We start from the raw sequence: 242,167 nt of genomic DNA, 5'->3' as shown, positions 1-242,167 counted from the left end.
TTGCATAAACACTGACGTAGCATCTTGAATATCTGAATTTCCAATACCATCTCTAATGAGCGCTCATTGGAGATTTTGTTCAAAAAGGGAGCGCTCATTAGAGAGAGGGTGCTCATTAGAGAGAATACGGTAGGTCGGCCAGCGTACATCTATGCAGTGTATATGATCTCGGAGAATTCAATTGGCCTAAAGATTACAATTTAGATGTTTATTTTTTATCTTGCTAAATTTTGGAAGAGATAAAGACTGAAAACTTGCTTTGAAATATATAAAGTCTGAAAATTTACTTTGAAATAGATAGAGCCTAAAAATTCGATTATACTTTCAATTTTGAACACTATGTTTTTGGTTTAACTTGTAAGTTTTTGTTACTTGATTGCATTAATGTGGGATTATTTTTTTGGTATGTTGTAATTGATCAGAATATTTGTCGAATATAATGCACCCACCATAAGTACGGGAGAATGATGTGTGCCTGCCGCGATCTCCACTTACAATATTAAAAATAAAACACAAATAGGGTAAATCGAATTTTAAAGAAAATATGATTCATACGTTGATGAAAGATTTAAACAAACGAAAAACTTCAACGTCCATGAGGAATTATACAATTAAGTATGCCCAAGAGTGCATGGCTCCTAAATGGAGCACATAGCCATTTACGCTGTGTTATTTTTTCTAAACTTCTGAATTCCCATGAAAGCTGTCCTATTTTGGCAATAACCAATGGTACTAAAAATATATATGTTTGTTCCCTTTTTATTCCTTTTGGCCCCCCCCCCCCCTGCTCAAATCTGCGTCCGGCGGCCCTGTATAATTCTAGAACTTTTAGTTGGATTTGCTCAAAAAAATTTTGTGGCCCATTAAAAATTTGCAAATATTTTTTGTGGCCCATTATGAAGCAGTGAACATTTTTTGTGGCCCCGGCCTATATCCTCCGCCTTCCAATCCCCCCCCCCCCCTGTAGTAGATACTTTATGACACATCCCTTACGTGCAAAAAATACAATCAATTGTTGCTTTATATTTGTATTTCCAATATTGATTACATAGCAAAGCTTATGCAATTATTATCATTTCCAAAAGTCGATTTTTGCATTTTACTTGAAAAGTGATAGACTGCATTTCAGTTACGAAAGTTTGGAAATTCGCCGATCAAGCTCCACTAGATGGCAAAAAACTCCTCATTTTGAGATTGTATTTTTAAGGAGTTTCACAGCTTTTTTCAAATTACATTTTACAAAATATCAAAATCCTTGGCCTCGAATAATTCTATATTTTTCTTAACTCTTGACCGACTTTGAGGCTCGCATTCTTATAAAATTGTTATTTTAAAATAGAGTGGAATCATGATGCTTTTTTAAAATTTAAGATTGTAGAAAGTAGAAAGAAATTGTTCCAAAATAACTTATTTCTTTGAAGGGGTGGGGGCGAAGTATATTTTTGGCAGTAAAGCTGATTGGGACATTGTTTCTGGGAGAATCCTGACATATCAAATAATGTTTTATTCCAGTGAAGATAAAGCCTCTAGTTTTCCCCTATTGCCACTCCAGACGTATTTCATCGAACATTATGTTTAGATGTCTTTATAAAATATCTGATAAAATTTTGCAATGCTAGCATTTGATTTTACATTGTTCATTGTTTGTCGTCCGAGTATTAAACTTGTGTGCACAGCCAGGTGGCTAGCCAGTGGAGTTGAAATTGATTATCTACAAAATCCCATTATTTTTATCTAGGCTACAATGCCTCCCAAAAGTCTTGGACCACTGACACCAATTTCCAAGATCAAAATCAATCACCCCCCTCTCCCCCACCGAACAATGTTGGTTTACTATGAAATGGGTTAGGATTTAAGAAGGCACTTTCTTTTTGCGTTTATTTTATGATATATCTTTAAATTATCAACATTGTTCTAGCCGGAAGGGGGCGGAACAAATAATCTTTTCGAAAGTGGAATGAAAGATATCAAATGCAACACAATTTGCTGGCTGTTCCAAGTACTTTTTGCAGGCATTGTAGGTATCTCTCCTGAGTGTTTTATCCACAGAGCCTATAGTGAGCCAACTGTCATGTGACTCCTATCGATGGAAAATTTCAAGATAAAAGCCACTACCACGTCATTAGGTGTTGCTTCACGTTCAACTGCAGTATCAAATGAAATAGCAGCGATATTTTGCCTAGAAGATAAAACTTTCAGGGAATCAAACTTTTAGTTGCAAAACGTCAGCTTGTGATAGTAGACTTAGGAACCAAGGGGTACAGGGGGCGTGTGCTCCCATTATTCAGAAACAGAAGCAAAGTATCTATGATCTATTTGCAGCTTACGGGGTGTTCCTATTTTTGCTACATGTGCCCAGCCCTTACTTTTAAAACGCATCCTACATCTAAAGCTGTAATTCAAGAGGTAGGACACCCCAACCCCAACCAATATTGGGCAAGTTTTAAGTATGAAAACGCAATATTGACAAAGTTCAAGCTTTTGATTGCACAATAATACTTCTGAGATATGCCAGCTCAAAGTTAAAACATGCCCAGGTCAAGTCTGCAAGTTCCAGCACGTTCACCAAACTGAGAAAATTCATAGGATTTTTTAAGATAAAAAGGACGCCAAGACGCACACGATGCAAAGTGCAGAAAAAAGCAGTCACGGAAAGCAAAAGGGCGAGTTTCATACACATATATAATTTATTACATATTTTGTACTTCTTATAGTCTCCCCCTGCAGATGATTTTGAATTTTTACGTCACGAGACAGCCTCGTTTCAGGACAAACCCTGTGATTCTGAAGCGCGGCGAAATTATTTCGCGGAAAAGGTTTTTCCCGCTGATTTGATATCTAGGTGAATGGTTATTTCCCTTTGATCTTTTAGCTGGAAGGAAAAACATGGCTAGTCGCAAAAGAAAATTCGGGACAATAGAAGAGCCATCTCAAGATGAACTCAACGACGCTAGAAGTTCACAAAATAGCGATAAAAGTCTTCGATTGCAGTTTGATGATTACACAAGTTCGGATTGCGATAGCACGGGACAGGAACTGTCCATCAAGGTAGTATCAATATCGTCATTTCATAGGCCAAGACCTAACAAATGTTTTTCTTATGTAACAGAAGAGAGAAATGGACTAGTGTTTAGGCATAAGGAATTTTGATGTAATCAAACAAGAGGTAATACACAGGGTCCTTGATTTAATTGTTTTGTGTGCTTTGTCGTTGGCAACAATTTTCTAGCAAGCTCAACTTACTCAAGTCTATCTTAAGAGCTGGCTTTACTTTTCACTTTCATAGCTCGTAATATTTGATCTTAAACTAAAGTTTACGAGTCAGATTTGCGAAAATTTACCTGCAATCTTGCCTGTTACTAGCACCAACATTTCACTGGGACTAAAATGTTATTGCTAGAATCTGCGAATTCTTGCTGGATAAGGCTTAACTTCAATGGTATCAATTAAAAAAAGGAGATGTGAAAAATTGAACTTGCTATCAACAATTTGAAAAGTAGATGAAGTTTTAAAAGATCTTCTCTTTTTATAGCTCAATTTGTGAAAACTTCAGGGTTATATTTGTGATTAAATTTTAGTGAAATGCAAAGAGAAAAAATTTCCAACATGTTTTAGTATAGGGATGCAAAAAGCATAACTGTGTGATATTGGTGAAGACCTATTGCTTTAGAAACTTTAAACAGGAATTATTAGACAATTTTTAGACCATTACACCCCTCTGCAAAGTAAATTATCTCTTTTCTATATGGGTTTGTCCCATAGCACTGTTAGGTGGTGTTATCACTGAAAACTCAACAGTTCCTTCTGAATCAATACTCCATATATTTGATATTCTGTAATAACCTGTAACATTTCTTTCTAGGTTTTCAATGATCCAGTTCATGGCCACATAGAGATGCATCCGCTTTGCACTAAAATTGTTGATACGCCACAGTTTCAGAGGTTGCGAGACATAAAACAACTTGGTATGGTCTCAAATTCCTAGAGACATCTTTTTGTCTTATGGCATATAGCACCAAGTTATATTTTTGTTGAAATGAAGCATTGAAAAATCATACCAATTGATCCAGAGTTTATTTTTTGTAAGAATTAAACTAAAAAATTCTAAATAACCGAAGTATCCTTGTATTGATTCTTAGGAAGTCTCTTTGCCAGGAAATGTCTAGATAATTTTATTACCTATCTGATACACTGTTAAATTTCTCCAGAGCTGTGATCAAGCATGAATAATATGAACATTATGAACATTAACTAAACACAACAGGCCTTGTACAATGGTTGGAACAAAACTAGAATCTAAACAGCATGGTAAGCAAGTGATATAAGTGTCCATTGTCCAATAAGCTTTAACACAAAATAACACATGACTACAGAAAACTTAAGTTGATAACAATGACCATATATTTTAATAGATACTACTATGGTAGTCTGGGGGGGTAGGGGTTTATCAGGTAAACAGGGCTAGCCATGAATCGTAGGCAAACACACACTCACCTTCATGCACACCTACTGCTATTAGGAGCACAATTTATCATGTGTCGTTAAGTTTACTTTGCCATTATAAATGTACCTCAGTAATTTATTCAATTATTCTATTCAAGCAAGATAAATTATGTAAATTAAAACCATTAATTTTATAGATTTAAAAGGGAGTAAATCTAAAAATTGCCACCCAAGAAGAGAAATTGGACAACGGTAGAGGCAATTGTACTACCCTCCCTCCCCCACCCCCCCTGGTCAGGGTCATGCTTCTGGTACTGAATTGATATTTTTGTAACATCATCAAAGGGTGATTTCATAAACTTACTTAGGACTAATGTGAATTTTCATAGCATTGCATTGTCTACAATAATGCATGCTGTCTAAAATCTAATAATGGTTTAAATTCTGTATTGTTCTCATTGTCTTTTTGTACCCCATTGTTTAAAATTTCAGGCGGATGTTACTTAGTCTTTCCTGGTGCCTCACATAATAGATTTGAGCATTCGCTTGGGTAGGTTAACTTGATTTTGAAATTTGAAAATTCATTTATAAAAACAGCTCTTCATTTCCTTTCTTGACATATATATGGTAAATATGCTATCATGCTGTTCACAATATCATGGCAATGCCAATTCCAAGCATTTTATTTACCATGGCAATTTTCGCTTAAAGTTTCTTTAGTAACTTGTATTTATTTTAACCACTTCATATTTGGCTTTTCTACCATTTAAATCTGCTCCAAATCTCACACAATTTCCATAGCCATTATGCTGAGAATTACCTCCATAGCCATTTCGCACTTTTATTGTGTTTTTTTTTCTCAAATATGAAACCAAGAACTAGAAAAGAGGGTGCTCTCTCCTTGATTAGTTTATCTATTGATAGAGCCCCTCTTTAAGAAATTTCCCTCCATACAAATAACAATTTTCTGTATTCATTTTTAGCAATTTTCTGTTTTCCATCTTTTGTATTCTTGTTATATAATCTTAGTCACTTGTTTATATTGAATGATTTTTGTATGTATTGGAATTTTAAAATGAAAATGAAATGAAAATGGGAATGTTTAAAAAGAGATTTGTGCCCCAAGTTGTGATGATGTGCCCCAAGGCATGTGCATTGCAGAGATCTGATGCATTTTTCTGTTTTTGTGGTTCAAAAGTAACTTTGTGGTAGTTTTTAAAGATTGCAGATAGCATTCAGAATTTTTGGGCTATTGTTTGTTTTCAGTGGGTGAAAGAGGATTTGAAACTGGGTGGTGAGACTGGAAAGGCCAGTAATTTTTTCACAAATATTCAACAAATCTCTATTTTTTATAATTATGAAAAGTCAAAAAATGCATATTCAATAAAAGAAAGTAAATTTGATTAAAAAGCCTCTGAGAATGTATAGCTTGATACTACCTTTTTCATATTATAAAACATTATAGTTAAATAGATATTGAAGCTTACCCGTTTGAGGCAAGTTGCATTTTCTTTTTGCTAGAGTCTCTTATTTGGCTGGTAAGCTGTGCCAAACTCTTTGCAAGAGACAGCCAAGTCTTTGCATCACTCCTGAGGATATACTCTGCGTAAAAATTGCTGGCCTCTGTCATGACCTGGGTAATATCATTTTATTTCAAATATCTTTGCTATATTTTTTCAGATCAATTTAATTTGTATGGATGATAAAAATGCCACAATTAGTTAGAATGCCAACCAGTAGCTGTGCCATGTGGTAACTGTGGGTGACACATCCCCCCTAGTTCTTGGCAGGATCAAGTTTGTATCTCATCTAAATTCGATGAGAAAATATTGAGGGAGGAATAATGTTTTGACAACATATTATTTTATCTTTATCTATGTTTCTGATTTAATCCTATGATTTTCGAACTTGCCTTTACGTAACCAAAAGTTAGCCATGGGCATTCCCTTCAGGTAAAATTGGCATTCCTGGTCTAATGGTCTAAGGGTCTAATGGCTGGCACTGCCATTGATGCTAATAAGGTCATTTAAATTCTGTTATAATCAAAAATTTTTTGTAAAGGTTGCATTTTATTCTTTCTAGGCCATTTTTAAGAATTTTAATTTTTGGTTTAAACTACTAATATAGTGTAACATTGCACTACCAGGGGCAGACACTTGGTCAAATATTGGGGCAGCAAGCCTATTGTTTTGATAAGATGACGTCATATTTCCCAATTGTTTTAGAACAAAAGACCATTGTCCTACAATGTACACTACCCTTTGACAGGGACGAAAATAAGTTGCTAATTTTGGGGGGGCGTGGAAGGATGAAAATTCCAACTTTAAGTGAGAAATTTTTGATGCGACCAGTAAATCTACTGTACCCACCAAATTGATATTTGTAAATAGCCCGAACACCATAGTTCTATTTTCTTTATAATTACCAAAACTTTACTCAACAAATAGCCTAAATCTCTAAATTTTGATTACCATGAAACAAAAATTTAAACTTGCTGTAAGAAGTAAAGCAACATTCAGGCAAAACCAGTATTAGATATACTTAATGATTAGTAGTATTCTTTCAGATCAATTGATCAATTTTATCTAAATTGATCAATTGATCAATTGATGCAGATCTATGTATCTAAAATACATTTTTTTCACGATATAGAAGCACCCAGAATTCGAGCCTTTTATTTTTGTTCTTGATCAAAGAAAACTACTAACACTTTTCAGAGGACCAAATGCCTTTTCGTTCTTTACAATTGAAATGATGATTTGAGAGCAAACTTGTGCATATGCCTGATTCGAATAATGAAACACTCTTCTTTGATCAAATACTTCTACTGCAATTTTGCAATGAGTTCTTGCTTCACAGCAGTTTTAGGAATTTATGATAAAGAGTCAAGGACGTTAACAAATAACAGGGGGAGTTTAGCATAAACTCCTTTTTTATAAGAAGCGTTAAGAATTTTTAGTACTGAAAGTTTCTTAATCTTTTATTGAATTAACTACTCGTAGTTTCTTAAAAAACTCCCACTCTAAAATTTTCTGATCAATGCGGGTATTATCATTCCAAACTGTAAAGCTTCAAGTTTCTTATCCGGAAATTCACCTTGCCTGTTCGTAATTTGATTCAACTCCCATCAGAAAGAAAGCAAACGGGGCAATTGTGCAATTTGGATCCAGTGGAGACGGGATTCACAATAGAAAACGATTAATGGATGAGTCAGATTCAGCCTGTGAATGTTGATGTTTAGAATTTTTACATTTGAAATAAAAAAACTTCTTAAAATATAAAATTCATAAGTTTGGACTGAAGAAAAAAATTCCAAGTCAACCGTTAAGTTTTCCAACTGTAACTGGATTTTCCAAACTTTGGGGGGGCGTTACGCCCCCCACGCCCCCCTATTATTTACGTGCCTGCCCTTTGATATATATCTAAAGCATAGGTTCAATTAAGTTAAACTACATTATTTCAATCTATTGACAATCAAAACAAGCTAAACTTCTGCTATTTACTTTCTCTCTCACATAACAGGCAGAACATACAAAATAATCCCATAAAATAAAACATCTACGTAAATGATAGTAAGTGCCCGACAACAAACAGTCGGGGCTTGATAATTGCAATGCTCACATGCATAGGTTAACCCCTTACTCTTGTCAATCTTTCCTTTTAAGTGCTTCATGCATATGCACCATAAAGAAACCAAACAATGACATTGCAATAAACCGAAAAATGTGTGCTTTCACCTCACCCCAACAAATAGAACATTCTTGGAGAATAGTGCTCAAGTTTATTTTTGTTTTGCAGGCCATGGACCCTTTTCACACCTTTTTGATGGAATTTTTATACCAATGGCTCAACCAACGTCTAATTGGAAGGTAAATAAGATTTTCCCGGGAAAAGGGTTGATTCGGGAAAGCATTGTGATCTCACAAAAAGTATTTTAATCATGATTTGGGTTTAAGTATTAATTTAATTTTTTTATATACAATTTCTCCGTTGTTTACTAAGCGAAGTCAAAAGTATCATCATTTTCTGTAGCATATTTGGGAGCTGAAGAATGCTCAATACTTCTTCATTAATGGCTTTAATTGATGTTTTTAAGTATTCATTGATTGCTTTTTTGAAGTCTTAAGGATTTGAATATTTGAACTTCGATGTCTTTGCTTGTAGCATGAAAATGCATCAACAGAAATGCTTGATCATTTGATTAAAGAAAACGATTTATGGCCGTCATTCCAAGAATTTGGACTGGAAGAAAAAGACTTAATTTTTATAAAAGAGATGATTGCAGGGTTCACTGGGAGTCAGGAAAAAGTAGAGAGAAGCATTTGTTTGCAATATTCTTAAATATTTTCTTGTGCAAGATGTAGATCGGAGACGGCGAATGTATCTAAAGGCATTCCCTGCATTTTTTGTAGTTTTTTTATCAATTGTTACTGCTTAATTATAATATGAGTTAGTGTGATATTTGAAAACTATTTATAATTTACTGGGCAACAGTTACAAGGACTCCCCGGTAACTAATGCAAACCCAGACTTTGATAAATGCAAAATCAAAAGTGCGATTTTTATGCCAGATGGGAAGGGCTTTTTCCCTGGTGCACTTTTCCCCCTGCTCTTTGATGACCTTATAAAAGTAATACGTATGGCTTGAAACCTAAAGATTCCAAAAATTGGAGACAGTATCCTATCCGAAATTTTCTGACAAAACCTATGAGTGTAAGAACAAGTAAAGATGTATAGTAATGAACATTAACTGTCAGTTATTATACGTAGCTTACTAATTAATGTTCAAATCAATATTTTCTTTGCAGAAATGGACTGCTAAAGGAAGAGGGAAAGACAAAAGCTATCTGTACCAGGTCGAGATATTCAGTTCGTTTTGAAACAAATATAGCTCCGTTTATTGGAATCCTCTTTACACCATCGTCCAATAGAATCCTTCTTGTAACATCTTAGGGTATGTTTTTATAACATACTTCGTTATGTTTCAGATCGTAGCAAACAAGAAAACTGGAATCGATGTAGACAAATGGGATTATTTCGCACGTGACTGCCATCACCTCGGCATCTCGAACAACTTTGATTACAAGTATGTAACGTTTAAATGCACTTTGTCCTGTCAGTCAAATGTACAGGGTTAACCATAGGCGTTGCACTGAGAAGCGTTGCCGATCGGAAAGCTTAACATGAGCCTCTTATATGTTATAGCAAATGGGCATTCAGATGAGCACTGACATTACAATGCGTTTAGCATCATTATTATCACAGCATAGTGAAAAATTAGCATCGAATAACGGAATAACCGTTTGTTGTTAACTTATTTCTGAATGTGCAATGCCTAAAATGTCTTGGTACACAATATAGATTTTTTTGACGTTTTTAGTAGCATCCCCCTCTCTCTTTAAAAGAATGTTAGATAGCAGCAATTTCAGAGCTTATGGTTTAGCCAATGTTACCCTGCCAGACAATGAAGTTATTGGCTTTTCAAAAAACATTATTGTAGGGGTTTGCCTGGCCGCAAACTCAAAATGGCGGTAACAGCAGAGCCTTTCCGTGAAATAAATGATAATAAATTAGGTTTGGGCATTTTCAATTCTTTCTTCCTTTATACGTCTCTTTTTTTCTAATCTCATTCCTTTCCGCAACCTGTCAATTACGATAACGATAAATCGTTTCCAATGCTAAAGGTTCCCAGGACTAAAGGGGTAAAATTGTTGTATTTATAACAAGAGACTCTTAGTTTCTCAAAAACATTGATTGACCTCAGGGTGTTCCATCCAGTGCCTTTTGTCAGACAGTGAAACACAATTTTCGTTGCCTTCTTATTGCTTTTATGAATCATTCCCAAAAGTGTATGGGATTTCTAGATCTCAGAAAATGTTTTGTTACACAAAGAAATAAACATATCCTTTCACAGACATTGATTTTTTCTGGCCTTTCAATATCGACTGGTGTTTTTGTTTTATTAGTCTAGGCCTACTTATTCACTTATTTATTTTCTCATTTCTGATTTGTCGAGAATCGTATATAACTTAGAACCCGTTTTTGTTTTCTGCAGGAGGTTCGTTAAGTTCGCACGAGTGGTTGAGGTAGATGATGAGCTTCAAATTTGTACCAGAGACAAGGTTTTAATTTTCAAAATGTTTGTTTTGATTTTTGAAGTTTCTTATTTTTTTATGTTTAACAAAATTTAATTAGTTTTTTTATTATTTGCTGTTCACTTGCAAATTTCAGGAAGTTGGCACCTTGTACGATATGTTCCACACCCGAAATAGTTTACATAGACGAGCATATCAGCATAAGACTGGCAAAATACTCGATTTCATGTAAGTATTATACTGTGTCACTTAAAAATGTCGAAATGATATTTTTGATAATTATTTGTAATGATTGTTTATTCTGTGTCCTCTCAAAGAAGATATTTAACAGAATCAGTTTTTGCACAAAAGTGTAAAAGCAAAAACAAGTTTACATACACGCTATATTATATAGAACAGGGTGGTTCTATTTGGCCACTCAGAGTTTAAAGCGTAATACAGTCATCAGGCAACACGTTTATACGTATGTGTTTACACACTGAATTCTTTTCAAGCTCCTTGAATATATTTTTCACTTCAGTTTGATGAAAGTATTACCTGTATTCTGTTGCTACTACAGTAAATCTCTGCCACTTAAGAATCCTTTTTAGTCTAAGCATCTTCCTGTTAAGACCCCAATTTTACCAACAAGATGACGAGGTTTCTATTAAAGAGGGTTTTGTCCACCCAATGATCTATTGTCATGAAACACCCCTATTGCTAGGCATCACCAACCAAGTTTATTATAAAAATACATCTCTTAGATAGCAGCATAGTGTAAGAGCCTTCGATCCTACAACTCCTTTATGCACCTTTAAATCAACACCCAAGAACAGGCTGACACTTGATCGGTAATTTATGCAAAATTCAACAAGCATAAAATATGATCAGTCAGTATGTTATTTGGTTATGGAACTTAGCATAATACGTTATCTAAAACATCTAAATTGTAATTCCAAGTGAGAATTTGACTTAACCTAAAAGATATCTACTTCTCTTATTAGCTGGTAAGTAATCTTAATCTGAAAAAGCGTTTAATAGAATCTAACTGATAAAACTGTCTCAGGTTTTCGGAGGTGCTGTTAAAAGCAGATCCTTATTTTCTGGTGGAAGGAAAGGACGGGTGAGTTGCAAATAGTCTTGATAAATCTAATCTATCTGATTTTGTGTTGTAATTTTATGCACGGGAATAACATTTATCTTGTCCGCTTAGGCCACTTCGCAACTTGAGTGCTGCATTGCAATCACACAAGCAACATATAACTCCAATGTTTATTGATCTATATTCCATTAGATTCTGTTGGCTATGTTGGGTGGATCCGAGGGTCTGCGTTCGACTGACATGACTAAACTCTGATATTTTTTTCTTCACTCTCTTTTTGAGTTTGTAAACGTACACTACTAGCTATACTAAAGCTAATTAAAACCAACCAAATATATCAACAATAACCGAATTTAACAAAGCAACAAATATAGATGAATGACCAAGAAGATACATCAATGTACATCCCTGTCATTTTATATAGCCTACTTGTCCTATGAATGCGGCATGAGTAAGATATCGCAGACATAGTTTTGATACTTGCTTTAAAGGTTTTTATATTTGAGCTTGAGTCTATTTCTGTGGGAATTGAGTTCCATACTTCTTGACATCTGTATGATGAAGTGTCTAATCCGTATGCTATAGTGTTTGGTGCTCACTATTTCTAGTGACAGTGAGCTTCTGAGGTTATAAGGTGATTCAGTTATGTTAAAAGTATCTTCCATGTAACTTTGGTTTTCGTGATGAATAGTTTTTTAAGCGAGTGGAGTCGCCATTTCTCTCTAGTGCCAGGTGTAGGTATCACGAGGTGTGGTCATATTGAGAGTTATACCCAGGACACTGGTCGATCAGCATTGCTTCACAGAGCCCTAAAGCCCACTCTCGGATGCTAGGTAGTAACAAATTCAAATTAAGATGGCGCTTTCCTGACTGTGAATAAAACCATATTCATTCATAGAGCGCAAAGATTATCATATCCTTTAATCAAATTTGCTTTATACAAAAAATTCTCTTTTCCATTTGATCTTATTTTTCAGATGCATTTTCATGTGTAGAACGGATTTTTAAGTTGATCCCAGTAAACTGCTCCTGATATCATCAGGAAACGCAGATAACAGTGACTACAATTTAAAGCCCATTCTCTCATTACCACGTCATTTTCCTTCCTGATTTTAGAAAAAAGTTGAAGATTTCCGAATCAATTCATGATATGGTTGCATATTCCAAAATATCAGATTCAATTTTCAGTATGATCGAAAATTCTTCGGACCCTCAACTTCAAGAGGTATGAATCTTTTCTCTCACCTCAGTTGCTTTTGTCCTCTATTTAGGCCCATGGAGCCTTTGGGCAGTTCTATAAACAAAAAATGGAAACAGCTATTTTGCACAATAGCAGCTTTCAACGGCGTATTCCCTAGTTTGCTTTCAGTTTACAGCATCCCAATCAGTTTTGTATTGATATTGGGATACCGATGACGTACCTTCGTTGAATTAGCAAATCGATATATTGTTCAGTTGTTTCAGTTTTAAAATTCCGCTTCACATCTTTTTTTGCTACATGGTTTTTAATGGATTCAGAAAAAAATATTAAGGTAATAACCACCCGTTCCGTCTCTGATCAATCGATCATAACGAGGTTAATCATTTGATTAATCCCGTTTGTATCAAGGCGAGTCTATGAACTCTGAGTACTCCCAAGCGCCCACTTTAAAAGCGCGCGAATTGTATGATTAATCGTCGCATTGATCGACCACTCCGCAGTTTTGTTTTGGACCGACGGCAACTAGGGTAACCGCGTCAACATTAATCAACAGCGTAATGGCGGCTAATGAAACTTTTACCCCGGAGAATCTACAAATGATGGAAAAGGCCTACGTCGAGGGCCTTAATTCTACCAACATGGCTGTGCATTCGAGTGCATATCTTTTTTTGTCTGAAGCAACAAATATTGAGGTCTCCAAGCTGAAAGTTTGGATAAATAATCGGAAAAGGAAAGACAGGCCTAAAACCTCAACTTTCTCGTCATCAAACGGCGAAGCTAACGGCGAGAGAAATTCTTTGAAAAAAGCACCTTGCTATCGGAAGACAAGTGCTTGGAACGTTTTTCTTAGCCAGTCTTTTAAAGGAGGTATGTATGTATGTTGATATGTTTATATTTGAATGTGAATGGAACGCCTAGGGGCCTACCTAACTCTCGAGCCTGCTTACTGCTTCCTTACTTGTGTCGCGTATTGTTTCTAATTTATTTTAAAGCTTTTTTACAAGCTAACTTGTCAGCCATCATCTATACCACCTAGTCCCTTAAGATACACGAAAATCTGTAGCCAAAACCTATAGGCTAGCTAAAATATTCAATTAAGTTTTTAACTCGGGAATCAAATACCAATATTGATGATATAATACAAATAATAAATATAAAATGAAGGGCAAAATCTCCCCCAGAAAAAGGCCATACAAAGTCAGTCATGAGGCTACGTTACCACATAAAAGAGAGTGAGTTGGACCGTTGGTGCATTGGACCTACCACAAACCTCTAACAGGAAGGTGTTTTTAAGGGACTTCCATGTAAAAAACAAAACGGACGGAGGAATGGAGGGCTTGGAAAATAAACAGTATTGAGGCTTCACCATGCAAAGTGAGACCCATGCTTAGCCAAAACATTATATTAACCAAGTTTGACCAAGGTAAACATTTTCCTAGTTTAACCAAAGAAATGAAAACACTGTAATCAAACAACTCACCCTTGTATTAAAATAAGAAAATATGAAAAACGTGGCACAAGAGACCATAACGAATACCAAACAATTACATACTGGTGTTCAAGCTCAAAAGCCCCTGGTGTGAAACTGATTAAATTTCATTTGATCGTCAAAGCCTTGCTGCATTTAAAAGCCCTCTTTCTAGACGTTCCCCCTCTTGCGACTGGCGATTACTGTTGGTCAAGATTTTTCTTGTATTTATAGTCATAAAAGTAAAAAATTAGAAATAAAATATAGTGTTCATTAAAGCAAGTTTCTTATGGTTTTTCATTTTTGCAAAGGGTCTTGGCATTTTTAACAAACTAGCTATATTTATATGGCTTTTCCCTATCAAATGTAAGACTTTTGTTAGCAAGCTTCTTCAAATCCTCAAACTTTGGGTTCCTGTAATTTCTTCCAATGATTTAGGATACCTGAATATCTATTGCCATCCAGATAGAAAAGACATACATCAAAGCCCTTGTAACTGTGTTTTTGGCTCTATTTTAGCCACCCCATTTTGTATTAGCTAGGTTACCAATGTAAATCATTGTTATAGGCTATATAAGTTTAAAACTAGCAACAGGGATATAAATCATCAAATTGCCTGATTTCCTACATGACTAGCCACGAGATAAACATCTGATGCCAGGTATACCTTCTGAAAAACCACATTTCTACTGTTCACTCCACAGACTAACAAACTGTTAAAAGCTTGACCTTTTGAAAAAATAAATGACCCGTCTCTTTAAAAAGTGTCAAATTTTGTCATGTTTTGCTATACCTCTTCCCAATTATGCTGCATAAAGTGGTTTTAAACTCCCCTTATGATAAGATAAAATGTCGTCCAATCTGATGCATTAACTTAAAGAATTGCAAATTAGACTTCTTTTGATTAGAAAACAAGACAGCAGTTTTCATCATTTGATTTGAGCCCTTTTTGCCATCCAGTAACATTCCCAGGTGTGGTTGTAAAATTCATGTCAACACATGGTTAACATGGTACAAGGTATAGCATAGTGGAATGCAGTATACCTAGCTGTATAAAACATCTTATGACAGCCTGTTGAAAAAGGTTTAATGAAATCTTTCAGAACTTAAAGATGTTCCAAAAGAAGAGAAAAGTAAAAGGGCACAAGAACTTTACAAGACGTTAAAAGAGGAGGATAAGAAAAAACTGGAGGTGGAGGCAGAAAATTTCAACTTGACAAACATAAAAGACATGTCTTCAGATGACATAGAAAAGTCAGTGAACAGCTCAATGAAGAGGATTCTAAAAGAGGTTTATTTTTCGCATATCAGTTTATAAATTCAATTCTATGTTTCTCGATTATCAGCTTATACTTTCAATATTTAAAATGATTTAAATGTTGGTGTGAAACAGAAAGTAATGTACAGAGCCCAGAATATACAAGAACTCAGGAATGCTAATAATTACTTTCATGTTTGAAATGAACACCTAAACCTCTCCCTCTGGCTTATTGTTTTTCTGAAAAAATACACCATGAAATCCTTATTGCTGCAATGATATTTTTTGGCCTTGTGTACTAAAAACATGAAAACATTAATAAAGAGCTGAATATTTTTTTTGAAAGAGAGCATGGGAAAGCAAAAAATGTTTTAAAACTGGCCTTAACTGGAATTGTGAGCTATGCTAGCACAAACCCTGAAAACAAATTTGGAAGAGATTTTTTTCACCTGCACTGTTTTCCTCACTTCCCTACTTACTGCTCTGTTTCAGGGTGTTTATAAATAATGTATATGTGTATATCAAAAAGATAGAGAATTGTTTATCTAAAGTATTCCACATACCCTGTCACATATATTTCAAAGCCTGTCAATTCAGGAGTCGAGTATACATGGAACATAGTTAGTTTTTTTAGTTCATTCTGTGTACCGAATTTTGAAGGGGATGATGTTGAGTAAGAAGCCAAATTATATTTATTTGAAGTTAAATTTAGGTTTCAAATTGAAAGTTATATTTGTTTAATATCTTATTTACAAAAAGTGCCAGTCATAGCTATTCATACACCAATGGCTCAAATTATTTATCCCCAATGGCTCAAATTATTTATCCTCGTAGATGCAGTATATGGAACAATTTGGATGCACTGGCTTTTCATTAGTGATGAAACCAAATGGAAAGATTCTGTCAGCTTCGACAGCAAATGGAGAAGAATTTATTGTTAATGAGCGTCAGCTTAGTAGGAGATTTTCAGAATATTGCAGTATGTATTATAAACTTAGTTTTTGGATAGCTATGAATATAATAGTGATGTTATTATTTGAGTCAATTAAGGCTATGGAAATTTTATACTTCTAGTGAATACTTATGAGAGTGATACTAAGAACATATCTGTTACTCTTGTTTTTCTTTAATGGAAAAACATAGGTCTTGTTGAGTTCTTCAATGATGAGTTGTTAAAAAATAAAAACTATTTGCGTTATAGATACTCCAGTTGTGGCACCACCATCACAAATTGAAGCTCGCCTTTTTCTTAACAAGAAATATAGTAAGTATTTGTAATCATTTTAAATATTGTATAATGATTATTTAAAATTAAATATTTATATATTGGGGGTTGTAAGATGGAGGCAGAGGGAGGGCCTGGGCCCCCCTAATATCCTAGAGGTCCCCAAACCAAAACATTTGCAGATCGAGGCACAAAAATATTTGTAGTGTGTAAATTGCGATGTACTGAGCACTGAAAATGAGCACATGTTGCAGCTTGACCCATCTCTCCCATGACTGTGTTGGTTTGTACATGTTTGTACATTACCTCTGTACTATATTCTTGATGGTTAATTGTCATTTCTATATGTTTATAAAAAGGTTTTGGCCCCCTCCCTGATGTCAAAATCCTATCTACCCCCATGATTTATAAACAATATTTTTTATGTTAAATATGGGTACCTGCCTTGCTTGGCTCTGCTTTTTGTTGTAATCTTAGGATTTTTCTTCTTTTGTAACAATACATAGATAAACATAGAAAGGTTTTTTGCATTCTCAAGCAAATTAAACACAGACTAGTTTGATCATAAAGAGGGTGATGGCATCTAAAGATATAAACATGAGAAAATACCTAACTTCATACATTTTTTCGTGCCCCACATACGTTTTCTCAGCCCATAAGACTTATCATAAAAATTAATGGTTACAAGCTAAAATGCATCATGTTAAAAGAAGAAGAAGCTTTAAAGGTGGTTAGATACAATACAGAACTAGTGCCAAGGTCACCAAAATTTAATTATTTTACAGAAATTCAATTTCTCCATCATCTGGTACCGTTTTTGTTTGTAGGTATAGCGGCAGGTGTGCCTCGAAGGGTACCTTACAAACATTTCAAGAAAGCTTTTGATGTTGAAGGATGGCCAGAGGTTATTCCTTTCAAGTCTCCTGCAAGAATGGGCCAAAAACAGCTTGAAATCTTGATGGGATGTAAGGAGGGCATCAAATTTATAATAAAAGAGGATTTGGAATGCCAACCAGCTATTCCCCCAGCAGCGTCGCTACGAGGTATAAACTGCACTGTAAGAAATGACAATGGAGTTGAAGACGATGAACCAGAGAAGAAGAAGGCGAAAAGGGGAAAAAAAATTTCTTTTGTGAAAAAAGATGACATTGTACCGGTTTATGCCAGCAAGGATGACTTCGAAGGTGATGTTGATGAAAAAGATTACCAGTTTTGGCTTTTCCAGTGCAATGGAAAAGTTAAGACTGACGGAACCATTTCAGGTAGATGGTTGATTCAGTCTGAAGAGGATCGTACCTTTATAGTGCTTCCCCAGATTCGTTCAATCTTTGAAACAAATGTAGTTGTCGACAACAACAAGCGCGCTGTACTGGATTTGAATGACTTTGAATGCATAAAAGATGGATCTTTCAAGCTGAAGTTGACTACCCTAAAGCATCTTCAAAAAATTTCTTCTAAATTATAGGCCCTGTCGGCAAGGTCTTTTAGTTACTTCTTGTTCTAGTGTTTTTTTATTTTAATTTATTTCTATCGAGTTTTTTTACGGTACCATCCGATAACAAATGGTACGAATGTTGTTTTCTATATTAAGCTTATCTTTTTCTTGTCATTGTTTGTAAAAGGAAAGAAAGTTCCGAAAGCGAATAAAATTTCAATTCATTCTTAGTACGATTAGGCTTGTCCTTAGTGACAGTTATGGAAAATAATTTAAAATTTTCGATTTAATTTTAATAGCAATACCATACAAAATATATTTTCCAAATACTGTTAACAATAACGTAACGCTGTAGATGTAAAACTTAAAAGAGGTAAATTGTTAACCCTATATTTTATTATAAAAAAGAGATTTTTACACTGAAACTTATTCAGCATTGATCCAACTTAAGCGTAATGTATTAACATATTTGTATTACTTGATGTATTTGATAAATTTTTTGTTTTGTGATTATTCCTGTTATTTTGCAGTAGTTTTGATATTTAATTACTGAATTTGCTTGACAGCCAATTCAAAAGGCACAAATAGTTTTTATATCTCTTTGGTATAATGACCTGTATTTATCCTTAAAAAAGGTAAAAGTTGTTATTCTCATATTTTTCATCTAGCCAGCCAGGTAGAAAACTGTGCAAAGAACCATGCAAATAATGCTTTGAAAGGTCAAGTGATTAGCTGCTCTCCGGTCACATATATAGCAGCTCGACTCATTAAAAAAGTCCAACAGCGTCCTAACAAAGTTGTTGAAAATTTTATTTCCTCCTCCAGGGGCAGCGCCACGGGGTGGACTGGGGTGGACATATCCACTCTACTTTTTAAGGTCGATTTTCTAATTATTTCAAAACTGGATTGAAAACTTGAGGGAGGAGGGATCTCTTTTCTGAGATCTGAACTTTTTTCATTTTGCTGGTCAGTTCCGCTATGACATTATCTTCTTCAGATCAAAAAAGCTTTCGATTCTGTGGACCATAAGCTGCTGTTACAGCAGCTTGTTACATATGGAATAAAGGGTAATTTCCTAAAAGTTATCACATCACTTTATGATAAAGTTAAATCGTGCGTGAGAGGTAAAGATAGCCTTACAAATATTTTTCCATGCAGTAGAGGTGTGAGGCAAGGGTGCCTTCTTAGTCCTGTCCTATTCGCTTTATATTTGAACGATTTAAACCGCCACATTAGAGCATCTTCACAGGGGGTAATGGTGGATGATATACCTGTCCACTCACTTTTATATGCCGACGATCTTGTCTTAATAGCCAAAGATAGAAAAGACCTTCAGTCTCAATTGAATGCATTAGACAAATTTTCAAAATCTCTAAAAATGGACGTGAACATGGACAAAACTAGAGTCATGATAATTCAAAAACAGAAATCCCGTGCTAAATCTACAAAAAATAAAACTTGGAAGATTGGCGATAAAGAAGTTAACGAATGTGTCTCATATAAATATTTAGGTGTAATGTTAAAATCGAACGGGTCTTTCTCAGAACACATCGTTAGAATGAAAGAGAAAGCTCATAAGGCCTATTTTTCCCTTATAGCTAAAAGCAAAGAATGGGGCGGTTTTCAGCCACGTCTTTTTCTCTATCTATTCGATCATACGATTGTTCCTATTCTAAATTATGCATCAGAAATATGGGGTTTTGAAGAATGGTCTAAGCTAGAAACTCTTCATCTAAAAGCCTGTAAATATGCTTTGGGTGTTCGACCTAGTACCACTACCGATGCCGTTTACGCTGAACTGGGAAGAATAAGTCTTCAAACCCATAGACATATACGTATTCTAAGTTTCTTCGCTCGATTATCATCTCTAGATTCAAAACGTTACGCTAGCAAAGCTTTTGCAATGCTTATAAAGGATGCAGACTATGGCCACTCTAACTGGGTATCTCATGCCTGCGACCTTAGGGTACGCTATGGAATACAGGAATCGGATAATCGTTCAGTTATTAAAACTAAGGTTATAAGTTATTTCAAGTCAGAAGTACTGGGAAGATTGAATGAACACATAAATGAGAACAAAAAACTAAATTTATACGCCTCATTTAAAACAATTTACAAATTTGAGTCTTATCTTGATTACATACAAGATTTCACTGTTAGATGCATATTAGCAAAACTAAGAATCAGCGCTCACAATCTTCAAATTGAAACAGGGCGATTTAGTAAAAACAAAACTCCAAGAGATGAAAGGTTTTGTCCGTACTGTAAGACTTTAGATATTTTCAAAGTTGAGGATGAAGTACATTTCCTCTTAACTTGCCCCCTTTTTAACGAGGAACGGCAAATTTTTTTACAAAAAATCCACAAAACATTTCCAAATACTTCCGCGTTGAACGAATTCAATATGTACATTTGGTTAATGAGCCAAGAAGATTATATTACAACAAAGGTTTTAGGAAATTTCTGCAAAAAGTCCTTTGAAAAAAGATCAAAATTTTTAAGCGACCCCACAAGCATTTTAGATTAACAGCTAATAATTTTGTAGCTTAGTAGCTTTTGCTGAAAATTTAGCTTTGTATTCGCCGTAGTTGTTTTGTTATTAATGCGTAGTTAAAAATGTAATTGTAAAATTGTAATTCGCTGTAGTACTGTAAGCAGTTAAGGGCCATCTCGGCCTAGATACTTGAATTGCAAAAAAAAAAAAAAAAAAAAAAATAAGTAGAAAGAAACTATAATGAAGATGATCTATAAAACACAGCTTTATCGTAGGTTTTTGGCAATAACCAACATTAAAACTTAGCAAAAACATTTTTCAAGGATAGTATAGTTGGACCCATTCCTGTCATCGTGCGAAAGGGTACACAGCAAGGTAACGATCATCAGCAATAAATGCTGAGCCTTAATGTAAGACGAAAGGCTGGAAAACCTTGGCCAACAGGCGCTCCACTCATCAAATTCTCCAACTATTTCCCGACTATCGGCCCAAATATGCATGGAAACTTTGAATTGAACACAAATCATGAAAACAATCATGTATTAGCATATTATCACCAATTCTTTGCTGTTTTAATAAATTATCACATCCTACCGATTTTTTACCATACCCCTAAAGGCCAACAAGCGCTCCACTCATCAAATTCTCCAACTATTTCCCGACTATCGGCCCAAATATGCATGGAAACTTTGAATTGAACACAAATCATGAAAACAATCATGTATTAGAATATTATCACCAATTCTTTGCTGTTTTAATAAATTATCACATCCTACCGATTTTTTACCATACCCCTAAAGGCCAACAAGCGCTCCACTCATCAAATTCTCCAACTATTTCCCGACTATCGGCCCAAATATGCATGGAAACTTTGAATTGAACACAAATCATGAAAACAATCATGTATTAGCATATTATCACCAATTCTTTGCTGTTTTAATAAATTATCACATCCTACCGATTTTTTACCATACCCCTAAAGGCCAACAAGCGCTCCACTCATCAAATTCTCCAACTATTTCCCGACTATCGGCCCAAATATGCATGGAAACTTTGAATTGAACACAAATCATGAAAACAATCATTTATTAGCATATTATCACCAATTTTTTGCTGTTTTAATAAATTATCACATCCTACCGATTTTTTACCATACCCCTAAAGGCCAACAAGCGCTCCACTCATCAAATTCTCCAACTATTTCCCGACTATCGGCCCAAATATGCATGGAAACTTTGAATTGAACACAAATCATGAAAACAATCATGTATTAGCATATTATCACCAATTCTTTGCTGTTTTAATAAATTATCACATCCTACCGATTTTTTACCATACCCCTAAAGGCCAACAAGCGCTCCACTCATCAAATTCTCCAACTATTTCCCGACTATCGGCCCAAATATGCATGGAAACTTTGAATTGAACACAAATCATGAAAACAATCATGTATTAGCATATTATCACCAATTCTTTGCTGTTTTAATAAATTATCACATCCTACCGATTTTTTACCATACCCCTAAAGGCCAACAAGCGCTCCACTCATCAAATTCTCCAACTATTTCCCGACTATCGGCCCAAATATGCATGGAAACTTTGAATTGAACACAAATCATGAAAACAATCATGTATTAGCATATTATCACCAATTCTTTGCTGTTTTAATAAATTATCACATCCTACCGATTTTTTACCATACCCCTAAAGGCCAACAAGCGCTCCACTCATCAAATTCTCCAACTATTTCCCGACTATCGGCCCAAATATGCATGGAAACTTTGAATTGAACACAAATCATGAAAACAATCATGTATTAGCATATTATCACCAATTCTTTGCTGTTTTAATAAATTATCACATCCTACCGATTTTTTACCATACCCCTAAAGGCCAACAAGCGCTCCACTCATCAAATTCTCCAACTATTTCCCGACTATCGGCCCAAATATGCAAGGAAACTTTGAATTGAACACAAATCATGAAAACAATCATGTATTAGCATATTATCACCAATTCTTTGCTGTTTTAATAAATTATCACATCCTACCGATTTTTTACCATACCCCTAAAGGCCAACAAGCGCTCCACTCATCAAATTCTCCAACTATTTCTCGACTATCGATCCAAATATGCATGGAAACTTTGAATTGAAGGAGACTGTTGCTCCACTTATTCTCAACTTAATTGGGTATCCAATTATATAATGATATTTCACTTGCAATTATTCAAAATACATACAAAAAGAAGGAATGGAATGATTGATATAAGCAGATTTGATATTTTGCAAAACAACGATATATCGTACAATTTATAACGTAAATTTCAATTAACATTTGTACCCAGAAAATACAAGAATTAGAAAAGAGTCTCTAAACGCTATCTTCAGATAAATATGTCCCAGGATCATATTCTGTTCTCTCTTCAAATGCAAAGTCATCGAATTGATTGGGTTCCTCTTCCACTTCATCTTCCACATCTGAATCGTAAAACCTGGAAGGGTTACTCTTTTGAATAGATGTTGTGGCGTCGGTACTCAGAAGCGAGTTCACTAGTTCTTCGCTCAACCCCCCTTCATCCACGAACATCTTTCCATTATACGATATCAAGCTTTCAAAATCTGACAATTTGCCTTTTAAGAGACTTAAAGCTCCCCTGGTGTATTTGCTTCTTGAAAGTCCTGATTGTCTATGTATTGCCGAGGCAATTTTCATTTTTTCTCCAATTAGATGCTGCATTATGCAGGCCATGTCCTGCTTGCACAACTCGATTTCTTCTCTAGCTCTGTGACGCATAACATCGAGTTCTACAGCCTTCCGTTTGACTTCTGATGGAATGGCTTCACTGTCAAAGCTTGGAAGGTCTCGGTATAAGGCACTTTGGATATCCAAAGCATCTTTGCAATCAATCTTACGTGTTGTGTCTGGCACAAGGTTCATCTTCACTGCAGGTCTAGAGTTATATATGCGTATGGTTTGCTTGATATTGCTAACTTTAATGTTTATACTTTTTGAAAGCATTTTTGCAATTTTTTGACCAGCTACAATACGAAAAGGAAAAGATATTAATAAAAAAACATTCAAAATTTTTAAAGGGGATTCAAAGTACAGAAATAACAGTTCATTGTGGCAATGCCGGTTTCATCAGGTCATACAGATTCTTCTGGCAAAACAATTTTCACCGTAGCCAAGGCAGCTGCTATTTCCTGCTTTGGCTTGAAACGTTCCATTTTTATCAGGGGATGATGTATTATCACATTACTATTCGAAGTAAACGTACTTGCATATTTCTTCTTCAACGACAGGAGGAACCATCGATCGAAGGACATGACCCGCAGCTTTTCTATTGCCTCTTGCCGTTCTTCACTTTCAATTACACAAACATGATTTTTGATGTTTTGCTGGTCAATTGTCCATCGACGGCGAACATTGTTACTTTCTTCCAACCTTTTCAACTGTGCTTCTACTCTGAAATCCCGAACAAATAACAGATAATGTCAGTTAACATATAAGCGTTATTGAGCAAAAAGAGATAAAACACTTTATGATAAGAGATATCCGCTGAGACAAACGCCAAAATGATGCCATGCTTCTAATTTTCACCCCAGTCAACAGGGCTTCCTCAGAGCTACTGCTGTTAAAGCAAGGGTGATCATAAGCTGTCAAATTAAAAGGACTTTCTTGCAGTCAATTTTATTTACTAACGCAAATAATGATTTATCAGGTGGTTAAATAATGCCCTATGGTAAATTGAAATATAATTTAAGCAAAGTTGTTAAAAAAATTAAGTATCCTATGTAATAGGGTATTTCATTTTACCCTCAACACAACAACAAAATATAATTCACTGACCTTTTCATCTTATTTAGAAGTGGGTTAACTGACATGTTTTCCTCGGAATCACAGGAGTGGCTTAAGTTTTCACTAGAAAAAGCCATAGGAAATTTAGAAACTTGATGAACCCTGTCAGCTGAAAGATAAACTTTTAAGAATGAAAGATAAAACATAGATGGAATATTTGAAAATAAATCGAACATTACCTCAACTGTTTTTTCAGCAAAAGAAGACGGACGTAGTTTAATTGCCAGCCTTGCTCAGTAGACTCACTAGTTTCTGGACAAATAACAAAACATCAACTTGAAATTTAATATAAAACTTGTGCAAAAATATTACGCATTTTAAAAACCCGTTCAAGTTAGTAACAATGATCAATGACTACTAACACTATTGAGAGATACTTATGCCTTATTCACATTCATGATATTCATATTCATGACACAAAAATTTAACAGTAATCAAAGGAGGACATTATAGTCAGTTGGAATAACTTTCCTTTATTTGAGAAAACATTTTATTCCTTCAGTTGAATCCAAAGTAAGTTGCAAACCTTTCATCCGATTCTTGGATAAGTTTGTGAGTTGTTTTTTCCACTCAATGACTTGATCTTTTTCAACTATTATGAAAAGCAGCAAAATGGGTTGTTGAAAATTTAGGAGAAAAAATCAGCAGAATCAAGTTAATAAAAACGACAGTTATACCAGTGTTAATAATTTGCTGCTTATTCAAAAAATATTTATCACTGAAGCAGTTGCTTTTTGATAACGAAAATATCTCAGCAGTTCATAACAAACCTAAATGCGAGAATCACTTTCAGTTTTGATATTAAAAGAACAATTATCAATTAGCATTGAGATAAACAGGGATTCATATATCCTGATCATACCTGGCAGGTCTTCTAAAAGATTCGATAACTCTGCAGAGGAAGTTTTGTAAGCATCATTGGCTCTTTTTAAGCGACTGGCAGCTAACAGACCTGGAAAGTACATTAAATGCTGCAAAGTTATACTTTTAGATAGTTTTATATAAAAATATATAAGGTTTCATCATATGGATAGACTAGGATGTCAAACAAATAAACAAAGAATGAATGTTAGCTACCTGCTTTCATCCTTGTTTTATGGGAGTAATATAAAAGGGCGTCAGTAAGTGCATCTTGGCGATGAGAAGCAGTCATTTCTCTTGTAATATTGCTGAAACGTCGCAAATATGACCAAAGCCGTTCGCATTGTTCACCATTAGATAGACCAGCACCATCTTGATACATAATTGAATATTTCATCTAATAGAGACAATTAAAAACAAAGTTTTGTATCTGGTAACATATGAATTCAAAATCTCAATTAACAAAAAAGAATCTTCAAGTGAAAATATTAAAAACTTTGTTTTACCTGACAGGATGTGGAATGGGCAAATGCATGAAAGGCTGGCACCATGCAAGTGACTTTTCCCAATAATTTTTGGTTGTCAGCCAGCTAAATAAAAATAAAATCTGTTTAATTTTGATCATCAGAATAACCTAGCTTAATGTACATACATTTGAAAATTTGAAGATTTGCAAAACATTTATAATTTGCTCTTTTTGTCACAACTGAAGAAAAAAAAACATACCTCAATATGACGGTCAAGTTTACAGCCAATATCATAAATGACATTCCTTTTTGTTCTTATGTTCCTCCCATCCTCCAACAGCTGTTCTAGTAGATACGTTATGTACCCAAACCTGTTATCATTACACAATATTAGTAGTACCAATAATTACATCACATTTTTAAGCAGGCCTTGATGAATAAAACATTTCTGTTTGAATACTGTGAAAATAGTCTCTGTGAAACAATGTTTTGATAAATTGGAATCAAAATTGATAAACTTTGGATTTGATAATTATCTACAAATGAACTATATTTTTTAATTCATGGAAATAATTTATTGTTTTCAAAGCCACATTTTATCTACCAATGAAATTTGTTTATCAGATTATTATGTCATTTTGTATTTTCTTTATGTACATTTGAACTACATTAAAGCCAATCAATATCCTATCAACTTTAAGTTGAGATAACAATAAGCTGAAGCAGAATCTTACCTTTCTCCATGCTTTATGTCCAAGAAACGTAAAGGGAATTCATGCCTACAAACACAACCAAAGACAGCCTTCTCATCAAACAATTTGCTCTTTCCTTTTGAATGAATTGCATCAACTTCTGTACCAGCTTGGAACTGGCTACATTCCTGTAGAAAACGTGGATTTTCAGTTTTATAGTATAAAAGAAAAGATAGCAATAAGAATATGCTTTAGTGGACATATGAAAGCATTCCTGATCCAAAATAAAATACATAAGAGACTCACTCAAGCAAGATTTAGGGTTGTGAAGCTCACCTTCAGATTTTCTGACCCTTTTTCTTTTTGCGAGGTCTTGCATTTTGCAAGGTAATTATCGACAAACTCCTGTTCCTCGAAATATAACGGTCCATGGAGAGAAGGGAATGGAAATTTCCCAGCAGATTTTTTCCGAAATAATCCAAAGCATGCATCAAAGTTCCAAAAGGTAGGAGCTATTCCATCCTACAAAACAAAACAAGAAATTATCACCCTAATATTGACCAAAAACATGACAAGAAATTTCATTGGAATCAATATACTTTCTAAGATGCAAATTGATGTAGAGTTGAATAAAGAAAAGTGACATTTAGCTTTTGATGTATAGATGGCTATAAATATACTGACAATCAGTAAAAGAACAACTTTGGTGAACATTTTGCTGGAAGCTTCTTCAGACTCACATTATTTTCAAGAAATATTAAGAACATACATGCATATATTGTTAAACTAGGTTTCATCTTTTCGCTTATAAAATAGGGTTGCTTTTGTTCCTGTATCTTGTGAGTCATTATTTTACGTTCCAAATGTAAGTGAAAGTTATTCTGAAGAATCATATCATGAAATGTTAACCAAGTTGTTGTTTACTGATTATCTATTTAAAGTCTAAACAAACATTAGAGTCACAAGTTTTTGAGATCACTTTATTTCATGGATTTTCCTTTAAGAAGCATATAACTGGCTGTAGTTTAAAAGATTATAAACCTTAGGACATGCAGGACACTCTGTTCCATTGTTTACATCTGGGCAAAGTGTTCGCAGGAATCTGATTTTGTACATGAAATGTCTAGAGATAAAATGAGAAATAGCAAAAGTAGATGGAAAATTTTATGTAAAATAAATAGCAATATGAATACTTTAAGTAAATGTGGGAGGGCCTTCTTTACCAAAGGGTCACTGATGGTAACTACTAGGGAATAAGAAATCAGTACCTACCTGTATTGTTCAAAAGTATCATTGGATGTGAGATTGTTGTATAGGTCACTAACCTATGAAAAAAATGTTTGAATTAAAAACATTGTTATGGATGACATTTCAAACTTCAATTTAACTGAAGTAACATAGATATTTACCAAAAAGTTGAAGATATGTAACAAAATGTAAAAAAATATCAATATGCAAAAGTTGATTATGCCCAAGTTAACTAACATTTATGGACATGTGTCTGAAGCTGTGATATAAAAAAGTCTACTTACAAGACATGATTTTCCAGAAGAGATATTTCGCCATCTCAAGGCACTGCAAAAGCTATTCAATGATACTTGAGCTTCTAAGAAAAAGGCTTCAAGAATATCCATTAGCTCCAAAGTTACTGCTACTGATGGGCATGTAGGAGAAACTGGCCAAAATCCATGTTTAATAAGCACAAATGCATCTGGCACACAGCTACAAAAAGTCACTTTACAATATTTTTCATAGCCTGCAAGATAAAAGAAATTTAGGGGTATAAATAATGATACAAATACTAAAAAACTATATATAAAAGAATTAAATCAATGCACATAGAATGAGAAGCTTACACATACATCATATAAACATACAGATTTCATACTACATTTTATACTTCAATTTATTTGGCTTTGTATTCTGAAGTTGTATGACACATTATGATTATCACCTAGTGTCATTGTTAACATACAATAGCTAGTAACTGTAATCTACTATAAAAATAATTCTTGAAAAAATATACAATAAGAAATAAATTCAACAATATTTGGTTGTCAGTTTCTCTGGAAACACTAAAACCACAAAAGAGAACTTTTTACAATTATATTAAACAAGAACACACCAGCATTTGTAATAATACACAATTGTCTGGTTGATTTGAAACAATTCATCATATGCACAATCCCTTGTGGCAAACAAAGCTCTGGAGTATATTCTAGCTCTGTGAATGTTCCTTCCTTAAAAAGAGATTTACAAATAACTTGATTGTCATAATAAAAAGAGAGTTTCACTTTGTCATTCATAAAATACCATAAACATGATATTAAACAGACTGACTGAGAATTAATTTACAATTTTAAACATGCTAGCTTCTTTCAAAATGTGTTAAAGGTTTTAAAAAATGATGATATAGAAGGTCATTAAAAGAATAATATGATAAATCTTATAACAATCTACCAATAGGTTTAAAAGTCACTAAAGCAAAGCTGTTGCCACTTTCACCATCACATCCTGACACAAAAAAACTACAAATAAGTACTCTCTTACATTTTAAAGAGAACATCAAAGCTAAAGTTTCTTTCCTGCATTTTTTGTGAAATTTTGTAGAATAACAAAGAGCAAACAAGGTCAAAGGGAGCAAATAAATACCTTCCATTCTTCCAACATATGCAAACAATTTCTTTTGTTGTGGAAATACAGAGCACAATTTAGACAAAAGAATTGCTGATGACCACAATCCTTGCAACGAACTTTGGCTTCTTCTTCACCACAAATGACACATGACTGTTCTTCGGGGATGCAGCAATTTTCAATAAAGCAATGCATCAAGGAATCTTGTATTTCATCCCACTTTTCCAGCTTCTTTTCTTTTTTCTTAAAGTATGCTGACTTTTTATTTCTAAAATTCCAAATACGTTCTGTTAGCATAAGAAATATTAAATCCAAGTGTAGAGTTTTATATATTTTTCCTAGCATAGAGTTTTTGATCTTTGTTCTAATGTTTTATATCCATAAGAGTGTCAGACGAAAAGCTTTGGTATACTCAAATGTTTGGTTTTTTCAAAGCCATTTTTAAGTTTTGTACCACCAAATGATTGTTTAAATATTAAATCTTTGCACGATATACTGTCAACCTACTTGGAAAAAGTTGGAAATTAAATTCGGCAAAGTTGGAAATTAACAGGCCGGTAGCCATTATGAATCTAGACCCAAGACGAATTCCTTGACTTCTGCTCGATTTTAGACCCCTTATTCAAAGAATAAGTAACATCGAATTGATCTTTATTTAAACAACACATTTGCCTACGTTGAATACATCCATACCTTGCTTCGTCATCAGGTCAACCATATTGGTAACGTTTCCCCCAGTATAAGGCGCCCCAGTATACGGTCCAGCCCCAGTATAGGGATTGTCAATCAAGATTATGTTCTTAAGTGCCGCCAAAGCCGTTTCGGTTCGTTATTGTCGCGATGATAGATAGAAGTTATTTCAAGTCACAGCGGCTTCTCGGCCAGTAGACATTCAGCCATACACTTTCAGCAAGCGGCCATGTTGTAATAGCCGTACTTGAAAGACATTCGCGTAGCTCACCTTTAAAATATTATACCTTTAAAACTCATACAAAATATAAGTTTAGCTGTTTAAGTTTCGTTTTATTTTGCTCGTACCAAGTTTTGGTGCGACTATCGAGCCGAGTAACGTGGGAGCCTTTAGCAAGAATATAGGGCTCGCTCGTTCAGCTGACAACTACGGGGGTCAAATTGTTTCTAAGATACAGTTTTGAAAAAATCTTGACTGAAACTGTTTCGCCGGCCAATTGAAATCGGTGCACTTGCGTTTAGACTTTATTTGTTTTATTGTTTTGTGGGGTTCCTGGTGTTTAATGTTGCTTGCCTTGTGTATATGACGAGCATTGACTGGGGATTTTTATGAACGGGGTTCCCCAATGATTGCTTGCGATAGTTGTAATGAATGGTTTCACGTAGAATGTGTCCAAGCAGTAATAAAAAGGCAGAACAAGTGGTTTTGCGAAAATTGCACTGCAGTTGGAAGCGAAACAGAATCACAACATGCCCCGCTGAATAAAAAGAGGAAGGAAATGGCTATGAGTAAGGGTTCTAAAAGGAAAAAAGAGTCTGCAACCTTACAAGGGAAAAGAAAACCCATTTGTTTGAAACTAGTTGAGAGCCCATGCGAAAAGAAAGTTGCAGTAGACGTTAATTTGAAAAGTTTGAATAAATTCTTATTAGCTTCACTAAAAAATGGGTCAATTGCAGAAAAGCTAGCAATGTTTAGGAATACAAAATTACCGTCCGTTTATGCAGAAAATATGAATTTAGTATTGAAAGAGGATATTACTCTAATCGAAATTTTAGCATCGCACGGGGAAGGCTACGAAGAGGCTGCCGAAATGATTTCCCTGTTCCTTAATCAGAACTACGGTAAAGAGTTGAAAATAAATAAATCCGACTGCGATATGTTGATAATTGTAACAGGGTCATTCCATGCCAATGAGGGACAGTCATGTAATGCACCCTCTCAAATTTTCCTGATACTCCTATCAGATACTTAGCATTTTGAGAGGAAAATAACCTGAAAATTTCAAGTTGATATCTTTGCTCATTCAGATATTATAGTTATTTTAATTTTTGCTGATTCAGCATAATATTATCCACATATCCGCCATTTTGAATGTGCAGAGAAAGAATTTGCCTCTATAACCTCTCACTGCCTTTTTTGCAAAATTTGGACATAGAATGGCTGATAAATTATTGGCCAGTACTAAATAATGAAACAAACAATATATGACCAAAATCAAAACTGTCAATTGTATATTTAATGTCAATTACGTTAAAATTAGCCGAACTTTTCATTGGATTCTTCCAAACAAAAGTTATTTTCAAACATATTTCCCAATCACGAAATCAAGATAAAATGCATAAAATGAACATCACGATTACAACCATGTTGTTATCATGAACGCAATGTCAAAAGTGTAATCGGTCGACCTCTTGTATCATCAATTGTCGCAGATGAAATATCGATCTTGATACCAAAAATCATAAATGGATTGTTCTTACCTATTAGCATTGTCCGCAAAAATTTGTAAAGGGTCCCGCCAAAAAGTCACCTATTTTCATCAAAATGTGCAGTTTCCTTAAAATTAGAGTTTCTTTCTTTCTTCTAACTTCTAGTTCATAAAAATCCCCAGTCAGTGCTCGTCATATAAACAAGGCAAGCAACATTGAACACCAGGAACCCCACAAAACAATAAAACAAATAAAGTCTAAACGCAAGTGCACCGATTTCAATTGGCCGGCGAAACAGTTTCAGTCAAGATTTTTTCAAAACTGTATCCTAGAAACAATTTGACCCCCGTAGTTGTCAGCTGAACGAGCGAGCCCTATATTCTTGCTAAAGGCTCCCACGCTACTCGGCTCAATAGTCGCACCAAAACTTGGTACGAGCAAAATAAAACGAAACTTAAACAGCTAAACTTATATTTTGTATGAGTTTTAAAGGTATAATCGGTCATACAAGAGGCAAAATTTATGCAAAAGTGCACAGAGGTCCGCGCTACTCTGAGAATTCTCTATGTCTGACCCGGGGGTGAAGGCCCCGCGCGTGTCTCCCACAACCGAGGTGTAGTTCTTGGGGAAGATAATTTTTGAACAAGCAAAAAACGCAATGTGACATGTGGACTTGATTTTCAGAATGCTGCATATAATCAAAAGGTTGATTTGCAACCTTGAGAACATAGCGAAACCCTCTTTCTTCTAACTTCTAGTTCATAAAAATCCCCAGTCAATGCTCGTCATATAAACAAGGCAAGCAACATTAAACACCAGGAACCCCACAAAACAATAAAACAAATAAAGTCTAAACGCAAGTGCACCGATTTCAATTGGCCGGCGAAACAGTTTCAGTCAAGATTTTTTCAAAACTGTATCTTAGAAACAATTTGACCCCCGTAGTTGTCAGCTGAACGAGCGAGCCCTATATTCTTGCTAAAGGCTCCCACGTTACTCGGCTCGATAGTCGCACCAAAACTTGGTACGAGCAAAATAAAACGAAACTTAAACAACTGGCACACTATTTCAGGAATACTGTCTGAAACATTTTCGGGAGGCCTCTCTCGATGACCAGCTAATGGTAATTGACGTAATCTTTCTGGTGATCTTCTTGGGATTTTTTTAATGCTTCGACAGTTAAACGAGAAGACTTCAATGTCGTCGTCGATTTCTTTCACTCTTCTTCGCCGACGACCCGCCATTAACGCGGTTACCCTAGTTGCCGTCGGTCCAAAACAAAACTGCGGAGTGGTCGATCAATGCGACGATTAATCATACAATTCGCGCGCTTTTAAAGTGGGCGCTTGGGAGTACTCAGAGTTCATAGACTCGCCTTGATACAAACGGGATTAATCAAATGATTAACCTCGTTATGATCGATTGATCAGAGACGGAACGGGTGTAATAACAACACAAATTTCAAGTTTTCATGACAGTTTCATCTCTTGATGTGCTTGCGTCACAAACCAAAGTTATATCTCTTGTGTGACATTGCTGCCCCTAATATCAGCGGTAAATTGAGGGATATATGCGCTGCCAGTGGATCATAAAAGTCCTGGATTCAGAATCTGATTTCTTCACTCATTCGTCGTTTTTCAATAAATTTGCTCATTTCTGGATAGATTTAGGTAATCTAGAACCTGTTTTGTATTTCATTATAAAGTCATTTTACAAGTATGCACATAGACTTTGAATTCAAAAGATTATCACAGTATCTACAATAGAAATATGTTTGTCAATTACTTCAAACGCACAAGGAAAACCTAAGGTTTTTTAGAGGACCTCCTCGTAGTTTGAGAAAATAGAGCAGCTGTGAACATAAATTTTTTGATTAGTCGACAGGTTTCTAAACCTTATTTACAAAACTAATAACTTGTATTCAAATACTATTTGCTGTGTTTGAATGTATTTAAGTCATGCACTTGAATTCTGCGCGTTTTTTAACGACTGTTTTGATTTTTTAAAGGCAAGAGACCTTTTAAGAAGAATAAGAAAAAGAGATTTGTTTAAGTTGATTGGACAGACCATCCTGAAAGTTAAGATCCTCAAGGTATTTAAAGATTCTTGTTGCTTCATTAAGTTTTCATGGTCACCTGTATGAACCCTGATCATTGGTACAAATTTTGACGTACATTTAAGTTTATACACATATTTTTGGAATAATCTCAATTTAAATGCCAAAATTGCATCAAAATTGCAAAGTTTCAAGGAGCAATAAAGTTCTTGTCAGTTTCCTGATTAAATTCTAAAATTGTATACCTCTTTCTCATTTCTTTCAGTTCAACTATAGTATTTATTATTCTTGATTTAGATGAATTATTGTAAAAAGGTTTTTTTCAAATTCTATTTAATGCAGGAGCCGTTGTAAAACAGTCTTTTATATTTGTTTTTTCCTGTAGTAAAAATTGTAAATAAGATTAGCTGAATATTAATATGATAAAAAAATATGACAAATAAAAGGAAAAAACTAGAATAGAGGCATGAAAGTAGGCCCTGTTACTTTGTAAAATCTTCAATGTAGAATAGACACTATAATAATCATTATATAGGATTCATAATTAGCATAACAGTAATTATTCAAACCTAGCCTGTGCACAGACTCGACTGATCGAGAGATGAATTTAGTTGATTGGAAAATTCAGTGAGAAGCCCTAAATTTTCCATTCATATAAATTCATCACTGGGAAAGCCAGTCGAGTCTGTGTGCAGGCTATTCAAACCTTGTTGACATATGGTTAACGAACCAAGTTTCGTTTCAGTGCAGAGAGGAAGAGACCAGAAAGGAAATAGTGGCGTCTTCAAAGTTTCTGAATCCCGATGACTTCATCGTTCATGTAAATAGGAATCATTCTCCTTAATTTAGAAAATTCGACATTTTTTCATGCAATATGAATTTATCTATTTCGGGTATTTGAATTTTCTTTAAAATATGCCTTTCTGCTTTGGTTCTGATGACTTAGGTTCATTTGCAATTTTATAGATAATCAACTTTGATTATGGCATGAAAGACAAAAACCCAATGGATTTTCTTCGATTTTATCACAAATCCGATCCAAATGTGGCCGTGAAAGTTCGTAAAGACCAGGTAAATCTTCTTTGCACTTTGTCCACGCCCACGTACATCAGAAAACTGCTTCTTCTGAAGCAAATAGTTTCAGCAAATAAAAATCACAAACCACGTTTGCTGCCGAATCGTTCACTGAATTCCTTGCACCGTGTCATGCTTGAATCTTCATAATTTTATTCTTCAAAATTGTTCAAAATTTGCAATGTAAATGCTTTTGACTGATAAACAAATCTTTGTGAATTTACTGCCCTCTGTTGACACAACTTCTGACAAGTGAAACTGCCATCAAATTTGGAAAACTTCAATTCATCCCCCATCTTATATGGATTCGTCGAAAATGAATTTAGATAATTCTGAGAACTAATGACACGGTTGACACATATCATTTCAAGGCTAGGTCAACTTGTGGTGGAATTATTAGCGGTGCTACAGGGGGAATTGGCCACATCCCCCAGTTCTTGGCTAGCGATTTATTATTTCGTTTAAGTTTGATGAGATAAATTGGTTTTTGTATATTGAAGTTAGCAATAATTATTTCATTAATTATAGTTGGCATTAGTTAGTCTAGTGCTATACATCACACAGACCTTTGAAATGTTAATCTAAGATTTTGAAACTGCCTTTTCCTAACCAAGCGTTAGTCATTGGCGTTCCTTATTGGTTAAATTGGCGTTCCCTGGTGGTAGAAGTGCATATTGGTACAGGGAAAAGGTCATGGCCTACTTTTATATTTGCCCCCCCCCCCAATGGCCTGGTGGCTGGCGCCGCAATTGGGTGGGGTGACATTTGGAGCCTTTATTGGAATTTAGCTCACGAATCATTTGATCTATATGACTATTACGTAATGATGTGACTTCAAAACCCGAAACACCAAATTTTAAGCTATTAATGGTAAATATAAATTTTGTTTACTCAAAACTTTTACTAGAGTTCGAAATTGAGTTTAGATAATGTTTGATGGAATTTTAGGTGAGCCAGATGCTTCCGGAGCAATTCGCGGAAAATCACCTTCGCCTGTATTGCAGAAGCCGTGATCAACAAGTCCTAGAAGAGGGACAAAGGTCTTTATTTCCTTTGAAATTAAGCCCTAATTATTCTTCATAGGTTTGCTTAAAATATACTCTTTAGATATTGTAACATGTTAAGGAAACCATTTCTATTTTGCATTCACAGCTCGTGAACAGTCTTTTTTGAATGATTTCAGTCATCACGCTTTTATAGAATCACGAATGTACCAGAATTTAATTGCGTTATCAGTGTGAAAATTAGTCCACCATTTAGATGCTTCCTTCTAGTTTGAAGTTGCTCGAAGCTGCAAATGACTTAAATCGACACTTATTGATCATTTCCTTTTGTTGCAGATGCTTCGAAAAGTGGTGCCTAAATACTGCATTACCGACCCCGAGGGTAAATTTCATTGTATATGATGCATATAGCCGACGGAATATAAAGAGAAACTAAGTATTTAACAATTTTATGTTGTAACAAATAATCTTTTTTGACCACTTAAGTAAAATCCTGGAGATAGGCAGCTCATGTATAAGACTGAAACAATACCAAATCCACTATGTCACAATAGGTCTATTGTGTAGTCCAACCAAGGGGAAATTTAAATGGCCAGCGAAATGCGTCATAACATAGTGCCTTTGATGTAAAATTCAATACTTGCCCTACTCTTCAAACAAAGTTTATTTACGTAGCGACGGTCCTATTAAAGTAAAGTATAGCATTTTTGTTTTTGTAGGTGTGCCCGTTATATCCAGAGCTTACACCAAGCAAACAGAAGGCCGAAGAGAAGAAAATTAATCCATTTTTCAAAGAAAGACTCCAATTTTAGAGTCATTTCGTCGAAATTTGTGTATGGAAATAAACTTAGCTCTTTCGAGAATTGTTACCAATTTTAAGTACAGGCTGAATTACACGACCAGTTTGAACTAAATGTTAGCTTATGTTGACTTGCAAAATTATGTATTTGTCAGGGTTCTGCATGTCACCTCATGACAAAAAACTTAACATATGGGCCACTAGATTTTCATCTGCAGCATTGTTACCTCGCCGTGTACTAAAGCCATGAAGCATGGGATTAGAAGGCCGTTTCATGTAAATGACTCCAATTTTGATTTTTGGTATGTTGTTAGCAGAATTCGAAAGCGGAAGATCCCTAAACGCATCTAATGTAACATATGACCAGTCTCTCGATGCAGATCTTTACGATACCGTGAGCTGGTATATTCTATTGTTCCGGTATCGTTCCCACAGTTCCGCACTATCGGATTCAATATTTGATATATAATGAGAGATCTACAGGCCATGCTTAGGCTAAATATCTGATGATCATCTTTCAAGAGTGTCGTTCCTCTTCTTGAATTTTCTTCCAACCAAGTAATTTTGATGCAGAAACTTATCGTGTATCCCAGCCTTAAAAAAGATAAATTTACTAACAGTTGTCTTTCAGTAACTAGTAATCTGAATATCAATTTTGATAGCATATATTTGTATTTTACGAAGCTCTTCTGTATTTGAAGATGCAAATTTGTTCAAACACAATCTTTGAAATTCTTTATAAGGTAGCTTAATTTGTCTAATTAGGATATATATAAATAAATATATTTGAATGCAACAATTTCAGCAGTTGTTTGCTTGCATTTACCATTAATTTAAATTGTAACAAGTTTTTGTTTGTCAAAGAAATTTATTACAAAAGATGATGTTTATATTTCATCATTACTTTTGCAGTTCCTGTTGATCACGGAATTACATTCTAAATTTTTTGAATGTGTTAGCCAATCTATTTGTTTTCGACGAGAAATTCAGCAAAATTAGATCATTTCGTCTTTTCATGCTTTCAATTAATTGTACCGAAAAGACATTCAAATTATATAAATAAATGTATATGCATTTTAGTGAATAAAAGTGCCAACAGAAAATGAGATAAAGGGGATAATATTAAGGTTCTAAAATGAATTTCCTTAGCCTCAGATGTTTCAACTTTTCTTACAAAAATTTCAAGGGGCCATGCTTCTCGCTGGTCTTCATTGCACATCCATTTGCCTCTCACTTGAAAATTAGCTTATGGTCCAACTCAGCCCTAAAGTGTTATGAGTGTAGAATCAAACGCCGTAATGTATTGGCTACTTCAAAGTATTTTACATACATATAGAACGGTTTTTCAGAAATCTTCTTGTCACCAAGCCATTTTTGCTAAAACAATTTACTAGATATTTGAATCATAGGTATATGTTTCATAATATAATCCATTATTCGTCCGCTTTATTGTGCATTCCTGAAATCATATTTTGTATGAACCTATATGCAGGGGCGCCCGAAGCATTTTGAGGCGGCGGGGGCAGCTACTCAAAAAGGGCACAATTTTCAATGACGAATATTATAATTACAGCAAAAAATTATATAACATAATACATTGGTACCAATAAAACTTTTAATCTAAAAGGCCAGTCTAGTACTTCCCATTCTTTTCTCTAGGCTTTTGCTGGGTGGGAAGGGGGGGGGGTACCTTAACATGTTTGAAGGTAGGGGGGACGCGCAATGTTTTAGGGGTACCTTTCTCTGAAAAATGCGGAATTATCGGGATCAGTTTTTCAAATATGTGCAGAACAATGGGTACCATTTTCGAAAAATATTGCAAAATTATTAGGAGGGAGATTGAGCCTTAACAAAATGAATGTCCAGTTAGAAATGAAAGTATGAAATATGTGCAATATTGGGATGTTTGGCAGAGGACATGCATAATTTGTTTGATGATTTTGTTGTGCTTTAAAATTGTTATTTGCTTTGCGGAATTATGGGTATAGTTTTCAACATGATTGCGGAATTAAGGTTCACATTTTTCAGACATTTACGGAATTACGGGCTCAAACTTTTTAACCAAAATGACACGTCCCCGTTAAAAATTAGGCTCAGTTAACCCCCCCCCCCCCCCCACCCCGTGGGCTATTGGTTGTCGTGTCGTATCACGCTGCATTGTGCTAAAAGTACGTTCTGCAGTTGCAGATGAAATTCCAAATGAATTGTACAATTGCAATGACTGGCAATGAATGAATGACTCTGGCAGACATTCTTTATGGCATTAATTTGAAGTTATGATTGATCAAAGGGTTTCCATCTTTGTTACCTTCTTTATTGGTATGGCAACTTCTTTCTTATAATTTCTGATGACTTGCTAAAGTTCACCTCATTTTTAAAAGCTTTTAGATTATTTCAATTGAAGCTTCTACTAGTTAGCTTGGATTAGTGTTGCTTATTGCATTAGTGTTTGACTTGCTCTACTAGAGTCCGCTCAAAAGGGCCCCATCTCAGTTTTCCCTTAGGACCCCAGGTGTCTCCGTTACGCCACTCACCTTATTCGACAGTAATTTCCTACATTTTAGAGTGTTGTCGAAAGAAATAGCATTATTGCATGTAAGTTCATAACCAATGCACCCAACGTTTTAATTGCTTTCATTTTGTTCCTAACCGCACTAATATTTTATCTCACTACTCAATTCGCATAAACACAGTGCCATTTTCAAAAGGGCACAGTGCTGTCCCCGCTGCCCCCGTGCTTCCAGCGCCCCTGCCTATATGAAATCTAAATTCGAGTCGCTGGTATGACCAAACTTTCACCCAGAATGAGAAAAGTTGCCAGCTCTCTGTAATTCCAGGCGTAGGGATCACGAGGTGTGGTCACATCGAGAAGAATGGTCAGGACACTCTTCGAGAAGCACATCCCCTCGATGTCCTAAAAACTACCTTCGGATGCTATGTGCAAATGCAATTACAAAAAATCCAAATGTAGGCTAGACAACATTCCAGTTTTTAAGCACTGGAGGTCAGAAAAGCAAACACTGTTCTCAATAAAACTAATGCTGATGTGCTAGGTACCTTTGGGGTTTCGTTTTCCGGTCTCTATCCCCCGCTAATCAATTTATCTTTGGCCTAATGTCGCAAAAAGTGAATTTGGATCTTATGATTAGGTCCTGCATACCGAATCAGTTATCTGAATACGACAGGTTTCAGCACTGTTTGCAGCAGTTTGTTAGTGGGCACGCAAAAACACCCGAGCCGGACACCTGTAATTCTGCAAGTGTATCGAAAGACAAGACCTAACGCCATAAACAAAACATTCTCCAAGCATAATATTGGCCAAGCTATTTTTGCAACACACTTTTTTATTGAAAGGAACGCTTGAATCGTGTCCATGTACATGCAAGATACAAAGTTGTTAAAAAGGGCCTTTGTCAATAAGAGGCTAGAGCAGTTCTCCCCCCCCCCCATTGACCCCAAACACCATGGACCTTATCTTTCACCTTTAACCACCCCATTGCCTTACCCAAATCGATCATTACTGATGAAGACCAATGTCTGAAACGTCTCAACCTTTTTTCATGGCTACACATTCAATTTAATCGTCGTCTTTGATTCTCAATTTCGTCGACCATTTTTAATTTAAAACCAGATACCGTTTCTTTAACTTAAAAATGAAGGGGTACAAAGAAGAATATTGGGTTTTTTATTCTCGACAATGTGCATTGTCTCTTTGCTCCCTCCCTTTAGCGTATCCCTAAAATTCTATATGAATATGCTTCTTTAACGTACAGCAGAATGCTGGTTCTGGAAACAATATTCCTAAAAATACACATTCAGACAGTATCAAAGATTTTCTTTCTTTAAAAAGATGATTTTCAAGAAATAGTTATTTGTGAATTATGTGAAATTTTTCAATGACTCAATGAAGCTGCGAGTTTACTTTCATCAACTTAAAATTTGACTCTTGTGGTCAAGCAGCTATTTGAATGCCATTTACAGTTCACAAAAAGGGCAAAGAATTGAGTTTGAAATATATATGTATATCTCGATTTGGGTTTTCAACATGTAAAGGATCTAGGAACAATTTTACATTGAAACTTGTTTCTTTATAATTATTCTTTTCGTAGCTGCGAGAGATCAATTTGGCCCTGCGGGGGCGAAAGGAGAAAATCTTAGTGGAAGGAAAAGAAGGCCTACAAGTGACTACTGTACAAGTGAAGAGCTTTCGACGGACAAGAGATTTATTCATAGTATTTTAATTTTTAAGCACAGAGGATCAGTGTCGTAAATTCTTAATGTTTTAGTGTTTATTCCGTTTAAATGGCTGTTGATTTACGGTCGTATAACTGTCTGCCAGAGCACCAAGGTCCAGCTTTTCGAACCTGGGCTCGAATTATTCAGACGGCCGCCATGAGTTCAGGGACCCCAACGTCCCCACTTCTTAGTCCAAATGGTTATGTAAATTCAGATAATACATTTGCGAATTTGATTCCCGCTGAAGAGGTTATTCCACTCAAGTCTACCGATGACACAAGAAAACAGAGAGGCTTTGGAGAAACAAGCAACTCTGGATCAAGAAAACCAGGACATAACGAGAACCAAGCAAGTGGCTCTCAAGTTGTAGATGTCCCATCGCTTCTTTACGCACCTTGGAAGAAAAGAAGTTATCCAGAAAATGCATATGGGTTAGTGTCTTAACTAAAGCTATATCTTGCACGCGCTTGAAAAACAAACAGGAAGGTAGGGCATCGGCACACCCAAGGGTTTTGGAAACTTGTTTTGAGGTGACATTGCCTTTTGTTAATCATAGCAAACTGGAGTAAATCTTTCTAGCAATCTTGTGGCCGGCATTCCTAAGATTTTCAAGACTTATTTTTAAATTTTGGTTCTGAATTGTTGAAATAAAGAAATGGTATGGTAATGATAAAAATGCACGGTGTTGGTGTACTGAAATGATAAGATATGTTTTGTTATGAAATAAGACAGCAGCTTTTTATCCAAAGCTTTGGCGAAACAGCAGTCGCTTCTGATATAACATTATTAACAAACGTAAAACAACTTATAATTTGTGATTTAATCCTAGGCCAAGCTATGGTAGGTCTGCCCCACCCTGTATATTTCAAAATATCATAGAGTTTCACACATTGAGCTTGTGAAAAAGGGAATTGAAGCTACAGCTGAAAGTTTTGATTAAATGTGTGAAAATGTGCTGCAAGTATGTTTTAACTATATTTTTTTCCTTTTTTATTGGTTGGTTATGCTAGAGAAAGGCTGTACACGATATTTGTATTAGGAAGTGGTTTAGTTAAGTAGCTTAATAAAATATAAGGGCTTCCCCTTTGAGGTCAATTAGGAGTGGTTCTTGACCACATAGGGCAACTAAACATCCTTAACTGTTCTTAAAGATTTCATTGTAATTGTAGAAAGATTTTTTTGAGTTTAAACTCTCAAATAATTGCTTCTTAAAGAACAAGGATTTGAAAAATTGTGAATTTTTTGTGTAGCTAAGAACTTTTCATCAAGAGGTTAAAAGCAAAAACATAACAAGCTATTTCTTATCATCTCACGCTGTTTAGGTTTTTGCTTTTTTATAGTTAGGCTAGGATCTGAATTTTTGTTGCCAAAGATTTCATTGGAAATTGCCAAAGTTAACTCTAAACCTTCAACTTATAGGTAGACTTCTGCTTCAACATATTGTGAAATGAATAAGATAGGACAAAATTTGAACCTAACTTTCACTTCAATGAGAAAAAAATTTGAAAAGCAAGTTCTTCAGTTCAGCAAGACTAAACATTTTCTAAGAGCTTTTCTTTTGTTTCTCTTCACCCGACATTAGATTGAAACAAGACACCAATTGGCAAGTCATCAGTCAACTTTTGAGACAATGCTGTTTGCTTTTGTTACTCAGTTTTCTCATCAAAATCTTGTTGAATGATGACCAAACAAACAGATCGCTTAATTTTTTATCACAGATTATTTTGTTATCAAGGAGATGTTGATCAGACTAAGAGATAAAGATGATGATACTTGTTTTTTGACTTTTAAGTCAGTTTAATGGCCTCAGGTTTTCATTAAGAACAAGTTATATTTTTGATCAAATTTGGAGGCATTGAAATGTGCAAATTTCTTTAGAGGCAAGCAGTTGTTAAAGCATTGCAACACAATTTTCATTGTGATTCATATTTTTGAAGCCTAAATGCATTAATGATGCAAAGATAATTTTTTGCTCCTTTGAATTAAGTGTGGAACTACAAGGTGTCATAAATATTAACACAATCAGTTTCAATAACAATGTGAAAATGGATCTAAAAAACCTTTAGTCTAAATTATGATAACAGTTTTAAGTACTTCATAACCTCACTGTCTCTTTGTAAGTTAATCATAAGTCCTGTTTGTCTGAGTTAATCTTGAAATATTCTTATTCCATAGACTGCACCTTGAGGTAAAAGACTTCTATGAATATATGTCACCAACACCAGAAGAGGCCTTTATGAGGAAAGATGCAGTGGATAGAATAACAAATGTTATAAACTCCATCTGGCCGACTGCAAAGGTATTTTTCTGTTCTTGGTACTAGACCCCTTTTGATAATTCTGGACATTAATTCATGTATTGATGTGGTATTATGTGAATTAATTATTTCCCAACAGCAAGCAACAAAGTAAGTTAATTTGCCATTTTCTATTTAGATGAATCAACATTGAATTAGTTATAAGTTTCTATTTATAAGAATCAGTTATGGGTTGGTGGTTGGCAATAAAGAACATTTTTGATAGGTAAAATAATGAAACTTTTAGCATCTTTTAAAACCTGTCTTTTTAACACAGTGATTTTCTCCCAATAATTTTTGTTTGTCTTGCTTTTCAAGGTTGAAATATTTGGAAGTTACAAAACAAATCTTTACCTCCCTACCAGGTATGACTTGCAATTACTGTGAACAGTTATTTTTATTTTAAGTTTTTGAGTATGCTGAGACCTTTCTAAAAATCAATCTTGCAAGGGCTACAAACTGCCTGTGTAGATCAGCTTACAAGGGCGATTGCCCATCAAACATTATTTGTTAAAAAAAGTCCTTAAGGACCTGAGGGGGGGGGGGGGGGGGGGATACCCACAATTGCCTAACCTTTGATTTTCTAAATGCACAATTACTGCCAGTTTGTAACCAAAATAGTTCTTATCATTGTCCCTTGTTCTCGATATTTGTTGTTCCTGCTTTTGAGTAACCAGGGTTTGAAGTGTGGGTCATCAGGGTTTTTGGAACAATAGCCTTTGAAGAAAATTTGTCACGGATTACTGAAATCTGATGCTTTTTTAACAGAAGAATGAAATTCAGCACAAATGCCAGACTTGGATTTTTTTGAAAATGATGCACACAATATGAAATTTTTATAAAGCAAAAAGGCCCGTGTATGCTTTAAGCATCTAAACAAATCTTCAACAGTCATAGCTAAAGCCTTCCTATAGTCCTATAGTTTTTAAAAAAATTTGAGTATAGAGAGCAGGAAAACAGCTATAAGTTGCAACATTGGAAATTTTCATGCTTGATGCCATCATTAGACATCTCTTGTTATGCTTTGTGCTTGCAATTCCAGTGACATTGATCTTGTGGTCTTTGGCTACTGGGAGAAACTACCCTTATGGACCCTCGAAAGAGCATTGGTGGATCAAGATGTTGCTGATTCCTCAACTATCAAAGTACTGGACAAAGCATCAGTAAGTCTGCCTAGTTTTGTTTCTCAATAATAAATTATCACAATAACATAACTATGGTCATTACCATTATCTTCATCATATGCTTTAAAAGCAATTGTAATTAGATATTTATGTACCTGTAAAGAATCCTGAATTTTTTAAGGTCTCCTCACTATCCCTGCCTATTTCAAATTATATATTAGTTTTATACTCAGCCTGGTGACACATCATTTTCATCAATGTTGTATATATCAATTTTTATGGCATTTTATGATTTGTCGTGGACTGCCTTTTTCAAAAACCTTTTATTCAGGACACTCTTCTTCTTTTTCAGATGAATATTCAGTTCTCTCTTTTCACCTCTTTTGACATACCATATGATTAAGACTTATACTTGTTGTAATCAATTAAGCCTGGCATACAGTAAAATAAGAAAATAGGATGGAAAGGCAGAAACATCTCATTTGAAGCACTTTTCATTTGCCAAAAATGCAGTGAACAAAGTGTATAGTGAAATTTATATCTAGTGTCAAAGTGACATGAAAATGAAGCATTTAATTGGTTTTTCTTTTCCAACCAATCAGAATTGCTAACTTGCAACATGGTTGAAGAACCCAAGAGAACAAACAAACTTTTAATGTCTACACAAATAAAGATTTATTATTTTAATGAAGACGTTTTCAAGAAAGCCAAAATGAAAAGACAACTGTTTTCGCTCTGTGATTTGTAAACTGCTGCCACTCTGTGTTTAGAAGCCTTTTTGATTGCCCAACATAATTGTTTTCCTACTATGCCAAATCACATTTTATATAAATATATAAGCTTTTTTATTGTAGATTGCTATCTGTAATCAGCATCTTTCGTTTCTAATGCAGTATTCAATTATCAAATATCCATTTATTAGTATCCATTTGTCAGTTTCCTTGCTAAAATAGTTTAGATATATGTAATTATTAAATTTATCAAGTTTAATTTATTTTAAGATCCTATTTCAGTAGATTGGATTCTTGTTATCATGTTCCTTTGTTCTACTAACATTCAGATTATTACTCATTTCAAAATTCACAGAATCCGGCAGACGGCATATTCTGCATTTCTTCCTTCTTGCACATTGAAAAAGTTTCATGGGTGATTTTCTCTTTCAAGGTTCCTATTGTCAAGCTGACAGACAAACGCTCAAATATAAAAGTTGATATTAGTTTTAACATGGACACAGCTGTGAAAGGAGCAGAACTGATTCAGGTACGTTTTCCACTTTTCAATAACTTTATTCTGGTTCTTTTATACAAACAATGAGATGGCCTGTGTACCACTGAAGATTTTTTTTAGACTTGATCAGTATTGTATTGTTTGCTACCTAGCTTTTGAAGGTAGTTTTAGGAAACTTAAAAGCTATGCTTATCAAGCATGGCCCTGGTCCTTCCTCTTGATGTGACCACACCTTGTGATTCCTACGTCTGAAATTTTAGAGAACTGGCAACTCTCCTCACTCTAAAGGAAAGTTTGGTCATGTCATGGACTCAAACCATGTACCCTTGGGTCTGTAGTCAGCGACCCTGACCATTGACCCATACTTGAACCTGTGGATTCCAGATCCACCACTTTGATTTTGATCTGTCCCTTTTATCAAAATCTATTTTTCATTTGAACTAAAAAAGGAGCGAGGATGTAGCTATTTAAGTTCCAATTTGCCCATATTTCTGTTTGAGGGAGAATATGCCATGTGTACTCAGGAACCATATGTGTTGCTATCTTGCTCTCTTTTGCACTGCTAAATCTAAAATATTTGAAATATCATTATTTACATAACAAATAGAGGGCAGGGCCAAATTTCTTTAGCAATAACCAATGCTTGATTAACTGAAACTCAGAAGAAATCTGTCTGGTAACATATTAATCTGACACATGTCACATTTGAGACATTGATTTATTTTTTGTACTTTGTCTAAGATATTTTTACTAAAGTCCTTACCAAAAGAGGGTGCAATGCGAGTATTTTTGTGAATCTATGGCAATGAAATTAATTAATGTAGAACCAAACAGTGTTTATCAAAAATATGTTCAAATTCCAATGTTGCTAATTGCATGAACATTTTTGTAGGAGTTTCTGAAAGAGTACAAGATTCTTCCTCAGTTGTTCATTGTCTTGAAGCATTTTCTTGTTATGAGGCAGCTAAATGAAGTTTTCACTGGTGGCATTAGCTCTTATTGCCTTATGCTTTTAACTATAAGCTTCCTTCAGGTTAGTACAGTATGACTATGTATCATTTTTATGTATCATTTAAGTCAAATATGTCATATTTTAATGTAATGCTACTTAAGCACTCCATTAATGTGATGGTTTTTCATAATAAGAATTAAATGCAGAGTTGTCCATATTTTATATGTTTACAGTTTGAGATGCTTGAAAAATTTCTTAATGTGCTATCAACCACATTCATTTTTCAAATTCAACATTTCCTTTTTACAGATGCACCCAAGGCAGGAGTCAAAGCTTCCAAATGCCAACCTAGGTGTTCTTCTGATTGAGTTTTTTGAGTTGTATGGAAGAAATTTCAACTATCAGAGGACTGGCATAAAAATTAGAAATGGAGGCTGTTATTGCTCAAAGGATGAGGTATGTAGTGTGTGAACTTTGTATCAAATTGAAAAGATCTAGTAAAGAAAACTATACCCTACTTATGAAGAATTTAAATCCTTTTAATTTTTTTATCAATTTCTTTGCCAAAACCATGTTTTTTATTTTGAAACATTTTCAATTTTTCTATCTAGATTATGAGAGAAATGGTTGATGGGCAATTTCCGTCTTTACTATGCATTGAGGATCCTGTTTCCAAAGGTAGGTTCAAGGTTGTCAGTTGCTAGAAATGTCTAATTTCAGAATATTTCAACTGCTCAAACTTTATCAAACTGTTATCATTTGATATAAATTACTATTCCTTGGTCTGCCTTAAGTGTTCAGCACCATATAGGCAGAGCTGTACATGCTTTTGGTGTATAGAACAGGACAGTTCTCAGTTGCTACTCCCAGTTTCACGCTTAATGCCATAGTCATGCAACTTTAACACTTCTTTCTCTATGGGTGTTGCTATATTAATTTGTTATGTCCCTGAAAGTATTGGGAATTTCAATGCTCATAGGTGTTGATTAAAGATGTAGATAGATGTTTCACTATCAAATTATTGGCGGTTAAATAAAACAAAACTAATTTTGATGTCAGCATTTTGAAATAAGTTCAGATCTTCAGGGTTGAATTCTTATTACAATTGATGATGGCAAGTTTTTCTTCCAGCAAAGCTTGCATTGTTTAGATTTGTTAGAATAGGATTCTGCCCTCTTTTTTATTGACCATTTGATGAAAAATTATATTTAGTTGCCAAACAAATTTAGATCTTTATTTTTATGTCTTGCACCTTGATCTTCTGTTTAAAGACAAATGTTCTTAGATAAATAAGATGTGGACACAAAAATTGTTCATAAAATGGAAATGATAAAAAAAAATTTTTTGCTGGGGCTCACAATTTATAAATGTTATTTTTCTTTATTGTGTACTGGCCTAAGATTCAGATAACTGTTTTAGATAGAAGGCCCACTGAGAAGGGAAAGACCATCCTTGCTTGCCAGGTGTATAATTTTTTAGACAGCTTTCTGTAAGCTGAGAACAACAGAAAAACAATATGAATTTCTCTGGGTATTGTATAATTTTGTTATGACTGATTTTAAAAGATCCTGTCACGACTGAGTGCCCATGTTCAAGTTCTCAAACAGCCTTTGGAGTGGCAAAGATTTGATGACATGTGTTATTCTGTTTTAGTAATTGACATTGGCAAGAGTTCATTTGGAATAATGAGAGTTAAAGAAGCCTTTGAATATGCATATAATGTGTTGGACAGTGCTTTGAGAAATCGACATTACTTTAAAATCAACCCAGACAGGTAAACAATACTCATCTTTTTGAAATCCAAGGAATATGCTATGCAATTAAAGTTCAGCCAGATTTCATTTGTTGATTTTTGCACAAGGAGGTCTATTATAGAGTCTGGCCTGCTTTAGGTGCAAGTCTAGAGGAACATATGTCTGTAACAAGAGGAATGGGCTGGGGGCACACCTACAGGAAATTTTCTTCAGACCACCCCCTTTAGATTGGTAGGGGATGCCTTTTTTTACAAAATACTTTATAATACCCTATTTTAAATTAAGTCCATTTTTTTGAAAAAGCTATATGTGAGTAGAGCTTTAAAGATAAAGCAAGGGTGTTGTTGAAAGCTGATGATGGTGCGTGTAGACTGAAAGTTCAGCAAGGATAGGAGACCTGAATTTGGGAAATCATACTGAAAGAAAACATGAGGATTTGAAGCAACCATTGCAGGACCCTTATCTCTGGATTATTAATATCTTTGGAATTCTGTTCTTTGTTGTCTGAGTCCGCCTCAAAGTAGTTTAAATGATTTAAGTTACAGATAAAGAGAATATTTCAAATTTTTTTATTTTGTTTTGCTTATTTTATTTCTCTGATTCTTCAAAGCACCTTCTTTTGCTTAATGTAATTAAATTTATTAAAAGAGCCTACATGGTAAAGATATCATTTATTCATGAAGTAGCACATTTTCTGTTGGCTTCAACAGAACTCTTAGCATTTCCTTTTTGTAGGATTGTAACATTTGGGATTGCAAGTGACACACCTTGTGTTTAAGGCTATGCATTAATGACTGCTTTATGAAGGAAGACAGTGTGCTAGGTGACTTTCTAGATGTTATTTTGGTGGAAGGGAGTGTCAAGCCTCTAATCTCAAATGCCCCATGAAAACTCTCATGGCCATGCAATGTATGCTTTTTTATTACCCAAGCATTGATGCCTTAGGAAAACAACACAAGATTTATCCTAATAAAGGTGGCAGCATTGAAAATATTTTTTGAGGAAAATAAGGAGAAGACAGAGGCCTTCCAATCTTAGCAAAAAGGTATTTTAAAAGGACATCAGTTCAATAGCTGATTAAAAGTTATGTGAAAGTAAACAATTAGCGGTTCTGAGTGTTAGGGCACTGATTATTTTTACAAATCTGTAAATAATAAGGTAAATAAATGAACCCCATAACAAGGATTTGAATAGGAAAAAATATGGTTGCTAACAGGCTTGCCAAAAAGGTGTTTGTTGTTAAATTATTAGCCTTATTACAAGAGCAAATTTATCTTTTGTTGGTTTGTTGATGAGAACCCCTCTTTTGCAAACAACATTGAATTCAGTAAAACTTCTAAGGAAAAAACTCCTGTTTTATATTGAATGGTATATGTATGGTGTAATATGGATCCCCCAGGTACTTCAAGCTACCACAGTTTATTGCCGTTAATCATCTGTGTTAAAATTTTGATTTGAGAAAATTCTGTCAGATTTGGATGCAAAACGTTTTTCTGTTGACGTTTTTATGAGCCCTCAAACTTTCACTCAATTCATTATATATCATTTTTCCCTGGACAGTATTTTCAAGAATAGTTTTGCCAATAATATCAAACCCAATTAACCTTTTATTGTCATTACAGTCTTTTGTACATTTATTTTCAAGTAACACACACTGGGTAATGGAAATCTCTTACTGCTTTTGTTAGCTCCACTTTCTAAGCTAACTTTATGATTATTGATTTATTGTAGCACCTACTTGAGCAGGATAATTCAGGTTCCCAGTGAAATAGTGCAATACAGAGAGTGGGTGAAACACCAGTTTCAGGTTTTGTATGGCCATACAGTGGACAAGCAAACAGGAACAACATGTGAGATTGATATCGTAAACAATGATGATTTTCCTCCCCTTGAGTCACCAAAGACTATTCCTAAACATAGTAGGACAAATTCAAGCAAATCTGTAGCAGAAAACAAATTAGCAGAGACTCATCAGCCAGAATTTAAAGAAGAGCAAAAGAAAAGTAATACAACATCTTTAAGTAACTCAAATCAATTATCATTGCCATTAAATAAAAGACTATCAGATACAGAAGGTGGTGTACAGATAGGTGAGGCAGCAACACAGGATGTAGCAGAAAAGAACAATAAACCAGATACAAATTCAGCAGATAATGCACAAACAAAGAAAAATAATGTTGTTGATATTGGTAGCACAAGTAGTGACATTGACGAGTTCATTCTTGAGCCATACCTGGAAGGTGTTTCATGGGGCGACCTCTGTGATGATACACCTGTGGATGACAATTCTGATACACAAGATGTTGAAGACCAAGTCTGCCAAAGAACAGGGCACCAAATAGGTAGTGGGGGAGCATCATTGTGGTCGGGAGATGAAAGTTCCCCAAGTGAGAATAAAGTTCCAAAAAGACCTTTACATTTAGCTACAGGCCATGCCCATTTTAAATTTCATGATGATAGAAATCACACAGGGAAAAGAAGTTCACATCATTATAGAAACAGAAGGCCACGCTCACCATGTGAAGGAATAGGCGAGCAGGATTTAGCAAATGCTAGACAAGCTCGTCAGCTCATCATTTCATCACCTGAAAAACCCATCATTAAGCCAGAAAAATGGGCTAGAGAAGATGGAAAAAATTCAAGAGATCACAAGGTTGGTTTCTTTATCATTTTATTTAGAGCTTTTATTTGAATGCATAAAAAGTAGATTTCTTATTTTACTGCTTTTTTGTCTTTTGGAAAGAAACAAATTGTGTTTTCCTTTCTTTGATATCACTGTTCTTTCTGAAATATTAATTTTCCTGCATTTAAGCAGGGGTGATGCACACAATTTTGGAAAGTGCTGTCATTTAGGTTGTTATTTTAAAACTGGGCATGGGGGTAAATGAATTTCTTTATCCTCCAATCTTCTCAGTCAGGGATTTTTAAACTTGAAATGTGATACTCATCATGTAAACTTTATTTGTAAACTTTATTTTCAAAAAAAAGTCCCACCAGATTTTGAGTAGGGTATGCCAGTCAAAGCTGAATTCATTTTGCCAGGTTTGATAGCGTCTGGACTACAATAAAAACTAGAAAAACGTTTTATTTGTCATTTTCTGCTTTATTTTGTCTGTTAAATGGGTATGAAAAACCCAGTACCTTTCCAAAAACATACCTTATCTTTTCTAACTTGTAATACTTCTCTGGTAAATGTTAAGGAGACATAGCTGAATTAATTATAAAAGTTCAGCGGAGTTTTTGAATGTGTAACCATTAATATGTAATTGCTTTCTGGATAAAATAAATTCTACAAATTTAATGACAAGAAAAATTCTAAACTGGGTACACTAGAGGTAATTTGAAGTTGGACGCTTTCAAGATTTCAGCACAGGAGTGTACATGAATCTATTTTAAGATTTTGTCATCCTATATTTACGAAAAAAATTGAAATGTTACTATTGAGAAAATTGTTCTCATTTTTAGAGCCATGAACACAATAGAAGTCATGATGAAAAACACGAGCATAGATACAAATCAAGCAACCGCGATTCAAGGGAATTCCACAGTGAAAATACAAAGAATTCATATGACCAGACTTATCATGATGATAATCATTCCCATAAGTATGGATCAGGACATAGGCGGCGTGGTAAAAGAGATTCTAAACCTTTTTGAAATACCTCTTCCCAAGCTTATATCAAATATAAGGCAATTTTTCTAGAAAATTTTCATAGTGTAGTTATGATTCAAATGTCTATAAAGAAAGATGTGATTTGTGAAAGCTAAAATGTTTAATGCTTATATCCTGGGGTAATCATAACCTGCTTGTGCCTCCATTGTGATTAAGCAAGTTACACCCCACTTCTTGCTTGCAAGATATATATGTATTGGTGTTTTTTATTATTGTGAGGTTAAACAAAATTGGTAGATGTTTCAAACTATTAGGCCATTTCAATATTGCATGTATTTCAAGAGGCTTCAAGCTTTATTTGTAATGGTTCTCTTGATGAATAGTTTTTATGACATCAAGACCTAATTAGCCTAAGCCTTTATATTCTTAAGTACAGATAGGTTGTTTTCAATTTTTTCTTAGAAGATCGCGAGTAAATTTCAAAATATTTTACATTTAAAGAAATGGATCAATAACTTTATCCATAATATGTTGAATTTAAAGCAGTAAGATTTCCTGATCTATCTTTGATTTCAATTAGATGCATTTTCAGTTTCGCGCTTTGCATGTCAATGCTGATATTTTGACCCTTTTTTTACAATCATTTAGTAAAATTAGTTAGGAGTCATTTTTGTGATTTATGGAAATCTGTTTCATGCTGGAGGTGAAACAGATTCAATTTTAATAGAATGATAAAGGAATATATGTTTAAATATCTGGCTGGCTTTGTCTGAAAGTATAGAGTCACTAAGTTAAGATATTTTTGGCCTCTAAGAAAAGCCCTAAAACTGATATTGTAAGCTTATATTGCAATAATTATTTGTGAGAAATTTTCGACATAAGATGGAAGCTAGCAATGTAGCCCATAATCAAAACAGTCACTTTCCTCTTGTCAAAAACAAATTTGGCATTTAAAACTAGACACTGTTTTATAGGAAGTTTTTGAATGAATAAAAAATCACTTTATGGTAGACATTATCAAACAAGATCATCATTGTTTCTATGGATTTTCACCAAAACTTTCTTGAAAAGCCCTAGTGGAGCCTGATATATCCCTTGTTAGTGTTTTTAATCCCCAGCAAAGAATCATACTTATTTTTAGGTGATACGACTTTTAACAACTTAGGCTATATGAAAATTGTTTTAGATTTCACCCCTGCTTTTTTCTGATAGGTAGAATAATAAATATTTGTAAATTATTATGTCTAAATAATGTTTGATCTCTTTAGGATCTTGCTGCTGGCACATAAATAATGTTGGTCTCAGAGGCAAAGTGTTGGCCTGCTTAGGCATAGCTCTCAAAGGAGCATTTGATCTAGATGTTATTCAAATGCCCTTTCTCCACTTCTAGAGATAACAGCTAGCATTTCTAAAGCAAATATCTAAAGTGTATTATTATTTTTTTGGATACTAGTTCATAAAATTTGATATTTTACAAGTAATGATAAGCAGTCTTTTGATAAATGGGCATTACTGATTGAAAAAAAACCCATTAAAATGGTATACAATTTTTTGTTTATTCCACTTGGCAATATTCTACCTTTTTTATTTGCTGTGTTCTGTCCCATATTTACTTAGTGTATCTTGCCCCTTCCAGTAAACATAGTGCTTGAATGCTTGCAAGCAATTTGAAATAATTTGCCAGTCGTTCCACTATTTGGTTAACTATTTCGGTGTTATGGTGTGAAAATATTCCATACGGTATTTAAGTATATTTTAGACCGATTTTGGGTATTAGAATTAGGCTAATCTAATGTGTATCTCAGGTAGATACAAAATGAACAATGTTCTCAAAACTTCTGTCACATTTTTTTCACCACTCCTCTTTGTCTTCATTGCCTGATTGATAGCCCTAAGCCACACTGCAATTCATTTAAATTCATTTCTGGTAACAAAATTGTAATTATTTTTAAATCAGAACCTGCACAGTGTCCTAATCTCAAAGGATTTGTGATTTGGGCCACAAGCTATGGCCCACAAATCAATATAGAGTTAAAGGATGTCAATAGTTGTGCCTCATTACCAACTAGGTTCCGGCAGTTTCAACCAACATTTTAGGAAGTAGCTAATGAGTTTACAGACAACAGTTCCCGCACTCTCTATTAGCTAATGAGTCTATAATGCTTTATGTTAAGACTTCTTGAAATAAAATTTACTTTGAAATAGGTAATAAAAGAAGTTTATTGACAGATGGGTTTAACCAGTCTTGTGTTATGTCATCTAAGTGATTATCAAAGTCAGACAAGGTTTGGTATGCTTTACTTCGTATTAGTTCAGAAACAATGGCTAGGCCAGCATCACCATCTTGAAGATTCCTGAAATAGAGAATAGATCCATTTCATATTTCTTACAAAGAGGTAGAAGAACATTGTCCCTATATTTTGAAAAATTGGATGCCTTACTTCCTCCTTAAAGGGGCTTTAATAGTGTCTATTATTCCATGTTCAATATATTCTATGCATATTTCAACACAGCCTAAAAACAAAACTGCTTTGAAAGGATGAAGTTTCAAAGAATTAAGGTTTCATAAAGTCGAGACCAATTTAATTGAATAATTCGAAAAAGTTTATTTGTTTGTCAAAGTTGTTTATAAAGAGTCTAAGGAAGTTAGATATTTATACATATAGGTTCTGTTTGCAAAATATTTGTTTGTGTTAGGGTTAGGGTTGATACCAAAAACTTCCCCTATGATCAGAATGCAGAGTAAATTTAAAAAAAGTTTTGGCAGTTTCACTTAATTTTTCCAAAGCCAAATAGTATAGATACAGTCATGTTTTTCGAATTGATTGATACATTCCTGATAAAATAAGAAAGATTCAAAGGCAAACACATTAAATCAAATAAATCTAAACTTACCAGTTCCCATCTTTCTGCTTCCATTTACTCTCATGTGATATGTACAGCTGTTCAATTGTAAGAATGAAATTAAAATTTCAGTTTTTGTTGCATAAATATATAACAATAGCAAGAAATCATTTGTTAACCCTAGTTAGAGAACCTTTATAGTGGTAGTGCAACCCCTTCCCTGGCCTATCCCCTGCCCCCTCCCAGCAATGTTGTTTGTTGAGATTTGGTGAAATAGTTGCAAATATTGTGTACAAAGATTGTATATAATAACAAGATCTCAACAACAATGCTTGAAGGGGGAGAGGGATCAAATACATCTCTAGTAGATTACTGTAAATAAATTTGTTCTGATTTCATCACTGGTCTCAATATATTTTGTGAAGGATTGTAGGGTGTTAAATCTGGCATATCAGTAGCTAAAATGTGTTCAAAATAAAATTGCATCAAAATAGTAGTAGGAGGCAAGAAAAAGTTGACAACCAACAAATAACGCCATGACTCCGGTGTAACAGAAAAGAATTACAAATGTGGAAAACAAAACCTTTGAAGACGCACATTTGAGGCTTTATTCAACAAAATTACATCTCACACTCTCAAGTATTAACAAGGTGGCGTAAATAAAGAGAGCAAGTCCAATGAAATACATGAAAACACACCTTTTATTGTACATATCACAATGCAAACATACAAATACACCTTTATTGTCATTTCATAACCATGGACCAGGGAAAACATACATACCGTTGGGCAGAGCAGGCAAAGCATATTTAACTATCAAATACACAATATAATTTTTCATCAATAAAAAATCATTGGAAGAGATGCAGCTAGACAACAAGAAGATTGAAGCTAACTTAATGCCAGCATGCCTGACAACTGATTCAACTATAATTTTATTTGCCCAGGTTGAGAAGGAATAAACTTTTAAAATGGACAAAGCATCAGGTTTTTAAACAGGCATCTTTCAAAATCACTATGGTACCTTAAGGGCCAGGTCTTCACATTCAGCTCCCATCTTTGTGTTATCAACCTAAAATACAAGATATAATATTGGGACATTGTTTCTTAAACTCAGCCTTCAACAAAAAGTGAACAATGCAGAATATGGAATATAAGAAAAAGAACAGGAAACAAATCACATCACAAGATCTTACTATTCCTACACAAACAATATTAGCTAATTAATCCTAACTATCTGGTAAAATATATGGATAGATGCAAAATTCCAAATACTGACCATTACTAAAAAAGTGTGATTGGCATGCTCTTGCAGTTTTTCAGCTATCTTGTAAGCAACCAGATCAGGTCTTTGAAAAAAAATAGAATAAGTTTATGTAAGCAAGGAATAAATAAAAATTTAGCAAAAGGCCCTGCAAAAAAAGATATTGTTTTTATTGTTTGGCAGAGAAATTGCCCTTGAAAAGCACACTCATGGCTTTGACAGACCATGGCTTTTGATTGAGAATCACTTCAGACTGTGCACTGATATAAAATGAAATGCTCCAAATGACTTTGGCTAGCAAAGCAAAACTGACCTGAAGTATCAAAGATTACATTATCATAAAAAATGCAACCCTATATCAACTGCAACCCAATCCAAGGTGCTGCCAATTTGGGGTCTCAAAGAGGGCCTTGGCTAGCTGTTGTGGTTGAGGGATGGCCTAGGTCCCATTTGCTATAAAATTGGATTAGACATCTTTATGTGCTAATAAGCTTGAAAATTTGTCTGTGAAGCAGCCCTTCATGGCAAAAAACTCATCATCTTTGCAATGAAATCATTAGCTAAGAAACCTGGATTCCACAGCCTTAACCTTAACTTTTGTTGGTGAATCATAGGCTCTAACCACTTCAATACACCAAAGTGGCCACAGTAGATGCCAATGCTGAGGCCTGAGTGAAAAGTGAAAAGTCAAATTGGACTTGTCCAAGACTGTAAAGTTTGGGAATGCACAAAGAAAGCAATAATTTTTTCCGAAAATTTTTTTATTAATGCACGAATTTGCAGCACAGACTGTTTTTTGACACACAGCCTCACCAAGAGGCTTACAAATGCCATTTAAAAAAAATCTTGCAGATTTTAACCTGCTATTTTGCAACATGATTTGTTTCTGCACAAGGATAAGCGACTGAAAATTATTCCCCACACACAAAAAATACTTTGCACTCTGGGACTTGACTTTTGGCCCTACAGTACAGGGCAGCACATTTGCATCCTTTGCTTATGACTGAGCCTGTTTCAAGTTATTTGAGATTTCAACGTTTTGTGTTGTGACCACAACCATATAGCTCAGCTGGTATAGCAAACAAAATACAGAGTCCCATCAGTCTCTATCAAATTCTCTTTTCACTTTATCGTTTTTCCATTCACAACTTTCAAAAGACTTATATAATATAGTCTCTTTTATAATGACAACCTCTGGGACTATAAGCTTGCTTAGCGTGATGGATTCCACCCCGGTGAAGAGGAAGTCCAGATGGAAATATCAATACTACATAAAAAGCTCTAGAGAAGCATACTCATTGAAATTGAAATTTTCGTTGGCCTGATAGTATCCGGCGATTTGGAGTTTGTTTGAACGGCAGTAAGCATCAATCTAAAAGAGAATTCATGGGCTTTAACTTAACATGGTGAAAAACTTGGGAAATTACTGAATTAGATTTGAATATAAGCAATTTATAAGGAAACAGTCACAACTGAAAAAAGTCACAACTGAAAAAAATCTGCATCTGTTTGTAGCGTATTAAAGATGAAACAATGACTCTTACCTGAGCCAAAGCAACTTCCAACATAGGCGCTAGGCCCAAACATTGGTGAAAAAGCGGAATTGCGTCTACAACTATGGTTTCGGTCCCATTTGGAACTGAATCTGATATTAGTACTCCATTGACAGCTTTATGTGGATACTTGCAGGCGTGCAAAAGTATCTTTGAGTAAGCTTTAACTGAAAATGTAACCTTCATCTTTTCTACAATGGACAAGATAGAGCAATACTTGTTTAATCTCAACCTCTTTGCGGCTAGATGGCCTCGTTTCAGAAAACTGTAATCTTTAGAGTTCTTCAGCTGGGTCCTTCTCCAACACAAGACTATTTTTCGCTTCCCATTGGATTTTCCTACTGTGTTCAAGTCAAAAATCAAACCACGGTTAAGTCGAGCAATTGCTCAAAAGGATCGCTTTGTCAGTTGCGGTAGGAGGCTAGCCACTAGGCTATGGGAAGGGGGAGGAGGCAAAAAATGTTCCCTTTGCTTTTACTTATCCTTTTCCCTTTCTTGTCTCTTATTTGTTCCATTAGCAATTTTTTCTTCAAATTCTTTAAAAAATTCGAAGCTGTAAACTTATATGTTTTCCTTTAATAACTATTATTGTTACCATTACATGAAACATAGGACACTGGGCCCGAAAATCGCCTGGTATCGCAGTGCCCAAGGCAACACCTCTGTCTTTTTAAAGATAAAATATAATGTTTAAAGCAAGTTGTGATTTTTTCGTTATGCCTTTACACAATCCTATCCTTGTAAGTAATTATTTTAAAATTGCAATGAATTTGAATTTGAACTGGAAAAACATTTTAGAACACGCTCTTCTACCAATACAAAAAACACATGATCCACCCATGATATACTTTTGGTTACGTGAAGGCAGTTTTAAAGAGGTATTCGTTATTGTCAATGTACATTCGCAGCAATTTTTTGACGCAATCAAGCTTTCATCTCGTGCTCTGAGTCTATCAGCCAGTGCTTGAAATGTATCATCGGCATGCTTTGCCTATTACATAAATTATTTTTCCCCAAGAGAAAATAATGAATGAACACCGAAAATAAATAAACAAAAATATCGTTATATCGATGGTAATTAATAATTATGATGAAAGGACTTAAAATTGGTTCGTAATAACGAGCGTTCGTTATATCCGGGGGACCAGACATTTAGTTCGTTGTACCGAGAAGTTCGTTATACCGGGATTTCTTTATGCATGATTATTCTATTATTGTAACATCGAGAGAATTATCTCTTGAATTATGATCTACTTCATATATTATATAATGTAGTTTATCTGCTTAAAAGCTAAATTTTGCTCATTTTATAATTTGGTAGTTTATATAAGCAAACATTGCGAAAATCTAAGAAATCGCAACATCGTCGCCTAGAAATGGAACACGTATATGAATGACGTCAGCACAAAGCATATTGGTCCCCTGTGTCCATTTATGTTGTGGATCGAACATGGTGGACGAGCTACACATCTGCGGGAAGCGAAAGATTTGGGCACTCCTGCATCAGTGATCGTCTGTTTTATTAAATAATCCTTTAAACTTTTCTTCACACTTTGTGCTAAAATTTCTTAAATACTTATAACAGCTCGCTAGACGAAAGGAGCTCAATTGAGTTTAAATCAATCTTACAAAAAGAGATGCCTGACAACGACATAGGAGACTGGTTTAGAGGAATCCCACTTATAACAAGATGGTGGTTCATCTTGTCAATAGCGTTCCCACTTGCTGGAAGAATAGGACTTTTGAATCCAATGTACATGTTCCTGAGTTGGGAGCTTGTTGCTTATAAATTTCAGGTTTGTTTGTTGTACCCAAATTTTTTTACGACTTGTATTCGAATGGAAACATTATTGCTGCTCTATGTTATTATGCCAAACAATTACAAAACAGCTCAATATATGTAATTCCAAAAATTGCAAAATAAATGAATTACCTTGAGATTGATATAAGGTGGTCTTTACAGGTTACAGCTTGCTATCGTTTTTGGTCAATTTCTTTAGACTACAATAAAAATCACCCCCAAACAATTAGTTTCAAACCAGGGTACATCTCATGTCAACTGTATGCCCAAGGTCCACCGGCGCATATGTTTAGGTAAGCCAACATATGAGTAGTTAGTAAAACTAAATATTGTATGCCAGACAAAGAAATCAGATTAATAGAGAAAACTGGTACTACAAGTCTTTATTCTATTTTTTTTCATGTTAAATATGTATGTACGTGGCTTGATGTTTAGCATGCCAACTAAAAAAAATTTATGTACACCAAAATTTTTTTTACTGGTTTTCACACTGATCACCAAAAGAAAACCTGAGTGTACATCAAAGATATTTGGGCCTAAGTACATGGATTTCACCCTAGGTTTCAAATAATTGAAATAAATTCATAGGTCATGAATGGTTAGTCTGTTGTTTTTTTTCAAATTCATATTGTTACCGTATTCTCTCTTGTATTCCCAATGCTGGTTTATCCGATTAAACCATCTTATTTAATTCTGGATAACTAGAGATTAATTTTTCAACATGATTTAGAAAGCAGGCTTCAATTTTCAACCTGTTTTACTATGTTTTGGCACAGAAACATTGTTGGAAAGTTGATGCTGATTGGCTGAAACATTATTAATATTTGCTTTCATCGAGAGACGCTGGAGCGATCAAAGGGCAAGGGGGGCCAGCTTGGCTAAAAGGCATTTGAAAGCTACTACTAATTCATACATAACTGAATACTGGCTAACTTTGGCACAAGGAATTATTTTATATACAACTTTTGATAAGTCATCATGAATTAAGCACTAGAATCAAAATTTCATAATATGAATCTCTCTGATTATTGAAAATAGCCTGTTTCAAGGGCACTTTAATGAAAAGGGCACTCTGGCCCCTTTTGCCCTTTCTATCAAAAGCCAACAGGGCCAGTTGACCCCATGTGCCACCTTCTCAGGCATCCTCATTCAAAACTCCAAGCTAATTAACAATGCATTGGCTCCTATTTCCATTAAACCAGAATGTGGGATCATTAGAGAGTCAGAATTAATTTGTCAAAGGATATGTAGAATAAAGGCTGTAATATTATTGAAATGGTAGAAATATTAGAGAGGGCTAGAATGCAAGAGAGAAATTTTGTATCTTTTGATCGCCGATTCTTAAACAAGGAACAAGCAGAACAACTGCGTAACTAGCAGAACAACCCAGTTACAACCCAGTAACAACCCAGTAACAAGCATTCTCAGGCCCTTTTGTTTCACCACAGAGGCAATCGCCATTACCCTTGGCAGCTACATCACAAAAAGTCACTTGATTGCAAGATTCACAGTTTCAGAGAAAGATAATTTTCAATGACCTCTGCCCAGCAAATCTGATCTAAACTATTACTGAAGGATCCCAAAGCTCAGTTTATAAAACTACTTATTATAGTAAGATCTTGAGATTCTCAATAACAAGCTAGATTTTGCAAAGAAAACTTTCTATTTTTATTATTTCAAAAGCTGCAATAATGGCGGTAACAATATTTGAGTCACAGAGCCAATTGCTCATATTAAAATAATTTCTAAAGAATATCTTTTGAACCTTTGAAACAGGACTTTTTCTTGAACCTTTGGTAGAGCAAAACATCATATTATTGCATTTGTTTTCTACAGATATTGTTTGTATAATACTTTAAAAACTAAAAGTTTGTATAATACTTTAAAAATGTAACCTTTGCTTAACAAGGAAGGATCAGTGCAAACTCAGGATGCTGGGGGCTTTTTTATTGTGTTTATGTCTTAGAAGAGAAATTTCCTTCATAAACCTAGCTTTGCAGGCAGTCTATTGCCCTTGTGCCAATTTCTTTAAGAAACCAGGGTAAGATCAGTTGAAAGTTTCAATTGAAAAGGTCTGATTTTATGTGTAAAAACTTGCTATGAAAGTGCCTTCCATAGCCTGAAATATCAGCAACATTTTTCAAGTAGTATGTTGGTGAATCTTAGATCTACCAGATGATCCATTTTACTGAAACCAACTAGCCATTTGTGTTTGGGAAAGAAACAGAAATAACTCAGCGAATTGAAAAATTGATTGAAAAATTCAAGGAGCTTTCTGTATTAAAAAGAGAGCTCTGATAACACAGTCTTTTTGTTTAAAAACTACAGTTTTTCAATTGGTCACTGCCAGGTATTTTAAATTATAACTGATTTTGGTAAGGACAGAACAGTTTGGGCATAACACTTTGTCTGTGTGCTTAGGGGCAGGCACTTTGTCAAATATTGGGGAGGCAAGCCTATTGTTTTAATAAGATGACATCACATTTTCCCATTCTTTTGGAATAAAAAACCATAGTGCTCCAAAGAATTGGGGGGGATGATGCCTCCTTACCCCCCACCACTCTTTGTAATATTTGCCACAACACAATGAATATGTAGCTCTTTTGATTCAGTCCCTACTTCTCAACTCAATGCTATGTCACAACAAATTTAAACAGGTTTTGTTATATGATTTTCTTACTTTTAGATATGGAGACTCTTTACATCACTGGTTTTCTTCCCTCTGAATCCAGCAACTGGGTTTCATTATCTTATAAACTTATACTTTTTGTACAACTACTCATCAAGACTTGAGTCAGGTATGTTGCAAACATTTTTCTTTATTACTTAATATTACCTTGAAATCAATGTATTTCTTATGAATACAAACAAGTACCAAAATTGCACATCATCATTGCCTAAGCATACTGTAAATATATTTTATTGAATGCCTCTTCATTTTTAACCCCTTTTTAGTCAACAAGAATTTTTTAATGTCCCAGACCATAAAAAGAGGATTGTATTTGATTATTAGTGTATACTTTTCTAATGCCCCTGAAGATTACAAATTCTTAGTATCTATCGATCAAACAAATTTTGCTTTACTTGTAAAAGTTTATTTACTTCATGTTTCATTTAGTTGTGTTATGATCACATTAATATCAGAATCATGATCTTAACTTCCTTGTTGTGATAGGCATGTCTGAAAATTTTCAAAAACAAATTGTTTTTTCTTCAAATTTTCATCTGAGACTAGACATGGCTACAATGCTTTTTTGGGAAATTGAGTCTTGTTGTTCTTTATAGTGTGTTCTTAGAAAAGAGTGGTCAAGATTTGCACAGCAAGATTTGCACTTATTTTTAGATTACATAATCTAATAAGTAAGGATCTTGCCGAATATTATAACTTCATCGGTATAAAACTATCTGAATAAAGCCTGAATGTGATAGCTTTTCCTGCAGCCATCGAACCCCCACCCCCAGTTCCTTTATCTCCTACGCCTATGGTTTTAGGTTTATTGGACAGAGCTAGACGTTTTGTTTGTGTGGTGATTTATTCACGTAGTTGTGTGTAGTAGGTTCACTACGAAGGAGTGGCGGTACATCAAATATTTTCGCGGCTTAACGAGCTGTCAACATCGGTTTCCGGCATTAAACAGGCACGCGACTAAAAAGCCTAAATGCGGCTTTGTGATTGGTCCAAACCAAAAATAGGGTATAGAAGTAGGTAGATACCGTATATACGGCTTGAAAGCGTATACATCGTATTTTGGTTCTGGTTATAAGGTGGAGATTCTGGTTTTGACGTGGATCCCGTTTTTTATATCTAGGTTTCTTTAAATGCAGTGTATATTATGATTTAAAAACATTTTATCAAATGAATAATTTTTTATTTTGCATGACTAGTATGCACGAGAATGGTATTACAGTTAAAAAATAATGGTATTACAGAATGGTATTACAATTTGAATACAGTTAAAAAAGGGGGCTATTTTTTGTCTCATAATAACATCATCCAAGTATGTATTATGAGTTTGAAGATGACATGTAATAGTTGAAGCACCTTTCGTCTGACACTCTTCAGGGTATAAACACCAAATAATGACAGAAAGTTAGCATAAAATTTGTATCCAGGTGTGGATTGAAAGCAATATGAGACGAAAAAAGTTGTATTTGATTGGTTTTTTTGGTTTTTACCAATCAGAGACTGCTCACCTCTCACCTAGTTGAGGAGTCCCCAAGAGAAGATGAACTCTTCTGTCTACACAAGTTGGGATCCTTTGTTTTTATTTTTTAAATTTTAATGTTGATGTGAAGCTCGTATGTAGGATGCACTAGTCAGTGATTACTTGATAGAATAAACCAACATGTTTCCATGAGCATGATACATTAAAAAGGTTCTGAAAAAAACAGCCACAGTATTTTTGCAAAAACGAAAGCACCAAAGTAAAACATTTACATCAAAACAAAGGATTTGCTCTGAACAAACAGAGAAGGTTTATATTCTGAAAAGTGTTGGACGAAAAATGCCATCTTAGAATAACAACATCCTTGTTGTGAGAAACAAAGCGATGCATCTTGATGAAGCCAATAGTGATAAGGAAAGAGTTCTTCAAGTTACGAGGGCTTACAAAAACAAGAATGGAATATCAAGCAAAATCTAAACCTGTTTTGAAAGGTAATGTTTTTTATCTCATAATATCTGGTGCTTTTTTGGTTACCCCATTAAATTTCTTTTAGCGATGCGAAATAGAGTATCTCAAGTTTCTAAGGAGCTCGTTTTAGAGAGCACCTTTATTATTCCCAGAGCAAGGTCTGCTATAAGTTAAGTTCTACATTAAATAGCTCATATGCATACCCATGCTCAAAGTGTCAGAATCATCGCATCTCTATGATTTTTTTTTGTCTACAAGATTGCTTGCTATACTATAATTGAAACATCCTATCATAAAATATATGCAATATTTTCTTTTTGCAGGTTTATTTGAAGGAAGACCGGCTGATTATCTTTTCATGATAATTTTGAACAGTTTAGCATTGATTGTATCCTTTTCTTTGCTAAAGTTGCCTTTTACAGAACATTCTTCGTTTATAAAAGTTTGCTTGTCGATAAAATCGGATTTGTTGCCACAAAAATACCCCCTAGTCATGTCAAAGATGAAAATATGACTTATTAAAAGCAGGGGTCAGGAGTGTTACCAAAACGTTCTTTTAAAAATCATGCAATTTTAAAAACCTACCTCTCCAGACATAGAAATGAAAAACCTCGCTAGTGTTATACCTTTAAAACCAATTGTATTTCTCACTTGGTTAAATTATTCTGGTGCAACATAAATTTTAATGAAACAGAAAATAGCTAAAAGTCATCAATCGCTTATATGCAACAAATTCTGCTTTTGTAGCATTGCACTGACTACAATTCCTTAGGTAAAGTATGACAAACTTTTAGCTATGATCGTTTTATTCAAGGGTCCAGACAATGAGCACAAAAGCCTTTTCATTTTCTTTATCTTTACAAAGTGAACATTGGAGATTAAAGTAACATGGCCTTTTACCAGAGCACCTCTTTGTGCTTTTTAGTTTCCTATCGACACTAGCTGTGTGGAATCAGGGTAAGGGAGTGGCAGGCTTCAAGCCCTCTTCGATAATTCTTGAAGCCCACTCAAAATCCTTCAGTGAGTCATCTTGTTCTTTATTCCCAGCATACTGAGATCCCTTGCTTTGTAGGCCCTGGATCAATCCATTTAGGCCTCTTTTGATTATCCATTATGATATGTTAATTTCTTTCGATACAAGGATTAGAGTCTTTTCATTCATAATAACATTTCAATTATTTGAAACAGACCTTCCTTAATTCAGATTTATAGATAATTGGATTTATTGTTTTCATCCCAGTATGTATCTATTTTGCGTTACATCTTTTGTTCTTTTTATCAAGTGATGTTAACCTTGTAGGCAGGGTTGAATGGGGGTTGAATGTGCATGTTAGTTTTTTTCTCTCTTTCACAAACCTGATACAATGGAACCTAAATTAACAGACACCTCTATACAACGGACACCTCTTAGTAAACGGCAGATTTTTTGTTAAAATGTTCAAAACACTCTCATAACAGCCTCTATACAACGAACCTATATATATATTTGACAATTGCACTGCTCTGAACAGTTTTCGTCAGGGTTGCCTTTTGGCCGTTTTGTAGGCCAAATTCCTCTATTCTGGTTGTTTTTTCAAAGCTATTGGCCGTCCAAGATTGATTTGGCCGAAAAAGTAAAAGTTGGCCGGATTTTGGCCGCATGTTGAGAGCCACATAATATACAAAGAAACGATAATTTTTGCACAGAAAATATTCAACATTTTATTAAAACAATCTCAAAATTGCAAATAGCGAAGCAAGAAACAAAGTAAAAGATAACAGAAAATTGAAATTGAAAGCAAGTTGGAGCTTTTGTAACAAACGAAGCCAATTTTGATTACACTATTACTCTAAAGATTTAGCAAAAATCCAGGCTCCAATGTATTCATTTTGCCAAAAGTCCTTTCCACAAAGCTTTAATCCTGTCATCATGGAACCCCTTACAAATAAGCCTGGGATCTTATTCCACAGCTGGGTGTTTCTGTAAGCAAAACATTAAGAGAAATGCTTAACAGTGGGAACTCTTTCTCAGGATCTCAGGATGCATTTGATGCAAGTTGGTTACATAATCCTGTAGTTTATCGGATAATACTTTCAATTTCAATTCAAAACACAACTTATTTTTATCTGAGTGAGGTAGAAGAACATATAATTAACTTTGTAGCAATGCTCTTGCTCTGAGAAAGTGTTTTTCATATCATGTACTCCCGTCAGTTTCGTTTTTTATTTGCTTTAACGCAAATAGCATATATCTAATCTAGTGTCCAAGATAGTAATAAGAAGTTCCTTGATAATGTCAAGGAATGCTTTAATCACTAGATGATATCCTTTTTCAGTCGTTGTAGAACGATAATTAGGACCCAATTTAGTTAATTTGCCATTGAAATCAATATAACGATACCAAAACACATCAAGCTACAAAAAATATGGTTGAAAGATGTATGTAGTGGTAAGATGTTAAATATGTTGAAATGCTGGTATTTTCTATTTTTGCAGTTTCTTATGGATGCTTTGATTCTGAGTGTCTTGTATGTATGGTGCCAAATCAACAAAGATACAATCGTCCAGTTCTGGTTTGGAACCCAGTTTAAGGTACATAGCGGCAATCTCTTGTAGTTGAGCTTCTTTCATTGGCCGTCTACGGGACTCTGCGGGACTCTGTGGGACTCTGTGGGGCAGGGACAATGCAAATATATAATGAACAATCTAGCACATTTTAGAAATTGATAATACATAACAAAAGTTAATTGATACTGAGCCCCGACATTATGGCTACTTTCTTAATAAGGACCTGTATCTTACCTTGGCATTTTAGGTCGATTTTTGTTTTTTCTATCAAAATATCGATTTTTTCAAATTTCTTTAAATTTGTTTACAGTCGATAAAGCTTGAATCAATATAACATATATTTGTTATCTTCCTTATACAGGCAATGTATCTCCCTTGGGTGTTAGCTGCATTCAATATGATTCTTGGCCAAGGGTAAGAATCTTCGCCCATCAACCTCATTATAATGATACCCGCAACTTCAAAGCAAGCGGCAGAAACAAAGTGGCTTCAGCCATCTGTCAATCAAAATTTGACCAATCAATGAGTGTGATACCAATCATATGTTTATTGATTGGCTAATATTGATTGACATGACACTTAAGCCACTTTGATATCTTTCGATTGTCTTCAACTCTGAATATTGGCGTGATATTGTTCAGTGTTCCGCAGTTTTAATTTTTTCAATTTTTTCCTTCAGTGTCGTTCTTCATCGATTCGGATTGAAATTCATCGACTTTTGAAAAAGGACCAATTAGTTAGTTTTAATAAAATCGCTTGCGTAGATGCTTCTAGGATTATTAAAAAATCATTCCGGTCTAGATTGAGTTGCATGAACAAGATAAACAAGCAAGCTACAGACTCGGCTCAAAGATGATTCGATTTTATTTAACTTGATTTAATTTTAGGCGATGTGATCTTATTTGATTGGAATTCAGCTTTGACCTGGTCTCACTTTCTTTAAAATTAATGCTTTGTTTCGATGACTGAATATGTTAATCATTTCTACCGGCAGATCAGCAACCTCTTGAATATTTTCATCTTTGAAAATTGGTCCTTTTTTAGAAGAGCAAGCAATTATGTTTTAGCCTCTGGTTCCTGTTAGCGTGTGAGCCTCGTCTCGTTAAGGCTTTTCTTTTAACGGACTAGGGATTGGATAGTCGGCCAATTGTTGTTGTCGATAAATAACGAGTCGTGATAAAACTACGTTTGCGCTCGACGACTAAGGTCCTCGGCTTCTGGTCGACAACAATTGCGTTCTCCAGTGTGTGTACAAGTAGTGTGGCGGCGACATTGTCGAGTAAGATGTTCACCTAAATAGGAAGAAATTGTTTTGCATAGATTTTTCAAGTGTAATTTTTTCCCGCTAAATCAATCATTTATTTATCGAAACACCTCTATACATTTGTAACACAGGAACCGAAGTTAATTCATTCATTTATTCATCAATTAGTTCATTTATTCTTTCATTCACTCATTTATTCATTCATACATCCTTTCATTCACTCATTTATTCATTTATTTATTCATTCATTCATTCTTTCATTCATTCATTCATTCATTCATTCATTCATTCATTCATTCATTCATTCATTCATCCATTCATTCGTTCATTCGTTCATTTGTTCATTCGTTCATTCGTTCATTCATGCATTTGTTCATTTGTTCTATTATTAGGGTTGCTCTTCTGCACAAGCTGTTTTCAATAGGCCATCCATTAAAAACTTGAAATTTATCAAAGTAAAATTACCATACTAAATAGAAATATTTGGCACCTGTTCTTTATAGATTCTTCGATTCCATTTAGAGTGGTTGCGATTTAGAGTGAAGACGTTTTATCTTGTTCTGGTTAATCCGTAATAACCACGCTATATTACAATCTTGTTTTTGTGGAACATATATGTTTTTTCGATTTATTTTCTTGAATTTTATTTTAGCCATGCCCTGTTTTAATATGCGCAATAATTGATGCAGGTTACACATATTATTACCCTTCCTCTTTTCCAACCTCTGATTGTGCTGTAATCGAAGTACGATTTTTGTTCTCTTTAGCGGTGTTATGGAGATCATTGGCATCTTCGTGGGTCATCTGTATTTCTTTCTTGCTTTTAAATACCCTCAAGACTTTGGTGGAATGCAGTTTATTAAAACTCCCGAGATTCTGTAAGTTATTTGCAATATTTCTTCATACACTAATAGCTATATCATGTTTTAAACCTGCGCGTAAATCAAGATTGGTCAAAATGAAAGAGCATGGCCTAAGGAGTCTGCCTTGGGTCTAAATACTACTTGTACCACAGAATAGGAAATAGGCAGAAGGGTAAATCTTGCCGGTGCCTTTGTTCTTTTTTAAGCCTGAGTTATCTATAGAATTTCTTAATTCCCCTTCAACCTCGATTTCATTAGACGAACTTAGCCATGCCAAATTATCATAAATTAATCAGATAGTAAAGCAATTATGATACATAATTTAATTTGTTTACTATTATGGGACATTTCATATCAATAAAGTTGTCTACTTTCTCTTTCTAAAAGAATTCAGCGACAGAGACATGTTTAGCCTCGGATAAGTTAACGCATGTGCTAGAATTTTCAGGTTCACCTGATGGGTGGAGGTTCCCCTTCTCGTAACTCCTTTTCTGTGCTTGTGCCTAAGAGTTTAATTTTTTTCGGCGGTAAACATTTGAAAATGGCTTTGTAATTTAATTTATTTTAAAATTCTATTTCACTACATTAGATTCTCGTCGCCGTGTTGCTTTGCTCCTGACTAATATCAGTATATTAATGGCTTGAATAATAGACACTTGGCCTTGTGGTTGCGAGAAACTTTTTTCTTTCTGGAAACCTAAATCATGAGAGTGAATATTTCTGCTTGATGATAATATTATATGAAATAGACAGTTTCGAGGGCGATTTGCCGTAATAACACAAGATATGATTTATTTTTATCTAATTTTTATTGTCATATTTTGAGAATATTTCCTGTAGTGTTAAACGTTTTCTTGGAATCCACTGTCCAGGCTCTGATACTTTTGTGCAGCCATTCTTAAGCCGTTTTAAAGCTAACCACGACGCGGCTGCTATGTCCTATTACTTTTATCGAAACAAGTTACGATGATAAAGATAGTCACCACGGCGACAAAGAGACATATTTTTGAATTCATAATCTGACATCTTTTATTCAAATGAAGACTAATCCGTAGTTAAAGATTGATAAAATTTGTGAAACACTCAGGTTTAGACATAATCAGTTACAATCCAGGCTAGACGTAATCAGTTCGACAAAATCATTTAAACGTTAGAATCATTTCTACTTAAGAAAGTTGAAATACTGTAAAAGATTCACTTCAATTCAGTTTTTACTTCTTTGTCAATAAACGCTTGTTTCCTGATGCAGCTAATATTGAAGCTGTGTAATCTTTCAATGATATCATTTAAACGTTTTGGAACCCATTTGATTTGTTAATATTTTGATAACTGAGACTTAAATTATACCTTAATTGACTAAAAAAGCTTTGGCCATCAGAGAGTTTTAGTCAACGAAATGATAAAAAGAAAAATGAGATTTGCTGGCCACATTTTGAGGGGATCATCCGTGTTCTTGGCAAGGCTTGTTTTGGAAGGTATGATTGACGGAAAAAGAGACAGGGATGGAGGGGGTGTGAGAGTATTGGGAGAGCTAAATGATATTCTGAGGATAGGGATAATTGGAGGGTCATGGTAGCCAACCTTCTGATAGAAGATGGTACCTGATGATGATAAATTGCCATATTGCAGGGCCCGCGCCACTGATCTTAAATTGAAGGGGCCTTCAATGTAAAGAAATTTTCACCTTTTGTTTTGAGCCTGATAAGGATATTCTGCTTAGTAAATGGCCGGAAAGTGGATGTTTTTTAGCCTAATGGGGGCAGGATTTTGGACGTCAGTGCCCTCTTCATAAAAGGTAGGGCTGTGGTACATCTGGGGTGCATTGCCCTTGTTAATCTGGTCGTGATCTTTACGTTGTAAAGTGGTCTGAAAACGTCTTGTTCCGTGAACAGGTAGAACTGATGCCCTTTTCTCCGACTTTCGAAGCTGGTTTCGGAACTGCCCGTGTCATTACGGTCGTAAGCAGAGATTAATATTTCTTGTTATCTGTGCAATACTACCTTCTGTACCTTACCTGCCTTGCATAATGCTTGTTGTTATTGATAAACTGATAGCACATTCCACTCTCTTAGGTACAGTTATCTACCTAATCGTCGCGGAGGGGTGGCTGGCTTCGGACAAGCTCCTGCAAGCAGGAGACAGGACAACGGAAACAGACAAGGGGGTCAACAATGGGGTGGTGGTGGACGACGACTTGGAGATGATTAAACAAGTATTACCTGGTACCTTATAGTGTTAATTGCTGAAAACAAAGATTTGAGTTTAGAAAGAATTTACTGCATTTTATCTCTGTTGTTTTACCATAGATTCCTATCCTACTTTTTTCAATCAGTGTTTCTTCGGATACCCTTGAAATTACTGTTGTGAAGTAAATCACAGTCTGTATTTAATACTTAAAAATCTTTACATAAATAAACTGAAACATTTTGGGTTTTACTGCGTATCATTCAGTTCCTTTCTTCTGACACGTAATCTTTTGAAAATATTCTGCATTCTAGGTGTCATAGTGAGGTAGTCAAAGGATAGGGAGGAGAGAGAGAGAGAGAGAGAGAGAGAGAGAGAGAGAGAGAGAGAGAGAGAGAGAGAGAGAGAGAGAGAGAGAGAGAGAGAGAGAGAGAGAGAGAGAGAGATTAGTGACAGCAAATCAATTGCTATCCTAAGTGCAGACCTAACCAGGGACCTCGGAAATGGGGGGGATTTGACCCCCCACCCCAATAATTTCCAGAATGTACCTAAGAATCGCCCTGCTTTAAGTTTTTAGCATGTTTAGCCCCCCCAAAAAAACCGTTTTAGCCCCCTCAATCTGTTACATGCTCTGCGGTCCTTGGACCTAACAAGTGGTGTAAAATCTGTACGCTGGCTACAAGATTGCACAAGAATTGCAAAACTAAAGAACCTTTATTGTGCGATTACATGAGAGTTGATTCTATCTATTGATTGTATATAGAGCACATTAGGGGCTTTTTTGTTTCCTTTATAGCTATCAAATGAGCACAAGAACAACCAAAACTAGCATAAACACGAACTTGAATGTCCTGGGTGAGAATTCAAAACATACGTTGTTGAGCTACTTCTAACCAAGTAACTTATATTTTATGGAAAGATTCAGTGAAATAATGGACTAAATTTATCTTTAGTTCAAAACCTAAGGACCCCAAGCAAAAATAATTTCGGTAATCTTACTTTGAGGGTGGTATTTTGGATATAATGAACAAGTTCAGGGAGCGCTAAACCTTACGATATATCAGTCCAAATGAATGGGAAGTCTGTTGATTACCATTTGTTGTTGTTTGTCTATACTGTTCTAAAAATGCTAAACCTTTGGGATCCCCGAACTGTAAAATCTCTAGATGCTCCGGCTTCCTCCCTTACGCCAGTGGATAGATTGGTACAAAATTAAGGTTAAAACTTAGATTTACAAAATATAACAGTGTCCAAGGCCGACCAGCCCCTTTGATCGTTGGTACGTGCTAAAATAAATGTTAATCTAAAATTATTGGAAGCCTAAATTACCTTTAAGAAACTGCGTCATATCATTGTTAAGTAAATGAAACTTCAGTAAGCAAAAAATAGTGAAGTGTTGATTCAATTCTCTGTTTGCTGGTTTCAGTGGGTTTCTGCAAGATATATTGTGGCGAAACCTGTGCTCGTTTAGGTCGTTGAATTGAATCGAAGCTTTGAGGGGGTGATACCACTGATCTATAAAAAAGACTGATCTATAAAAAAAGAGTCTTTTTTATAGATCAGTGGGTGATACTGATACCTGTTAGTTATTCCATAGAGATATTTCTTTGATGATCCCATTATTAAAATTGAGGTTTTTTGAACTGCAATGCCTGTCAAAAGTACTTGGAACACCCAGCAATACGCTGCATTTGATATCTCTCATTCCTTTCATGAAAAGAATTGCTACTTCCGCCCCCTTCCCCCTAATGATGATGATTTAGAGAGATATCATAAAAGAAGCGCGTTATTTCTTCGATGATCCCATTATTGAAATTGGGGTTTTTTGAACTGGGATATTGTTGAACAGATTTTAAATTGATTTTTGAGCTTTTTTCATTGACCTTCCAGACTAGGGCGTGAGCCGTGGGTCATCAAGAGTAAAATTTTCCGACGAAGACATAGATGAAGAAGATTTTAGGTGCTTTTTTAATTTCCAAGGTCAAAACCAATCATCCCCCTCTCCCCCACGGAACAATGTTGGTTTACTATCAAACGGACTAGGATTTTAGGAAGCACTTTCTTTTGCGCTTCTTTTATGATAATTCTCTAAATCATCAACATTGTTTGAGGGGGAAGGGGGCGGAAGTAGCAAATTTTTTTCATGAAAGGAATGAAAGATATCAAATGCAGCGTAAATTGGTGGGTGTTCCAAGTACTTTTGGCAGGCATTGAAGACATAGATGAAGAAGATTTTAGTTGCTTTTTTAATTACTAATGGCGATTCTACCCACAAACTAAGGATTTTATGGACCAACTGAAGATTTACCGACCCATTCATGACCATTTGGGGGGTGTCAGGCCTTCTATATTCCCGCCAGCTGCCCCCCTGTTAACAAAGTTGAGAAAACAACGCCTTATAAATATGTTTATGTCGAAGAATCATCATTCTCAACAAACAGCCTGTCGTAGCTTGAAGGAATTTCTTTTTAAAAGAGGGCCAATTCTTGCAAATATTTTGTAGGTTGCTTGTTAATCATCGCATACGAGTGGCAGAAATTACGGCGCCTTAGAGAATCCCAGCCATGCCCCTCAAAAAGTGTTTTTCTTATTTGCACCTTTCCACGCACCGTTTTGTCTTAGAATAGAACCTGGTGATCAAGGGGTAGTGCAGATGGTGCTGTTTGACTTGTGTGTGGGGGGGGGGGGTTGTGATTGTCTTCTATATGAATGCTCAGTCAATCTTACAAGTTCCTATAAAAGGAATACAATTAAAAAAAACAATTTATGATAAAAAGTCCATGTTTTGATAAAATGTTTTAATATCATAAAATATCATAATCTGCAGTTGCAAGCTTGGCATTTATAGGCTCAAAGAGATTTTTAATATCTAAAGGAAGTCTGAATTTTTCATTTCTGGTGTTAGTGCCTCTCATAATTTTTCCCCAATAAATCTGACTGTACCGATTCCAAGGCAAGCTTTGGTAGTTGTAGTTTATCCGAACGCTTTACATTTTATGGTGTTTCTTTTTCTTGAAAATTTGCTTCATGAAATTAGGACCGAATTATCGGTTTTCAATAATTTTTTAAAGCTAGAGACATTGTCTTCGTGAATTTTATTTATCTTATTGTTCAGTTTCTATCGTGAAACATTCAAATCAACGGGCAATAGCTAAACTGGGACATAACAAATGTTTTCATTAACAGTTCTAGCATCTCCGGTTCCATGAGAGCTGAGATTAGCTTCTCCGGTTCCACGAGTTAGAGCATGAAGCTTCTGACTAAGTGTTTTACAGAGCATTTGGACATGTTTTTTGAAACTCAATTTCTTGCCAAGACCTGTTAGTTTCTCCTTGTCACTTTCTTCTATCTGGGTCTCACAAATATGTATATTAACTCTTTCTTTGTTTGCCCCAAACAGAATGAGGTGACATTTATCTTCATTAAATTTCATATAGTTCTCTGGAATCTACGTTGTTAGTAGGTTTACATCTCGCTCTAATATTTGTATTAGATTCTTTATCTTAGATTGAAGCGTATAAGGCAGTATCGTCTGCCTAGTTGCATAATAGGTCTCAAAGTACTTTCTTTTGCCGACAGTTCTTTTTCTTTTCATATATTCGGCTGCCGACGGGGTGTCATTGGGAACTTTTGGGGGCAGCTGGCCCCCCATGACACCCCAAAGCGCCACATCTGCCATTTTCCATCGCTATTTTGCAAGTTTCTAATAACTTCAAAAGCGCACGTTGTGTATTACAAAATTTCCGAAAGGCGCAAAGCACGGGAGACAGAAAGCACCCAGCAAAGGACATTGTTTGCTCATATATGAGTCGTTCGAAAATCTGACGAGAGAACAGTTATTGGCCTTAAATTTTTCTTGCAGGAAGCGGCATCTTTTTTAAAAATATCCCCAGCTTTCAGTTCGTTTGCAAAAGTGCTTTTAGATATACTTGTGTTGTAAGTGCTGCTCAAGCATGGCACGAGCAGATCTGAATTTTTCAACAGAACTTTACCTGGAATACTATCAATCGGAGATGCTTTCTTTGGGTGTGCAATTTGAAAATTTGACTCCACGGTACAACAAGGTCGAGATTCAAATTTACCAGAAGAACTAAAGTTTTCTGTTATCCTCTTCCTCTTAATGCTTGGATGTAAGCTTTACTTAATAATAGCGAGCTCATAGGATCGTCTATTTGATTTGTTGATACAAAGTTTGATTCTTTTTCCTCGATACTAGAAAATTTGTTTTATCGCGAAATAGTAAAAATATCTGCGATTGTTTTTTCAAGTAAAGATACGCTTATAAGGGTTTTTAATTTTCAGAAAAGAGATGCTTCACTGTTTCCAAGAATTTTCGATTATCTTTGAGACATTTAAGATCCATATTCTTATAATATTCCCGCTTTGCTTCACGCAACAGTTTCACACAAAGATTCCTCTGTTTTTGAAAGCCTTTATACGGAGATGAGTTCGAATCATAATAAATTTCCTAACTGCTTACGTCATAAAAGTAATACTTGAAGGAAATTGTTTTGAAATAAAGATTATATTTCTAAGAAACTAGCGCAAAGGGGAAATCTCATTGATGTTAAAATTTGCCCGCTGGAAACTCTGAAAAATTGCAGTGATTGCGTAATCTGTACAACAAGAGTGAGTTTGGTAGAGTCCAGAAAATATTACGGTCACACGGTCATTGACCGGAGGAGGGTTTGAGAAACAATAGAAATTTGGAAGAAGGTTTTGGCAAAGTATAATTTAAAAAAATAGTTGAGACAACTTATTTGGCAATTGTTTCTTTGTTGCGCTTTTAAAATACACGTCGAATCTGTCGCAGAGTCGAATGGTGAATGTTGGCACGAACAGACGTAAAATTTCTAGGCCACGCCCTTTTACTTCCAGAAAACACATCTGAAAAGAGTATATTATATCATTTCTCCATCCATTTTATTATTCGACATTTAATAAGAGATATTATTCTTGAGCTGTAATGTGATTGGTATTCTAGCAAAGTTTTATCGTATGCTATAATTACCATCGACCCAAACACATAACTTTGTCTCGATTTATTTCGTCTGCCACCCCTTATCCCCTAGCCACTCCTTAGCCACGCCCAGTCCACGGATATTGCCTGGAAATATGGAGAAAGGTTTTGACGGGGAAAAATTCGACCGGAGGGAGGTTGAGGACATTTCTGGACTATGAAGTTTGGATGCGTAAATTATCGACAATGAAATTGGTGGCAAGCTAGAATAGCATTTTTCTCAGGTCCGTTGGCTTTCAAAATCATTTGCGACGCGAAAGTAAAATCTATGACGCTATTTTCCTGTCGCTAAATATATCCTGTGGTAAGAGCATTTGGGCTCTGATGGGAAACAGCCTGTCTCGAATCAAAAGTAACAATGAAACTCTTTATTGTACGATGCAATGAGACGTAAATTTGTCTACAAGCCAATGTACATATGCATATGATGTACTTGTTTATTGGTTCATACAAATGGATAGAGTAATAGCCCCAAAAAACACAAAAAGACAAATTTAGCAGAGGGTTAGGGGGTTAGGATAACCCCGATATTCGGTTTTCGAATTAAATGATTCCAGTTTACTCATATTCCGTGCTATCTTGTATGCTATCATTAGCAAACGCTCATAAGATGAAAGTTATCATCGATTTGAAGCATTAAGAACAGTGACAACCTGTAAATATAGACAGGGTGGAAGATAAGATAGGCCACGCAGAAAAGTTGAAACTTCACATTTCCAATTTTCCTGCGTGGGCTCATTATTTTAGATTTTGTTTCAAAATAAAGCGTTATTCTACCAAAAACGTTCAGATATTGAACGCGTTAACGGAAAGGAAGCATAAAAAGATGGTAGAATTCTTGAAACATTTCTTGCCAATTTCACATGTGCGCATGCGTCGGCATCATAAAATGTTGGGTAACATTGCCAAATAAACAATTTCTGCCGGAATAGTTAAACCGAGCAATGTTCCCGTACAATAAATTAAGTTCAAGATGAACAAGAGGAAAAAACAAACTGGCTATGATTCCAAGGTTCTCTCAGTCAGTCATATTGGTTAACAGTGAATCTACAATCTAGATTCTAATATAAACGATTACAAACCGATATCCATAATATATACTCTTAACATATCCAATTTTAATTCCGTAGACGCGTTCCTCATTCAAGCAATCCAATAACCAAAAACCTATCAGTGATTGTCTCCCCCAACCTCAATTAAATCCCTTTATATATATCACGAAAATAAATTAAACAATACTCATTATTTACAACGTGTCCTCCGCAGAGTCTTCATGTTTTCTAACAGACCCAATTGCCTGTTGAGGAGCAGGGAAATTTTACAGCGAAGAAGGTGCTGATTTGTGGGAATCCATAGTCACCTACGTCCTATGAGGACATGGTACTTAGATAGATAGATAGATAGATAGATATTCTGTGGTACCTCTGTCCAACTATTGAAGGTCTTAAAAGTAAGATGCAATTCTTTTTACCTGCTTCTTTCCATATCATCAGGTTTATTATGAATGGCAACGCGAAGCAAATTAAGCTCTTTTTAACTTGACAATTCAATTTTGTGCATGCCTGTTTTAGCTATTCGAATTGTTTCCATATTTCCTCTGTTGGTTGTGGCACTGATACCATAACATTTTCACTTTTAAGACACATTGAGATTTTCATGTAGCTTCTACATCTAAAAAGTTTGATCAGCAGCCTCTACTGATGTAGAGCCCTTAGATAATCTCAATATAGAGTACCGAAGTGTGACGTCAGCAAAAATATATTTTTAGATTTTCTAAAATTTGGTCGCATAATCTGAAAGAACGGCATAAAATACCTCTCATTGTGCAAAATTAGTTGGATATATTCCAAACTGGGCGAGATATGGCCAATGAAAGATTTCAAGTTTGCTAATGGATCACTGTTATTCTGGCCTGGTTCATAAAGTTATGAACCAAGACCAAATTACAGAGGTTTGATGAGGCAAGCTTGTCCTTATGTGGCCATATCTAAGCCAATTCATGATGCCTTTAACTGATTTTGCATATTAAGAGGTATTTCGTGATGCTTTTTTAGATTCCAGGATCAAAATTCAGAAATTCTAAAAATAGATTTTTATGACGTCATCACTTTTGCACTCTATCTCTCCTTTCTGCTTTGTGTTTACATTGCGAATAGTGGCTCTTTGCAATGGCGGCGCCAGCCACTGCACTCTGGGGGGGGGGACAAAACAAAAGATTTCAGACCATGCCCCTTTTAGAACCAGAAAACGCCCTTTTACTAACAAAGAACGCAATTTTTACCTGAAGGGAACGCCCATGACTCACTTTTGGCTATGTAAAGGCAGTTTGAAAATCATAGGATTACATCACAAAAAGTACGTTGCCAAAATATGACCCCTCTCCCAACATTTTCTCATCGGATTTAGACGAAATGCAAAACTGATCCTGCCAAGAACTGGGGGAGGGACGTGTCCCCCCCAGTCCCCCCGTGGCGCCGCTACTGGCTCTTTGAACCAAAATGTTCTCATAAATACAGTCACAAAGACAACATTCTTTCTATTGAAAACAATGTCGTTAATTGATTTGCTTAAAGAAGGGGGCCTAGAATAGAACCTTGTGTTACAGCACCCCAACCCCAACCTTTCCTACTATATTCTGATGTTCCAAGGCCTTCACCTAATTAAGATCTGTGCCTAAGACCGTAACAGAACATGGAGTTTTAGACCCCGTTTACACTGTCCCGGGACAATTTTGTACCGTTACGGTTCGCAAGTGTTTATACTGTCGCGGTTCCAAATTGTTTCGTTTAGCCGTTCCGTTTACACTGTACCGGTACAGTGTAATGGCTTCAGAATTTAATGGCAGAACATTGTTTAGAAGAAGCTGTATTTAGTCAACCAAGGCTTTTATTTTGCCGCCGAAGTCAACAATCGAATTTTTATTGGAGTTAAAATGCAGTGGAAGGCCGATAAAAACTTTACTTGGACGAACGACAAGGTGGCTTTAATTTTCAGTGTTATTTTAGACTACAAAACTGCAAAGTCCAATCAAGGCTTGGACTGGGAAACAATACAAGCCTTTTCTGTGGTTGTCTTTTCTTCAGAATTTCCTTTTCTTCAGAATTTGACAACGTAGTTACGCCACAATCAAAGCCTCGATTACCTGAAACAGCCATACAAAAGGCCTCTTTGTGAATCCGTGACAAAATCGTCTCGGATAGGTGTTTACACTGTCCCGTTCAAAAACGGAACCGTGACGGTACAAAATTCGTTCGCTTTCAAAGCAGGGTCCAAACTGTTCCGGATAGCAGAGCAAAATCGTCACGGTTCCACAGTGCTAGTGTAAACGGAAGGACGAACCGCGACAGTTTTGTCACGGTTCCAAACTTGCACGGGACAGTGTAAACGGGGTCTTAGTTTCCTGTATTACTCGTCAGCAATTTGGCCGTCCACTTGAATTCATAGCTTTGACAGCTTCACCGGTTAACATAGCGGTCGAGTCACTATTACGTCATGGGATTAAATAAGTATCGGGATCGGATTCTTCGTCTGTTGAAAAAATTCCACTGTGGTTTCGATGATTTTGTGAAAAATCCACAAATGAAAATTTGCTGATTCAAAAATATTCATGAAGGTGTTTATGCCCTGTTTATGTGGCCTTGGTCATCACAAGTGAAAATCAACTAACTTCCATTGTCATGCACACTTTTTGAATCATAAAATTGATCGTATCGAATTGCAATTGCAAGTTAGTTTCGTAATTCCTGCATACTTTATTTATAGCCTTCCCCGAATGTGACAGGAAACTTTGAATCACGTTAGACCAAAAGGGTCAGCGGTTACGGTTTATCGGTGGGCTATGAACCTCAAGAAATTGCAACTGTGAGCGTAGCACTAACATTCTAAGGGGAAAGGCAGTTGTTGACGATTACTTTTCGTGACTCCAGGGCCTCTGACGAAGGGGGGGCCGGGGGGGGGGGCCGGGGGGCCATGGCCCCCTAACTTTCTTGCAAAACAATAGAGCGTTTTTTAAAAACTTTTGTTATGATTGTAATATTTTCTCTTGGCCCCTCCACTTTTCAACCTGCTTCGGAGCCCATGGACTCTACAGCCTTACTAATCCTTATCATAGAGGTAGGGCCTGCTTTATCTGCCTGTAGGGGGATGCTCTCTTATACATTGTTGGGGGCTATAAATTTAAACCGAAATGACAATTTTTGGGATAAGAATAAATCAACAGAAAGCTCTTTTAAACTTTCATACCCAATCAAGCTGTGTGATCTCCCAACTTTTGCTATCAAGGTTTTGATATTCATGACACAAGTGGCTTACCCAAAACAACACCTTGGGCATACGTTTCTCAAATACAGAAATGTACAAATCCTCCATCCCCTGCCCCACACAAACTTCGGATGGTTGCATCACGAAGGTGACGTCATAAAAATTAACGGTAATCAGAGGTCACGGGCGTATCCAGGGGCTTTGACACGCACATTGACAACCCACATGGGTATTGTTACGAAATGAAGTCCTCCGCTTCCTTGTTTGTACTTGTCAACAAAAGTAGTGGAACAATAGGGCCCTTTGGTAAATAAAAGAAACCCTTTGTCAGTTCCTTTCTTTTAAGTGAAAAGGCGAGCGCTGTAGACCAGTGACCCAAAGATAACTTAGGCTGGCTGGTCCGGCTGAATATACAAGAACAGAAATTTTGTCGATATTTAACAAGAAATAACTGGATTTGAAGTACGTGATATAATGGAATTGAATTTGAGGATCATCGTCTCTTTGATGCTCGTTGTTGCTGCCTCTGGTCAAGTTGAAGATTCGGTGAGTAATCAACCCATCGTATTACAATTCAAACATAGATAAACTTTGCAATTCGGTAACAAAATAAAAGTAATTGTGAACAAACGATTTGGTATGTCCATTTCTTTTTCAAGAGAAAGTTCTTCCCTGTTTGTAGCGAAAGCAAGTAAATTTAGAAAACTATCGTCCATATAAAGGTCCAGGTTAAACCGACCGCCCTATTATCATATAAAGCAGGATTTTTAACTTTAATAAAAAAACTACTTCCAAGCATAAATTGCTTCCAGTAACATGTTTTTGGGAAACCAATTTCTTTATTTGAAGCAATAAAAGCTAAGGTTCCGGGTTCCTTTTATCATATTTGTCGACGTTTCAAGTCGAGATTTACCTGCAGAGCTGCAAAACCTTTTGTCTTTTTCCATTCTTCGCGAGGATATGTAATCCGTCTGGTATTTCTTCTTGTATTCACGATTCCAAGTTATAGCGTTGTCAATTGTTTATAATCATATTTGCCAAGAAATGATTATGAAATTGGAAACTTCGTGTTGAAATTAGTGTGTGCCGAAAACATGCAAGTTACCGTGTAGATTTATTTCAACATAGCAATTTTAAATATGAGGTTGGTTTTTTTTATAAAGTTCTGTAGCTATCGAGATGCTAAATCGATGACGTCAACTGAACTGGTAACAGCGATTAGGTTTCCTCGCAATACCGATATTCTTTAACACGAGCAATTGGTGAAAATCATTTTTTCATTTATGTGCAATCAGTTGCAATGCAAACGGTATGTAGAAAAGGCATTTCACAACAGACGGAACAACCAAACCAACTGCCTCCCAACCTATGCTCCCAACCTATATAGCCTATACCCCCATTTTGTTTATGGTTGCCCCCTTTGTCACGTACAGCTTTTCTGATAAATCCCCCTGAATTGCTTGGAATTTAATTACCATTTGGAAATAATCATTCTGATTGAGTTGTTTATTTCGTACTTTGTCCTTGCTAATTGGAACCTTTTCAAAACAGTCTTATATCGCTAGACAGTTTTATTGCCATTTTATATTTGTAAAGATGGAAAATTTTAATGAAAGAGAGCTGATATTTTGACGTTTAATAAATGGTGTGTCGGCCACACCACTCTCTGGCCTCACTGTGGTGCAAACACACTTCTGGTTCATTTTTATCAGCAGCTGCCTTAGAAAAGTTCCACTATTTTCACTTTAGTGGTTGCAAATGTTTTGAAATGGAAAAGGGGTTAAGTTTGGCTTTTTCATGGATAAATTACTTTGTATGTTTACCTCCAAACAAAGCCAAATTGAATGCAATCCGTTGTACTAAAAGGCTCCTTTTAGGTCTATTTAGCGTTTTGAAGACTGAAAATCCTTCTCATTAAAATTGCAAATGAGATTTCCTTTTCCAGACACAACGTTTTCTCTTCAAGATGCCAAGAATTTCCAGATACATTTTTGCGAAGCTTTCAGGTCCATAAGTTTGATTATTTTGGTCATTATATTGAAATCTCCATCCTTGCGTTGAACATCCAATATGTTTATATTGTCTTTCGCTTGTCGGCATTGCCCTTCAAGTCTGTCCGAAAATGTGAGCACAAAGGACAAGAAGTTGGGATTTCTCCCTCCTCCGCTCTATTCATTGATCGCAAATGATGCTACCACAAATGCTACCCACAAAAGCTTATCAAGCATCCTCCGCTATTTGTTTTACTTCACCGCAGATGTCCCATTGGTAGATTGCAATGGTATCCTTACAGGGGCAAAGAAGGAGAATGCAAACAACGGCCGTCAGTTCAACTTGTAGGCGGGTGTGAAGTTTAGCTTTTGTACATGTTATAAACAACTTAAAGTCGACCTTGGCACTAATATTTTCGCATAGTATAATCCACTGACTTCGGCTGAAGGGTGCCTTCTAGGAGTGGATGTACATTCGCCGTCCTTTGACTGTCCTAAAGATTCATCATGAAGGAATTTGGGCAGAACAAAACAATTAATTAATTTTTTCTCGACGAAAAGGGGCGTTATGAATTACATTTTTGCCAAAGGTTCCTCAAAATTATATTGAAGCCCCTCTATTGCAGTCCCTTACATTGAAATTTGCCATAATTTAAACAGTTTTTTTCATTTCTTTTGAGCTCGCATTATCTAATGTCGTGTCTTTCAGTCCTTTTCCTGAACTCCTCTTCCTGTACTTTTTGCTGTGTGAACTATTAGCCTATGTGATTCTTCGACCTCATGTTTTTTGGCATCAGAATCGTATGTATTACACCCAAATATGGTATTAGTCAGTCACAGGGTAAGCAAAGGCAGGGCAATCGCGTGTGCAAACGGAATAGAAAGTCGAGAACCAAACACTGTCGTAAGATTACTTTCAAACCCGTATTTGTCTCATATATTACAAAACACATTTGGTCACGAGAATATTTTCCTTCGATGGACATTGTCATTTGGCTCCTTATTTGGCTATTATTATTCTTATCACAGTTACAATATTCAGCAGGGCCGGCGAAACGTATTTGAATGTGGAGGTGCCAAAATATCGAAGTCTTCCAAAGGCTTAGGAAAGGATCTGATCTTAAATTTTTCGGAAATAAAGTGTTTTTACAAGAAGACTCTAGATTTGAAAAACTCTGCTGGCCAAAACGAGTTTTAATAGAATTTATAATTGCGTCTATATTTCCTATTTCTTATTCGGGATGAATTATTGATATAATCAAACTTTGAAGAACAAATCTGCCCATGCTTTATTTCTCATATCCTCAAAAATGTTCTTTCGAGCTGTTTCTTTTCCTTCGACAGCTGATTTCTCTCATTTTGTAATGTTTCTGAGAACGTTTTTGTAAAAAAATAGACCTTGTTGGCCAAGTTTAGGCCATAGAATAAAGGAAACTGCGTCTATTTGTGCTTGCATCAAGTTATTCTGGATCAAGTTTCTCGACCTATTTTTTAAGCCAAGCTGTTACTCGTTGCACACCTTTCACAATGACCGATTTCTTCGATGAAATTCCCATATTTAATTTTATTTATATCTTCTATGGTGAAAACATAACAACCAGGCAAAAGCTAAGGGAACATTTAACGGATTACTAAGCACAGTTAGTAAGAGAATGATGAAGTACATTTCTTTCATCTTTTGGCTCAAAATTCTTTTTTGAGATAAGTGGGGGGGGGGGGGAATGCCTCCCAGCCCCCCGCCCCGGCCTAAACGAACAAAGGAGGAACAAACTTACTATTAAACAAGCAAGGAACTTATACACAATAAAATAATAAGCAATTATTTATGAAATACCAAAGGAGTGCAACCCTCCATCTGTTGTTCTAAATCTAAATTCTCTATTCGCTCCATCGTCATTTCCAATAATCTACATTAACTACAAAAAATTTCGTTATGACAAAATTTCGGACCAATATTTTGACAAAATTTTCTTCGACGAAATTCAAAATGAGACGAAATTTTGTCACGACGAAATTTTTTGAATTTAAGATTTTTGAGAATTCGCATAGAAAAACTCTTAGATGAGGCTGGGAATAAAATCAATGTATCCTTTGTATCTTTTCAGTATCAACTACGTCCTTTTCCTCACTTACAACTTCCCCATAATTATCTTTACCGGCGGCGTCGTAAAACAAAAACTTCGTTATCATCGTTGTTCAATAAAAATAGTTCTAAGTTGCGTAGCGAGAGGGAGGCAAGAGGGCGGGTGCCCCCCATGGCAAAAATTATATTTTTAAAAAACGTCATCTGCCGTTCTAAAGGATGTGGACTCAATTTTCCCTTGATCAACGCGCTTTTGCCCCCCCCATCTTACACTGTCTTTTTTTTCCGGTTTCAAAATATTCTACCTCTGTTTTTTTTACTCAACTGTACTGTTTCTTTCATTCGTTCAAGGTATTTGCATTTTTCAACCCAAATTTTGAACTCAACAGAAGCGAACTTTCCAGACCAACATTGCCTGTTGGAAATTGTCTTATGCTTTCCGAATCCTATACTTATATTCACACTTTTACATAAACTGTCATACTATTTTGATATAGCGTAGAGACTCTTTGAATGCTCAACGCATCTCTGTTGACCCCGCCTTTGCCTAAACTGAGTAAATAACCGCTCAATTGGTTTTTCTGACATGCTGCCTGGGGGTTGAGCAAGTTTCTAAGCGGGTGCTCAAGCTCCCACGTCTCCATGAAGTCGTTACCTATGAGATTGAGTATAAAGCAATCTTCATGGTTTTGCCTCTGAAGATTTTGGTAATATGTTGCTATCTTTATGTTAAAAATCTACGACAAAATTTTGAAAAGTTGTCCGAAATTTTTTCAACGAAGTTTATCCGCCAAAAATCTATCTGACAAAAATTTTTGCTGTTAATGTATCTCCTTTTACTTCCCCATTAATTTATTCTAATTTATTCAAACGTCGTTCGCATCCATTGTATTTTTACAACACTTTCTCTCCTCCCTCTACAACCTTTAAAAACACGATCCAGAACTTTATTATTCTCCGTTATTAGCATGATATTAATTTGCAAAATTTTACCCCTTTAATAATTTTTTCCCTTTATCTCAATTAATTTTCACGCAATAGTATTGAAAAAAAAACTAGGTACTAGGGTTGGCAGTTGCAACTTCGTTTTTTTAATTTGATTATAAATCTAGAATGCAATTGAAATCTAAAGTGAAAATTCAAATTCCAAGACTACAAATTTGAATCAATGATCATATTTTATAAAATTTAATATTAAGGTTTTCAAAATTTCTTTTGCTTTGTTGTTCTCTAATGAATTCTTTTTTCTATTGCAGAACCAGAATAATGACTATTATCGAAGACACTATCAGTGCCCTCAAGGTAAATACTTTGTTATTTTAATCAATTAATGTTCATCTGTGGAAATGCCAAGTTCTGGAACTGTTCCAGCAACCTATTGAAATCTGTGTACAAATCCAAGTTCCATGCTTTCTTCATAGGCATAAAACCCATATGGTTTTATTTATGATACATGAAGTACCATGGGTTTATCAAAATTTGGGGCCTGTGTGTGTGTATCTATACCCTCTGTATCCCTAAGTAACAAAGAAAACGGATTTTAAAGGAATTTATCCAGAGCCCTTTTTAACATACTAACTAGGGACAATTGCCCCTTGGAACCCAAGTTGCTTTCCATTGCTTTAAACAATAGTCTATTATCCTCCCCTCTATATAAACAAAGGTTTGCCCTATGGCTAATTTCCCTTGGAAAAGACTATTAATTTATCCAAATGAAGTTCTTATAATTCTACGTTTGATTAGGCCCACTTGAAAAATTATAGAGAGGCGAAACCTTGAGCTCTACCAAACAAAAACATGGAGGGGACATCCTCATTTCCAAATTTTTCAATACCTTCAAAACACCCGACAAGCCAGGGGTCTGGGTAGTCTGAATATAGACAACCGATGTCGACCGGTTTTGAGATTTCGCATATGAATGCCTTTTCATCGTTTGTTGCGTTCACTTTTTCAAAAGACGAAAAAATTAAGTTTATAAGTATAAAAAGCGGTATAAAAAAGAAGACAAGGATTAGCTTTGTTTGCCAACTCGTAGGTTTGTGTTAGTGGCTTTATTTCCGTCGTGCGTCTTTTAAAGAAAATAGTGAAAACGTTATTTTCAAGATGTCGCTCTGAAATCCCTCTTTGGCTCCAACTTTTACCTGTTTCCGGTTTTTTTGGCCAGTATTAATATCTCCGGACGGCTATTCCAAACCGGCTCCGGACAATTCCATACTCGAAATGTCTTTCATAAATTTCTCAGATAACCTTAAAGCCGTTATTATCAGTTTTCGTTTCGACAGTTATAATTCATTTCACGATGCTCAATTTTTAATGGATTCTATGCCAAGTAAATTATTTTAGAGAAATAAACAAAAATTCTTATATATTTACCTGTTGCTTGTAAAGATCAAGACCAGTTGATCTTGGTTCCTTTAAAATGTTTCAAAACTTGCGCTCTCTTTTGATGGATTGTTTACAAAGCTTTGACAATGTTGGTTTACGCCAACAATTGTCTATTATGAACTTAGATAAAATATTTACTGAATAGTTTAATCGCCAGGGATATTTTTTTGCGCTTCCTCGTTCCGTATTGTCAAAAGCGAGGTTGTGTCAAAATCTTTGCTGAAATTGTCAAGAAGAACCTTACCACTTGATTGGCCGAGTGACTGAGACCGGTACTCTTTTTATAAATTTAAATATCTTATAGATAGAAAGTTATTACCGTTAATGACAAAGTTATAACTTAAAGAGACAATACATTTTTTGTCGTCGAGTTATTTCCAAGCCATACTCTGTTTCAGACCAATATTAAGGAAAAGCCACCAAATAAAGATTGCGAAATTTTTCCTTAGACCTAGGCCGAAAGACCTATGACACACAAAATAGTGACGCAATATTGCTTGTTTCATTGGGTCATTTAAACTTAAATCCCCGAAAAGGAAAGGGGTTTAACTACGTTTAATTTGAAAACATCAAAAAACTAACTCCTGCAACATGATAAAATTGATGGTATCAACAAACCATTGTTACATAAGAAACGTACTCAATGAGGGCTTTTTATTTTGTGGAAACGGATTTACGTATAGCACTGAAGACATACTGATTCATATATTTTATGCTTTAAAATGGCTAAACAAAAAAGTATTCAAAGTCTTTGCACAGTAGTATTTGTTTGATATGCCTTGGTTGCTATAGAAATTACAAGTGTTAGTCACCAACTTGGCTTTCAACCACGTGCTTGTCAGCAAAGAGATTCTCAAATCTCTACCCACGCAGCATGCATAGAATTCTATGGCATATTGCGTATATTGCGATGAAAAAATATGAGGAGAACACACCCAACAGGAATGATCATATTGTAGGGGTGTAGGGGTGTAGGGCTAGAGGAGCTTGAGGACTGAGGCCCTCTTGGTAATGCAAAAAAGTAGCACTTTTCTTCTCCTAGCTGTTATTTTTTGCATCAAAAATCACAAGAGCCCTCCTTGTTCCTATTATAGCACCAAGATAAACACTGCATCCCTGAACGTATCCCATTTAAAGTGAAAGATGCCGACTTGTACTTGTATAGAAAGAGAGCATTGGAACAGAACCTTGCTTCCCTTTATTTTCTTTCTTCACTCATTTCGTATAGCTGTGACTGAATCAAGCTCTCCTTATTTTGCTAAGGTTTTAGTCTCTCGAAGGTTAACATTAGAACTTTGCAAATATCAACTTATGTATCAAGTTAGCTGTTTGTTAAAAAACTAGACTTTCTGTTTGTTGATCGATTGCACGATTTCACCATTACCAATGGCTTTTAGTACCAGGCAGCATATGGATTGGAAAAGGTACTTTTCCTTTCAAGGTTAGAATGAACCCAGCCGCGGTTTTAGGGACTGCGGGCCCGGGCCAAAAACATCTGCGGGGCCCTTGTTCTTTACAATTTCTATCTTTTACTTAGGTGTGGGGGGGGGGGGGCCAATTTCGGCTACCATACGCGCGGGGCCTTGGGCCATGGCCCCCTGGACCCCCTTTAAAACCACCACTGAGTGGAGGAGGGTCCTAAAAGGCCCCCCAGTCTAATGAAGCAATGCACGTTAGATGATTTTGTTCATTTAAATTTTAAGGATGGGTTCAGAGATGCAACCGATGCTACTTATATGTCAACCAGCCAATGCAATGGGTTGATGCCCAATATTACTGCAGGAGGTATGACATCATCACGTTTTTTCTATCAAAGATCTTTTTATCGTACTTTGTTGCTTTTGTTGTATCCATTTTTTGTGCATAGCAAGATTTTTATTGAGAATCATTTTATAGTACAGTTGAACCTCGTTAAATCGGGACCTTTAAAGGGGTTGGGAGACGGATAACGAATCGATCTGACTTAGCGCATGTCCAATATTTCCGGGGTACAATTTTAAACTTGAATTTAGAATCCAGGGAAGATTGAAATCACTCCAACTTAATGAAAGTTCGAATTTCTGTGGTATGAGTAAACGGGATTCATCTTTATTTCTTAATTGACGGCAGCATGGATATGTATTATTAAGTCTACCCTTTCGGTTTGGTAGTATTCCAAAAGTGTGAAGGCTCAAGAAGACCCCACGATGACGTCAAAGGTCTTCTGCGATTAGCCTGATAACCAGACCCCGATTTCAAAGGGTCTGTTCAGTGCAGCGCCAAATCGTGTTGGAGAACCTCAATTCCATGCAACAAAATATTTGAAGTCGGGGTCTGGTTATCAGGCTATGCTACGATTGGCTTTTTTTAAGTTCTCTCTATACAAGCCTTTATCAGGGCCGTTGAGAGGCAGCTCAGGCCCAGGAGTGATTTACATATCTGGGCCTCCTTGATTAAGAAAATTTGATGTGGCCACGCCCTGCAGTATCTCCGAGAACCAGGGAAATCTCTTTAGTAACCATTGTTAAGGAAGTTTTTCAAGGATTCTTTACAGTATTGTACGAAAACATTTTATTCACAAGTCAAGGACATACACATCGTTTTTTTCTGTGATAAATTTACAGGCATAGATTCAATGTAAGAAGATGAAGGAATAAGTTGTCTGCGTTGTAAATAGATTTTATAACAACCTTAAAGTAGCAAGGTGTATGGTTATTATCACTGACCCCGTTGGAACATGGGTCCTTGACATTTTGCCCCGCCCATCCCCCTCCAGACGCTCCTGCCCCACCCCAATTCGCTCTTATTGTCAGCTGTTTCAATAATTGCATAACTGTTCTTTTTAGGCTTGGGGGTGATTTGGTCACAATTCGTGACTGGGCAACCAACTACTTCATGTTCCGCATCGTGAGGCATTTCGATCGGAGGCGAAGAACAGTATGGATCGGTGAGATTTCTCGTTTCTGTTGTCAAAGTTTGGGATCTGCATTTTGGGATATGCATATTTATCATATTTGTGCTCGTGTACCCAAGATTTTTTAAAGATTTTTTTATATTATTTTTTTGCAATACCCCGAGAGCCACGGGACTTCACGGGACTTACGTGGCCTGTTGTCATCCTCTTTTGAAAAAAAGCTTTCCTTCCTGTTGTTATGTACAAGATTGAGTTTCTCTTCTTCATTTTGTACCTTTAATTGCCAATGTCCTTAGCCCGGTTGTTTCTGCTTGTAAATCAAGCATTTATTAAGTATTTACAATTTAGATATCTAAGATTTTTAAGAATGTCATATCACATTAACAAAACAAAAATAAGGAAAGACAAATTACACAGGATAGAATATTTCTAAAACTACTTATTTAAACCTTTCAGAGGTCTGAATATAGTTTAATGTTGCCTCGAGATAATTTTTCAAGTCATAAAGAATTAACTGCAGTAAAGTAGCATTTGAAAGGTTTCTTGATCCATCGGGTTGCAATATCGCCTACACATAGTCGAGAAGATCATGTCTTTCTATATGATAAGTATGGTAGCAGAAGGTGTTCCGTTAAAAGAGCAGCTAGGAAATCATTCATAGTGAGTGGAAAGGTATTGCTTTGTTGGTCTTCATTCTAGCCGTTTTAATGTATTTTTTATTTATATAGTGCGTAGCATTAATTAGCTTCCATTTTTGATCAGGTGCTAACGATCGCAGAACCGAAGGCACATTCGAATGGTCTGATGGAACTAGAGCTAGCAGATACAGTTTCCGTTGGTTTGCTCCGGGGGAGCCTGATGACGAATCTCCGGGCCAAGACTGCGTCGAACTGCAAACGCGGGGCAGACGCAGATTCTTGTGGTATGATCATTTTTGCGAGGACGAGCAAACCTTTATCTGTCAGGTATGCTTTAGTTCAGGCTTTTGACACACATTAAAAATAGGCCTCTTCATAAGGTATGGAGAAAGGGAGGTTGTTACGTGTTGGAATAATCAAATGTAAAATTTTTGTCTGAGCTGTAAATTTGAAATATGATACTAGGGCGGTCTGTTATGCGTGGGAAAGTAACACGATCGCAGTGGTTAATGGATTTCTTAAAAGAAACGTGATTCTCATGTGAACAAGGGGATCTTTAACCTTGCTTCAACACAGACACAGCTGTACAAAATAATCGTCTAATCTCGAGAGTTTAGGTGTTCTGGTCTAAGAGCCTTAGGCCCCATCTACAGGAGTACGTTTTCAAATGAAAACGCAACTTTATTTTTGCGTGTTAGCTTACTGTCTACATGAAAACAGAAAATCTGCGAATGAATACGCAACTTTTTAAAAAAGCTTTCCAGAGTGGATTTTTTTGAAAACGCAGCTTTTTGAAAACGTATTCGTGTAAATGGGGCCTTAGCCAAAAACTTATATCTTAATGTTACATAGATAAACAGCCTGGTCTACTAGCTCAGTCTATTAGCTCAAGGTGCTTGAAATGTTGCAAGTTGTTGAGACTAGACACACATTTTTATTTTCTGACATAGAAATATGTGAAATTGAGCAGACAGTTGAGAAGTTGCGAAATAAAGAATGCTCCGTAAAATATAGAGGCTTATAAAGATTCTTTCTAAAATATAGAGATTCTTTGTTGGTTGACAGTGGGTCTTAAAAGCTAGGAGAATTGGCAATACTTCTTAATCTAGAAGCTCTAACAACAATAAACCATTTTAAATAAAAGCTTCACTTTTAAAATTTTAAAACTCAAGCCCAAATTCATTGTACAATTTCTCTTACTTCAGATTAGGTTTTCCAATCAGACTTTTCGTCCGAATGCAATTTTTCAAATTGTGTTGGTGCTTTTATTGTAGATTTTGACGACTTAATTTTTTGTTTTAAACTTATTATATATATATGAAAAATAAATGCACGTTTAAGAATATTTTGTATCAAGCTTAAATGTCTGAGGCTGCGCGCAGGCTATACTTTTGATTGAATTTTTTGAATACTTTTTAATCCTTGGCAAATATCTTATATTATTTAACAGCTTCTGCTTGGGTAGTTGCTATGACGCATGCATTCCAAAGCGATCTGGTTTTACCATAAACCATAACTGTTGCAAGCTCTAGATTCAAGCTTTTAAGTCATCACCATGCGTCTTAGATAACCATCATTCATCTGTTGAGATGAATAACAAGAGGTGTCACAGAAATATTACACAGAATTAGAAATATTTCGATTCTACAGTTAACGTGCATTCCTGTAAGGATTCAACGTGAATTCATGCAATTTATGTCATTATTGCTTAACGTTTTTCGATTTTAATCATAGTACAAATATTTGTGGGTTATCCAATCTTTATAGCAAATGTAAATCAATGATCCACTTCAGGGGGAGGGGGGTGACACATGAAAATATCAGTGGCGTTGTCATCCAACAAGCTTTAAGCCCTGATCAAACATTCCAACATTTCACCCAACATTTCGCCCAACATGATGTTGACTGTGGTAAAAGAGTTGGCTGCCGTCATCCAACAATTCTTTTGTTTTGAAGTATTGGGTGAAATGTTGGATCGTTTGATCACCTCAGGCAGCATTGTAAATTTGGCCTTGAACTCAGAAAGTCAAAACGATTGTAATCTTTAAGTTTCTTTCCTGAAGATTTGTGGTTTTTGCTGAAAGCACAAACAAAATTAGCCTTGAACTCAGAAAGTTAAAACGATTGTAAGCTTTTAGTTTCTTTGCTGAAAATATTGGATTTGTGGTTTTTGCTTAGATGAAAGTGCAAAGAAATTTAGCCTTGAACTCAGAAAGTCAAAACACTTGTCTGCCCCCGCATTTCTCTACAAAGATATGGTTTTGAATTGTTAGAATTATTAAATAACACATTTAGTTATTTAAGGAAAAGTAAAAGCAATTGCAATTCTTTGATCTCTTTATTGACCTTTGTTAAGTGACTGCAGAATCGACGAGCTAATTCGTGTCAAGATTGTTGGCTTTGACTTAATCATGGTATTTCAAGCATCCCAAAAAAGGATTAAGTGTTTGCGCAGGATTGTAGGTTGGGTTCAAGAGATCAGCTGCAACAGTAATACGATTCTCAACTGAATCAGCGAAAAAGCAACAAAAATAAGATATATTTGTTAAAACGTTGAATGAACAAGTCCACCCTCTTTGTCGTCAAGTAAATTTACAGCAATTTTAAACCATCTGAGAACGTTTGCGTGTTATTTTCGTGGTAGTCAATAAGTTATAAAATACTCTGCAGTTTTTCAGAAATGAATCTAATAAGAAAGATGCAATTTACAATCTTGTTATGGCACCTTAAGCATTGATCAGACATGGTTAAGAATGGCAGATGATGCTGATTCATCATTTCATGATATAACAACCCAACTGAACATGATGTAGCAACTAAACTGGACTATTTCCTTTAAAATCGGGAGGCTTTGCAAACGCGACCTGAAATCTCTGCAGGCTACCATGTTTATTCCTTAGTACCTTCTTCCTTTTCTATTTAAATCCAATGTCATTCATGATTTAACTTTAAAAATAGTACCTAATGAGAAAGCTGTCTCCCTTTTTGGGTTACACCCAATTGGCACTAGCCATGACCTTTTGACAACATTTTTGTTTGTTCGTAAACGACATTTATTTCTGGTCATTTCTTTCTAGGCCAACGCTTGTTACGAAGGTATGTTCTGAAATTACGTTTTTATGTTTCTTTTCTTAGAACATTCATCTTCGAAGAACATGAGATACGTATAAAAGTCATATATGATTCTGCAATAAGTTACCTAGAATTGATTTGGAATCCTTTCGAATAAGTTGCAAGTCAAGGGAGGGCCAGTAGGCCTATCAAAAGTTTAGGCCATTGATCGTTTTAGACCGTTTTGCTTGTGACGGGATGTAAAAGCGAAACAAAATATTGCAGCTTGAAAACTATTTGCTTCGTTGCATCTTTTGTAAATTGTTCTCTTCAGGTACAGTTTCAGCTAATGTAATTGTTTGCAGGGCAATTTCGATGTGATAATGGAAAGTGCATTACAAAGTATGCAGTGTGCGACCGTGTCAATGATTGTGGGGACAATTCGGATGAGAGAAATTGCAGTGCGTGCCTATGGTTTTGCACCCCTTAATTCCTTTATTCTTTAATTAAAAATGCCAATTTGCATGGTCGTTGCAGAAGCTTTTGACATGTAGTTTGAAGTTGGCAGATTCATATCTTGTCACAATTTATGACTAAGAAGAGAGATGGTCTTAAATATTTGTTTGAATCGCCCTCAATTTACCGTCGCCTTTAAAATCCTTGTTTTTTAACTTAGGCCTACAACTACATATCTGGCAAGAAACCCCATATATTTTCTTAACGCAACAGGCAGGATCAAACAGACTTAGCCAATGCATTTCAATGGCTACTTGAGTTGCCTCATTGCTTATTTGTATTTGTCCGTCTGATATTTAAGCAGCTTCAAAACATCATATCATTCTCATTTTCAGAGCATGACCGTAGCTCATTTTGAATTTCAACAAAAAGGTTAACATATCAAAATAGTTTCCAATCATTTTAAACCTATGATTTAGTCATTGTTCTCAATGCCAAACCATCTACTCTATATTATTTTCCTAATCATCAGATTGTGTCAGGAATGTGTTGCTAAAAGCAGAGTGGGTTACTTTTTGGCTTCGGAAAGGAACCTAGCCCCCTGGAGTCCCTTAGCTCTATGCCCCTAGTTTGTATGTATCTTTTAGAAATCTGTTTACGTGACTCACAACTTTGTGAATTTTTAATTTTTGTGTGAATAGTGCACGGCAGTATAAGGTTTGGATGAGTGTGTGTAAATTTTTCTTTTTAGAACACTGTGGAGGGAAACTTGGGGGAACAAATGGCTCTTTTACGTCACCAGAGTATCCTAAGTTTTACCCATCTGATTCAGACTGCACTTGGATAATCACGGTTCCTTTGAAGTCAAAAGTGGAACTGTCATTCAAAGAAATTCACCTGGAGCCTGGGTTCGATTATGTTGATGTTTACGATGGGCCAACCTCGTCTTCAAAGATCATTGCTCGATTGATGGGTCTAGGCAAGGTGACACCTTTGCTGTCATCTGGTAACCAAATGCTTGTCCGATTTGTATCTGATGAGTCGATCGAGAATAAAGGGTTCTTGGCTAACTACAGGGCAGGTTAGTATTGTGTCATATTAACCAGTCAGTCATATTTTAGCTTATTATTATTATAATGAATAATCTTTGCGTTCTTCTGTAGTAATTTGAAATTTAATTTATATTGTGCAGCCTGAGTCTAGGAATTGTTGTGACTGCACGGTTCTTGGCAATTGGAAGACTAGAGAATTACTAAAAGATGAAGCAACTGGAAAAGCTCTTTTTGACTTTCAAGCAGTATTTGCTGCGTAGTAGTTCCAAATATTTCCCTTACGGGGGAGTCTCTTCGGTAATCACAATACTTTAAACCTGGAGTCTCTTCAGTAATCACACTACTTTAAACCACTTTGCCCGTCGACAGTCCACTAAATACAAATACCCGATTCTGAAAAAATGCATTAACAAACACTGTGATTTTAGTATAAATGGATATGAGTTTTGTAAACGTCGGAGGGTATTGGTAAGATCAATCCTGTAGACTTTAATGCAATAACAACAGCAATAACAAACAACAACAACAACAGCAACAACGAATCCTTAAACGGGCTTTCAGTTCTTTAAAGCGTTAACTATAGCTTTTCATTTTTCTTCAGTGACGGACAGCTCTTGTGGAGGAGCATTGAAGGTTGGTAAAGGTCAAGTGCGGGAAATCATTTCATCAAATTATCCTTTACATTATCCAACAAATTCCAAATGCACTTGGACGATTACTGCCGACCCAAACAGTGTACTGAGCCTCCGTTTTATTGACTTTGAAACCGAACTTATCAATGATGTGGTAGACATAAGGGATGGTGTTTTGAGCACAGATAAATTGATCGCCAGATTGTCAGGCGCACAGACTGGGCAAACGTTTATTTCGACTGGAGCAGGATTCACGATAAAGTTCACGTCAGATCATGCCATTGGGAGAAGAGGTTTTAAGGCAGTCGTGTACGGAGGTAGATAGAATGCTTTGCGTAGTAACATAGGCCCTATTTTTGTTAAAACGTGTGGGATTTCCGTAACCAGCTTTTCTTGCAATGCAGTCTGAAGATAAAGCTAAACTTACATCTTATGCGAACAGGAAAAGCAAAGCTTATCGAGCCTAGGCTGCTTCTGAAATTCTAATTTAAAATAAACAACCAGCTAAAAAGACTAGATGCAAGCTAAAGGCTGGACATACATAGTGTAAATTCAAACGGTACAAAATTCAGATTCTAATCATATAGCAAAATGTTGACATAATTCACACGATGTTAAGATCAATGTTGCTATGCAATTTTTTGATAAAAGATTGAGACTAATATTATGAATCAGGCAAAATAGTGTTAATTATGAATCGTGCTTTCTAACAGTTGAACATTGTCTTTTTTAGTGCCGCCGTGGACGTTCTGTAGCTTCTAGGATTAGTAAGCAGTGATATTATGTAACCGCTTTCCTGGTAGGCCAGCAGATGCTATAAATGTCATTTGAGTTTTGTAGCTTGTTTTTGTTCTGCAACTATATTTCTGCCCATTCCTGATAGAGACTACTGAGACTTCTATCATTTACCTTCCAGGTTGCAACGTCGAACTTAATGCAACGAAAGGTGTAATTTCCAGTCCAGGATTTGGCTATAAAAACTACCCAAATATGTTAGATTGCACATGGAAAATCAACGAACCAAACGGAAGAAACATCGACTTATTGTTTCATTTTTTCGACACTGAATTGTACTTTGATGTTTTGGATGTGTTGAACGGCAACACCGGTGCCTCGATCAAACGATATTCTGGAGAACTTGCGAGGCTGGCTTCGGAAGCCTGGATCCTAGATACAGCTACGTCCAAGTTAGATGTTACCTTTAAGTCAGATTACAGTTACAGCAAAAAGGGATTTCGAATTTCTTTCTCCGTTGGTACGTAGAAAAGTTGTTGTCACGATCTCAAATAAAATCTATTCAATGATTTTGATGTCGTTTTCCTTGCTTCTTCTTGTTTTTGTGTTTTATAGCATTCTGAGATCTGAGAACAAGAGCGAAGATCTTGGACCCTTTTTCAACATGCCCGCCTTCTTTTCAACACTCTCTTTCCTTGTCTTAAATGTTTATTTTGTTGTTATTTCAATTTTTTTTATTCTTATCTCTTTTTTCCATGCTGTTTTTGTAATAAGCAGCGAATTCTTTTCTTCTCCCTTGCTCAAAGTCAATATTTTGTAGGATGCCCCAAGTTACTGGTTCCGGAGCATGGATCCATAAGCACAATGCAAACAAACTTTGGAGTTCGGGTTACTTACAAATGCAACAGTGGCTATAGGCTTAATGGCAGTGCGACAACAACTTGTCTTTTTGGAGGAATGTGGTCTGCGAAAGCTCCAAAATGCCAAGGTATTTTCGTCAATCATCCTATATTATTTTCATAAAATCACCGTTCTCTCCACATTTCTTTAAAACTGTTTTTGAACTATTGGTTTTTTCTTGTCACTTATTTACATATCCTTTTTAATGACAGAAATCATTTGTGGTCCCCCCGGAACCATTACAAATGGCATGTATCAAATCAACGGCAGTTACAACTTCAATAGCACAGCAACATACTCTTGTTTTGGGGGGTACCAGTTGAATGGAAATCGAGTTCGTCGTTGTCAAGAAAATGGACTGTGGTCCGGATCTTTGCCAACTTGCATAAGTAAGCTCGCTCGCCTTATTTTACTTAACTGTTATTGTTTTAGCTGCGGAGAGGGAGGGGAGGGGGATGTTAGGCCGTGCCCTTTTTCGGTAAAAAAATACCCTTTAACAACAGAAAAGCCCAATTTTGGCAATAGGGGATGCCCATGACTAGCTTGTAGGAGCTTCATAATCATAGAATCTCATCAAAGAATGCTTCACCAAAATATTGCTCCTTCTCCAACATTGAATTTAGATGAAATGCGAAATCAATCCTTCCAAGAACTTGTTGTGAGACGTGCCCCTTTAGTCACACCCCTAATCACCCACCTCCCTTGTAAATACTCTGTTTTCAGTTATTCAATTTCGAAACAATGACATTCCATCTTTTTTCTCAAACCTATATTAACACTCTTCATGCCTTGTTCCAGTTCTGGTCGAATATTGTTAAAGTAATCAGTAACTTAAGGTAAAAATTAGCCTAGTCTTGAGTCTCAACCAATACATGCCAGATGTAGAATGATTATGTAGTGGCATCGATTTGAATATTCACTGTCCTCATAGACGTTGGTTGTGGAGACCCTGGGACACCTGCAAACGGAGCAAGAAGCACGAGCAATACTAAAGTTGGTGCAGTTATGTCTTTTTCTTGCAACTCCGGATTCAACTTGCTCGGATCAAAAACTATAATTTGTGACGCAGATGGAAAGTGGTCCGGACCCATTCCTACCTGTAAACGTATGTACTATTTTGATGCAGTTTATATTCAATTTAGTTTCATTAAAGAAAGACTTCTCGATTTCATCACCTTTTGATTCAATGCTACAAAATGAAACAAAATAAATGAAAAGCAATGTTGTTGATTGTAACTGAAAATTTACGCATCGGAAAATTTTTTGTAAAAAAGTTGCAACAAACAGAAGAGCAAAGGAATTACAATTCCCTTGATCCGACATTAATAGCTTGATATATTATTTTGAATATTTTTTTTGCATTCGGATTGGGATCGATAGTATCGCATTTCGCTTGGATTTGAAAGGGTAGTAGTTTTTATATTGTATTGTATTAAGGCAGTAGTTCTGGAATAACATCCTTGAAATAACATCAACCGTAATAATTCATTCAAAGAGTTGAAATTCTAACTCACGTCATACTTTCACCCGAAAAAGTCTCAACCGATGTTTTACTAAAAGGCTCTGATGTTTTTGCAAGCACCTAGAGCACAAACCTGCTATGAAAAGTAATCCTAAAGTATTTGAATTATTCCCCACAATGCCCCAATATTCCTCCCTTTTACAATAATCATATAGCCGACGTTCTTATACAATGAGTTTCTTCTCTCAGAAATTGCATCTTTTCGAATTTTGAAGGGCCTAATGGTTTATATATAATTGCGTGCCTAATTAAGCAAGTTTCTATTGTCAAATGAAATCAAGGAAAATGATTTTCTCGATAAATTTTGGGAAAGTCTTGTGACTCTGTACCTAAATTCGTTGCAATAGCGGAAGTAAGAAATATTGCCCTTATTCAATTAACCTGAGTTTCAAGTTTCATAGTGACTCTGGTTAAGATGAAACGATTGTTTTTTTTACTTTGCTAGTTTTACTTTGCGATAAATATATAGAATTGAATTCAATTGGTTTTTAAATTTTTACATTCTAGGTATCTTCTGTGCGGTCGTACCACCACCGGTCAATGGAAAGTACTTGCTAGGCCCGAACAGCACAGTTCCAGCTCTAATCCAATATGGCGGAATACTTACCTTTGCTTGCAATAGAGGCTATCGCATGAGAGGCTCAGAGTCGATCATTTGCCAAGCTAATGGAAATTTCAACGACACTGCTCCTCAATGTTTTGGTAATTCGTGTATTCACATACGGTTACACAAAACGAACTACCTACTTAATATTTATCGGAAACAGAAAGTCTTTTTCTTTTTCCGCCATTTTTGAATATCGAATGTTTTGGACACGAGTTTAGTATTTGACAGCATTGGTATATATTTAATGCTAAAAAGGAATGCACAAAAGTTTTATTTTTCCTATCTTCACTTGCAATTTAATCGATGCTCTAGGTTTATTATCAAAATTACAATGTTGCCGTCGATATCTGTTTCAAAATTTGAAGCAATTTAGAAGATTGGTCTTTTAATGAAATAAATAATATTGTTAAAAGGTTTACCAGTTTTGTAATTACCTTTTACAAAATATTTGTAGACATTGACGAGTGCAGCAATGCTCTGGTCTTTCTATTAAGATATACAACATCGCCTTCGATACTTATTTCAATATTATTTTTTTGGAGCATTTGTGAAGATAGGCCTATTAAATTAATCGATGATTTTGCTAAAAGATTTACCAGATTTGAAGGAAGTTGATTGAATTCACTTTACCCCTTTCCCTTTACCTCTATCTTTGAACACGTCCATGTTTTCAACCATCAATCATGAGTGCATTGAAACAATACTTAGATATCCAGTTTTTACTCGAATTATATTTACGTGAGATTGTTCAGAAGCCTATTATTCTGCTAGATTCTCCATTATTCTTTACGTTTATAGACATCAACGAATGTAGCAATGTACCTTGCAAAGGACCTGGAGCTGTCTGTACCAACACTGTTGGGTCGTACATATGTGGCTGTAGAGCAGGATACCAGAAAGTTAAAGGACAGAAAGACACTTGCGAAGGTTGAAAAGATTAACTTTTACGTTTAAGGTTACGGTAAACGTTTTTGACACGATATTTCGTTTTCTCTCCCTAAAAGCAAAACTATACATTAACGGAATCAGATTAAACTATACATCATTCGATGCACAAGAATGTGGCGATTCCAGCCATATCAATATAATTGGCAAGGATTGCAAAATGATACTTTCCAGGCAAATTTATTGCTTGAATGAGTGTACCACCTTCAAAATCTATTTTGTACTCTTGCGTTTGAGGTAACGAAATTTGACTTATATCTGCAGAAAGCTCAGAACCTCAGCTACCAAAGTATGTCTCAGATTTTTCAAATTCCTCCTCCCCTTGAAACTATAGCCTGTCAAAAATTGGCAAACAATTTTTCTTCCCTCTCATAGCTGTATTTGCCTATAAAAGACAGACCATAACAATTACAAAAATTTTGAGACACACTTTGCTTACCCGGCATCTGTCTTTGCTTACCAAGATTTAAGATCAATAAGCCTGTTTAAATAAACACGGCCGTACATTGGATACATGGATGTGCCATGCGATATTGTAAAAGAGACATGCGACCACAACGAAAAGAGGCGACGATAATCGGCTTAACAGGTCAAGAGACTTTAAGGCCTCAACTAAAAGTTCTGATAAAGAAATTATGGAATCGTTCGTCTACAAGAGATTTTTTTCTATTTTCAAAATTTCTGTTAGTTTCAAATTTGGTATCATTGTGTTCAAATTTATCTTTAATTAGCTGACCTTTAATCAAAGAATTGTTGATGATATTAAAGGAAATACTAACACCAGTATATTCAAATAAAGTAGAAAGTTTTTACCTTGTCATGCTGTGCTGATTCTTGAAATAAAAGGAGAACAGCTAATCAGTATACTGAATATGGAGAAAGAATTATTGAATTGCTGTTTTGAATTCAAAGAAGATGATATGTTTCCAAAACGTTTCAAAATTTGGCCTGCTTCAAAGACTCCTGTTATATACATTTGTGCTTTAGAGATGTATCATTTTGAATGCACTTTGTCCAGACGCATTTTGATGGTTTGTTCAAAATCTCATTGGCTGGATTTTACAAAAGAACTGTCGTTATGTATCCAATCAGCAACGTAAGACTTTCAAAACGTTTTCTCAATCATAAACGCGCCGAGGAGCCTATTTTCAACTCTGAACCGTTGACATACGGGACATAATGCCTTTAAGAGTCATTCTTCTTCTTGGTAGATATTGACGAATGTGCAGTTAACAATGGTGGATGTGCCCACAACTGTACTAATACAGCTGGGAGCTATCACTGCAGTTGCTGGGAAGGATACTATTTGTATGATGGCAAGGAAGGTTTGGTTCCAGAAGCGACTGTCAACCGCACTTGTTTAGGTAAGCTGCTAGACACAAATGTAAGAGTATGTCAACTAATTTGAACACTAGCTCTATATAATTCTTTGATAAAGTATTTGCTGTTTGGGACTTGTTTGCCTAAAATATTTTTCAATGGAGAATATGCTTATATGGGGAGACTGTCGTTTTTAAAAGTTAAACTGTTCCTTTAAGGTACTTGAATCAGGGAGTTGCAGAAATGCATATTTGTCACTTTTGGAACACTATTTAAAAATAATGAAGGGACGACCAAAAGTTTCATTTGTCGTTGTTGCCATTAAAGTAAGTGTAATAAATCATATACTCAAATTCAAAATCAAGTAAGCAAAGCGACTCAAATGGGAAATATTTGTGTATGTCTCAAGAACTCAAATTTGAGACAAATGCCTCAAATTCTCGGGTGATAGCTCTCGGTGAGACCCCCGGTTTCATTCGCAATGTAATTCATTAAAGAGATCAGGCTCTAGGTTTTTTCGAAGAATGATCAAGGGAAGCGAAAATAATCTTTATTACCTCTAACGAACGACGAAATTTTCCCTAGGTGTCAAGTGCCCACCACCACCACCTTTGCTGAATGGAGTTAGAGCGTTTTCATCGATCCGATATCCAGCGCTTGTTATTTCTCAATGCAATGCTGGATATTTACGAACTGGCCCAAGAGAGATTCGGTGCTTGAAATCAGGCAGCTGGAGTGGTGGCTATGCTGCGTGCAATGGTAAGTTTATGTTATTCTAACCTTAAATCATGCATTGATTAAACAACGCCTAGGACTGAATCTGGAAGTTGTTGTGGGCTTTGTTAAAGCATTTGAATGTACATTTAACGCTGATTAGTGCGAATCAATTAAATTGTTGCGAATCTTTGCAGGACATGGAATCTTTATCCTACAAGTTCGATCGCAAACGATATATTCCCTTGGCCTAAGTTTTTGAAGACAACCAACAGACAACAGTACTGTCAAGAATCTCTTGCTTATTCAAATTTCATTCATAGGGCCTTGTAACGAACTTCCCAACAATTTGTCTTCGTTATCAACCTGAACATTTTTTCCTAAGAAGTGGCATTTTATTTTAGCAGTTATTTTCATGTGCATTTTTTAAGAGCATTTTCAGCAGCTATTTTCGAACCTCTGTTATTTCATTCTAGCGGTTAATTGTGGAGATCCTGGGGCATCAGTGAATGCGATCACCAACGTCACAGATGGATCGAACTTTATGTCAAAAATCAATTACGAATGTTTGGAGGGACACATCAGAGAGAATGGATCACTCCAAAGAGAGTGTCTAGCAAACAAGACACATGCCTTCTGGACAGGCTTGCCCCTTGTTTGCAAAAGTATGTTTACATTTTGGGTTGACTGTTTTAAAGCTAAAAATCTTTAATCATACTTTAATCTGTTGCGATTTCACAGTGAAAGGAGATAATCGGTATTAATCTAAAGTAAATGTCAACTTTTAATTGTGATCTTAAAATTTCAAATTTTCAAATGTATATTTGCAAAATATGAAGATTGTACAAAATACCGGAACCATAGCACACACCAAAGTACCAAAAAATTATTTGAACAATATTTCAGTGCTGTATTGTTAAGTTTATAGTGTTTTGTTGACTGTAAAAGGAAATAAGGATCTCTCAGGATTTGGTCAAGGATCCCCAGAGATTCCGCCCAACATCAGATCAGTGGAAATGACCTTCATTAATTTGAAAATCGTCCCATTTTATGACCAAAGTTTATACAAGTTTGTTTCCATAGCAACATGTGCCCTACCACTGCATTCGAACTTGGTGTAAAAAAGTCTTTTAAGGAAAATAGTTTTTTCTTTTAAGGAGCTTTTTTCTAAAATGTATCGAGTTACGAAGCATGTTTTATTAGAAATTGTGACTTATTTGACAAATACTATTACAGGGATTTCATGTGGTAGATTAACGGAAATCGCCAATGGCAAACTGGTGTATTTGAATGGAACTCTTTTTGGAGATAAAGTCGTGTATGAATGCCAACCCGGATACAATCTGACAGGAGGGAGTCAGGATAGAACATGCTCCTTGCGTGGTACCTGGTCAGGAACTGAACCAAATTGCCAAGGTAACCGATTCAATTGCTGAATCTTAAAGTTGTCCATTTTTTCTAAGCATTTATGTAAGGGACTTTGTGTATTTTTGACACAATTTTCACTATAAACAGAAAAATTCAGGAATTTGCCTTTTGCTTAGGGTTTTAAACCATATTTTGTCATTTTTTCAGCTCAACCGTGCCCAGATCCTGGTGTTCCAAAATACGGAAAAAGGAAAGGAATTTCTGTAATTGGAGAAACAGTCGTATATAGCTGCATCTCTGGCTACTCTCTGTCTGGAGATGAAAACCGCACGTGCAGTTTTGTGAGTGGAGAAGGACTGGTGTGGTCTGGCGTTTTGCCTCAATGTAAAGGTAGGGACTTATAAAACCTTTTTCCTAGGGATAAAAATTCCTGTTTAGGCCAGTACAGATAGTTTACACGAGAATCAGATTAGTTGCATGCCTATCAAACCATGAAATTGTTGGGAATACGAGTCTTGTTACCCATTCTTTATATCCATCATTCTACCCTTTGAATCAATGAGAAAGTGCGTCATATGGGCATGCGCATTAAGGCGAAGGCAAAATTCACCTCTAATTTCATTTCATACCATTTAATCAAACCTGTTATATCAAAGTTGCGTATATTAACCAGTTTTTCGTTCGTACTATTCTTATGACACTCTTTTTTCCAAATTTTCTTCGTCTTTTGATTTGAGACGGACTAATTCCCATAACTGACACGAATGTTCCTACAACAGAATATATTGCGCGGTGCAAAAATAAAAAACACTATCCTTCACTATACTATCATTCACTACCCTTCTTTAAAATTGGTATATAGTCGCTCGACTTGGCAGCAAAACGTTGAGCGTTGAATGGTGAAAAGTCGAGAGCGTTTGGCTGAGGTTTTACCAACCATGTTTTTTTAATAATACCTTAAAACGCAACATCTTTTTATTTTGCCATTTTTAAAATACATTTTAAGCACATTTTTGTGAATTATCAAGATGCAAGAGGCAACTTCATAAAAATGTTCCAAGATGTATTTCCAGCGATAAAATGATCTTAAAACACTATTTTATATACCAATACTTTCAATACAATTCCTTTGTAGAGGACTAATTTTAAATCCCAACTCTTACAACTTTCAGATTTCCCTGTTTTACACTCTTTTTTGTAAGAAACAGTCAATTGAAGTTCAGGCTAGCTGTTCTTAATTTTTGCGAAAATCTTAGACTAGAAATTAAGGTTGTTCTTAATTTTTTTCTTAAATTAATATGGTGTAAGCAGTGCAGTTGCTAGCTATTGTGCTCTAACGAGGTGTTTAGGCCTCATTTCCCAACGAAGTGTGTGAATGAGATATTCTTTATTTGCCGCAAAAAACTCACCGTTTTTGAGACGAAACATTGTTCAAGATAACATTTCAAAGTAGCTCAGCCTCAGTTTGTTCTTAATTTGTTCTTATTTTGACCAGTTTTGAAGCTCTTGTTCTTATAAAATTGTTCTTTTAAAAAACAGTGTATTTGATGAATTTTGTCTGCAAAGAACAATCGCTATTAAATACGAAAAGTTTATGCTTCCAATCATACAGTTTTAATTTTTGAGTTTAACACACATATTTTATTTTTCTTGTTTAGATTCTCAGCCTCCCTCCTTCGGAGACACATGTCCCAACAGCACCGTCGTGGCTTTACCTAAAGGAGAAGCAACCATGTATTATTCTTGGACTGTGCCAACAGCAACAGACAACAGTGGAATACCACCGAATGTGACAGTAACGCCAATTTTGATGCCCCCTCTCCAGTTAGGACCTGGAGTTACTTCAATCACCTATCTTGCGGAAGATGCAGAAGGAAATACTGCCAATTGCACTTTTGCAATAACAGTTGAAGGTAAACTGCCAATCTTTTCAGATGGTTTAAGTGATTCTTTGGTTACGAATTTCCTTTCATGTTGTTGCGAAAAGCTTGTGGACGTCAAAGCAATTCAAGCAGAGGCAAAAATGTAAATGAGGGATTTCGAAAATAAAAAAGATAATAGTGGAAATAAAGATAATTGAGTGTGTGTTAAAACGTTTCCTTGCTATGAAGAAATGAAAATAAAGACTGACAAGAATGAAAGCTAGAAAGAAATTTGTTGTTTATTTCTACTCTTTTTTGGCTAACTGCCTTCCTTGTTCCTGTAAGACAAACACTTACGTCTCAGAAACTCGTTTGTCTAAAATTTCCAATTAAAGCCCGTTTCTTAAGGTGGAGGTGGTGGGCGCTTATTCAAGGGGGCGCTTATTTGATAATTTTCCTGATAGGATGGGCGTTGATTCAAGGGGATGCTTTTTCGAGAGGAGCGCTTATTCGATGATTTACAGTATTAGCTATCAAAAAGGTTGATTTATGCAGAAAGTAACTTTTCAATAATTCATTTTCCAATAGATAAAGAAGCACCAGTAACTGAATGTCCAAAGAACGTGATCATATCAAGCGACTTGCCTGTTATTGCCTATTGGGGAAGTGGGTATGCCAAAGATAATACTCGTATTGCAAGTATCGTCTTCAACCCTCCAAACGGAACAACATTCATGTCTGACTCTCGAAATCTAGTGACGATGAATGCTAAAGATCTTTATGGCAATCAAGCTTCATGTATGATGGAAGTATTTGTGAAAGGTACACGCAGGTTTTTTCCATTTTTGATCAGTTTTTTTACTCAGATCAAATCTTTACTCTTAAAGGCACTACGTCCGGACGCATTTCGCTGGTCATTTGAATTTTCCAATTTACTTATCCAGTATTCCGATACCATAAATGCTCTGCAAACCCTATTGTTACCTCTGAATGGTTGACCAAACTGACAAAGTGCCACCACAGCTCAGCTCGGTTAGAATCAAATTTTGTTTTGCTGGCTGCGCTGGCGAGCGCGCAAAGGATCAGTGTTAACCTGTCAAATGCGCCAAAATGTTATGTTTCCTTAAAACATGGCCTAGCAAAACGAGACATGAAAAACAACGCGTCTGATTTTCAGAACACTCAACTTCGAAGAAATAACAAACTGTCGTGAACAACTATGCACGAGCATAAAGTTCCCTTGGGGTTTTTCTATTTAAACGGTTAACAATAACACAATCATCACAAACCAAGAGTCTTTAAGCCACTATGTTCCGTCAGCAAACAATAGTTCTATTGTGTAATCCAACCAATGGTAATTTAAATGGCCAGCGAAATGCGTCGGGACATAGTTCCTTCAATTTTCATGTATTCGAAATTTTCATGAATGTTATTTATTTTCCACTTTTATCATCGGTAATACCTACGGAGACATCAAAAATATATTGATGTCAGAGTGGTGGTACAGTTTAATGGATCTGATAATAATAACAAAGAGTAACGTTCACAGGTGCTCTGGCTTTTATTTTCTTTCAGAGTTTAGATGATTTTGTTTGATTGCGCTACTCTTGTTTATGTATTACTTACAAGTGATCAAAAACTGTGAGTCAAAAGGGTAGACGAAGTAGTAAAAGAAAAGATTGAAAAACTTTGCTCCAATGTGCATCACAGAGCAAGGGATTATTTACTAGCCATCAACTTCAGTGTTAGTCTGCCCACCCTTTTTTCTGTAGACATTGTAAATATTCAATGTTTACACTTTCATTTAGGATGTGGCTGTCCGAACAGCAGAACTTGCAATATCCATCCGGACAATGGTGTTGCATCTTGTCATGTCAATTTGCCCCCAATATCCTGCAATATTTTTTGCAATACAAACTACACGATAGCAGATAAGACTGCGACATCACTCACCTTACACTGTCCTGGCGGAAACTGGACTCAACCATCACCTGGTTGTGCATGTAAGTTCCCAATAGTGTACTGGATTGCGTGCGGAACAATTTCAAGTATAGCCCGTTATAAAGTCACTTGAAAATGGGCTATGCTCGAAATGTCGTTATTCAGTCAATCAAATTTTTATTTCTGGTACAATTAACTTACATTCATCGATATAATTTCCAATAGTGTACCGAAGTGTGAGGTCATCAAAAATCTAATTTTAGAATTTCTCAATTTGACCACATAATCTGAAACAACAGCATATAATACCTCTGAATATACAAAATCAGTTCGATATGTTCAAAATTGAGCGATGGCCAATATATGATATGGCCAATAAAAGATTTAAAATTTGCTAACGGATTACTGATATTTTGGCCTGGTTCATAAAGTTATGAACCAAGACCAAATTACAGAGGTTTGATGAGGCAAGAGCCTGTGCTTAAGTGGCCATATCCTAGCCAATTTGTAATATATTCAAGTGACTTTGCACGTATAGAGGTATTTCATAATGCTTGTTGGAGTTATATAGTCTTAGTTGAACAATTCTAAAAATAGATTTTTGTGACGTCATCCCTTCGGTGCTCTATAAAGTTTTTTGCAGAGTCCTTTTCTATTTGTTCATAATAGGCATGTTTGTTTTCTACTTTGTTGGTACCTTCTTCGTGTGCCAGTAATGGCTGTTGGGCTTGTTATGCCTCTCATCACTTCCGTTCTGCTTTTGAGATAAGCATCCAAATTCTTGCACAAGTAAACATTAATTTCATTCTACTCATTGGCCACTTATTTTAATTTTGCAGTGAAAAAGCCTGTTGATATTTGCCACGAGTTTACTGCAGTTTCCGAATACAACTCTGCTGCATTAAGTAAAGTAACAAGTTCATCCCAGCTGTTCAGTGTCTCTGATTCGCTGGTCACCTACCTAAATGGGCGGACATTGCAAGCATGTGCAGATATGAAGCTATCAAGGTTTTCTTTGTATACGTCTTCATCATCAACCCTACAAGTAAAGTCAAGAATAAGAGTCTCGTTTGCATCATCGGTTGCCATACAAAACATGACCCATGTGAGGCTAAGTTACTGTGTTGCCGCTTTGAAAGCCGACATAAATAACCTTCAATCAAATGTAACTGCTGCGGTTGTTCCAATCGGGTCGTATTCCTGTCAACGTGTGTTTGTAGATTCAGACCGGACATGTTGTGATGGCACTAAAGAAACCTGTTGCCCAGCCAACAATGTTTATGTCAAGACCTCATATCTGGCTACGGATTATTGTTGTGAGTTATTTCTTAGTCTCCTTATTTTTATCTTTTTCCAGCACTTTGCCTACATAACATTGTATTTTTCAATTTTTTGATACCATTATTGCCATGCTCAGCCACGCAGATCAGGTGATGCTATAAGAGGATCTTTGTTTAGGAGACAAACGAGCGAAAACGAGCAAATCTGTTAGCCAACCCTCCGTCCTGTAGTCAAAGAGCATGCGTAGTAATGAACTTGTTCTGTGAGCATGCTTTTTGATTGAAGGACGGAGGGTTGCCTCACTTATTAAGAGACTTTTCCTTGTTTGTTTCCCCAGAAAATTTATTGTATACAAGAAGATAAAGAACACTAGTCACTCCTATTTTTGAATTAATCTCTTTCGATTGCTAGACGCCTGCACCCCTGGAATGTATTATGATTCAACAACGCAGAATTGTCTTGGATGCCCAGTGAACATGTATCAAAACATTAGCGGCCAAGCCAGCTGTGTTCAATGTCCGTCCGGTTCAGGAACTCTAAGAACCCACTCAAAGAAATGCCTAGGTACTGTAAGCTTACTCTATGATACATTAACCTCGAATATTTGTTCGGGCGACTAAGGTAATACTAAAGATTCATATTTCGGACAAGCTTAAGCAAATTGGCTAATTTCGCAATATCGCAATATGAAATCTATGAAAAAATCTACTGATTCCGTTTCTGATAACATATATTCAGTTATGCCTACCAAGTAAATTTTTGCATTATTATTATATTATATTATTATTATTACATCGGATTTTTTTTACGAGACAATCGTAAAAACCTACGAGTCATCAGGCAGTGATTTGACCTTTAGATATTGCTATTTCTTAATAGGTTCTTGAGGCTTTTGACTGTGATCCTTGAGTCAGAACGCTCCCTGTTTGCTTAATTATAAGCTTGATTTAATGAAATTTAATCACGTTTAATATGTAACAAGGTACGTCGTTTAGGTGCCCCTTGGACTTTTGTTTCGGACACAGATTGCACGATTGTGGAGTTTGTGTTTATTGTAGCAGTGCTTTACATTGTGTCTTTATACGGATTAAGCAACAAGCGTGCAAGTGTACATTGGCCTTGGGTATATAAACTTTGTCTTGGTATAGTTTTATTCTCACACGCCACAAGATAACCTGAAGTTAGACGTAGAGAGGAAAGGACCATCTTACTCTTATTTGCTAACGGTTTTTGTTTGGTAACCTGGAACAAATATTAAAGTTGCTTTCTTGGATGGTTGTTTTTTTTCCTAAGACAAAATGCCTCTTTCTATATGTACCGTTTTGCTTTGAAATGCTTACGACGTCCCTAGGCTGAATGACATTTTTACTTTTATAAATATAACTCTTATCTCCACAGAATATTGTAAAGTTGGCACATTTTCTTGCGATGGTTTCGGTCCCGTTTGTCGCCCGTGTCCAATTGGCGAGTACCAATCGTCTCAGAAGTCGACCAAATGTGTCAAATGCCCGTCTGGCCAATCAACAAAATCAACTGGAGCAAAGTCAATAGCGGAATGTGTAGGTAAGCAATATCGGCCTTCCTGGGGCCATTTTCTGGACAAATACATAGTCGAATGTGCATAACCTCTAGTCATATAGCTAAAGGTAATGTGTCCATATAAAAGGACTGCGTATACCCAACTTGTCAAGCCACCCATCAAAATAACTATTTGGGATTGGTAAGTGTTCTTGCAATGCAAAACTGCTCACATGAAAAGCTGACCTCGCAGCAGGATAAATAAACAGAACGACCGTAATGACTGTGGCGATGACATGAAAAATCACAAGTTTCTAAAAAACCCCTGCAGAGTCACTTGCTATAGCTGGACCTTTACCTTTAAATCACTAAGCAGCTGAAAATATAGACAGACAGAGGGGTCGGTCTTGAGGTTGGTTTTCCTATGGTGTAATAGACCCTTTGCCAAATTTCGTCACATGACTTCTGAAAGAGAGGCAAGAAAACGAAAACGAGAAAGTGGTTGTTCCAAACGCTTCGGCCTATCACCATCAGTTACGAAAGATCTTTTCATTCCGTTTCTGAGTGTTTGATTATAGTTTAAGAAGTATTTATGGATGCGTTCAAGGATTTGCTGCCTAAAGGAAAGGTTGTTGAATGCTTTGAAGATTTGGCTACGCTCACTGTGGCCGAATTAAAAAGGATATTGCAGCGGTACAAAGAGAAGACAGGGGGCATCAAAGCTGATCTTGTTCTGAGAGCCTACGCTATCTTCTGCCGTGCAAAAAAGTCTGAAGAACAAACTGATGAGCTACCAGATGAGTCTTTTTTGTATTGCAATGAAAACGATTTCACCTACGAGTCTTTGCACCAGCAGACTAAACATCTGCCGTGGTCATCCGATCTTCGCGGTACGCCGGTATTCACTTTCCTGCAACTTTATGAGTACTTGGTCATCAGGACGTCAAAGTTCAAACATGTTCTTTTAAAAAGCACTTCATACAAGAAGTTGAAAGCCTTTCAATTCTTCTATGAAGGATTTATTAGAAAGGTGGATGTTGCAAAAGATGCCATGTTTACATATTTTGATGTACGTGTCAAAGCATCAATGAAGAAGAACCTTTATAAAGTAATGGTAAAGCTGTCAAGTGTGTCTGGTGATGTTTGTGCTGCTGCATGTTCTTGTCCTGCTGGCATTGGTCTTGGTGGTTTTGGCAACTGCAACCATGTTGGTGGTATTCTTTTTGCCTTGGAAGATTTCAATAGACGTGGCTTACAAGAGTTTCCGTCTCCTGTATCTTGCACATCACGGCTTTCTGCTTGGAATGTTCCGAATTCCTCTTCCCTTGCTTCTTTTGCTGCAGCTCCCATAGAGGATGTTGTTATTAAGAAAATAAAGTTTGGGAAAGATGGTGCAAGGTTAAACAACCCCTCTTACAAATCATTTGATCCAAGGGCACCCGCTGATAAAGTTCTTGATGAACAGAAATTGGAAGTTTTAAAATTGAAATTGGCAAAATGTGTCCCTAACAGTGCTTTCTTTGGCTTTTATCAACCTCCTTCTTCTCCTGCAATGGACATAGCAACCTTATCTTCAAATTTGCAAATACTTTCCTCGAATGAATCTATAGCCTTTAATGAATGCTATGACATATCAAGTCCTTCCTTTAAACAAATGATGGAAATCCACTGCAAGAACCTATCCCTTAACTCTGAAGAAATTGATAACATTGAAAAGAGAACACGTGGACAATCATCAAATGAGCAGTGGAAAAGGGAACGCATGTACCGAATTACATCTTCCAATTTTTATCTTGCTGCAGTTAACACTATAGAGCCATCTTCAAAGTTGAAAGCCATGTTTTATAAACAATTTTCTACATCTGCAACCAGGCATGGTAACAAATATGAAAGGCATGCTAGAGAACTCTATACCATATTCCTCAAAGAAAAAGGTATCAATGCTCATGTCTCTGATGTTGGCTTAATTCTGTCATCTAGCTGTCCGTACCTTGGTGCATCTCTAGATGGCATTGTCACACACAAGAATGAGAAGTGGGGGCTGGAGATAAAATGCCCTTTTTCAAAATTTAATTGTACCTTGAAAGAAGCTGTTTTGGGGAAAAAGTTCTTTTTGCAGAATGTTGGTGGCAATATAAAGCTGAAGCGGCAACATCCTTATTATTTCCAAATTCAAGGCCAAATGTTCTGTTCAGGGTTGAAAACAATAGATTTTGTTGTTTGGTTTGGCAACAGCGAGCCTTTATTTGTTGAGACCATTTGGTTTGATGTAGATTTTGTGACAAGCTACATGTTACCACGCTTAGAGTTCTTTTATTGTAGAGCAGTGCTCCCGGAATTATTTACAAAGCGCATAAAGCAAGGATTGAAACTGTATTTGCATGGTGGTTGGACAAATTTTCATTAGTAATGAATAATTCCTTTTTAAATGAAAATACAAGAAAGAATAATACCATTAAAGTAATAAAGATATTAGTAACACAAATGGTACAAATCATATTATATAATTACAAAAAAGTGAAGTATATATATAAAAATAAGTATAACTGTAAGAGTTTTGTTTTGACTAGAAAAATGCATTCTGCTCTTGTCAATTCAAATCCCAACCATCTCAAATAACAGACTATGTCAATCAGAAGTTTCTTTCCTTGTGAGCTTGAGTTGAAAAAAGCAAAATGCATTTATCAAATTTACCAAAATATAATATATGCATATATAAAGACATGTTACATTGTGACTTCATTTTTCTTGTTCATTTTTCATGTACAACACAAAAACCTCTTTGATTATCAATTTATTTTATGTATATAAACCCATGTCTTTATATATGCATATGTCATCATATTATGTATACCTGTAGAAGGTGGTTATTGGCTTTTAATAATTAATTTATATAAAAAATATTTTATATTGACATGATAATAGTGTTTTCTTTAGGTTACAATTCCTTTTATTTCATATTCATTTATCTTTTGGATTAACTAAAAAAGGTAAAAAGTTTGTCAATAAACAACAAACAGTGAATATCTGATCAGCCACAGGAGATAAAGACAAAGGTAAAACACCATCAAGTATATGGTAATTCTTGACTCGACCAATGGCCCTTTCAACATGAATTCGCACAGATGCAATGCATGCTGTATCTTCAACTTCCTGTGCAGTGAGCTGTGCTCTTGTCCCCTTAAATGGTGGGATATTGAGGCTAACACCAGGAGGTAGAATGTCTTTGATGTCAAAGCCACGATCTGCCATTATATTATCTCCATTCTCCAATAAAGCCAAGACACCTGATTTCTTTGTGATTTCTTTATCAGATACTTTACCAGACCACAGTTTGGAAACAAATGTGATGCATCCAGCAGGTGAAATGCCAACAAGAACTTTCCAAGTGTTATGATGCTTATATTCAGACCATGTCTGTGATTGTGATTTCATAGAAGATGGAACTTCTATAAAAATTTCTGTGCAGTCAATGATTATCCTTGTGTTAGGGAAATCTTTGAACTGTGCAGGCATTTGTTGGCGAACAAGTTCTTGAGATGGAAAGGGAAATAAGATGGGCAATTCATGATAAAGGAAACATATCCAAGTAGTAAAGATCCGAGAAACACAAGCAGTTGAAACTCCGAATCGATCAGCCAAATCAGTAACAAACAAACCAACTTTTAGTCTCATTAAAACAAGGATGAACTCTTCAAGATGTGTAAGAGAACGTTTGCGGCCACGTTTGGATTTGCCACGATCAGATTTCTGAGAATTTCCAGAAGAGTTTCCATGCCAGTAATGCATCTGGTTTAACTTGGGCTCAAAATATTCAAAACATGCCAGCAAAGAAGAAAAGTTAGGATAACCAGTATAAAATTTCACAGCTGAATTATCTTCTTTCAACTTCTCAATAGAGAAAAGAGATTTTTTCATGTCTGCCAACTTAGACTCCAACTTTGTTACCTTATTATTTAGGGATTGAATTTCAGCCATTAAATTATCTGCTCTTGATTTTAAATTTTTTGAATCCAAAAAAACTTTCATTATTTCATTGCACATCTGGCCATCAGTTTCATCAGTTTCTGCTTCTTGAGGAAGATAAACAGGAGAGTTGACAAATGAAAATTCTGTTTGGGTTGACATGGAGCAAACACCAGAAACAATTAATTCTTCTTCGCAATCATGACCAGCCATAGCAAACTCATGATCATTATCATCATCTTCAGAAGACTCATTCAAAGCAAAAGAAGTCCCAAGGCCCAATCCCAATGAACGGCAAAGAGGAGGCTTCCTAGGCTTGGTTTGAGCTGTTGCAACACTGCTAGAATACAGATTTAAAGATGGCTTTGCACCAGATACCAAACGTCGCTTGTTTGGATTCCTTTTAATATCTGCGTCGGAAAAATGCTTCTCACAGAGAAATGTAGATGTGGTTACTTTAAAACCATCAAGTCCGTCGACTCTTTTAATTAAATTACACCAGCGAGATTTCTCTGGATTTTTCTGCGGAAATCGAAAAAAATGTAGGCCACTTGGGGTTCCGTCGGTTTTGTAGAATGTATTGTAACATCCGTACGCCGCACATTGACGCCCGAGAGATTTCTTTTTCTTCTTCCCAGCACTTTCCGCCATGAAAACGTATTTGATAACCTTAGACCAGTGAGAACTTCAATATAAAACGATTTATTTGGTTTGCGTGCAACGAGATTTACTCAACTATAGACTGCCGGAAGAAATTGGAACAACCACTTTCTCGTTTTCGATTTTTGGCCTCTCTTTCAGAAGTCGTGTGACGTAATTTGGCAAAGGGTCTATTCGTCGTCTTCATCTCAGAACATTGGCTACAATAATCGCCGATACATAACACCATGTTATTAGTATTCCATTGAATTTTATAGTATCAAATTTTTTTAGTTTTAGTTTGAATGCATACAATTTGAATGATTGAAATTATGATCAAAATAAAGTTCATATGATCGGTTAACATAGAAAAGAATTTTCTATTTTTTTCAAATATACCGAGCAAAACAAGCTTTTTTAAAAGCCATTTTCAAATTTTCTACCGCCAAAAATTGTTCCAAAGTATAAGTTTAAGCATTGTGATTTTTGTTGTTGAAAATATTCACGTTCTATCTTTTAGATCCTTGCGCTGCGGGTAACTTTTCAGGTGATGGATACAGCCCTTGCGAACAATGTCCCATTGGCACTTTCCAACCCAACACTGGCCGAGTGGTCTGTTATCCTTGCCCTGGCGGAGGAACATTTGGCGGCAAAACAGGCGCAGTCTCAGTTTCAGAATGTCCAAGTGAGTGGCTTTGCATCAGCCAGCCCGTCTGCTGGCGTCCCAATTTCTCGCTTATAACAACCCTTTTTTACATCTAGGGTTTAGAAAGTTTTCAGAAATGTCCCCAAGTCTTGAGTGGGGCAACAATTTATATCCTCGTTTGCTCTTTACAGGTTGGTATTAACGAATAGTTTTATGAGTTAGGTAATATTAGTGCAATTATTGGTAGATATGTTTACGTGTTTTGCTGCGCACTATTCCATTCACGCCGTTAAATTTGCTATACAACCAATATTAGAAAAATTCATGCCATCAGAAGCAGAAAATGGTAAAATATTGGATCATGGTGTGATTATTCTCTGATTGTTTTGTAATCAGCATGTGATCAGATTGTGATCAAAACGTGATCAAAATGTACTAAAGGTCTGATCACGATGTAATCATGATGGGATTATGGTCTTGTCATGATGTGAGTATGATCAAATCATGATGCAGTCAGAATTTTATCAGAGTTCGATCAGAAAATGTTCATCCACTAAACCAAAGATTCTTGAGATTCTTTCACATGCATGTCTTTTCTATCAATTATCAATTTATCCAATTTCATTATCCATTCACGTACCTTCAATTTACTTTTTGCTTTGTGAACTCTTGCAGCCAACGATTCTTGCTACGCTTCGCCCTGTCAGAACAACGGCACGTGCATTCGTGGTGAATTTGCTTACTCATGTAAGTGTGCAGATGGTTACACTGGCAAAGACTGCGAGATCGAAGTCGATGAATGCGCTTCGGCGCCATGTCAGAATGGGGGCAACTGCACCGATTTAGTGAACTCGTATACCTGTACGTGCCCTCCTGGATATACAGGATCGAACTGCGAGATTGACATCAATGAATGTGAAAGTCAGCCTTGTATGCACGGGGGTACCTGCGTTGATGGCGTAAATTCGGTATGTTCCAGAAAACAGAATTCTATACCTTTTTTTCAAAATGTCGACCCTTATCAAAATATGTTTAATTTTCTAGAATTTCCAGCCTATAGACCTTCCAATCTATAGACCTCTAAATCCCCGTTAAAACTTAATATTTCCTCTCGATCTATAGATCTCACACTCTTCGTTTAAAGTCAAGATCCACTTCCAACTCCCTTCTTCTCCGTGACGTTTGCATTTCTAGATAAAGCACCAATCTCAAATCCTAATTCACAGTATATTTGAAACTCAAAAGCTAAAAACGATGAACTAGCACACAATAGGTAATAAAATATTTCAACAAGCTGTAAGACATCCACTTAAAACTGAGAGAGAGAGCTATCTAGGCCGAATTTCCGAATATGCAATTTTCCTGATGCAGCGTATGCAATTCAAAGGTGGGACGTAGCTATATAATACTGTTTCTCAACTCATTTCAGGTGACATGCATTTGTAGGCCTGGCCTGACAGGAGAGTTCTGCCAAACAGACATCAACGAGTGTGCTTCTAGTCCATGTCAAAATGGAGCGACTTGTCTCAACTTAGTGAACCGTTATTTATGTCTCTGTTCGCCTGGCTATTATGGTATGGTTACTTTGAGGAATACGACGATGCTTCATTTTTAATTACTTCAGCTTCCCCTTTTATTCTACAAAAGAGATAAACTATCCTACCCTAGCAATGCCAGATTAAGTAGCCTGTGCACTAATCTCATTTGTTTAATCAAACAAAATGGAAAAGCTAATAGAAATATAAAATTAACTGAGGTATCTTTCCTTAGGGGTAAACTGTGAAAATGAGACTGATGAGTGTTTGTCGAAGCCTTGCCGAAACAATGCAACGTGTATTGATCAGGTGAACAATTTTAAGTGTGATTGCCAACCCGGGTTTGCAGGCAGAATCTGTGAAGTGGATATCAATGAGTGTTTGACTGACCCATGCACCAATAATGGAACTTGTTTGGACAAAGTTAATGACTATCAATGTATCTGCCAGGCAGGTTTGTGAAATATTCTTTCTTTTTTCGTTTCTTCAACTTTCAAGATAAAATATCACCCTGAAAGTTATTTTTGGTAGATAGTGTTTTTGTATTACTGATTTTTCAAATTAAGAGGTATTTCTTTGTGATCTTTTAGGCTATGTTGTCAAAATTGATATATAGGAAGCCTTTTATGTCGTTTTGCTTTGAAATTAAGTTTGTGCCAATTAGTGTCCTAGTTTCCACTTCAACGTCCAAAACAAGCAATTTTCAATTCTGTTTTATTATCAATCCCATATTTTCACTATCAGTCCTTCATTTCTACATCCAAATATGCTCCTTATCGCATAAGGTTAAGGGTATAAAGGATAAAATTGTTTGTGTACTATGCCTACTTGCACCCGCATTTGTAGGATTGTTTCGATGTAGAGTCGCTAGGCTAGATTTTGCTATCGAGATAAAATGTTAACGAACAGCTTCGTTGTTTTTCTTCAGGGTACACCGGGAAGAACTGTTCAATTGATATCGACGAGTGTGCCACAACACCTTGTAAAAACGGTGGATCCTGTACAGATCAAGTTAATAGCTTTGAATGCACTTGTTTGGCTGGATATACTGGAAAACGATGTGAAATTGATATCGATGAATGCGCCTCAAGACCTTGCAGAAATAACGCCACTTGTGTTGACCAGGTTCGTTGCTTTCGTATCGAGTATGATTGTCATAGATCATGTAACGTGATAATCAGTGTCAATCACCATCATCAAATCAATCATCAGGAATCATTATTATTTTCGAATCAATCATTAAATGGCATTAAAACAATTATTCTTCATCATCAATCATAAGCACTGTTGATTAGCTATGTACCCTATACTCAATATTGTAGGTCACTTGTAAGCTCTGCAATCAATTGTCTCTTTGCGTCTTATTAATGAAACAATTTCTCTCATTCTCCAGGTGAATTCATACAATTGTACTTGTCGTCCTGGATTCTACGGCGATCATTGTGAAAATGAGACAAATGAATGCGTTCCAAATCCTTGTATCTATGGTGACTGCGTAGATTTAGTTGCTGACTACAGGTAAATGCACTGAAATCGTACCGTCATTAAAAGATAGTTTCTTAATAATGGCACCATCATTTCTACTTCAGCACCTAAACGATGTTCAAAACAGCAGAGTTTTTCCTCATTTATTACTCAATAGTAAAAGCTATCAATTTTTCCAAGACCAGCGCAAGTGATAGTGTGGTTTAGTCTCCTGTTTGTCGAACCTTATTGTTGCCTCATAAGAGAAAGTCTAGTTTTATTTTTCCTTCATATATTTTTGTCGTTTTTTATTCGTATACAGCTTATTCTTCAAGCTAACTTAATTATTTTGCTGAGATATGCTAATTGTATTAAATCGGTTATTGGTATTCAATATATTTGATAGATGTGATTGTATGGCTGGTTTCACTGGGAAAGACTGCGATCATAATTGTTAGCAGTGAAGTCTTTACTATTTGCCAAGACCAGCGCAAGTGATAGTGTGGTTTAGTCTCCTGTTTGCCGAACCTTGTTGTTGCCTCATAAGCAAAAGTCTAATTTTACTTTCATATATTTTTGTCGTTTTTACGAATACAGCTTATTCTTCAAGCTAACTGAATTATTTTGCTGAGATATGCTAATTGGTTATTGGTATACCATTTATTTGATAGATGTGATTGTATGGCTGGTTTCACTGGGAAAGACTGCGATCATAATATCGACGACTGCGCGTCACTTCCGTGTCAGAATTCTGGGAATTGTACGGATTTCGTTAATGGCTATAACTGCACATGTGCGCCAGGATATACAGGTGTAAACTGTGAGACTGACATCAATGAATGTAGTCCTGATCCATGCCGTGGAAATGCTTACAACTGCACAGATCTGATCAATGGATTTTACTGTAACTGCAAACCAGGGTATAGGTAGGTACTGTGTTTAGCAGCAAAAGTATATGAACTCGAGATTATATCAATGTTAAGTATATAAATGAACGCGGAGTAACTGAAACTAAACCAGCAATTTGACTGCAAGGAGGCGCAGAGTTTGTCAACGTTATACCAAAAGGCACTGCTATCTTTATAAGATACTGTGTTCTACAGGGAAATAGATTGCTAAGACCTCATGATTGCTGCTTCCACCAAGAATTATTTTTCAATCATTCTATATTAGGTGTCAAATACAAGGAGAGGGACATATTCTTATACCTCCTTTTACTTAAGCTTCTGTTTGTCTGCTGTAGCTACTGGGCCTGCTAATAAAATGCCGTTTTCAAACGTTTGGTTATGACAAAAAAATCGATTTGAGTTCTTTTTCCATGACCTTTTACATCAAACTTATCCGGGTAGAGGTTTTAGTATGTTTAAATTCAGTTAAGTTTCGTATGTGAACATTCTGCGTCAAGTTGATTTATGTAATTGCTGCTTTCAGCTGAGAGTGAGTAGTGCTATATTGTTATCATCTCATAGCTATTGTCGTCAGATTGAATGCTTTATCTCTTACAGAGGACGATCATGCGAGATTGAGATAGACTACTGCACGCCAAATCCCTGTTTGTACAACAGTACATGCATGAATGTAAAAGATTCAGCCTCGTTCCAGTGTAATTGTACCGATGGATATATGGGTGACACTTGCGGAACCGAGATTAATGAGTGTGCGTCGAATCCATGCCAGAATGGAGGAACTTGCGTTGACCTGGTACAAATTATAGTATTTTTCACATTGAACATATTCAGTATTCTAAATAAGAACTACTCTTTACAGTTTTGATAAGTAATGGAGTCGTAAGAAGATTTTGAAATTCATGATCAATGATTGAAATTCCAATTTTATGATTTAATCAAAAAGTCCTGATTTGAAATCAGCATGCATTTTATCATATTTCATAACATAATATGGATGACGCTACATCTTTGCTTCAAGCCTACTACGGTCAAAGACCTCGTTTAAAGTTAAATTTTCAAATCTCTACAGGTTGCAGCATACACTTGTAGCTGTCTGCTAGGCTTTACTGGTTTGAATTGTGAAGTCAATATTGATGACTGCATTGCACGCAATGGCTCTCTCCCATGCCTCAATGGTGGTGTCTGCTTAGATGGCATCAACTCCTTCCGATGCCAATGCCCAATTACACATACTGGGCAAAGATGCCAGAAAGGTAATCCATCTTTTATATCTTATGTAGAAAATGCTGCTGTTGTTGTTGTTGTTGCTTCTATTGTTGTTGTTGTTGCTGCTGTTATTATGCACTTCAATTGTGATAATTCTCGTCCCAATCGTCAATTCTTATGCAAGTTTAGCAGTGCGTCATTTGTAATTTAGCAATGAAGATTTATCGTTCTTGTGCGTTTTACTGTTTACTAAATGCTGCATTGTATTTAACACAGCGAAATCACCGAGGTTTGACCTTCGTTTCCATGGCGGAAGTGGCTCTTATTTGAGTTACATGAACTTCAGCAGTGTACCGGCGGTTACAGTAGCAAGTTGGGTGCGTTTCCTCGGAAAGACCTCGGCTGGCACATTCTTAATGCTAACAAACATGGTCAACACATCATATCATGATATTTTGCTTGAAATCCAAGATAGATTCGTACGATTTACTCCATCGAGTGGCAGTCGGGTGACTCATCCGTTTACAAAGCCTTTGAATGACGGTCTATGGCACCACGTTATTGTATCAATTGAACCAGCAACCGGAAGTGTGCAAGTCTACAAGGACAAAGAGTAAGTGTAGCTTGTACCAAACCAAAGTATTTTTGACATTGACCTCGCTTTAAACCTATTTAAGCCGAAAGATTGTCATATATTTGAAGTATTATTTATTTTCAACTGTCAGCCCTAAGATTTATCATACATCTTCTTTTCTTTTGAGATTCCTGATGAATAAGCCATCAAACTGCTCTTTTAAAAAAACATGCAATTTCGGTTCACATGCCTTAGCTGTAAAACATTTTTTTATTTCAGGGTTGTTTTTAACTCGATTGAAAATGGCATGAAAACTAGAAAATTATTTGAACCAAAAGGCATGCTAATACTCGGTCAGGAAATGTCGAACATGGGTTCAGTTCTAAGCAACTCATTTGCGGGTGAAATTGGCCAGGTTGGCATTTGGAACAGAGTCCTAAGCTCTGCTGAAAGATCTGCCTTGACAGCAAACTGTTCTACAAACCTCACAGGTATGCCATTTTGCTATTCAAGTTAGTGCTCAAGACAAATAGAAACTTGCAATCTGCTTTTTGTTCTCATATAACGATGGGGTGCTTTTTCAATTTTCCTTTACTGTAATCTATTATACAATGGCTGAATAAATCAAAGGGTGTTTAAGAGCCTTGTTTAATACTATAATGCTGTTAGGCTACGGCTGCATTGCTTTACAATATCTCACTTATTACTTTGTCCGCTGTTTTCTGCGTAAAGCCATCTTCTTCGATCCTCTTCTCCCTTTCTCTTCTATGTTGTCTCCCTTGGATTATTTTCTACTATACCGTGCACTCAGAATACGAATTGAATCTCATTTTATAGTTTTTTTATATTTAATTTGTTCGTACCTCTTTATCTTTAGTTTTTAGATTATTTTACCCGTTTCATCTTTTCATGTTTGTGCTCATCCCCGTTTCTTGGGGCCTAGTATGAAAAAGATGATAAATTTCGATGTGATTTCCACTCTATTTGCAGATACACTGCGTTCGTGGATTCACCTCAGTGGTTCCAAGGGACCCAATGTTACAATCGTGGAGCCAACAACTTGTGGTAGCAACACGTGCCCGCCATCTTTCATAGGCCAATTCTGTGAGACTGAAATTGGTTAGTACAATATATTTTGTATCAAAGTGATTTAAAAAGTAGCTCTTGAAATAGGCAGAATTCAAAAATTTACAATACAAATTTACTAGTTACACTACCTACAAAATACTTAACGACATTACAAGGACGATGCCACTGGGTGCAAAATACTATGACTACTCCGTGGCATCACGAAAAACTAAGACAACTTACATATGAATTACCAAAAGAAAAAACAAAGAACACTACACTCTCTCAAATTAGATATCAGGCGAAGAAATTAGCGAATAGCAGCAGACACCTTGTCTGCTGCAGTTTATGTAATTTTGCGTTATCACAGATCTCACCTCATATATTATTTGAGACAGACTTTACATATTATATTTCACTAAGTAATTGTTGGCTTCCTAGGGAAAGGGGACGAGATACTTTATTCAAAGCAACCAGTACAATGTATAAAACGTATTGTTAACTCAAGGATGCTTCTATTGTGATGGTTTGAAAAATTGTTATCGCCGTACAATAAGATTTGCAACAGAACATCATTTGCAAGATTTGCATATCCATATGGTCGTACAAGAGTATATATTCCAGCGAGGAGATCAGTCCTTTGAACACCAAAAAGCAGAGCTACAATAAGTGCTCCGTATCCTCGATTCCATCGTTACTTGGGCACATTGGGTTATTGTATCTCTAAAGTTGTGTTAAAATTTGTGAAAGTTTAACTTGCTGAGACCAACCCTGAGTTGAGTAAGATCAGACAGGCCCTTTGGGTCATGAATCCCAAATACTGGATAGTATCTTTGTCTTGAAAACAGCAACAGAAGGTGACAATCTAATTTCAGGATCAGGTTTGTTGCACTCAGTGAGCAGTGAGGATAGAAACTAGATTTATATTTTCGGTCCTTGCTCGTATTTGCCTGATTGTGTTACGTTCGCGAAATGAATATTGCACCTGTTGAAATGGTGGCAATGGGTCCTTCGTGTAGTCAGGGGTTAAATTGTTTATGACTTTATAAAACAACTTGAGACGTCTACTCCATCTGCGGAGGTTTAGAGATTCCCACCCAAGGTCAAGGTACAGCTTTTCTCGGGACGTGCTTTAAAATTCTTATATATATCGAACAGATCTGTTTTATTTATTTTTTACTTTAAAAATTTTTGATCGGAGGAAAGTGCTAATATTTAAAAAACATTTTTGTGAATCTGTAGTTTCAATCTTAAATACATAAGTGCGCAATGAAGCAGCATCAAAGCCTAATATACTTTATTTATATGTTCAAGTGTTTAGAGTTTGACAATTTTGTCGATCTTGCAAGAGAGTATCATGGCCGAGGATGTACTAATTTCAATACCTTAACAATCAAGTAATTTTCTTTGCTTCGACACAAACTGTAAGACGTTTGAAGATGATAGTCAATTAAAAAATTTGGCTGAATTATAAATCAATTGGGTGTTGTTTTAAAACTTTTGTGGAAAATTTCGATGATAGATAGAAAATTATATTCTCATGCTTCTATAATGCTGTCTAGTTTTCCTGGGTGCAAAGATAGAAATAGGCTCAACTTCTTAGTACCTGGATTTACATTTTAATTTGTCTTTTTAGACAAAGAACCACCAAAGGTTGTCAGATGCCCAAATGTGACCCAAGTGGTAACACCAAACAGAGTATCCGTTGTCACATGGACAGAGCCTATTTTCAGTGACAATAAAGTGGTTGCTACCATCACCACTTCTCACCGCTCCGGATCTTTCATGGCTTGGGGAGATTACATTGTTACCTATGTTGCAAGCGATGCTTCTGGCAACTCTGCATCCTGCACTTTTGAACTTTATGTCATGCGTAAGTCTACACAGTTGGCAATTACGTAAACTACTGTTCTGGTGCAGTTCAGCTCCTTTCTACTGTTATTAGCTGCTTTGTTTTGCTGTTTTTGTTGTTGTTTCGGTGGTTGCTGTTGTCATTGCTGTTTCTGTTTTTGTCGTTATTGTCGTCACCAAGAAAACAAAATATACAACAAAGAAGTTGTAAGGCAAAATTGACAGTTGTGATCTGATAGGGAAGGTTTTTGGGTGCTTTATCTCACTTCCTTCGAAGTCTGGTCAACAGCCTCCAAAGATGAAAATTGTAACTAGTCTTTAATTAAGAAAATAAGCCAGACAGCTCATTCTCTTTGCTTTCGAAGAACAGACTTGTGCAATTAATACCTTTTTTTGGTTCTAATGTGAATGATTTCGCCTGAGATTAGCACCTAATTATTTTTCAGGCTACATGTGCCCACTCTTGAAGCCCCCGCGAAACGGCGCTGCATTTTGTGGAAGCTGGGATTACGGTAGATTTTGTGATGCAAAATGTTATCCGAACCACGCATTTGCAGTGCGTTACCCGCCATACTATTCTTGTGGCCAAAGTGGATCATGGAGTCATGGCCCACCCTCATACCCAGAGAATCCACAGAATTTACTACCTACCTGTGCAGGTGAGTATCTTCAATTAATTTCAGAAAATGCTATTGTTAACAACTAATGCATAAGTACAAACAAACTTGGATCTGTGGACAATCGTTCTTGTACCTTATATTCTCTTGGTATGTTCTCGCTCGTCCTTGCACAGAAATTCCACTTTAACCCTCAGTAGTCCCATTGCTAGAATCCGTAGCCAAAGCTTTCAGTTCAAATAGGACCATGGTCGACTTGCCTGGAAAATACGTGAATAGGGAAACTAAGGTGCCTTCCATCTTCTTATTTTCTTTGTGCTTTCATGCAATATTTTGACCACTCATTAATTATTCGAACTGTGATTCTTAAACAGCAACTGCATCTGCAACAACAGCAACGTCAAACAGAGTAACTTATTCAGCCAGCTCATGTAATGCACAATTCATCGCACAATTCCGAAGAGAATTTGAAGCCAAAATCCAAACGATTCAGAAATATTTCCCTATTTGTGGATCTAGCTGCGACTTCAGCCAGATAAGCATCAAATGTGACGGTGTATCGAGACGGCGAAGAAGCACGGGTGGCTCGGCGGCAACAATTACAGTAGACTTCCCGGTGAACACCACCAGTGGAGAGAACTACACACAGCAAGTTCAGAGTGGTCTTAAAAACGGGCAGTTTAACATGACGATATCGGTCAATAACGTCACGATCAATTCCACAAACAACGACCTCAAAACAACTGTGTCTACAAAGTGTCCCCAGGGAAGCATCCTCCAGTCTCAAACTAAAAAATGCAGTGAGTAGTCTATAGTAGACATAGCAAATTTTGGCTAAGGAGCTCGATGCTCGATTTGCTGGATATCATATTCGCAGCAGAGCCGTCCTTCACACTAGACGACGCATTACATTAAGTGCCAAAAATTTCATTGGGATTAATTTTCGGTGAAACAGGCCAACAAAATATCAATCCCAGTACAATTTTTCGAAACAAGAATTCTTTCTCGCCGAAATTTTCCAACGCTGGTAATGATAAAATCTATAAATTTTCGTTTGAGTCTTTCAAGATAACAAAAAATGTTTAATTTGATATTTCAAAGGTGCTAAAGAATGTACAGTATTTCCAATGTCAATCTTTTGGTAGCTGGAAACGCTTCCAATTTGTTTTCTTTTATTGACTTGTTGACAGTGAAATAAAAGAAACCTCCTCTATATTAAGGTTGATGACGTTTTTTCTAATCTTCAGTTCCAATTATGGGGTTGACATTGAAATGCTCGATTTTTGTAACTTTCATAATTGCGTTCCAGATAGTTTATTGTTGAAGATAGAAACAAATTATAGAAAGTGTTTTTTTGCTTACCTGACCTGACCTTACGAAATTTTTCAACTTTGCATTTAAATTTCCACCGAAATTTTAAAAAATAGCAAATAATTTTCCATCCGAACTTGATCCACCAAAATTTGGCACCGGGTTTTTGGTATATAATGTATTCAGCCTATGGACTCCCTGGCATTGTGTGCCATGAGTTTTATCAGATTATGTACCCAGATTAGCAATGTCCGTTTAAGTTCTTTAGTTGACCGTGAAGGGTGTAAACACAATGTTCAAACAAGCAATGTTGTGTTATTGCAGCAGCTTTATCCAACTCACCGAATGTTGTGTAAGAAAACCATTAAAATGACAGAATGCTACAAACTTTTCTTATTTGAGCAAAGAAAAGAAATCAGGCACTTGATATTAATCCCTGTTCCTCATGTGAAAAATATTTTTGAACACATTTTTGTTTTTTAATTGACAGCCAGTTTTTGAATTAGCTAGGTCTCAAATTGTCGACTTTAATTTTTTGCAAACTGTACCTCTGCTTTTCTTAAGATGCTACCAAATGTTTTTGTACTATAAAATCAGTGAATACCATTAATGGCCTAAGTTTTGTACCATTAAACTATTTGTATATTTTTTGTCAGTTTTTTGCCCAGCTGGAACATACCACAATGTGTCAGGCAATGAATGTGTCGATTGTCCCATTGGCTTATATCAGCAAATGGATGGTTGGACCAACTGTACAGCGTGTCCTTCTGGAACTACAACATTCAATGTTGCTTCCAATCACAGCTCTGCCTGTAAAGGTTTGTGTCCCATTTTTATCGCGAACAATTAAATTTGAAGCACTATTTTTTGACATATGCTCAACTTTTTTTCAATATTTCCTTTCGCCATAATTTTTTCATTAGTTTCTCATGGTTCTTTAATTCGACATGATGCTATATGTAGAGTATACACTCTAAAATTGTATACTTACGTTCTTACAATCATTAAGACTTCTAATCAAAGATTTCCAGAGAAAAATATTATAATAATGGTACTTCTTGCCACTGAGCTGCTACTCTTCCTACATTCATGGTCCCATCTCGAAACCAGTTATTTTTCACTTTTTCTTATCGTTTGTTTAATCTGTAGAAATCTGTACCGCTGGAAGTTTCTTTAACATGACTGCAGACAGGTGTCAGCTTTGTCCTGAGGGATTCTACCAGGAAAATACTGGCAAAATGCAATGTGATTATTGCCCTAGTGGAAGGTCTTCTAGTCTTGGAGCCAAAAATGTTTCTGAATGTGTAGGCAAGTACAAATTAATATATTTCTGAATGTGTAGGTCTTTTTTGTTTAAGTCAAACAAATGATAGCTCAGTTTGTTACCCTTTTAGCAGTGATATCTGTAATATGTATTAACACTAATGTAATACAGATCTAATGTAAGTATCTATGACATATATATTTGAAAATGGTACGAAATAGCAGATGTCAAAATGTATAGATACTCAAAGTCCATTCCAATTTGTTCAGGTTGAGGATTTTAGTTAAAGGCATTAAGTCTTGGTAAATAGGCCTTCTCTATAGGGGGTCATTTGGTCTCGGCGTGATCGCTGCTGTTTCGTGTGATGACAACTTGCTATTGACGGAAATTGTTTTGTCAGTCAGTACGAGGTGAGTTCATGTGACCAGTTCCAGGTCAACCAATAGAATCGCAGTCATGAAAATCATGACTCAGCGGATTTTGGCACTTAGGGTATACCCAATCCATTTTATCATGACTCGATGCCTTTAAGAATAACCATGTTAACAGTTTCATGGATCAAAGACCAAATTAATCTTATTTAAACGAGACAAGTAGGCTTATAGCCAGAAATTAAGGGTTTAGAAGTCCTTTCTGCTTTCATTACTCTCCTTTCTGCTTATTGAATCTGCTCCGTTTTTACGACTCCTACTGATAATAGCTAGCAATTAAGATTTGCTAATTGGTGCGTCTCTTCGTACAGTGAAATGTGGCCTAGGCTCTCAATTAGCAACGGATGATGCATGCCAGTTGTGTCCACTTGGAAGCTACAGGGACGCTGCGAATCAAACGAGCTGTGTTTCTTGCCCGGTGACTGGAGGAGTTACAACAACAACATACATTCTAGGAGCTAAAAGTTCTTCATCTTGCAAAGGTATTGATGTTGTATAATTTCTTCATCATAATCATCATGATATTTAATGCATTCCATGAATTTTTTATTTCTGCTATCCTTGCAAGCCTTAAGGAAGTTATCATAAATCTTTTCTGTTTATACGTTGTAGCTGTTTGTCCACGTGGAAAAGAAGTATCGAAAGATGGAATGAAATGTATGGCTTGCCAAACTGGCTTGTACAGGGAGGATCTGCTTTTGCCGCATTGTATTGCCTGTACAAGTGGAAGAACAACTAAAATGCCAGGAAGTGTTTCTTCCAGCAACTGTATCTGTAAGTATGTTCTGCAAGAAAGGTTTCACAATATGTACTTTCTATATATCTTCTACTAAAAAGTTACATTCACAATTTATAAGATACATTGCCTACAATGGTACTTTACCCTTTTCTTTTAATTGAATCGAATTGATATTGGATTGAATTGATTCTCGCCTTCAAAGTTTGCTACAATAACCGAGATAGTGAAACGATTTGATACAACTGGACGTTTTTGAGTAAGTCAAAATTTATCTTTTGATTTGAATTGGTACAGCTCTGCAAAACACAAAGAAGGAAAGCGTAGGAATCCGGTTCACAGGAGAAGTTTGGAATTCCAAGCTGTCGGATGTCAACAGTTCAGAATTCAGAACTTTGGCATCAAAAGTTTCCAAAGAAGTGAGTATACAAATCAATTGCTTTAACCTTACAGAGCTTAGTAAATCATTAAAAACCTGAGTCCTGCTGGTTTAATGCAATGGCCGTAATTACACACGAAACAACTAACCTCTCCTTTCTGACTAAACCTGTGAAACCCTTCTAAAAGCAGAGGAATCTTTCCAAAAAATGCAAAATTAAACGAAAATGCATCATAAATTTTGAACTTAAACGCGGTCATAATGTGCGATGACCAATGCATCACAACTGAAAAGGTCTGATGATGCTGGAGTAATTGTCTCCCTGATGATCAAGCCCTGTGAATTGTATTCAGCCAGCGATACCATTGAGCCTGTATCATCGAATATGTCTGACACCATATAATGACTTCATAAGCCTATGATATCTTAATTCTAGGTAGAGAAAATATATGCCGCCGAAGTAGGCTTCTTGTCTGTCAAAATCAACCAGTTCAGGTATGTTCTGCTGCTGTTAATCCCTTACACGCAATATAACCACAATACGACCAGAATATTACCACAATACGACCACAATATTACCTTTGAGTAGCCGTAGTGATTTACGTACTGAATCGTAAACTCTCTAATGCTCGATAAACGAAATCATGATTGACAATTCTTGGGGTCTTTTACATCAAAGGTACTGGTAGCTCCTTAAGTATTACATTAAACTACAGCTAAAAATGGTTAAAAAAGGTATAATAGTTATTTTGCAAACAATCTTTTGGTGGTACAAAACTTGTAAATGGCTTTGAAAAAAGCAAACATTTAGTAAACTAAAGCCTTTCGTCTGACACTCTTCAGAGTTTAAAACGTCAGAACGTGGATCGAAAACTCTACGCTAAGAAATATATATACCCAGTTGTGGATCGAAATAGGCCAATCAGAAACACGAGCACATTACTGTAAAGGTTGACCAATCAGTGCCGCTTGCCTATTAGAATGTTACCAGTGGAGTCCTAAGGTGAAAACGAACTCCTTTTGTCTACACAGTAGCGGGTTTTTCGTGCTTATGTAGATAGATTCTAAAACTGCTAGGTGGAACGACGATCGGGCTTTACCAATAATCCGAAACATGTCGCCATTATAGTTTTTTGCACAATCTGGGTTTTCTAGCAAATGCTGCCCGATAGCAGAATCGCAGGTTTTAGTTGTAATTTTAGATTTGCAAGACCGAGGTGGCTGTTCTCTTTGGGGATGGGTTTTGTTTCTAATATTAGATGGAACATGTTGTTTTATCCTATCCTCCAATCTTTGGGTGGTGCGTCCTACGTAGCCAGAATCACACTGGCACGTAAATTCATATACAACAGAACTTTTTTTTGTGGCAGGAACGCAGTCCTTTTGAATGGACGGAGGGGCCTTTTTCGTACTATAAACAACACGTGGGTTGACCGCGAAGAAACAATTTGTTATGGCCTGTTATATTTGGCTTTCAAAACGTAGGGAGCTGTTACCGATCCAGGGTAGTTTTAGATAGACTGGGCACTTTTAAGGACCAAATTTTACGTCAGCCGAGAAATTTCCTATCTTCTCCTTAATGTAAACTGAAATAACATCTTCTGGATAGCCGTTCTCCAGAAAAATCTTAGTTAGTTTTTCAAGTTCCGAGTCGAGTTTAGACTTGGAACAAATCATCAGTGCCCTATGTGTAAGCGTTTTGATGAGGCTGATTTTTCTTTGTTTTGGGCAATACACAAGCCGAATGTTCCACTTAGACCCATTTTGTCTATGCTTGGCTCAGCTCAGTGCTGATTTGTATGAAGAGTTTTAATTATCTGGCAGTGGGATGTAGAATGTATTTTTGTTCATAAGTTTATTGAATCAAAGTATACCGATCGTTTCAATTTGCATCATTGATATATCACCTAAATACCTTAACTATATAAGGGTTGGTAAAACGTCGCTTAAAGTATAATGTAAAAATGGCTGCGTTTAAAATATGAGAAATAGCGTTATTCAATGTCCTTTGTCGTCAACAGGAATGGAAGTGTCATAGCCTTTACTGATTTGGTCTTCTCTACATCAGTGTCCGACCCTCTGGGCAAGCTTAGAACTGCCATATCATCCGGTTCTGTTGGATCTCTGTCAGTTGATTCTTCATACAAAATTGTTGGTAAGGTCCTTTTACTTAAACCTTTTCTAAGTACCTTGAGAGTAACAGTCTAATTAATAAGAACTTTCTCTGGGTATAGAAGGTTTGATTCCACCACAACAGCCTTAATTAAGATCACAAATTACATTCTAAGAAATATAGAAAGAGGTCTTGTTACATCACTTGTACTCATATACTTTAGTAAAGCTTTTGGTACAGTTGACCACAACAATTTGCTTATCAAACTACCAAAGTACGTTTTTGATTACCATTTAGTTTTCTGGTTCAAAATTATCTGACATGTCGAATTCAACATGTTGAGGTGGATGTCACACTTTCTAAGGAATCACACTTACAATATGGTGTCCCTCAAGGATCTGTTCAAGGTCCAGTTTTTTATGATTTATCTCAATGACTTACCATTACACTTGCGGAAAATACAAGGCCTTTACCATTTCCAACCTATTTCCATGGATATGCTGATGATATCTAGATGTACAATGCTGCACCTGCAAATCTGATTTCGGCAGCACATGAGCAGATCCAAGATGATGTACATATTCTCATAGAGTGACTTACTCCAGACAAGTTTAAGTACATGCTAATTGGTACAGCAGCCATGCTAAAAAAATTCCTAAAGAGTTTTCCAAACTAAAGATTGACAACAATATTTTTTTGACCAGGGCAGAAGTAGCAAAAAATCTAGGTCTTACTATTGATCAGAACCTTAAAAGGGATAGGCATATAAAAAGTATAACAAACAAATGTAATGGAAAGCTCATACAATTGACTAAGATTAGGAAATGCATGAATCCGGAAACGTTCAAAAACTTAGTCAAAGTATCTTATTCATCAACACTCGACTATTTTGATATACGGAGATGCCAGCAAGAAAGAGCATCAACGAGTACAAAGATCTCAGAACTTTGCAGCCAGAGTATCACAAAGAAACAAAAGTATGATAGTATTTCATCGACTATCAGTGAGATGGGCTGGCTGACTATGGATAAGAGACGATTTGTACACATAGTAAATCAGATTCGCAAATGCTTGCAAGGAAACGTCTCACAATATCTAACTGAAACTCTAACAATCAATAGCCACGTTCATAAATATTTTACACGTCAGTCCAACGAGTTATACTTACCATCAGCTAAAACTAACAACATGAAGAGAAAATTTCAGTACGTGGGATCCGCGGACTTTGCCTACCTTAGCTCAGCGTACAAATAATATAAATAGATTTTTAGCCCAAGTTAATTCCTTAGTTTGACACTTTTTCATAACGACTATTTTCTTTACCTCCAAAAGTTATAAGGTTTTATGTTTTAAGGTTTTATGTTTTAAGGTTATAAGGTTCATAGGTATCATGTAACAATCTTATCATTTATATTTAAAACAAATTCAATGCGTTATTTTATATTGTTAATTTTACCACTGTGAAAAACCATGTAAATGGATAGTATGTTATTATCACAACCTCTAATATCAAGTTCAGTTTAAGAATTAAGCCTGATTTGCCAGCCATTCATTTCTATCTCCCTTTAATTTGCGTCAAGCTTTTGGTTATTCCTGTAGATAATGTAGATTTTTTTATTCTTGATGAGAGGAAAGTTTACTTTATAAAGAGCAAATCATTTAAAATCATCGGGTTTAAACTAGGCTTTCTATTACTCAAAGAGTATTTGTTCCTTCTGGGGTCCCGGATACATTAGCAAGGAAGGACAGTATGTCTCTTTTGCACGTTAATCTTTTTGTCTCAATTTGCCTCAACAGACCACTGTAGACTGGTTGGCAATTGTGGCGCGAAGCAGGAGTGCAAAAGCAATGCCACCCACGGATACTGCGCCTGTATTCAAGGCTACTACAAGCCGTCTGCATCATCAACCTGCGAGGTCGACTGCACTCCCTCATTCTGCTTAAACAGCGGCAAATGTGAGCGTGGACCAAACTACAGGGTTTGTAGGTGTGCCAGTGGCTACTCAGGCAACAGATGTGAAAATGAAGGCAACAACGTTGGTCTGATTGTAGGCTTATCAGTGTCAGGCTTGCTTTTAGTCATCATTATTGGAATTATCGCGTGGAAGAAAAATCAACGGAAGTACCATGTCAATAAAGGGGTCCAGCTTGATAACACAGCAAGTGCAAAAAATTCACCTGACTATCCATTGAAGACTTATTCGAATCCAAGTGCTTATGGTGAAGTCTCTAATTCAAACCAAAGCACCCCAGCTTCAGTGCGAGCATTCTCCAACAAGGTAGCCGTTGACAGTGTACATGCCGACGAACAAGGTGCCCTGAAAGTAGACGAGAAAGACGTTTAATGGGTTTACAGACTTTCCAGCTATCTAAAATCCCACTACTGTCAAAAGGAAACCATTGATTTACAAATTGTTACTTTGTTTTCAAACAGGTTTGGTTTATATTTTCTAACAATTGATTATATCTTTGATCTAAGATCATGGTGTGAAATTTTTTATTGTACGTTTCCACGTTGTAATCTCCTTACTAGATGTTTTCTACATTTTTAGCTTTTGGCTAATAAACTGTTCAGTGGTTAGATATTCCTCTTGTTTTTTTTATTGGAGTTCCTAATACCTGCAAAAAACCGATCAGAAAGTCCAAGGTGCGTTAGGGAGATTTGATCTATCAAAGAGTGATTGTGTTGAACAATTTCTGCAATTCCTTCACAAAACAATTTAATAATCTGCAGAAATAGGAACCGAAGACAGGTTTTGCCCGTTGTTTCCTTCCACGTGTACCTGGGGCTTAGTCACGTGCTCAAACCTGCGTAACACGGAGAAGTGTAGCCGGATTATAAAGAATAAGCAGATATCAGTCGCGTCTGGATTTTTATATAAAACTGCTAAACCGTGTTTTAATTATTTCTGTACTTTATCTTATTTTGGTTCCTTTTTTTGTAAAGAACTTGATTACCGCTGCTTTAAAATTTTGCAAAACTTTTCTTATTCTATCTCAACATTAAAATAGATTAAGCTGTAAGCTGTTGGTGAAAAGCTTAAAGATATAACCTAGGGTTTCCTTCGAGCAAATTTTGGCAGTCCCTAGAACACCATTCTGTTGAAATTCCTTATGCCACCATTATGATGGCAGCCCTTATCAACCTTTCCAAACATTTTGGCCTTTTCACTTTTAAAATAAGCTTCACCGGGCCTGCTTATAGTCGCTCTACTGACTACATCATTGTTACAGTCACATAAGATTTTACCTAAAACATCAAGTATTGTTCAGTTGAGCTCCTTTTACAGTTACACTCAATCAGAACTTTCAAAAACATTTCGTTTGGCTATAGGTGGAGTCCGCTGTAGCGAATTCGAAAAAAAGATTTATATCGATATCTAGCTGAATATCGATATCTAGCCTTGAGGCCTCAAAGAAATTGATGAAGTTTTTCCAAATAGTAGGAATGTCCTTTTAACTACAGTAAAACCCCGCAAACAAGAACCTACTTTTCTAAAGAACAGACTGACTAGGTTCTTATAAATGTGGTACTCATGATATTTTCAGGGTGTGGCTCTTATCGCAAGGACACTAACAACTATGATGCACAAGACAAAAGTAACTAGATTTAAGAATGGTCTGACTGAATTTCAAATTGTAGAGGAGATGGTATCTTGTTGGGGACAAACCAATTTCAATTACAATATGAAAAAATGAAAATAAAATGACATGGCTCTGAATATCAATTAATCAAACCACAATGACGACTTGAAAACTATACTTTCAGACTCGGGAATTTCGTGTTTTATTTAACATGATGGACAATCTCATAAGAACATGGAAAGAAATCAGTCTATTTTTGGTTCTTATCTTTGGGTGTTATTTTCCACAAAATCAGTCTGTAAGTTCTTATTTTCCTATGCTCGTGTTTGCGGGGTTTTACTGTATACTCTAAAACAATACCTACTTTACAACTCAGATACGACGAATGACTACACTTGGGATTGAGCAAGTGAAGTAAAGTCGAACCTCTATCAAATAGCGGCCACTTTGAGATCCAAGGCCTAGTGGCTGTTAATGGGAGGTTTACTAAAAACTATTAGGAGGTGTCCGCTAATCGGAGGTGGTCGCTTTTAGAGGTTCGACTGTATTAGTGAAAAATTTATGGACTTTAAAAATTAAGGCTGATCATAATATTTCCGAAGACATATCTACTTCAATGGCAAATTTAATACTACGCATGCGTCTCATTTGTCATTTCCCATTTGCTAGGTATAGGTCTAGTAGCCCAACCCAATTTGCTATATTTTAGGTGCAGATAGATTTCTTCAAGATGTTTTTGCCTTCTTGGTGAAGTGACTTGTCAAGGCAATGGACCACTAAATTATTCCGCAAGGACCAACTTTGGCTATTTTCAGTCAATGCAACATAAAATAATCGATTAAAAGTAAAATTGCTAATAATAAAATATGGAAAGCTAAGAAGACTATCATCAGCCAGTTGTTGGGATGTGACTTGTGGAGAATCCTAAAATTTTTCGACAAGCATTCAAATTTTCCGACAAACAGCCTTATAGGGGGCGACGCGCTCTCCCATGCCCCCCATCAGCATCGGCTCTGTGCGGTTATTTACAACTTAGAATAACAAGAAGAAAAAGAAAAATATTTTCAACACAATCATTGTAAACTCCTACATCTGCTCACAAATTTAAAGGTTTTACTGATATGGTATTGAAAATTTCAGAGTAAATCCATTATCTCATGACCTGGGGTGGGTAACAGGCTTGCTTTTTTCAAAAAATCGCTCCTTTACAAACAGGTTGAGATGTTTTTCTCCAATACGTTTAGCATGGACAATGGAAAATATGTGGGATTCTACTGATAGACTTAAAGAAGGCCTTTGATACAATGGACCATCAGATGCTACCCTTTAAGTTGCAAAGTGTAGGAATATATGGAAATGTATCAGAGTGGATTGAAGATTATCTTACTGAGAGGAAACAATTTTGTGAAATAAATGGTGTAACATCAAAGCTGTTGTCAGTATCATGCGGGGTCCCTCAAGGCTCCCTTACAGGACCAAGACTTTTCTCTATATATGTAGGAGACCTTCGAAATTGCTTGTCAGTTGGCCAGATTCACATGTATGCAGATGACACCACTGCTTTCTGCATTGGGAACTCAATAGAAGAAGTAACTAGAAAGTTGTCTATAATGTTAAAAAAGTTATCAATGCAACACAAACTTACACTTCACTATGGAAAGACCAAAGCACAAATTTATAGGACCACTAAATGAGTTAAGAGTTGGACGGAATAGTATAGAGTATGCTGATGAGGCTGAGTGCTTGGGGATAAAATTTGACCCAAAACTATGTTGGGCTCCCCAGATAAGTAGAGTTACAAAAGCAGACAATGCCAAGATAAAGAGACTTGAAAGTATGAGGTACTTGAAGAGACAAATTCTTGAAGATCTATATTTCAAAACAATAATCCCTGCAATAACATATTTCATTTCAATATGGGGTACATGTGGAGAGCAACTTTTCAACCAGCTAGAAAAAGACACACATGAGAGCTGCCAGGATTATTCATGGCATTAAAGAATATAACAATGAGGAAATCTTACATATAGCAGATTGGGACCCTATTTTCATATATCTACAAAAGGAGGTTGTTGACAATGATGCAGCAAGATTCAGGTCTTTTCATCCAGATCTTAGATCCTTTTAGGACAAGGGGGATTTTCGAAAGCATGATCAATGAAGTTTTATTCGCAAAGACCACGAGGAAGGGTGCACAGAAATTGTTAATTTTCTCATCCCTGGTACCTTTTGTATTGGTGTCTCACATTCAAAATATACTGCTATATTTATAAACCGTGCTTTCATAAGTCGCCTACAGCTGCATTCTTTTGGGAAAAACCGTCATATCAAACATTGATTTGCTTCAGTATTGGTTATTTCATTTGATGGGTGTGATCAAAAGATGGTCGTGGTCATAAGAAACCACGCCCGGTCTTATGAAATCGCATCTAGAGCCCCCTTGCAAGATTTTCTTAGAAATCAGCCCTGTTCAAAAAATGACTTTTTATTCTTTTAAGCCCTGTTCTTGAAGCGTTTAACAGTTCTACAGTTTAACGCTTCAAGCAAAACAATTAAAATGGCAAACAATTTGCATCTCTTTATTCTAAAACTATCTTAAGTTACTTTTCGAAGAATCAATATGTAGACCTTACACTGAAAAGTCACGAAATTTCGAAACCCTTGCAATACTTTAAAAAGTTGAATTTTATTTTATGAAAATTCACTTTGTTACAACACGTCATCATTTGTTAACTTTTGAAATTTAAGAAAAAAAAGGGTAGTTCCTGCTTTCAAGAGTCTTCAGCATTTCTATCTCCTAAATTTAAAATTGCAACGGACTGGAAGAAATGGGCGTGAAGATTTGTTCGAAATCAGAATTCTTATGTCACAAGGACAAGCATAACCTAAAAATTTACCTTCAAACGCAGTATGTAAACCATGATTGAAAAAATTGGCAAAGCAGGATTCCAACACTCACAGAAACACAGTAAATATTTCTAATTTGGTTTTGAGTAGCTTTTGTTCCCTTAATGTACATATATTACGATTCCGTTTGGGCGCCCAGCACATGTTTAGAACTGATCGGTTCACGCCCCACAATACTTAGATACCTGTGTTTCAGCAGAGATGCTCAGGACATGGTACAGTCGCAAAAAAGTCAATATGCATCAGTTGAAAAGCTTATCAAGACACGTGGAGCATTTTTACATTAACAGTTGAAGGCTATTGAGAGTTTTTGTCTTGAAAAAGGAAACTCTCTCATTTTTGCGTTGATCTAAGCTCTAGTAAAGACTGCATGCGTTGTTCGTCAGAGTGATTTGTAAGTAGCTGCTTTCTTGCAAGTGTCTCAGCTATGTTTTGCCAGGAGTGATCTTGGCAAAAAATGCTGAGACACTTGCAAAAAAAGAAGCTACTTACAAATCACCCACCTCCTTTTCCCCGAATCAATGTTTTGATTGGATTGGTAACTAATGTTGTAATCCCCAATTATTCTGTAACCATCCTAAACAACATTGACCACGGGGGGAGGGGGGTTTAGGTCACCAGCGCACATTATATGGAGATATAGCACGCGAATTCCCTTTTCGTTCATATGTCTCAGCTATTTTTTGCCAGGAGTGTAAGTTTGTTTACACTTTCCGGGGCTGTGATTGGCTCAGCGGCGAGAGAGGTCACGTGATTTAGCGCAAGCTCTCAGCCAATCAAGATTTGAGCCCTATGCTAGTTTGGTCTCGTTTTAAACTCACACATTTTTCGCGCTTTTTTTAAATAATGGAAATGACGTGATACCCCTTTGTTGTTTAAGACACATGACTGTCAAAGCAACATAAAAAATTTTGAACGAAAGGTGAATGATAGCCAGCGAAAGCGAAAATGGCAAGTTCTTCGATCATTTTTCTATGTTTTGTTGTTCTTTTATACATATATATTTGCGTCGGAAGTCCCAAAGAGATTTATCGGTCCGAAAATTGATGTTTTGTTTGCGGAAGAAAGTGGCTGAAACACAGAAATTTTTGACAACCGCGTCAATTTCCACTGCAGAGCTGCAAAATGCTTTTGGAAAAGTATCCGGAAAGGGGCACATTAGCTCGTGCTGTTCTAGAGAGATTTCCAGGTGGAGGACGACAGGAAAAAAATGCAAGTAGGAAATAATCAAAATTTTACCGATGAGGCCTAGGCCTACTAACAATAGTGTGAAAGGAGCAAGTAAAAAAGCCACGAGAAAAGAATTATTTCTTGACGTTTTAATTGTAGTTTCTTCTCAAATTTATCAAGTTTTCCGCAATAAGCAGTTTATAAAAAAATATTGGTCATTCATACCTAAGATAAGAGAGGGCTGAGTATGATTCAAATGGTCCGTTGCCAATATAATTACTATAAACAAAAGTTAAGATAATTACCATAATTATAAGTAAACAATTCATCTTATAATACACTAGGGTATCAAAAGTATTGCACCACCTTGAAGGAGGAGAAAGGCGCATGAATGATCGAAAGCTATTGTTATGCAAATTAATTCTGTTTTTAAGTGGCAAATGGCAATTGGTCGGAAGCAAAACGACCACCAATCAAAACTTCAATCTATTTAGAGCATTTGTTTGAAAAATAACAGTAGCAAACTTCTTTTAACAGTTTCATATTTCAATATTTTGACGGCTAGCCACAAACTTTTGAAACCGCAAAAAGCCTCATTGAAATGGATCCACATATTTGGCCATGTATTCTTGTGGAATTTCGAATTAGGCCTGGAAAATTCTTACAATTAACGATTCTCTGATTTTTGGACGACCATTTGGATCATGGTTTGTAACGTTTTCCGTTTGAAGTCAAATTTTTTTAGTAATGTTAAAAATTGGACTTGATTCTGGCAATGCCAAAACTTTAATTTATTTTGTATGGAAATAAATCTTTGTAAAAATAGTTTCCGTTTACTCAGGTAACCTTTTCTTTTTGTATTTGTGCAAAACACTCATTATATTTTCTGTGGACGGATTTTGAGCTGCAAAACCTTGCGCAGTGTTGAGTTTCATGCCTTTTACTGCCCCTTGGTGCTGTACGCAGTAAAATATAACAGACAAATTCTTTATTTTGGTCTCCAACTTTTCGGTTTCTTTACTACTGTAACACTCTCGAGAAATCTTTTTTGATTTACCGCAGCTGTTGTGTAGCTGCATCTAACTTTGTCAACATTTTTTTCAAAATTAAAGACCACTTCCTGGTAAATATTTTATAGCGACTCGCCTCTCATTTGACAATTTCGTTTCCTCGGGCATGGTCTACATTTTTACAGAAAAAAATGTTTTTGCGCAATTTATACATTTCCAACTAAGTTTTCTATGGCGTCAGCAAAATTTGCAAACTTTCCCCGCCGAAATTTGCTATAAAATGCGCCTATTTCTCCTAATTAATGCATTCAAATGTTTTGCATTGTCAAAAAGTCGACAAAAAGTGCCGCCATCTTGAGCAAGGTGGTGCAATACTTTTGATACCCTAGTGTATGAAAAAGAACTAGTAGTGAATGTCTCGATTATTTCTACAGATTCGATAATTATAATAAGTGAGATAAATTTAGTAGAAAAGTACTCACTTTGGGATTAAATATAATGGGAATTCTGAAATTTATGTGTGACTATTGACAAATCCCTTACTATTTTATTTTAGGTAGCGTATGATAATAATCGAAAAATTGGCAGAAAGCCCAAAAAAGTTGGAACAAAAAACTGGTCAGACCAACGCAGCTAACAAATTATGAACACGAAAGTGATATGAGATTTCGTTTTATCATGTTATTTATCCACAAATCTCTAGAAACTTTACAAAAAACGATATAAATTACGGCAATAAGCGTTACTTGAAAGAATTAAAATTTGAAAGTTTATACTGCATACTAAATCAATGATCTAATAACAATTGCTTTTTCTAGGTATTGTGTTTTGAGGCATGATAGGTCTGGGAAATTTTTTTAGTTTCTGTTTGAACCTAAAATTGTTGAGCTGTTTCTAATCTGCAACGGACTTGCATTTCAGGTCTCTGCACTAAGATACGAAAATGGAGGAGCTGATAGCTACGAAAACGATGGTTCGCAGCCCGAATCAAACGAGGCCAAAAGCAGAACACTCCTGGACGTCACAAACTGGCGCAAAATATCAACAAAATTTTGCCACATTTTTTAAAGCCCTTATGGTGTCAGACTTTTCAGTCGATCAGCAATCTGTCAAAAAGTAGGTTTTTTGCTAAAATACCTCGCCATCAATAAAAATTACAAGCATTGATTGGAACTTACCTAAGGTGCCAGTGGAGCAACTGCATAGATGTCTAGCCGCAAAATTATATCATCATATCTTCATAACAAAATGCACCATCAGATTCCTATCAGACAAATCCGCTGCTCTAACAGTTAAAAATAAATGAAGAAAACCATTTTGAAAAATTTGAACTTTAAAACGAAAGCTTTAAACTTGACTGCCTCGTGCAGTGCTTCCACAAATGACAATGCGGGTTTCCTTAAACGAGGCTGAAATTTCCTCAGATTTCCTCAGACGTCAATTGAAATTTCCTCGGATATTTTCTTGAAACTTTATTTCAGCTATAAGCTTATCGTTCATGTCTATAAGTATGCTGTGCATCTGATATCTTTCGGTATCAAAATATGTACCAAGAATTGCTAGCTGACTTTGTGTAGATCGATCTTTTTTCTCGTGAATGATCAAGGAGATCGTGTTACCTTGTAGCTTTTGGCTTAAAAAATAGAACTTGACGTATAAGGTTAGTTGTCTTCTGTTTTCCAAGTGAGACTCTGCTTAATGTCTTATCCTTGGGATATATTGAGAGGCAAATCTTTTTCTGCAATGAAACTAGCAATTTTAAGTTCCATCCTTGTAGCTTCCTTGTTACTTGGGCCAGGCATGGAATCAATTTTCTTGTTTGTTGTTTCCAGTGTTGCTGACCTTGCCATAACTTTCATCTTAAACAACTTGGCACCAAGGTTGAAATTTGCCAGTGTCTTTAGTTATCTTCTTCAACCATTGCTTGAATGTAGGGATTGTTAAGCCATGAATCATGAAACTTTTGTTCATATTACTTTTTGAAGGCTTTACTTTCGCTTCAACATAATTACGTTTCATTTCTACTCGCTTAACTCCACCATTTCTCAACCAAAGAATGGTGGACTGATAAAAATAGTTAACAGTAGCTGACCTACACCAACAACACAGCAGTCCAAAGGGATTATCTGAGAATATTTTTCTTAAAACACTCATGTGCATAAGGAATTTTACATATCAAATCGATTTAACAAAGCTGTTCTGACGATCCAACAGCGAGGATTCATGAAAAATTGAAATAAAAAATGAAATTTAAAATTTCCTTAAAATTTCCTCAAAATATCAATTTCCTTAAAATTTCCTTAAACGGACCAAATTTCCTTAATCTGAGGAAATTTCCTTAAAAGTTGAAGCACTGGCCTCGAGGATCGAATGTTTAAATTATAGTTAAATTTAAAGAGACGCGATTGGCTCATAGGCATTCGCTGTACAAAGAGTTCGAAATTGCGTTTTAATCGTTCGGTATGACGCGTTATCATCGTCATCATCAATTATCAATCATAATCATAACCATATATATCGTCATTTTTCGATAATATCAAACAACCCTAAATCTAATCACCCCTCTCACTTTCCTGTCCGTATTTATATCAACATTATTCTCATTTTTTGAGGGTCAAAAATGTTGTTTCGTTAATAACTATAAAATATGCCATAACATATTGTATATTTTTTCTCTTACAAGGACCAAATTTGGAAGTCGAAGTTGAGGACATAAGAAAAGCGTTGCACCAAAGAATATATGTCGAAGGAGAGCCATAAATTTTTAAAACTAAATTTTTCGAAAGTTTTGCAAAGAAAATGGTGCTCATCAACTTTTCGATAGCCTATTAAAGACCATGACAGAGAAACGTCATTCGGAAACAAAAAGACGAAAAGATGCAGTTTTGGCAGTGGAAATGATATACAAGCTTTGCTTTGGTAAAATCCAATAATGTAACGTTTTTCACACGCTATATATCTGAAAGTGAATCACGTATCGCAAGAAGGTATAGAGACTGAAAAAGCAATAGGTAACACCGTTTGCACCAAGACATTAAGCAACGAATTAAGAAAGCTATCGGTTGAAAACGAAGACGTCGTTGAAGCAATTGTTCAAAAAGCTGTTGAAAATAAATGGTTGATAGTTCTGATAATTGATGACTACACCACTGTTCATACGAAACACAGACCAAAGACAAATACATCCACCGCCGCCAAAATGTGTACTATTGTCTGTCGTGTTTCCCCCAGATTCAGACAATTCCATTGACGACACCACAGAATCTTCACAACCCATCTGGCGTTGATATAGAACTACTGAAGAGGACGATCACGAATAAAAAATATGTCTAAAATTAGCAAAACGTTCGCAAACTGCATGCCTGACTGGATGAAAAGTCACTTTTTTGACCCCGATTACAAGCTCACATGTATCGAGAGAACGACAATTTTGAAGAACATGCGATCTTTGGAAAACCTTTATTTGGTTGATTTTTTTGAGCTTAAATCAAAACACAACTTCGATAAGGCGCTGACTGTAGCTACAAAGATTTCAAAGAACTATATGGAAAAGTTTGTAGTTTTACTCCCTGGCAACTGGCCGGCACAGTTTTATATTCGTCATGTAGTTTATTTCTCGTGTCGATTTGGAGAATTCGATAAAAATGAAGATGGTTGTTCCGTTGAACAATGTCATACCAACATTGACGAAGCTCATGATCATAACCCGTACCAAAGCGATGCAACCAGTTATAGCCAAAATGCCTCAAGACCAAAGGACTCCAAAAAATCTGCTGTTCCATTGATAGGGCCTCTGCACATTGCATTAAACGCGAAAGAAAATATCATGCATATTTTTCATGAATTTTTTCAAATACGTTTATGAGAGTCTTTTTCCTGGTTCAAAGCTGGCAGACAAACCAAAGCCATGGCGTACAGCATTCCCTTTAGAATTAGTCTATGGTGGATGGACTCATATTCGAGATAAAATTCGTCAAGTTTTCAAGTTTTGCAAAGAGCCTCTTTATGGAATTTTCTTAATTTACTCGACAATTATCTTCCTTTGTCACTATAGATGTACAGTGTATCATTCAGACTATGCAACTTCGCTGAATTCTTTGATGATGGCATGATAGCAGTCTGGATAATGTTTTACTGCTTTCGAAGGCATCGTTATGACAAAGCTCCTCTTGTTTGGCTTTTAAATATTCTGTACTGGCAAAAGAACGACCCAGCCTTGTTGGCTGTCTTGAAAGGATACTTGTCAGTGACAGATGAATATCCTGTGGAAAATACACATTCAATCATAAGAACGCAAATAAGGGAAACAGATACGCCGGTCATGTTAATAAAAGGCCAAGGCATTGTTTTAATCGAAACGAGAACAGCATTCCTTTAGAAGTAGCTTCACAACGCCAAAACCATTCAAAGTTTCAGGCGATCATTTGTAAGACCTAAAAGTAAAAGCATCAGTCACCTTAACTAATTTTTTTTTACGATTTTCTGAAATTTCCAACAACAAAACGTTTTGTGACACCAACTTAGATAAAATGCTTACGTTCTTCAATCCACCTACCTCTAAAATACATTTTTGCCACTTGGGTACCACTGCAGCCATCCACCAGATCAAAACGTTCGCTGTGACATGCCTGGGTGCTACATAGATGATGATACTGAATGGGAAATAATTGAAAACTGCTGCCATTCTTTTCACAAAGTATGTTTGAAGGACATCACCTTTTGTCCAATTTGTCGCCTTCATGTTGGTTCGGTAATTGACAGTATTGGTCAAAAAGCAAAGGATGCTATATTTCATGGCACACATTTTTTAGATGAAGATAACGTTGACTCAACCGATAATGACAATTTTCCAGAAATCGAGCCAATGCAAAAAGAACGCAAATAAAAGCATAATTGCTTCAATTAAAAAGTTAGATCAAGCCGTTCCAAAGAAACCTTTCCTGGTAAAAGACGAGGTTAGCCAGCAAATGTTTATAAGGGAAAGGAAGAGGCCTCCTCACTGCAAAAGATGTGGACACATAAGAAGAGGCTACACAACAAGAGGAAACAAAGAAAGTTGTCAGCTCTGCCCAGGAGGGAAATGTGTGGAAGAAGGAAAGGATTTGCAAATGCGAATGGCAGTCACAAAAAAGTGACTGTATGGAGATGGAAATACCATTCAAGCGACTGCAAGCAGCAGGTATAACGCAATGGTCCTTGCCAAAACAGGTTTGTCAGTCAGGTTTGCCTTATAGAGCTGAAACAAACTCTTGCACTGCGATTGCAACATTAGCTTGCAAACATGTATCATCAGCAACACCACTTTACAAACTTAGCCAGCATGGTTAAAGACTATAAAGTCATTATCAAGAAAGGCAATGTTATCTATGGCTCAATCCTTCCAATTCACAACCAGCCAAACCTGTCTGTAGAGGAGGTTATCCAACATTTCAACAAAGATTTGTAGCTTTATATGCAAAAAGCTTTCAAGGAATAACTGATGCCAATGCTCTTGCCAATGAACTGTTTTCGCTTGCAAAGAAATATCCAGTATATGCCTGTGTTTTAAATATTCCTCCTGACAAGTCTGTTGCTTTATGTATGAGTCAAGGGATGCTTTGCTTTCTTGACAGCCATCGACATCACAATTGTGGAGCAGGTATTGCTTTTGCTGACCAAAGTAAACTTTTTGAGATGTGCCATTACCTAGAGCAGTTCTTCTTGTGACACTACAATAAAGGAATCTACTTTTGCAATTTGACCTTCCTTGCGTGCTACACGTAACAACATACTTTCTAAATTCACATTTTCAATATACACAGTTTTGGAGAAAGTGGCATTGTTTTCGCCCCGTGTTTTAGGCCTTTTTCCCCATACAGGAAGCATAGTCCTGTAACGTAAGTATCTGTTTGTGTATCATGAAAATCCTTAGGTAAAATATTTTCACAGAGGCAAACTATTTACCAAGTGATTGGACATGAAATGCCTTTTCTAAAAATTGTGACAGATAATTGTGGCACAACCCCAGTTTTGGAGAAAGTGGCATTGTTTTCGTCCCTTGTTTTAGACTATTTTCCCATACAGAAAAGCATTGTCCTGTAACGTTAGTATCTGTTTGTGTATCATGAAAATCCTTAGGTACCACATTTAAACAGTAAAGCAACAGCAGACATATATGCACTGCGAGCGAAGCGAGCAGAAAATATTTTTCGGCCACGTCCTTTAAATTAGCTTGAAACACGATTCAGAATGCTTTTTACAGTCGTTTACCTCGTATTAAAAATTTTTAGGCCCACTTTGTTGCATTTCGTTAAAATTCAGTTCTTGATCTGGAATTCCTTGCTTTAAGAGGACCCCTAGCCTCGGGCCCTGGGACAGTTTGCCCCCCCCTTGTCCCCCTCTCGAAAGCACTGTTCATATTCCACGCATCTCTTTCACAGTTGCCTGTTTGCAAATGTTGACCTCCTCTAATTCTGAACTGTGAACTTGAGTCTACATGTAAGTGCGGCGTTTTCTCACCAAAGATTTTGTTCATATTAGATATTTTCCTGGGTTTTACAAACTCACTCGAAAGGGGGCCACCGAGAAATTTCCCTGTGTCCCGCCTAGCCACAACGCCCCTGGTAAGCAATACTGAAATTTTTTCTTTTCAAGGATCTTATCTTCATTCCTGTGACTTGTATTCTTCTGAACATAGAGATCTTTGAAATTAACTCTGAAATTAAAATAGTTATTTTCTCGAATTTATCTACGGAGGGCCCAGTTATTATGAATTTGAGAAGGCCCGGGTTGCGATGGCAACTTAGCATCCCTGCCAGTCCGCCACTGGAATAAGAAAGCCTCCCTTACAAATCAGACCCCTATTAGAAAAATCTTATTTATTCTCATTCATACGTACACCCTCCTAGATGTTGTTATTCAATGATAATCACTGCCATTAACAAGGGGAAAAGTTGCCAAGCATGGGGAAAAACATGATGTCATAAAAAAGTCAATTTATCAAAGAGAAACAAAGAAGGCAAACAAAAAATGAAATCATTAGATCGCAGCTTATTTGTTTTCAACTTTCCTCACTAGAAAGAATGACTAACTATGAATAAAGGAGAATAGATGTTAATAGGAGAGTAGGAGCGTGAACAAGAAAAGCTTTTTTTAGAACAGCTTTCCAAACACATGTCCCTAATTTACACTCGCGTAACCTGATATATGCATCGTTACTCGGAAATAGTTCTGTTGTAGTAAAATTTGTCGGTTTTGAAAGCAAAATAATTTTTTTAGAATTATTTACATAATTCGACTTCAAGCTTGGCGAAATGCATCTGCCGACTCGACTGGACATCTCTGCGTAATTATGATGCGAAGTGGCAACTTGCCAAATTCACTTCATCGCGGTTAATCTCCTATCTCTACCTCCAATCCAGTCTTGCATTTGACATGCATCTGCATGAAATAGTTGGTACCAGTCTCGGCAAGCTCCATTGCTTATGCATGATTGTGGTCTTTCAGGGCCTGACTGATGGAGGCGGCATAAACATCGTCAACATTGGTTTTTTCCGTGACATGATAGGCTTGCACTGGTCAATTTCCAGGCCAGATGCCAGAATAAGCTGCATTATTCTGGAGCGAACTGTTGGAATGCTGCTCTCCGGTACGTCTATCACCAGCCAGAAGCTTATTCCTGGTCGCACTTTCGGAGCCTCGTGGGTCTTGCTTCTATCTGGGCTTTTGTTGCTACTACCAGCTTCTAATTGTCTCCTGCAATGTAAAATATTGGTAAAAACATAGAACTTCTAACGTCCAATAATTGAAAAAAGCGATATGATTACAACCGATCGAAAGTTCAGATTGCATATGAATGTATACAATTATGTAACCAATAAGCTACCTACATTAAATCCTCCTCTACACCCCCTGCATCCTCGTCCTGACTTATTTCTTCCTCTGTTTCATCTATCTCTCTCTTGCTCTTTTCTTTCTTCGGTCTTTTTCAAAGCCAAAGGATGAGTACATTGGAGATTTTTCCAAGGAGCATTTCCAACTGTCTCCGTTTAACTTGAATCATCTTTCAGCGAGCCATTCGTCATTTTTCTGAGCATCGCACAGTGCCCTCAAGGATATCACAGATAAAAGCTTCGTGACTACTGAAACAACAAATGCCCTCAGTGCACTGCAGAGCGTTCTAGATGTCAGGCGCCGCGAGGGCCTAAAGCCTGGCATTGCGTAAATTATGTATCCTCTGAATATATATATTCATATGTTCTTAGCGTTTCATTATTTGACAAACTGTAGTGAAGTTAGTCTAAGTCAATTTTATGAATATGCTTCATAGAAATCTAGATTTATTAAGTGGCGTGTAGGCAAAAATCTAATGCAAGTTATATTTGAATCTCACACTAAATCCACTTCAGAAGGAAACTATAAAGCTCAACCTTCATATGCATCAATGGGAAAATATTTCTCATTCTTTTCAATGTGTTGCTAGACAGTATTATTGTTCCACTCTTTTATGTCTCTTTCAGAAAGTTCCTTTCCTTAAGCGATTATCTTGTTCCTGTATTTTTGAAATTTGGAGAGCCCTAGAAATCAAACATCTTGTTCCTGCTTTCCGGTTGTGTGCAATATCTTGCTAGAGACAGTATCCTACTGTTATTTTTAAGTTCTTTTGAAGTTATCACTTTCCTGTATTTCATTTATAACGTTGGTTTACAGATGTTTTTCATTTCTTATGCCCAGCACTTGAACCCTCTATGTCTGACTTTGTTTAAAGGCAGCTCTTTGATAATTTTTCTATATTGCTGGCCTCTTACTTTCATAATTATGATGTCATTGTACTTTTGGAAATTCTTGCTTCTGTTCTAGTTACTGATCACTAATTATTGATGTCGTGTAAAGGAATTTTAATAGTACCTTTGATGTCTGTTTGAAAAACCTAACACTGAAAGGCAACTACAATGCCTGTAATTCTCAAGAGGACAATAAAGAAACGTAATGAAAAATTCATAATGAAAAAATGATGTTGAATAAACGCACAAATACGAAAGATGGCATTTTCTCGCATTTTAGCTGTAAATTTAAGCAATTTCAGCTTGTGCCCGCTGCACCTGCTGGGCGCCTTTCAGGACCCCAGACCCTAAGCTGGATTGACGGTCAAATTTCCTTCTGGATCCGCCCCTGCCAACGAGTTGTATAGAATACGGTAGAGGGATAGCTCTGTAGGGAGGCAGTGAAGCCTGCCGATTTCCACATTGTACGGCAAAAAGTTACTCTCAGTGTATGGCGGTCTGTTGCATCGCGCTATTAGGATGGTTATATCAACCGTTGCTTTTGGAGATAAGAATTGACAGAGTCATCAGAAAATGCAGTCTTTTAATGGGGTTGGAAGTAAGACGGATGGCTCCTGTATTTCTACGGATAAAAGTGATGATGGATAATTTTCACTTCACCGGTTTGTTTACAATTAGGCCTATACTAGGTTCGTTAATATTGTCGCTTTTCTGTAAAATTGACACAGCGCGCCCAGGGCCCCAAGTGACTTACTGGTGGCTATAATAAAAAACGACAGAAGCTCTCCTTGGAGTGTTTTTTGGCTAATTTTTGCAAAACCGGATATCTTTTAAAAGGACATTTCTATTATTTGGAAATACCTCATCAATTTATTTTGAGGCTATAAAGCTCAAATTCAGCTAGATATCGATATAAATCTTTGTTATTTTTTCGAATCTTCTACAAATTTTAATGCAGCGATAATTAAGTTCTTTACAAAAAATAAGAAACCAAAATAAGATAAAGTACAGAAATAATTAAAACACTGTTTAACAGTTTTATATACAAATCCAGACGCGACTGATATCAGCTTATTCTTTATAATCCGGCTACACTTTTCCGAGTTACGCAGGTTTGAGAACGTGACTTAGCCCCAGGTACACGTGGGAGGAAACAACGGACAAAACCTGTCTTCGGTTCCTTTTCCCGCAGATTATTAAATTGTTTTGTGAAGGAATTGCAGAAATTGTTCAACACAATCACTCTTTGATAGATCAAATCTCCCTAACGCACCTTGGACTTTCTGATCGGTTTTTTGCAGGTATTAGGAACTCCAATAAAAAAACAAGAGGAATATCTAACCACTGAACAGTTTATTAGCCAAAAGCTAAAAATGTAGAAAACATCTAGTAAGGAGATTACAACGTGGAAACGTACAATAAAAAAATGTCACACCATGATCTTAGATCAAAGAAGTAATCAATTGTTAGAAAACATAAACCAAACCTGTTTGAAAACAAAATAACAATTTATAAATCAATGATTTCCTTCTGACAGTAGTTGGTATTTAGATAATTGGAAAGTCTGTAGAACCATCAAACAGCACCCTGTTCCTCGGCATGTTCACTGTCAACGGCTACCTTGTTGGAGAATGCTCGCACCGAAGATTGGGTGCTGTTGTTTGAATGAGGCACTTCACCATAAGCACTTGGATTCGTAACTGCCTTCAAAGGATTGTCAGATAAATTTTTCGCTCTTGCTGTGTCATCAAGCTGGATCCCTGTACCGACATGGTTCTTCCGTTGATTTTTCTTCCATACGATAAATACGATAATTCCAATGATGATAATTAAAAGCAAGCCTGCTACTGATAAGCCTACAATCAGACCAATGTTGTTACCCTCTTTTTCACATCTGTTGCCTGAGTAGCCACTGGCACACCTGCAAACCCTGTAGTTTGGTCCACGCTCACATTTGCCGCTGTTTAAGCAGAATGAGGGACTGCAGTCGACCTCGCAGGTTGATACTGAAGACGGCCTGTAGTAACCTTGAATACAGGCACAGTATCCGTGGGTGGCATTGCTTTTGCACTCCTGCTTCGCGCCACAATTGCCAACCAGTCTACAGTGGTCTGTTGAGGCAAATTGAGACAAAAAATTAACGTGCAAAAGAGATATACTTCTGTGATAAAAACCCCAGAAACCCAGAAGGAACCAATACACCTTCTGTGATAAAAAACCAAGCTTAAGAAAAACAGTGATTATAACAGATTTTCTCTTAATAGAATACACTTTCCGATCATAGAGAGTCGAAAGCTTTACATTATTTACAGGTATAGCTAAAAGCTTAAGAGAGATACAAATAGCTGGCTGGCAAATCAGGCTTAATTATTAAATTGAAATAAAACTTGATACTGGGGGTTAAAGGAAAGGACCTTACCAACGATTGTGTATGAAGAATCAACTGACAGAGATCCAACAGAACCGGATGCGATGGCATTTCTGAGCTTGCCCAGAGGGTCGGACACTAATGTAGAGAAGACCAAATCAGCAAAGGCTATGACACTTCCATTCCTGTTGACAACAAGGGACATTAAATAGCGCTGCAACCATTTTTAAGTTATACTTGAAGCGACGTTTTATCAACGTTTGTATATTTAAGTCATTCACGTGATATATCAACGATGAAAATTGAAACGATCGGTATCCTTTGATTCAATAAACTTCGATACCTATGCACAAAATTGCTGTCTCTTCTTTATGTTAAATGATACAAATGTTTCGTATAAATCAGCAGCTAATTGGAAATTAACAACCCTACCATTTCATCAATTTTCAGCTGTAATTCAACGCAATACTTAAGAAGCTTCAAGTTCCTTTGAAGTAAAAGGCTAGCAGTATTGCCAATCACGTTGCTGCTTGTCCAGCATTCACGACACAACAACGAAGGTAAAAGAACGCTTTATAACAATTCAGACAAAAGATAATATTGATAATTCATTTAAATCTTCAAATTTACGAAGCAATATAGAAGTCGTATCGTAGTCGTATCGTAGTCATGTTGTAGTCGTATTGTAGACGTACTGTAGTCGTATTGCGGTAATATTGTGGTCGTATTGTGGTCATATTCTGGTCGTATTGTGGTTATATTGCGTGTAAGGGATTAACAGCAGCAGAACATACCTGAACTGGTTGATTTTGACAGACAAGAAGCCTTCTTCGGCGGCATATATTTTCTCTACCTAGAATTAAGATATCATAGGCTTATGAAGTCAATATATGATGTCAGACTTACAAATGAGATTATTGAGATGTCAATAATATAAGCCAAATTGTATCGCTGGCAGAATATAGTTCACAGGACATTATCTTTAGGGAGATCTTTCCATCTGTGATGCACTGAACATGCTGAATGCACAGAACTGATTATGACCGTATTTAAGTTTAATTGAAAGTGTATTAAGTTCTTGCATTTGTGAAAAACTCCTCTGCTTTTAGAAGGGTTTCACAGGTCTAGCCAGATAGGAGAGATCAGTTGTTTCGTGTGTAATTACAGCCATTGCATTAAACCAGCAAGACTCAGGTTTTTAATAATATAACAAGCTCTGTAAGGTTAAAGCAATTAATTTGTATACTCACTTCTTTGGAAATCTTTGATATCAAAATTCTGAATTCTGAACTGTTGACATCCGACAGCTTGGAGTTCCAAACTTCTCCTGTGAACCGGATTCCTACGCTTTCCTTCTTTGTGCTTTGCAGAGCTGTACCAATTCAAATCAAATTAGTAATTATCCTTCTTGTCATTATCACTATATTGATTAATCACATCAAGATAAATTTTGACTTGGCCAAAAGCGTCCAGTTGTATCGTATCGTTTTGCTATCACTTTGTTCTTGTAGAAAATTTTGAAGACGAGAATCAATTCAATTCAAGAAAAATTCAATTCAATTAAGAATAACGGTATAGCAGCTTAATTTTGTTTGCGGTGTCTTTTATAAAATGTAAGTGTAACTTTTGAGTGGAATATATATGTAGAAAAGTAGATAAAACATTTACTGAAACTATTTGTTTCATAATATACTTACAGATGCAGTTGCTGGATGAAACACTTTCTGGCATTTTAGTTGTTCTTCCACTTGTACAGGCATTACAATGTGGCAAAAGCAAATCCTCCCTGAAAAAGCCAGTTTGGCAAGCCATACATTTCATTCCATCTTTCGATACTTCTTTTCCACGTGGACAAACAGCTACAACGTATAAACAGAAAAGATTTGTGATAGCTTGCTTGATTGAAATTTCTAGTTATAGCACAAGAAACAAAAGAAATCTCGACATCCCAAAATTTAAGCTTGAGAATACAAAAAAGGATTCCACTTCTCTGGGTATAAACAGAAACTTCCTTAAGGCTTGCTAGGATAGCAGAAATAAAAAATTCATGGAATGCATTAAATATTATAATGATTATGATGAAGAAATTATATAACATCAATACCTTTGCAAGATGAAGAGCTTTTAGCTCCTAGAATGTATGTTGTTTTTGTAACTTCTCCAGTCACCAGGCAAGGAACACAGCTCGTTTGATTCGCAGCGTCCCTGTAGCTTCCACGAGGACACAACTGGCATGCATCACCAGTTATCAACTCAGAGCCTAGGCCACATTTCACTGTACGATGAGATGCACTGATTAGCTAATTATAATTAATAGCCTAACCTGAACAAATAGGAATAGACCATCTCTAAGTTCGCGACGTCATGATTGAAGTTTCAATTCCTCAGGTAGGGCAAAACAGCTAAAAATTCATGGTAGATAGAGGCCGCTTTATGGCCGTGTGACTTCGTAAAGGGCCTCTCCAGCCAAATTTTGCACTTGCATTTTATTGGCTAATCTAAGGGAGTTGAACCTGCTGATCACGAATTCGTTATTTGTTTTTCGATATTTTTTACAGTTTGTGAGATATAAGCTCTTGCATTTCGATAATTGAATTGAACTAACTGACAAAAATTTTTCGGTTCGGTGACACTGTGACGCAATTTTGACGTCACATTGTATTTCGTTAGTCTCGCCTCAAACCGAATCGAACGACAGCGATTCCCAAATTGAACACTGCAAGTGATGGTACTCTCAGCTCTGTCTCACCGGCATTTAGTTTGAGCATTTCAGATATCAATTCTGAAGCCTTTAGTTGTTCATCGTTTTTGGAGAACAACTGAAGTGTCAATTTCGATTAATTATACGCGAGGGAAGAGCTTGAACAGGTAGCCGTAGCTTTGTGGGCCTAAACATGTGACCAAAACAAAGTCGTGACACAGCATGGACACATTCCGACTCGCAAACTTAGAATGATTGTAAACATTAGATATTTTTCGATCCTAAAAAGCTTCTGCTGTAAATTAAGGTGCAGTTATCAATGGGTGACCATGACTTCTTCACGATTTGGTGGAAGATATACGAAATTCATGGCGAACAAGTGCCGCACATTGTGACGTCAGAATGTCACCAAACTGATTCGGCTTTTGTTGTTTTTTCTCGGAAAGGTGCAACTTTAAAGCCTTATAACTTCTAAACTAATTGATATTTGCAAAAACAACGACTTTGCCATAATACACGCACCAGATTTTTTTTTGGCTGGAGAGGCTCTTTAAAGGCTTTGGTTCAAAACTTTATGAACCAGGCCAGAATAAAAGTGATTCGGTAGCAAACTTTAAATCTTTTATTGACCATATGTCGCCTAATTTTGAATATAAAGTTTGCTTTTCGAGAGATATTTATGCCGTTGAATCCCCCCCCCCCTTGGGAGGTAGGCTTAGTCAAAATATGACGGTAACCACTTTAAAGCAGCCGTCTCATCTTTGCTATAAGTTTGTCTTTGTTTGATGCACACGTTCCGAAAACACTATATTGTACAAAGAACAAACTTTTTAATGTGTACTGCTCGGTAAGAAACTGTCATCTCAATATCATAGTTATCATAATAAACTTCCTTAATCGCAGAACTTTCATTTAAAAGAAATATTCAATATTTATTACAGATATCACTGCTAAAAGGGTAACAAACTAAGCTATCATTTGTTTGACTTAAACAAAAAAGACCTACACATTCAGAAATATATTAATTTGTACTTGCCTACACATTCAGAAACATTTTTGGCTCCAAGACTAGAAGACCTTCCACTAGGGCAATAATCACATTGCATTTTGCCAGTATTTTCCTGGTAGAATCCCTCAGGACAAAGCTGACACCTGTCTGCAGTCATGCTAAAGAAACTTCCAGCGGTACAGATTTCTACAGATTAAACAAACGATAAGAAAAAGTGAAAAATAACTGGTTTCGAGATGGGACCATGAATGTAGGAAGAGTAGCAGCTCAGTGGCAAGAAGTACCATTATTATAATATTATTCTATGCAAATCTGTTAATAAGAATTATTAAGGATTGTAAGAACGTAAGTATACAATTTTAGAGTGTATACTCTACATATAGCATCATGTCGAATTAAAGAACCATGAGAAACTAATAAAAAAATTATGGAGAAAGGAAATATTGGAAGAAAGTTGAGCATATGTCAAAAAATAGTGCTTCAAATTTAATTATTCACGATAAAAATGGGACACAAACCTTTACAGGCAGAGCTGTGATTGGAAGCAACATTGAATGTTGTAGTTCCAAAAGGACACGCTGTACAGTTGGTCCAACCAGCCATTTGTTGATATAAGCCAATGGGACAATCGATACATTCATTGCCTGTCACATTGTAGTATGTTCCAGCTGGGCAAATAACTAACAAAAAGGAGAAAAATAGTTTAATGGTACAAAACCTAGGCAATTAATGGTATTCACTGATTTTTGACAAAAAACTGATAGCATCTTTTGAAATGCTGAGGTACAGTTTGCAAATAATTGACAGTTGACAATTTGAGACTAGACTGAGTCATTTCAAAAACTGGCTGTTGCTTAAAAAAAGACAAAAATGTGGTCAAAGATGTCCTTATCATGAAAAATAGTGATTAACTTCAAAAGCTTGATACTATTTTCTCAAATGTATCCACACTAAGAATATGTATGACACTGCTCCCTGATCCTTGGAGCCAGTGGCAAAGCCAGGTTTGGAGGGACAATCAGGCTAAGATAGGAGCATGCCACGCCCTGTTGACTACGCCCAACAATAAGCGCCTTACTATGATTTCTGAAACACAAACTTATTGTAGTTGGTAAATTCACGAGGCAGACACAGAAAAAATCTAGCATTCACAAGTTTCGACTACGTCTATATGAACACGCCCAATAATTTTCAGTCAAATTTTTCTATGATCTCAGAATCGAAGTTTTTGCTTCTACAAATGAGATCAAATGGAGCTATTTGAGAGATCAGTCGCTTGAAGATGTATTTTCCTCATATTAAGTTTTAGGATAAGGAAACTTAACTAACAACATAAATTACTAACACTTTTCTAACAGCATAAATTAAATAAGGATCCCAAGGCTCAAAGTTTTGAGAAATTCACGAACACATGACAATTTATGCGCAAGAAATATGCTTAATTAACTTTAAGACTGACTTATTTCCATTTGGACTGTTTTTCAATTGATTACTTTTATATATGCAAAAACGAGACTTCAAACACTATAATGAAGCTGATAGCTCCCAAATATCCCCGTATAATATCGGTTTTCGAAATCAGCACCCTGGAATTGACCAAAAGCACATGGTCCCATTTACTTCGCTCCCGGGCTACCATTTCCCTATTCTCCGCCTCGTCTATTAATCCGACAATCTGGTTTCACAGACCTAGTTTCCACTCTGTTAAATTTACTAAAGTTCTTTCAAATAAGTCCACCGGAACGAGGTCCGGGTGCACTGAGCCAGACTCTCTTACTTTATATGAAAGTGAGTCTGGTACCCAGGGTAACTAAGGTCACGCATAACAGCGAATTCATAAACATCGGTATAAAATTAAGCGACGAGTTAAAAAGTTCTTTGGAAGAAGATTCATGGTGAGTTAGCGAAAGAAACACTTTTTGCAATTTGTTTCTATCTTCAAAATAAAACGATCTGGAACACAATCAAAATACTATCAGGAACGCAATAATCTAATCTGAAGTCTAGTGTGAAGGACGGCTCTGTTGCGAAAACGAAATCCAAAAATTTAATTTCCTAGCCAAAATTCGCTATGTCCGTATCAAAGTCAATAATGGAATACTCACTGCATTTTTTATTCTGAGATTGGAGGATGCTTCCCTGGGGACACTTTATAGACACAGTTGTTTCGAGGTCGTTGTTTGTGGAATTGATGGTGACGTCATTGACCGATATCGTCATGTTGAACTGCCCGTTTTTAAGACCACTCTGAACTTGCTGTGTGTAGTTCTCTCCACTGGTGGTGTTCACCGGGAAGTCTGCTGTAATTGTTGCAACCGAGCCACCCGTGCTTCTTCGCCGTCTCGATACACTGTCACATTTGATGCTTATTTGACTGAAGTCGCAGCTAAATCCACAAATAGGGAAATATTTCTGAATCGTTTGGATTTTGGCTTCAAATTCTCTTCGGAATTGTGCAATGAATTGTGCAGTACATGAGCTGGCTGAATAGGTTACTCGGTTCGACGTTGTTGTTGCTGCAGATGCAGTTGCTGTTTAAGAAGCACAATTCAAATATTACTAATTACTAAGCAAAATTTTCTAAGAAGTCATAAAGCAGATCGAAGATCAGAAGGCACATAAGTATTCAAAATCACTTATTTCCCAGGGATATCAGCTATGGTCTTTTCAATTTGAAGTGAGAGCTTCAGCTACGGATTTCAACAATAGAGGTAACGAGGGTTACAGTGGAATTTCTGCGGAAGGACGAGCGGGATTTCTAGTGAATTTGAGTTTGCCCGAACCCATGTATTCTTTGTTTAACGACAGCTATCCCTGAAAGCAATTGAAAATACTCACCTGCGCAGGTAGGTAGTAAATTCTGAGGGTTATCTGGGTATGACGGTGGGCCATGACTCCATGTTCCATTTTGCCCACAAGAATAGTATGGCGGGTAACGCACTGCAAATGCGTGGCTCGGATGACATTTTGCATCACAAAATTTTCCATAATCCCAGCTTCCACAAAATGCAGCACCGTTAAGCGGGGGATTTAAGGGTGGACAGTTGAAACCTGAAATATAGTTAAAAAGGATGTTAAATTCATTTGTATGATAAAAAAGTTATCATTGCACAAGTGTCAAAAAAGTTATCAAAACAAAAAGCTGAACTTTTTTTCATCACCAACTTTACATGGCAGCAATGTCAGTGGATTGATGGCGGGGAGGGGGGCAATGAGGGCTGCTGATCAAATATAAGGGGCGCCAAAATGAATTTTCAACTTATAGGGGCGTCGAAAGCACTCTAGCCAGAAAGCTAACAGGAAAGGACAATTTACATAAAAGTACTCTACAATACTAAAGGCGGACATTGTATAAAAATCCACGATAACTCGGTTCGAAGAGAACAAGAATCTTGCAACATACCGCTTTTTTTTCTTACCAACATTGATGCGCTTAACAACGATGGTCAAATACCATCTCAAGACACCACACTAAATCTAAATGATTTTTGTACATATCGGATACCAGGGGCGTACCGAGGTAGGGAGGCGGAGTGGCTTTTTTAATCGACACAATGTATTTTGGAGGATGATGTCAGCAACTAACAAATTTCAGGTAATTTTTTTCTGTAAGGCAATTTCGTAGTAAACCCAAACAAGGCCTGCCTCACAACGGCCTTTTGCCATCTTTTGTAGAAAGCTTATGGGTATTTTCCAGGATGCAATATTTGGGTGCATTTTCTGACCATCCCTAGCACGGCCTTCTCTGAACTCCTGCACGGTCTTACCGCCCCCTTCCTACTCCAAACCTTCCTCAGTAATGACGTCCCTGGCTATTATTGTTGTGCAGTATGGTGATACAGCCGCTACAGCAATACTACAAAATACTGTTAGATTTTACAAAAATTAGCATTCTCTATTTGAAGTACTGGTAGAGAATCTACAGCGTCTTGTCAGTAATTGACTAGGCCTCTCCTCTCATTCGGAAGTCTTTCGGTATGCCACAGATTGAAAGATTACAGTGCTAGGTTTAGATCAGCGTGCTTCCGAACTCTTTTACCTTTCGGCATATTTCCGAAATTTTGAAGGAAAATTTAAAGATGGCTAAATGAGGGGCACCATGTTGACTCTTTGAATGCCCCGCCCACCCCTCTCCCTGCGATCTCATCCCCAGCAGGCCACTGACCAACATTATCATAAAAAACAGCAACAGAACAACAACAACGACTATAACAACAACAACATCACAACAAAGCAGCCAAAAGAGTTCTAATTTTATGACGTCTTCATTCTAATGAAGACGTCATAAAATCTTTTATAACAAATTTTGAATTTAGATTCCCAAACCTGAAAGAGTACGATGGAATATTTCTTATAGAATTTTAACCACATAACATAAAAAAATTACCAAGAAATACTTCAAATGGTGCAAAATCAGTCAAATGATTTACGATTTGGCTGAGATATGGCCAAATTTATACTGGCTCTTTCCCAACTTTGAAAACCGAGCCCAAATATGAGTGGTTCTTGATTCTTTAGCAGAGTGGTTCTTTAGCAAACTTAAAATTTTTGATTAGCAATATCTCAACCAATTTTAGACAAATTTGACTGATTTTGCATATTTGGAAGTACTTGGTGGGGATTTTTATGTTACATAGTTAAAATTCCAATATTCTAGAAATAGGATTTTGGTGACATCACATTTTAAAACTCTATAAAAATAAAAGAAACAAAACGGCCTCTGAACAGTAAAATGTGTAATTGCCAACTGTGTAAACTTACGTATGACGTAAAGGTCAAACGTGCAGGATGCAGAGTTGCCAGAAGCATCGCTTGCAACGTAAGTAACAATGTAATCTCCCCAAGCCATGAAAGATCCGGAGCGGTGAGAAGCTCTGATGGTAGCAACCACTTTATTGTCACTGAATATAGGCTCTGTCCATGTGACAACGGAAACTCTGTTTGGTGTTACCACTTGGGTTACATTTGGGCACCTGGAGACCTTTGGTGGCTCCTTGTCTAAAAAGACAAATTAAATTTCATTGTCGGGAAGTTATTTATCGCTGTATTGTTACTAAACCGGTTTAAGCAGGAACTTAGAGACAGCTTAGAGACTGAGAGAACCTTCGTGCAATGTAGATAAAAAAACCAAACGTTCGTCAACGAGATAAGTGAAACACAATCTACGTTTAATTTCTGCTTGTTATCCATCTTATTTATGCTTGTTTATGCTTGTTGATTGCTTGCAGTTCTAGTATTAGAGTTTGTTTCTGTTCATGTTGCGTGACTTCCTTTTTTTGGTGCTACGAGTCTTCAAGTTAATCAAGAAATTTAAATGGAAACTAATTATATTTATAAAAACTTTATTCATCGATTAGCACTCTCCTCAGATCAAAATGAAAAGAAAAAGATTGATCTATGCTGGGGTCAAGAGAAACATTATGAATAATTCCAGAACAAGATCAGGCTGCTTAAACTGAGAAGTCCACTGCGGAAAAAGAAACGACGGAAAACAGCATCTTAACAAGCGAAAGAAGCTCTACAAAAAATGTAAAAATTGCTTTCGTTTCATATGACCTAAATGGTCGAGGGAGACATCATGAGACAATTCCAGAATTATTTGAGGCTGATTTCAAACCAACGGATTCTGCTGATTTCAAGAGTTACCTGTTCAATCGATTTCGTACAAAATATGTTAAACTAACCAATTTCAGTCTCACAGAACTGGCCTATGAAAGATGGCGGACACGTGTTGCTACCACATGTTGCTGGCTCCATGATCGTAACATTGGGTCCTTTAAATCCATTGAGGTGAATCCACGAACGCAGCGTGTCTGCAATTAGAGTGGAAAGCACATCGAAAAACTTCATCAGGGCACCAAGGGGATGAGTACAAATATTAAAAGTTGACAAATGTGACCTTATATGAATCATCCAAAAAAACATTTAAATGAAATTCAATTCGTATGCTAAGTGCACGGCATAGTAGATACAGATCCAGGGAAAACAACATAAGAAAGATAGTGAGAAGAGAATCGAATAAGATGATTTTACGTAGAAAACAGGGACAAAACGATTGGTGAGATATTGTAAAGCAATGCAGCCGTATGCCAACAGCATTATAGTGTTAAAAAAGCTCTAAAAACACCCTTTAACTTACTCAGCCATTGTCAAATATATTACGGTAAAAGAAAAATTAAAAAAGCACTCCATCGTTATATGAGAACAAAAAGCAGATTGCAAGTTTCTATTCGTCTTGTACACTAACTTGAATAGCAAAATGGCATACTTGTGAGATTTGAAGAACAGTTTGCTGTCAAGGCAGATCTTTCAGCAGAGCTCAGGACTCTATTCCAAATGCCAACCTGGCCAATTTCACCCGCAAAGGAGTTGCTTAGAACTGACCCCATGTTCGACATTTCCTGACCGAGTATTAGCATGCCTTTTGGGTCAAATAGTTTTCTATTTTTCATGCCGTTTTCAATCGAGTTAAAAACAACCCTGAAATAAAAAAATGTTTTACAACTAAGGCATGTGAACCGAAATTGCATCTTTTTTTTAAAAGAGCAGTGTTGATGGCTTATCCATCAGAAATCTCAAAAGAAAAGAAGATGTATGATAAAGCTTAGGGCTGACAGTTGAAAATAAATAATACTTCAGATATATGACAATCTTTCGGCTTAAAAAGGTTTAAAGCGAGGTCAATGTCAAAAATACTTTGGTTTGGTACAAGCTACACTTACTCTGTATCCTTGTAGACTTGCACGCTTCCACTTGTTGGTTCAATTGATACAATAACGTGGTGCCATAGACCGTCATTCAAAGGCTTTGCAAACGGATGAGTCACCCGACTGCCATTCGATGGAGTAAATCGTACGAATCTATCTTGGATTTCAAGCAAAATATCATGATATGATGTGTTGACCATGTTTGTTAGCATTAAGAATGTGCCAGCCGAGGTCTTTCCAAGGAAACGCACCCAGCTTGCTACTGTAATCGCCGGTACACTGCTGAAGTTCATGTAACTCAAATAAGAGCCACTTCCGCCATGGAAACGAAGGTCAAACCTCGGTGATTTCGCTGTGTTAAATACAATGCAGCATTTAGTAAACAGTAAAACGCACAAGAAAAAATAAATCTTCATTGCTAAGTTACAAATGACGCACTGCTAAACTTGCAAAAGATTTGACGATTGGGACGAGAATTATCACAATTGAAGTGCATAATAACAGCAGCAACAACAACAACAATAGAAGCAACAACAACAACAGCAGCAGTAACATATTATATAAAAGATGGATTACCTTTCTGGCATCTTTGCCCAGTATGTGTAATTGGGCATTGGCATCGGAAGGAGTTGATGCCATCTAAGCAGACACCGTCATTAAGGCATGGAAGAGAGCCATTACGTACAATGCAGTCATCAATATTGATTTCACAATTCGAACCAGAAAAGCCTAGCGTGCAGTTACAAGTGTATGCTGCAACCTGTGGAGATATAAAAATAGCTTTTTGAATGAGATCTTTGACTTTTGTAGGCATGAAGCTGATTTGAAATCACCACTTTCTATTTAAAATAGTTTGCATGTCAATAATAAAATTGGAACTTCTTACGATTCAATTACTTATCAAAACTGTTTTAAATGGAATGTTCAGAGCAGTTCTTCCTTGGAATATTTTATATGTTCAATGGAAAATTGCTAATTTGTACCAGGTCAACGCAAGTTCCTCCATTCTGGCATGGATTCGATGCACACTCATTAATCTCGGTTCCGCAAGTGTCACCCATATATCCATCGGTACAATTACACTTGAACGAGGCTGAATCTTTTACATTCATGCATGTACTGTTGTACAAACAGGGATTTGGCGTGCAGTAGTCTATCTCAATCTCGCATGATCGTCCTCTGTAAGAGATAAAACTTTCAATTTGACGACAATAGCTATGAGGTGATAACAATATAGCCCTACTCACTCTCAGCTGAAAGCAGCAATTACAGAAATCAATTTGACGCTAAATTTTCACAAACAAAAGCCTCAGTCAAAGCAGCAAAATCGGAATAAATATTATGTAACACACTTTCATGTAACAAAGCATTTGCAAACCCAGTAGTTACAGCATAAAAAGACTTCAAGGCAATTAGGATAATTCCTCCCTTTGTTATTGGTCTGCTAGGTTCCTGATATAAAATGCTCAAAAGAAAATTCTTGGTGGAAGCAGCAATCACGAGTTCTTAAGGATCTATTTCCAAGTAGAACACGGCGTCGAATGAGACTTGATATAGCAGTTCCTTTTGGTATAAATGCTTTAGTTCATTTACTTTTGATATTAACACAGTACCTACCTATACCCTGGTTTGCAGTTACAGTAAACTCCATTGCTTAGGTCTGTGCAGTTGTAAGCATTTCCACGGCATGAATTTGGGCTACATTCATTGACGTCAGTCTCACAGTTTACACCTGTATATCCTGGCGCACATGTGCAGTTATAGCCATTAACGAAATCCGTACAATTCCCAGAATTCTGACACGGAAGTGACGCGCAGTCGTCGATATTATGATCGCAGTCTTTCCCAGTGAAACCAGCCATACAATCACATCTATCAAATAAATGGTATACCAATGACCGATTTAATACAATTAGCATATCTCAGCAAAATAATTCAGTTAGCTTGAAAAATAAGCTGTATTCGTAAAAACGACAAAAATATATGAAAGTAAAATTAGACTTTTGTTTATGAGGCAACAACAAGGTTCGGCAAACAGGAGACTAAACCACACTATCACTTGCGCTGGTCTTGGCAAAATGTAAAGACTTCACTGCTAACAATTAAAAAAATAAAATCACTGCTGTTTCGGACATCGTCTTGGTACTGAAGTAAAAATGAAGGTGCCATTATTAAGAAACTATCTTTTAATGACGGTACGATTTCAGTGCATTTACCTGTAGTCAGCAACTAAATCTACGCAGCCACTGTGGACACAGGGATTTGGAACGCATTCATTTGTCTCATTTTCACAATGATCGCCGTAGAATCCAGGACGACAAGTACAATTGTATGAATTCACCTGGAGAATGAGAGAAATCGTTTCATTAAAAAGATGCCAAGAGACAATTGATTGCAGAGCTTACAATCTACAATATTAGAGTACATAAGTAATCAACATTGCTAATGATTGATGATGAAGAATGATTGATTTGATGATGGTGATTGACAATGATGATTGGTGATGATGACTGATTCTCACGCTACATGATCTATAACAATCATACTCGATACGAAAGCAACGAACCTGGTCAACACAAGTGGCGTTATTTCTGCAAGGACTTGAGCCGCATTCATTGATATCAATTTCACATCGTTTTCCTGTATATCCAGCCAAACAAGTGCATTCAAAGCTATTAACTTGATCGGTACAGGATCCACCGTTTTTACAAGGTGTTGTGGCACACTCGTCGATGTTAATTGAACAGCTCTTCCCGGTATAGCCTGAAGGAAAATGACGAAGCTGTTTGTTCCATTCTAGCTCAAAAGCAAAATCTAGGTTGATAATTCTAACATCCTATAAACACGGGTATTAGTAAGCGTAGTACAGGAACAGTATCACCCTTTATACCTATGACCTTATGCGATTAGGAGTAACTTTGGATGTAAGAATAAAGTACTGATGGCAAAAAGGATTGAAAAAAAAGAACTGCAAGCAGTGGCGTCCCGTGACCATTCTCGCTGGGGGGTGTAAGAGATGCAAAACCATATTTGACACCCCCTACACCCCCCTCACGTACACCCCCTCACTCCCCCGCACGCTACGTCCCTGACTGTAAGTTGCTTGTTTTGTACTTTGAAGAGGATACTAGGACACTAATTGGCACAATTGGCACCAATAGAATTTTAGAAATTTTCTTATAAATAAATTTTGACTAGAAAGCAGTAGCGCAGGGCTGGAAATAAGCGTGGATCTAACTCACTTTGTGGAGTTGTGAATTAAATCGTGAAACTATAATTGTAGTGTGGATTTGTAATTAGTGCATATTCTTAACAGTGCAACATAAAATACCAATAGAAACGCCCAAGATAGAATTAGGAACATTTTTTCAATTCGAAGCGAATGCCCAATCCCAGCGTTATGAATTGCACTCATTTTTATAAGAAAATTGCGTTAAGAAATGAGCAATTGACAATAAAGAAGAATTAAGAAACTTCAGAACTCGAAGCTTCAGTACACGAGGAGAAGAATCAATTGCGCTTTATGATATTGTTGTGTGCTATTTTGAAGTATTATCTCAAGTTAGTTTGCTTTTATTATACTTGCTTCAATAAAGACACTGAGCCAGAAAAAACCACGACCGAGACTATGATTTCCTGCCCGTAATGTATTTTGGAATTTATGTGATATCTTTCAGTAGATATAAGAAAAAGTTAAAAAGCAATTCAACTAAGGTCGTTTGAATTGGAAAAGTATTGGAAACATTCCTCTCAAGGCTACAGCAGCTGAACGATGATAAGCCTCTCAATGGTAGCTGGGAGGAACATTTATTTGAAAATGTTTAATAAAAGTCCTCCCCAACTTTTTTCCAAAAATAGGTTAGAAAATGTTTTGAAAGTTTACGCTAACAAACCCATTAGTAGCAGTTCTGCTGGGAACCCGTTTTTGTATCTGTATTGTATCTAACACGGCTTTGTTTTTTTATATTAATTGAAATCTTCTCTGAATCGTTATGTTCATGAAAAAAGACTGAAAGAAGCAAATGTTTCCTGAAAGGGGTGTTTTCCGGTGTTTCAAAGGGCGTGGCCGTAAAAAAAATCTAGGGGCAAGCCTCCTAGCCCCGTTTCAGCCACTCCGTTATAGGCCGGTGCCAGTGTGACAAGATCTAGCATAACATTATGGTTTTAGCATCATATTGGCCAAAAATCGTCATTTAGCATAAAACTAGCATAAAATTTGGAATCTAGCATAGCACTGGTACAATTCATATATTTTTTTAAAAAAAACATTTACCAAATGGGAGTAACCATTTTGCCAGATGTTTGGAATGGCTGGCAGCCTCATATTTTATGGCTGGCAGCTGAATTCAGCCAGCTGAATGTGAGATGTTTTTACCTTTAAATGCTTTCCCTGCTACGTTAACGTGTAACCCCCGTCTCGGCAGAGCGATAAATGGCTTTTTTCAAAGGAAGCAGTTAGTTGATAGAATGCAATAGAAAGAAATGCGTTTTTCGCTTAACAAAATCTAATTCCTTGCTTGACGTTCTTCTCGAAAGATACAGGCATGACATGAAGCAGCATACGAAAAAGCTAAATTTGTTCTAATTGTGGGGAGTGATAGCGTAATCAAAATTGCTTTGTAGGTTAAAAAAGTTTTCACTTGCTTTAATCTTAAATCGTCTGTTACCTTTTACTTTGTTTCATCATTCATCACTTGCAATTTTGAAATTATTCTAAAAAGTTTTAAATATTTGCAACATGCGGCCAGAATTCAGCCAAATTTTGCTTCTTCGGCCAAATCCATTTATAACGGCCAAGAGGTTTTAAGAAACGCAAAAATAGAGAAATTTGTCCATCAAAACCATTTATCTAAATTGCTAATTTGCTAATTTTTGTTTATGAAGAATGAATACACTGGGTTTTAGATGAATGGTTAAAATGGCCAAATGGCAACTCTGGCCACTTTTGATATTCTGACATGTGTTAGCTTCTATCTCGAGCAGGGTTGCCTTGATTTAAAATTTGGCATAATTTTTGCAAATCTAGCACAATCTTGTGACAGATTTGGCATAATTTCAAAATTGAGATCTGGTCACACTGGCTGGTCAAACTGCGCGAAAAAAGAAAAAGAAGAGAAACACGATTCGTACATCCGCGAGAGAAGAGATCATTTGCCATCTGTCACAAGGTTCTCTTTTATAGCATCAACAGTTTTTGAAGAACAGATTTGATGACAAAAAAATTTGATAGGGTGAATGCAACTAAGAACTTTCCTAAGCAAAAGCGATTTAAGAATGATTCATCTAACTTTTGTCCCGGACAAAATATTTCATTCAATCATGCATTGAAATTTGAGATTTAAGGCCCCGTTTACACGAGAGAAAAAGGAACGGATCCAAAAGATCCGGACCTTTTAAGCACGATATGGGTACAATCCACAAGCGTTTACACGAGATTGATTCCTAAACTATAAAGCGTTTACACGGGAATGGACCAAAATCGAATCGCTTTTTAAGCATGCGCAAAGCCTAAGACCCTGTTTACACTAGCACGGATCCCAGTGGGTACGGATCCACTTTGGATCCGTGACTAGTTTTGTAGGTGTTTAAACTGGAACGGACCCAATTCAGATCGCGTTTACACTAGCACGGATCCAGTCCACTGTCTCGGCTACTTGACCTCCCATTGCGTTTCAACAGACAAAAGCTTTCTCAAGTGAGTTGTTCGCTTTTGCGAGAACGATCGTAGTTAGTCTTAAATTCTCGTACTATTCTTCAAGAACAACTTTATCATTCAGGAAATTTTGCCTGGTCGTTGCCGGGCTCTTCCTGGTCGTTGCCAGAAAGAGCCCGGCATTTGGTTTGCGGTGCCGATATCGCTGTTGTTGAATTTTATGATGTAGGCCTAGTCCCAGGCTGCTTTGTTTAGATATAACCAAAGCTAGTCTCAACTGAAGAATCCTGTGTTGCGCACATAGAAAAGCAATATACTGCAGCCAGGAATTAAAACATAACACTAACATTGTAAGTATAAAAATAACTTTCTGTTTGTATATGGAATTCGAGATTTTTGCGCCAAAAATTGGCCTCTTAAGGAGAAAATTTAATGCCTCGTTTCCGAAGTGTGGTTGGTTTGGTTGGGTTCCAGCCGTTTACACTAGACCTAAACAGGAACGGATCCAAGTGAGTATCCAAGCGATCCAACACGGATCCAGATAGCAGACCCAAGCCTATCAGTGCTAGTTTGGGTACGGATCCATTTGGATCTGTGCTAGTGCAAACGGGGTCTAAATGACTAAGATCACAGAGATCTGAGACTTGTTCTCAGAGGAATTCTACCAGACAAGACAATGACTCAGATTCTCGCAGCAAACCATAATTCTGCCGATGTAGAGTGGCTGATTTCCACTTACAACAAGATAGAGGCCGGTGGGGAAAGCAGAATAGCTCCAGAAAAACTCAACCAATCTGAGCAGATATAAAAATAAACATGCTTGATCTTGCAAGTTTCGTGTTCTATGAACAGCTGCAAAGATATAGTTGCAAAAAACCAAAAACACAAAAGTCTGGGAAGCAAAACTGATTTAAAGGGATTTTTTGAAGGCTAAAGGAAATAAAAAGCAACTTTGACAGAGATTGGAACAAGCCATTTAAAAGGCTCTCCTTTCGATAACTTTTTGCTCACGAGTTAAGACATCACTATATGTTGCAAATTTTCTTACTAACCCAATCCATACATTATAAAGAATCAGCTTTTGCTTCTTATACTTCATTCATTTAAAAATTTGCTCATTCAGGACTTGCTATTTGCGTTATGGTGGCAGTTTCTATATTTGCCACGCCCATGCAGCCAATCAAAACAAAGCACGACGCCCAATTTTTATAAAAAAATGTGGATCTATAAAAATTCGTATTTTAGGCCCTTAGTAGCGTGGTGGCCGGTGGGGCCAGCGGCATGTGCCGCTCCAGGGACCAGATCCTTGTTGGTTTTCATGAAGAGCGTTTGTTCGACTACGACCAAAAGCCAGGTGTCTATTTTCGGTATGTGGATGACACATATACGATTTTCAAAACAATGACTGAATGTGATATTTTTCTAAAAAACCTTAATAGCCTACACCCAGCCCTCCAGTTTACGTTTGAAAAGGAAGAAAATGATTCTTTGCCATTTTTAGATGTTTTGGTCGAAAAGTCCAACACTGGATTTCTTACCAGTGTATATCGCAAGCCTACTTTTACCGGTCAGTACATAAGCTGGAATTCATTTTACCCAAAACAATGCAAAGTCAACCTTGTTAAAACTTTAGTACATAGGGCACTGATGATCTGCTCGAAATCTAAACTGCACGCTGAACTGGAAAAACTCAAAACGATCTTGCTGGACAACGGCTATCCAGAAGACGTCATTTCATCTTATACTAAGGAGAAGATCACAAGTTTTTCGGCTTCTCAAAAGTTTGGTCCGTAAAAGTGACCAGTTTATTTGAAACTACCATGGATTGGTAACACTTCCTTGCGATTCGAGAGTCACATTAGGCAAGTCATAACTAAATGTTTCTTTGCTGTCAATCCTCATATTGTTTACAGCACTAGGAGAGCCCTTCCATCCATTCAAAAGGATTGCGTTCCTAAGAACCAAAAAGTTCCGCCATTTATGAATATACTTGCCAGTGTGATTCTGGCTACGTAGGACGAACAACCCAAAGATTGGGGGAAAGGATAAAACAGCATGTTCCTTCCAACATACGAAACAAAACTGCCCCTCAAAGAGAACAGCCTCCTCGATCTTGTAGGTCTAGAAACACTGTTAAAACTAGTGATTCTGCCATCGGTCAACATCTTTTAGACAACCCAGATTGTGCAAAACTCTATAATGACGACATGTTACGGTTTATTGGCAGAGCCCGGTCGTCCTTCCATCTAGCAGTTTTGGAGTCGATCTACATACAAACGAAAAAGCCGCCATTGTGTAGACAGAAGGAGTTCGTTTTCTCTCTTGGACTCCATTGGTAATTTTTCTTAAGGCACGCGGCACTGATTGGTCAACTCTACCGGTCCTGTGCTTGCGTTTTTCTGATTGGCCTATTTCGATCCGCAACTGGGTATATATTTTTCATCGTGTTCTTTCGGACCCTTATTTTGACGTTTCATGCTCTGAGGAAAAAGCAATTTATGCTCTGAGGAAAAAGCTTTTTCGACGAAAAATCTTTTAGTATGTTGTAAAATGCTTGCTTTTTTCAAAGCCATTTTTAAGTTCTGTACCGCAAAAAAAAATTTAATTTATTTGCAAACCTTTACACAAGAATTAACGATACTAAAAATAGAGATGTAGATGATGAAATCAACTACTCCTGGCTTAGACTTTTATCAGAATGGTAGTAATTCAATACAAAATTGCACAGAATTTGATTCCCTGATCTGTGTTACAAGTATATCTGATTCTTTAGCCAAAAGAATAGTTTATATCCACAGCAAATTTCATACCGTTGTGTTTCGATAATGGGAATCATTGGTGTGAAGCTATTTGAGTAAATCTACAAAATGTCTTTTGCATCGAGGGGAAAATCACTCCAAGAAAATCTCGTACAACTTTTGTGAAAATCCTATTGTTTTATCTGAAAATCTCCGGAAATCCTTTTGTTTTAGGAAAAATCTTGTACGCTATTTGGAAGAGTGAATTGCCACTTGTTTTGCATAACGTATTTATATTATCACATGTTCTTAACTTTTGCAACATGTTGCTATTTTCTTGCAACAACATGTTGCTTTTGCAACAATAGCTATTTGCTATTTTCTAACTTACAAGTCTAACTTACAATTATGGTTTCGTGTCGAAGGGTCATTTCAGCCCTCAAGCATTTATCAAAAGATGCTAGGAAACGCCCATCCGTTGAAACACCTATGTGTCCTGTCTAACGCATATGCGCTTCACGCCATTCGCAGCTAGGCCCTGCATGTCCGCCATTACACTGTAGCATTTGAAACGCATATGCGCCTCAGCCCCTGCAGAAACGCATGCCTATGCAGAAACGCATATGACACCGGCCCCTGATAGAGGTGGTGCACCAAGGGGTAACATAGTTATCTAGGGGGCGTTTCAGAAAGTCAAAGAAACGAAAAAGAAAGAATCTTTTACAAACCTGCCTGGCAGATACATTGATAGTCATTAACTTTGTCCAAACAAGTTCCATTATTGGTGCATGGTTCACCCAAGCACTCATTGATATCCACTTCACAGATTTTGCCTGCAAACCCGGGTTGGCAATCACACTTAAAATTGTTCACCTGATCAATACATGTTGCATTGTTTCGGCAAGGCTTCGACAAACACTCATCAGTATTATTTTCACAGTTTACTCCTAAGGAAAGATACCTCTGTTAATTCTATATTTCAATTCGCTTTTTCCAAATTGTTTGATTGAAAAAATGAGCTTAGTGCACAAGCTACTTAATCTGGCATTGCTAAGGTAGGATATTTAATCTCTCCTAAAGAATAAAAAAGGAAGCTGAAGTAATTAAAAATCAAGCATTATCAAATTCCTCAAAGAAACCATACCATAATAACCAGGCGAACAGAGACATGAATAACGGTTCACTAAGTTGAGGCAAGTCGCTCCGTTTTTACATGGACTAGAAGCACACTCATTGATGTTTTTTTCGCAGAATCCTCCTGTCAGGCCAGGCCTACAAATGCATGTCACCTGAAACGAGTTGAGAAACAGATCAGTATCATACGGTTACGTCCCACCTTTGAATTGCATACGCTGCATCAGGAAAAAGCATATTCGGAAATTCGGCCTAGATAGCTTTCTCTCTCAGTTTTAAGTGGATGTCTTACAGCTTGTTGAAATATTTTATTACCTATTGTGAGCTAGTTCATCGTTCTTTAGCTTTTCAGTTTAAAAATATACTGTAAATTCAGGGCCGGTGAAACGTACTTGAAGGTGGAGGGGCCAAGGTATCAAAGTTAAGGAAAGAAAATTGAATAATTTAAAAGGGTTAAGGAAAGAAAATTTTTTAGAAATATGGTATCCTAGGATGGCCATAAACCATAGCTTAAATAGATTTTAACCGAAGGCAAATTGAAGCAATATTTTTATGTTTTGATCAATATGTCCATGGTTTCGTCTTTTAAAATGTTTACATGTAATATGAAAGGACTTGCAAAGTTTTAGAATAACATTTCTAATGTAGCTCTAAATGAAACATTTTTTTGGTTATAAAAGTAACCAATATAGGATGGAGGGAAAAAATGAAACACAGTTAAAAATTAGCATTGAAAAATTGACACAAAGACTTTAACTTGGAAATTATAAAAAAAAACGGTTTAAAGTTGGAATATTATCCTTTATCTTTTCTTAAATTTTTCGGGAATTAAGTGCTTTAGCAAAAAAGCTTGCATACTGTGCAGTTCAAAACGAGCTGTAATAGAATAAATAATTACATCTAGATTTTCTCTTCCTTAGCAGAAATGGCATATTTGTACAGTCAAACTTTGAAACATTCTTGCTGATATCACTTTGAAAACAAATATCTTGCGATTCTTTATTTTTCATATTCTCAAAAATTTTCTCGCTAGCAGGTTTTCTCTGTAACTACTGATTTCTCTCTTATTGTAAAAATTTGGAGAAACTTACAAATAGACCTTAAAAGCAAAAGATTGGGCCATAGAAAAAACAAAACTCAATCCTTTTGTACTGGCACTAAGTTTTTTTATTTTAGCCAAGTAGTTCATCGTTGAACAACTTAGACAACGTTCGATTTCATATATATCTTCCATGGTAAAGACATAGTAACCAAATTAAAGGTAAGAACATATTTGAAGGAGGAATACTAGGCACAGTTACAGACAGAATGGTAGACTACAATTCTTTCCGTTTTTGCGTAAAAAATGTAATTATCATCTGCAGAAAAGTTTGGCGATCATGGCCTCCGGCCACCCCCGGTTCCGGTGGCCCGGCAATTACGGTTTCAGATTGGTGCTCTCTCTAGAGATGCAAACGTCACGGAGAAGAAGGGAGAGGGAAGTGGATCTTGAGTTTAAACGAAGGCTGTGAGGTCTCAAGATTGAGTCTGAACGGAAATTTTTAGGTTTATAGACGGGAAGGTCTATAGGTTGGAAAGTATATTGAATGACCCATATTTTGAAAAGGGTCGATATTTTGAAAAAACACAAAGGTATGGCAATCTGTTTTCTGGAACATACCGAATTTACGCCATCCACGCAGTTACCCCCGTGCATACAAGGCTGACTTTCACATTCGTTAATGTCAATCTCGCAGTTTGAACCTGTATATCCAGGAGGGCATTTACAGGTATACGAGTTCACTAACTCAGTGCAGCTGCCCCCATTCTGACATGGCGCCGAAGCGCATTCGTCGACCTCGATCTTGCAGTCTTTGCCAGTGTAACCATCTGCACACTTACACGAGTAAGCAAATTTACCACGAATGCACGTGCCGTTGTTCTGACAGGGCGAAGCGTAGCAAGAATCGTTGGCTGCAAGAGTTCACAAAGCACGAAGTTAATTAAAGTTACGTGAATAGATGAAATTAGATAAATTGATAAATGACAGAAAAGACATTAACGTGAAAGAATCTCAAGAATCTTTAGTTTAGTGGATGAACATTTTCTGATCGAACTCTGATAAAATTCTGACTGCATCATGATTTGATCATGCTCACATCATGACAAGACCATAATCCCATCATGGTTACATCGTGATCAGACCTTTAGTATATTTTGATCACGTTCTGATTACAATCTGATCACATGCTGATTACAATACAATCAGAGAATAATCACACCATAATCCAATATTTTACCATTTTCTGCTTCTGAAGGCATGAATTTTTCTAATATTGGCTGTATAGCAAAGTTATCAGCATGAATGGAACATTGCGCGGCAAAACTCGTAAAAATATCTGCCAAAAATGGCACTTATATTACCTAACTCATAAACCTATTCGTTAATAAAGAGCAAACGAGTAAAGAGTAAACGAGGATAGAAATTGTTGCCCCATTCAAGACTTGGTGATCTTTCTGAAAACTTTCAAAACTCTTGATGTTAAAAAAGGGTTGTTATAAGCGAGAAATTAGGACGCCAGCAGACGGGCTAGCTGATGCAAAGCCACTCACTTGGACATTCTGAAACTGAGACTGCGCCTGCTTTGCCGCCAAATGTTCCTCCGCCAGGGCAGAGATAACAGACCACTCGGCCAGTGTTGGGTTGGAAAGTGCCAATGGGACATTGTTCGCAAGGGCTGTATCCATTACCTGAAAAATTACCCGCAGCGCAAGGATCTAAAAGATAGAACATAATAGTCTCAACGACATCACTTATACTTATACTTTTGCTTGCTTCATTTTGTCTGGTGCTTTTCGTGCTATAAAAATCCTTTCTATGCAAACTGACCACACGAAATTTATTTGGTCATAATTTCCTGCCTCAAACTAAAAAGCTTTCGTACTTGTTTAAGTTTTCCTAGCTCAGAACAAAACTTTTTTAACTGAAATTCAACTGAATCCAATAAACATGCTGTTTCAAATGTGCATTCTTTCTATCGTATCGTGTACAGTGGTATGACCTCTATAGCTAATCTCGTGAAAGAAAAAGCATGTTTCAAAAATGATCAGGCAAATGTTATGACCTGCTACTAACTAACAAAAACCGTTTTATGCCGACCAGCACTGTGCTTATATCAGAATTTGAAAAAGGTAAACCCACTGTTGTAACATACAGAGAGTATATAAAACTCAATGCAGACTATTTTCCTTACAAGTCCAAAATGTTATGTCAGATTGTCCATCTCATTATCATATCTTTTCCATATATATAAAAAAAACTTCAGATGAACCCCAGGGGAATCACTCAAACATTCGGATGAACCCCAGGGGGATCTGGGGCGTAGCCTCCAGAAATTTTTTTTGAACCTCGCCCTTCAAACAATCGCAAATGCGGGAAAACGCCCTTTTTGCAAAATTTTCCGCCATTTTTTGATTCATATTAGCTACAGTAAATAGCAAAGTATTTTACAATTGTTATTGACACAAGCATACAGTATACTACACCCCCCAATTAGTTTTGCATCGTTTTTGGACAAATCTCTAGGATCATATTTTAGAAAAGTAGGGGGGTCCTAACCCTCCTATACACCCCTTGGGTACGCCACTGGACCAGAAGGGAAATTTTTACCAATAATTGTCGGATAGACGCCTCTGTATATATAAAGTTCAAGTGGCCCCCCACGGGGGGGGGGGGACGTGCCAAAAACAGCAGTTAGTAAGAGGAAACAATGCTCCATTTAAGAATAGAGCAATACTTAAACAAATATTGTTAAGATCAACTAACAAGACCAAATTTGATAAAAGTAAAACATCAGAAAACTTGAACAAGTACAAGGGGCTAAAAAACGACGTGTCAAATTTATAACAAAAAGAACTTATTTTAAGGATATAAATATAAACTTTGTATCCAATAACGAACGATGATTTTGAAAAACTATGAGACAAGCAATCACAAAAAAAAATCAAAGAAAAAAGTAAAATGATATTTGTAGAGGATAAAAATCTAATCTCAAGTAGCAAATTTATAGCAGAGAATACTTTTTAAAATAAAAATGGTCCAAGACTATGCACGGCAAGCTATATCTTAGATATTCTTTGTCAAACAATAGATTTTCCTGTCGTATGTCAGATCTTTATCTGTTTTAAAAAACTCGCAGCCGTACCATTTCTGTTATTATCAATCTTACTGTTGCAAAAGTCCCTTTAAAATGTCACTTTGGTGAATTTGAGCTTAGTTGATATTTAATCTTTATCTCTTGATAACATTCTTTGGCTGAGGGAGTGTTTTAATGATGATTTTGATTAATGATGATGATGATGAAGGTAATTTGTGATTTTTTTAATATACTCTGTTTGTCTTTAATCCGTTATGCAATTATTTGTTGTCAGTACCCTATTGTTTATGGGAAATTTGTGTGTCATGTGGTTTCCTCATATTTGAAGCAAAATAGGGTTCTTCTCAAGACGGTGTCTGTCAGCGAAGCAATGGGCTAGGCCAACAAGAGATACTCCTTCGTTGGTTTTATGATATTAAATCGTCGGTATATGATAATTTAAGGCATTGATTATTTATAAATGGATTGGCAGGGCCTACGCCACGAATTTGAAAGTGGGGGCCATGTTCAAAGTTATAATGAAAGTCAGTGTTCTGGGGTGAAGACGACGAATTACATCATAGGAAAACCAGCCTTTTGACCGACTTCCATTGTCTGTCTGTATTATAATTGCAAGGGCGCAAATTTAAATTTTATTTGAGGGAGAGGGAGGAAACACGCTCTAGACCGACTGCAGCATGAATTTTTTTTGGACTTACTGAGGGTTTATATAATATTTGTGCTTATTAAGATAGATATGAGCTCTATTACAACAATGACGTCAAGTATACCCCAAAAACTTCTCATCACTTGCATTTGCAGCTGCAGTGAATGGTCTATGAATTAATCAGTTAAAAATTCAAAATTTCCAATATTCATAATTTTCAGTGTAATGTATTTTTTTGATTACGTTTATTTTTATTAAGGAATGCCAAGTTAATCGTTTTCTCAAGAAATCGGTGAAAAATATATTTCAATGAGCGACGAAACGAATTTAAAAGTTTAGGAAAGGCCACCACCATGGTTAGCAGCAAGATAGATTGAATCTTAGGATGGCCAAAAACTATATCTAAAATTGATTAGTAAAAGATCCTGTGACTTTCAATTGTCTTCCCCTAACCAAAGGTTACTCCTGGGCATTCCCTTCAAGTAAAATTGACGTTCCTTGTTGGTAAAAGGGCGTTTTCTTGTGGTAAAAAGGGCCTGCTCTGAAAAATTTTGCTTTGTTCCCCCTGAGCCTAGTAGCTGGCACCACCATTGTCTTCAGGTAATATTCAAATCAGGATTTAAGCAACAATGATTGGGGGGGGGGGGGGTGTTAGAAACTAATTTTGGTGCCACACGCTTCAGGTCACTGGTAAATGATGGTAACGCCAATTTTTAAACATTGATCTCTAACTTTAAGATGAAAACGATAAGAAATAGTGGCGTTGCCCGGATTGGAAGATTGGTGGGGCAAAGAGGAGAAAATTTGTTGGTGACCAGACCCCTACGAATTTGGAAAACACCCGACTTGTAAATGCGTTTGAAAAAGCTATGGCATCTTTACGTGGCAATTTCCCTTTATACAACGTCATATGTAGCTTTTTGTGGCTGACCATATTCTACAACTGTCTATTTCCTTCACCATTCGTTTCCTTCACCTTCACTAACGATTATATCCTGAATTGTGTAATGCGAGGAAGCACTATTAAAACAGAATAAAATTGCCAAAATGCCCTTGAGGTTATCCCGAAATACATTTCAGAAAATTTCTGGACTAGGCGTCTATATCTCTCTCTGCAGCAAACACCATGAGGTCGTCCAAACTTTCTTGGCCAGTCTTATTTCTAGAATAGCTTTTCACTGTTTTCATGAAGCTTGACGAACGTTCATTCGTAGCAACAGATGGAGCTGCAGTAATGAAAAGCGTTTCTTCTTCTAGACCTCTCTGTTGTTTTTATTTGTGCGCTCTCTTTGCAAGTTCAAAGATAACTGCCAGCTCGCTGTGTAGCGTAGTGCAGATTTCATTAGAGAACATATGGGAAATTTCGATAAAAAAGACTGCGCATTTCATCGACAGTGCCCAGCTTTCATGGGTTCAAGACTTCTCCGAATCACTTTTCTTTTTCAGCAAGAGTAGCAGAAAGGCTGTCAATTTACATAAAGAACTTTAGAAGGTGCTGATTTGTTGCAGCTCGAGATTGTGGACTGGGGTGCAGGCTAGAGACTCCTTGTTTATGAAAGGCGTCTGTTTGGTGTCCGGGGCAGCATTTACATTGTTATTCATTGTTCACAATGTCATCCAAAAGAGCTGATGCTTCCACTTTTGCCTCATTATCATCGGCCTTACGTCGTGCAGAGCACGAATAATTGCCTCTTGGCTCCTCCATCCTTCTTCTGATTCTGGTCTTCCTGTCCATCCTTTTTGACAGGTTTTACAGCTTTAAGCAGTTTTCCACATCTTTTGTATTTTCTCTCAAACGTTTCTTTTAGTAATCTTTGAAAATATAACGAATTTTCTTTCAAGAACAGCAAACCTCTTTCCAGTGAGCTAAAACACATGATCAAGGCCATGTGGGGGTACATTTTGTGTAAGGTATTTCTCTTAAAAGCAGATCGTTGATCTTCTGCTGGGCTCTATCGAATTTTCCGGTCATATTTGCAGCTGAATCATAGGTTTGAAACATTACGTCTTCCAGTGGTATATCTTTAAGGTTAAGACACTTGATGAAACATTTGCTGATCTTGAGCCAGATTTGCCTTTGGTCTTTTATCCGAACAAGTCGCTCTTCAGGTTCGGAAATACCTGCGTTGATGAATCTTACAGCAACTGACAATTTGTTGCTATGGTGGCTAACATCAGGTATGGTGTCTGTCTTTACTGAGCAGATGTTCCGTCTGACTTCTTGGGCTAGAATATGTGGTTTTTTGCTTTCTAAACTTTGTCTAGCTAACAGATAAACAATCTGACGAAATTTTCCATCATCATTTCTAAGAAAAGCTTGTCCACCCCTATTCCCGAACAGGAGTTTTAGCCACGTTTTAGCGATCAAGAAGAATCGTCACAAAATCCTTACTTTTTGATCTTTCTAAAAAAGACCATCTATCATGATCTATAATGGTGACAAGACTCTAACTGAATATATTTAAGGAACAGTGTCAAAAGGGAAACAACCAGCGTTCAATAGAGATGTCAATATCAGATAACAGCGTTTTGTATCCGTGCACAGCGTGCGAGGCTTTCGCATTTTTGTATGTTTTATGAAAGGAAACGAATAATTAAGGCTTTTTCTTCAGTCATATTTCTTTCGATAAAGAATGGCGATAAGGAAAAACAAAGGCTATTTTTAAAGCCTTAATACAGCAACTCGAAGGGTGCAGTTTAAAGAAATGGGCCGAAATGACAACAACAAACCTACTTTACGGGTGCATATTATGAGCGAAAAGATTTTTTGAGGTTTGCAGGACAATTTTGGAGTAATCATTTTGTTTTAAAGTGTCTAATGCCATCAAAATTAACCAGGAGAAACGAAATATCTTCGCCATTGACTGAATGAAGCTTTACTTCCTTGGCCTAGTTCAATTGCTTTACACATTTTGGGTCGATAGTCGGTACAAATGTGCAAAAATAGTTATTGTCCTAATTCAATTTTCGATAAATACACTCATTAAATACAATTTATCGAACTTATTGAAGCACCGGAGCACCATCCGCCATTTTTCCAAAGTGGCAAAAACGCACAATGTCCCGTGTATTTGGTTTGTGTTCAAAACCGTGACAGAGGACAAAACTGTAAAAAAGTGGTCGCTGATGAAAACAAGAAGAGAGACAATTGATTAGGACATAAATACACTCTTTTCTTTTTATAAGAACAATTTTATAAGAACAAGAGCCTCAAAATTGGTCAAAAGTTAGGAACAAATTAATAACAGGCCGAGGTGGAGCTACTGAAAAATGCAAATTTGAACAACGTTTTATCTCAAAAACGAGGATTTCTAACCATATGTGGGCGCTTTTTCGGTGAATATTCAAACTTGTTGACAAATGAAAGTTGTCTCTCTCACTTTTGGTGGCAAATGAGGCCTGAACCCTCTTGATTTGACCGAATTATGCACCAAGCAAAATATGTCTTCTTCAATTTGTAATGATTGTGGCGTCAAAAAATGCAACAAATATGAACATTTTTCTTATCGAAAATAGTTCATTTGTTTCAAAAATGTAGCCCTGAGCCATTTTGAGGTTTAGTACTTGTCATTTTCGCAATGATTTAAAAGGTTTTTTAAAGGTTTCTTATGATTTCTTGTTGGTTTTAAGGTTAGATGAAACAAAACTTTTCAATGACGGGGAACAATGAAATAGTTGATGACGTGATCACCAGCCTTCCTTTAATTTAGGGCCCTTGACACGGATTTTGAGCCAAAGACCCACCAGGATTACATATAAAATGAAAAAATATCGGTTACCCTTTTTTACTAGATTGCTTAAGATTGAAATTGATTAAGACTGATATACATTTGAGAAAACTATAGTCGGATCTGTTTCTGCGTCAATCCTGCATACATGCCAAATAAGAACTTAGCTCGAAACCTGCCGTATTTTGAAACCAATTTACACAATCTTACTAACTAAATGTGTAACATGTTGTTTTCTTGACTTTTTATCCCTGTTGTTATAGATTTTCAAATTTTATGTCGCCATTAATGAACGAAATGGTCAGTGGACTGCGGTGCTTTCACCTTATGTCTCGGTCCCCGTCATCTCATTCATGTTTATATGAATAAATGTGATCATTTTTACGATTATAAAAAGAGCCCTGTACAAACACAGTAAAAAGCGATCAGTTATCGAAACATTTTATAGAGACCAAGTCAATAACTTCTCCATTTTAAAAATGATTTGGAAAATAGCATAAACCTATCTTCGCGAAGAAAAGTTTCTTGATCACGTCATGGTGTGGGCATTACGTTATTTTCAAACCTGCAAACGTAAACGTATATCAACCCAATTTATTCCCAAATATTCTAAGTACGAGTTTTCAATATTTGACTATTCCAGACACTACTATTACTTACAAAAACAAATCAGACCACAAGTAGGCTTTCTTTCACGAGAATTTGCAAAGATATCAAAGATATTCACATCGAATTGAAACTGAATTATTTTTTGAATGCAATCTTCAATACCCGAATAGCTAATGAGATGTTTATAATTACGTCTTGAACTTTTGAAGATAGAAATCAGAGGAATCAGATGTTTTAGCCGGTTTTGTTTTCGGCCTATGGCCCATGGCTTGAAGCCTACAAAGCCTTAATTTCACGAACCAATCATAAGGATGATAAGAGGACGATTGAAATTTGAAAATGAGGCTTTTGAAGTTACCGGCCATCGACCATGAGCAAAAAGGAGCTGTCTAGTTTCCATACTGCTCGACCTGATGACGGAATTAGTTTACCCTAAACCTAACCCTAACCCTAAACCTAACCCTAACCCTAACCCTAACCCTAACCCTAGCCCTAAACCTAACCTTAATCCTTACCCTAACCCTAACCCTTTACTTGAATTAATACTAATTTATGACTTTTAATCATGCTTATTTATGACTATCAGGTCGGGCAGCATGGAAACTAGACAATTCCGGGCAAAAACGGCTGAAACATTCAATTTCTGTCTTGCTCTTTTATGAAAAACCTAGAATGTTTATTTCATTGATTATCGAATAGTGATATGGACCTACCTTTGCTCAAAGCATAGAAAATCCGACCGCGTTAGATTGCAGTTATCTAAATCCCGGTCAAATTGTGAAACTTGTTTGACCTGCATCAATGTCTTCTTGAATTGTATAGTCCTTGTGTGCTGTGCTTTTCATTTTGAAATATTTTTTTGTGTTGTAATTCAAGTACTTGTTCAAGCATGATGAACGGGCTTGTTTTCGGTTTTTTTTTGTAAATTTATGCTTTAAATAGACACAAACGCTATAACTAACCTTCGTTTTAATCCTTTGCTTTATTTGTTTGTTAAGATAATTTATTTGTTTTGTACTTAGTGGATTCAAAGTTGCCAAGAAATAGTTGTGTTTCGAAGAAAGTTGTTTTTTTGGTTTTATTTATTAATTAATTTAATTTTCCCCACCTACACATTCCGCTATTGATTTTGCTCCAGTTGATTTTGTTGATTGGCCAGACAGGCACTTCACACATTTGGTCGACTTTTCAGACGATTGGTACTCGCCAATTGGACACGGGCGACAACCGGGACCAAAGCCATCGCTAGAAAATGTGCCAGCTTTACAGTATACTGTGGAGATAAGAGTTATGTTTATAAAAGGAAAAATGTCATTCAGCCCAGGGACGTCGTATACATTTCAAATTAAAAAAGGTAGATGTAGTGGGAAGGATAAGCAGAAGAATTGTGCAAATTGTGGCACAAGCACCAACATTTCAGAAAACACCAAGTTTGATACGCAGAACAACATGTCTGGACCCAAATCATATCTGGTCCCTAAATTCTATTTTCAGCATGGGATACTCTGATCCACTACCCCCAGTTGTACCATTGGGCATAAGCGAAGAACTCCTGGTCACAGAATGTTGACATTCACGGTTTAAAGGCAGTTTGCTACGCCCATTAACATGTGATATAGACCCAAATGTCTGGTCCCTCAGAAAGTTAAAATTTATCACATGTTGCTTAGCGTATCAAACAAGGGCTATCGTGGCTCAAGGGACAGAGCCAAAATCCCCTGGAACCTATTCAAAACAGGAATATTTTACGGAGGCCATATCCTCCCCCGTCCTTAAATCGCTTGCTATTGTGTGTAAAACTCCTGATTTTAAAAAGGTATGCGAAGAAAATTACATAAAAAGCAATTGCTATTGATGACCTATTGGATAAAAAAGTTGGCTAGTTTATCCAATGGTACCTGTCTCTGTAGTCCAAAATCTGCATCTTTTTATTACCATCTCAAATAATGAAATTTTGCATCCAAAAATAGACTGAAAAAACGGTCAAAATTTAATGTATCATAGAGTTTGCTTACAGTACCTAGGCATTTCTTTGAGTAAGTTCCTAGAGTTCCTGAACCAGATGGACACCGCAGACAGCCTGGTAGGCCGCCAAAGGGTGCAAACGTATTTACTGGGCATCCGAAACAGTTCTCCATTGTTGTATTGTAATACATTCCAGAGGTGGCGGTGTCTAGCAAACAAAAGAGATAATTCAAAACTTGCAGTGGCTAGTGTTCTCTATTTCAAACGGCATATTGTTCATGTGCCTTGGGGGGGGGGGGGGGAGGGGGCAACATGTAGTCAAAATAGAAGCAGTGCTGTCGAAAGGGAACACCTCCGTAAGCTGCAAGGAAGTATGTTACCAGCTTTCTTGAAGTAGGGGGCACGTTTTGCCAGGGGTGCCCCCCTAGAAAACTAGGAAGGGAGTAAGGCTGTAGGCTAATTCAAGAAGCCACATCCATGACCACACCCTCACAACACTAAATATGCTTGCATTTGTGCTACAGACTTTTTGTGTATATAATTTATTAAAACTATTCGATTGCACTGACTGATAAGAAATTGCTTGTTCATGAGGAAGCTATAATATACTTAAGGATTGCCAACACAGAATTCGTCCAACCAAATATGAACTCACTTCTTAAGAGAGGCAGAGCCACTCCCCCATATCTCTCTGGATTTTAAAATTGGGGCTAAGCCCCCTTCAACAGCACTACTGCCTGTCCTGTGTGTCCCCAGATGACTACGTCTATGGTTATTCAACTTTCGTGTATCTCTATGATATAAATTGGTCCAGGATACTGAAGGTACTAAGCGTCCAAGAAAAGCTCCAACGCAGCAACCACAATATTACCACCCTGTCTTTCAACTTCTTCGACATTTCTGTATTCACTGAGCATTACTAAAATTTTGGCAATATTTAACTGACTTTTAATAAACCTTCAAAACCTCTACGAAGATTTTATTAAAAAGTCAAAGCTAACGAAACTTTGATTTGTCATTTTGGATCAGAAGAAGATTTGCAGAGATTTTCATATTTCAAAGGATTTTTATCAGATTTTCGGATTTTTTTCCGGATTTTCAGAAGGGTGTACGGTATTTTTGGAAGTGAAATGCCCCTCGCCAAACGTACTAGTATATAGCCTCGTCTATATGTTATGCTCTGTTCTGTTTCATTAACCTCGTATTGACATGATTTAGTATAGAAGTGTTTATTGCCGATCATGGAGGGTTTATTTCATTACACTGTTTTAACTTGCGACACCCAGCGATATCTCGACAAAGATGACCCTAGCCAAAGCAGTAGGAAGTCCACTTTTCGACCCTTAAAAATGCGACGGAAACATGCTACAAGCATTCAGAGATTTTATTGACTCTTGGGAAATGTAGCCTGTGTTCCAGACCCCTAACTTGAAAGTAGAGGGTCTGTGTAACCGAGAGCAATATCGTGTACGAGCTTTTCCCAGGATCTCTGGGAAAATTAATTATGCAAAAAATTATGCGGCAATCCCATGACAAAAGTGAACAACAGCGTGAACAGAGCGTAGTTTGCTGGGGCAGTTTACGCATTCAAATAGCGAAAAGAAATGTGTGCAAATTTAAAGTTTATCTTTATTTTGTCAGACAATGCCACAATAATGTCTGAAAGCATTGAATATATCATGATGCCTAGACAATTGTCGCCCGGCGCGAGGATGGAAACACTTCAAAAACCGGAGGATGAATTTTAATCAAAACACGCTTTGTGTTGATAACTCTTCTCTTATATGTTAATGAACGTTTAAAAACATTTTTTCAAATCAGAATTTGAAATTTCAAACAAGGAACTTAGAAGACGTGTTTATAACAAAGCAATCACTATCATGATGAAAAGAAATGATGGAAAGTACAAGGCATGGGCCTAGGCCTACCGACTCACATTGCCAAAAAAATAGTCCACTCAGTTAGGCAGCCTTGTCCGGATCAATGACAAATGTTTACTAGTCTTAAGCAATTTCCACTGTGTGTAAACTTGCGTTTATAACCAGAGATCATTCTCTACGGTATGAAGCCAAAGCGTCTTGTCTACTTTTCGGTTTCCATTACTTATCGCTACCTCGAAAGTCATGTTGTCCGTCATCGTATCCACCAGATCTTGTCTCAAAAAATCCTTCTTTACATTAAATTCGAGCCAAGGTAGAAAATAAACATCTTCTACCATGCAAAATCAAATGTCTACTCAAAGCAAATCGACTGGTTGCCATGTCAATTTTACTTCGATTGCTGCATGCGGTAGATTTACTCCCCATCAACTGCTGTAAAATGAGCAAGATTGGTCCAAATCCCCTTTAATCTGTTTTGGTCAGAACCAATGAAGTGTCCCAATGAAGATCTTCAACATCAAATAGCAGAGCAACATTTTCAAAACTTTTCTTCTAACAAATAAATCTATATCATACTGCCACGACCGATCAAAATATTAGCGCTTCTTCTTGCATGATTACACAGATCTTTGATAATTATGCAAAAAATTCAATTCAATCCCCGTACGCGATTTTGCTCTCGGTTACACAGACCCTCTACTTTCAAGTTAGGGGTCTGGAGCACAGGCTAGGGAAATGTGGTATGAAGTTGCAACAATGGGGGAACTGAAAGAGCATTCATCAGATGCCAATAGGAAGAAACACAAAGCAAAGGTATTTCGCCTGTGTGCATTCACAGGTGAACGATTCAAAGCTGAATACAACCAAGATATGGCCAAAATGAAAGCTGCTGATTTTGATGAAATGGTACAAAAATTACATGAAAGATACGGGCCATCTCAAAACCGGGCACTTTTGCATTATCAGTTCCATCAACTCAAACAGGAACCAAGTGAGAAATGGTGCTTTTATTGAGAAATTCTGTCAGCATGCTGATAAATGTGCATTCAATGGTGCAAATCACGTTACATATCACGTGACACACTTCTCCAAACCGCAAAGGGGGATTAATATTTTCCCTCAGTCGAGATTAACGAGCCCGTTGTGGCTGCCCATGATATATACCATCAACAATTTCTTCTCCTTGGATTAAGGGTCGACCTACCATAACTTATGACTCTGCAGCTGCCCGAAGAGCACAGAAAGGGACCCCTTTGTCAGCTGGGACAGCACAGGTATTTAGATTGTTGCGATAAACAACTTTGTCTTCACACTCTACGGATCTTATGGTATAATTAATCTCCTTTTTTGAAATAATCTTAAAATGTCCGATCAAAGATTCCGGTATCTTTGGTCCGATCCATCTACCTCCAAACTTCCTTGGCTTAGAGCGACGTTGCTTATCGTAAAAAGTTTTCAGCCTGGATCTACTGGATGAGAGATTCTGTTGAGCTGAACGCTAATTGACTGCAGAGATTGACGAACTGACTGTGAATACTTAGACTGTCTTCATGGGAATGGGCAAGTTTAACTCAAGAAAAGGTATAGGAGCTTGGCGACCCAAAAGGGACAACCCAGTGGACTCATACGCACCAGTGTTATAGGCAAAAGCCTCCCCCATCTATCTGGATAGTTCCTGGATAGTTCGATTATGTCGCAGTTGTTATAGACTTGTGTGTCCCATTAACATACAAATTTCCTGCATCAAATGGCTTTCGATTTTGCGCTCTTGGTTGAAGTGGATGATGGTTGGTAGACCAAACTGACTGAAAACATGTGTAACTAAAAGTTCAGCAACCGTGTGAGCTTTCTGGTCTTTTGTAGGGAAAACATCACAAAGGGTTCCCTGATAACAAGTAAATGCTTGTTACCCCAGCTGGTCTCAGGCATAGGACCCATGAAGTCCATTGCCCAGGAAACAAAAGGCTCATTGACAGTGATATATCGGAGGGAGCAGGGTTTTTGGATGAATCTAATTTGTTTCCAGCACAATTTTTTGCAAGATTTGATGAAATCAAAATTTGATTTTTTGCCATAGGCCGGAAAAAGTTTGTACGCAAAAAAGAATGCTGTGTATGTCCTGCAGAACAGATTGAACCAAGGCAGATGGAACAATAAAATAATACTCTGGTAAAAGCCTCTCAGCAGTTAAACTTTTGACAAGAAGGCTATTGACAATGTGCAAGGAATCCCAATCGTGTCAAAATGTTTTTAATACATGGTCATGAGATCAAGCGAATAAGGACGACTTAGCGTTGTCTGCAGATTTGAGGCCAATAATGATGCTTAAGCGAGGATCTTGATTTTGAGCTACTTAAGACTTATAAAGTGTGAGAAGGAAGAACCGCAGGATAGGCTGTCCGCCGGATTCTGTGAATCTTGCATGAGATTGAAAATGAAAGGTATACAGGAACAAAGCAATACGACGACGAGAATCCAATGTCACGAAATAAATTTTCAAAATAAATTAAATTTAAGAGTATACTAATATTTCGCCCCGGCATACAGGGCTTCATCAGAGTAAAAAAGGGTTATAGTTGTGGCACAATTGAGACAGGCTTTGTTGGCATGTTAACGTGAAAGTGCATCCGCATTTCCATTTTCAGGGCATGGCCTATGGTGTATCTCAAAATTATATTTATGCAAGTCCATAATGAATTTAACAATCAACCTTTTGGCTTAATAGAGTCTACGGAGCACTATGCTCAGTAACCACAGTAAATTTCTTGCCTTAGAGATAAAGACGAAAATGATCAGTGGTGAAGCTTATTGCTTATGCTTCCTTTCTATTTGCAGAGTATTTCTGTTCACGGTCGAGGCACGTTGCGTTGCCATGACCCAATCAACATTTGTGTCGTATTTTTTTGGGTTAACTATGTACGTGGCTTCATGTTTAGCACGCCAACTAACGAAGATCCTCCTTAGTCGATGTTTCCATGCACCTGCGGTATTTACATCAAGACAAGGGTGAAACTTTGCCCGAGCTTATGCAGAGGTATCCACATTATTCAAAAAGAACCATTTATAACCGCAGCCGTCTACCCATTGGAGATAAAAAAAACAACCATTTATAGTCGATAGAAGACACTCAAATAGGAACAGGAACAGGAATTTCTAAGGTACAGGAAGATCTTAGAAAGAGATTGCAGTTGGCTCGGAAATTTGAAAAGTTGCCTGAAAGTTTTTGGAAGGAGGGGGTATCCTTTTATTTTGATAGAACCGGTTGGGTGCACAGGACAATCTCTTGTCAAACAGTAAGAACGGCACAAACACGAACATGGAAGAAACGTTGTGAGTGTCTGAGCCTTCATTGCACGACAAGGGCAAAAAGGAAGGATCAGGAAGTAGAATGGCCAGGTTCATGGTAGCAATTGCATATGGAAGAGGTGTAATATCATGCCTTCGGTCAGGGCCGCCGAGAGCCACGACGGGCCCCAGGGCAGCTCAAACTCACGGTGCAGCTCAAGCTCAAACAAACTGGGCCATGTACAAGCACAAAAGTGGTGCGAAAAAGCGAAAAGAGAAGAAATTAGAAATATCAAAATCCTTGGAAAACCAAAGATCGAGTTAGAAGTTCGTCTCGGCAACTCCGTCTGATGCAAGCCGCTCAAACGATAGCCCCGACGATGGCTCAGCTCACCTTGTCACTTCAACGGATATAAATCTAGAAGAAGGGTTGATCGATTCAAGTGAAAACTCAGAGAGTGTCCAAACGAAGTCATTGTCCAAGCAAGTCCAGCAAGTCGAAACTGTATATGTTTCTGAAGAATTAGAAGCAGAAAATGAAAATCACGCTTCTCCTGAAGGTGAATCAAACAACGTTGAGACTCCCATTGCCGCTGAAAACGAGGAAAGTGCAAGACCTGATACATTTGGCTCCGATGTCGGATCTTTATGTAATAGAAACAGAAGTATTGATTCATCAGTTTGTGAATTAGCAGTAAAAAATGGACGAATACCTCCTAATGCCCAACTGCTACCAAGAGACTCTACACGAAGACCGTTTCCAACTGTCATACTCCAGAAAGAGATGCAGAATGGTGAATTTCAAGACAAAAATTGGTTGACCTGGAGTCCTTCTTAATCCTCTTTGTTTTGTTTTCCTTTCCGTCTGTTTGCAAACTTAAAAGACAAAAGTTTGAGCATTTTGGCCACAGAAAGAGAATGGGAGAGCACTGGCAGCTGGAGAAAGCTGTATGACAAAATACCCTGCCATAAAGCGAGCCACTCTCACAAGATTCACTACATTGAATGAAAAGAGCTTCAAAGAAGTCTCCTGTCATTTACTACAGTTGTCCACCTAGAAGAATCCCGCATTAGACAGGAGTCATTTCACTGGCGACAAATTCTTCGCAGAATCATCTCCGTGGTGTTCTTTCTTTCAAAACGACGTCTTGCCTTTCGAGGGTCCTCTCAGCGTTTAGGAGATCCAAGCAACGGAAACTTCTTGGTATTGATAGAGCTTCTCAGCCAGTATGACCCTACTTTAGCACGTCACGTAGAAAAAATAAAAAAGTCACAAGAAGAAAAGAGACGACTTCAAGTGCACTATTTGTCAGCCGACTCCCAAAATGAGTTTCTCAAGACATGTGCAGATAAAGTCCGCTAAAGCTGTTCTTGAAAAACGGAGAAGTGCAAAATATTATTCCTTGATTGTCGATGCAACACCAGATTCTTCACACACGGAGCAAACAACATTTGTGTTCCGATATGCTGCTTTCAATGAAGAAGAACAGGAATGTAAAGTTGAGTACTCCATGGCATATGTCGACTTTAGTAAGAAAACAGGAGAGGAAATAGCAAATATGATTCAGAATTATCTTTCTGATAATTCAATACCGCTTGCTAATTGCAGAAGTCAAGGATATGATAATGGGGCTAACATGGCAGGAAAATACAAGGGAGTAAAGGCACACCTACTCGAAATAATTCCTTGGCTATCTTTTCTCCTTGTGCTTGTCACACCTTAAAACTTGTTGGAGTTGATTCTGCACAGTCATGTGATGAAGTCAAATCATTCTTTGAATATGTCAAACTCAACCTCATGAAAAATTTCATGAGGACCACAATGGGACAAGTCCGGCTTAATGACTTGGCTGTGCTATCACTTGAGCGAGACATTGCTCGAAAAGTAGATTTGCAAGATGTTAATAACACGTTTGCTGAAGGAAAAGCCCGCAAGGCCTTACTCTCGGACAGTTGAAGACATTAAAGCTTACTAGAGTGTTACCTTGCCTGTTAAACTATTTTGTTTACTTGATGGGTATTTTGTTTCTTAACGGTTATTTGATTTATTATTATGACTTCCCTCATTCAAAAATTACCATTTTAAGAAATTGAAGACTTATTGACGGGCCCCTATCTGGCACTGGGCCCCTGGGCAGTTGCCCCCTTGCCCCCCCTCTCGGTGGGCCTGCATTCGGTACACTTCACCTGTAAATGGCGAATTCTGTTGTGAATCAGCGAGCATTTTCCTGGCATGTTTTAGGTCTCAGCAAATCCAAGAGGAAAGCTCTTTCTTCAAGATGGGGAACCTAACCAAAACAGCAGGAGAGCATTTGAAGAAGTTGATTCAAGCTTGCTGGTAGCCAGCCTCGTAATTATGTTTTTCAAGTTCTTGAAACACATTGACTTATTCAAATGTAGTAATTGGTAGAGATTTTATGCGCCTTTTCTGTTCTGTCCGGTTTGATTTCGCCGGAAAAAAAATTCAGTTAGGAAACCTCTCACTGTCCGAATTATCGTCCAAAACAGCAAGTGTGAGGTTGAACGAATGTGTTACTATTCCTTCTCGCTGAGAATCAATCGTTTTAGTTAAATTATCAAAAAACAATTCTCTGTTGCAAGGAGATTTCGAACCCAAGATTGGTCCAAAGATACCAAGCTTGTATGCTACAAGATCCTGTGTAATACCGAACATCGATGGAGTATTTCAAATAACCGCCCTAAATGTTACTACTTCGAACATTACATTGAAATCGCGAACCTCGATGGGTTTTAGACAACCAGCCAATTTTTAGGAGTGTGGCAACCGATGAAAATCTTAATTCAACTCTTGCGGATAGCAAAATCAGTGAAATACTATCATGTGATCAGAAGTTGTAAGTAACCAGACTGTTTGAGCAATATAAGAATGTCTTCGATTCTGTTAGAACATGGAATAGTCACCAATGATGCCCTTCCTGTAAGTCACAAAACCCTCAGGATTTCTGTTGAATGGGAAAAGGACACCGATAAACAGGTTGCTGAAATGCTTTTCAATGATATTATTCGGCCCTCTTCGTCACTTTGGAACGCCCCAGTGATTTTAGTCAAAAAGGAGGATGATAGTACTCGTTTTGTTTGCAACTCTCAATTGATATCTCACGGTTTATTCAGCCTTTTTCTTGAGTTTTACTCTCATTTTGCGATAGAGAATCAAAGAATGCATGGGGAGGGATTCGCCTCAGTAATCGACAAGATGGCAGGAGCACAATATTGGACAACGCTGGATGCTGCATCGGCGTACTGGTCAATCCCTCTTGCAGACAGTGACAAGGAGGAAACAGCATTCTTGGTGCCCCATTGCAAATACAAATTCAACGTCATGCCATATGGCTTATCAAATGCATACATGGACGATATAGTGATTTTTAATTCAACGTCACAAGAACATATTGAAGATCTCACAGCAATCTTTGATCGTTTGCGATCTGCAAATCTCTGAGAAGATCAAAATGTGTATTTGCATCAGAATCAGTTGATTTTTTGGGATACGAGCTCTCGTGTAGAGGTATTCAGCCACAGCATCTTTTTAGCAAAGCTATTGATGAATTTACTCCAATGGAGTAAAGAAGAGAATTAAAGCGTTTTTGAGGATTGTCAGGGTTCTATCGGGGCTTTATTCAAAACTACACAGACTACACAGACAACCCCTTAGCAAACTCACCTGTGACAACATCAAATTCATTTGGAACAGTCAATGCGAATCTGTTTTCAAGAAACTGAAACAACAATTAACATCCCAACTTGTTCTAGCATTCCCAAAGCTCAATGAAACATTTACAGTCGAAGTTGATGCTAGTGATTACGCTGCAGGTGGTGTGTTATCTCAACGTGGAGATGAATGCTTTTTACATCCTTTGCCTATTTCTCGACAGCTTTTGGAGGCTCACAGCGTCAATGGGCACCAATAACCAAAGAAGCATTTGCTCTCGTTTTAGCTGTGAGACACTGGCATGTCTTTTTAGCGGGTACTAAATTTATCTTGAATACCAACAATAATCCACTTGTTCATATGCGTGAACAAAAAGATCCAAAAGGAAAATTTAGGAGGTGGATATCAGAACTGGAAGAGTATGATTATACTGTATCATCAACCAATATCATCATTTGAAAACAAGGTTTACACTACCATTGTAGACAACATTGCATTTTTGGACCAATAAAGACAAGAGCAAAGTGCAGACCCTGTGATCAGTAATGCAAAACGACTTGTAGCAGATGGAGAAATAATTTTTGAAGATCGATTTAAACGTGTTCAGAACCAACTTCGAGTTGAGAATGACATTTTAACAAAATCTGATCGTTCAATTGCCCCAGCATCGTTACGAAAGATAGTATAAACCGAAATTCATAACAGGGCATACTTTGGGACAGACAGAACATATTCCTTTCTTAAAGAGCGTTTCTTTTAACCAAACATGTATGGACACGCCAAACATCTCTTCTCTAATTTCATTCACTGCCAACAAACAAAATGCGATACGTCTCCGCCGAAGGCACCTTTACTTCCCATGTTGATTCCAGATGCTCCGATGTAGTTCATTGCCATTGACGTCTCCTGTATGCCAAAGACCAACAAAGGATACGAGTCCTTCGTGATTATTGGTCATCTATTTTCCAAATACATTGAAGCAGTACTAATGAAAGACCAAACCACAGCCACAATCGTAAATGCTTTGATGACCCGCTGGATATATATCCATGGCACTCCACATTTTCTTCTTAGAGGTCAAAGATCAAATGTTGATGGAAATACTGTCCAACAAATCTGTAACCTGGGTATCGAAAAGCGGCGATCTTAAGCTTACCATTCTCAAGACAACGGGTTTGCCGAGTGCAATATTTGCAATTTTAAAGATATGCTACGAACAGTATTGTTACAAAGAAAACTAAATCAATCGAAATGGGCCTTGTTGCTACTAGAGTTGGTATTTGCACTGAACACAAGTGAAAGTAAAGCCACCAAATGTACCCCGTTTAAAGTTGTTTTCAAAAGAGACCTCCGTCTACCAATCGATGTATTATTCGACCACGATCCTCTGGATTGCCCCAAGGATATAAACACTGCTGAAGAATACGCTGAAGATCGTAATTTTGCCTTTAAGATGATTATAATTTGGCTATCATGCAATGCAAGCTCAGTACAGCCAAACAATCCATTTTATCAATTACTAATTGAGTGAAAAAGTGTGGTTAAAAGTAAAACATCATAAGACTGGCGAGATTAGAAAACTCGCACCGCGTCGTCGAGGCCTGGGGCAGTCACCAAGAAATTGCCGAATGGAGTTAACTTTGAAATCATGAATGGCCAAACAAAGGAAAATAAAATAGGCCACCGTGATCGTTTGCCACCAGTTAAAGGAAGTTCAGTAGATGATGGTGAATCTCGAGATATCACATTATATGGAAAAACATTTGTTAAAAAGCATTCAATAGATAACTCTTATGAAAGTGATTTAAAAGACAACCAAAGTAGTGACAGTGACGATAGCGATGACTATAGCCCTGATACGGATGAGGATAATCAAGACAGAGAACATCAAATCCAGCATAGACGATACCCGTTGAGAAACAGGAGAGCACTTCAGATTCTAGGTGAAATTCCGTGGTCATCCATTCATATATCATCATCAGGTACCATCTTCTATCAGTAGGTTGGCTACCATGACCCTCCAACTACCCCATAATCTAAGTTTTGGTTTGTTGTCATGGTCATAGATAAAACTAAGGGGCCAATAGTAGAGAAGGGCCCCCAGAACCACCTCCATTAATATATAGGAGAGTGGAAAGGGTCATACCCACGTGACTGGACAATTGCCTTTTAGACTATATTCGCTTATATTCCACTGTGATGTATGCTTTGTTATTCTATAATAGATCTTTCTGAGGGTAAGCCACATGAAGTTTTCTCTTACGAGTCTCGACTACGGCTACAGGACTTTCTTTATCAACCCACCTGCCTCCCCCCCCCCCCGCTTCACTGTTGATAAGAAGATAAATAAGTCTCGGCGTTACTTTGTTACTATTGACTACCAAAATATTATTTTCACCGAATGGAACAAAATTTCCGGACCGACGCAGAAATATCAGGGCGGTGTCGCACCCCCTACACCCACCCTGAATCTATCCCTGCCATAAGATGTAGTTTGTGAAACCACAATGTTCACAAAATAGCTTGCAAAGTTGCATGAAGACCTGATAGATTTCACAAAGAGGAGGGTACATTCTTCGCAAAAGTGCTCGGCAAAAAGCACGTCGCCAAAGAAGGATGAATCAGTTTGTTTCTGAAACAAGAGCTTATAATGTAATAAGGCCAGAAGGCTTGTTTGCATTGGAAAATGTCATGAGAAACAAGCTTTTCGCTTTCACATTCAACAGACAGAAGAAGCTTTGCTCCAATCCCTCTCTAAAACAAGAGACTGAAAAATTTCCAATTACTGCACGATTTATGCATTTAGCTCGGCACATGGAAAATAAAGCGTCTGAATTAGAACTGTGCTTATGTCGAATAATGCGACAGACTGTTTCGAAATAAATAGTTGCGTCGAATAAAATGGAAAGTGCTGTACCAAATTTATTCAAACACCGTATTTATCATGTACTTAAACGGGTCTATTTAATAGGGCACATGAATGATAGGTCGTCTGAGCTAGGCCTTATACAACAGATTTCTTGGGGAGACCCACAACAGAAAGTCTTTTAATTAGTAAGGCAACCCTCCGTCCTGGAGTCAAAGAGCAGGGGCATGGAACAGGATACTTACTACGCATGCTCATCGACTACAGGTAGGTGGGTTGTCTCACATTTGAATATTTTCGCTCGTTCTTTTTCGAAACAAAGATGCTCTGAAGAAGATAAAAATGATTAGACTGAGAAATAACTCACAACAATAATCCGTAGCCAGATAAGAGGTCTTGACATAAACATTGTTGCCTGGGCAACAGGATGCTTTAGTGCGATCACAGCATGACTTGCTTGATTGTACGTTCACACGTTGACTGGAATACAAACCAACTGGAGCACAGGCAGCAGTTAAATTGAATTGAGGGCCTCTCATGTGGTCCTCCAAAGCAGCAGCACAGTTACTTAGCCTCACAAGGGTCATGTTTTGTATGGCAACCAATGATGCAAACGAGACTTTTATTTTCGACGTTATTCCAAGAAGGCCAAATGCTGTAACACTTAAATCATCCCTTGATATCTGCATATCTGCACATGCTGGCAATGACCGCCCCTTCAGGTAGGTGATCAGCAAATCGGAGACATTTGTCCAGACGGCCATAGACGATCCAGGTCTAGCATCGGAACTGTATTCGCAAAGTGCACCAAACTTATAGCAAACATCGACAAACACTTTTGCTGTAAATTTAAAATAAGAAGCTGATACAAAGAGTAAAATGAATATAAATGTTTATTTCTGTAAGAATTTGGATAATAAAAGCTAAATGGTAGCGTTGAGCGGCATAGCATGTCCTGAAAGCTATTACCGGCATACATAACTTATTGTAACATAACTTATTTTACAGGGCAGATAAAGATCATAAATCAGACTCCAGTTTGCAAATACTTAATGCGATGGCAACTCCGACTCGACTGGACTTGCACTGAAGAACATACGCTTTTAACTGTTAGAATATACAAAAAATAGAGCTATTGTTTAGTTACGAACAATGACGTTTACTTCCGCTTTTATTGCACGCTGTCATACTGTGAGCTGTAAGATGATACTTCTTCCAAGTTTTCGTTCGAGTTGTAATCGCCGTTATGTTATGGATGAATTTATCTTCAATCGCTTGTTTCTGTGCGTAAAACTCCTGATTTTAACAGGTTATGGGCCCAGGAGTTTTGATAAATTCAAATAGAAATTTGCCACGAAGCTGACTTTCGACGATTTTAAATTCAGTGCGAATTATGGCTGCGAAACCGATGGAGTTTATGTCACAGCACATTGATAAGTTCGATGGAACGAATTTTCATTTATGGAAGTTCAAAATGCAAATGGTTCTCGAAGATAAGGATCTTTGGGGTATAGTTTCTGGCGAAGAAGTGGAACCTGCAGGGGAAGGAGCCACGGAAGCTTCTGTGCAGAAATTTCGAAAGCGTGCGAGGAAAGCACTGGCAACCATTTGTTTATCGATAAGTGACAGTCAGTTATCTTTGGTTCGATCAGCGAATACAGCTGGCGAAGCGTGGTCAAAATTAGAAAACCACTATGAAGTCAAATCACTGGCTAACAAGTTGTTTTTACGAAAGAGGTATTTTACTGCGACAATGTCAGAAAATGATACAATGATGGAACACATAAACAAAATGAGAAGTTTGGCAGAGCAAATGGCTTCAGTGGGAGCGCAAGTCTCTGAAGAGGATCAAGTGGCGACTCTTTTGTGCAGTTTGCCAGATTCCTATAATAACCTTATTGTTGCACTTGAATCACGGGCAGATCAACTCACCCTAGAATTCATTATTGCCAGATTGCTACATGAAGAAAGAAAACGATCTGAAGTTTCATCTGACCTTGGAATTGCGATGGAAAAGGCACTTGTTACCACGAAGGAGATGCCTAGAGTTGCTGGACACCAAGTGAAATCCGCCAACAAGAAAGGGAAATGCTACAACTGCGGTTTAAAAGGACATTGGGCAAGAGACTGTAAGAAACCTAAGAAGTCAAGCGAAATGCAGAGACAGCAAGCTAATGTTACAGAAATGGAAGCCACGCATACTCTCTTTTGGATAACAGCCAGCACAGACAAGAAAGAAGCGAATACCTGGATTATTGACTCTGGTGCATCTCAGCACATGTCATGGTGCAAAGAAAGGATGGTAAATTTTCGTGAATTTGCTGTACCAGAGAAAGTACGCTTGGGTGACAACAGAGTTGTATTGGCACAAGGTACAGGGTCAGTTTGGGTTAAGGTCAAAGTCGAAGGGAAATGGAAGCCTGTTGAACTGGCCGAAGTGCTGTTTGTTCCAGATTTGGCAAAGAATTTGCTGTCAATCAGTGCAATTGTCAAAAGGAATTTGTCTGTGGTTTTCAACGAGGACAAATGTCTAATCCTAAATAGTGATGGAGAAACCTTGGGTTTAGGAAGAAAAGACAGAAAGTTGTTTATTCTTGACTGTCTACCAATGAATGAATTAGCACACGAAGCTAACAGTGCAGCTGATTCCTTACAACTATGGCATCAGAGGTTTGGCCATTTAGGAGTGAAGAATTTGAAAACGTTGCAAGATGAGGAACTAGTTGAGGGACTAAAGTTCAATTATTCAAAAGATATGCAATTTTGTGAGGCCTGTGTCGAGGGAAAACAAACACGAAACTCATTTCCTAAAGGTCAAGCTACACATGCTACTGAGCTACTAGAGATTGTGCACAGTGATGTATGTGGGCCAATGCAAACAACCAGTCTGGGTGGACATCGATATTTTGTTACCTTCATCGATGATAAATCAAGATTTACTGCAATATACTTCGTAAAAAACAAAGATGAAGTTCTTCAAAAGTTCAAAGAGTTTGAAGCCATGGCAACAAATATCACTGGACAGAGAATCAAAAATCTACGATCAGATAATGGTGGGGAGTATAGTTCCAAGGAATTTAATGATTTCTTAACACTCAAAGGTATTTCAAAGCAGAGAAGTGTCCCAAGAACACCAGAACAGAATGGGGTTGCAGAGAGAATGAACAGAACCATTCAAGAGACTGCAAGATCAATGCTGCATGCTGCTAAATTACCAAATGATTTTTGGGGAGAAGCAGTTGCAACAGCAGTCATTTTGAGGAATCGTAGTCCCACTAAAGCAGTGAAGGACATGACTCCATATGAAATTTTTATGGAGGAAAACCTGATGTTGCACATTTGAAAGTATTTGGATGTGATGCTTACATGCATATTCCAAAAGAGCTCACAAAGAAATTTGATTCAAGATCTAGAAAGTGCATCTTTGTTGGGTACAGCCTTTACAGAAAGGCGTATCGTCTATTTGATCCAAGAACAAAGAAACTTTATGAATCTAAAGATGTTGTTTTTGTTGAAAATGAGTTCAGAGGTCGTATTCAACATCAAACAGTAGAAACAAAGAAGATAGATTCTACTGTTAAACCAGTTTTCAAATCTGATGAAGAACAACTAGAAACTGAGTATGATGAAAGAGTTGCAGACCTTGAAACAGATAATGAAAATAATCGAAATGCGGAAAGTCAAGATGCTGAAGACTTGCAAGAGCCTAGACGCTCAAACCGTACAAGAAAGCCTCCAGAAAGAGACGGTTTCATTACTGGTGATTGGTGGGAATTTGAAGAGTCTTTAAATGCTGATACTTATGAGAATACTGAAGAACCTACAACAATTCAAGAAGCATTGAATTCATCTGCAAAAGCAAAGTGGAAAGAAGCCCTTGATAGTGAATACACATCACTTATCAAGAACAGAGCTTGGAATCTTGTTGAACTCCCAAAGGGACGTAAACCAGTTGGATGTCGTTGGGTCTTCAAGATTAAACATGATGCTAATGGAGCAGTTGAGAGATATAAAGCACGTCTCGTTGCTAAAGGCTATTCTCAGGAACAAAGGTATTGATTATGAGGAGACATTCTCTCTTGTGGCAAGATACACATCGATTCGCTCAGTACTTGCTATTGCAAATCAGTTGGATTTAGAACTGCATCAAATGGATGTACAAACAGCGTTTCTTAATGGAGAACTAGAAGAAGAAATTTATATGTTACAACCAGAAGGCTACAAAGAGAAAGGCAAAGAAAACTTTGTATGCAAGTTGAATAAAAGCATTTATGGACTGAAGCAAGCATCAAGATGTTGGTTCAAAACAATGGATGCATACATGAAGAATAACGACTACGAGCAATGTCAAGCTGATTCTTGTTTGTATGTCAAGCGTGTGGGAGCAGAATTTATAATCATTGCTTTATATGTCGATGATATGCTGTTAGCTTGTAGCAGTAAGCAGCTATTGCAAAATGAGAAAGAAGCATTGCAAAAACGGTTTTGCATGAAAGATCTGGGTGAAGCTCGTTATTGTCTTGGAATTCAGATTGAACGTAACAGAGCTGAAAAAAGGATGTTGCTGCATCAAAGCACATATCTTTCAAATTTGTTACGGAAATATGGAATGCAAAATTGTAAAGAAGTATCAACACCACAAGTGACAGGTTCAACACTACTTGCAAATGAAGGCGATCCTGTTGATAAGCAGAGATATCAAGCACTTATTGGAAGTCTTACTTATGCAGTTACAGCAACAAGACCAGACATTGCACAAGCTCTTGGATCTGTCAATTAATTTAGTTCTAACCCAAGTGGAGAACATTGGCAAAGTGTCAAACGTATCTTACGTTACATTAAAGGTACACTAGACTGGGGAATTCAATTTGATGGTTCAAAAGAAGAGGGAGTACAACTTAGTGGATTTGTTGATGCAGACTGGGGAGGTAACGTAAATGGACGTAAATCTCAGTCTGGCTACATGTTTACAATCTGTGGTGGAGTTGTCAGTTGGGCAAGCAAGAAGCAAACCAGCGTAGCTCTATCCTCAACCGAAGCAGAATACGTTGCAGCCTGTCTAGCTACCCAGGAGGCAGTATGGCTTCGCTCACTACTTGCTGACTTGAATTTTACTCAAGAAGAGCCTACAGTTGTTCAGGAAAACAATCAAGGAGCAATCGCGATGTCTAAAAATCCGAAGTTTCATGCTAGAACAAAACACATAGACATCAAGCACCATTTCATCAGAGAAAAAGTGGAGAACGGTGAGTTAATTTTAACTAACGATATGATTGCTGATATGCTCACTAAGGCACTACCGAGAACACTATTTCAAAAATTTCGAATGATGATGAACATAACAAACAGAGTTTGAGCAGAGACTCATGAACAACCTTTTTTTAATTGTTATAATCTATTTTTTGAGTGGGAGTGTTAGAATATACAAAAAATAGAGCTATTGTTTAGTTACGAACAATGACGTTTACTTCCGCTTTTATTGCACGCTGTCATGCTGTGAGCTGTAAGATGATACTTCTTCTAAGTTTTCGTTCGAGTTGTAATCGCCGTTATGTTATGGATGAATTTATCTTCAATCGCTTGTTTCTGTGCGTAAAACTCCTGATTTCAACATTAACAACACGAGTGACGCAAACAAAACCCTAAGGACAAAAATTAACGGCAAATGACTAATAACAACTAAAATAGCGATGGCACAATGAAAAACAAAATGGACTGACGCAAACATCGAAAGAAATTCTCATTAACAATAACGAACCACAAACACGATGCACGACAGACAACACTACAGTATAACCCCGTTAAGTCGGACTCTCAGGGGACCCAAAAAATCCGTCTGACTTAACTGGAGGCTGACCTATCCGAACTCTAATTATTTAGTCTGACTTATCGGGACTATTCAAAAAAAGGGAGAAAGGAAATAGAACGCAAAATATGTATAAACCTTTCTTTTAGTTCACATTAACAAAATTAGATATTTTTTTGCTTTTTGCATTTCAAGTTTTCATACTCCACTATTCGTGAAGAGGGAATAGTCCATAAGTGTTTCAATTGCTCGAAAAACTTCCTGACTACTAGGCTTGATTGGTATGTCGTCACTCCTTTCTGTGATTTCAACATCATAATTCTCATTCTCATCTAGTTTGCAGCTTCCGCTTTGACGCCGTTTTTAGAAATGAGTTTAAATTTGAACACCAATACAATGCAGATTCAAACGGTCGAAGTTTTGATTTTCGAAATTCAAGAGAGTCTGGCCCAAACGGTGCTTTGTACCTGAATGGGGCAGGAGAAAATAGTCCGACTTAACGAAAAATCCGACTTAAACGGTGTCCGACTTAAGCGGACCATTTCGGCTTGAAGTTGGTTATCACAGTCTGAAGTGAACGTGTTTTTCGGAGAAGCTTTTATCAAAGAGTTTCACGTTTGCCCTTACGGACTAAGAACTACGGCTAAGCACGGTAAGAATATGGCAAAAAGTAAAAAGTTACCGATTAAAATCGATCTGGAGAAATACAGGAAAACTAGCAATGAGGATACAAATCTTGCGAAATCAAGAAGCCATCAATAAAAGGCATGACAGTATCGAGAACGACTTTGTTAATCTTCGGGACGAATTGGCAGGTATCCGAAGGAAAGAAGAGGAAAATTCTGTCGATATTGATGGATTGAAGGTTGCCATGGACTGGAAATTTAATTGTATAAAAAACATTCAATTTGAGCAGTTACGCCAGGAGCAATACAGAAGAAAATCTTCATTTATAGTTCACGGTGTAACTGAAGAAGAGCAGGAGAGTCTGGAAGAAAAAACGATTCGTGTCTTGGAGAATGAGATTGGGGTACGCGTCGATAAAGAGGAAATCGACATTGTCCATCGGACGACGGTCTGATGGTAAGCCAAGGGCTATTTTGGTTGAATGTTTAACGCACAAAACTAAAGTACGAGTCATGAAGGAAAAGAAAAAGGCGAAAAGTATTTCTCTTTCCGAAGGCCTCGCCGGTGATATGCACCAGGTGTTAAAGGATCTGATTTCGCGTAAGAGTGAACTTAGAAATGAGTCAATTTGGACCATAGATGGAAAAATTAAGTATAAACGACTAAACACGGATAGAATTAATGTTATTAACGGTCACGACAATGTTGTTAAAGCTTTCAGTAAGCCAAGAAGTGGCTAGGATCTAGCCAAGATGGCTTTGTGCTTCCCGATCATAAATTTCGTTCGAAGCCTATTGCTAATTATTTAACGTCACTCAACGTTTATCCAGTATGTAAAATTTTTAACGCCCCGTTGACAAACCAAGTTGCGTTTGGAAAATAGATGGCCTCAAACATGAAAAAATGGAAGTAGTACGTTCTAAGAGTAATAGCTTTTTGAACGAAATATTTTCTGATAATCACAGCAATTGTCTAACTGAAACTTGGCGCGACAAACACGATAGGGACGTATTTGACTTGGACAGTGACTTCCGTGAATTTCATCACCTTGGTGCATGTAATAGCCAACGTGGTAGATCCTCAGGAGGTATAAGCGTATTTGTACGATTTGAATTGATCAGGTACTTTCACATTTTAGAGTCAAATTTTTTCAGGACATGGTGCAAATTAGACAAGGCTTGTTGTGATTCCGACCAGGATATCATGCTATGTTTCTTTTATATACCTTCTGCGGACTCTAATTGATTTAAAACTGGGCGCTCCACAAATTTTGACTCTCTTCAAGAGGAATGCGCCCGTTATAAAGAATTTGGCGCTTGCTTAGTAAGTTTGTTTAGTAGTTATAGGTGATATGAATGCACGAACAAGTAACGCTAAAGCCTGGTACTCACTAGACGATTATCACGATTATCACGATAACGATTAGGCTGTAATCGTCTTTATCCACAGTCAGTACATCAAATGTAATCGTGTTATGCCCTCTAAAGCCTGGTACTCACTGGACGATTACCACGATAACGATTATCACGATTAAATATTTCTTGACATGTACTCACTGACACGTTAATCGTAAACTCAAAATTGCTGTTCACAGGAATAAAAAAACTCCTTGCAATGATGAGCGTTGTATACATCTTAAGAAAACGTAGAAAGAGAAGAGAATAGAAAAAAGATCGAGAGAAAAAGAAGAGAAGGTTCTGAGTCAAAGATATTTTCAAAAATAAAACGTCTAGTGAATATCATGGATTGGTTCAAGAACTACGACTGAACGACCGCGAATTTCATTACAGATATCAACGGATATCAAAAGAAAGGTTTGATCATTTGTACAGCCTCCTAGAAAAAACTATAGAGAAAAAAGATACAAATTTTCGTAAATCGATTCCAGCCCGTCAACGGTTGGTTATTACACTGAGATACCTGGCAACTGGTAGCTCCCAGCAAACGCCCAGTTACTCCTTTCGAGTTGCCTGTATAACAGTTAGCAACATAATTAAAAAGGTTTGTGAGGCAATTTATGATGTTCTTACTCCAATCTATCTTAATCCACCAACGTCTGCCGATGAATGGAAACGCATTAGTAATGATTTTGAATCCCTCTGGAACACGTCACACGTTATTGGAGTTATTGATGGAAAGCACATAGCCATAGACTGTCCAAAACGTACTGGGTCTCAATATTATAATTACAAGGGATTTTTCAGCATAGTTTTACTAGCTATCTGCGATGCAAGGTATACTTTTACAATGGTAGATGTAGTTCAGTATGGCAGCAACAACGAATTGAATTGTTGAATTCAGAGATGGGACAGCGTTTTGAGGAGGATTCTCTGTAAATTCCCTCTGCTGAACAAGTACAAGGAGGCCAGTTAGAGAAATTACCGTACTATCTAACTGGAGACGACATCTTTCCTCTTTAGTGTTGGTTGATGCGCCCATACCCTGGAAGACTTAGCGAGGAACAACGAATTTACAACTACAGATTGTCAAGAGCAAGCAGGGTGATAGAGAATACATTCGGAATATTAGTAGCACGTTTGATTTAGATTTTTTGCTGTAAAATAGCTTTTTGATATTGCGTATATTTAATATTTGTTTGTACTTTCGTAATTAAAAAATTGTATTATTTAAAATGAGTAGATATTAACGTTTGACAAGTTGTTGTAGCAGTAATTATATTGACTTTTATTGTTATTTTTCAGTTTTAATTAGGTTAAAGGTCATCTTGGCCTAGATACCTTTTTAATAAAAAAAAATATTGAAATAGGTAGGATAATCCAAGGAAGATAAGTTTTTAGTCCGACTTTAAGAAAAGTCCGACTTAAACTGTGTCCGACTTAACGGGGCTATGTTATACTGTAGTTCTATAACAATATGAAGAGGTAGCAACAAAGATTTCTATTAGAAAATAATAAGTAAGTACTCTGCAAAAACTTGAGAGTACTGAAAATATGACATCACAGGAAATTTGACTATATAGCCGGAAAAGCATTTTGAAATGCCTCAAATGTGTAAAATGAGTTGAATACTGTGATATGACCACATAAGCACATAATTTGCTGTGATATGACCACATAAGCACATAATTTGCTGTGATATGACTACATAAGCACATAATTTGCTGTGATATGACCACATAAACACATATTTTGCTGTGATATGACCACATAAGCACATAATTTGCTGTGATATGACCACATAAGCACATAATTTGCTGTGATATGACCACATAAGCACATAATTTGCTGTGATATGACCATATAAGCACATAATTTGCTGTGATATGACCATATAAGCACATAATTTGCTGTGATATGACTACATAAGCACATAATTTGCTGTGATATGACCACATAAGCACATATTTTGCTGTGATATGACCACATAAGCACATAATTTGCTGTGATATGACCACATAAGCACATAATTTGCTGTGATATGACCACATAAGCACATAATTTGCTGTGATATGACCACATAAGCACATAATTTGCTGTGATATGACCACATAAGCACATAATTTGCTGTGATATGACCACATAAGCACATAATTTGCTGTGGTATGACCACATAAGCACATAATTTGCTGTGATATGACCACATAAGCACATAATTTGCTGTGATATGACCACATAAGCACATAATTTGCTGTGATATGACCACATAAGCACATAATTTGCTGTGATATGACCACATAAGCACATAATGTGCTGTGATATGACCACATAAGCACATAATTTGCTGTGATATGACCACATAAGCACATAATTTGCTGTGATATGACCACATAAGCACATAATTTGCTGTGATATGACCACATAAGCACATAATTTGCTGTGATATGACCACATAAGCACATAATTTGCTGTGATATGACCACATAAGCACATAATTTGCTGTGATATGACCACATAAGCACATAATTTGCTGTGATATGACCACATAAGCACATAATTTGCTGTGATATGACCACATAAGCACATAATTTGCTGTGATATGACCACATAAGCACATAATTTGCTGTGATATGACTACATAAGCACATAATTTGCTGTGATATGACCACATAAGCACATAATTTGCTGTGATATGACCACATAAGCACATATTTTGCTGTGATATGACCACATAAGCACATAATTTGCTGTGATATGACCACATAAGCACATAATTTGCTGTGGTATGACCACATAAGCACATAATTTGCTGTGATATGACCACATAAGCACATAATTTGCTGTGATATGACCACATAAGCACATAATTTGCTGTGATATGACCACATAAGCACATAATTTGCTGTGATATGACCACATAAGCACATAATGTGCTGTGATATGACCACATAAGCACATAATTTGCTGTGATATGACCACATAAGCACATAATTTGCTGTGATATGACCACATAAGCACATAATTTGCTGTGATATGACCACATAAGCACATAATTTGCTGTGATATGACCACATAAGCACATAATTTGCTGTGATATGACCACATAATCACTTTCCCAACCAAACCACGGTCATTTTGTCTTGGTTCATAACTTTATGAGCCAGGCCAGAAAAGCAGTAATCTGTTGGAAACTTTTACATCTTTCATTGACCATATCTTGACAAAATTCGTACATGTCTAGCGAATTTCGCTTGTTGAGAGGTATTTTTCATGCTATGGGGTCGAGATTAAAAAATTCTAAAATGGTTTTTGTTGAAGTTACTCTTTGTAAACTTACGTGCACAACCAGGTGACTGAGTCCAATTTCCGCCAGGACAGTAAAAGGTTGGTGACGTCACGGTGACGGTCTTATCTGCAATTGTGTAGTTCGTATTGCAAGAAATATTGCAGGATGTTAGGGGCGAATTGACATGACAAGACGCAACACCATTTTCCGGCTGAATATTGCATGTTCTGTTGTTCGGACAGCCACATCCTAAACAAAAGTGTAGACATTCAATGTTTACTTGTAAATATTTACAATGTTTACAGAAAAACTACAAAGCTTGGACAGACCTAAAGGAGAGCTGACACGCAAAAATAACTTTAGCTTATTCTATGCAAAATTTGTCGCTGATTTCAAATCTGGAAAAATTTATCTTCTTAATTTCGCCGTTTTTCTGATATTTGCACTTTTATCCGTCAATTACGTCACAGCCAGGACTCGGGAATTTCCCGAAGCGGAAACCAGATTATCGCCAGGAGTTGTTAAAATTCTCGGTTGACATCACAAGTGATATGTTAACAATGCCGTTATAAAGGCTTTCACCGCAACGGTGAAAGTACAAATGAAGTCTCGTGTTTTATTGAATATAGTCCGCGATGAAAAGACAAAAATTTGTCAGGCATTTCATTAATAAATATAAAGAAGCTAGAAAATCTTAGCTACATGTCTGCTAGGACGCTAATATCCACATAAAATTTATTTTTATGCCATGATATCTTCGAACCAGCAAGCTTTGAAACATTGAAAGAACCTCTAAGGTTATGAAAAAAGGAGGCGACTTTCTTTGAAAACTGATGATACCGTTTCTTCTAAGTTTTTACTTTTATAATTACAAATAAAATCGCAACATGGGGGAGGGGGGAGGGGGGGGGGGGGGTTGAAGCAATAGCCAAAAGACAAACGAAATCTAGTGGAGACGGCGGTAAAAGCGATCCTGCAACCTGCTTTGGGTGCAGAAATATGAATGCAAGAAAAAAACTTGGTGTACGGGAGCTGCGAGTGTGACTAAATAATAATTTCACTGAACTTGATTACTTTATTTTAACAGAGGTTGAGATACTAGGGATTCATCCACAAAACTTCGTCCATCCCCCACCCAAGTCAAAATTGTTTGCAAAAGAAGATAATGCGCCAGTTGATATTCCTATAACAACTAAACAGCATTTTCTTCGACTAAGAAATCAAGTTCTTTGACTAAGAGCTAAGAGCCTATTTCGTAGATCCAGATTCTCTAACAGCCTTAAAGGTAATTCCCGAAACCCTTCACACCCGGTGAAAATGGCATATAATCCGCACAAGTACGACTTTCAACCGGCCTTTACGATTTAATATTTAATACAGTTAACGTGTTTGAAATATGGAAAAACAATCATAGAATGCTACATTGATAATGAATAACTTGCAGTTCCGTTTAGGGCATCATAGGCATTTCAGCGAATTAGGCCATACAGACCAAGCAGTTTGGACAAAGACGCCTCAATCTGAAATGAAATTCTAGTTTTACGATACCTGATCCCATTTAGATTGTAGCAATAGCAATGTTTTTAATCGAAACTCCATATCAGTTTGTACTTCCAGTCTGTTCTTTGTTCATAATATCGTCACTGTTGAGCCATGGGCGACTGTCTACCCAAGCGGCAGCGCTGATCGGTAGCAAAAACTCAGACTGCTGAAATTTTCCATTTGTTTAGAAATCAGTGTAATACTAAAACTCGGATTCAGAGTCCCAAACCATTGAGAAAGTCAATTATGTGTCAAAAATGCAAAATTAGCTCCTTTCACGTGCACAAAATAATCAAATGTCCGCAGCATTTTCTTAAAGGTTTCTATAGAAAAACACAATACGTGCTGAGAACATGTCACTTGTGACGTAAAAGATGAGCGCCCTCTCGTGACGATTTTCGCCTCGAATCTCATGTTGTCGGAACAATTGTCGTTTCTCAACTTATAACACCTGTATTTCAAAAACGGTAACTGTGATTAAAAAAATTTTTTCGATCCCGGAATTTGCTTGTCACAAACTACCGTTTTAGCAAAACGTATTTTTGCGTGTCGGTTTAACGCTAAAGCATAGGTGAAGCTAGTAAATAATCCCTTGCTCTGTGATGAACATTGGAGCAAAGGTCTACAATCTTTTTTGTACTTCTTCGTCTACCTTTTAATTCTTCTATGTCACCCATATAAAGGAACAGTGCAATCAAACATAATCATCGAATTTTCTAAAGAAACTCAAAGCTAGAACACCTGTGAAGGTTCACAAATCTTTATCACATCCGTTAAACTATGTCACCACCCGACTGACATTATAGACCGAGTTTCGCATAACCATCTAGTAACTATTTACTCCATCTAGCAACATAGTCCTTTTATGATTTTTGATATCAAGATAGATATCTCATCTAAGACAATTGATGATACAAGAGGTCGACCGATTACACTTTTGATAAGTTGTTCATGATAACAACATGATTGTAGTTGAGATGTCCATTTTATGCATTTGATCTTGTTCTCGTCATTGCAAAATATGTTTGAAAATAACTTTTGTTTGGAAGAATCCAATGGAACGTTCAGCTAATCTTTACGGAATTGACATTAAATAGTCAATTCACAATTTTGATTTTGGTCATTTATTGTTCGTTTGATCATTTAGTATTGGCTAATAATTTATCAGCTATTTTATGTCCAAATTTTGCAAAAAGGGCACTGAGAGGTTATAGAGGGCCCTGTGGTAAAAAGGGAAAATGCAGATCACCCGCGAGCGAAGCGAGCAGAAAATTTGGCAATTACGCCCCTTAGATTAGCTTAAAATTCCTTTTTAGTACGATTTCTTGGAGTAATTTCGACACGTTAAGCGGTTGACAATTATCCGACGAAAGCCTGAATTTTCCGACGACGTCGCTGATTGGGGGGGGGGCGAGCCCCCCAAACCCCCATATATTCCGTCACTGGAGAAAAATGCCAAGCTTCCAGGTGAATGGGGTTGGAGATACTGGCGACAGTTACGAAGTTTTGTGGATGATTTCCAGAGGCAGCCAAGATTTATTAGGAGCTGATCCGCTGCAGGTTTAATAAGGGTAAAGGGGTGCAAAGGTTTATGCAAATGCGTGAAAGCGTCCCTGAAGTGTACAGTGTTGTGTAAATTTAGCGGGATTTTGAATGTTAAAATTTTACAATATCCTTACAATTCATACAATATCTTTTTAAGAATTCTCGAATTAAAAACAAAAAAATTATTACGACCAATTTTGCTTATTAAAAAAGCACTTCTGATTCATAAAAGTTTATAAATAAGAAGGGTTTTAGTTTATCGATAAAAAAAAGCGGTGTTCAAATTTTAGGGAGCTCCAGTTCTGATAAATTTCTGATAAATTTCTGATAAATTTCTGATAAACTCCAGCATGCGAAAATACAGGAAATAAAAAGTGTCTGTTCAGGCCTGCTAGTTAGAAATGTTTAACACGATTTCTCAAGAATTCTACAAATCTCAAACCAAGGGTCGTCAGCTACTCCTGGCTACCAGAGCACTGGAAGCAAACAAATTGGATATTTTCGCTGCATGATACAGTTGTTTCTTGTTTTGTTTTTGTTTTTGTTGTTAATTTTTTTAGCCAAAAATAAGGAATGAAACCATGGTTTTCACCCCCTTTTGAGAAATGTTTAAATCCGATAATATTTCACCATTCAACAATCCAGTTGTAGTGTTTCCAGCTTCAGTTTTTATGATCTTTTTAATGATGTGTATGCAAAAAGGTATTTGACAAAAAATGTTTGGTGGATTCAAAGGCCAACATTTTTCTTTGTTGAAAAAACTTACTTTGTTCAAAATTTCATGATTTTTCCCCTAACAGCACAAGACTTTTGGTATTTTGCACCAGCTCCCCTCACTTTGAATCCAATATGAAATGAATCCGATATGAAATGAATACGGTATCGTGTCAGAGCTTCCACACGATAGAAAATTCCCCTACAGTTTGGAAAAATTGAGCTGTGTAGGGATTGGGGAAGACCTCGCAGGAATAGGGGAAAATTTCGTAATATTTAGGGGAAATGAACTCATTCGATACTTTTGTTGCGATGAAATCAATACATCAAGTGTCATTGTTTGAGTAATTGCGCACAGACAGCAGCAGGAACCCTTGCAACACACACGCCCCAATTGAAGGAAGGCTCAAGTCTTCAGGAAATTGATCGTCAGTGGCGAATGTTATTCATTGACGATGTTGTAAAAAATGGTGGCCTGAGGAAAAAACCTTAATGATTTTTGAAAGGCCGTGAAATAGATTCATAAATACGAAAATCTGGCACTTTTCATGCAAAACATTGTGAATATAGCTTAATATTCCTATCATATTGTGTCAGATGTGATCTAAATGATTTGACCTGTGTTCAAAAACCGATCAAAAAATTGAAAAACCTGTGTATACCTCTCACAGTAACTTCCATGATACATAATGCTCGATTGCCATAAAGATCTGTAGCATTCATCGTCACTAGATTTCGAGAGTCAGACATGAATGTTGTTCCGTTTGGAGGGTTGAAGACGATACTTGCAATACGAGTATTATCTTTGGCATACCCACTTCCCCAATAGGCGATAACCGGCAAGTCGCTTGATATGATCACGTTCTTTGGACATTCAATTACTGGTGCTTCTTTATCTATTGGAAAATGAATTATTGAAAAGTTACTTTCTGCATAATTCAACCTTTTTGATAGCTAATACTGTAAATCATCGAATAAGCGCTCCTCTCGAAAAAGTATCCCCTTGAATAAACGCCCACACTATCAGGAAAATTATCAAATAAGCGCCCACCACCTCCACCTTAAGAAACGGGCTTTAATTGGAAATTTTAGCCAAACGAGTTTCTGAGACGTAAGTGTTTGTCTTACAGGAACAAGGAAGGCAGTTAGCCAAAAAAGAGTAAAAATAAACAACAAATTTCTTTCTAGCTTTCATTCTTGTCAGTCTTTATTTTCATTTCTTCATAGCAAAGAAACGTTTTAACACACACTTTATTTCCACTATTATCTTTTTAATTTTCGAAATCCCTCATTTGCATTTTTGCCTCTGCTTGAATTGCTTTGACGTCCACAAGCTTTTCGCAACAACATGAGAGGACATTTTTAACCAAGTTTACCTTCAACTGTTATTGCAAAAGTGCAATTGGCAGTATTTCCTTCTGCATCTTCCGCATGATAAGTGATTGAAGTAACTCCAGGTCCTAACTGGAGAGGGGGCATCGAAATTGGCGTTGCTGTCACATTCGGTGGTATTCCACTGTTGTCTGTTGCTGTTGGCACAGTCCAAGAATAGTACATGGTTGCTTCTCCTTTAGGTAAAGCCACGACGGTGCTGGGGGGGGCACGTGTTTCCAAAGGAGGGAGGCTGAGATTCTAAACAAGAAGAATCAATATGCATTATAAAATACTGCACGTCATGATTGAAAACAAAAACTGTTGTTATTTAATAGTAGTTGCTCTTTGCAAATAAGATTAATCAAAAACGCTCTTTTTTGTAAGAAAATTTTTTTAACAACACGAGCCTTGAAATTAGTGGAAAGTTAAAAACAAATTGAGAACAACCTGAGGCTGAGCTACTTTAAAAGTGTAACTTTGAACAATGTTTCTTCTCAAATACGACGAACTTTTTGCCATATACCGTTGCCTTTTAGTAATGCCTTTTGTCTGCAAATATAGGATAGCCCATTCACTTTGTTGGCAAACGAGGCCTGAACACCTCCCTGGAGTGCAATACTGGCAATTGCACTGCTTCCGCCTTAATTTTAAACATTAAAAACAGCCAGCTTGAACTTCAATTTACCTGTTCTTACCATAGAAAAGTGTATAGCTGGAAAATCTGAAAAAGTTGTATGCACTGTCATTAAAAATCAGTACTCTACAAAGAAGTTTTATTGAATGTATTGGTATGTAGAGTAGTGTTTTAACAAAATAGTTTTGCTGGAAGTTTACCTTGGAACATTTTAGAGGCTGGCTCGCAAAGCCCCAGCCAATAGCTCTCTAAATTTGACTATTTAACGCTCGACGTTTAGCTGCCAACTCGAGCAACTATACGCAAAACATTCTAGATAGTTCACTCAACGTCAAATTTTGCAAATTTTGCAACGACAAATTAATCAAAATATATAATAAAATTTTCTGTCATAAAATAACAAAAACTCAAACTTTTTGCTCAATAATAATTTTTCTAATCCATTACTTTTTTTGAATTTTGATTTCATGATTTTTCTCTGATTTCAGTGTCGATAGTGTTTTAAAGAGTACCTAAATCCGGAATAGCTACGTTTTGGAAATAGAAAGATTAAAATAAGACATCGTGAAATAGGACATCTGATAAGTCACAAAAACAAATTGCCCAGTTGATTTTAAACTACCATGGATTGGTTAGACTTCCTCGCGATTTGAAAGTCAGATCAGATTAAACAGACGATCAGAAAATGTTCCTTTGCTTTTACTCCAGGTATTGTTTACAACACTATGAGAGCCCTTTCATCCATACAAAAGGATTGCCTTCCTACCACCCAAAAGAGTTCTGCTGTTTATGAATTTACGTGCCAATATGATTCTGGCTACGTAGGATGCACAGTTAATTGTGACGTAGCTAGGTAGGAGCACGATATAATGACGACATGTTTCAGATCGACATGGTATCTACATACAAACGAAAAATCCGCCTTTGTGTAGACAGAAGTAGTTTGTTTCTCTCTTTGATCCCTTTGGTAATTTTTCTATAGACACACGCAGCACTGATTTGACAACTATGCCGGTGTCATATGCGTTTCTGCATGGGCATGCGTTTCTGCATGGGCTGAGACACATATGCGTTTCAAATATTAAAGTGTAATGGCCGACATGGAGGGCCTAGCTGTGGGGTACACAACGCGCACATCCAATATAAACAATACAAAACGAAATCAAAGTTCTAGAAATTAACAAAATATCAAATACTCAAATAAATGAACCTCTTGACATGATAAACTCAGAAAACGAAATTACAATCATGCTTTTGATAGGATGAACAACTACCATCCGCTTAGCCCATGCAGAAACGCATAGAGAATTTCAGTGTTATGCGTTTCTGCATGGGGCATCTAAAATCAAAACACCATCGAATTTCATCGCAAATGATTGTTTACTAACAAGAAATGATTGCAATAATCTGATATAGGTCAAACTTTTCCATGCAAGTAGCATTTTTGAATTTTTTATCATTTTTTGTAGTTTGCCTTATGCCCATGCAGAAACGCATAGAGAATTTCAGTGTTATGCGTTTCTGCATGGGACATCTAAAATCAAAACACCATCGAATTTCATCGCAAATGATTGTTTACTAACAAGAAATGATTGCAACAATCTGATATAGGTCAAACTTTTCCATGCAAGTAGCATTTTTGAATTTTTTATCATTTTTTGTAGTTTGCCTTATGCCCATGCAGAAACGCATAGATAATTTCAGTGTTATGCGTTTCTGCATGGGGCATCTAAAATCAAAACACCATCGAATTTCATCGCAAATGACTGTTTACTAACAAGAAATGATTGCAACAATCTGATATAGGTCAAACTTTTCCATGCAAGTAGCATTTTTGAATTTTTTATCATTTTTTGTAGTTTGCCTTAGGCCCATGCAGAAACGCATAGAGAATTTCAGTGTTATGCGTTTCTGCATGGGGCATCTAAAATCAAAACACCATCGAATTTCATCGCAAATGACTGTTTACTAACAAGAAATGATTGCAACAATCTGATGTAGGTCAAACTTTTCCATGCAAGTAGCATTTTTGAATTTTGTATCATTTTTTGTAGTTTGCCTTAGGCCCATGCAGAAACGCATATAGAATTTCAGTGTTATGCGTTTCTGGATGGGGCATCTAAAATCAAAACGACACTGAATTTCATCGCAAAAGCATGTTAACTAACAAGAAGTGATTGTGAGAATATGATCTAGGTCCAGCTTTTCCATGCAAGTAGCACTTCTTAATTTTTATCATTTTTTGTAGTTTGCCTTAGGCCCATGCAGAAACGCATAGAGAATTTCAGTGTCATGCGTTTCTGCATGGGGCATATAACGAGAGGAACGGATGTCTAAATGCAAAACACCATCGACGATCATCGTGAAAAAAAATATTAATAACAGAGGTTGGATTAATTAGGCCGACTCGATTTAAGTTACGACACAAGTTGCTTTTAGTATTTGAAATTTTTTAGTTTTCCTTCTATTTTAAATATATGTTTTCGCAATCCTCAGCTCGCATAAAAATTTAAATTTAGTAATTTTCACCAAAAAGCAATATTGGTATTTTTATGGAAATCCCTGCTCGACCATTTTGCTTCAACCGCTACATCCCAATTATCGGTACCCCTAAACCTATTGGCAGTATTAAAAATGTTTGGAGAATTTGTTTTTGCCAGGGATGGCGCTATCGAAAAAGTTTTAATGTATTGATGTTTATGCCTTTTATTATTGCTGACAAAAGATATGCCAGTTTTTTGAAAGGAAAAATATGAATAATCGCACAAATTTAGAAAATCTTTTAGGGGCAAAGCAGCCTATCAATGCAGGCTTTTAATACATTTTGAATAGAGACTTATGAGAGGGTTAAGCAATGCAAATACCTTCTACGGAAAGAGCTTTTTGCAATTAAACATTTTAAAGTCTACGAAGCATCTCTTCCTGTTCTTTCTAAGGACACTTGCAAGACTTGATGGGGATAATGTCGATGGGGTATTAAAATAAGGGGCCCACGAGACTTGACCTTGGGAAAATTATAAAAACCATGCCCTTTCAAACACTAAACGTTGTATGTCTTGATGTTTCTTAACGGTTTAGACTCAAAGATTATTGATGTTTCTGCTGGTCTAAATTGTGTTTGAATTGGTAAAATTTTCTGTTCCCTTTCCGGTTTTTGATAATAATAAGATTCTGAAAGAGGAAAACTTGAATGACTTAAAAGTGCTTTTCATGAGGGTTTTCTGTTAAATTTACTATTAAAATTCATTAAGAGTTACAGAGAATTTCAGTTCAAATTAGTAACCATATTGTTAAGCCCCACTTGAGGCTTACCGCTGAATTATGTACATGATTTTAGCCAGTGATAAATCATGTATTAAAAAAAATCTGTTTTGATGATATTATTATTGTTTTAAAGTCGATGTTTGTAAAACATCTAGTCATGCTTTTACTCGTATTTCAATTTTGATGGAGCCTGAGAAACTAAAATCGTTGATGTCCCAGATTGGCTATTGCCTGCTGATTTGGGTGTTTCGAGAAAGAAATTTGAACTATAAGATAAACTGAATTTAAGAGAAAGGCCTATAATAGTATATATTTATGATTCCATAAATATACTAAAATGCGTGCGGTACAATATGATGAATTTAATTAACGATCAATGTAAGTAAATTGTACCAGGAAAATTTATAGTTTCGAGCATAGCCCGTTATCAAGTAAGATAGAAAAGCGATGATAGAACTAAAAAACGTTAAAGGAATATGGAATTCGACCAATAGAATAGGAAGACGGATGTAAGAGCATGGAAAAGAAATATATAGAAAAAGCTAGTAAAAATAAATATATATATACATATACGCAAATACAGAATTTATGCATATGTATATATATATATATATATATATATAAATTCCTGGTACAATTTACTTACATTGATCGTTATTTATAAATTTATGATGCTTTCAGCTTTGAAAAATTATTTAAACTGATAGCTCTTTAAGCGTTCATCAGTTGAACCTGAATTTGCTTTTGGTAGAGGTCTACAAATCAATATCACATCTATGTATGTTCTAGCTTCATAAAGCTAGCTTTGGTGGAAAAAATTCCTTACAATCTAACGTCTCTTGATGAACTACAATTGTGAACTTGCCTTGGAATCAATATCAAACGATCATTTTTATAGGAAAAAGTACGAGAAACACTATGACCAGAGTTGAAAAACTCAGACTCCCTTTAGATATTCAAAATATATATTTATAAAAGCTCATCAATGCAAAGCTTGCAACAGTAGATAAAGATATTTTATTCAAATTTTGGTTTGTTTATTGTAACAAGTATTTCACTAATTTATGTTTTTAATAGTAAATTTTATATTTTTTCGTAAGTGATTGGTAAGCATTTTCAGCCTTATTCATTTGCGAACCTTAAAATATTACTGAAAATAGAGCTGTGGAGGATGTAAATCAACTACTACTGGTTTACTTTTTATCGAAATGGTAGGAATTCTATACCATCTGTGATTTATTCAAAAATTTCCCACAATTCCTTTATCTGGTTCTTTAACCAAATAATAGTCATATACCAGGAACTAATTTTATATCGTTGGCTTTGAATTATGGGAATCCTTTTGGGGGAAGCTCTTTGTGTAATTCTGCATAATTTTATCCGTGTAACGCATGATATTATCACATATTCTTAGCTTTATGTTAGCTAGTTGCTGTTTTCTAACTTACAAGTCTAAATTTTTTATTAAGGTTTTGTGGCGATTGATCATTTCAGAAACCTTTATTAAAAGTTGTTACGAAACGCACATCCGTTGAAACACATTCGTGTCCTGTCTAACGCATATGCGCTTCACGCCATTCACAGCTAGGCCCTGCATGTCCGCCATTACACTGTAACACTTGAAACGCATATGCGTCTCGGCCCATGCAGAAACGCATGCCCATGCAGAAACGCATAGTACACCGGCGTAAAGGCTGGTTTCCATATAACCGTAACTGCCGTTAGACTGCCGCCGGCATCTAGCTTCCATCCACAGCTGCCATGTTTACGGTACCGCCGGCTGTGAAAAGTTTAATGGAAACACTTTCCAGCTGCCATGCCGGCGGTACCGTAACTGCCGCTAGAAAGTTGAGCAATGTTCAACTTTTGCCGGCAGTTGCGGTAGCTTTACGGTACAGCCGGTGTCATATGCGTTTCGGTAACCTTATGCATTTCGGTCCGGGTACTCAAACGCATGGCAATTTTGGTTATGCAAAATCGTACCCAATCACTTAAACAATAGAGTACCAAAACGAATGGTAAAATTTAGCATGCAAAACGGTCCGGGTACACAAACGCATGGCAATTTTGTTTATACAAAAACGTACCAAAGCACTTAAATAATAGGGTACCAAAACGAATGGTGGAATTTAGCATGCAAAATGGTCCCGGTACACAAACGCATGGCAATTTTTCTTATACAAAAACGTACCCAAGCTTTTAAAAAACAGGGAACCGAAATGAATGGTGGAATTTAGCATGCGAACCGGTCTGGGAACACAAATGTTCTTGTTTATATTGTTCAGAACGTAAAGAACAATCAAACTATTTCTAACAAGGGGTACTAACAAGAAGCAGTGCTGTGATTTCCCTTGTTAAGTTTATACAAAAAAGTAAAACATTAATGGCGACTCCAAAGTTTTTTTGATTGAAAATTGTGAAATTTTAAACTCAAAAAGCATTGGGCTCAATTTGTTATTTATAACGTGTCATAATATCGCACTACGATGAAATCACATGATTTGAAACACATTGCGTTTTACAATGTTACACTTTTGCATAGGGTACCAAAACGCATATTACACCGGCAGTGAAAAGTTTAATGGAAACACTTGCTAGCGGTACCGGCGATCATTTAATGATTTTCTAACGTCATGTGATATTGTCTCTCCCAATCAAAATTGCTACTTGTTGGCGCCATTGTTTACTCACAAACACATCAAATTAAACATGGCGACTTGCAGCGAACCCAAGTCCAAATGACAAGTCCAGCAAAAGCTACAAAATTCCCAAACAAAAGAGGAATGCCTGGATAGAAATAAGTAAAACATTGGGAATCGGTGTTGAAGAGGCCCATACACGGTACAAAAGCATCAGAACGAACTTTTCAAAATACGTTAAACGAATTAAATGCACTCGCTCCGGCGAAGGAAGGAGCGACTTGCCTGAAATAAAAGAAGACTATGAGCATTTGATCTTTTTCGTCTTAGTCTCGTATAGTTGTACATGGGTAAAACCAGCTGGCAGTACAAAAGAAATCAGCCATCTTAGATCAAGGTGCATGGGAACGCAAGCTTCACGGCAGTTACGGTTATATGGAAACTAGCTCTTACGGGCCCTTACGGTGCCGCCGACATGGCAGCTGGAAAGTGTTTCCATTAAACTTTTCACTGCCGGCGGTACCGTAAACATGGCAGCTGTGGATGGAAGCTAGGTGCCGGCGGCAGTCTAACGGCAGTTACGGTTATATGGAAACCAGCCTTAATATGCGTGTAAAAGTGTAACATTGTGAAACGCAATGTGTTTCAAATCACGTGATTTCATCGTAGTGCGATATTATGACACTTTATAATTATCAAATTTACCACAATGCTTTTTGAGTTTAAAATTTCACGCATTTCCATCAAAAAAACTTTGGAGTCGCCATTAATGTTGTACTTTTTGCATAAACGTAACAAGGGAAATCACAGCACCACTTCTTGTTAGTACCACCTTGTTAGAAATAGTTCGAATGTTCTTTACATTCTGAACATTATGAACCAGAACATTTGTGTTCCCAGACCGGTTCGCATGCTAAATTCCACCATTCGTTTCCATGCCCTGTTTTTTAAATGCTTGGGTACGTTTTGGTATAGACAAAATTGCCATGCGTTTGTGTAGCCGGACCGTTTTGCATGCTTTATTACACCATTCGTTTTGGTACTCTATCGTTTAAGAGCTTGGGTACGATTTTTCATAACCAAAATTGCCATGCGTTTGGGTACCCGGACCGCTTTGCATGCTAATTTCCACCATTCGCTTTGATACTCTATCGCTTGAGTGCTTGGGTACGATATTGCATAACCAAAACTGCCATGCGTTTGAGTACCCGGATCGAAATGCATAAGGTTACCGAAACGACATGACACCGGTTATGTGCTTGCGTTTTTGTGATTGGCCTATTTCGATCCACCTCCGAATATATATTTTTTCCATTGTGTTTTTTCGGACCTATATTCTTACATTCTGTCGTGTAGCGTGACCTTTTCAGCTCGTTTATTATCCATTGGGGTTGGTCTCACCCATTTTTCTAAAGGCAAATATGGTTTTCTGCAACACGCTCAGTTGAATTCAGCTTTAACAATGAAATGTGCCAACAAAAGTATGGTGTCGCTATGGGTAGCCCTCTGGGACCTGCCTTCGCCAATATCTTTGTTGGCTTTCATGAAGAGCGTTTGTTTGACTGCGACCAAAAGCCAGATGTATATTTTCGGTATGTAGATGACACATATACCATTTTCAAAACAGAGGCTGAGTGTGATAATTTCCTAAAACGCCTTAATGGCCTTCACACAGCCCTAAAGTTTAAATTTGAAAAGGAAGAAAATAACTCCTTGCCATTTCTAGATGTTTTGGTTAGAAGATCTGGCACTGGACTTCTCACTAGTGTATACTGTAAACCAACATTTTCGGGGTTAAATACTCGATGGAGTTCGTTTTGCCCAAAACAAAGAAACATCAGCCTCGTCAAAATGCTTACACATAGGGCACTGATGATTTGTTCCAAGTCTAAACTCGACTCGGAACTTGAACAACTAACAAAGATCTTTCTGGAGAACGGCTATCCAGAGGACATCACTTCAGTTTACATTAAGGAGAAGATAGGAAATTTCTACCGAGGAAAGGGAAAAACTGAGCGGAAAGGATACATCATATTGCACCCATGTAGCTGGACACGGGCAGTAGATTTGAAGTTCTTGCCAAGCATGACAACAAACGATTTCCTGACAAGCTTCAAAATGTTTATTGCTGCGAAAGGAAGGCCTAAAAAAGTTATTTCAGACAACGAAAAGACTCTTCGCTGCTGCAAAGTGGAGCAAGAGAATTCGCAAGGATGAAAGATCACAGGATTACTTAGCTGAACAAGAGATGAGATTTTGCAGTTCAATATCAGTCGAGCTAGTTGGTGGGGAGGAATGTTTAAACGAATGATCAGTATTGTGAAGACTATATCGATTTACCGTTACTCACACCTAACGTTCTGATACATGGTAAATCAATCTATGTTCCCGAGGAAGAACCGTCTTCATTAGAATCAAAGGACCTTAGGAATAGAGCAAAGTACTTGCTGCGCTGCAAAGAGCCGTCGAGGAAAAGGTGGCAATCCGAGTATGTTCGGGCATTACGTAAGAGACATAACCTTAGACAATCCGAAAAGCAAGCAGACGTCAAAAGAGGTGATATCGTAATGATCAAGGAAGACGCAAAAAATCGTGCGTGATGGAAAGTCGGTAGAGTTGCAGAGATGATCCAGGATAGGGATGGGGTGGTAAGAGTGGTCAAGGTTATTACCGGTAAAGGAGAGTTTGAAAGACCAATACAATTCTTTTATCCGTTGGAATCAAGAACATGCATGAGATTAACAATTATGAACTTAATGAAGAACTTTGACTTTATATTTGACGCCCTTTGGGGTCAAATTGGAGGAGTGTGGGAAATTTCAATTTTTGGACGCTGCGTAATAAACTGAGTTCTATTTGGTTTTGTTGTTATGTTAATAATGAGTGAAGCGAGAGGAATAAGAAACGGGGAGAACTAACGCAGAGACGTGATTTGTAATGTAAGTACTTTAAGGGACGAGATTTAGAGACCTTTTTATTCTATTTACTTCTGCTATTTAACTGCTTATCATAACCTGTTATGTTGATTACATTTATTGAATTATTATTCGCTGTTCTTGTTACCTTCATCTATCTGCGTGTTCATCTTTACGAAGTGGGCTAGGCCTATCGCCGTTCAGTTTATCTAAAAACACTTGCTGCAAAAAATTTTCTGGGAATCAACAAAGTTTACCACATCGTTAAACATGAAGTAGCTCAATCTTCAAAATTGGCTTCAAAGATCTCCAAGCTTCTCTATGCTTCGCTTCGTTACAGTTCCATGAACTTTTTAATATTTTGTACTTGTACAAGAGTGGAATCCCGATAATACGAACCCCGGATATAAGGAACTTCCCGGTATAACGAACTTTATGTATGGCCCCTTGGATTCTGCCTAACAAATACCTTACAAATGCTCTTGGTATAACGAACCCCGGATATATGGAACTCTCGTTATTACGAACCATTTTTAGGTCCCTTCATTATAATTTCCCTTCATATAACGAACTTTTATTACCTGTTATTTTTGTTTATTTTTTTCGGTGCTCATTCATCACTTTCTTTTAAGGAAAATCACTTCTGTGATCGGCAAAATATGCTTATAATATACATTTCTAGCACTGGCTGATAAACTCAGTGCACGAGATGAAGGTTTGATTGCGTCAGAAATTACTGCAAATGAGTACATTGATACTAACGAATATCCTCTTACATAAGAGACATTGGCAATGAGCGATGACAAAACTTTATTGAGAGACCCAGATGGAGAAGCAGAAGACAAATGAAAATGTGATGTAATCGAAGACCTCATTCAGGCACCAATCAGGAGCGATGTGATACCAGCTTTGCCAATCTCATGGTCCAAAAGTATGATAGGAGCATTAAGATTTTGATTTTAAATGACCAGCCAGTTGTATCATTTGAATGCAAACTGATTTTTTGGAGTTGAATGTGCATAGAGGTTGGAGATAGCCTAAACATGCTCACCGCAGGTTTTAGGCATGCACTGCGAAAAGACCTGAAAAACATTTTCTCTCGGTTTAGCGAACTCCCGATATAACTAATTATTTTCTGGTTCCCTTCAGAGTTCGTTATAACGATATAACAAACTATCAACCAGAATCAATAGCCCCAAAGCATCTTTAAGTTATTACAATTTTTTGTCGTATTAGTATTTTTTTCTGAGATATCTCAGAGTATTCACTGAATACCTTGAATACCAGGACGCTACGCCACTCGTACTTCCCTACCTTTGCACTGAGGTAAAACGCCTGACCACACCAGTCCTTTGCCGCTTATAAAATTGCACGTGCGGTTTACATCTCCAGACAGGGAGTAGCCAGAGACACAGCTATATACGACTGTTTCTCCAACGACAGAAATTCCTTTCCTTTTTCCGTATTTTGGAACACCAGGATCTGGGCATGATTGAGCTGAAAAAATGATAAAACATGATTCAAAACCTAATGCAAGTAGCAAATTTATGAATTGTTTTGTTTACAGTAAAAATTGTGGTAAATAAGTTTTTGGGGCCAAAAATACTTTTTTATAGACCCTTACTTACATAAGTGCTTGCATAAAATAGCGCACAATAACGCTGTGTATAAAATGGACTAAGATTAGCAAGAATTATTTTAAATAGGCATTCAGCAATTGAATCGGTAACCTTGGCAATTTGGTTCAGTTCCTGACCAGGTACCACGTGAGGAGCATGTTCTGTTTTGACTCCCTCCTGTCAGATTGTATCCGGGTTGGCATTCATACACGATTTTATCTCCAAAAAGAGTTCCATTCAAATACACCAGTTTGCCATTGGCGATTTCCAATTGTCTTCCACATGAAATTCCTGTGATAGTATTTGTCTATAAAGTCACAATTTCTACTACAGAAATGCTTCACAACTAAATACATTTTAGAAAAAGTTATAAGTGTTTTTTTAAATCTTTTTTATCACCAGTCTCGGGGCCCCTGCTGCAATGGAAACAAACTTGGGAAAAATTTTGATCATAGAATAATGGGATCATTTTTAAAGGAATGAATATCACTTCCACCAGTCTGATGTTGGAGCATAGTATCTGGGGCGTCAAGTTCAAGTTCAAGTTAAAGTTCAAGTTTTAATTTTATCGTCACCCTTATCCAAATTTTCAAAAGCACTTATTCCCCTTTGAAGTTCAATATTCCATATCACACTGAAATATCATGCGAACATAAACTTGAAAATATGAAATTTAAAGTCAAAATCAATTGTTAACTCCTTCACTGAGTAATCGCAACCGATTAGATTTTTAGCTTTCAGACAGTCACACCAAAATGAAAACATACTTTTGCAAGCAAGGGGCAAGCCTGTCCAAAAGGCATGTGTCTCGTTTGCTAGACACACTCTTTGGAGTGATCCATTCTCGCTGATGTGTCCCTCCAAACATTCGTAATTGATTTTTGACATAAAGTTCCATCCATCTGTGACGTTGGTGAAAGCATTCACCGATGACCCAGGATCTCCACAATTAACCGCTAAAATGCAATAACAGAAGTTCATAAAAAGCAGTGGAAAAGTCTCTTGCACAATGTTTAAATGCTAAAATACCTACCATTTCTTAGAAAAAAACGTCCAGATTGATAACAAAGACGACTAATTGTGACAAGGCCCTTTGCATGAAGTTTAAATTCTTGGCAGTAATTTTGCCTGTTGGTCATCTTCAAAACCTTCAACCAAGGGAGAATCTCATTTGCTATCGAAAATCTTAATTTAATTGATTCGTAACAATCCAATTGATTCGCCATGCTTCCTATGCTCTAAACTACGTTAAAATGTACATCCAAATATTTAAAAAAGCCCAAGAAAACTTCTAGATTCAGCCAGTGGCGTAGAAAGAGTGGGGTCAGGGGGGCGAAACACCCTCTGTAAAGCCAAACAGCTATTTTGTCGGAAAATTTCTGATCTTGCCGGAAATATAACATTGTTTTCCATTTTTATCCAAGTGTTTTATTTGAGAGGACAATCTTATTATAACCATTTCTTTAGTTGTTCTGAATCAGGTTGGCAACTTAAAAATGCCGTTTGCGAAGAAAAGAACATAAAATCTTCAATCAGTATGATTTATGAGACATGACTTTGGGTAAAAAATTATACTTTGTCTCCTGTTATATTTCAGTTCTAATGTCATGTCGTTATGTTATGTTCTGAATCTTTGTCACAACTTCTTTGAAACTGCGTCAAATGCTCACCAATATGGTGCACAGCATGCCACAAAAATGACATTTTTGAACACGATAAAATACTTTGCAATCTGGTATCAGATCTGTGCATTTCCTTGGTGCTAAATTTTTGGAACAATATTCCAGTGGATATAAAAGGATCATTGTCTGTTGACATTTTTTGTCAAGAGAACTATCAAATTTGATTCTAAAGCGAAATTTATTGTTCTGTCACTAATGTAAATGATCAATTACATTAAAAGCCACCTTTGAAAAAGGGGTGTTCTCTCCTCTTTTATCTCATTTACTGAAAGAGCTCCTCCTAAAGAAAATCCCCTGCAAACAACATCTTACGTAATTGTTATTTATTGGCTGTTATTCTGATTATTTTGTGTAAGATATTGTATGTAGACGAATTTTAAAATTTAAAAAACTGAACTGAACTGAACTGAACTGAACTGAACTGAACTGAACTGAACTGAACTGAACTGAACTGAACTGAACTGAACTGAACTGAACTGAACTGAACTGAACTGAACTGAACTGAACTGAACTGAACTGAACTGAACTGAACTGAACTGAACTGAACTGAACTGAACTGAACTGAACTGAACTGAACTGAACTGAACTGAACTGAACTGAACTGAACTTTGTTCAAATGTATGAAAAATAAAGTGTCTCTTAGATTTTTCTCGGAGAATCTCAGTTTTTAACCCCTTCTATGAAATTTCCTATCTACGCCACTGGATTCAGCCCACTGGATTCAGATGTTGTTTAATCAAAGCACAATTTAAGGTTAGAATAAAATAAACTTACCATTGCACGCAGCATAGCCACCACTCCAGCTGCCTGATTTCAAGCACCGAATCTCTTTTGGGCCAGTTCGTAAATATCCAGCATTACATTGAGAAATAACAAGCGCTGGATGTCGGAAGGATGAAAATGCTCTAACCCCATTCACCAGGGGTGATGGTGCTGGGCAATTAACACCTGGGAAAATTTCATTAATTTTAGAAATACAGTAATAAGCTTATTCCGCTTACCTGAATCATTTTTCAAAATAATCTAGATACTGATCTCTTAAACATATAACATTGGGAATGAAACCGGGAGTCTCACAAAGAGGTATCACCCCCAAATTGTCAATAAACAATTTGAAGAATTTGTCTCAATTTTGATTTTTGAGACATATAGAAACATTTTCCATAAATATGAGTCCCTGAGCTTACTTGAATTTGATAATGAGTTTGACAACGACAAATTATTGCCGTCCCTTTGTAAATTCTAAAAAGTGTTCCAAAAGCGACAAATATATTTTCTTTAGTTCAAGGTTAACACAATTTTAGCAGGGCTAACATTGCTAACATTTCTCCCTGGCTCAAGTACTTTAAAGTAACCCTTGAACTTTTAAAAGTCACAGTCTGCCCATAGGGCATTCTCCATTGGAAACTTTTCAGACAAACAAGTCTCAAACAGCAAATATATTATCAAAGTTTTTTATAGTGCTAGTACTCAAATTAGTTGATATACTCTTACATTTGTGTTTAGCAGCTTACCTAAACAAGTGCGGTTGACAGTCGTTTGTGGAACCAAACCTTCCTTGCCATCATACAAATAGTATCCTTCCAAGCAACTGCAGTGATAGCTCCCAGCTGTATTAGTACAATTGTGGGCACATCCACCATTGTTAACTGCACAATCGTCAATATCTATCAATGAGAGGGAAAACGCATCAATGTACTTTGCCCTGTCTATCGACCGATCAACGTTGAAAATGGGCTCCTCGGCGGGTACATGCCGACTGAAGACGTTACAATAAATCTATTGGATAGTCCCGTCAATTGGATTTAAATGGTCATCAAAATCCGTCGGGACAAAGTGCCTTTAAAACAACAAATCTCAAAAACACAAAAATAATTAACAGAGGTCTCTACGTATAGCCAAGTTTTCACAAAAGCCTCATCACTTTTAAATTAAAAACATAAATAATCTGTTATGTTATTTAGAGAATTAACGCCTCACAGCAGGGCAAAAACTTTCTACTTATTTGAATCTACTAGTGTTGGTATTTTCTTGATTTGCATCGGCAACTCTTCTTTTGAAAATTAACTAAGCAAAAATATGGAGAAAACACATCGTATAAATTTCTTGGTAAAGTTCTAACAATCCAACATTGTTTTCTAATGTCAGGTCCGTAGTATCGAAGCTAAAACTACGTTTTCATGCTAAGACAGTGAATGAGAAATGGCAAGAAATTTTAATTCAGTGTCGCTTAACTAGATAGTTAATCTTTTTAACCTTCACAAGTGTCCCTCTGTCCTTTAACTTTCTGGTATCCTGCTCTACAGCTACATATGTACGACCCAACAGTGTTGGTACAGATAGCTCCAGGTCCTTTGCAAGGTACATTGCTACATTCGTTGATGTCTATAAACGTAAAGAATAATGGAGAATCTAGCAGAATAATAGGATTCTGAGCAATTTCACGTAAATATAATTCGAGTAAAAATTGGATATCTAAGTATTGTTTCAATGCACTCATGATTGATGGTTGAAAACATAGACGTGTTCAAAGATAAAAATAAAGGGAAAGGGGTAAAGTGAATACAATCAACTTCCTTCAAATCTGGTAAATCTTTTAGCAAAATCATCGATTAATTTAATAGGCCTATCTTCACAAATGCTCCAAAAAAATAATATTGAAATAAGTATCGAAGGCGATGTTATATATCTCAATAAAAGAGACCAGAGCATCAGTTGAATTGCAAATGAAGATAGACAAAATGAAACTTTTCTGCCCTTTTATTAAGCATTGAATACCAATGTAGAAAAATTCTAAAAATTATTTTCAAATCATTCAAGATTCAAAAATGGAGAAAGTAAAAAAAGATAACAGTTTTGTTTTCGATAAAGATCAAGTAGGTAGCTCGCTTTGTGTAACAGTATGTGAAAACAGGAATTACCAAAACATCGAGGAGCAGTGTCGTTGAAATTTCCATTAGCTTGGCAAATGATCGACTCTGAGCCTCTTATGCGATAGCCTCTATTGCAAGTAAAGCTAAGTATTTCTCCATAATTGATTCGAACAGGAACTGTGCTGTTTGGGCCTAACAAGTATTTTCCATTGACTGGTGCTGGTACGACCATGCAGAAGACAGCTAAAATGCAAACATTTATAAACAAATTCAATTCACTTCAGTCCGTCTGAAATTTCACATAAATATAGGAAATACACGATGAATTAATGATTAAGAGCTCAAAATACTTACGAAAGTCAAACTTGATGAAATATTTGTAGCTTAGTTACACTTTCGTACTTGTGTTATTGAGCATTGAAAAGAAACATCAACAAACAAAGTTATTAAAATGAAAGAATCGTTAGGTTGCCAGGGTCCTTGTTAAATTTGAGACTCAAGTGACTTAGACCAATATTTCTCACTTTGGCAAAAGCAACGCATTTATCACAAGGCTTCCCCAAAATTAACTGTAAAAATCAATTTTCTTGACTCACTGTAAAAGAAATGTAGAGGTATATAAATACGGTTCAAGAAGGGGTAGTGGGGCAATGTGGGGAATAACTCAAATACCTTAGGGTCAATTTTCATAGAGAGCAGGCGTTAAGGGTTTACCAAATGATAAGACCATTTTTATAAATCGCTGACTGACACCGTTTCGAATGAAAGTATGACTTTCTTGAGCAAACATTTCAAATAATTGAACAAATTATTAAGGTTAATTTAATTACATTATTGTATAATTTCATGAATTAACCTCTTTTCTTTTTGTCTTGATTTAAGAATAGGCCGACATGTGCCTAGTATTGAGTGCATTGCAAATGGAACAATGATATAAAAATTTTTTATAATTGAACAATGATATAGGCTTTGGCTGGTATTAAAATTATTGGTCTAGAACAAATTTCATTCTCAAATGAATTGGACTAAAATTTTTTAAAATCGCAAAAAGATTATTTTGCTCATCTGTCTGTTGCAAAATTTTTAAGCAAAAGTTCTCAAATGCTTAGTAGCTATAATCAGCAGCATATTTCTTACTCATTGTGGTTTATTTCTAACTTTGAACTGAAGGATGATAATTTCGAGAAGTCTCCCTTTAACCAACTTTAATTATATAAAAACGATGATCATAATACGTACGTTTGCATGTGGGAATTGGTCCGGACCACTTTCCCTCTGCCCCACAAATTATGGTTTTTGGCCCGTGCAAGTTGTATCCGTAGTCGCAAGTAAAAGACATTACTGCACTGACATTAGTATTGCTCGTGCTTCTTGCTCCATTTGCAGGTGTCCCAGGGTCTCCACAACCAACATCTAGAAGGACAATCAAATCGGCGTCACCTCATACTCATTCTACATCCGGCATGCATTTGGTGAAACTTGGCACTAGGCTAATTTTTACCTAAAGTTACTGATTACTTTAAAAATATTCGATAAAAACTGAAACAATGCATTGAGAGAGTGAAAGTAGGTTTGAGGTAAAAGATGGAAAGTTACTGTTAGGTAAAAGAGGTAAAAGATGGAAGCTAAATAACTGAAAACAGAATATCTACGAGGGAGGTTGGTAATGGTGTGAGGGTGTAGCCGAAGATAGAATACGAGAGAATATATTCCTTTTGGTTGCTTGGATGAGAACTACCATGAAATAAGACATACCAAGGGGAACAGAATAGTATAAGAAAGATTACGCGATGTTAACGAAAATAAAAGTTAATTCAACGGGGGGGGGGGGGGTGTGACTCAAGGGATATTTCTCACAACATGCTATTAGCAGGATTTGTTTTGCATTTCGTCTAATTTCGATGTTAGAGAAGGGATCATATTTTTCTGAAGTATTATTTGATGTGTATGATTTTGAAGCTACTTTACATAGTCAAAAGCTAGCCATGGGCGTCCATTGCTAAAATTGGCGTTTTCTCTTGAAAAGGTCTGAAGTTCTTTTATTTCCTCCCCTTACCCGCAGCTGAAATCTAAAATATATGGGTCAGTGTGCTTACCTATACAATTTGGCAAAGATCCGGACCACAGTCCATTTTCTTGACAACGACGAACTCGACTTCCATTCAACTGGTACCCCCCAAAACAAAAGTATGTTGCTGTGCTATTGAAGTTGTAACTGCCATTGATTTGATACACGCCATTTGCGATGATTCCGGGGGGACCACAAATGATTTCTGTCATAAAAAAGGATATGCAAATAATTGACAAAAAAATACCAATAGTTCAAAAACAGTTTTAAAAAAATTTAGAGAGAACGGTGATTTTATGCAAAAACTTTAGGATGATTGACAAAAATACCTTGGCATTTTGGAGCTTTCGCAGACCACATTCCTCCAAAAAGACAAGTTGTTGTCGCACTGACATTAAGCCTATAGCCACTGTTGCATTTGTAAGCAACCCGAACTCCAAAGTTTGTTTGCACTGTGCTTATGGATCCATGCTCCGGAACCACTAACTCGGGGCATCCTACCCAACAAAACATCAAAGTAAGATTGATTGTGAGCAAAGGAGTAGAATAAAAAGATTTCTAACCTTAAAACATGAAAAACTGAAATGACATCAAAATGTCAGACAGCTGTCAAGAGAAAAAAATAAAACTATAGTAGGAGGGAGGGAATGGTGAATATCCATTTTAAATATTTACTCTATTCTCAGAACTAAGATTATAATAAAACATGGAGACATGACTTTCCGAAAGAATGATATAGAAATTATAAGAGAGATTTGATTTGACGACGTGAGCACGACCTTGTTACGTACCAACGGAGAAAGAAATTCGAAATCCCTTTTTGCTGTAACTGTAATCTGATTTGAAGGTAACATCTATTTTGGACGTAGCTGTATCTAGGATCCAGGCCTCCGAAGCCAGCCTCGCAAGTTCTCCAGAATATCTTTTAATCGAGGCGCCAGTGTTGCCATTCAGCACATCGAAAACATCAAAGTCCAATTCAGTGTCGAAAAAATGAAACAGTAAGTCGATGTTTCTTCCGTTTGGTTCGTTGATTTTCCATGTGCAATCTAACATATTTGGGTAGTTTTTATAGCCAAATCCTGGACTGGAAATTACACCTTTCGTTGCATTAAGTTCGATGTTACAACCTGGAAGGTAAATGAAAGAAGTCTCAGTAGCCTCTATCAGGAATGGGCAGAAAATATAGTTGCAGAGCAAAAACAAGCTACAAAACTCAAATGGCAATTATAGCATCTGGCCTACCAGGAAAGCGGTGGCAATAACATCATCGCATTATATGTATTTCAAGCTGTTTTTTACTGGGTTATTTAGAAAACGAATCTTGATGTAATTTAAGATTGCAGTGAATGGAAAAGCTTTTTACGAAAATTCCAACATTGTATCAACAATATGCTCTATGTTACCACAAAGGGCATTCTACCTACCTCCGTACACGACTGCCTTAAAACCTCTACTACCATTGGCGCGATCTGACGTGAACTTCATCGTGAGCCCTGCTCCAGTCGAAATAAACGTTTGCCCAGTCTGTGCGCCTGACAATCTGGCGATCAATTTATCTGTGCTCAAAACACCATCCCTTATGTCTACCACATCATTGATAAGTTCGGTTTCAAAGTCAACAAAACGGAGGCTCAGTACACTGTTAGGGTCGCCAGTAATCGTCCAAGTGCATTTGGAATTTGTTGGATAATGTAAAGGATATTTTGGTGAAATGATTTCCCGCATTTGACCTTTACCAACATTCAATGCTTCTCCACAAGCGCTCTCATTTACTGAAGTAAGATGAGAAATCAGGAAAAAATGGTTTTAAAGAACTGAAAACTCGTTTTAAGATTTTGTGTTTGTGTTGTTGCTGTTGTTGCAGTTCTTTGTTGCTGTTGTTGCCGTTAATTTATTTATTACTTTCATAGTTAAAAACTTATAAAGTATATACAAAGTAAACCCTATAGGATTGATCCTTTAACGTTAATGAAACTCACATTAATTTAGACTAAAATTGACCGATTTAATCTACTTTCTACGAATTTGGGATTTGCATTTTTTGGGCTGTCGACGGGCTAAGCGGTTTGAAGTATTGTAATACTTGAAGATACCTTTTTCGGGGCTCATGCTAGGAGAGATGTACAAAAAAACAAAACCAAATATTGTCTTCTATTAAAAGAAACATCCGAACCAACTAGTAGCAAACATTTTTCCAATCTGCGTTATCTTTTAGTTATTCTCGTTTACATTTTTAATCGTCCAATGGCAACGCATTATTTCAACATTGGTTACAACAAAAAACTTCATGATAGAATCATAATGGTCTTTGGCAGTCTAGACCAAACGGTAAATATGATAATGGTATTGCTTCTTGCGACAATTCCTAGATTCATGCTGCACAGTATATTAGCTTCAAAATATATATTATTTTCAATAGGCTGCACAGGATAACGCAAAGCTATAATATTTCATTGTTTGAAAATCACTCACTTGTGCTGTAGTTAGCCAAGAACCCTTTCTTCTCGATGTGTTTGTCAGATACAAATCGGACAAGCATTTGGTTACCAGATGACAGCAAAGGTGTCACCTTGCCTAGACCCATCAATCGAGCAATGATCTTTGAAGACGAGGTTGGCCCATCGTAAACATCAACATAATCGAACCCAGGCTCCAGGTGAATTTCTTTGAATGACAGCTCCACTTTTGACTTCAAAGGAACCGTGATCTTCCAAGTGCAGTCTGAATCAGATGGGTAAAACCTAGGGTACTCTGGTGACGTAAAAGAGCCATTTGTTCCTTCAAGCATCCCTCCACAGTTGTCTAAAATGGAAAATTTACACAAACTCATCTGAATCTTTCATTGCTGTTCATTATACAGAAAGGAATAAAAATAAATTGTTAATCACGTAAACGCGGAGGCGTAGAGCGAAGGGACGCCAGGGGGGCTGAGCTAAATCTGATGATGAAAAATAACATAGGGAGCTCGTGATTTTGCATCCAGAATAACAGAACATATTTTCCAAAAGACAACGACTAATTCATAGATTTAAAATGATTAGAGAAAATGATGATGCGTTTAACTACGGTTGAAATTCAAATTCAGGTAAGGCTCTGAAAATGAGAATAATTTGATGTTTTGAAGCGGCTTTTATATAAAACAAGATCGACATATACAAATGAGCAATGAGGAAACTCAACCAGTCATTGAAACCTGTCAAGTCTGTTTAATTCTGCCTGTTGGGTTAAAAAAATAGATTGGGTTTTTTGCCAGATATGAAGAGGTAGGCCTAAGTTAAAAGTTAATGACTCTAAAGGCGATAGTAAATTGAGGGCGATTCAAACAAATTTTTCAGACCATCTCTCTTTTTAGTCATAAATTGTGACAAGAAATGAATCCGCCAACTTTAAACTACGTGTCAAAAGTTACTGCAAAAATTAACAACGACCATACAAATTGGCATTTTTAATGAAAGAACAAAGGAATTGAAAGGCGCAAACAAATAGGCACGCACTGCAATTTCTCTCATCAGAGTTGTCTCCGCAATCATTGACGCGGTCGCACACTGCATACTTTGTTATACACTTTCCATTGTCACATCGAAATTGCCCTGCAAACAATTACATGATTTGAGAAATTAATTGGGTTTTTCTCGATTTTTCACGATTGGGTTTCAAATAAAACAATTCACATTAGATTCAACTAAAGAGAGATTAGTTTTCAAGCTGGAATAATTTGTTTCGCTTTTGCGTTCAGTGACAGGTATAACGGTTTAAAAAGATCAATGGTTTAAACTTTTGATAATCCTACTGGCCCTCATATCATATATCCATATCAAATAAGTTAAACGCATATCAAACAATGAATGAACAGAGAATTCGACAATTGTTCTTTTAGAATGAAAGTTCGGAAAAACAGAAAAAGAAAACATAATTCAAAAATATACCTTTGTAACAAGCGTTGACCTACGAAAGAACTGACTGGAATTAACTGTCGTTTAAACTTTTTTGATAAACAAAAATATTGTCAAAAGTTCAATGGGTAGGGTATAATATAAAAATTGGAGACAGCTTTTCGGTTTGACACCATCTCAAATGTTAATATTTTTGCTGGATAAAAATAGAAAAGGAACACAAGCAGGGTTGGATATAGGCTGTTGTACAAGTCAAATAAAGCTAGGAATTTACGTTGAACCGTACTTTGTAAAATTAACGAATAGAACCAAAATTTTTTAAAAGGAATATAGGGCTCGACAAGTATAATGGAACGACAGATATACAACAACATTAAAAAGAAGCATATGAGAAAGAGCTAAAAGCCATATGTATGTATTTATTGAGGGCACGCGGGATTTGTTCGGATGATCGCCAGTTACAGGACAAGTTACGGGACTTGACTGGATGCTAAAGGAAAGAGGGTATGAGGAATCAGTTATCACAGAACAGATAGGTAAGGCATGTAAGCAGGATAGGGTCACGCTACTAGATAAGGCTAATTGGAAACATGATCACAATGGGAATGGGCAACTTGCGCGCAGTATTATTGCTGTTGTTGTCTTGGAAATGACCAACGGGAAATGTAAACTTAACATTCCCTGTTCAGCAACAGCAACAGCAACAAAAGACTTACCTAATATGGAGCAAACCCAATTGAGATCTCAGTCCGATCAAAGTTTGCATTCATAAAGCATTTTCCAATAAATCAAGCTATGATGAACCTAACTAACTCTTGAACTGGATTGGTTTGCCTGGGTCGTATGGGGCGCAATTCAAGCCCGGAGCGTGTGTGGGTTGGTCTGTGTATATGTAAATTCCGGTGAAGAAATTTCAGAGTTGGAGTTTGATTCCACGTCGCTAATCACTGCGAAGGGGATTTGTTGAGGAAACGAAGCAGCATTCGTTCGAAAGTCCGTTGGCTTTAAAAACTTTGCATTATAAGCACATGCGGAGTTAAAATCGATGACGCTAAATATACATCACATAATCTTTTCTTTGGTAGAAACATTTCTGGCTTTTATGGAAAAGGCTCTTCCGATGCAATTTTTTGCCTCAACTCCCTGTGCGATTACGGCATAAAAAAAATCAATTTTTGGGGCCGAGTACAAACAGTGAGAAAAAATGACGCGGTTGATCGTAACATTAATTCCGTACCAAACCGTGATTTGGACTGAAGGTGAAAAGTTTCTCCTTAAACGATTTTGTTCCCACACACTCAACAAACAAAGTAAAGATATTATATATAACAACCTCTCTATTCTACACAAGGACTCAATAACAAAGAAAATATTCAAAGCTCAACCTCTGTTGGCCTACAAAAAGGATAAAAACATCAAAAACCACCTTGTACGCAGCAACCTTCGTTCACCTGAATCTCCTGGTACCTCACCTTGCCACCACCACCTCTGTCAAACCTGCAACCACATCAACCCATCTACCACCATTTCTAATGGTAACAAGTCATTTACTGTTAAATCAAGCTTCAATTGCTCTTCCTCATCTGTCGTATACTGCATCTCTTGCACAAAATGTAATGTTCTGTATATTGGTAAAACATCGCGCCAGATTAACAACTGGTTTGGCGAGCATTTACGTAATGTCAGGAACAAAATCAACTTCAACAACAAACACGACAGTGATTCTGATAGGAAAATTTCTAAACATTTTAACCTGGCGAATCACACAGAAGATGACATGTTAGTTTATGGCCTCTTGTTTGCCCCAACGGACAGTGCAAAGAAAACGTCGCTGGAAAAACGAATCAATTCTAAACTTGGAACTTTATATCCCTCTGGACTTAACAAACAGTTTACGCATTTTTAAAAACAACCCCCTCCCCCTCCTTTTTCTTTGTTTTTTCTTTTCTTCATGTTTGTATGCATATATATACACATACATAAATTTTGTATTTGTGTATATGTAGGCATGTATGTATATATAATTTTTAGCTCTTTCTATATATTTCTTTTCCATGTTTATATTCGTCATTCTATTCCATTTGTCGAATTCCATATTCCTTCGACGTTTTTTTAAGTTCTATCGTCGCTTTTCAATTTTACTTGATAACGGGCTATGCTCGAAACGTCATGATTTATTGAACAAAAAATTTTCCTGGTACAATTTACTTACAGTCATCGTTTTTATAGCCTATTTTTAGTATGCGTCACAAGCCTGAACTAAAGCATACCTGACAAATAAAGGTTTGCTCGTCCTCACAGAAATTGTCTGTCCACAAGAATCTGCGTCTTCCCCGCGTTTGCAGTTCGACGCAGTCTTGGCCCGGGGATTCATCATCAGGCTCCCCCGGAGCAAACCACCGGAAACTGTACTTGTTAGCTCTAGTTCCATCAGACCATTCGAATGTGCCTTCGGTTCTGCGATCGTTAGCACCTGGTTAAAAATGGAAGCTAATTAATGCTATACAACATATGAAAATGATAGAAATTGATAATTTTCTGTATCTATATGTTTCTTCAGACACTATTTAGTTATTTGTACTAGGACAATTCAACACAACATAAACACGAGCACAAATATCCAATATGCAGATCCCAATGGAAAGATGTGGATTCACAGAGTTGCCATAAAAACAGACTAAGACAACGAAAAACGAGGAATCTTACCGATCCATACTGTTCTTCGCCTCCGATCGAAATACCTCACGATGCGGAACAAGAAGTAGTTGGTTGCCCAGTCACGAATTGTGACCAAATCACCCCCAAGACTAAAAATGAACAGTTATGCAATTCAAATGAGATTTGGGAAGGAGCGTCGAGATAGGGTTAGGCGGGGCAAAAAGTCCTTTAACAGCTTTTTTGTCAATTGTTTCTCTGGTGCTAAGAAAGACGGAATTGCATGGTCACATAGAATTTTAATAGGGGCACGTTTAATAAATCACCTCAGTCCCTGAGCTGCCTTTCTGCCGCCCTGGAGTGGGATAATAAAGGCTTGCTTGTATAACAAAAACGTACGAAACAGTCAATGACCTTTGAGGGTATTCTAGGGTTTGTTTGAGTTTTCGCTTTTCGCCTTCACTTTTCTGAAATAAAACCAAACCAGAAAGGTAGACTAGACTTAATAATGTATATCTCTGCTACCATAAAGTATTCTCAAAACTTCATAAAAGGTCTGTGAAAAAGCATCACTTTTTTACACTATCAAACTTTGGTTTCAACATTAGTCTACAACAAAAACCAATTTTAAATGGCTGTTGAGAAGAGAAAATAAGCAATGCTCAATAACTGTTTTAACATTTGTTCAAGATTAATTTTAAAACGGAACTTAATCCATTATACCGTCATTAACCATCAGAAGGGCCGCAGTTTTCTTGTCTCTCTTAGAAAATTAGTTTCATAACATTACGCTTGATAAGTGGAATTTATGGACAAACAGTTTTGTTGTGAAGTATCGGGCAGATGCTAAGTCAAACCGATTCCTTGGACACATAAAAACGAACAAAGTTCGATAAAAAAGAAATAACGCAACGACTTCAATACCTTCTGCAGTAATATTGGGCGCCCAGCCATTGCATTGGCTGGTTGACATATAAGTAGCATCGGTTGCATCTCTGAACCCATCCTTAAAAATTGAAAATGACAAAATCATCAAACGTGCATTGGTTCATTAGATTGGAAGCTTTCTAAGACCCTGCTTGTTCTGACATTGAGAGAAAAAGTACTTTTTCCCAACCCATATGATACATTGCATTAAAAGCCATTGTAATAGTGAGATTGTGCAATCAATCAACAGAAAATCTATTTTCTAACAAACAGCTAACTTGATAGATATGCTGATATTTGCAATGTTTCAATGTTGACAGTCGAGAGGCTAGAACTTTGGAAAAAAAGAAAAGGAGATATTCCTTTAGTCATGTCTTTATGCTAAGAATGCATACAATCAACTTTTGAAATGCAATTAAAACACTAACAAAAACAAATATGGGGAAAAGAGAGTTATTGGGCTTCTAAAAAATGAAGAGGGAGAGCTTATGTTAGATGACAATGAAGTACCAGGCCTTATGAATGAATTTTTTACAAATATTGGTGAAAAACTGGCAATAAATTGTGATGAAACAGAACAAGACATAGAGTTTCTCCGACAACTGGGTACATTGATATAACTGAGAATGCTGTTGCCAAGAAGCTGAGAAAGCTCAATGTACTGAACGCATGTGAACCACAAAAAATGCCAAAAAAACTAAGAACAGCATTTGATGAGCTGAGTTTTCCAATAACGATTAAATGTAAAATGGGATAAATTGAAGGAAAGTTCCAAAGTCAGTGGAAAATTGGAAAACTAAACCAGCGCACAAACAAGGAGAAAGAGCAGAGAAAGGAAACTATCGGCCTCTGATAATGCTATCCATTCCAAGCAAGGTAAATGAGTCATTGATATGCGATGGTATGGAGAAACAAATTTACATGACAAGACATTGACTTCAGGAAGGCGTTTGACTGTGTAGGCCACATCACACTAGCCTGCACCGCAGACCAAAGAGAATTGGGACTGCGGCACAGGCTAACATCATACTTGAACAGAAATTGATCGCAACAGGAGTCAGTGGCAAATTAGATCAGATGATTGAGAGCTACCTAGAAATAGGAAACTAAACGAAAAGTTGAATGGAGTTAAATCTGAGATAAAATTAATTGCTTATGGATTGCCTTGAGGTTCACCGTTAGCATCAAGACTTTTCTCATCTTTTGTGAATGATTCCTGTTCTTTTTCCCAGCGTTACTTTGACAACTACTGATTTAACGTGCGTGTCTTTACGCTACAGTATTGTTCTCAAACTGTTATCGGCATAGTTTGTGACTTTGAAATCCCCTGACCACCGTGTTGTAGGCAGACGATTCTGAAATTCTTCTGAGAAGCGCCCAAGTAGCGCTGAATTGTTTGCAGCAAGTCCTACAGCGAGTCCTACAGTCGGTAGCAAAAGCTCCAATAAGCAATTCTCTGTCGGCCAGTATTGACTCCAATTGTCTTGACAGTGCAATGAAAACGACAACCAACCCCATTAAAAAAATTGGATACAAAATTTTCCGGGTGGCAAACAGCTGGTATTATCTTCTTCCAGGGGGTGGCATGGAGTGGCTATGGCCCTGGTATTTATTCTATAAGATATACTGATGAACACTGACGAAACACTGACAAACAATCCGGAAATTCTACAGAAAATTTCGCATTTTTATAAAGAATTGAGAGTTTATTCTCAGTTAGTCAGTTGATCAGGTGGTAAGTATTTTCTTGACAATTTTAGCAAAGGTTTGACAACCTAACTCCATGCATCTTTGTAAAAGGTATCAAGGCAGAAAAGATAATCCATTATTCAACAAAACTTCTTGTTCGTAAATCAACCTTTTACAACAGTCTTCTTAAAACAACTCTCGCCTACACTCTGTCTTTCCCTCCTTACGGTCTTACCAAAAAAACGTGATCTAAAGTTCAAAATTAATCTGGGGGTTAATCCGTGGGATGGTTAGTGTAATCACATATTCTTTGTGTGGTTGGTTGATCTGTTGCGCATCGGCATACCGGAAAACAAGGACCCAGGACCTTAAGGCAGGACCCAGGACCAGGACCAGGACCAGGACCAGGACCAGGACCAGGACCAGGACCAGGACCAGGACCAGGACCAGGACCAGGACCAGGACCAGGACCAGGACCAGGACCAGGACCAGTACCCGGACCAGGACCAGGACCAGGACCAGGACCAGGACCAGGACAAAGTTTTAACTACTTTCCTTGAAGACACACGATGGATATGAAGCCGAGTTGTTCAAAAAAGCTCAATTGATTGAAAGTTTTGGAAAAATTTCTCAAACAAATTTACGAGCTGACAAACAAAGCTAAACCATTGCGCTGTTTTGTGTTCTTTATACCACTTTTTACACTTTTAAGCATAAATAATTTTCCTATTTTTTGAAAAAGGTTGGAGGAATACTCAGCTTATATGACGTCATTGCAGATTCCCTTTAAGTACTTTCTGTTGTATTTTCACAAATGAATATTCATTGATTTAAATTAAATAGTATTTACCTTGAGGGCACTGATAGTGTCTTCGATAATAGTCATTATTCTGGTTCTGCAATAGAAAAAAGAATTCTTTACAGAACTACACAGCAAAAGAAGTTCGTAAAAACCATATTGAATTTTCCAAAATATGGCCATCTAATCAAATTTAATTTTTTAGGTTTGAATTTTCATTATAGATCTCAAATGCATTCATATATTTACACTCATACTTAAAAATCAAAGTTGCACCTGCCAACCTAAGCAGTTCATTTTAAAAACAATTGCGTGAACATAAATCATGGTAAAGTATCAATATCTTTAACTACCATAAAATGATAAACGTGATAAGTTTGGTAAAATAATATTATGCCAATAAAAAATAATAATAAGGTTTTGAATCGTGTTCTCAAAAAATGTGTGGGGTGGGTGGGAGTGGATGGTTGGGAGGATGGGTGGTTGGGGAGTGGGTGATTGGGGGTTTGGTGGTTGGGGGTGGTTGGTTGGGGGTGGTTGGTTTTCATTGGGTGGTAAGGGGATGGGTGGTTGGAGGAGTTGGTGTTTGGGGTGGTGGGTAGTTGGGGTGGTGGGTGGTAGGGGGTTGGGTGGTTTGGGTGGTGGGTGGTTGTGATGGCAGGTGGTTGGGGTGGGTGGTTATGGTGGGTGGTTGGGGTTGGGTGGTTGGGGGGATTGGTGGTTGGAGGGGTTGGGTGGTTGGAGGGGTTGGGTGGTTGGGGGTGGTTGTTTCCGGGTGGGTGGCTGGGGGTGGTTGGGGTGGTGCGTGGTTGGGGTTGTGTGTGGTTGGGGTGGTGGGTGGTTGGGGTGGTGGGTGGTTGGGTTGGTGGGTGGTTGGGGTGGTTGGGGTGGTTGGGGTGGAAAGAGTGTTGTAAAAAGCAAATGAACGTGAATGACGTTTGAATAAACTAGAACAAATCAATGTGGAAGGAAATGGAGATCGGGTGTTGGAGCAATAAGAGAATTGAGATTGAGAGCAACTGAGGGTTGCACTTCGTTTGTATTTGATATATGAGCTTTTGTATTTAAAAGCCTTTGAGAAAAGCAAACATTTTGAGTTGTTGTGATTTTACCGATCCATGTGTAACGTAGCAAGGAAAAAGGACCCGAGAATAAAGAAATCGTTGCACTATATACAAAAATGATTAAGAACCAACACGCATATTAATTGGTAAACTTTAATCTGTAAGCTATCAGAAATTTATCCACTTCTGTCCAACACTAAAAAACAACTCTGCTCAAACTCAAAACGCCCTTCTTATGTCAATCTTCTACCGTGTTACGGATTAATGCGATTTAATTGGAAAGTTAACAAGACAGTATGTTATTGCATCAACGTGTGAAAATTAGCAAACGTAATAATGATGATCTTAACACGAAATTTATGCTAATGACGACATTCCCAAAAACAGAATCATATTTAAGCTGTTCGTCTGACACTTTTGATCAAAACACTGAGCTAAGAAATATGAATACCGTAAATCCTCGAATAAGCCCCCACGCTCGAATAAGCCCCCCCCCTCGAATAAGCCCCCATGGGAGCTTGTTTGAGGGAAGCATAATTGCAGAATAATATCTTATTTCAAGAAAGCCCCTACAGGACAATAGCTATACAGTATTTCTTCCTTCGACTGGAGACCATAAAGCAAAAAAGTGACTTTTGTGATGAAAAAAATAAAAAATATTTGTTAGTTCTTTGTTAGATTTGTTATAAAAATTATGTCGTGTTTATGTCGACCTTTGAGGAAAATGCTAAACTTTGTAATAAGCCCCCCCTCGAATAAGCCCCCCCCCTCCGGTTAGAATAAGCCCCCACGCAAAAAATTCATTTTTGAAATAAGCCCCAGGGGCTTATTCGAGGATTTACGGTATAACCGATTGGAAACGCGAGCACATGATCGATGAGGTTGCCCAATCAGTGCCGCGTGCCTATTGATAATATCAATAGAGTCCTAAAATGAAAACGGAATCCCCCTTTTTACACAATAGCGGTTCTTACATGTTTAAATAGATAGATTCCAAAAGGACGATCGGCCTCTACCAATAATCCGAAGCATGTAGCCCATATAGTAAACTGTTATACACCAAATCGAATGATATGTTGAAGTGGAATTCTGTCGAAAGATTGCACAGAATTGTAAAATTAAACGAACCTACCTGTAGGTGAAGTTTGATTGTAATTCTGTGAGTCATCGGTCGCGACCGGAGGAGCTGTACGAGATAGTGTGCCGCAGTGCATGTGAACCAGCCTTGAGAGAGTAAAATGGATCAATGACAAGCGACAGGAGGAACTGGGCGGGGTCAATGAAATACTGGGAGGGCGTACAGCTCCTCCGGTCGCGACCGATGACTCACAGAATTACAATCAAACTTCACCTACAGGTAGGTTCGTTTAATTTTACAATTCTATTTCGTCATCGGTCCCAGCTCCCTACAGAGCTGCACGAGATTTTAGAGCAGTCATTGAGACATTTACGTAGAAAACTAGAACAAGCATCAAAGGGTTAACTACTATGATTGTATAAAAGGGAAGAGGCGCCATTGCATGTAAATCGATACTGGAAGCATATTAATTGGAAAAGAAACCATAAGAAAGCATATTAACTGGAAATTAATGCTGTTCCAAAATTAAAATTATTTTCAGCAGGCAAATTATAGAAACGGCGAAAAGTGTGTTCGTTTGACCACCCTGCAGCTTGCAGAACATCAGCCAAATGATTGCTATTGGAACGCACAGCCTGTGACGTGGATGCGGCCCGAATACTATGGCATTTATACATAGTTGTGTCGATTCCTGCAAGAGCAAGGAATGCTTTACTCCAACGTGCAATTGTGTCAGCTGCAGCAGCGCGATGCGGTTTTGTATGAGTTATCAACAACTGATGAACTCCAGAACGTAGCTTTTCTGTTCGTTTAAGGTATTCTGCTAGGTGGGTATACACACACAGCTTTGGTTCAGCGCAGTACTTTTCAAATCGAAGTGGTTTTTGATGATGGCCTGGACGAGAATGCTTTAACAGATGAACAATGTAAAAGACGTAGCTAGAAGTGGTAACTTCCATTGCATCAATACGTAAGGCTTGAATTGTCTGTCGTCTTTGACCACTCAGCAAGCATAGGAGAAAAGTTAATCGAAGAGTAAGGTCTTTAAGAGTCAGTTGTTCCACGCACGGACAAGAGCGAATGAAATCAAACACAGTATGGACACTCCAAACAGAGTTATACTTCGGAAATGTGGGGCGCAATTGGAAGACACCTCGCATAAAACGTCTGACAATCGGGAGGTTTCCAAAAGATATTTCATCATTACTAGAGTTTAATATGGAACTTAGTGCACTACGAGCGGTGTTGATACAGCTATACGAGAGGCCGGATTCAAAAAGCGAGGTTAGAAAGAGCACAGCATTATATACATTTGGTTGAACTGGATTGCAGCCATGTCGAGTACAAAAGTCAACCCAGCGTTTTATATGAGTAGCATATTGTTTTTGAGTTGAATCTCGCCACGAAGCCATAATGATATCTACAGAGGGGGTCGTGAAACCCTGCAATGAGAGGGCTTCCCAGATACTAAACAAACCATTAACTGCAGTTTGTGGAGAAGCGGATGTTGTAATTGAGGCATTGTTGGTAACCGCAACAGGTTTTTTCTTGGTCTTAGATGGACAGGTGGGGCACACAGCATCTTTTTGAGAATGGGAAACCACGGTTGAGTAGGCCAGTTTGGGGTTACAAGAATTCCGGTTGCTTGATCTTGTTGAATTTTTTGTAGGGCAAGGAGAATGCAGCTAAATGGAGGGAAGGAATAAAACTTTAGATTGCTCCAAGGGAAGGTAAAAGCATTTATTACCTCAGCACCGGGGTCGGGCCTAAGTGAGCAGTATTTATCAAACTGACTATTAAGCCTTGAGGCAAAAAAAACAATGTCCGGTTAAAATTGCAAGCTAGATAATGCATTCTGTAAAACATTTGAGTTCAACATCCATTCTGCATCTTGTTTAAGAAAGTTTCTTGATTCCTTATCAGCAATAATGTTAGATTTGCCTGGAATGTGACATGCTGTCAACCAAAGATTGTTTTCATAACAAAAGGACCAAATTTTGACTGCAACAGAGTTACATTCTTTGCTATGATTAGTGCCCATATGATTGATAACAGCGACAGCAGTGGTATTGTCGATCATTAGCTTAACATGTTTGTTTTTAATTGCAGATTTGAAACTTTTTAGGGCGAAGTATGCAGCTAAAAGCTCCCGAACGTTAATATGGTAAATGATTTCAGAGGGGAGCCATGTTCCATTTGTAGGAACACCGTTAAACGTCGCTCCCCAACCCAGGGGGGGGGGCATCTGAGAAAATGGTAGCTTGAACAGGTGGAAGTCTAATATAACCGAAGCTACTATCTAGGTTTTAAACCCACCAGTAAAGTTCAGCAAGAGCAAGTTTGGTTATGGACATAGTTGTATCAAAATTCCCATTGGAAGATTTTTAGGGCCTTAATTTTTTCATCTTCAAGGTGTCTGTAATGAATGCCTCCAAACGGAACAGCGGGGAGGCACGATACCATATAACCCACAGCTTTAGCGACGTCCCTGATAAGAACGTTATTTGGCTTAACACACAGTAACTCCAGGTACCCCTTGACCTTGTGTTTACGAGCATTTGGTAATGTGACTGTCATAGATACAGAATCCAGTATAAAACCCAAATATTGTATTTTTTGTTTGGGGATGAATTCAGATTTGTCCGGGTGGACAACAAACCCAAGATTGTTGAATTGTTGGAAGGTAGACAGAATGGAATTTACACAGCTACCGTATGAGTTGCTTTGAATATATATATCGTCGATATAGTTAGAAACAATGTGCCCCTGTGACCTTAATGTAGCAATAGGGGGTTTTAGTAATTTTGTGAACTGCCTGGGGCAGGAGGAAAGCCCATTTGGGTAAGCAGTATACGCATATAGCTGATTCTGAAAGGTAAACTTCAAAAATTTCTGGTAACCAGGATGAATCTTCACACTATAATATGCATCTTTCAGATCAATAGATGCCATCCAGCAAC

General features: G+C 36.8%; 10 protein-coding genes across 12 annotated transcripts; 5 read left to right on the top strand and 5 right to left on the bottom strand.

Annotated features, from left to right (window-relative positions):
- The first annotated feature begins 2,504 nt into the window (after positions 1-2,504).
- Positions 2,505-37,426, top strand: LOC135691149 (deoxynucleoside triphosphate triphosphohydrolase SAMHD1). The gene is made up of 19 exons (XM_065208926.2): positions 2,505-2,663; positions 2,873-3,048; positions 3,863-3,965; positions 4,936-4,993; positions 5,965-6,080; positions 8,242-8,312; positions 8,608-8,751; positions 9,252-9,299; positions 9,432-9,529; positions 10,499-10,565; positions 10,675-10,766; positions 11,584-11,640; positions 12,736-12,844; positions 33,623-33,706; positions 34,416-34,490; positions 34,637-34,741; positions 35,693-35,784; positions 36,085-36,130; positions 36,468-37,426. The coding sequence occupies exons 1-19, from the start codon at positions 2,624-2,626 to the stop codon at positions 36,558-36,560; spliced, it is 1,674 nt and encodes a 557-aa protein (XP_065064998.2). The 5' UTR covers positions 2,505-2,623; the 3' UTR covers positions 36,561-37,426.
- On the top strand, positions 12,875-18,236 carry LOC148960438 (uncharacterized). Its single transcript, XM_089116179.1, has 5 exons — positions 12,875-13,687; positions 15,392-15,579; positions 16,381-16,525; positions 16,748-16,810; positions 17,599-18,236. The coding sequence occupies exons 1-5, from the start codon at positions 13,378-13,380 to the stop codon at positions 18,234-18,236; spliced, it is 1,344 nt and encodes a 447-aa protein (XP_088972305.1). The 5' UTR covers positions 12,875-13,377.
- Positions 20,277-29,409, bottom strand: LOC148960437 (uncharacterized). Its single transcript, XM_089116178.1, has 16 exons — positions 29,233-29,409; positions 28,706-28,820; positions 28,113-28,336; positions 27,853-27,905; positions 27,622-27,703; positions 26,917-27,102; positions 26,623-26,768; positions 26,148-26,259; positions 25,928-26,011; positions 25,638-25,818; positions 25,423-25,512; positions 25,087-25,152; positions 24,740-24,812; positions 24,552-24,623; positions 23,980-24,167; positions 20,277-23,740 (listed from the first exon to the last, which is right to left on the bottom strand). Exons 1-16 carry the CDS (start codon positions 29,407-29,409, stop codon positions 23,073-23,075), a joined length of 2,517 nt encoding a protein of 838 aa, XP_088972304.1. The 3' UTR covers positions 20,277-23,072.
- A 3,253-nt stretch (positions 37,427-40,679) lies between the features above and the next one.
- On the top strand, positions 40,680-53,584 carry LOC135690710 (terminal nucleotidyltransferase 4B). Its single transcript, XM_065208346.2, has 11 exons — positions 40,680-41,214; positions 42,959-43,082; positions 43,398-43,444; positions 44,122-44,242; positions 45,368-45,463; positions 46,323-46,463; positions 46,692-46,838; positions 46,994-47,060; positions 48,036-48,156; positions 49,868-50,789; positions 51,602-53,584. Exons 1-11 carry the CDS (start codon positions 40,850-40,852, stop codon positions 51,791-51,793), a joined length of 2,343 nt encoding a protein of 780 aa, XP_065064418.1. The 5' UTR covers positions 40,680-40,849; the 3' UTR covers positions 51,794-53,584.
- A 291-nt stretch (positions 53,585-53,875) lies between these two features.
- LOC135690712 (ER membrane protein complex subunit 8) lies at positions 53,876-57,657 on the bottom strand. Its single transcript, XM_065208348.2, has 6 exons — positions 57,402-57,657; positions 57,153-57,229; positions 55,873-55,942; positions 55,618-55,665; positions 54,645-54,691; positions 53,876-54,103 (listed from the first exon to the last, which is right to left on the bottom strand). Exons 1-6 carry the CDS (start codon positions 57,594-57,596, stop codon positions 53,941-53,943), a joined length of 600 nt encoding a protein of 199 aa, XP_065064420.1. The 5' UTR covers positions 57,597-57,657; the 3' UTR covers positions 53,876-53,940.
- Positions 57,658-58,825: 1,168 nt separating this feature from the next.
- LOC135690711 (derlin-1) lies at positions 58,826-70,962 on the top strand. The gene is made up of 8 exons (XM_065208347.2): positions 58,826-59,206; positions 61,898-62,009; positions 64,169-64,233; positions 65,058-65,084; positions 66,321-66,416; positions 66,754-66,806; positions 68,424-68,534; positions 70,592-70,962. The coding sequence occupies exons 1-8, from the start codon at positions 59,048-59,050 to the stop codon at positions 70,725-70,727; spliced, it is 759 nt and encodes a 252-aa protein (XP_065064419.1). The 5' UTR covers positions 58,826-59,047; the 3' UTR covers positions 70,728-70,962.
- Positions 70,963-80,311: 9,349 nt separating this feature from the next.
- On the top strand, positions 80,312-133,170 carry LOC135691418 (uncharacterized). Its single transcript, XM_065209277.2, has 49 exons — positions 80,312-80,529; positions 85,314-85,359; positions 88,146-88,227; positions 89,268-89,368; positions 90,098-90,300; positions 93,051-93,069; positions 93,390-93,485; positions 94,232-94,561; positions 95,134-95,481; positions 96,081-96,419; positions 96,720-96,887; positions 97,012-97,188; positions 97,731-97,904; positions 98,829-99,023; positions 99,727-99,855; positions 101,085-101,237; positions 101,779-101,952; positions 102,384-102,572; positions 103,144-103,323; positions 103,483-103,665; positions 104,934-105,188; positions 105,726-105,959; positions 106,946-107,140; positions 107,918-108,394; positions 108,771-108,923; positions 109,758-109,922; positions 115,003-115,167; positions 115,804-116,096; positions 116,558-116,702; positions 116,899-117,117; positions 117,592-117,788; positions 118,057-118,181; positions 118,799-119,053; positions 119,633-119,828; positions 120,105-120,288; positions 120,518-120,854; positions 121,095-121,306; positions 121,806-121,934; positions 123,520-123,756; positions 124,181-124,393; positions 124,726-125,151; positions 126,319-126,480; positions 126,812-126,970; positions 127,669-127,839; positions 127,970-128,131; positions 128,391-128,512; positions 128,909-128,967; positions 130,494-130,627; positions 132,383-133,170. The coding sequence occupies exons 1-49, from the start codon at positions 80,458-80,460 to the stop codon at positions 132,928-132,930; spliced, it is 9,687 nt and encodes a 3,228-aa protein (XP_065065349.2). The 5' UTR covers positions 80,312-80,457; the 3' UTR covers positions 132,931-133,170.
- Positions 112,266-114,494, bottom strand: LOC135685579 (uncharacterized). Its single transcript, XM_065201562.2, has one exon. It carries the CDS (start codon positions 114,492-114,494, stop codon positions 112,839-112,841), a length of 1,656 nt encoding a protein of 551 aa, XP_065057634.2. The 3' UTR covers positions 112,266-112,838.
- A 15,531-nt stretch (positions 133,171-148,701) lies between the features above and the next one.
- Positions 148,702-220,313, bottom strand: LOC135693050 (uncharacterized). Of its 3 annotated transcripts, XM_089116007.1 has the most exons (30): positions 220,172-220,313; positions 209,408-209,663; positions 208,694-208,927; positions 204,282-204,479; positions 193,482-193,955; positions 181,469-181,621; positions 180,557-180,721; positions 172,922-173,086; positions 171,990-172,282; positions 170,340-170,484; positions 169,924-170,142; positions 163,371-163,567; positions 163,021-163,145; positions 162,422-162,676; positions 161,788-161,983; positions 161,381-161,564; positions 160,820-161,156; positions 160,366-160,577; positions 159,782-159,910; positions 158,859-159,095; positions 156,936-157,148; positions 156,203-156,628; positions 154,616-154,777; positions 154,125-154,283; positions 152,492-152,662; positions 152,085-152,246; positions 151,638-151,759; positions 151,182-151,240; positions 150,439-150,572; positions 148,702-150,130 (listed from the first exon to the last, which is right to left on the bottom strand). In XM_089116007.1, exons 2-30 carry the CDS (start codon positions 209,586-209,588, stop codon positions 149,595-149,597), a joined length of 6,243 nt encoding a protein of 2,080 aa, XP_088972133.1. In that variant the 5' UTR covers positions 209,589-209,663; positions 220,172-220,313; the 3' UTR covers positions 148,702-149,594. The 3 variants fall into 3 exon arrangements, with proteins under 3 accessions (XP_088972133.1, XP_088972134.1, XP_088972135.1); XM_089116008.1 differs by lacking the exons at positions 208,694-208,927; positions 209,408-209,663; positions 220,172-220,313 and adding an exon at positions 205,779-207,885; XM_089116009.1 differs by lacking the exons at positions 193,482-193,955; positions 204,282-204,479; positions 208,694-208,927; positions 209,408-209,663; positions 220,172-220,313 and adding an exon at positions 183,350-184,476.
- LOC135685096 (CUB and sushi domain-containing protein 3-like) lies at positions 216,296-240,753 on the bottom strand. The gene is made up of 21 exons (XM_089116010.1): positions 239,710-240,753; positions 239,262-239,353; positions 237,117-237,162; positions 234,575-234,656; positions 233,702-233,802; positions 233,266-233,468; positions 231,029-231,047; positions 230,597-230,692; positions 229,575-229,904; positions 228,527-228,874; positions 227,891-228,229; positions 227,429-227,596; positions 227,128-227,304; positions 226,271-226,444; positions 225,080-225,274; positions 224,415-224,543; positions 223,673-223,825; positions 222,933-223,106; positions 221,244-221,432; positions 220,588-220,767; positions 216,296-220,354 (listed from the first exon to the last, which is right to left on the bottom strand). The coding sequence occupies exons 1-21, from the start codon at positions 240,617-240,619 to the stop codon at positions 220,149-220,151; spliced, it is 4,311 nt and encodes a 1,436-aa protein (XP_088972136.1). The 5' UTR covers positions 240,620-240,753; the 3' UTR covers positions 216,296-220,148.
- Between the last annotated feature and the right edge of the window lie 1,414 nt (positions 240,754-242,167).

The sequence above is a fragment of the Rhopilema esculentum genome, chromosome 4, assembly GCF_057945365.1.
Source record: "Rhopilema esculentum isolate cy_ngs chromosome 4, ASM5794536v1, whole genome shotgun sequence".
In the NCBI taxonomy this organism is placed as follows: domain Eukaryota; kingdom Metazoa; phylum Cnidaria; class Scyphozoa; order Rhizostomeae; family Rhizostomatidae; genus Rhopilema; species Rhopilema esculentum.
This window is presented reverse-complemented; position numbering and strand designations above follow the sequence as displayed.

Excerpts from the sequence above, each read along its gene's own strand:
- LOC135691149 (XM_065208926.2), top strand. The coding sequence starts at position 2,624 with ATGCAAAGTGCAGAAAAAAGCAGTCACGGAAAGCAAAAGG. Across the intron at positions 8,313-8,607 it reads AACCAACGTCTAATTGGAAG|CATGAAAATGCATCAACAGA; the intron begins GTAAATAAGATT and ends CTTTGCTTGTAG. Across the intron at positions 34,491-34,636 it reads CCGATGACTTCATCGTTCAT|ATAATCAACTTTGATTATGG; the intron begins GTAAATAGGAAT and ends GCAATTTTATAG.
- LOC148960438 (XM_089116179.1), top strand. The coding sequence starts at position 13,378 with ATGGCGGCTAATGAAACTTTTACCCCGGAGAATCTACAAATGATGGAA. Across the intron at positions 16,526-16,747 it reads GAGATTTTCAGAATATTGCA|ATACTCCAGTTGTGGCACCA; the intron begins GTATGTATTATA and ends TTTGCGTTATAG. Across the intron at positions 16,811-17,598 it reads TTTTCTTAACAAGAAATATA|GTATAGCGGCAGGTGTGCCT; the intron begins GTAAGTATTTGT and ends TTTTGTTTGTAG.
- LOC148960437 (XM_089116178.1), bottom strand. The coding sequence starts at position 29,409 with ATGCATTGCTTTATTGAAAATTGCTGCATCCCCGAAGAACAGTCATGT. Across the intron at positions 26,769-26,916 it reads AAGGGTCAGAAAATCTGAAG|GAATGTAGCCAGTTCCAAGC; the intron begins GTGAGCTTCACA and ends CGTTTTCTACAG. Across the intron at positions 25,819-25,927 it reads CCCATTCCACATCCTGTCAG|ATGAAATATTCAATTATGTA; the intron begins GTAAAACAAAGT and ends TGTCTCTATTAG.
- LOC135690710 (XM_065208346.2), top strand. The coding sequence starts at position 40,850 with ATGGCTGTTGATTTACGGTCGTATAACTGTCTGCCAGAGCACCAAGGT. Across the intron at positions 41,215-42,958 it reads TATCCAGAAAATGCATATGG|ACTGCACCTTGAGGTAAAAG; the intron begins GTTAGTGTCTTA and ends CTTATTCCATAG. Across the intron at positions 46,839-46,993 it reads GTTATTGCTCAAAGGATGAG|ATTATGAGAGAAATGGTTGA; the intron begins GTATGTAGTGTG and ends TTTTCTATCTAG.
- LOC135690712 (XM_065208348.2), bottom strand. The coding sequence starts at position 57,596 with ATGAAGGTTACATTTTCAGTTAAAGCTTACTCAAAGATACTTTTGCAC. Across the intron at positions 55,943-57,152 it reads GAAAATTTCAATTTCAATGA|ACCTGATCTGGTTGCTTACA; the intron begins GTATGCTTCTCT and ends TTTTTTTCAAAG. Across the intron at positions 54,692-55,617 it reads GTGAAGACCTGGCCCTTAAG|CTGTACATATCACATGAGAG; the intron begins GTACCATAGTGA and ends ACAATTGAACAG.
- LOC135690711 (XM_065208347.2), top strand. The coding sequence starts at position 59,048 with ATGCCTGACAACGACATAGGAGACTGGTTTAGAGGAATCCCACTTATA. Across the intron at positions 59,207-61,897 it reads TTGTTGCTTATAAATTTCAG|ATATGGAGACTCTTTACATC; the intron begins GTTTGTTTGTTG and ends TCTTACTTTTAG. Across the intron at positions 66,417-66,753 it reads GGTTTGGAACCCAGTTTAAG|GCAATGTATCTCCCTTGGGT; the intron begins GTACATAGCGGC and ends TTCCTTATACAG.
- LOC135691418 (XM_065209277.2), top strand. The coding sequence starts at position 80,458 with ATGGAATTGAATTTGAGGATCATCGTCTCTTTGATGCTCGTTGTTGCT. Across the intron at positions 97,189-97,730 it reads ATCTTTGCCAACTTGCATAA|ACGTTGGTTGTGGAGACCCT; the intron begins GTAAGCTCGCTC and ends CTGTCCTCATAG. Across the intron at positions 128,968-130,493 it reads GTCAAAATCAACCAGTTCAG|GAATGGAAGTGTCATAGCCT; the intron begins GTATGTTCTGCT and ends TGTCGTCAACAG.
- LOC135685579 (XM_065201562.2), bottom strand. The coding sequence starts at position 114,494 with ATGGCGGAAAGTGCTGGGAAGAAGAAAAAGAAATCTCTCGGGCGTCAA.
- LOC135693050 (XM_089116007.1), bottom strand. The coding sequence starts at position 209,588 with ATGTACTATTCTTGGACTGTGCCAACAGCAACAGACAACAGTGGAATA. Across the intron at positions 154,778-156,202 it reads ATCTCAGAATAAAAAATGCA|TTATTTGCCCAGCTGGAACA; the intron begins GTGAGTATTCCA and ends CCTTTTTGTTAG. Across the intron at positions 152,663-154,124 it reads AAATGTTTCTGAATGTGTAG|TGAAATGTGGCCTAGGCTCT; the intron begins GCAAGTACAAAT and ends CTCATCGTACAG.
- LOC135685096 (XM_089116010.1), bottom strand. The coding sequence starts at position 240,619 with ATGGCTTCGTGGCGAGATTCAACTCAAAAACAATATGCTACTCATATA. Across the intron at positions 224,544-225,079 it reads CACTGCTCCTCGATGTTTTG|ACATCAACGAATGTAGCAAT; the intron begins GTAATTCCTGTT and ends TTACGTTTATAG. Across the intron at positions 223,107-223,672 it reads TGTCAACCGCACTTGTTTAG|GTGTTAATTGCCCAGCACCA; the intron begins GTAAGCTGCTAA and ends AAATTTTCCCAG.